Consider the following 279661-nt stretch of genomic DNA (forward strand, 5'->3'; position numbering starts at 1 on the left):
TAAGGGAGAAAAAGTTCACGAGACACACGAAGAAATCATTAGTGAGAGCCACAAAGACTTTGGATACTGGAGTTAACATATACACAACATAAAACTGACAAAACTGATTAATGATAAAAAAAAAATTGCTGCAGCCATTAATTAGCTTCTAAGAGGATACTATGAACAACCTTATGCCAAAATCTTGTAGAGATGAAATGTATGAATTCCCAGAAACCTGTGACTTAACAGACAAAGAGTGAATTCTCAAACATGGGAAAAACACATCAGTATTTTAAAATCTTTCCTCAATGAAAACAACAGTTCAGAGATAATATTTATGAGCTCCACTTCAGTCAAGCAGTAACTCAAAATCAGGATACAGAGAATACTCTGTAGTCTCTCTGTCGGAACTAACCTCACTTTGAAACCAAAACCCGGCAAAGACAGAGTAGGACAACGGTAGGTCACTGTAACGTGTAACATGGATCTTAAGGAACCATGAGCCAAATATTGGTAAAACAAAAAGACAAGATACCATGAACAAGATGGGTTTATCCAAGAAATGCAAGGCTGGCATACCTTGGCGTACATTAGAGAAGGAACGCACATCACCTCCCCTTTCCCTAGAACGCTCTTGGACCTCGAAGACTGCAGCTCAGCGCCCCTTCTTGCTATCCCGGGGACTCCTGTACCTGACCTCCAAGTTTTGACTTTTCACTGGCTTGACGGGACAGTCTCCCTCAAGGAATGCGTACCCCAGAAGGGCAGCAATATCCATGGGTTTACTCGATACCCACCAGAGCCAACTGCAATGCTGGGGCGTGACGAAATGTGCAGGGAGTGTCTGAGTAACTGCAGTTTCCTCTGATCGAACTGGTCTCCAGCTGAAGGTGGGCCTCTGAGATTCAGCACGATCGTGTGCCTCTAATCTCGGTCTCTGGGGCCCCCGGACAGGCGCGGGGATAGGTGGAGGCAAGCTCCTCTACCACCACCACCACCACCAGCCCACTCACTCCCTCGTCCCACCTGTTCCGGCACCGATCACCCGGGGCACGCCATGCTCTCCTGGGCCCCCACCCAGGCGTGGAAGGCAAAGTCTGTGTCCGGGTGCTTGAGGCAGGGAGGGGCACCGGGCCGTCAGACTCCCGGGTCCATCTGAGTCCACGCGGCTCACAGCTCTTCCCCTGCGGCCAGCCACGTTTCCTAGAGCAGAGGTGCAGATTAATCCTGCCTGATCAAGGATCCCAGGGCTTGGGCTTGTGGTTCCACTCCCAGGAATGACCTCCGGTCTGGCCTGCTGGTTTCTGGATCGGTAGCCACACAAACAACTTTCCTGCACATGTGGACAGAACAGGCTAAACCTGAGGCAGACAGGAATCACACATCTTGCACAAAGGGGGAGAAAATCCATCCCAAAGAGCAAATGAATGCACTAAAGAGATCTGGTTCAAATTAATGATTTTATTTTCATCTGTAACACTAGTAGAGGAGTCAAAAACAGACTGATGTACATGGATATAGTTTAAATGTAACAAAGAAAGATCTGAACTATGTACAATGAAGAAAGGAAAATGGTTCTTTTTCTTACCAACCTATTTTGCAGTTTCTGAATAGTAGAAACTAAACATCTTTCCCAATTTAGTATGAAGGAATACAACCTAATAATCAACCATTTGTCCTTAAGCACAAAACTTAAAGGAGATTTGGGCTGCACGGTCGTCCTGGGTTCTGAAGTCTGGGCACTGGTGGCACAGAACAAAAGAGGTTCCATGAAGCCCAGAGGAACTTAAAGGCAATGATGTCCAATCAGAGGGCAGACACACCCAGCATCAGGCCGATGGGAACTACTGACGTCCTGCCCTCCTTGACTCCAAGTAGAAAATTATTACTTTCATCCAAATTAACCAGAAGTGAGCCAAATAGTTAAAAGTCAGAATGAAGAATAAAACAAATTTTTTTTCACACAGAGGAGGGACACTCCTTCAGCCCCGTTTAAAGTGAATTCCGTGCCGAGTCCCTGCTCCTTCAGAAGGGTTAACTGAAGGTCAGTTATTGCTAGCAAAGCCAGAGAAGGCCCCTTCCCCACCTTGCAGCTGTTTCACACGAAGAGGCTGGTGGTTTGGCTAGAAGCCCTCTGAGGAGGGTGCAGAGGCCAAGGCGGGCGGCCGCAGCAAGGCCTCTCCCCTGCTGGCCGCCCCCAGGCCCTGTGCCGTGAGGGGCAGTCAGGTCACCCTGTTGCCTCCTTGAGGACCAAGATGTTCACACCGAGGGAGCTGAGCAGAGCATGTTATCTGGGTCGCTTGGGGAGAAGAGGCCGCCATACTTTGCCAACCAAACCTATGGAGCAGTCAAAAGCCCGAAAGGTCAGAAGAGCAGCTTCTGAAATGAATGTCAGCCGGTGTGGGGGGTGTGGGTGAAAGCCAAGGCAGAGCCCAACTAGTATCAGGTGGGCCGAACTCTTTGAAACTCAGGGGAGCTGACTTGGACAACAGCAGGGATGTGGGTGGCTGGTAAGGCCTCACGTACTGCCACCAGCTGTCTTTACACTCGAGTGGACATTAGGCAGTGGGAACTGAGGACCAGAGGGCATGTGGCGAACACAGGACAGATCGGATCGGAAAAGAGAGAGGATATCCAACCACATGTCTGCCCTATATACCTTGCACGGCCTGCACCAGGTGAAAAACTATGGGGCACGGGCTAAGTTCCTGAGAACAGGTGGCGAATAGGACGGGATGTGACCGGCACCGCTCCACGGGCAACAGGAGGCCTCTGAGGGGACGCTAACAGTGCTACATCTCCTGTGCTGCTGGAAAGTAGGCAAAGAACAGGCTTTATTGCACATTTCGTTCTTAGGAAACCGGGAGTTGCCCTGTAGAGAGTCTCCTGGTCTGCAGCATCCCGCACATCACTGCTGAGGTGTGGGTGGAGTCACGGGGCACCCCAGACTCGCCAGGGAAGAAAAACGCCCGGTGGTGGGTCTCTCTAGGGCTGTGCTCACACCTGTGGTCCTCGGGCCAGATGGACCTGGTCTAGCTCGGTCGCCGAGGCGGACTGACGCCAGGGACGACAGAGCCCGCCTGGGAGAGCCGGGCCAGCCCCTTGATGACACTGCCAGGAGGAAGCTGGGGCGGACTTTCCAAAAGGGGAAAATTTCTTGGCAGACATGCAGGCTCCAGAGAGAGGCTGGAACCACGATTCTCAACTCCGATGTGCCTAACTCCCTCTTTCCTACCCTGGAACCAGGATGCCCGGGGGGGGCAGAGGTGGGGGCCCCCGCCTGGGCCCTGGCTCCAGCTCCACCGCAGTAAACCGGAGGTAACGAAAGGGTTTAAGAGCGGGTTTGAAACAAAAGAGCAGTTTACATATCAGACGTTGGCTCTGAAATAGTCTTTCTGAGCTCAGGAAATTGAGGCAGAGAAGCCATGAAAGGCTTAGTGGAGGACCTAGCCCGGCTGTCTGTCCGTCTGCCTCTCCTGACACTCTCCACACTTCATATATAAATGGGGTGGTATCGTTTGTGGTTGATCTTTTTCCTGCAAGTTGGGCAAGTGTTAGCATTCTTAAGGGAGTCACGGAGGCACTGGCTACAAAAGACGTGGCCGCATTCTGTAGAAACGATGAGACGTCCGTTCTGTACAATCTAGAAAACACAAGAAGGAACAGCCTTCACGTGTGCCCTGGTCCCACAGCGGCAGAGAGCCCCACTTCTGCTGTGACAAGGGGAAGAAGGGCTGGGCAGCTCTGCAGGACTGAACACACCTACTCGCCCTGCAGCGTCAGGCGACTACGACAGGGTCTCTAAGGCCCAGGGCAGAGGCGGGAGCCACTCTCCCGGCAGCAGCCACCCAAGGGTTGCAGGGACCCCAGGTGCCCGCATCCACAGGCCTGCTGAGGCCCAGGGCTGCCGTGCGGGCACACAGGGAGGTGCTGGGGGGCACAGGGGCCACGGGAAATACCGGCAGCTTCTGCTTAGGCTGGGACAGGAAACACACAGGACTGGTGTGCTCAACGGGGGCCAGGGCTGAAGGCTGCAGGGCCCAAAGAGAAGCCGGCACGTTCTCCCCTCACACACAGATATGTGACAGGCCACACACAGCGGCCACGCCGGACTGCAGAACAGAGGTGTCAAATGCCACCTAATGAGAAGATCCTCTCCACCCACTTCTTCCACTGAAGCAGTGTGGACACCAGGAGCCAGGAAGACACGGCAGAGCCGGCTTACCTCAGAGTACCCGTCCATGCAGATCGGACAGCTGACAGTACCAGAGGGCCTACAATCACAGGGCTTCGGGTCAGTTCCTCAGCAACCCCCACCATTCAATCCCTCAGAGTGGCTTCACAGAAGCAGCCCAGATCCCCCCTTAGCACAGGCATCGGAAGCCCCCCAAGAAGGCCAGCTGCCCCAAGGGGGGCGCAGCAGGGAGGCGAGAGGGGAACAAGAGAAGACGCCTGTCCTCCCCGACCCAGGCTGTACTCTCTGCCTCCCCATCTGGGGCAGGGGCTGTGCTCAGCCCCTCTGAGCATTCCTAGTGCAGGACACGGGAAGCCACTGGATCTGTCCTTCACAGCAGGTGGCCCAGGGATGTCCACACCCACCCTGCCCATGCCGGGCACACCCTCGTCCCTCCAGGAATGGCTGAACCAGCTCTGAATCCAGCCCCGCCTGTCCCCAGCTGCTGGGCAGCTGCTCCAAGAAGACTTTCTCGAGCCATGGGCTCACAGAGCTTGGGCAAGGTCCAGTATTTCCAATGGTCTACCCCCTGAGAAATGGAGGTGGGGGGAGAGAGGATTCCCCTCTCCAGGGGACGAGGGGACCCACGGGGCCAGAGGCTTCTGGTGAGGAAGCAGGCTGGTGGGGGCTGGCACCTGAGTCCTGCGGCTGCCTCCTCCCTGGCGTGTCTAGGAGTGTGGGTGGTCACGTACACATCTCTGTCCCTGGACACCTCCTCGTCATCACTGCTCACCACACAGCTGTCGGCATGGTCCTGGCGTGGCCGTCTGGCGTTCCTCCTCGGCCGCCTCCTTTCTAAGAGAGGAGTCCACACTCAGGGCAGGGTCGCCAGCCCCATCACCTCACCACTCCCTTCCCACCGGGAAAGGCCAGCGCCAACCCGAGAGGCACAGCACCACACCCAGAAGGTCCTGCCCAGCTATACAGAGGCCACCTTCCGGTCTTCCCAGGAGGAGCCCCACCTCTGCCACGAGCAGGTGCCTGAGCAGTGGGGAGTCCAAGGCGGTCAGCCTTCTCTAAACTCCAATGGGACCACAGCTCCACCCTAGGGGTACTGTCTTCTCAGCGAGCACAGGGCACTGACTGCAGGGGTCTTCCCGCCTGGCATTCTCACACCCACAGGCCTGGCAAGGCCTTTGGCATTACACCCCTCACCCACATCAGTTCTGCACCCAGACCCAATGAAAGAGAGGAAACCACTTACCATCAACAATCTATTAAAACGGAGGAAAACAAAAGAGAAAAGGAACATCAGTACGACATAAAATACTCTGTATATTTCAAAAAAACTTATCTTAAATGACACAATTGAAGCATTTCTTATTTCAAATGCAAAAATCCTCAGGGGATCAGTAAAGCCTCCCCACCCCAGGGGATGGGACAGGTGCAAGGAGAGGGCCTGCCTCTGCCCAGCACTGACGGGAGGTCTGGACACCTCCCCTCCAGTAAGGTGCATCCTGGGCGCCTCCGCCTCCTGGCAGCTGGCACGCTGTGTGCCTCGGCCTGCCACACGCCGAGTGACTTGGAGCTGCCAGCCTCGTGACCTGAAAGTTACTCACCATGTGGGAGCTGCTGGCTTTCTCTTCTGGAGAACAGAGGCACCAGCGCCCCCAGCTCACCGCGGACACGGAGCCCAGGACTAGGTCCGTACGCTCTCCTTGTCCGGTGGGCCAGTGACAAGCATCTTGTTCCATGAACCTTTACTGGGAGGAGGGTGTGCAGTACTTATGCTGGGATATAATCAAGTAATTAAACAGAGCAGGGCGTGCAGGGACTAACGAGTGGCACACGAAGGGCTGAGACCACCCTGACTCCAGGTTCTCCAGAAACACACATGAGTTACTGAGAACCTGAGGCCGCCATCGGCTACTCAGCAGAACTCACACTAGGATTACTATGCTACAATAGTTTCATACCCCATGGCTTCAACCCTCTCTGAGCTCCTATACCTGTCTGTCTACGGTGTCACCAGTGGCCCACCTCTTCCTTTTGTTCGTCACAGGCCATAACCTATTTCAGGAAAGCCCCACTGCCCACCTCTCTTCGGCCGACACCATGGCAGAGGGCATGCTGTCCTGCCCTGCAGAAACCAGAAGCTCTTTCCATCCCAACTCCTCGTGGCAGGGATTCTGGACACAAACTAAGTTCCACCAGTGAGACAGCACCAATTTCAGCCGCTGGAGATGGACACGGCTGGCAATATCAACAGGCAGTCCTGGCCCAGGCCGCAGTGTCCTTGGCCCAGGCCCCTCCTCCCTAGCAAGGGGTTAAGGTATTGGTTCCTTGAACCCAAGGAGATCAGTGCAGGTGATGGCTCCCATCTCCTGACCCTCTGCTTGGGGCGGAGGTAACGGTCCCATGGTGGGTCAAGGCCAAGATGTCTGGGGTTATTCCTAGAGTCCTGCTCCTCCAGCCCTTTCAACACCAAGAAGCATCTCCTCCCATGTATTAAAATCCATTTATGCTTTAGAACTAGAGCGGATTCAGTTTTCCAACCTGAACCATGACAGATACAAGTAGCTATCCCAGAAAGGAGGGTCTAAGCATAAAGATCTTCATTTTGCGGATGAGAACATAACCCACATTACTACTGAAGGCACCCCCACCTCCCCCTAGAGGAGGCTGGACTGCGGAACTATGAAAGTGGGGGACCGTCAATCTCATTATTGGGATATTTACTAGAAAAAAAGCTTGGGCTGACAGGAGGTGCAGTCCCCATGAAGTCTACAGAAAGGGAGCTCTGAATTTAACCAAGAACAGAAGGAAAATCTGCTGTGGGCAGGGACGATCCCAGCTTTCCAGCACCCCAACATTGCCTCGCTTCCTTTGCCAAGATGGGTCATTCGATTAAGTGTGGACACACCTGGAAGAAATATGGCGTCACTGGCTCCCGGGAAACCAGTGTGTGGGAGCCAGGTCTCCACAGGCTCTTGTGAGTCAGACCCAGCTCACCTGCAGGGAGTGCCAAGCTCAGGCCAAACGTCAGCCTCTGGGGAGGTACGTACAGCTGCCTAGTCCAAGGCTCAGCACAGGTGTTCCTTACCTAACCACTGGGTAAACGAATACACAGTGGCCAGAGAGCTCCCCTCACTGGTGATGACTCGGTCCCCATTCTCAACAGAAAACCTCAGAGATGAAGCTTCTTGCCCAAAGGGCAGAAAACAATGGCACCACAGCCTGGCTGAGGGACATGAGACACCATGCCTGGTGCTTGGGCCAGCCAGCAGCTGAACCATATCAAATTCCAGAACCCCTTTAAGGTGCCCGCGAGCACCCTGGAACGGCCCTTCCTCATAGTTGTGGCCCTGCAGGTCACACAGCGCTTGCCTGGTGGGGAGAGGAGGGCAGCTCTGGAGCCTCTCATGTGGCCAAGAGGCCTTTAAAAGCAACAAAACACCAACCCCCCAACCCCCTGGTCTGAACAGCTGAGTCAGTACTGTGGCAAGTGGCCTCCCACAGCCTGCTTCACCTTTGGGTCTGGCTTCCCATTCTTGACTGTGGAATAAAGCACAGGGCAGAGCGCTGAGAGACAAGTGAGGCATCCGGAGTACGAACAACCCACAGCAGACCCCCGCTGCCGCCTGCTTTCACACCAGGGCACACGGACTCCAGGCCGGTCACGCGAAGGCCCTTTGAGTTTCTGAAGCACAGGTGGGCCTTAGAACACCCACAAGTGCGGACACCCACGTCACAGGCTTCTGGTCAAGCCCTCCTTCTACCAGTAGACGCAACCCCTGGCATTCTAGGCACCTCCGGGGGCTGCAAGAATACGCTGGGTGAAATAACGGGACTGAGACAGGCAGCCTGGGGTCCTCTGCATGCAAGTGGAGCCCTGGCATTTCTAAGAATGCCTACGCGGCCAAGAGCTCAGCAAGCCGCTTGCTTCAGGCAGCCTCCCCACTTGGCATGCTGCTGTACTGGGGAAAACAGCCACCTCCACCCACTGTGCACGAAAGCAGCTGCTCTTTGGATCCAACCGCTGCACGCAGCCCGCAGTGACGGATTTGTTAGTGCGGCCCTGCCGGGAGGCCCAGGAACACCGGGCCTGCCACGAACATTGCAGTCACAGTAAGCAGCCCCTCCAGCACCACAGACAACCAATTCCCCCGTTCCTGGCCATGGTGGCCAGCCCTTCTTTCTTACACGATTATGAAGTCACCAGGTGCCCCTCGGGCCCTTGACTATTCCCCTAGAGATGGATAGGACTCTGTCCCTGCCTGCAAGGGAGCTTCAGTTAAGCAGATTCTTTCCAGTCTCATGAATGAAAATAGGCAGGTATGGAGTGTAACACGAATAGTGTGACTCATAGGCACACCATGGAAACACATCACAAAGAGATTTCAGGGAAACCAACCTGACTTTAAAAGAAAAGTGCCCTGAAAACCTGAACTCACCTACTACCCCAGCTAAGAAGGCAGAAAGATGGAAAATACGAGCAGAGGTTTCCAATAAATGGCAGGCTAGTATTTCCACCAAATTTCCCACTGAAAACCACCAAAACAAGATAAAACATACATACTTTTAAAAAAAGATATATCCAAAAAAAATTATTTGTTCAAACTAAAGGCAATACAATTAATCCAGAGGAAAAAAAAATACAGAAGATTCTTGAAAAATTGAAGCCTGGAACTCCTTGGTGGCTCAGTCAGTTAAGCGTCTGACTTCAGCTCAGGTCATGATCTCATGGTTTTTGAGTTCAAGCCCCGCATTGGGCTCTGTGCCGACAGCTCGGAGCCTGGAGCCTGCTTCCGATTCTGTGTCTTCCTTCCCCTCTGCCCCTCCCTGGCTCACACTCTGTCTCTCTCTCAAAAATAAACATTAAATTAAAAAAATAAAATAAAATAAATTGAAGCCTACATTTGAAAGCCTCACAGAGAAACCAAAGCCCAGGCAGGTTATCTAGGGAAGGCCAGCTGCTTTGTGCAGGCCAGGTTCAAAGCAAGTCTCAGGAATTACCAAAGAACTGACACATGGAATGTTTTTTCTGACCAATAATGCAGTAATTCAAAGAATCAGTAACAACAACAAAGGAAATAAAGAAAATCCCCAATGTTTCAAAGTTAAAAAACAAGTTTGATAAATATGTTGAATTGAATGTAAAATACTAATAACAAAATTTGTAGGATATAGCTTAAAAAGTATAATCTTAAATGCATTTACTGGAAAAGAAATGATGAAAATTAGTAAGTTAGAAAGACAGCAAAATAAACTCAAAGAAAGAAGCAACCATGAATGAAAAAAACTTACAAGAGAAAGGATCCACAAAGCTAAAAGTTGGTTCTCTGAAAGATCTAATAAACCTCTGGTGATACTAATCTAAAAAGACAGAAAACACAAATAACTGAAATCAGAAATGGAAAAGGAGACATCACTACAGATTCCACAGAACATTAAGACATTACAAACAAATTTATACCAATAAAAGTGAAAATTTTAGACAGATCGACCTTTGGCTCAGGTTATGATCTCGCAGTTCGTTAAGTTCGAGCCCCACCTTGGCTCTGTGCTGACAGCTCATAGAGCTTGAAGCCTGTGTCTCCCTCTGTCCCCACCCCCACTCTCTCTCTCTCTAAAAAATAAAAAAATTTTAAAAAGGTGCAAAAATCGTATATATAAAATATTGGCAAACAGAATCTGGCAATATATAAAAAGAAAATATCACATCCACAATATTTAGTTGGTTTAACATTAATATCAATGTGAAGCACCTGAGTGGCTCAGTCAGTCAAGCATCTGACCCTTGGTTTTGGCTCAGGTCGTGGTCTCATGGTTCGTGAGTTCAAGCCCTACATTGGGCTCTGTGCTGACGGTGCACAGAGAAAACCAATGGAGAAAACCAATGAAATTCTTGACGTCTCCACTTCAACATATGAAAGGGGAAAAATTATCCTTCTATGAAGTGTTAAAATTCAGTACATGATTCATGACAAAACTTGCAGACCAACAGGAAATGGGAATTTCTCCAATCTGTAAAGGACGTGAACAGCAGCAACAAAACCTACCGCAGAGGGCTTATTTAATGGTTGAAGTCTGACAAGATTCCTTCGGATTTGGGATGAGACAAGAATGTCCGGGACTGTCACCATTTTTATTCAGCCAGTGCTGAATTTTCTTTCGCCAGGGTGTTAAGGTAAGAAAAAAAAGTAGAAAAGAACCAAAATTTGTTCTGTGCATACAGAAATCCAAAAGACTTACACATTAAGAATTGCTAGACTGAGAAAAGTCAATAGATAAAATCAATTAGCAAATGACAAAAAAGAGAAGGAAACTTTATACCATTTTTAGTAGTTTCCTAATATTGCATGTATCTAGGAGTAACTCTTCTAACAAAAGACTTGCAGAACTAAAAGGAACACTGTAAGACTTTACTGAGAGGGGCTAAAGACGCCCCCCTAGAACCACACACGAAAGGCAATTCACGTGGGTTACAGACCTACTTGCAGAAGGCAAAACAGTAACTGTCAGAATACAGCAACATTTTTATATGAAATTTTCTTCAGCAAATTGATAAATCCAACTATTAAAATTAAGAACCTCTTTACATAAATCAAAAAGGGAAACATTTGAGAAGACACAAAACCTAACAGCAAGCTCATATTTGTCACTTGTAAAACAAAATAAAGCAGGAAGGGGTGCTTGGCTGGCTCAAATGGTAGAGTATGTGCCTCTTGAGCTCCAGCTTTTGAATTCAAACCCCACGTTGGGAGTTGAGCCTACTTAAAAAAATAAATAAATAAATAAAAATAAAAATGAGGTCTAAAAAACCCCACAAGGCAGACAACCAAATGGGGGCAAGGAATGGGGAGAAGACAAGGAGTTGCTCTGTTCTAGATCAATTTCTCCAGCTATTGTAAAAGTTGTATGTACAACGTGTGGGTAAAAAGATTTTTACAGGGGCAGCTGGGTGGCTCAGTCGGTTGAGCGTCTGACTTTGGCTCAGGTCATGATCTCAATCCATGAGTTCGAGCCCCGCGTCGGGCTCTGTGCGGACAGCTCAGAGCCTGGAGCCTGCTTCTGATTCTGTGTCTCCCTCTCTCTCTGCACCTCCCCCACTCGTGCTGTGTCTCTGTCTCAATAATAAATAAAAACATTAACGAAAAATTAAAAAAAAAAAAAAGATTTTTACAGACACTTCACAAAAGAGGAAAATGAACCACTAATGAACATGAAAAAGTGTACAACCCTAAGAGGAATCAAGGAAATACACGTTAAAGCCACACAGGAAACTCCCAGGTTCCCATGACTGGAAGCAAAGCGGCGGCAAGCACGTGGAGACAGAGGCCCCTCGAACACTGGCAAGAACGTCAACTAGCAGAGCCCCTCTGGAAAAGAGGCATTAATCTGGTAAACATCAAAGATACACATGCCCTGGGATCCAGCAGTGACGGCCTTTTTTGGGTATGCATTGCCCAAAATAAAAGCTGGTTTGGAGAAAAAAATATCTAAGCAGAGATGGACTAAGTCTTATTGTACCTTACAGCATTTTTTAGTTCTCTTAATTCACTGGGGGTTTTGGAGGCTCTGGGGTTTTAGAGTTGGAAAAATCCAGTCTCTGTGAAATCTCTCGTCAGAGGGCTCCCCGACATTCTGAAGCCGTGCCTGGACCCAGGTAAGCAGAGACTCTGGTCTTCAAGATATGGAGCTAGCTACTCCCAGCAAGGCAGAAGAGGTACACCTGGCCTGTTCCCAGATTCCGGTAGAACTGGGAAGATCACCCCAACTTGGGAACAGATACATTTATCCATTCACATTCTCCTGCAGGGGAGGCCTGAGGTCACCCTGAACTTACAATTCATCTTGTCCTGAGTTAATACAATTAGGTTTCCCATGTAGATCTGCTTAGAGCAAGAACTTCAGCCTTACATGTTAAAAACTGGCATTTGAATTTATTAAAATAGACAACAAAAAGTAGAGAATAATTAGAATGAAGAGTGCTATAAAGTCCCAAACCATTATTTTATGGCTGGGAACACCGCGACCACGGTTAAGTCAAGTCCCAGGACCAAAATGACCAGTACATCTGGGACCAGAAAACCAGGACTCCCACCTCCCAGGCCCGCTCCCCCCTCTCCCCATCGCTGGCCTCTGGCCTGCCATCCACTCCTAGGACAGCTCCCCCAACCCTAACAGTCCTGTTCCATGTCTCCTGAGGACTTTCCATGCCAAGGGAAACACAGAGAAAGCAGAAAAGCTCACGAAGGAGCCCATGTAGGGAGGGCAGTCTGGTCATGCAAAAAAAAAAATACCCAAGGCATGAAAGGGGACTTCATGATGTTGGCGTGTCACCCAACAGAAGCTGATCACCATCTCCTTGAGGGCACGAAGGTCCAGCAGGATCCCGGCTATCCCCCCAGGGCTTGTCATGCTGCAGGTGGGGAGGAGTATCACAGAAAAGAAGGACTTGGCACTGCTTCTAAGTGTCTATCAGCAACTGGGCCGCATGCTTTAGCCAAGGCACCAAAAGAAGCTATCCTTTCAGAACCCCAGGGAGCCTGCGGGACCAGCAGCAAAGTTGTGTACATGTACGTACCTCAAAAAACACACCCATCGGGCCGAGGCAGAGACTACTGACAGCTAAGCCTACTCCCCACCTGTCTCAGAAAGTTCCAACTGATCTCCAGAGAACTACTGGCTCCTTTCTGGGAGCCGATGTCCCACCTGCGCATGCATCCAGGACCCGTGGGAGGCCGTTTAACAGCTCGGCAAGAACAGCTGCCTCTCCTCTCGGATGGGTGGTGTGTGTGTGCGCGCATGTGTGTGTGTGGAACACAGGATAGGTTTTAAATCAAGGCCAGAGTCTAAACCTCTAAATCTGTCAAGACAGCTCCTCCTCGTCGCCCTTTTTTCCTTTTAAAGAAGTCCTGGAGCTTCTCAGTGCAACCTTCTGAAGTTCCAAGCACAATCAGAATAAGCCCAGGATCAGCGGGCCCCAAGGCCAGGTGAACACTCAGCCGCTACTGAGCCCAGTCCGCGGCAGCGCCTGCCTCCCACTCGCTCCACTCCACAAAGTACCTATCAGGACAGAAGGTGCTAGAGGCATCCCCGAGAGGCAAACGCAGCCTCAGGATGCGGGGCCAGGGGCGGAGCAGCCGCCGGGACCCACACACAGCGGTGCACCCCCACGTGGTGGAGGCGGCGTGCCAGACCACTCCGCAGCACGCCCGCCGCCCGGACCAGGTCTCCCTCCTCGAGGGCCACAGAGGCGAGCGCGCTCTTTGCCAGGGTCCGTAGCTGGCGCCCCAGGAAGGGGGCTCAGGCAGGCTGCCGCCCTCCCTGGAGCCCTGACACAGCTGAGGCGGCAGGCAGCGGTGCAGGGCACCTGCACCCCGTGAGGGGGCCCTCCTGGAACGGAAGAGATCTCGTTCCCACCAGCTGTGAAGTGTAAACCCACGTGTGCCCGGTACCCCCACGTGCCAGCCACCCGAACACGCACACAAGCCCGTGACACATCCCCACTCACAACGCGAAGGAGGCCGAGGAACTTAAGGCCGCACAGCTGGTATCAAGGGTGGAAGGGGGGGCCTACAGAGGTGGGGTCTCGGGGCTCTCCCCACATGGCTTGTGTGCCAGCTGCAGAAAGGCCCCAGTCACAAACATTTACTGTCCACAGGCAGCAAAGCCACAACAAATGATTTTCCAGAAACAACCTTCTATCTTGGGCTCTAGTCACTGGGTGCACGGGCTTCTTCGGCACAGGCCACTACTTGTGACCGAGGCCTTCTGAAGTTGACTCTGGCCCAGGGCCCGCAGCCAGGAAGAGGCGACTCTCCGCTCCAACACTTACCACGACAGAGTCATTGTGAGTCAGGTCAACAACCACAGGCTCTAAAGATTCACAGGTCAGGTCCACTATTTCGTCTCCAGCTTCAAAACAAAGCATTTTAACAAGCATTAGGAGAAAAGTAAAGGCACACCGCTCTAAGCATGAAACGATTACAGGTATAAACCTCTGCTAAACCCTACCAAAGGACAGAATGCAGAACCTCAGGACCTATCCCCTTTCCAGAGGTGACAGCCAATGAATGCCCTTCCAGAATGTTGCTGAGTGGCACTGTGTAGTTTTTACGACTGCACCGAGGGGTGAGGTCTGTGCGCATGCACACCTTTATCCCTGGGGCCTCCCCCCCGCCACACAACCAGGCCTCTGTGTCCCCACCGGCCTCTGCACAGGGGAGGGGCAGTGACCTACCTGGGAGTGCTGGGGACATGTGGGGACAGGACCAGGCATGCTCACCGCAGGGCCTTTCTCTTTGGGATGGACCCACCCACAGACCTTGTCGGGCTCAGCCACACACCCCCATCAGTTACGTTTTCATCTCCATTTAGCTCTCAAGTGGGACAAAGGAGGTATTTACTGATCTGTTAGCACCCCAAAACGCCAAAATGGGCTGGGCCCGTTCCGCAGCTTGCCCTTGAGCCCTAGGATACATGGCAGTGTCCACGTGAGCACAGGACAAAGTGGGAAAAGACACGTCCCAAACAGTTAGCAGCATTTCTGTGCGGCAGGAAGGAGCAAATGGCAGGCGACAACTTCCATTTATATAAACTAAAAAAAGAAGATTTAGGACCATTTTTGCTTCTATTGTTACAGCACTAAGAAGCATGGGAGTAGGATTTTTAGAAGTATTTGTTTGGGGACAGTAACTTGTGATGCATTTAGTATATTCCAACTTGCTTTATTTTCTTATATTAAGAAGTTTCACAGGAATAAAGACCACAATATATGGTTGTATCCAATGTAATTTTTACGAAATGATCTTTCTATAAATTTTTTAATGTTTATTTATTTTTGAGAGAGACAGAGACAGAGAGAGGGAGGGAGAGAGGGGGGGGGGGAGAGAGAGAGAGAGAGGGGGAGAGAGAGAGAGAGAGGAGTGGGGGAGGAGCAGAGAGAGGGAGACACAGAATCTGAAGCAAGCTCCAGGCTCTGAGCTGTCAGCACTGAGCCCAACTCAGGGCTCGAGCTCATGAACTGTGAGATCATGACCTGAGCTGAAGTCAGACGCTTAACCGACTGAGCCCCCCAGGTGCCCCTGACCTCCTCCTTTTTAAAGAACAGCCCACATACTGATACGCTCTCGGTCACAGAACTGTTTCTGTGTTGATGGACACAATCTATGGCTCCATAAATAGGAGCCGGACTCCAACGGGCAGCTTGTGCACACGGACCTGTGCACATGCTGAGGTGGCCTGCGGTGAGAGGAGGGCTGGGCCAAATAGCAGTCAAGCCTGAGACCCTGAGCCCCTAGAGACCACTCATGTGGTCAGTGTCCTGATCGAGGAGCCTCCGGCGCTAGCCTCTCCTGAATGATGGCAGAGTTCAGATGCAGGGGCATCAACTTTGGGACAGAGGGGAGGGGATGGCAGGGGGGCCAGGGTCTCAGCCTCCAGGCTTTTAGGAATTCACAGAAGTGAAACTCAGGAGCCACAGAGACGATACTGAGAATTTCACTTCTCTGAAGGGCCCATGAAATGTATCTCAAGACAAGCTGCTTCCCTTTACATGTCAGTTTTCTTTTTTTTTTTAATTTTTTTTTAATGTTTATTTATTTTTGAGACAGAGAGAGACAGAGCATGAACGGGGGAGGGTCAGAGAGAGAGGGAGACACAGAATCTGAAGCAGGCTCCAGGCTCTGAGCTGTCAGCACAGAGCCCGACACGGGGCTTGAACTCACGGACCGTGAGATCATGACCTGAGCCGAAGTCGGACGCTTAACCGACTGAGCCACCCAGGCGCCTCTACATGTCAGTTTTCAAGCTTCGCAGTCACGAAATCAATCTTAACACATGCAGAGCACAGGGACTCAACTCAGGCCACTGGCCGTCCCCCTCAGCAGGCAGAAGGGGGGAAAAATCAATCTGGCCTCTGCCTATACCAGCCCACTCCAACACAGGCAGCTGTCAACAGATCTGCCTTCTTGGGAAATTCTGTATCTCAAAGAGAAAGAGAAAAGGAAATCGGAAAACCTCACGAGGCAGAGCAAATTGGAGATGCAGTTTCGAGTCGAAAAGCTGGGCCCAGGGCCGTCTCACCCCCCTGCACGTTCCCAGAAGGTCAGCCCTGCCGAGAGGCCGTCGGAACCCGTGGAGGCCTTCGGATACCGCACAAAGCAGTTCTTGATCCAGTGCGCTTCCGGTTTTGAGCCGCGGCTCAAGTGGCGGAGTCCAGGGTCGCGTAGGTCTTACAGACACACGGACAGAAGCTAACCCTCGTACAGCAAGCGTTCTCTCACAAGCACTGATCTCAGTGACCTCGCGGACAACTGTACGAGCGGTACTAGGAGCACCCCATTTCGGAGGGGGCAGCGGAGGCACGCACAGGTGGTGTGGCTCCCACCAGGCCCCACAGCTGGGAGGCGGCAGTGCTGTACTCACCCACGCACACCGTCCCCCACCAGCACCCCCCCACCCCGCCCCCGGTCACGGCGTCCCTGGCCATCTTACCGCTTTCCACAAGTTCTATGGGCTCTGCTTCCAAGGCCATCTCAGGGGTGGACGCTGCTTCCCGAGTTCGCTTCTGGGCTTGTCTAGAATTTACTGTCCCACCACGACGCTTTCTCTGAGGGCAACCCAGGGAAAGAAACAGTCGCATGAGCTCTGGCTGCTGACACAATTTCCATAACAAGAATAAAAGGTCAACATGGGAATGGCTCAACTCATCAGGAAGAGTAGGAGGCCAGTGAGCCAGCCTGAGGTGGGGGTCCTTTCAAAACCTGACATTCCTATCACTGAATATTTAGAGAGAAATAATACCAAACACGTAGTGAATATGAATTCTACAAAGTAAAACTTCTGTTATATCAAACTATTGGTCTATCCAAAGTACATGCCACACCACTCTATAGAAGCCTCTGATCCAGGTCAAGGCTTGGCCAGAAATCCCTCCTTTTAACCAAAAAAAGTCACAAACCTATCTTCCTCGGATTTGTGTTTGGTCCCATTGAGCCCTCTTTGTTTTTTTCAACCCAAAGGCCCTCAGTTTCCCACATTTCTATCCACTGTGGAAACTGGGTCTTTTCTTTCAAAAACCTTTAACCTTTAGAGTACTATTCAGTATGGTTTACACCCCAACAATCACCCCCAGAGCTCAAAGAATCAAAGTTCCCAGTGGCTGCCCAAGAGCCCTGCCTTCCGGAAAGCTCAGGCTCTCGGCTAGCCTAGCTGCAGTCCATACTCTCTGAACCAGCCTTCTTCTCACACACATCCCTGAGCGCTGGCTTACCAGTAAGCTCCAGCTTTTCTGACCTGGATGGCCCTGAAAGACAGGATGAGAACATGCCCTATACAGTCTGCCTTCCTCAAAAGAGACAGAACTTTTCACCTGACCCTGTCACCTTGTGTTCCCACCCTGCATGGCCCCAACCAATCCTGGCTCCCTGTGTTTTGGGTTCTAACCGGCACTGGGGCCACTATGCTTCAAAATGGGTGAGCTGGGGCAGTCTAAACTTCCTCCTCCCCAGTACCAGCCTTGCAGAGCTGGCACACAGATTAGGTGACAGAGTGTGCAAAGTACTGTGCACAGACACCAGACGCCAACAATACCCTAACTGCTTACGTACCTTACTAAGCATTCTGTCTCTGGAAACTCTGGATGGACTGGACACTGTTGGTGAGATCTGCACAAGACCTAAGGGAACCCATCACTGGGCCCAACGCTCACTGGCTAGGCAACAGAGAGATGTCTGACTCTTGCTGGGTTCCAACGGCTCCTCAGTAGCAAATGGCAGCTTGAGGAGAGTCAGAAATCAGATGTGGGTTTAGCAATTTTCAGTGGATCTGAGGAGCCATCTCCAGGAGGGCCCGGAGACAAGCCACTGCAATAGTTCAAAATTCTCCAGCGAGGAGTTGCTCTGCCCCTCAAGGGAGCTGACACCCCGGCCTCAGTGGAGTCTACAGGCTTCCCCAGCGGCCACCAGAACACCCAGGGCTGCTTCGTGCCTCTTTCTCTCTGACGTTGCCCTTGCATTTTCCTTCCTCTGGAAAGAGCCTAGTATTTCTCAGCAGATGCTGGTAAACAGAACCGCCGTGCCCCCCTGCAGCTACCTGTATGGTTTCTGGTCTCCACCGACGGAGGCGGGCAGCAGCCATGGGCCCTGGCCAAGGTCTAGGTGATGGAAAGAACCTATCATGGCTACTGCCGCAATGTGCACGCTCAACGCTCCCCCGCCCCACCCTACACCCCACAGCGGTCCTCTTCCCTGGCAGCTCTTCAAGCCCCTCTGTGCCTGGGCTACCCATTCCTCCCCTCTTCACTCGGCCAGTTCTCACACAGCTTTCAGAACCTATGCAGATGGCACCTCCATGACGAGGAGACCCCTCATCCCGCCAGCACGGCCACATCAGGACCGACCCCTTGTAGGGCTCCCACCTCCTCCTGCAATCGCCCTCGCCGGCGGGCAGGCAGCAGGTGGACATCAGCTCAGGGCCAGCCTCAAGAACCCCACGACATTTGCAGAGACTCCACTCTGTCCTATTACTCTCATCGTGGCTCTCCCCCTCCTGGCGAACAGAGAGGCTCAGCCTCCAGTTTAAACTGATCACCTAAGTTATTTACACCGTTCCAAGGGAAGTTTAACCAACTTCTTCACACAATCACAGAAGAGACTATCTATATTGCTCTGTCTGTCCAGATCCTGCCTGGGCAAGGTGTGGGCTTCTTAGAGGAGGCTTAGGACATTGGTTTCCCAACAAGGGAGGGGCAGTGACAATCTGCAGACAAGGGACCCAGGTGGGAAGTCACGTCTGCCTTTTAGGAGGGTGGGCCAGGGAAACAAAGGCCCTTTTGTGTGTAAATACCAAAAGGGCTTGGAGCATACTAGGGACTGGGAGTGGCCAGGAGGAGATGGACATTGGGGGAGGGGCAGCAAAAGGAATCTACAGGATTTCTACTACTGTTCACCCTGGGAGCTGTGGTTGTCTCATCCCGCCCCCACATTCATAGCACCTCTGGAACCTGGAAAGAGAATACGAGGCTGTCCTTTCACATCTGGTCCACCTGATATGAATTTAGTATCTCAGAAAACAACTGGGTTGAGTTTAGATCAGATGAGCAGCTTTGTCAGCGGGGAATAAACTGCAGAGGGGGACTTTCAGGGAATCCTCTCTGCAGCTCCAGGGGCTCCGGGTGACCCTTGCTTCCACTAAACCAGCACTGCTTCTGAGTCTGATCAAAGCTCTGAACAGTCGTAATGCTGACTTACCGACTTAGGTCACTGAGTGTCAGAAAACTCTGACAAGAGATCATTACCATTATGCCCACACTGGACCAAGAACTACACAAGGGAAGGAAACTGAAGGGAAATGGAAAACTGGGTTGTAAACGATTAAATAAACCAGAGCCCTGGTACAATTCCCACCCCCCACCCCCACTATTACTTCTCAGCCTTGTCTTCAGGACCCCACCCAAGACAACGGACTCCCCAAGACGAGTAGGCTGCACAGCTGCCAGAAGTCCAGCACACATTCTTTTGAGAACAAGGGTTACTCACAGGCACCTTTACGGTACTTCCGTTAACGTGTCATAAGGAATGAGGTAGTTGCTCAGCCTTGAAAATAAAATTAAAAATAAATAAATAAATAAAATAAAATCACGTGCTGTTAAAACTCACCGTACTCATGGTGCCCTTTGGCTCCACCCTCCAGAGAAGGATGGGACCTGTGCAGAGCTGGCAGGGAAGGCGACAACTTCTCACACCCACTGGTTACTCATCCTCTTGCTAGCATGGCAATTTGCAGCCAGATATATTTCCGGTATCTCCAAGTCCTGAAAATCAAAGATATCAAGGTGGTGGTAAGTGCTGCCGCCTTTGTCATCAACGAACTCAGTTCAACCCTTTCGCTGAACTTTGCCGGATACTCTATGCAACTCATTTCCTTACTTGCATATTCTTAGGAAGCAAGCATTCTTTTTTTTAATGTTTATTTTGAGAGGAAGAGAATGCACACCAGTGTGCACCAGTGGGGCGGGGGGGGGGGGGAGAGAGAGGGAGAGAGAGAAGGAGGGAGGGAGGGGAAGGAGAGAGAGAGAGAGAGAAGGAGGGAGGGAGAATACCAAGCAGGCTCTGTGCTGGCAGCTCAGAGCCTGACCCGGGGTTCTGATCCCATGAACCGTGAGATCACGACCTGAGCTGAAATCAAGAGCCTGATGCTTAACGGATTGAGCCCCCAGGCGCCCAGGAAGCAAGCATCCTCATAGAGTACTGGGGGCTCCATCATGCCAAAGTCTGAGATCAGACCCATGTGCTACTGCCTGCTCTCCTTTCTGGCTGCTGAAACCCTTCCCGAGTCCTGTGCTGGCTGCTGTGAAAAGGAAAGAGAATCAGAACCACCACACATGACCTCATGGACGCCTTGCAACCAGGAAGGCACGGAGCTTCTGAGGCCAGTGAAGCCTCTGGCTCTTTCCACAACTTCACTGTCGCCCTCTGGAGGTGCTGATAGTTTAGGACACGAGAGCCACCTGCTGGGATTCATCCTGCCTGCCTAGCTGAGACTTCTGTCGTTGGCAGCAGCTGAATGGGGAAGAACCAAGAAACTGTGGGCTGAGAAGCTAAGCGGGACGTTCCAGGAAAAGCAGAGAAACAGCAAGTGAAGAGGCTGCTAGAGGCTGCTAGGATTTCATTCAGGGCCCTTCCACTGGGAGGCAAGGGAGCAAAGAGAAGCAAATACATGGAGTCTGAGGCCAAGAGTCATCAAGGTTTAAGGGGGCAAAAAGCCAGCTTCTAGTGGGGGAAGCCCTGAGCTCAGGGCAAGGCTGAGGGACGCGGGGAGAATCCAAGCAAAGAGGAGGCTCTGTGGTGGCCCACCCTGGGCCAGAGTGCTGCGGACAAGGACAGGGGTCCTCAAACTTGAGCTGCCCCTGCCTCACCTGGAAGGCTTCTGAATCCAGAGTCTCTGATTCAACAGGTCTGGGATGGGGCCCAAAATTTTGCATTCCTGCCAAGTTCTGAGGCAGTGCTAATGGTGCTGCTTCAGAGGCCGCACCACAGGAACCACTGGACGAGGAAAAGGCCTTGTAGGTGGAAACACCGAGGCAGCGGGAACCACACGACCGCTCTCTAATCTGTCCTACCTCCTAACAGGTCTCCCACCAGCACCTCCCTCTAAGACACACAGCTGGCTGCAGCAGTGGGGAGCACATCTGCAGACCCAGGCAGCCTGGATTGGTCATGTGCTTCCAAAGCCCTCCTCGTACCTTGGGCAAAGCACCAAACTTTGTGCCCTGTTTCTTTAACTATGAACCAGAGCAGCGCCTCCTGCAATGGGTGTTCGAGGATCCCAGGGGCTAATGGGACTCATCTGCCGCCCCCGGCCCCTCTCTACACCTCGTCTCCCCACCTCGCTCAATGGTCAGTATGGCCCCTGCCCTGGGAACACAGCAGCGAACGGACCCAGGCATCAGCTCCCCGCTGGGGGGTGGGGGCACGCTGGCACTGGGAACGGCTCAGGTGTAACTGAGGTATACGAGCCAGGTGTAAAGAAACACAGGACAAGGACAGATCAGAGGTTTCTCAGCAGCCACCCTACCCCGGGTGTTTTCAACAGAAGCCCCGTTAGAGGAACTGCCCAGCCGGCTGAGCCTCTTTCTCTACTACCTGGTGATCTGCATCTGCCCACGTCCGATTCCCTGGCACCTCATTATCCACTCTGATCCCAGCTGGCCTAGAGGGGTAGCGTCCTCACCGTCACTCTGCGGGGAGACGTGCAGCTGGCACACAGCATGACCGCTCCAGACGGCCCTCAGATGGCCCCCACCCACAGAGGGCCCCCATGCTTCCCAAAGCAACACCCGGCCCAGTAAAGGTAAACCTTGGCTGACACTACGTTCAGGGCAGAGGCTCTGGCCAGGAGGAAGAGTGCCGTCCTGGTCTGAGCAGAGGGGGAGGCACCCCAATGGCCTCCAGGGACTCACAAGACTGCCGCGCTTTCTGGATTCTAACACATCTGCGTATGTTTCAGATCCTGAGGAGGAGCTTACGTCCGGGGGTACACCATGATGCAGCTGTTTGGGGGGAAGTCACCTACGTCATGGTGTGTCTCAGAATTGAGAAGAATCTTTGATAAAAACGTCACTGACAGGCAAGGAGGGAGATCTGCCTGCTGAGCGACGGCAAATAAAGTAAAGCCCACGCCTGGGCTATTCCCTAAGCCTCTTGCCTCCCACTTGGTTACTTTTTAGACTTTCAAGGATGGTCAAGACCTGTCCTACGGGCTGCCCCAGAGGCACCCCCACCCCCTTGGCCTGCACGTCCCCTCTACTCTCTGAAACCACCTCCCACAGCCCCAGCCCAGCAGTTCATTTCCAATCTCTCCACTTCTTTAGGAAGAACAATGTTCAGACAGCACAGGGAGTTGGAAGGCTGGCCTTCGGGAAATCCACCAGAGAACGGAGGTGGGAAGCAGAGGGCACCCAACAGACCAGAGTGCGGGTGTGGAAGTGTACTGTCTGGACGGGGAAGGCAGGGCTCGCAGGAAGGTAGCCTCCACAGCCTACAAAGTGTTCTGGATCCTGCAGGTGATAGAGGCCATCAGAATAAAAGTGAGACTAACAACAGCTGAAGCCCAGACATTACTTCCAACGTGTGCAAACCACTGTGCTTTCCAAACAGTTTCTGTAATGCTCCCATCACCCAACAAGGGGGAAGGTACTACTGAGGTTATCGTTTTACACATGAGAGAGCTAAGGATGGTCAGGGATTAAGCAACCTGCCCCAAATCCACAACTACCAACAGTGGCCTGGATTTAAACCAGGACAGTGTGACACCAGAACCCACACTATTAAATAAATACCATGCCAGAATCAGCTGTCTTTAATTCTAGAAATAATCTGGAAAATGGATGATGTTTTCCAGGTTTTCGAATTCACTATATCCAGAAAGAAAGTCCTTCCAACAATACCAGCACCCCAAGTCAGCAGACGGCCCACGGTCCTTCGGTTCCCAAGGCAGACCGTGAAGTCATTCACATGCCCTCACTCGACTAAGTGCTGTGAGGGCAGGGCGCTGTCTGTCTACTCTGTACCCAGCCTGATCCCTTGTGCAAAGTGGAGTGGTTAATGGTGTCCCTGCCACTAAGACAAGACGGGGGTAGAGCATGACACTGGGCATGGCCAGGAAGGCCAGATGGCAGGAGTTCCTAAAGCTCTGATAGGAGGGTAAGGACCACACATACAAAGGTATCTAGCTGGTTACTTGGCAGGAGTGATGCCATAAAACTGAACCAGGGAAGGGAGAAAGGAAACAGGAGTTGACGGTGGACAGTTTTAGTTTTAGAAATGCTGGATGTGGGATATCCAGGTAGAAAGGTCCAAGGCAGCTGCAAAAACTCAGGAGAGATAACTGGAGTGGAGGCAGAGGTTTTAGACTGTGTTTAAACCTCTAAACACAGGGAGTCAGGTAGAGCAAGAGCCTATAAGCAGAATAAAAAGTCAGAAACAAAGCTTGGAGAGAAGCCGGAGGCATCAGACAAAGCCTGTGTTCCAGGGAGGAAGCAGCAGTCAACAGGCCGGGCGACAGGAAGGTGCTCACCGGTGACCAAGCAAGTGGAGGCCCCAAGTGACAGGAGTTACTCAAGAAACAAACCAGGCGGGGGCGGATGTGCAGAAGGGGAGAAGAATGCCTCAGGCAGGGACTGTGTGGGTGGCTGGAGAGGGCAGAAGACAGCAAGGGTGAACGGCCCATCATGACTCGCCTCTTAACCCACACCTCAAGGGCAGGACAACCGAGGCTTTTCCACAGAGAGCTGCATTTAAAGATCCTGTCACCCATGTGCTCTGAGGGCCAGCGGGAGGCTAAACCAGTCAGAAAGCAGACAGAGAGGAGGTAAGGAGACTTAAGATCCCCAGGCAAGAAGACAGCTGTGTGGCTTGGAGGTGGTGGGTGGGAGACAGGACTGCCTGACGGGAGGGAGCTATCGAGGCCAGTACAGACTGAAGGCTCTACTCATTCTGTCCTCATTAGAGATGGATTTTTTTCCCATGAAGTCATCACTGACACTTCAGAGAATGACACCCCCCCCCCATTCTAGTGGGAGTGACACACATGACCGCGTACCCGATACACGTCTACAGACAAAATGGCTAGAAACAGCCAGGCAGGCAGGAAGCAGTCAGTGTGAGACCAGAGCTGGTCCTCCCATGCCAAGAAAGGGAGAGTCCACAGAGGAGGGGCGGGCCAGGGGTGCACCAGAGACCCAAGTGTAGGTCCGCAGGGTGCCCAGGGGAGATCTAGGGATGAGCAGCTCTGTGCAGCCCAGGGTGTGGGAACCCTCCTTCATACCACCAGGCAGCAGAGGCTGGCACGATTACCCGCAGACATCGGAGACCTAACTCTCCAGGTGGGTTCCACAAGTGCCAGGCCATCTTGGTTCTTCGGTGGCTCCTTGTGCATTTTTCTACGGGGAGACGATGTGCAGACGCATCGGGCCACTCGTTCTGTGTGCTAACTACAAGCAGCTCTCACTGTAAACTCATAAATGGCTACTGAGACACACACGCAGTCTCCTGTGGGTATGAATGAGCCAGCCAGGGCAACCTCTTTATGCTGGCGTGGTACAAGCAGAGAGAAAGCAGCACAAATCCTACAGGATTTCATCAGGGAAGCACCCATTTATCAGTGACTAATCGGGTACTGGCTAGTACCAACTGTTTACTCCATATCTCCCCTTTTAAAACCATAAACATATCATTGCCGTGTTATTTTAAGTATTTCCATAAATGGAATTCCAAAAGTAGAACTACGTATGGAACATGTGTTAAAAATCAAGAATGTTTTAAAGAGCATTGTGTACTAACCAACAGCTTTTGTAATTTTGTAAAGAATGTTAAAAAACACCCAAGGCCATTGGCAATGTACCAGTGCCCAGCACAGCCTGCCCTCTTGGGGGACTGAGCCTGAGCACTAAAAGTTGCCAATAACTGGGGCGCCTGGGTGGCTCAGTAGGTCAAGCCTCTGATTCTTGGTTTCAGCTCAGGTCATGATCTCATGGTTTGTGAGTTCCAGCACTGACAGCCTGGAGCCTGCTTGGGATTGTCTCCCTGTCTCTCTGCCCTTCCCCCACTCCCTCTCTCTCAAAAAAAAGTAAAACAAAAAAAAAAACAAAAAAAAACAAAAAAAAAACCCTGCCAATAACTTTCATTTCAAAGCTTTTTTTAAAATTTTGTTTAATGTTTATTTTTGAGAGAGAGACAGACAGACAGACAGACGGACAAAGCACGAGCAGGGAAGGGGCAAAGAGAGGGAGACACAGAATCTGAAGCAGGCTCCGGGCTCTGAGCTGTCAGCACAGAGGCCAATGCAGGGCTCAAACCCATGAACCGCTAGATGACCTGAGCTGAAGTCAGACACTCAACCGACTGAGCCACCCACGCGCCCCTCAAAGCTTGTAAGCGAGCTCTACCCGCAATGTGGGGCTTGATCTCATGACCCTGAGATCAAGAGTCACAAGCTTTACCCACTGAGTCAGCCAGGAGCACACCCCCCCCCCCCAATTTTTTAAATGGAACCTTGATGACACTGTCACATCAGCAATTGGGCTTCAGTACTTAAGAAAAATATTCGCCTCGGCTGGTTAAGTGTCTGACTCTTGATTTTGGTCAGGTCATGATCTCGAGGGTCATTTCATTTCCAGAGAAGACTTGCTTGGCAGGATGTAGCCAGTCACTCCTGCTTAGGCTTAGAGCAGGCTGAAAAGCCAGCACAGAGGTAATGGGGCAGACCTCTCCCAGTTATTTATTCCTAAAGGAGGCTTAGTGGCCTTGACCACTGGTCTCCCCTGGGGGTTTTGCAGGAGTTAGATGAAAGGATGTGACAGAAAGAGAAAGCACCACACTAGGCTTGGAGAGACAGTAGCTGCTCTTTCCAAATGTATTTTATTACCCTGATGAAGCCATCACCAGCAATCATCAAAGTCTCAGAGGCCTGAAAGGAGCATTAGCACCAAGGACCATCACACCTGCTTGGTGATGTCACCAAGGGAGCTTCTTTCCTCTTCTCCTAACACAGGACCCCTCAAGGACAGCCTTTTGCTTCTACTAGACAAAAAGAAAAAAAAGAACAGCTGTCTGGATAGAGATGGTCTACTTTTGTGATTCAAGCCTCCAGATGCAAAAATCCAAAATTAAGAGTGAACGTCAGTTTTTTGAAAATCTATGAAGAAACATCAATAAAGAGATTATTGAGCTTTAAAAATAAAATCCAGACACAGGCTCCAACATGGACGAACAATGAAGGCATGCTCAGTAAAAGAAGACACAAAAGGGCAAATAATGTATAATTCCCCTTCTATGAGGCCCTGAGAGCCATCAAATTCAGCAACAGAGAATAAGTAGAATGGTGATTGCCAGGGAAGGGAGGAGGGGGAACAGGAAGTTACTATTTAATGAACACACGAGTTTCTCTCTGGAAAGAGGAGAAAGTTCTGCAGACAGATGGCAGTTGATGGTTGCACAACAGTGTGATGTACTTAATGCCAATGAACACCTGAAAGTGGTTCAAATAATTCACATTATAAAAGGTATATTTTACCACAACAAAAAAAAAATTAAAGATAAACTTTACATAATACTCTTTTTCTAGACCCTTTGACAGGGTTTAGTCAGTCACTCAGAGGCACTCTGCAGTGGACACAGCCCCAGAAACATCTGTAAGGAATCTGCCTCTAGCAGGACCCTGCGCCTCTCCCATCCAGGCCTGGGACCTCCAGGACACGCCTAGGACCCAAACACAGCCAGTGTAGACCGTGGCTCCTCCTCTTCTCCAACAAGCTGTTCCTACAAATTTTTCTATAGCTTTACCTGCAGGATTTTGAACAATTCCCCCCAAACACTAGGTTGACCTTTCTGTTGATGAAACCCCTGGGCATGGGGACACCTTCATTCCCCGATAGCCATGGCTGATGAGGTTGCTACCAGTGATTGGTCAGGAAGATATTCACAACTGGGAAGATATTAAAAGATACCACATGCAACCAACTCCTTTGTAGAAGGGTTACTACTCTGGGACGGCAAAGAAGAGAAGCTAAGTGGCTTCTCCACTGATGACCCCTAACCCAATTTTCTTTCAGGCCATGGTGGCCTGGTGATGCAGATAAAGGCAATTCCTGGAGGCCATGAGCAAGGGTTCATAACAAAGGAAACCCAAGGGGCCCCTGGGTGGCTCAGTTAAGAGTCCATTTCTTCATTTCAGCTCAGGTCATGAGATCAAGCCCTACATCGGGCCCTGCATGGACAGTACAGTGGATGGAGCCTGGTTGGGATTCTCTCTCTCTCTCTCTCTCTCTCTCTCTCTCTCTCTCTGTCTCTGTCTCTCTCTGTCCCTCCCCTGCTCACACACATGCTCTCTCTAAATAAATAAATAAATAAATAAATAAATAAGCTTTAAAAAAACAACAACAAAAAGAAACCTAAGGATCTATGGATCTATCCTTCCCGAGGTCGAAAAGATACCAGAGGCCGGTGGAGCGTATCAACCTCAGGTGCTGAGGCCATCAACAACTTCCCATTCTTCCCCAGGATCAGGGTCACTGTGGCCATGAAACTCACGGAGGCAGGCATGCTAGGCCTGTGTGGATGGTGCCTGAACACAGAGCCTGCCAGAAAAAGCCAGCTAGAAGGCTTAGATGCTTCTACTGAATCCTGAACTAATATCCAGTCGAGAAGAGGGTGTGTGAGGAACGAATCTAGTAGTAAAAAAAGGGCTAAGGTACAGGTCCTGAAGGGGGGCGGGGGTATCATCAGAAGCTTACAAATTTGATTCTTTGGCTTATACCTATAGCAGGGAGCAGAGGAGCAGTGCCCACTGAGGGAACTCCTTTACTGCATACGCGGGCTGGTCTCAAATAGCACTGCCCCCCTCCTCCGCGAGCTCCTCAGCACAAGTCCTTCCCTTCCACTCAAGGCAGATGCAGCTGTGGGTTGGCTAATGAATGGATGCACGCTGTCACCAAAGAGCTAGCCAAACTCAATCCTCGAGAGACACTAATGTTGGTAGTGGGATCCCATAAACCTGGGTTTATGAGCAGAGGAAGCCCTAATCCAGACCCTCCTCAACTCTCCTTCAACACTCTCCCTAGGAAGTAAAATAGGAAGTCAATAGTCCTTGGCCTCCAGGACAAATGTGGCACCTGGGATGCTTCATAAAGAACAGCAAAGCACCCAACTAATAGATCCAATGCTCTAATAGAGATGGAAAAGGGGTCGGGGAAAGTTAAAAGGCTTCACATGGTAGCTTAAAAAACCAAACACCCAAAAAACTACCAGGCTCCAAACGATCCAAGAAGACTGCAAATACTCCCAATCACATCCATCACCTTCACAGAGCCAACCTCCCTTCCCCAACTCACCACTAACCTTTGTGGCCTCATCTGAAGTTACAGACGTGTGTATTTCTAAAATATACCACACAATACAAAAAACTACACAGCTTATGGGGGGAAAATGAAATTAAGGGTACAACTAAAAAAACTTTGTCAATGTCACATGCACACAAAAGTTAAGAACCTAACAAAAACGGTAGCACAGCTGTACACGTTAAATGGGAAATGCACATATACAGCTATGGTACTTTACAAGGTTTGCAGTGAGTTACCGGGAAGTAGGGCGAAATTTTTTAAACGTGAGATGTGCAAGGGCGTGGCTCATAACACAGTCACTGAGAAAGATGTTTGAGGAGAGTGTACTATCTTCGGGCTGCGTGACTTGGTTCAGCTCAGTGCAATTTTCTGTGTTCATCTAGTATCTCTCACAGGTGAAATTATGCACATCAACTGGAATCCCGTAACGTTCAGACTGGTCCCTGAGATTTCAATCCTGTTGGTTGGAACTAATCACGCTTCCAAACAAGTGTTCAAAGCACAAGTGGCTGTACTTGGCTCTGGTACCCAGGCTGTCGGTCACCTGCTGCAGGCTCTTCCGTACAGCAGGACCATAATATGATCCATGCTCGTGGTCCTGATCTAACCGCTGCTTCTCCTGCACTCGACATGCTCAGTCTGATTCCAAGTCCAATACTTACTGTCCCCTTCTCTTACCATAAACACGCTGATGAAATAAACCGTGACTTTCTTCCACTGAAATAAACTATCAAGCTCACTACATGCCTGAGAGAGAATCCCTTTGAGGTGAAAAGAGGCTGAATTTCTGAGATGGCGGAAATGGAGTCTTACACTGCAAGTCAAAATGTATCAGACGCAGGGGCGTCTAAGTGGCTCAGTAGACTAAGTGTCTGACTTCGGCTCAGGTTATGGTTTCGTGGTTTATGGGTTCCAGCCCCATGTTAGCTCTGTGCTGACAGCTCAGAGCCTGGAGCCTGGAGCCTGCTTTAGATTCTGTGTCTCCCTCTCTCTGCCCCTGCTCACACTCTCTCTCAACCATAAATAAACATTAAAAAAAAATTTTTTTTAAATATAGGCACCATCGGGAAACAAAGACTCAAAAACACACCACCATCATGGGAAAAAAGGAAAGAACATCTCTACAAACATAATGGCTAGAAAAGGATCTCAGGTTCATGGGTTCGAGCCTCATGTTGGGTGTACAAATCACTAAAAAAATAAAACAAACATAATTAAAAAAAATACTCCAGGGAAACCTCAGGCTCACAATTTCTCTTTTACGCAAGGAAGCTACTGATAATACTTATTTTGAAACACTTTTAGGCTTTACCTATCCTGCGTGGTACAGTATGAATAACAAACCTAACAGTTCTCATTTATGCCAAAACCTTTCCAAAGGAAATTCTGTAGTAGCATTCTCCCACCTAACCTCACGTGTTTTCTCATCACACTTGAAGTCTGACCTTGGGATGCAGCAGTATCTGTGCTCCGGGCCTTCCTTCTCAGAGAGGAAACCTTAAAATGCTTTGCTCTACAATTCCCAAAGCCCTGCTGAGAAACAAGCTGTTTAGGAAAGACAAGTTAGAAGAACATACATGTGAATTGTATCTTGATAATAAACAGGAGTCAGCCCCATTATATCTACAGAAGCAACCTCATCCTTCAAAGAGTCCTAATCTGAGGACAGTAAAAGATGGGGGTAAATCATTTCAAAATTAGACACTGACAACATATGCACAAAGAACTCACAAAGTCATTTTTACACAGCATAGAAACCAATCACCTTGTGTATGTATTTGCACTGAGTAGCACCTCAAATCTCTTCCAGAAATTGGTGGGAGTATAAACTACTGGTATAAGTTAGAACTTATATGAACTTTGCAACAGCTTTTTAAGTAAAGAGCCAGTGAAGGATCTGCCACAACTGGCAATCCTGGGCACCAAGCTTGGTTCCCAGTCCCTACCCTGGTCCAAGCAAGCTACCCTTCTCTCCTCCTGGCTGGTCCAGAGGCCAGTAGTCTCACCCCCCTTTCTAAGCCATCCTTCTCACAGCACAGTGGTTTCTCTAAAATGCAAATATAACCATATTACTTCCCTGCTTAGGACTTAATTTAGTAATTTTTCCCACTTGCTCTTAACATAAATTCTGAATTCCTTAACTTGGGGCACACCAAAAACCTTTTGCGAGCCGGTTCCTGCTTCTATCTCCAGTCCCGTCTCTTGTACAATCTGTATTTCCACCTCAGAGAATTCCTCTCATTCCCTCAAGGGGCTGTACCCCCGAGCAGAAAGCCTGGCACACAGAAGACCTCAAAGGTGTGCTCAGAATTTTAAAGTACGCGTTCTCAAACGGGGTGAAAAAACTCACTCTTTTCATGTAAAGCATAAGATATACATACAGTACATAAAAAGACGTATGCTTTATAAAAAGCATTAACATTTCGTGGAGATCAATTAGGAAAACAATATATAAAAGGGGGGAGTTCACTGTAAAAAAAGATTGATAAACACCGCATTAAAGTAAGATTTTTAAATCTGATTTGGAAACTCAAGTTCAGGCAATGCAAAAACCAGCAACACATCTTTCTACTTGAATGTTCCCATTTCACCTCAAGCTCGTAGATAAAACTGAACCCAGTATGCCTCCCTACCCATTAAAAAAACACACCCCCCAAAAACCAAAACGATTCCCTTCGGCGTCTCTGTCCGTCATTACCGTGGTCCCCAAACTCCTAGTCACTGAACTCAAAGGCCAGTCCTGCAGCCAGGAAAACGAGGTTCCAGACTAGCCCTGCCGTCGACTGGTTCGCCGACTGTACGACCTTGGGCAGACCGCCTCAGCCTCCCCAACACTTCGGCAGCCGAAGCAGAGCGCAGGGCTGCAGAGCTGAGACCCTACCTCGGGCTGCGGGAACTTGAAGCAGAACGAAGGCACGACTGTGAATGTAGATGGGGACGGACTAGAATAAGACAAAAGCCAAAACCTCCCCCAAACGACTACTGCGGTAAAGTCCAGGCTTCTCCCCGGACGGGTCAAAGGGTGGAAAGCGGAGTACAGGGAGTAAGTACTGCGTTTCGGGTCTCAAGCCTCACCGCGACCCGGATTCCTCTCCAGGCCCCCGGGCCACCAGCGCGCCGGGGATGCGGGCGGGGGTGCAGGCGCCCGAGGGGCGGGGCCGGCCGCGGGCTTCAGCACACGAGCGGTCCCCAGCGACCGGAAGCCGAGGACCCACGGAGCTCAGGCCCAGGTGGGCGCTCCCAAGACCAGCCCCCGCCGCCCCCAGCCCCACGAGGCCCAGCAGGCTCCGCCACGCGGCCCGGGAGGACTGGCAGGCCCACGATGGCGGGGCGGCGGCGCGAGCACACAAAGGAGGCGGCGTCAGCGGGGAACAAAAAGCTGGCCGGGGCCTCCCCTGAACGGCCCTTGCCGCCCTGTCCGCCTCCCCGAGTGACCTTGGGCGCGTCCGCCCCCCACCCCAGCCTCGGTTTCTCCAGCTGCGCTACAACTAAACGCTGGGACCGCAGCCCGCCGGGGCGGCGGAGGCCCTCAGCGAGGCGTTCGTACGTCCGTCGCCTGCGCCGCGCCGGGCTCACGCAGCCACGCGGACAGCTGGGCGGGCTCGCGGGCTCGGGGGAGGCCCGGCCGGGCGTCCGGCCCGAGGGGGGTTGGCTGCGCTCCGGAGGGCCGCCGCGCCGAGGCCTCTGCAGGCCGCGAAGCCGCCCGAACCCCACACCCGCCCGGCTCTGGCCGGCCCCCCCCCTCTCCGTGAAGCCAGGCTTACCTGGAGCCGGTCTGGCCCGGCAGCAGCCAACGCCGACGCAGTCCGGCGAAGAAGCACCTCCGGAAACCACGGAGGAGCAACCCTCCAGCAAGACGCCGCCGCCTCAGCAGCGATCCACTTCCGCTCCGGAGGCCTCGGCTCCACCCCCGGTGCGTTCCCATTGGCCGCCGCTCCTCGTACTCCCGTGGTCTACCGGTGCAGGAGGTATGTTTTCAATTCTATTGGATAAGAAAACCATCTATTACCGCTTTGAAAAGCGCTTCTTTCCGGCTCCGCCCGCGCTCGCGACTCAAGCTCCCGCCTTCCCGCGAGAGAGGCGATCTGCGCCCCCTCGGTGCGCAAGGCCTCTCGGGAGTTGTGGTTTGCAGAGCGGCGGCCGGTTCCGGGCCCTCTGATACGGGGCGGATGCGGCCGGCGGACGGAGCGGAGCTGGGCGTTATTCCAGGCCAGCCGGCCCGCGGCCCGCATACCGGGCCCACTCCCACCCCGCTTCGGGCCTCAGTTCTCTCTCCTGTGAACGCTCCCGAGCTCTCTGCTATTGGCCAAAACCCGGGCCTGAATCTGCAGGAACTCCAGGGCCCTCGCGACCCGACGTGCCAGGTCGTGGGCCAGCGTCTGGTCCCAGTGTTCCCGGACTGTTTACTAGGCTGGCAGTGGAAACTGGAAGGAAGCACAGCCTGGCCCCTTTGCGGGAACCCGGAGGAGGCACTCAACCAGGACGTCTGGGAGGGCCCCCTGGAGGAAGCGACCTCGGAGCTGGGAACTGAAAGGACTAGAAGGAAGGAGAGAGTTCTCAGAAGAGGTAGCCTGGGTGGGGAGAGAGAGGCTGGCATGTCCAGGAGACTGAAGGCTACCCTTTGTGCGAGGAGCAGAGGTGGGGAGTCGGGGGGGGGGGGGCGGGGGGAGGCAAGAGTCAGACTGTGGAGGACCCAGATGCCAGGTTGAGTCTGGATTATCCCGAGGGCAATGGGTGCGAGGAAAGGAAGGACTGCACCCCCAGAGGAGCACCCTGGCCCACAAAGGGGCCAGGGCCCAGGCAAAGGGCTGGAGCTCCCCCTGGGGCGTCTGGTGCAACTCGGGGGGTTAAGAATACAGGCTCTGGACCCTTCCTGCCGAGTCTGAGTTTGAATGCTCCGTTGTTTTAAGCGCGTTTCAGTCCCCTCACCTGTTATACGGGAATAGTCACTGTACAGTATCTGCCTCACAGGAAGAAGGTGGACGGTTGAAGGGCTCCACACAGACCAGCACAGGTGCATGCCAGGCCCTGGGAGGTGCTGCAGATCAGAACCCGGAGTGAAAAGCCGGTGGTGGATTCCTTGACTTCAGCTTCCAGAACTGCACTTGGACATGGATTTGGCAATAGAAAGCCTAGCTTGTCCCTCCTATTCTGAGAGTACCCAGATCAGGTCATGGCCATCACGTGTGGTCCCTGGACACCCTCAGGCAATGAGGATGTCACTCCAAATGCCTGGGATGGACAGTTTAGTAGGAGGGGATCTTCTCCCCGGAAGATTGAGTCATGTATGGAAATTAAGCAGATCAAAGCCAGAGCGTTAATGGTTTTGTGTTGAGTTTACAAACAGTCTCTGTTGTTTGACACTCATGTAATTGTAAAGGAATTTGGTATGGTAGGGTATCCAATAAGTCTGATTCTGTGTGAAACATGTTGAGTTTGAAACATACTGATTTTGATAGTGATTCTAAGTTGGAAGGCACAAGACTTTAGTTTGTGATCATAATTGGGATACTAAAGGAAATTTACAAATTTAAGATAAATGAGACCTTAATGTATCTTTAGGAATTTTTATACTTCTTTAATGTTTTTACTATTTATTTTTGAGAGCACCCACACGAGTGGGGGAGGGGCAGTGAGAGAGGGGGGACAGAGGATCCAAAGCAGTGTCTGTACTGTCTGCACGAAGGCTGATGTGGGGCTCCAACAACGAACCGTGAGATCATGACCTGAGCTGAAGTTGGACGCTTAACCAACTGAGCCACCCAGGCGCCCCAGAATTTTTAAATACTTGATAAGGCAGACAACGGAAATGCTAAAAAAAGTTTAGATTCTGCATGTTAAAATGTAATTTAAAATGTTAAAGGAGTGGAACCAACCATACACAGCTAATCAAAATGATAGTTATAGATTTATAGATAAGATTAGTAACTTGAATTTCACAGCCTAAAGAATAGCTAGGGTTTTCTATTTGTAACTTTAATACATCAGGTAGTGTGATGCTGGGAGCATCTGGCTGGCTCGGTTGTAGAACATGTGACTCTTGATCTCAGGGCGATGAGTTTGAACCCCACACTGTGGAGCCTACTTAAAAAAATAAAAAAAGTTGGGGTGCTTGGCTGACTCAGTTGGTTAAACATCTTGACTCTTTAAATTTTTATTATGTTTTACTTTAGAGAGAAAGAGAGTGCAATTGGGGAAGAGGGGCAGAGGGAGAGAGCAAGAATCTTAAGCAGGCTTTCAGTGTGGAGCCTGATATAGAGCTTGATCCCACTACCCTGGGATCATGACCCAAGCCAAAATCAAGTTAGACACTCAACCGACTGAACCATCAAGAGTCTGACTCTTGATCTCAGTTCAGGTCTTGATCTCAGGGTCATCAGTTCAAGCCCTGCGTTTGGCTGCATGCTGGGTGTAGAGCCTACCTAAAAAAAAAATCAAAATAAAATTTGAAGTTAGTGAAAAATAAACGATGTGATATTGAAAAACAAAGTTACAACAAATATCACTTTTCATGCTCAGGAGCTGCCTTCAAGTTCTCTGCAAACATCACTTGGCACTGAACTTGTGGTGTGGACATCCCTGGCTCCCTCACAGATAATGCCTGTGGCCCTGAATATTTCTAGCTTAGAGAAGAGACTGGGACCTTATTGTTTCCAAGTGCCACACAGCTAAATGTAGATTCCTGGGCATCAGACCAGCCAAATCCCCGTGGATGAGGTCTGAGAATCTGCTCGTTAACTATCTCAAAAGAACCCCAGCCCAAGTGAGTTTCAGGTACTGTCAGTGAGGGTCTTCTGGCTGTACTTATGCAGAAATTACACTGAAGCAGGATGTGAATTCTCTGGGTGGTCCAGAGAGTGCTTTCTCGGCATCAGCTGGACCTGATCTCTCCTGGCTGGTCCTCTTTCCAGGGGCAGTTTGGTTCTCTCTCAAAAGGGCTCACGCAGGTAGGGGAGGCCTCGGTAAACGAAGGCCATCAGCTCTGGAGGGTCGGCCAGACAGCTGTTGTTTCTGAACAAACCTCAAAGCTCAGTGCTTTGAACAAATAGGCATTTATTGTTGCCAAGGAAGCTACAAGTTAGTGGGGGCAGGGGGAGTGTTCCGGTTCTGGCTGGCCTCACATGTCGGGTTCTGCTGGTTTGCTGGTTTGCAGGACGGGTGGGGAGGGCTTCCGCTGGGACAAGTGGCTGTCCTCATATAGTGTCTCATCCCAGCAGGCCACCCCGGACATGCTCACATTGGGGCTGGAGACATTTTGCCATTAATCCACGACACGAGGCCTGCCCTCAGGCTACAAACTCGGGATGGCCCAAGGCCTGTTCCCACCTGGGTTTGTATGGGGCAGGAGTCCCATGTACTCTCAAAGCAGCTCTGAGCTGCTGCCTGGTCCAAGAGGGCAGGTAAGGACCTTGGTGTGGACTGCCAACCAGCATCGCTGCCAACAGCACCACAAATGTGTCGGGCTAGCACCTCTTCCCTCTGCTCCAGGAGCCGATCTGAGAGGTGTGAAGGGCTATCCTCCCCGCCTGCCACGGTGCCTGCTCTGGGCACCCATACGGACCTCCCGCCACCCTGGGATCTGGGTTGGCAGAGCATGTTCGATTCAGGCCAGTGAACTGGAGCAGATGTTCGCACAAGGCTTCAAGGACAGAGAACCCTCCTGAGCTGGCCACCAGGGAGAGATGACCCTTCTTCCTCTGGATGTCGTGACGTTGGAGCCACTCCCAGCCTGGAGACAGAACTCCTGCGTCAGGCACATCCTGAAGGCCACCCCACCTGTGGACTGCCAGATGAGACCTAAGAATTAATTCATCCTTTGAAACTCTCGGAGCTCCTGAGGGACTCTCTGGACACGTCGTAGAAATGGGTTTGAATAACACATCACACAGGATAGGAGAAATGTCGTGTTTATCTCTTTAAATGAAATTTATTCTGCCCCTCAGCTTTTTAAAAAAAATTTTTTTTTAATCTTTATTTATTTTTGAGAGAGAGACAGAGTGTGAGCAGGGGAGGAGCAGAGAGGAAGACACAGAAGCCAAAGCAGGCTCCAGGCCCCGAGCTGTCAGCACAGAGCCCGACCCGGGGCTCGAGCTCACCAACAGTGAGATTGTGACCTGAGCTGAAGTCGAACGCTCAACCGGCTGAGCCACCCAGGCGGCCCCACCCCTCAGCTTTTTTGACAGGGAGGTGGGAAATTTCTCTTTACCAACATGGGAAAGAAAGTCCTGGGGTTCTGATAGTTCAGAATATTCAGGGAGAACTCTGGTGTCTGTTCTTGTCACTTCAATGTGCCCATCCTCCTGGTCTGAATGTGTGCTGGGGTCCGGGAGGATGTCAGGTTTGAGGAGATCTCTCTCTTGGACATCTATCTACCTGGCTGTTTCCAGCCCCTCCCTGACCCCCTCCCCCCTCCCCCTCCCCCCCATTCTCTGTCCTTCCTGGGAGCTTCAGCACATTGTGCTTTTTTCATGATTCTGCATTTCACCAGCAGGCTGTCACTCGGCCAGCCTGTCCTCAAGGCCATGCCCTCTCCAGTCTGGCACTGGATCCAGAGGAACCAAGAGAATGGATGTGTCCTGGTGTGGGCGGATGTCAGTGGCTCTAATCACGTCCCCTTGGTGATGCTGGAGAAGGCTGGGTGGTGCTCTAAAGTCACACAGACTTAGCTGTGGGTCAAGGCTTTTGGGGCTGGTTACTTGACCTCTTCGAGCACTGCTGGCCTCATCAGCAGAATGGGAGGTAGGGGACAGTTCCTGCATCCCCGTGGGTCCCCTCCCCCCAGGGCGGCAATCAGGTTTGCTTGAGACAAATTATGACACAGGCCATTTCCCAGTGGCTCAAGCATTCCAGCCACTTCTCCAACCAAATGCACACGTGCAACCACACAAGTTAAACCACCGGACTCCAGGCAGAGTGGGAATTCCAAGTTTTCACGTGCAGAGGTGGCTCTGGGAGCTCCACAAAGGGGAGGGGCTTGCCCTGGGAGCTAGGGAAGGGCTAGAATCTAAGGCAAGGGTGGTCAGATTTAGCACAGAAAATACAGGACACCCAGATAAATTTGAATTGCAGATAAAGAACGGATACTTTGAGAGTTTGTCTTACGCAATAACTGGGCGTCTTGCATTTTATCTGGCAACCCAGATCTGGGGCAAGTGGACTCCGGGGCAGATTAGGGCGCGGAGCAGGAAGAAGGAGTGGAGGGGGCGCGCGGCGCAGGAAGAGGAGGCGCACACCGCCGGCCGCACGCTTTATTCGGGCGGGATTCGCGGGGCTCCTGGGGGCGCGCCCTCCCGGGCTCAGGCGGCCTCCAGGCGGCGCGCGTGCCCGCAGACCGAGCCGCTCCGCTGCAGCGCCCGCAGCCGGCGCTCCCGGCTCTGCTCCAGCTCCAGCCAGTGCTGCGCCTCCAGCTGCGCCTGCGGGCGGGCGCCCAGGGCTGTCTGCGCGGGCCGGGGCCGCGGCCCACCGATCCCCCCCCCCACCCCCGCCCGCGCGTCGCCAAGCCGCTCCCCCACCCGGGACGCCGCGCCCCCGGCCTCCCCGCCCGCTCCCGGGACTCACCCGTGGCTTGCGATGCGCGGCCCGCGGCGCCGGTACCCGCAGCAGGGCCGCCTGCCTGCGGCGCTCGGCCGCCTTCTCCTCGACCTTGCGCTGCAGCTCGAGCACGCGCTCGTCCTGGGAGTGCGCCGCCGGGGCCGCGGACCGAGCTTTCCTCTCCTCCCACCTGGGCGGTGGACAGGGCGGGCTTAGGAGGGGCCCCGACCACAGGTCAATGGGGGTGTTTTACGTGCAGGGGGGAGAGGCTCTCCAAGGAGCTCTGGGGTGACGTCCCCCCAGCGCCTCTACCTTCTTGCCCTTTGTACTTGACGTTTCAAAAATGTATCTCACGTATATTGGCTACGTAGGTATTTGGAGCAAAAAAAGTGAAAACCCTCTTTTATCTTGTGCCTCCTCGCCACTCTCTTGCCTAGAGGTAGCCGCTAATATCTTTGCAAATCTCTATCATGCTAGGCCATTCTTCCTTCCAAAATGAGACCTCATTATACAGATTGTTCCCCGTTGGCTTTGGTTTAGGGGCACTTCACAGCATCAGGGCATGTGGAGGTGCTGTTCCCTCAGCCACCATCCCTGCTTGGCTGGCTCCAGTCAGACTGTGCACTAAAATGGTCCTGGTGGATTCGTGCCAGGAGGTCTGGCTACACGCAGAGAGCTCCAGGAGCTTTGTTAGTGGGTTTGGCCCCTTGGAGGCTCCCCAACGCCAACCAGACTGTGTGTGTGGTCTATCAGGCTGAGTCTAGCAGCTGGAAGTGGTGAGACGTCCCCGGGCACATGCCACCTGAGGGACCTGCTGAGTGGCCAGCCAGCTGTAGCTGGGCAGCCCCTACCCTACAGCTGTCACAGGACCTCCTCAAATTGTAACCAGAGCAGCAGTCACTCAGGATCGATAGTGATGGATTTTTTTTTTTTTTTAATTTTAAGAGAAAGAGAGTGCTTGAGCCATGGAGAGGGGCAGAGGGAGAGAGAGAGGGAGAGAGAAAGAGAGAGAGAGAGAGAGAGAGAGAGAGAGAGAGAGAGAATCCCAAACAGGCTGCATGCTCAGCCTAGAACCTGACACAGGGCTCGATCCCAACCCCCAAGGATCACAACACGAACCAAAATCAAGTCAGACACTCAACTGAGTGAGCCACCCAGGCACTCCAATAGTGATGAGTTTTGTGACCGTCGACTGTATCGACTCTTGAGTTTAGCTCTGGTCAATGATCTCACAGTTTGTGAGTCCGAGCCCCACGTCAGGCGCTGCTTGGGATTCTCTCTCCCCTCTCTGCCTCCACCTCACTCGCACGCGTGCATGCGCGTGCTCTCTCTCTCAAAATAAACTTTTAAAAAATTTTAAAAAGTTACAGTGAACAGTCTTGGGATGCTAGAGAAACATGAATACGGACAGGATATTGAGATGATGTTAATTTTCTAGTTGTGTCAGTATGCTGTGGTTATGCAGGACGTTTTTTTCAGAAGATGCACACCGGAGTGTTTAGGAGTGAAGTGTCTGAATCCTGCAGCTCCTTCCAGATGGTTCTGCAGGGACAGAGTAAGTAGCTAGCTAGATGGAACACACGGCAAAGGTCATGCTCATGAGCTATATGCCATCATTTTGCATCCAGGCCATCGTTGCATGATTTTTGCTGCCGTTTTTGTATGTCTGAAGATTAGCTAATAAGATAGTAGAGGTGGGAGAAGTTATTCCAAGGGGATGGCCTGGGCAGAAGGGTGGAATGTAGTTGTAGAACCCACCCGGGAGGTCGCAAAGGCAGGCTCGCTCCTTGCTCCTGCCTCAGTCGCCTGCCCCTTGGGGCCACTGGTACTGACCTCAAGGCTGCAGACCTCCCCATGGCCGCGCGGCACAGCGAGATCTGTTCCACCACGTTCTGCAGTTCCTGGCTTCTGGCGCGCTTGCCCTGGATGATCTGGTCTCGCTTCTCTTCCTCCTCGCGCCTCCGGGTCTCCTTGAGCAGGGCCAGCCGCTCGCGAAGCTCCACCACAGACATCTCCCCTTCCAGGCCGTACCCAGGGATCTGCAGGGTGATGGGGAGGCCTGCAGCTGGGCGTCAGGCCCACACCCAGCCCGCACGGCCACCTGCCATGCCCTGAGCTGTCCTCTGCGCCAGCGCCGGTGCCCCTCCCCCAAGTTCCATCGGTCTGGCCCCTGGGCCCCGGGCGACTGCCTTTCCTGCTCAGTAGCACCTGTGCAGCATCCCTGCCATTGGGCCTCCCCAGGCTTGGCCTCCCTCCAGGGACCGCACGTGTCAGCTGGGTGCCCTGTAGGCCCCTCTACTGAGGTAGGGCCCAAATGGAACTCAGCCCTGTCTCCCTGAGTCAGGACCCGGGGGCCTGTGCAGAATGCCCTGTGAACTTCCCACATCCCCTGGGATCAGGCCAGGCTCCCACACCAGCTCCCGGGGCCCTGCAGGCCTGCTCCCACCTCAGCAGATGCCAGCCTGGCCTCTCAGGGTGCCGCTCACACGGGCCTCCAGGCACCTGCTCTCTCCTCTCAGCCTCCACTCATCCGGCCTTTGCACACCTGCGCTCTCCCTACACTGCCCTTCCCACCTGGGCCTGGTGGGGGGGGGGGTCCCGGGACCTCCTTCAACATGAAGGCCACCTGGCCCACTCCCAGGAGCCCTGGCCTCCTGTCCCCAGAGGTCACAGAGGTCTCCCTGACTTGACTGTGAACTCTTGGGCCGGTCCCGGGCCTCCGGCAGGGCAGGCACGGCGTCCACGGCCGGGCACGCCCCTCGTGCCGGCTGGATCCCGGCTTGGCGCCAGACCTCCCTCGGTCCCGGTGGGCGTGCTGAACGTGGTCTCCCGTGGCCACGCCAGGCGCAGCAAGACGTGGGGAGGCTTCCCCCAGTGGGGCCGGGTCCTCACCTGGGTCAGGTCCACGAGCTTGCCCTGGCGCACCGGCTGTGTCTCCAGGGCTCGCAGCTGAGAGATAAGCTCACGGCGCCGCTGCTGCTCCTCCCCCGCGGCCTCTGCGCTGCGCTGCAGCAGCTCCCGGCTCTCCTCTATCACCTCCTGGACTTGAGGGGCAAGGGGGTGCTGAGGGGCCGCAGGGTGCCCTGCCCAACCCCGGCCTTCCCTCCAGGGCACTGGGCTCTCGGCAACCGCAGCAGCTCACTTGGCGCAGGAGGCCAGCCAGGGGCGCGAGCCGGGGTGGGGGTGGGGCGCAAAGCTGGGCGCGGCCTCGTGGTCCCCGGCCCCCCGCCCTACCTATCTGCTGCCGGCCCCTCAGGAGCTTCGTCTGTGCCACCTTCACGTTCTTCTGCACCTCCGCCACCCGCTGCACCAGCTCCTTCATGGACCTTTCCTCCCGGAGGCGCCTCTCAGCACACTGCTGCATCAGCTCTGCCGTCTGCCCACACAACCGACCCACCGTGGTCAGAGCCGCAGGGTCCCTCCCCCCTGGAGCCCCGGGCTGCCCCCAGCCCCAGGAGCAGCATGAGGCGACCCTGCATCACCCCGGAGCCCAGATCTGAGCTCAGCAGCTCCCGGGAGTCCCCTGGAGGTCAGGCCTACTGGGGAAGTTCCACCTCGTGTCCCCCCTTCCTCCACTGCGGTTCTGGGGAAACCAAGTCTGAGCCGCTGGGTCTGCCCCGAAGCCTCTCCCCGGCCCCCAGACTCCCCCTGAGAGAGGAGGGCGCTCGATGCTTTGAAGCCATGTGGAGCCCAGGATGTGCCAGCCTCAGGGTCCCTGTCACATGAGCCCCCAGGCACGTCCTGCTGGTCACCCCACTCTTCTTTCTCGTGCTGTTTCAAAAGGTCAGAGTCTTGTCTTTTCTTTTTTTCTTTTTTTTTTTTTTTAACGTGAATGTGATCTTTATTATTAGAAGGTCAGAGTTTTAAGCAACAGGACAGGGTGTGGTTTTGCCGCTTTGTCACACATGACTGGAATCCTCCCGTGTGTCTGGTTGCCTCTTGCCTCCGTGGCTCTGCGCTGCGTTCGTTAGCCTCGTACACGTTATCCCCTGGACTGTAGGTGGCTTATTTTTGTGGCTGTACGTTTTGGGGTATATCACAACGCTTTCATCCATTCTACTGTGGAGGGACATTCAGATTGCTTCCAGTTTGGCACTATTGTGAACAATTCGGAATCGCGGTTTCAGTCCTCCAGATACTAAAACGCAGTGTGGGGTTTACGTCTTCTGTCGCTGGCCCAGGGTGGCCAGGGGCTCCGGGACCCCCAGCCCCCGGCAGTCTGTGCAGTGGGGGCTCATGTACAGCTGCACCATCAGTGCAGAATCAGCCTGCAGGCCGCTTGGACTTCAGCTTTAGACACTGGGCACCAAGTAATCCTTTTGTAAAACAATTTGCTGGCGTATATCAAAAATGCCTCTCGACCATCCTTTTTGATTTGTCCAGTTTTGCCCCAGGTTCTAAGAAAGGGAACCAGGGCTCTCAGAGAAATAGCTTATTTTAGGGCTGGGACAGGGAAACCACCAGGTGAGCCTGGTGCATCTTCTAGTGTCCTAAAGTAAGGAAGGACACAGGGCAGTCAGAGGGACGCAGGAGGTCAACCTGAAGGGGCTCCCAAAGGCCAAAGCTTGCAACGGAGTAACACTTTTGATAACACAAAACGTAAAATAAAAATGCATGGGTCCACACTGAAAGAGTTGATGGAATGAATTCAAGAAAGTGTGGGAGAAGAGAGAAGTCCCCTGTGCAGCAGAATTCTCAGTAGTCGCCCACCCCGCCCCCCCCCCGCCCCGGCTGCAGGCTTTGCCTAGAGATCCCCTTCCGCACGGTGCTATGTGGAAAGGGGACACTAACTGCAGCAGAGAAAGCCAGGCACGACCTCGGCCAAGGGGTCAAGGTCAACATCACAGTGAAGAGCTGGTTGACAGCAGGTGCCCTTGACAGGCTGTGATGGTCCTCCTCCCCAAACCCCAACCCCAATCCAACCATGAGAGGGACATCGGACACGCCCCAGCCGAGGGGCATCCAACAGGATACCTGACCCGCTCTCCTTGAAACTGTCAGGGTCACCAAAAACGAGGAAAGTCTGAGAAACTGCCACAGCCAAGAAGAGTCTGAGGCATGACCGTTAAATGTGATGTGGAGTCCGGGGACAGGAAAAGGGCCTTCGTAGGGAGAAAATGTGATGAAATCTAAGCAAAGTGTGGAGTTCGAGTAAGTCACATACCAGCGTTGGCTTCTTGGCTGTGACAAATATACTGCGGTGTAGTGGGTAGCACCTCCCCCAAATTCACGTCTACCTGGAACCTCAGAATGTGATCTCACATCCAATTAAGTGAGGATCTCAGGATGCGATCATCCTGGGTTTAGAGCGGGCCCTAAGTCCAATGACAAGTGTCCATAAGAAGAGAGGGACGCAGAGAGATGCGGACGCATGGCCATGTGAGGACGGGGACAGAGTCTGGGGTGGGGCTGCCACAGACAAGGAGTTTCTGGGGTCTCCAGAAGCTGGAAGAGGCAAGGAAGGGTCCTCCCCAGGGAGCTTAGCAGAGAGCATGGCCCAGCTCACGCCCTCCTCGACCTTGGACCTGCGGCCTCCACAACTTGGTCAGGCTTGCGGTGCCTCCCTGTGGCAGCCCAAAGCCAGCGTGGAGACGTAAGGCGTCACCAGCAGAGGCGGCTGGGTGGTAGGAAACGGGAACTCTCTGCACCGTCTTTGCAACTTTTCTGTAACTCTTTAAACTGTTCTGAAGCAAAAAGTTTATTGTTAAAATTATCTTCGAAAACTTGGTAATAAGTGGGAAGATACTTATGTGGAAATACAGGTGAAAAGAGGTGGGCAGCCAAAATCTGCAAGGGGTCTTATCTCAAGTGAGCTGACTAGGGGCAAAGAAAGAACAAACCATGAACCACCGCCGTGGGCGAGGAGGCCTGCCCTGCTGGGTCCCAGGGCCCCTGCCCAGCTGTACCTTGGGGACAGCACAGACACAGCTCAGGGCCAGTGGAGAAGCAGGGAGGGAGGGGAAGAGTCAGTGTCTCCTGGCTCTCCATAAATGTGCATGGAACTGGGGCGGGGGGCAGGTGTGAGGGCAGCACAGGACCAAGGAGAAGGCCTAGGCTTGGGGGGGACACAGTGCACTGTGAGTGCCATCTGCCCAGACCAGCTCTGCCACCTCAGGCCTTGCCAGCGTCTTTGTGGTACCCACCTCCTCAGCATCCCCCACATGTAAGACATGCAAAGGGCAGGGGGGCAGGATGGGACAGAGGATCAGAAGTTGTTAGCAAAGAGCCCGACAAGGGGCTTGAACCCACAAACTGTGAGCTCATGACCTGAGCCAAAGTCAGACGCTTAACTGCCTGAGCCACCCAGGCACCTCTGTAGGCTTTTTCTTATTCAACACAGCACTGGAAAGTTCTAGGCAGTGCAATAGGCTAGAGGAGCAAATGACAGGAATGTAGGTCAGAAGTTAAGAAATAAACTGTTCTTTACAGATGACATGATTGTCTACATAGAAAATTACAAGGGCTCTACGACAAAATGCCTTGTTTGTCCTAGAAAAATTATAAGGTGGTTCAGCAAGGTCCTGAGATAGATGATCAACACACAAAAGTCAATTACGCTTTAATAGACTAGCATCGGATACATGGACATCAGAATTAAAAATATAACACCACTTACAATTACTCAAAAATAATAAAAGAAACACTTAGGCACAAATCTAACAGAACACGAACAGGACTTGAATGCTAAAAACAAAACACTATACAACACAGATGAAAGAAACAAAGGATTGAAATAAATGGAGAGACGTACTGCATTCATGGATTGGGGGCCCCAGTTGGGTGGTCATGGAAGTCGATCCAGACCTCAGACCACGTATGAGCATAAACTGGGCGCAGATTAGAGATCCAGACGTAAAAATGAAATATAAATACTAGAGGACACCTAGGCGCATTGCTGTATAACACAGGTATGGGAAAAACCTTTCTCCTCACTCTTCAAAGTCCAGGCACAGTAAAAGGAAACATTGATTAGTCTGCATGGTAAAACACACAAGCAAAGCCAAGTGACAGATTGGGAGGAAATATCTGCATTGTATCATGAAAAGTCACTGTCCCTACTGTGTAAAGAACTCTTAAAAACCAAAGAAATGAAGGCTAAGAGCTTGTTGGAAAATGTTCAACTGATCTTTGGCAAAGGCACAGAGACCACTCAGCAGGGAAGGGACTGTGTCTTCAACAAACGGTGCTGGGAAACCCAGACATCCACATGCACAAGAATGAAATTAGACCCTTATTTTACACCACACACAAAAATCAATTCAAAGTGGATTAGAGACTTAAACACAAGACCTGAAATCACAAACTCCTAGAAGAAGACAGGAGAAAACTCCCTCATATTGGTCTTCTCTTAGCTTTTTTTTTTGGATTTGACATCAAAAGCACAGGCAAGAAGAACAAAAATGAACTACTGGGACCACATCAAACTAAAAGGTTTCTGCAAAGCAAAGGAAACAACCAACAAAATGAAAAGGCAACCTATGGAATGGAAGAAATCATTTGCAAACTATGTATCTGATAAGGGGTTAATACCCAAAACATATAAGGTACTCCTACAACTCAATAGCACCAAAACAAAACAAAACAAAACAAAACAAAACAGCCAAATAACCTGACCAAAAAATGGGCAAAGGACCTGAACAGACATTTTCCAAAGATGATAAACAGACATTTTCCATGTGCCAACAGACACATGAAAAGATGCTCATAACCACTCATCGTCAGGGAAATGCAAATCAAAACCACAATGAGATTCCACCTCACCCCTGTTGGGATGGCTATCATAAAAAAGCCAAAAGATAGCAAGTGCTGGCGAGGATGTGGAGAAAAGGGAATTCTGTGCACTGTTGGTGGGAATGTAAATTGGTGCAGCCATTGTGGAAAAAAGTATTTTAATTTTTTTCTGAAAAAATTAAAAATAGAATTACCAGTTTTTAAAAAGTAATCTCTGCACCCAATGTGGGGTTCCAGCTCAGGACCTTCAAATCAAGAGTCACATGCTCTACGAGCTAAGCCAGCCAGGTACCCCCAGAACTACCAGTTTTAAAATTAGAACCCAGAGCCAACCGACACATGAAAAAATGCTCAACATCACTCATCATCAGGGAATACAAATCAAAACCACAATGAGATACCACCTCACACCTGTCACAATGGCTCACATTCACAACTCAGGCAACAACAGATGTTGGCCAGGATGCGGAGAAAGAAGATCCCTTTTGCATTGTTGGTGGAAATGCAAGCTGGTGCAGCCACTCTGGAAAGCAGTATGGAGGTTCCTCAAAAAACTAAAAATAGAACTACCCGACGACCCAGCAATTGCACTACTAGGCATTTACCCAAGGGATACAGGTGTGCCGTTTCGAAGGGACACGTGCACCCCCATGTTTATAGCAGCACTATTGACAATAGCCAAAGTATGGAAAGAGCCCAAATGTCGATCGATGGATGAATGGATAAAGAAAATGTGGTGTATATATATACAATGGAGTATTACTCGGCAATCAAAAAGAATGAAATCTTGTCATTTGCAACTACGTGGATGGAACTGGAGGGTATTACGCTAAGTGAAACTAATCACTCAGAGAAAAACAAAAATCATATGACTTTACTCATATGAGGACTTTAAGAGACAAAACAGATGACCATAAGGGAAGGAAGGGAAATAAAAATAATATAAAAACAGGGAGAGGGACAAAACAGAAGAGACTTATATATATGGAGAACAAACTGAGGGTTACTGGAGGGGTTGTGGGAGGGGGGAATAGGCTAAATGGGGAAGGGGCACTAAGGAATCTACTCCTGAAATCATTGTTGCACTATATGCTAACTAATTTGCATGTAAATTTTAAAAAATAAAAAATAAAAATAAAATAAAATAAGGACAAAAAAATAAAAATAAGTAAATAAATAAATAAAAATAAAATTAGAACCCAGAAGTATCACTTCTGATATAGATTCAAAGGCAATAAAACCACTGTTTTGAGGAGATATCTGCACCCCCCATGTTCACTGCAGCATCATTCACAATAGCCAAGACATGGCAACAACCTATTGTCCCTTCAGAGACGAATATGAGAACACTCTGCAGCCTTAAAAAAGGAGGAAGTCCTGCCATTTGCAAAAACATGGGTAAACCGGGAACATATTATGTTAAGTGAGATAAGCCTGGCACAGGACAGTTGCTGTAGGATCTCACCTATGTGTGGAATCTAGCAAGGTCCACATCGTGGTTGCAGAGACCAGAGCCGTGGGCATGGTCCAAGTGCGCGAAGTCTGTTAGAAGATGGGTACGTTCCAGAGACCTAATGTACAGGGTGGGGACTGTGGTTCATAAGAACGTGTACATGAAATTTGCTAAGAGAGATCTCCAGTGTCCCTGCCACACGTGGAGGAGGTGGCTGCGGGAGGGGACGGATACAGCAATTTGCTCGATTGTGACAATCAAGTCACGATGGGACGTGTATCCGAACATCCTGTGACAGACCTTCAACAGACACGAATTTCACTCGTCCATCGTGCCTCAGTAGAGCTGCGAGAAAACGGACAAAAGGCACGAAGAGGTTGTTCACAGAAAGAGATAAAGAGATGGCTCTTGAATATATGGCAACACGCTCAAATTCATACATAATCAATGAAATGCAAATCAGAACTGTACCGGGATACGGTTTCTCACCTACAAGACGAGCGAACATTTCTGAGTTCAGCACGGCACACTCTGCCGGGGTCTGCGCACGCTGCCCCGCGGAAGGTGAGGAAACTGTGTGCCCAACAGCGGGGACCGAGCCCCGCTCTCAGTTAACTTTGGGGCTTAGCGATGTCCCCTCTAGAAGCTTACCTTGAAAACCTCTCTCCACAAACACGGAAAACTGGCCCTGTGTTTCCCATTGCAGACAAAGCAGGGCGTGGCATTTTATGTAAGGGACAAGGGAGGAAGGAAGGATTTGTACACCAGTGTACGTATTTGCTTTAAGGAAAGATGATCCAGAGGTTAATGAAAATAAGAATTGAGGTGGGTAGGTGGCAAGGGACTTACAAGAAATGACGCTTCTCTGAGTCTATTTTTCAGATCGCTTTGACTTCCTATTTGTGAAAAAGTACACTAAGAAGGAAGGAAAAGCAAACCCTAACATCAAATACAAACAGACACAAACAAGTTATCCAAAGGGCATTTTCAAGTGAACTTCCAGCATGGTCCCCTCCCCCTGCCCAATGCAAGTCCCCAAGGGCACACATCTGGGGACAGACAGAACCGAGGACCCCAGGCCACTTGGGAGCCACTGCAAAGAACAGGCTTTCAGGGAAACACAGGTTGGGGCCCCCCACCCAGGCCACCTGTCCTAGGAGGAGGCAGAGCCAGGACTGAGACGTCTAAAGCTTCTGAAGATGCCTGCAGACCCTCCTCTGGGAGAGGACGCCATATGCAAATGTGTTGGCTTTCCAGAAGTTTCTGCCAGAACCTCAGATCCTCCTTCATGTGTGGATGTGTGGGCCCACTGCCCCTCCTGGTGGGGGCAGGGGGCAGTCTGGACCAGAAGTGCTGGCCAGACTGTCCACTGAGAGAGCCTCCAACCCCCGCCCCCAACCCGTGAAGGTGCAGAAAGAGAAACCACAGCCACTGTGTGGATCTTAGGGGTCAGACCACAAGCCATGACCACAGGAGCTGCCACAGCCCGCCAGCCTGCCCCCAGGTACTCCCGCTGCTCCCGCAAGGCTGCGTCACCTCCTCCTTCTTCTGGTCAGCCTTCTCCTTGTTCCCTTGCACCAGGCGCTGCCGGGCCAGGATGGCCTCCTCGTGGCTGAGTTTCCCCTGCAGCCTGTGGCACTCGCTCGCGGCCAGCTGCTCCTCCCGGCCCTCCGCCTGCACCTTCCTCTGCCACTCGAGGAACTCGGAAAAGTCCCCGGCCCCGTCCACAAGCTTATCCACCCTGGGGAGAGGGGACAAGAGTGGGGGCCTGTGCTGGCCGTGGGGGGGGGGGGTGCACGGGTTCCCTGGGGGTGCGGTGGCCTCACAGGCATGGGGAGCCGTTCACCCATCGCGGGCCATAGCACCTGTCCGCCACCCACCGTCCGCCTGTCCCTGTCCTGTGCCTCCACCACCTTTTGGCCACCTGTTCGTCTGCTCACCCATCCATCCACCTGTCCATCCTCTCATCCACCTGGTCAGCCACCAAACTCCCACCCACAGCCCAACTCATGCGGTTAGCACAGGGGACTGGGGTGCTGGTGGTCAGCGGGGGGCCTCAGGGGGTTCTGAAGAGCAGGTGACCCTGAGAGAAGTGTGGGCTGGGCCAGCTTTCTGCTAAGCCACCTTCTGCCCAGTTTCCCTCACTGAGCGGGTCATCTTCTTCAGATGCAGCCGTGACCCTAAGGCTGGCCTGCCTGTGGCACCCCCAAAGCACCACAGCCACCAGGCCCCGCCTTCCCCCCCTGCTGGCAACCTCCTCCCCTCCCAGGAGAGCCGTCCCTGCACCCCTTCCTCTGAACAGGGTGAGGAGCCGCCCGCCTACCTCTCCAGCTCTTTCTCCACCTGCCGCTGGTATAGAGATCCTTCCCGCAGGATGGCAGCTGTGTTGAGCTTCACAGGGACGTTGTTGGTCTGCAGGAGACAGGAGGGGCCAGCTGCAGTCTGGTGGCTGGTGGGGGAGAGTCGGGCCAGCAAGTGCCCCCCTACCCCCCACACTTGCCCCCCGGCCCCTAGGGTGGGGCCTCCCTCAGGGCCTCCAGCTCTGGCCATCTGATCCCCTGGGCACAGACCTGGCCAGGAAGTGAGTGTCCAGGGAGAGGGGACTAGACCAGGCACCCCGTGCCCAACCTGGCCGGTCAGGAACACCCCTCACCTTGTAGAAGGTCAGCTTTGGAGTCTTAAGGATTCGGGGCAGGAGTCGGGGCTGCAGAGTCTTCTGGGAGTCCTGCGGGGATCAGGCGCAGCACCTGTGCCCACTGGGTGCCCTTGGTCGCACCCTGGGGGAATGGTGGGCCCAGCACCCCCGGGAGGGCCAACGTGCTCCCCTGTCCTCACTCCAGCTGCCCACCCGAGTGTTCCCAGCCCACCCCCTGCTCACGGGTCCCATGACAACACTTCTGTCTCCCATGCCCTCCCCCGCCTTTCCTGGGTGTAGGGCCGGCCAGGCCTGGGGACCACAGTTCCCGGGTGCTTGAACCTCTGGGTTCAGGGCCCGTCCCCCAAATGGCTCCCTGGCACTGGCTTCCACGACTGGCTTCCCGGCTGCTTGGAAGTTGCTCCTTGCCTGCTGCTGCTCTGGGGTGCTCCCAGGAGGGGCCCCACAGCCCCAGTGTGCGGAGCGGTGGGTAGAAGAGCCCCCCCTTGGAACTCAGCCAGCACACCCCCAGGGCCATGCCCCGCCTGCCCCAACTGCTTGTGGGGGCCAGGGTACCGCTGCCTCGCCCTGCTGCCACCGGCGGTAGGGGGAGCCCACAGTGGGGAGGGCAGGGCAGGCCCACTCCTCTGGACAGAGCGCCCACCACGAACAGGCCTTCCTTGTCCTGCGTCCTTTGCTTTTTCTTTATTGACAAACTTACCTTGGCTTTTTTTTTTTTTTTTTTTCTTACGGAAACAGTAAGTGCTCAGCATGAAATGTGGGAACACCCAGAGAGGGATGCGTGGATCGCCCGTGCGGATCTGGAGGTACATCTGCACGTGCCGCCCCGCCCGGGCTTGGGGAGCAGAGACCGGACAGGCTAAAGAAGGGGCTCATCGCGTCACCGCTCAAAGGGCGCAGGGAGGGACGGTTCCATGTGGTGGGAGAGTGCCACCGTGAAGACCGACGCAGGGCGAGGAGGGTGCGTGTTACCTGCGTCGGGGGCTCCCCGCGGGACCTGGGCACCGCGCACCGCATCTCCTCCATGTTCGCCCTGAGCAGCAGCTCCTGCAAGAGGCAGCACTTGGCTCTGGCCCCACTGGCCACCCCCCGGCGCCCTTGGGCCTCGGGAGGGACGAAGGCACAGACCAGCTTCCCGCTCTTCCTCCGCCCCCCCATCCCCCACCTCCTCACAGAACACCCCCCAGAGGGTCTAGGAAGGCAGGGCTCGTCGGTGGGTCCTCACCTCCGCCTTCCAGCGATTGTGCCTCTTGGTCGTCTCCAGCAGCTGCTGCTCCTTGGGCGGCTGGTAGGTGCTCCTGGGGACCTGGTGGGGTGGCCGGAGGAAAGCCTGCGGTCAGCGGCTATGGTGTCCGGGGTGTGTAGAAGGGCCAGGCTGGTGGCCAATGGGATATGGGTGAAGAGAGGGCGGTGCCGGGGACAGGAGGGTGGACCGTGGTGCCCGTGCCAGCAGAAGCAGGGCTGGGAGGGAGGCTGCTGGGCTCCGACTGGGATCCCCTGGGTGCTGGTGGCCATCCGGGGGAGGGAAAGGAAGGACGGCAGGCCAGCAGCAAGAAGGGAGGTGGCCAAGCACGGGGTCCAGGCCCAGTAGACACTGGGGGAACAGGCAGAGGACCACTGAGTGGGCAGGGATGGAAGGGGAGGTGTGGAGGGGAAAGTGAGTCCAGGAAGGTGTCATGGACCCCAGAAAAGTGAGGGTCAGGGAGGGGGCGGGGCCATAGCATGAATACTGCAGAGGCCAGGGTGGCCTGAGAGCCACCCACAGGGTCCCGTCACAGGGACCCTCGCCAGCCTGGAGGGAGCAGTGTCCATGGGGGTGGGGCAGGGGCAGCCTGGAAACCCCTGAGCTCCAGACCCTAACTCCTTTCCCTCTACCCTGTGTGCCTAAGGAGCATTGGAATACTCGAGGGACCTGACCCGGGTGAGGGCTCATGGAAAACCTCTCTGGGCAGAGAGGTTGCCATGAGACCTGAAGGTGGTGGGGGTGGGCTGGGACCCCCGGCACCCCCCCCCCCTTCCACGTGGTCCTTAATTCTGTGAGGAAACCAGATTGGGTCTGGGAAACTGACTCCACCACAAGAGTGTGGGGTAGAGACTTGGATCAGTCAGAACACAGCATCCCCAATCATGGTGATCAGCTCGAGGGGAGGCGTGCGGCCCGAGCTGGTCTAATCGTACTCTCACAGAATTCTTGGCCCTAGATGTCCTCTCATGCCCTGGATGGTTTACAGTACGGGGAAGGCCTGGGTGGTTTGCTACAATGAAGGAAGTTTGCCCAAAGATAAAGTGACCCACAGAAGCACAGCTAGAACTCTGATCAAACTCTGCCTGAGGCCTAACCTACTCAGCCAAGAGTCAGCCCGTCCTCTATGGTCTACACCAGCTTGAGCTGCCTTTTTCTGTTACCTACAATACAAAGCATCCTGACTGGCAGAAGTCAGCAAAGTGGGGAGAGAGAGAGGGAGAAGGAGAGGAAGAGGCTCTAGGCAGATGGGACAGGCGTGCAAAGGCCCTGGGGTGGGGACAAGTCCACATGATGGGTCACACAGACATTATCACCTGCCCATGACCTGAGTAGTACTGAAGAGCATATTGTGAGCTACACATGTGCTATTTAATAGAGAGGGAGACCTATGTCACAACAGGTTACAAGCATGCTCTAGATGCCACGTCCGGACAGGTTTGAGCCCTGTGGCCCCACAGCCTCACTTCATCTCTGCTGACCAGACCTTAGGATGCGGAGCACAGGAACTCACTGGGCAGGCCCCAGGTCAGCTGGGCTTCCCCACAGAGACGTGGGGTCACCAAACGCTCCTGGTCTGGTCCAGTGCACCTGGGAAGAGCCCAGCCTGCCCCTGGCTCACAGAGTCCACTCTCCCAGCTTGGATGGGCCGTGCTCACCGCAAATGTCTACACTTACTGGTTTGGACTTGGCCACGACAGGGACTGGCTCAGGCACTGGAATGGAGCGGGGTCTGGGGACAGTCAGGTTGAACTCCTTGGGCTCTGTGACCTTGGCCTTGGTCTTGGAAACGGACTGATTGGCCAACACTTCCTCTAGCTGGTTGATCAGCTTCTGGACTTCCGGCTGCCATCTTGAAGGCAAAGGCAAGAGCAGCCAGTTAGGGCCTCTTCCTAAGGCCAACCAGGGCACCGCCCTCAGGAGAAGCAGGCCAACTAGGGCACGGCCTTCGGGAGAAGGTCAACGAGGGCACGGCCCTGGGGAACCAAAGGACCCAAGACACCCTGGGTCCACCTTAGGGTGCGGGCTGATAATGGAAGCAATAGCCACTCCACTGAGGGCCAGCTATGCCCCGGGCACTGTACCAGTTGTGCCCTGAGTCACGCAGACAGGTGAGGAAACAAGGCCAGCAGCACTGTGGTCATAAGCCATGCTGCTGCGTGGGGAGTTGGGAGGACAGGGGCAGAGAGGCCCAGCGGCAGGAATCCAGGGGCCTGAGGAGCAGCAGCGGGAGGGACGCAGAACTCATCTGGGCCGGAGTGGAAGGCCCAGTGCAAGGAGGCCCAGAGAAGCTGGAGATGTCTGGAATGTTCCTAGAGCTGTGCTGCTGGTGACAGGTGGGGAAGGGGCTACGGGAGCGGGGTGGAGCCTTGGGGTGCCGGTGCCCTAGAGCAGGGGTCTGTGCCCTACACCGCAGGCGGGCCCAGTTCCCATCAGCAGCCTGGCCGGTGGGGTTCCCCTGAGGACAGACAGCGTGGTTTGTATAGCTCCTGGCCCAGCTCGAGGCCCACGGCCATCAGAGGAAGGAAGGGCACTTCTGAGGGGAGTGAGGTTTCCGGAGGGGCAGGGCGGGTCTGGGATGGGCTGCATATGGCAGTGCTGAGGTGGGTGGCAGGCACCCTGGAGCCAGGCTGACCCCACAGGTGGCTCTCTGGGCCCCGAGGGCCCGGGCCCTGGTGGCAGTCCGGTGGATGGGCAGTGAATCCAGCCTGGCTTGGACTGAGGGCTTTCTTCCAGGGAAACGGCAGCTCCAGGGCCACCCCTCCACCTCAGGGCCATGGTTTTCTCTCCCACAGAAGGGCTCCTCCCCCCGGGCCTCTGGCTCTCCAGCACACTGCTGGTACCTAAAGTGGTCTGCTTGTGCCCAAACAGTCTGTCCCCAGGAAAACCAGGCGGCTCCCCCAGCCCTATAAGAAGGGAAACACCGCAGGGCCAGCTTCACCCTGACTCCAGTAGCCTCTCGTGGAGGCCAAGGGCAGGGCCAGGCCACAGTGCTGGTCCTTCTGCCCGTGGGTCCCGGCCTGCGTGGGTGAAGCTGGGATTTGGCCGAGCTTGTTATGGGGCGCAGGGACAAGAGGGTGGCTTCGGGGAGTGGAGTGCAGGGAGGCTCCGGCCTGTCCCACCTCATCAGGGGGCCGATCCAGTTCTCTCGCACATAGGCTGTCTCGTAGATGAGGCTCCACTCATCTGTGATCCATGAGCACAGGTTTAAGGGGTTGAAGAAGAACCCCAGGAACTGAGGGAGAAGTAGGAACCATTGAGGGGGGGCCTCGGGACCAGAACCCCTCCCCAACCTGGTGAAGCCCACAGTGTCCCTCACAGGAAAGCCAGTGCCCAGGGGGCAGGGGGGCAAGGAAACCACTGTCCACGCCAGGGCAGCAGGCCCCTCGGGAAAGACCCTCCCTCCCCGAGCCCTGCTCGCCCGCCCCCATGCTGGGCTGGGGTGCCTGTGCTGGGGCGCTGCCTCTGGCCACGCTGGCTTCTGCTCACGGCCTCTGGGTGTTCAGGGCAGCCCGCTCCGGTCCTGGGGCATGTCCCTGCCCAGCAGGTGGGGACCCTGTGCCTGAGCTCCCTGCCCAGGACCTGGAAGGCCCACACCCCACTTCTGGAGAGTTCTTGGTGGGGACAGATGGACAGCGGCCTGCATCCCCTATGGGCTCCGGAATTCCAGGAGTAGAGGTGCAGTCTGCCCCTGCTTGCCCAGGACAGTGCCAGTGGGTGGGCCCCAGGAGTGACCTGCCCACCCGGCCCCTGGAAGGGACTGAGGATGTTCTCCCTGGGACGGCCCGGACCCCGCCACAGCAGGAACTTGTAGCGGCCGCGGGCCCTGCAGGCTGTTTTCCAGTCCTGGTCCTCAAGTCTAACAGATCTGGTTCTAGAAGACAGTCCAGTTTAGCTTCTCATGGAGGCTGGCTGTCTTGGGGAGAGGGAGGTGTGCTTCTGCAGAGGGGCTGGCTGTGGCCCCAGGACGTGGCTGTCAGCACAGCTGAGGTGAAGCTCAGCGCCCCCCGCCCCAGCCCTCCTCCGAGGGGCAGCCACGCCCGGGGCCTGCTGGGGGACTGTTCTGCAGGAGGGCATCCACCCAGACGAAACCACACCCGGGCTTGCAGGGCCTTGTCTAGTCAAGGGGACCACTACAGACCATTCAAACCAGGCTCCCAGAAAACCAGGGAGGCCACACGCTGGAGCCCCCCAGGAGAGCTTTGTGTGGACACAGGAAACATGATGCCTCCATCTGGGTCCCTAAAAGCACACCCTTGAGCTGTGAGCCTTGGGAACAGGGAGTTTACTGGGGAGGGAGTGAGTCAGCAGGTAGGTTCCCGCTGTGGGCCATTGGGCTCCACCCCAGCACCGCCCGTGGATCTGGGCCCAACGCCTGCCAAGGGCTGGGAGGGCCTTACTCCCGGGGCTTCCGGGTCTGGAGTCGGTGTTTGCTGTGTGCTGTGCGTGGTGGGCATGATGCCCGGGCCCTTGCAGCTGCTGTGAATGGAGCGGCTGAGCAGCGGGGGCACCGGGCACAAGGACAGGACCCCGGCTGCTGTCACTGCCTCCCCAGGGTGGCCACTGCCCGCTGCCCAGCTGCCAGCCGCCCAGCCACGGCCTGTCTCCTGCCCTCCCCATCACATGGCTGTCTCTCAGCCTTTACCCCTTCCTGCCGGAAGGGGCAGTCGGTGCCCCGCTATCCGGCCTTGGGGGTCTCTGCTCCCCTTGCTCCTGGCCAGTGCTCCTTGCTGCTCCATCCCCCCACCCACTCAGCCTCTCAGCTGGTGTGCTGCCCCCACCCAGGGAGGGCCTGCCCACACCCCTGGAGAGAGCTCTCCACAGTGAGGCCCCCATTCTCACCAGTGTGGGGGCAGGGTCCTGGGGTGAGTTCTCCGGCCCTCTGGAGGATTCCAGTGTGTGAGCGGGGGTCATTGGAGCCAGCAGGATTGCTACTGCCCCCGGAGTGACAGACCAGCTGCAGCCACATCCAGCACTGTGTCCGGCAGAGATCATGGCCAAGGCTGCCTGAGAACCAGCCTGGGCACACTGAGCTCACCACCACCTCGTCACTGCTGACCACTGTGGGCTGTGGGGGGCTTCCCCAGGGAGGCCCCAGGGCTTCCATCCTGTCCCCAACAGCTTGCGCCCTGTCTTCAAGGCCCAGGCTGACCTCTCCTCTAGAGGCTGGAGGTGGGTAGACCCAATGGGACGGGGGGGGGGGGGGGGGGGGGGGGGGGGGGGGCGGTGCAGGGGAGAGAAGGCCCTGCAGAGGGCGCCGCCCCACCCCTGCAGCTCCCCAGCTCCTGTCGGAGTTTGTGGGGGCAGTTTCCATGAATCTCTTCCAGAAAATCTCCAGGGAGGTAACACCCAGCCACCTGCACTGGGGGCCCTAGGCTCGCCGTGTGTGGCCAGCTCTCTGTGTACCTGTCCTGGGTCTGCGTTGTGGGGCAGCCCCAGGAGGGTCCTGTGCCGCCCCCTCTGGGCTCTTCAGGCCAAGGTTGGTCTAGGGCCAGCTCCTGCACTGTGGGACCCAGTGCAAGATGACACATAGGCCCTCTTGTTCAACAGTCACCAAGAATCTGAGGCCTCTGAGAGCAGAGCGGGAACTGAGCATCGGCAGCTCAGCCAGGGGAGCCGGCCCTGGGCACCTCCAGACACCTCTCAGAAAATGCCTACAATTTGTTTTCTTCTTAGAAAGATGAAGACTGTGTTTAAGATAACTATGCAAATGTTTATCCCCGTGAATTGCTTGTTTACATGTAGACAGGAAATCCCATCATTAAACACAAATCACGGCCTTGGGCCAGCACTTTCTCTCTTTCCCTTGTTAGGTGGCCAAGGTACCTGTGAGTCTCCAGTGCCACATCTCTGGGGGCTGTGGTCCTAGTGGGCGTCCCTTCCCCCGCTTCCCCCCCCCCCCCGACTCCCACCGAACTGTCACCGCAGAGCCTGCTGTTTCTTCTGGGAGAGGCCCCAGGGCACTCCCGGGGCCTGTGATATCCCCGCTCTTCTCCAGGAGTCGCTGTCCTGGTCTGGTGACGGCCCTCCAAGCCCAGTAAGAAGGAGCAAGCCAGTGGTTAAAAGCCTGGTCCGAGAAAGGGCTCTGCTACTCACTTGCTGAGTGGTATTGGGTGAGTCACCCAACCTCTCTGTGCCTCAGTTCCCTCAGCTGTGGGATGGATGCCTCGTAGGACGACCTCCCTGGGTCATTGTGAGGATGGAACAAGAAATGCTCACGGACGAAGCCCGGCCCGCAGCAAGTGCTCCACGAGGGCTGACCACTAAAGAACGGTGGGCCTCAGGCTCAGGCCACAGGAGGGGCCACGGCAGGGCAGGAGATGGGTCCGCAGCCTCCCCCGATGGATGCCAATCCTCAGGGTCCACTCGGACCCGCCCCCTTGCCTGCCCCTCAGCCCCCAGGCGGCACAGCCTCTCTTGGAGGGAGGAGTTTGGTCACAGAGAGAAGGGGAGGCTCCAGAGGCCCAGACTCACCACCCACCAGGCCCCTGACGGATGGGAGTCGAAGCCCCCAGGGACAAAACGAGGGCGTCTGCAGCAACGAGAGGGCACCTGTTTGTCATAAACACACACTAAACCCAGCAGAGTCTCTTCCATTACAACGAGCCAGAGAGTGAGAGGTCGGCGCTGGCTGGGACACCTTTGCCCTTGGGTTTAGGAAGAAACCGCAGAGCTCACCTTGCGCATCTTGTCCACGGGCTGGGACCTGACGATGTCACAGAAGAGCTGAAAGCCGAGTTCCTCCAGCTGGAACGTGGCCAGGTAGCAGATCACTGGGGAAACGGGGCCGGTGAGTGGGGCCGCCCCTGGGGTGTCCTCCCCTGCGCCCCCTCGCATTCCGTCTTGGGGAATCAGCCAGAGGCCTGACCGGTGCCCGGCAGGTGCCAGGGAGCGGAGCCGAAGGCCCACCACCAGCCGGGCAGGTGACCACGGGCAGGAGCTCCACCTGACGCCGTGTGAAAACGACAAAATGCTGCGAGAGTTCGGACGACGGCTCACATGGGTGAGCGTTTGGGGAGCGTCTGTCAAAACACTTCCACACACGCTCACTGACTTGGCATGTTGTCAGAAATTCTAAAAGTTCCCTGGGTAAAAGGAAAATCACTTTGGATTTCAGTTTGTTGATTTTGAGAGACGGAGTAGCCTTAAGCCAAGCAGGACGTGAACACCCGGGCCGGTGAGGGTCCCTGGGGGGGGGGGGGCTGTTCATTACACTGGCTGCTGGGCAGGCCAGTGACGTGCTGCTGGCTGTGACACCTGAGCTGAGCGTCGGGGGCACAGGCAGAGCTCAGGGGCCAGCTCCCGACCTGGCATCGGGTCACTAAGTTCGGCTTCCCAGCACCCTGCTGTCCCCAAGCCTTCTCCTTCTGAACAGGGGCTCTGAGGCCTAGTGCAGGGTCTGGGGGCTGAACCAACACCCCCACCCAGAGGCACTGACCACTCTGCCCGCAATGTTCACCCCACGCCACGGAAGCAGGTGGCCCTCCGGGGCCTGCAGGAGACCAGGCAGAGACAATTCATATTTAATCCCCTGCTGGACAGTCCAGACTGCGGCCACAAGGCTGGCCCTGCCCTATGTCCTCGGGGCTGAGGGGGTCAGGAACTTGGCCAATGATAAAGGCTCGTCATTTCACTCAGGCTGGCCTTTTGGGGGCACTGTCTCTGAAGCAGGCTGTGCCTCCCTCAGGGACCCGAGGCTCTGGACCCCAGCCTGGCTTTTAGTGAGCCCGGAGTCTGTTTGCACGTCTGTAAGGCAGACCCGGTCCAGTCACTCAAGGCAGCCGTGAGGACCCAACGAGTGAGGGGCAGGGAGAGAGCCCGGAAAGCAGCATGCTGCAGAAGCAGGGGCTGGTGTCCAGCACGAGCCTGAGGAGCTCCTGTCTGCGGCCACCTCCCCAGGTCGTCACCACTGTTGTCTGTGCCTTGTGCAGGGGGCAAGGGCAGCGGGCCTGGCCCATAGGGACACCTACCCTCAAAGAGGCTGTAGTCGGCCCGTGGGCAGAGACAGCCGGCCCGCACGTAGAAGGCGTCCACCACCACGGCCAGCAGCTTCTGGTACTCGAGGCACCCAGACAGCACCTCCAGAATGAACGCCTGCTTCTGGGGGCTCAGGGTCTAGGAAAGAAACAGCCCGGGAGGGGGGAGGGGGCCGTGGGCCAGGGCCAGGCACCCGGTCCGTGCTGGGGAAGCGTTCTCTCAGTATACCCCTCCCCAAGCTGTTGGCAGAGTCCACGGCAGTCCAGCGCCCCGACCCTCTGACCCACCACCCCAGGATGTGGTCCCTCGGGTGCTCCTGGGTAGTGACCACGGGCTGGGGGCAGGGACAGAAATAAACAGGCATGAAAAATGTGTGATTTCACTTGTATGAGGCCCCAGGACTGAGAGAGGATGGTGGGAGCCGGGGGCCGGAGTGGGGGTGGGCAGTTAGCGTTTCACGGGAACGGTTTCTGTTGTGGAGGATGAGAAAGTTCTGGGAAGGAGGGTGGGGACGGCTGCACAACAGTGTGAACGTTCTTAATGCCACAGAGCCGTGCACTTAACAGGGGCTAAGATGCTAAATGTTATGTCACGTGTGTTTTACCACAACGAGAGACAAAACGAGCAAGTTCCTATAAAGGTTTTCAAGTGAATTATTAAAAAAAATAATCCCCCCCCCCCAAAAAAAAAGAAAATGGTAAGGAAAACCTGCAAAGTCAGACAGGAATTACCAGTAACTGGAGGGACTGTGTTCTCTCCACGGGCTTCTGCTGGGGACACTGACTTTTCCCCACTTACCCCTTGGACAACTGTGTTGTCACACGTTACTTATTCAAAAAAGTGATTAAGCTTTTGAAAACAAGAAGACTGAAAAAGAACATCTAATGTTGCCAGCACGGCCATGAGAGGGGCTGGTGGGGACCGGTGCCGTTGGGTCTTTCCTGAAAGCAATTTGGAAATGTGTTTCAAGTACCTTGTGCTTCCCGTACCCTTTAATCCAGTAATTACTTCTGGGAATGTGAGGAAACCATCCAAAATACAGGAAATAGCCGCATACAAGAAGTTCAGGGCATTTAAGAAGCAACATTTTCTTAATGTTTTTTTTTTTTTTTTCCATATCGTCTGCCTTGCTTTTAATCAGCTTGGAATGTTGGCAGTTTCTGGCTGTGTCTGGCTGACCGCAGGAGTCAGTCCTGCAGAAACCGAGAAGTGCCCCGAGTGTCTTTGGGTGTCACCCCTGTGCGGTCCTCTACACCGAAAGACAAGAGGTTTTCCCTCACTGTTCAGCATACACTCCAAGCTTTTCAACTTCAGGGGGAAAAATCATTGTATGTTTTCCTGTATTGTACATTTTATATTTTTTATTTTAATTTTTTTTATTTTAGAGAGACAGCGAGCATGAGCAGAGAGAGGGGCAAAGGAGAGAGAGGGAGGGAGGGGGAGAGAAGGAGGGAGGGAGGGAGGGAGGGAGGGAGGGAGAGGGAGAGAGAGAGAGAGAGAGAGAGAGAATCCCAAGCAGGCTCCATGACGATGGTGTGTTGTAAATTTTAGACTATTTCATATACATCACATTAAAACTGCCATATCAAATTTAGTGTATAGATTTTGCAAATAGGATACTGTATGTAACCCCTAACTGTATCTGTAGCGTATACGTAATGTATTTATGCCCAATAAATGTTTTAATTCTTTCTGAAAAGGAAAAGAAAGAAGTTCAGGGCGAAGGAAAACGGTAAGGACCTAAGTGTCAGTGGTGGGGAGTCGCTAGGTCAGACACTCTCTCCCATCACAGGGAGCAAGGCAGCCATTGAACTCAGTCCTGCAAGATCTCCAGGAGGGACAAGACGGTTAATGCAGCATGAAACCAGAATGCAGACCTCGACCCAAACAGACGCAAAACACTGCAAAACATACTCACCAGTAGTGTCATTAAAACAAAAAATATTTTTTTTTTGCCCATCTATTAGATAAATTTTGGCAACTCATTGTTTTATTTTCAATGTTTTATTATCAGTGAAGTTTTCATATGTTTACTGGACATTTGTATTTCTTTTTTTTTTAAAAGAGAGAGAGAGAGACAGAGTGTGAGTGGGGAGGGGCAGAGAGAGTGGGGACAGAGGCTCTGACGTGGGCTCTGTGCTGACAGCAGAGTCTGATGGGCTCAGACTCACAAACCGAAAGATCAGGACCTGAGTGGAAGTCAGATGCTCAGCCCTCTGAGCCACCCAGGTGCCCCCCCTCTTATTTTCATGCGAAGAAAACGACCTGAGGGGCCCTGGACAAGCCACAGGACCTCGGAGAGCCTCTGTCTCCACACCTGCGAGTGTGGATGTTGCCTTGGCAGACGGTGTCATTCCCACGTCCTTCCCGAGGTGCCCCTGAGCCACAGAGGCTGGAAGCCTGAAACCGTGTTCTTCAGTGGGCTATGCCCCCGTGGCTCTGGCACAGTTTGGTTGTGTTAATGAGATGCCCTTACAGGAGAGACAGGAGGTCAAGGGAGATGACGTCCCCCCCCCCCCCGCCCCCCACAGAGGTGACCGCTGTGCAGCAGGGGCTGCCCTGGACTTGGGTTCTGAAACCCTCCCCGTGGCTTTGAGCACAGCCTGGCTTCACTAGATCCCCTGCTCCTTCCAGTGCCAGGACTGGGCTCCAGCAATATTCGGATGCCAATACTCCCCTACCGACGCCTCCTCTCCTCACGTGGGAGGGTCTCCGGCCTCCAGCCCAGTCTCTTCAAGGTCTGTGCTCACCCCGGGGGGCACCGCAACCAGCATCTAGGCTGAAAACGTGCCCTTCCAACCGTGGGTCCCCGGCCCGCCCTCCCTGGACTCCAGAAGTTTTGTCTGCTCCTGTACCCTCCCCCGACTCCGGTGTCTGGCCTCTGGGCTTTGCCCCAACTCCCTGGCCTCCCCATCTCAGCACAACCCCAGAAAGTCTTTGTTGCCTCCCTCTCCCTCGCCTCATGGGTGGGCCGGGGGAACCTCTGCACTCTGGCTTCTCCTCTCGACCTTCCTCTGTTTCCAGCCTGGCCACCAAGTAGTTCTTTTAAAATGGGGATCGGATCATGTCTGTCATTCTTCAGAGCCTGCCAGAAGAAGTCCTTACAATGGCCAGTGAGGCTCTGTGTGGACTGGTCTGGCTCCCTCGGGGTCCTTACCTAACCCTGTCTCCACTCCAGCCACACTGGCCTCCCTCTGCGTCTCCAGCTTGTAGGATATCCCCTCATGGCCTCCGTGCTAGCTGTTCCCTCTGTTTGCAACACTCTTCCCTGTACACTTGCTCCTTCACTCCCACCAGGTCTTTGCTCAGACGCTACCTGACCCAGGAGGCGTCCCTGACCACCCCCCCAGTCAGACGCTGCCTAGCGCTCTTGCCGAGCTGCACACGCAGGCAGCTGATTCCCTTCCCTGCTACAATGTTACGGTGGTGCTCCAGACAGGGAACAGAATGTCCTGCCTTCCTGGGCAGTTGTGGGGACCCAGGGACATCCCCCCAGTGCAGGCGAGGCACAGAGCAGCATCTCCTTCCAGGGTCAGCTCTGGTCTCACGGTCCTCTGACCCCTGGGCTGTGCGCACAGCGGGCGCGTTCTGTCAGAGGAAGGCCGGGCGCCCGTGCGGGCAGGGCAGAAAGCAATGAGTCAGCAAGCCTGGAGCTGAGGCTGCATGAGTTTGCAGGACGCCTGCTGACAGGCTCTCGCACTTCTGAGGCTCAGACAACAGTGACTCCGCTGCTCATTAATTACGTCTGTGTTTGGGAAGTGTGAGTCTGTATTAATAAGGTCAGAGCCCAGAGCCTGCCACTCTAAGCCCTGATGCCATCTATCCCCGGGCACGGAGGTCAGGCAGGGCTGCATGGGGCCAAGGGGTCCCGGAGGACACAGAGCTAAGCAGTAAGTGACACCCTGGCCCGTGGGCCAGGCTGGGCCCAGGGCCAGGTCTTTGCCACCAGGGAAGGTCAACCCAGCTGGTCATAGTGGGGAGACTGAGGCCTGGGGCAGTGACCAAGTCCTTCTGGCCAGGCCAGCAGAGGGCTGCTGGGGCTGGGCTGGCCAGGCTTTCTCCAGGAGGAGGTAGGGAGAGAGTTGAATTGCACCAAGGGGGCCCCGTTACCAGAGCTGACCCTTAATTCCAAACCCACCTCAGCCACAGACCACAGAGGGCTGTGGCCGCCCAAGGGCCTCTGAGTGTGGATACCGTTTTGGGCCTTGGTCAAGTTCAGGACTCTGGAGTCCACAGCTCCTGGCCAGCCCCCAGGGAGGGCAGCAAGGCCCTGGATAACAGTTTCGCGGATAGTCTGGGAGGTGGCCGGGCCTGTGAGCCTGCTGACTTTCCACCATCACTGGCTGCCTCCGGCCGGAGCCCCCAGACCCAGTTTGCCAGAGTTCGGGCAGAGCTAGACTGGGGCCTGGGGCAGGAAAGGGGCCTGGTTGTGGATTTAATCAGAACACAGAATGTGTAAGTTGTGTCACAACACCTAGAGGCTCCTGCTAATCAGTGACGTGTTGGCTGAAGTGGGTATTATGCTAAGTGAAACAAGTCAGCCAGAGAAAGGCAGATAACCATGTTTTCACTCATATGTGGCTCTTGAGAAACTTAACAGAAGACCGTGGGGGAGGGGAAGGGGAAAAAGAAAAAAAAGTTACAGAGAGGGAGGGAGGCAAACCATAAGAGACTCTTAAATACTGAGAACAAACTGAGGGTTGATGGGGGGTGGGAGGGAGGGGAGGGTGGGTGATGGGCATTGAGGAGGGCACCTGTTGGGATGAGCACTGGGGGTTGTATGGAAACCAATTTGACAATAAATTATGTTAAAAAACAAAAAAAGAAGAGCAGACAAAGGAAACAGGCTGCCCGGTGTCTAATCCCTTCTCCCTTTTTTCCTGCTCAACAGAAAAATGCTATGTCATTGTGGATGGTGGTTTGCTCAGCTAAAACTTTTTCCAGGCCCCTGCTGATGGAGCCATGTAGCAGATGGCTTTAATCAATGAGATCTAATGGCAAATTGCCGGGTGCAGCCTCCAAGGAAGCTCTTAGAAAGTGAGGCAGATTCACCCGGCACGTGCCTTTATGCTGTTTGCCTTTCTCCTTTTCTCTCCTGGGATATGGATGCAATGCTGGAGGCAGGGCAGCCATTTTGTGACTACAAAACAAAGGTACATTGCAAGCATGGCCGAGCAGAGAGGAGGGAAAATACATTCCTAATGGCACCACGGAGCCCCTGAGCCCACCCTGGACTGCCTGTACGTACGCAGACTGCTTCTTATGTGAGCGAAGATACCTCCAATTTCTTTAAGCCATTGCTTTTCTGGATTTTCTCACAGCCAAACACTGTTTCCTAACAGATACAGGTCTGAGAAGATCAGATCGTTCAGAGATAGAAATACATATCGCTTCAAAACTCAGGAGGTAAAATAAATGTTGATTATGTGCACCGACTGCCTTTCCCCACCTATTTCATTGGCAGAGATGAAAACACTTGCTAGCACAATATGTAAGCAAAAGGCTTTGGGGGAACAAACACACCCTGCCCACCAACGAGAGTGCGAGCATGTAGACCCCTCAACTGGCAAGATCTACGGAAACCATGGGGGCCAGCTCCCCCACCGTGGAGAAGCTGCATTTTCTGGGACTTGGCCCGAGGTGGGCCTTCCCAGGTGCAGAGGGACAAGCGGACGGGTCCGTCTCACTGTGGTTCTGATACTGGAAGACTGGAAACGGCCTACAAGCCCATCGACAGGCGATGGTCATGATGGTTATGTCGCAGCCAAGCAACGGGATGCTTTCAGCTCTAAGGACAGGATGTGGAAGAGTCCTCATGGTACCTTAAATGTTACGCACACTTATGTACATTTATGTTACAATGTACTACCATTTTGTAGAAATTAAAAAAATTTTATGTAAAAATGATACTGTTTTCATATATAAAACATATAATTTAGATGTAATTTTTGCTACAGCTAATATCTAGGCAAGAGAGGCCTGGGCCGTCTCTGGAAGGGACCACAGGACACTGCTCTCTGCTTGTCTCCTGGGAGGGCCAGTATGAGAGGTAGACCCCACTGGATACCACCTTGAGCCTTTTGGGTTTTGGATCTTTGATGTCAATAAACCAGGCACTTAAACATATTAAAATAAAAAACGTTTCCTGAGCCCAGGAAGCTACTGACTAGGACAGCAAGTTCAAGGCGTTCTGGCCCTTGGCCATACTGCCGCCTTCCAGGCGAGGACATGGGTGGTGATCCAGGGCCCCAGCCCCCCAGCTCCTGCTTTCTCCCTGTTCCTCTGGCAGGGGGTGGGGCGGGCTGGGTGCTCAGCTGGGCCTCTCCTCACCCCCGCTTCACCCTTGTGCTGACTGCCCAGCTGCCCAGCACCACTCCTGCCAGCCCAGTGCTGACCTTTCCATTCCCCTGCCCGCCCTTGCCCATGGTTTGGCCCGGGGCCCAAGGTTCTGGGCACTCAGATCCCACTTGGCCTCCCCGCCCACACAGCACCTGTCACAGGTCAGGACTCTGCCGTCCTGACTCATTCAAGTCCCTCTGCCTGAGGTGGCGGGGGGGGGGGGTGCGGGTTGCGGAATCCCTGTTCTCCCAGACCTCCCACCCCTCTGGTTCTATCTCAATCTCAAAGCCAGAGTCTTCTCTGAGGTCTGCTCAGACCTCATGGACTTTGTGGATGCCCCAAGCTGCCTGCTGTGCCCAGTACGCCCCTGCCCTGGTCCTGCAGGCCCAAGCTGACTCTCTGGGAGTCCCTATACCCCACCTGTTCAGCCTGGTGCCCAGCTGTCATGCTGGCTGGCCACGTGGGTCTCTGGGAGTGCAGGTGGGGGAAGGGGTGGCCAAAGGCAACACCCAGGGAGGGACATCCAGCAGCATCCCTCTCCCCTACAGGAAACTCTCCAGTCTGCCGTCGTCGTGCTCTAATGAAATGACACTTGTTCCAAAGTGACATTAACTACGGGGGGCAGAGCTTGGAGCACGGGGGAGGCGAGGATTCCTGTCCCGCCCGAGGGCCTGGCCAGGGAGCACAGGAGAACCCAGGCTTTCAGGCCAGCCCAGGTGCTTGCTGGTTCCATCACCCTCACCCCCACTGATCCCTCCCTCCTCTCTCCAGCCCCAGCCAGGCCCTCAGTGCCACTGTCAGGCCGTTCTGGAGACTGGCATCTGCGGAGGCTTGATGCCCACGTCTCAGCACCTACACACCCAGTGGTGATGATGGATCCCTTTCTGATCTACAGATAATCTGCAGAGAGAAAGTCAGCACACTGCCCCCCATCCACAAGTCCTTGTACCTTCCCCACCCTTCGGCCAGGCTTCATCTGAACACCTCAGGCGCCCTCCTCTGCACCTAGTCCCCAGAGTCCAGCATTTCGGCAGCAACCCTGAGTGTGCCAGCCTGGCCCCTCCATCCTTGGCCTCTCCCAGGAGGTTCCCTGTCTATACAAATGTCCTGGGGCTACCCTAACAAATTACCACAAACTTGGCCGCTGAAAACAACAGGGATGTAGGCTTTCAGAGTTCTGGAGGACAGAATTCTGAAATTGAGGTGTCGCAAGGTCAGGTCACAGGGAGGGTCCACACCGTGCTTCTCCCCAGCCGCAGGTGGTTGCGGGATCCTGGTGTCCACATCTCATGGATATATCTGTGGTCACGTGGCTTTCTTCCCTGGTCTCTGTGTTGAGATTTCCCTCTCCTTATAAGGATGCTAGTCACTGGATTTCGGGCTCACCCTAAGTTAAGGATGTCTTATCTCGAGATTCCTAATCATATCTGCAGAGGTGGCATTTCTAAATAAGGTCACATTCACAGGTAACCAGCAGCCAGCACTTGAAGGTATCTTTTTCCAGCCAGGACCCCTGCCTGATGGGCTCGTGTGCTGCGTTGTTTTCTGCCAGGCGGCAGCCTTGAGCCTTGAGTCTAACAAAAGCAGTGGGTTCCTTCAATTTTCTGGACACAAGAGTGTGTTGTCCCCACTGGGTCAGACTTGAGGCGGGCATTGGAGAGGATCTGGGAAGACCAGCGTGTCAGAAAACGCAGTTGCCGGCCTCTCCATCTGACGCGAGCATCCGTGCACACCCCGGCGACGCTGGCCAGATCCCTGGGACTCGGTGCGGTGGGTCTGGGGGCAGAGGCGTGCTGGCCTCCCTCCCCACGGAAACGCACACATAGGGGCATGATGCCATGGCTCACTAAGCGACAACTACCGGCAATAATGTGTTGTCACAGACCCAACTTTCTGTAATGGTTATTACTGAGAAATAAAGATGCTAACCTTGCTGTTTTTGCTGGGCAGTGGGGGAAAGCTTTGGAGGGCGGATGCAGGGGAGCTGAGGGCAGAGCAGAGACACCAAGGGGTCTCCTTGCAAGTGGAAGATGAGAGAAGCTCGGGCGAGGTCTTTCTTTTAGGATGACACCAACAACAGCAGTCATGGCTGATGCGAGCGACCCGAGGAGGGTGGGACAGAGGGAGCTGCCCCGCCAGGCCCCGGAGCAGCCACTGGGGAGGGCCAGGCCCAAGCAGGGTGGGGGGGGAGGGGGCGCTGAGCTGTGCAGGGCATTTCCGCTTGGGGAAGATAATTGTGGTAGGGCCTGGCCTTGGCTGTCTTCATCATTTCCCCAAATGCTAGGGTCTCAGGGACGAGCTTGAGAGAGGGGTACAGGCTGCTGCCCGGCCCTTGCTGCCAGAGACATCGGTTTCTGAATGAAGCTGGGGAGAAGGGGTTGGGTCAGCGGTCCCAAGCTTTCTCTCGTGGGAGAGTCTCTGGTTTCTGGACCCCTCCAGCCTTTGTGTGCACAGCCCAGGGCCCCAGCCCCTTCTGCAAGGCAGCGACCACTTCAGGTTTTCGGGCCGCTGGACCACAAGGCAGCTGATGAAGGAAGAGCGTTCCCTACCACACCGCAAGGGAAAGGGAGTCCCTCTGTGGCCGGGGGCCCAGCAGAGCCCACGCCTGAGCAGGTCATGGGGGCTAGCCCACATCCCCGGGGGTGGGCGCAGTGAATAGCTCACACACGCCTGTTAAGGAAAAGCAATTCCACCTGGCAATTAAGGACAAGCATCCTGTAATTAATGCATTTGCTACAACAGCCCCAGGGGGGCTGGGCCCCTGCAATGCATGCTCCCGCTCCCTGGGCACCTACCCACCCCTGGTGGACAGACTGACAGACCCACAGAGAGGCTTCTGAGGGCGGCCGAGCTGACAGGTGGTGCTCCAGCGGCCCTGAGCCGTCCCAGGACGTCAGCCAAGCGGACTCTCTGTATGTGCTTGAAATGGGGTGGGCTGTAGTTGGGGGAGAAAAGAACAAGGACCATCCAGGGGCACGGGGACAAGAGGTGAGTAGCAGGGGGGCGGCGGGTGGGGGGGGAAGGTCCCTTATTTCTGCCAGCTGTGGGCCACGAGAAGAAGGAGGTGGGGGCTCCTGTGGACCTCGCTGCCTTGGCCAGCCCCTGCCTCTCTGTCGGAAGCCGGTCAGCTCGCTGGCTGCTCGTGCGTAGCTGCCCTGGGAGGAGGCCACCCTCCAGAGTGGAGGTCAACCCAAGCTCACTCTTCTCTATGTTCAGTTTTGGATGGTACCGTGCAGGAACGTCCTGAGGCACGGTGCCAATATTCCCTTTTACAAGAGTGGTCTGATGCACATTCCAGATGCCAGGGATGCCTCTCGAGGCACAGAGAGGGTCCCTGAAGGCCCCTAGAAACACTGCAGCCACTACTGTGACCTAGAGTGAAGCTGAGGACATCCAGCCTTCGAATGGCATGGGGCCGTGCCCAGGGCCTCTCCCCAGGGAGGACGGAAAGCAGCTGTCTTCCTAGAAAGTAACTAGCTACATGACAGGTGTCACCAGCATGCCTCCCAGCGAGCCCCGAGCCGCCACTGATCCTACCTGCAGGGTGGTGGACGCGGCCTCCAGGAACTGCTCAGCACTGCCCTTCTTAGCCTTAAATTTGTCCAGTTGCCCAATCACAGTTTCAATGCATTTTCCGTAGTAGGCCATCTTCCCAGGGCAGGACTCTAGAAGCAAACCATTACAGGTCACACCCTCCATGACCTCTGGGCTGTCAGCTCGGCAGGTGGCAAAGGCAGCCACAGAGGCTTTATCATTAGACGGGACGTCCCCTGGGAGCCTGGGACCTCTCACAGTGAGGCATGTTAGAGGGAGACAGGGACCCCAGCTGGGGAAACCCGGGCCCACTTCCTGGACCGTGTCCTTGCAGGACTCTGCCGTCCATGGGCCCAGGCTGGCCCTGAGGAGTCCACCCCAGGCCCCCACCCACCCACAGATCCTGGAGGCTCCCAGGCCTCCCCACGTGGCCCCAAGCCCCACAACTGTGCATGGCTGGGGAGGACGCCTGGGAGGGGTAGGCCTCTGAGCATATCTCAGCCTAGCTGGGGTTCAGTGACTGTTTATACAGAAGGTCTTGCCCAGAGGAGTAGGTGACCTAATCCCAAATGGCTGGGGCAAGAAGAATCTTCAGGTCACCAGGTTCAACACTCCCATTTTATTTATTTATTTAAAATAAAAAAAAAATGTTTATTTATTTTGAGAGAGAGAGAGAGAGTGTGTGTGTAAGCAAGGGAGGGTCTGAGAGAGAGAGAGAGAGAGAGAGAGAGAGAGAGAGAGAGAATCCCAAGCAGGCTCTGCACTGTCAGCACAGAGCTCGACATGGGGCTTGAACTCACGAACCGTGAGACCACGACCCAAGTTGAAACCAAGAGTTGGATGCTCAACTGACTGAGCCACTCAGGTGTCCCTCAATGCCCCCATTTTTTTTTTTTTAACGTTTATTTATTTTTGAGACAGAGAGAGACAGAGCATGAACGGGGGAGGGTCAGAGAGAGGGAGACACAGAATCTGAAACAGGCTCCAGGCTCTGAGCTGTCAGCACAGAGCCCGATGCGGGGCTTGAACTCATGGACCGCGAGATCATGACCCGAGCTGAAGTCGGCCGCTTAACCGACTGAGCCACCCAGGCGCCCCTCAATGCCCCCATTTTAAAGGTGGTGGACCCAACACCCAGAAAGAATGCACAGTTGGTAAGTGGCCAGATCTCGTATGGGCACTGAACTTTCCAGAAACATACTAGCTCCAGGAGACCAGCTTGCCCAGAGCCTCTCTCTGGGAGACCTTGGAAGAGCTGCTTGGGTTGGGGCTGGGACCCTGGGAACTGGTTCTAATAGGTAAGCCCCAAATTGCTTAGAGGGGGGTGGCCAGGCCCATCAGAGGCTCCCTCTCCATGTCCCCGTCTTGTTCCATGCTACTCGAGGGGTGTCTCTGGGCCACCCCACTGCTGGTCTTCTTGGGCACCAGCTGTTGGCAAAGCCAGGCTGCTAGCATCCTGGGGACAATGCGAGCACCTCCCCTGAACCCCCAACGAGTTGGAATGGATCCAGATAGCAGTCCCCAGACCTAGACCCCCCCAGAATGGAGACTGAGTGAAAAAAAGAAAAGCTGTATACACTGTCACTGGGGTCCCCAGCAAGATGGGCTGTCCCAGCCAGTCCAGCCCATTGGTTGAGTCCCCCCACTGCTTTCAAGAGTGTGAGGGCTAAATGCCACCAGATGCTTCAGAGAGCCTCTGACACACAACTGTGAAGCCGAGGCAAGAGGAGAAGCAGAAGCAGACAGCGGTTAAAACCCAGAAAACGTGCCTCTGTCACCTCCGAGAGATAAGAGAGATGTGGTATCCAAGGAACAAGAACAGTGGAGGAAGACAGAGTCTTGGAAATTAAAATATGGCAGCAGAACTAAAAATACAAATAGAAGAGGTGGAAGGTACAGTTGAGAAAATCTCCCAAGAGAGAATAAAAAGATGAAAACACAAAGTGGGAGAAAAATACCCAGAAAACCAGGGAACCACTCCAAAAGGCCCAAATGCCCACGAGCAAAGAGAAGAGAGGAGTCACGGGAGAGAACGTCCCAGGGCTGAAGGATGGGTGGGTCTCCCTGTGGACGGGGCTCTTGAGCGCCTTGAATGCTTTTGTCACCGAGGGAGACAGCAGGTGGCATAGGAGGGGATAGGGGTGCGGACCAGCCTCCTCCCCCAGCAGGGAATCCATCTCCAACCTGGAGAAGGACAGCGCGCGAGCAGAAAAACTAGGCCCTGCACCCTGCCCTGCGGAGGGAGCCCAGAAAGGGGCAGACACGGGACTGGGAAGCAGGGGCATTTCCAGGAAGGTGACAGCAGGAGGCAGGCCAGGGGCACAAGAACAGGGGAGCCCTCACCAGGCGCAGCATCCCGAGCGGGTTTGAGCTGAGCGCTCTGGGAAGGAGGCTTTGACTCCTGCCCTGCTCTGCTGGCTGCACACCTGGGCCCCTGCACCGCCCGGCCCTGAGGCCTGACTCGGGTCGCTCAGGCGCCCAGCCCTAGCGGTGCAGGGACAGAAGCGGCACGAGCCTCTCTCGTATGCGACCAGAAGACAGACCTCTTGGAACGGGGAAACGCACTGAAACCGGCTCGAAGCCCTGATGCCGGGTGCCGGCCCTGAAGACCAAGCCTCAGGAGAGTCCGGGTTTGGAGACCAGTCAGTGGTTCCACGAAACGAGAGCACACTGCAGGGGGCAATGGCTGAGACCCACAGAGGACCACAGCGGGGGCTGAGTCCCTATTTCTACATCGGTTCTTGCCCCAAAGTGGGCATGACCATCAGTACTGAGTGAGCTAGCTGCTGGTAGGACCTGGCTGCGGTCACTGCCCCAGGGGCCACCTAGAGTCACGTGGGCTCAGGCCCAGGAGAAAGGAACTGGCCACCTGCATGCAGGCACTGAAAGCAGTGTGCTCATCCATCTGTCCCTATCTTCACCAGGACCACCTACACCGAGCCCAAACTTTGGCCTTTGCAGGTGCAGGGGTCGGAAGGACGGGTGGTGACGTGGGGCCAGCGCGTGCCAGGTGACCCCCTTTTGACGTGCGGCCAGGTGGCGGCATCGCTGACTGTGAACACACACTGAGCTACTCGTTTCTTCCAGGTCCGCCCCTCAGCAGTGGGACAGGCCACCTGGAGAGCAGGCCACACAGCACCTTTGGGAACAGAAGCAGTCCCCATCTGTGGCTTGAGGGCAGGGGGCTGGCCGGCTTGGCCCCTCCTCTCTCATCTGCCAGGGGCAGGCTGGCTGGACCGTGGGAGCAGGTCCTGACCCTCGGACACAGGCAAGACGAGGTGAGGGCCGCAGCGAGGAGGTCGGCGCCCGAGACAGAGGTGCAGGAGGGGTACAGACGAGGCCTCGCGAGGCTGTGGATGCCGTGCAGTCCTCCTGGCCCGAGTCCCAGGTCTGCTGGGCAGCTGAGGACAAGTGACTTAACTTACCCGAAGGCAGGAAGTCATGACCCCTACAGTCAGGGCCCTGACCTGGCCGCCTCCTCTGGGTGGGTTGCCCTGCTCTGATGTCCCACCCCTGGCGATGGCATTGCTGACCACACAGAGGGACACGAGGTGTCTCTGGGCCAAAAGGTAGCATTGAGGGGTGTGCAATCAGTTCTTTTTTCTTGCTGTGGGAGTCTGTACTGCTAGGACTCCTCCCTAGGGCCTGGCTTGCAGACTGAGTGAATGTCCCTGGAGGAAATATTGGCTCTGGGAGAAGTTCTGGAAAAGATCTATTTCCATAGTTTGCAATCTTTTCCCTAGCGAGATCTGACTTTTCTCAGCCTCATGCAGCTAGTGGACAAAGGGACATTTTAAAGGCCGCAGAAAGTGGGGGCCACCCCCCCAACACTAACCACCCCTCATCTGGCATTAGAGGCCTCGCTGCATGGGATGGAGCTTGGAAGTCTTGAGGCCACAGGCTGCCCGTGGCCCCTCTGGATGAGCCCCTGTACTTGGTTATTTGTGTTCATGCAAACCCTTTGCCCTGGGTCCCACGTCTGAGAGGCTGTGGGACATTTGCAGGTGAGGATCACCCAGTCCGCCTGCACCAAGTGGCCACAGACCCACTCACCAGGTCTCCCAGGCCTGGCCCTCCGCCTTACCCCCCGGCACAGCCACTGTCCTCCCGGGCAGGTGTTCCAGTGTGGGGGAAAGGCGGGAGGACCCTTTTGGCCTGAGCCTCTGGCAGGTGGGATAGATGGCAGTGCCACTCTCTGAGGTGAGGGAGGTTTGGGGGAGAGTGGCCTCAGGTCAGGGGAGTGTCCTTCCACTAACAGCCATCATTAACAGATCCTCCCAACTCTTGGGGTACCCAGCACGTCCTACCCCTTCGCAGCCTGGGCTCACAGTTCCTGGGGTCCTTCTCCTGCTTCCCGTCCTGTACCCCAGCTCTGTCTTCCCAGGATTCTCACTGGCTCTCAAGCCCCTTCACGTGGATCTCCTGAACCTTGAACACGCCTCTCCTCTCTCCGGTGAGCTCCTACGCATCCCTTAACACCTGATGCAAATATCAGCACCTGTGGAGCCTGCTTCCTCCTCCCTTAGCTCTTCCCTTCTCCGTGCCTCCTCTGAACTCATCCAAACCTATGACGCAGGACCCTCCTGTGCCACTTCTGCGTCCACAAGCTGGTCTCCAGCAGCTTAACCAGAGCTGGTCTCCAGCAAGTGCCGCAGAGGTGTCTGCGGAGTCAATGACAGGACGCAAACTGCAGAACAGTCAAGCTGAAAGTGTCAGCACAGAGCCCAACACAGGGCTCGAACCCACGAACCGTGAGATCACAGCCTGAGCTCAACCGACTGAGCCCCCCAGGTGCCCCTGTATTAGTGATCTTTTTTAATTCAAGCCTTTGCTTCCACAGATCCTATAGTTCAACAAGTTCGCTTTCATTGTTTCGTTTAATTGGAGAATAATGGATGCCCACGAGATATTTACTAAGCAAGTAAAGGTGGGACAGAACAAACCCCACGCTGAGTTGGGGGGTTGAGGTGGGGGGGGGGTCAGGCTCCCCATCCCAAGGGAGCGCTTCCTGCCTGTGGGAGCCTGAGCCCCAGGCTGGTTCTGCAACCCTCCAAACACCCACTCTGCCAGATTCCCGGTAACATCTCAGGATGAGCCATAACTGGGGGAAAGAGACACCATGTCAACATAGTAAAGCAAAATAGCATTTACACATTCTGGAGCTCACAAGGAAATGAGCACAACTAGTAAAAAGTCTATTTTTACAGAAACAACGTTGAGGATGCAGTCTTTTCGCCCCTCCCCCAACAGGCACTTGGGGGCACTGCCCCGGGATGGGGTTTGGCCCTTGGCCCTACCTTTCTGCATCTGCTCTGAACACAGCTCTGCCTGGAGGAACCAGATACCGGCAGGAAAAGGGTTCCCTCCGGCACCTGCTGTGGGTGGTGAGTGTGGGCGGTCTGCACGTGTTTAGTGGGAGATGTTCCTCAGGCAGGACGACTTCCCTGCCCTCCCTCCTGTCCCGGAGCTGGAACATTCTGAAGAAAGGACGCTCCAAGAGGCCCTTTGGTGATGGCTCAAAGTCCAAGAAGAGCCAGAGAGGCAGCCAAGCCCTGTCCCCAATGCAGAGCGGGCCTGGACAGAACTGGAGGCAACAAATGGCTGAGCCAGGTGGAGGATGCAGAGGGGAGTCTGTGAGGGGCTGTGCGGAGGAGGGGGGTCCCTGGGGAGCCCAGCTGGCTGGAACCATTAGTCCCTGGCAGTCTGGCTCACTACCAGGCCTGAGGGCCCTGGGGCAGAGGAGACACAGAGCAGCTGCACCAGGAGGGTGGAAATCAGGAAAAGAGACACTTGAGTCCTGCATTCTTACTGAAATTAGCCTGTGAGCTTAGTGGACACAATGACGTTTTTGGGTAGGAGACAGGCGGTAAAGTCTTCTGATTCTGATACATGCTCTTGGCACCTCAGCTTTGTTCTAATGGGGTAAAACCAGATACATGGGAAGTGGTATTTAATTCCCAAGATTTAACTCCACGAATCAAGACCTGACTGTCTCAAATTTAAGGAAACTTTAAAGGTGGGCTGGACCAAAGCTTCTCTTTTCTTAGCAAATCCTTTATAGACAGAAGTGAGATGACAGGAGATTTAAATTCATCAGACACAAACCAGTTCAACACCCTCAACCACTAGAGAGGCTTCATTTACACAGATACAAAATGTGTGTTAATTAACATAAATTCTTTTCTTGGCTTTTAATTCCGAGTAAAAATCTCCCAAGGATTTTTGCCAAGTCATGCTCTGACGGATTGTGCTTAAAGTATAGACCCACACAGCAGGTTTTGCTGGTTGCTTTTTAATCTCCACTCTCCCTTTCCTCCTGAATAATAAAACACTGAGTTTTACTTGGGTTTATTGCTGCCTAACTGAAAGATGACATTCCCTGGCCTCCCCAGCAGCGAGATATGCCCTGAAGTACAAGAATGTGAGACTTCTGCAAAGTCTCTCTGAAAGGGAGAGGCTTATACTCTTCTTCTCTTTTCCTTCCTGCTGGCTGGACTCAGGAAGTGATGGCAGGAACTTAGGCAGCCATCCTGGACTGTGAGGAAACATGTTAAAGGTGGCAGAAGAGAAAGCTAGAAGAGTCCACGTCCCTGATGACATTTCTGTGGCTGTTATACCTTCCAGGACTGGCTCCCCATTGACCTCCTTTATGGAAACATAAATAACCTTGCTTGGGCCTCTCTGGTCTTTGGATTTTTCATTACATATAGCTGAACCTAATCTTAATTGATACACCCACTTCTCGGAGGTCAGCCTTCCTCCTGCACACAGTTTCAAACTGGGGAGGATAGGAAGAAAGCCTCTGCACGAGCAACGACAGCCCTAGCCTTGGAGTCAATGAAGGACAGAACCGTGGAGAATAGTCCACTGTCTACAGTGAGTTCTTATGCTAGAAGCACTGGCTGGGGAGGAGCAGGTCTTATGTGTGAAGATTGAGAGTCCATTTGGACACATTGAGTTTGTGGGGATTTGTTAGACATCCATTGGCAAAGAATGGGTAAAGGGGTCTGCAGTCCCAGGGTGATGTTCAGGCTGGACATGTAAGTTTTGGAAACGTCAGGAGAAAATGGGTGTTTACCAGACCATGTGACTGCAGGAAATCACCCAAGGGAAGGAGTAGATAGAAGAGTTTCCAAGGTCCGGGGCACCAGGGTGGCTTAGCCGGTTAAGCGTCCAACTTTGGCTCAAGTCATGATCTCATGGCTTGTGAGTTTAAACCCCGCCTTGGGCTCTGTGCCTACAGCTTAGAGCCTGGAGCCTGCTTCTGATTCTGTGTCTTTCCTCTCTCTTTGCCTCCCTCCCTCCCTGTCTCTCTCTCTCTCTCTCTAACATAAATAAACATTAAAAAAAATAAGAAGAAGAATTTCCAAGGACTGAGTCCCGGGGCTTTAGTGTCAGGAGGTTGGGAAGCAGAGGAGGCCCCTGCCCAGAAGACTGAGAAGGAGCAACCACTGGAGTGTGATCTGCTCCAGCCAACTGAGGACGCCGTGTCCGGGAGGAGAGCACTCAGCTGAGCTGCCTGTTGCTAACGGTTCAAGGAGGAGATGGGGCTGAGCTCCAATCATTGGATTTAACAACATCAGGGTCAAGGATGACTTTGATGAAGAACTTGGGAGAGGGAGTTGGGTGAAAGCCCGATCAGAGCGGGCTCAGGAGAGAAAAGGCGAAAAGAATCGGAGATAGGAGGCAATGGGGACGGGGTGGGGTCTGTGTGCTGGCAACCTAAGGGAGCAGAGTGGGTGGCAGCTAGAGGGGAGTGGGCAAGATTAGCCAGGCACTCAGAAGAGAACATGGCCCACCACCAGCACACACGGAAGCCTCAGAAGCTGCCTCTGGGGAGACTCGCACGGACTTCCGCGGACCACTCTAGTCCAGAACCACCCGAGCCCTGAGACCCGGGGCCAACGAGTCTCAGAGAATGAATTCTCTACCAAGGGAGAAGTTACTTCTACCCCCCGCACCCCCAATCTGCACATCTCAGAACACTCAGAGGAGCGGTGGTGGGTGGGGACAGGGAAAGCTCCAAGCTGTTGCGGGAGCGCCAACTGTGATCTGGATCCTCTTCCTACAGATAAGAACACAGCAGCCTCTTTGTGCCTCAGTTTCTTCAGCTGTCAGTGGGAATTTAAAGTGTCTTGTACTCAACACATGTTTTTAGCTCTCTGCTTGCCACATAAACAGGTTCTCAGATTTTGGTGATTATCTTAATGGACCCAAATTAGGGCACCATTGGGGGCAATAGTGAATATGGGTGAATATCTTTTTAAAAAGCACCGTTTATTGTGGCGATAAAAAAAAAAAAAAAAAAGCACCGTTCACTTTAATCAAGGAGCTGGGAAGAAGACCAAAATTAGCGAAAGTAAGAAGATGGGAAGCAGGAGATGAGGACTGACCGTGGGAAGTTGTTGGAGAGAGGTGCTGATGCTGAGGAAACGCGCCTCGCCCTCCTCCCTGTCGGGTTCCACCTGCTCCCTTCCCCCTCCTACCTGTGTGCTGGCTTCACAGGAGCTCCTGCCGCCAAACCTTCCGTCCCACCTCCACCCGCCGCCACAGCAGATGCCAGGGCCAGCGGGTGCGGCGGGTCTCGCGAATCGCAGCGGGTCCCCCACTTCACTTCTTCTGTTCAGCCGGGACCTCTGCCACCACCCGGACAGGGGGAGCTCGCGCCGGGGTGCAGTTTGGGCGTCGTCACCTAGCAACCGGAGCCACGCACCGGCGCCGCCGGCGGGAAGACTACAAGCTCCAGAATGCACAGCGCCCGCTGTGCGGCCAAGGACGCCGCGCCTAGGGCCCCGCCTCCCCCCAATGCCCGTCGGGACTTGTAGTTTTTCGCCCTCACCGGGAGCGCCGGGTCGCCCTCCGGCGGGGAGCGCGCCTCGGGTGGGGCGCGGCGCGGCGCCGCGGGATTGGGCGGCCTCGGCTGCTGGCGGCGGGCAGGGGGCTCGCGGCGCGTCGGCGCATGTGCGGCGCGCGGCGCGGTGGCCGGCGAGGCGCGGGGTGTCAGTGAGCCGCGAGGAGCCGGCGCCCGCGTGCCCGCGTCCGCCCGTGCGCCCGTCCGCCTGCAGCGGGGCTGCGGGTCCGCCCTGCGCGCCGCTCGCGGAGCAGCTCCGGCCGCGCACCTGCCCCGCGCACCTGTCCGCCGCCCTCCGCCCGCCCCGCGCCCGGCTCCGCTCACGCCCGCCGCCCAGGGACCGCGCGGGCCCCGGCCCGGCCCTGCCCCCGCGTCCGCCCCGCGCCGCAGCCGGGCCGGGCGCAGCGCTGCGGAGGCGAGGGCCGCGGGGCCGGGCCGGCGCGGCGATGATGAACAGGTTCCGAAAGTGGCTGTACAAACCCAAGGTGAGCGCCCGTCCCTCTCTGCCCAGGCAGACCCCTCTCTCGCCGGCCGCCGACACCTCCGCTCCGCTCGGCGACCCGCGCGCACGGTGCCGGGACCCCTGCGGCGGGTCCCGCCTCCCCCACCCCTTCCTAAGCCAGGTCCTAGACTGACCCTCCTGCCGCCGCGCTCCGGCCGGGGCGCGCTTTCCCTCCTCTGCCCGCGGCCAGGGCGCGTTCCGCTCCCTGCTCATCCCCGTCCTGCTTGGGCGCCGCGCTCGCACCTCGGGGTCCCCGACCCGCAGCCCGAAGCCGACCCCCTCCTACTTCTCCTGCGTCCCGGAAGGACCTTTTCATCCCTGCTGCCTGAACCGGGGTGGTGGTGGGGGACCCCCTCATTCCTCTTCTGCCCGTCCCCGTTATCCTGTGCCCGGACTGTACTCCCCAGCCTCGCCCTGCGCTCCGGAAGAGACCCTCGCTCCACCTCTACCAGGTTCTGGAGCGGACCCCCACTTTCCTCTCCCCGGGTCCCGGGCTGACCCCTCCTACCCTGTGTGCAGAGCGGATCCCCATCGCACGGCCCCGGCCCTGCCTTCCCGAACCAGCACTGACCCGCACCTCGGCCGGGTCCTTGGCCCGCGCCCACCCGCGTGCTCCCCAATCCAGAACGGGTGCCCCCCTCGCCCGCGGGGTCGGCGGCTGGCGGCTGCGCCAGTCGCACTGCGGGCGCTGCGTCCCGCCGGCGGCCCGGGCTCGTGTCCGCTGTGGACAGCGCGGGGCCGGGGGCCGCGGTACGGGGCGCGGGGCCCAGAGTCCTGGGGGCGCCTTTGGGGTCCGGGGCTACAAGCTGCCGGCCGGCGCAGCGGGCAGGCGGAGGCGCTGGGGTCTTGGCTGAGGGCGATGACGCTGGGGTGGGGTCACCGAGGCCGCAGTGTCACTGACGACCCAGGGAACCCACTGCTCCCCGCGAGGCTGGACCGCTTTTCTGGATTGGGCTTCCCCGCCCTCCCTCCCCCACGTGGGTGGTCTCTCAGGGTGGGGGTTTCTTTAAATCCGTGCCCTCCTGGTGCGCCGGTTCCGGGGAGGCAGCAGATCTGTGTGGGGAGACCGGGGTCTAGGGGACGAGCCAGGGACCCGAAAGCTTGTGCTTCGTGGTGTTTGGGGTCGGAGATTTCTCCGGAGTGTTGGGCTGAAGGATTAGGATGCCTGTGGTGCTCCTTGCTCCGCCTTGGCCTCCCCCAGAGAGGATTCGGTTCTTCCGCGTCAGGTACAGCCACTGGCCTCCCAACCTTGTCCTGTAGCAGCTCCTTATCCGTGGTGGTGGGGGTGGTGGTGGCTTGGTGCGACCCTGGTGCTTCCTGGCTCCCTGTGGTTTGGGACCTCCCTGGTCATTTTCTACCTACCCGCTCCTCACTGCAGTCTCCCCTAAGGCCAGTCTCAGCCCTCCTGCTGTCCTGCCGGGGGGTTGTCAGGGGGAGGTGACAGCCACTGCATAGGATATCTGTACAAGGAATGGCTTTTTGTGTGTGTGACTTTTGTCTCCGGTTAAGGAAAAATCAAGTCCTCTCGTCAAAAGGTCATATCTAGGGTGGACAGCAGTGTTACTGTTTCAAGGTATATGCCAGCAGAGGCTGGCAGGGAAATGTACCATAGGTCAGGTAACATTCTGGTGTTTCCAAAAACACTTTTGTCAGAAGTCCAGGTTCCAGCCGTGGCTCCGGAGTCGGCCTTGATTTCAGGATCACCTAACTGTGTTGTCTTATTGGAAGGGGAGGAAGAGCAATGGTGTGCTCTCTGTTTCGTTAATAGCTGCACAGTTTCAGCTGAGGGGAAAGTCTTCAAGAGTGGAAAACAATACTGCCCTGGAGGTTGTGCCCCGGAATGGAGAATGGTACCCCTAAGTTTCCCTCTCCAGCAGGCAGCTGCCCTTCTAAGACAAGCTCCAGGGGCCGACGGGGGCTGGGTGGAGGGCCGGTGTAAATCAGTCACAATGGTGCAGCGGAGAAGGGAGGGCTGGTGCTTTGTGTCAGGTCACGTCTGATATTTGTCCCTGAGCCTTGGACTTGAGACACACGTCCATCTGAGATCTTTGTGTCTGGCCTTGGCGTGGTGCCCCGCAGTCAGCTTGAGCTTGGGCGGTCTCTTGTTTGGGATCTGTCTTTGGAGTTAAATATCTTGATTGTTTGAAGAGTTGGAGCATATTAGGTCACCCCAGTAGCTTTTCATTTTTCAAACCAAAGCTCAGACTTTTGTCTTGGATTATGAATTGAATTTTCTGGTTCCCTTACCTTTCTAATTTAATCCATTTGGGACAGGTGAGCACAGAGTCAGTGCTGGGAAGATTCCAGGCTGGAGGACAAGAGGTGTGAGAGTTAGCTGCGGGGGAATGTGTCTGGGGGAGACTGTTGCCTGCAGTTACGATTTGTTTTTTTCACTTTTGTATTTAGATAGATACACAATTCAAACTGCATTCTTGATTTAATCCCTGCTTTGGTCTAAAACTGAACACCAAGCTTCTTGTTCATTCCAGTGCAGTGGAAAATATTGTGGAGCCAAAAATATTCATTGTTCTCGCAGTTCTAAAAAGGATTCAGAAGTGCTTTAAAACATTCTGACACTTAAAATTTTTGATATCTGAATCATTAATAACTACCTCAGTTGGGTTTAAAAAAAAAAGCCTTGATGTATAATATAGTAGTTTAACGTTAAAATGACATTACCCATCTCTCATATTTCCATTTATTTTCTTCAAGGCCATCTTTTAAACACTATAATTTCTCTTCATGTGAAGTGTTCAGGATTTGTCAGTATTATCTGGACTGTGAAAGCTGGATAGGAAAGGAATGTGTGGGAAAGCTTATCAGCCTGCCCTTTGTGATGTTGGTGACAAGCTTTTTTGAGTTTTGTTTAGGGAAAGTCCTTCCAAGAAAGAGTGAACTTTAAGAAGGTGAAACCTTTTGGAATAATTGGTATCTCCATTCGAAAGGAAAGTGTTAATACTTGCGTTTCTTGCTGGGTTAATCGCTTTCTTGTTGACGCCTGGTCACTGTGCTAAAGGGTGAAATCCTGGCATAGTGGAAGGGGGCCCCAGACCAGGCCCAGCCAGGATAGCTCAGCCGTCATTAAAGAGCATCCTAATGATGGCACAGGTCAAATCGTGTTTTCCATCTTTGAGGAAGAATTGATGGGTGGGTAGGTGATACTGTCCAGCTGGGTGGGGGTTACCATGCTCCGCCCTGTGCTCCATGAAGCCCTCTCTCGTCCGTACCCCCAAACGACTCCTGGGATGTGGGTCATTAACATTCCTTGTGAATACAGTGCTTTAGTGACTGATGTTTATCTGGGAACTGTCGGTACCCTGGGTTCAGGTCAGAGATGACATAGCCTTCTCAGAAGCCCGGGTAATGTGATGGGCACGTGTGCTTTTTGTAAGAAGCACCCTTCGAGCTTTGTGAAGTCTGCCCGAGCGTACATCCAGATAGGGTGTTTGCAACTTAACCCAGCCTCAGTGGACCAGGGCATCTAGAGCCCTGTCCACGGTCCCTCCTGGTTTCCAGAGTCCCAGGCCCCCTGGTCATGGGCGTGGAGCTGGCCCTCTGTTCCTTGACCACCTGGCGGGGCGCAGGACCCTGGGAATGCCATAGCAGGTAGGAGTCCTTCAGGTATTAAACCAGCAGGTCACAGGGCCATGGGAAGGGCCTGGGTTTGTGTCTGCACGGCCCCCAAAGTGCAGAGACGTTGCATAGCCCCTCATCCTTTCGGGACTCCCCGACAGAGACCTGGAGAAATCCAGCCAGGGCATTGGCAGACCCCAGGGCTGTGGGAGGGCTTACAGCGGAAGCTGGTGAGATGGGTAGTCTTCCCTCAACCTGGGTCCTGCTGCTCTTGGGTCTGGGAGGGCAGTATCAGCACGTGCCTCGATTTCCCTGCTCTGCCTGCCTGGGAAGCGAGCTGCTGACCTCGCAGTGCCATGTTGGATCCTGGTGCCAGGTACAGACACTGTTTCAGGAGCTTGGGGTTTTAATGTGAACTTCTAGCCAGGCTGCGTTTTCCGCCGATAAACTCTGAGTGCCCGGCCACAGCTGAGGCCATCCTTGGAGGAACACATTCCTCTCTGAGGTGAGCTACTGGAAAGCCAGTGTTCCGGAAAGCTTGGCCACACAGGCTGTGCCGGGGCTGAGCTCCCTCCGCCAGCAGGTGCCTGGCACAGAGGGGGCTCGCGGAGTCCTGGGAAGGATGCTCGGCAGTGCTGAGTCACAGCAGGCTGGGCTGGCCCACACACCCATCTCTGTCATCCCAGGATTCAGAAGGCACGGGCCCTCCTCCCTGCTGCCCCATCTGGCCGCCCCTCCGGAGAGCTTTCCTTCGGATGCCTCAGCACTTGGAGGCTATGGGCAAATGGGAGGGCCTGAGAGGTGCCCATCCCTGAAGGTGGTTTATGGAGCCCACCTGCTTGGGTAGGGAGTGACTCAGGGGGAGGTCCCCATCTCGTTTCCGAGGCTTCGCTGTATTTCTGTGTGTGGCTTCACACGCCCAGCCCTGTGCCCCTGGCATTTGCAGGGCCAGGGAGGGCTGAGTGGCTGACGGATGGTGAGTGTCAGTCTCTGTGCCAGCTCTTAGGTCATCGCTCAGGGTCTGCACTTCACAGTCAGAGGAGCACAGTAACGGGAAACGTTCCTGTTCTGATGGTGACTGTGAAATGGGCGAGTCACAGGCCGGGAGTCTTGAGTGTTGCCTGATTGATCTCTGGTCTCGGAGTCCGCAGGCAGTGGCGTGGCGGGGAGGGAGCCGGAGTCAGCGGACTGCCCCCCTCTCCGAACGGGAGGCCTGTTAGGTAATTTCCTTCTACCTGCAGAAGGATGGGTAACGTCAGGATGCTTTGGTGCCTCTCCTAACGCTGCCCTGCCGGGAGTCCCCAGATCAGAAGACAGGCTTCTTTTAACTGTGTAAAGATGCCCATCTAAGGGCGTATACGTGACTCAGCGGTCATTTGCAGTTCTTGACGGCAGAGCTGTGGTTTTGTCTCCTTTGGGGTGACAGCACTGGGCAGCCACGGCTCCTACGTGGCATGCCCTGTGCCCAGCAAAGGGGAACACGGTGAGCGGGTCCCAGCTGGAAGACAAACGCATACGCCGAAAGCCGCGGGTCCCCGTGTTTCTCTCCTGTCTCCCTGGGCTGACCTCGCTGCCCGCTCTGGCATAAATAGCACGAAGCTGCAGACAGGGCAGCAGGCACTGGGGCCTGGGTGGGAATCCTCCCCCGTCCCTGCCTGGCCCCGTGCCTCAGTTTCCCTGTTTGTCAGGTGGGGTGACGGGACCTGCTGCGTGGAACTTGGTCATCTCTGTCGGACGCTCATAGGAGCGGCTCAACAGATGACCGGTGTCAAAGTCAGCAGCGCTCTTGGGTGTGGACTTAATGTAAGACCACCCATGGAGCGTTTTATGGGGTCTGAGCAGTCACTGAGGCTTTCCAGTGACTTCCAGGTTATTATGAGAGTGAAGTATCTTTTTTTTTTAAGTTTATTTATTCATTTTTGAGAAACAGAGAGAGTGCGAGGGAGGGGCAGAGAGAGGGAGAGAGAATCCCAAGCAGGCTCCATGTTTTCAGCACAGAGCATGATGTGGGGCTCAAACCCACGAACCGTGAAGTCAGGACCTGAGCCACGATCAAGAGTCAGACGCTCAACCGACTGAGCCACCCAGGCACCCCAAGAGTGAGAGTGTCTTAGAAGGTGCACCCTGCCTCCCTTTCTGTGGCATGTCCGGTCCTGGGTTGCTAGAAACAGAACCTGACTCAGGATGCTTCAGGCATTACAAATGCCGGCGATGAGTAACAGTGATGCTGTCTCCTGTGCCCTCCCTGGGCTGAGATGCGGCCAGGTGCTGATCCACTGCCTTGGCATTGCCTTTGAAGGAGAACCCAGGGCTGAATTTCAGCCAGAGCGAGCATCAGTGGGCTCTGCTGTGTCAGGTCTGGCCCCCAACATCTCAGGCCATCCTCCTGTGTCCTGTCCCCGCCCCATCACCCCTCCTCAGCTGGAGGCTCAGGATCCAGGAAAGGACTCCAGAGCCATGGGGTGGCCAAGGCAGAGGGGCTGGGTGTAAGCGACAGCCTGGGGGCATAGATCTCTGTTGGCGCTGAGGTTGTGGGGTGCTTGTGAACATTTGATGTTCCTGTTTTACAAACGAGATGTCAGGGACGAGATCTTAACTTGTTGGAACCTTCATAGCCGGGAAGAGGGAAAGCTAGATTTGAACTCCGGTCTGTTGGGCCCCGGAGCTGGAATTGGCAAGTGCGGCTGCCCTGAGCTGTGCCTCTCCTGCAGGAAGGAACTGAAGCCGTCACCAGCGTTTACATGAGTCCGGTTTGATGAAGCATTTGGTTTTGTACTTTTCACAGTTGGAATGAAAAGAAACTTAGGTATTGATGGGCAGTTTAAGTGTTTGAAGGAAGAAGACAAAAATGAATGGATTCTTTTTTGTTTTTACTGATCTGAATAGATAAAGCAAAGTAGAATAGAATGTTTCATATTATGATAATTTATGTAGAGTAGTTGGGTGAGATGAATGGGAGGTTTTTTTCTTTCTTACAGTAAGTGTTTTGAGGCTCTTCATTTCTCCTTGTTTTGTGCAGGGTGGGGGCAGGGGAATGTTGGGGGCACTTCAAGTGGGGCTGCCTTCATGGCTGAGGGCTCCTTAGAGCTCTGCACGGGGGCTCTGTGAGTCTCTGCCCTGCGGGGACCCCCCAAGCTCCCCCATGACTGCGGCCGTCATACACTGGGTGCTTGGAGAAAACGGAGCGCATACCTACCCCTGGGGGTGGTGTCTTTGGGGCAGCCGTTTGTTGGGTGCTTAGTTTTTGAGAATGTTTCCTATTATTTTTAGGAATATTGTAATTACAAAAAAAGCTTAAAAGCGGAATCAACTACTTCATTGTTGGATGCATTATATTTTTGAGACACAGAGAGGGAGTGTGAGCTGGGGAGGGGCGGGGGGCAGAGGATCTGAAGACGGCTCTGCACTGGCAGCATAGAGCCTGACAAGGGGCTTGAGCTCATGAACCCCTGGATCATGACCTGAGCCGAAGATGGACGCTCAACAGACTGAGCCACCCAGGTGCCCCCAATGTCAGATACGTTTCAGAATCGTATCCCCGCGTTTATAGCAACATTATGCGTAACAGAAATTGGAAGTGGCCCACGTGTCCACCAACAGTGAGTGAGGAAATGAAGTGTGGTCCAGCCACACGATGGAATATTATTCAACCAGCAAAAGGAAGGAACTTCAGGTTATAATACGGATGAGTCTTCAAGTCATTATGTGACATGTGGAGAAGCCAGACACAAAAGGACACAAACTTTACAACTCTGCTTCCCCTACTGTCCCGGAGGGCAGGTCTGTAGACACAGAACGTATGTCGTGGCAGGGGTGGGAAAAGGGGGGCGACGGCCAGAGGGTCCAAGACTCCTTTTGGGGCAATAAACAGGTTTTAAAACTGGAGACAGGTGGTGGTGGCACAGCACTGAAATGTGTATTTAAGATGGTTAATTGTATCTTAGGTGAATTTTACCTCGATAAAAAAGGGAATTAAGCCGTTTTTGAGAGTTTTTTTTGAGAATCGTAGCAGTTTTTGAGACAGTCAAGGGGCTTTTCCTGGAAGGTCAGGAGATGCATCTCCGCGGGGCTTGGCGCCCTGAGGCTCTTTGAAACCACCCCTTCCAGGCCCTCGGTTTTGGGGTTTCTGGAGGACAGCGGCGAGGGGTTCTGTGTGCAGATTTCTGAAACCACACCGCAGCGTCTGGGGCTGCCCAGGGAGAGCCTGTCCTGGTCATGTGCAGCCCTCACAATGGGCGCAGGGGTGCTGGCTGGTGGGCACCTTCAGGGCTGTCAGGTGGGGTGGCCAGGGGGCCAGGACCCAGAGGAGCTGGGATTGGAGGGACAGATGGAGTCAGCAGAGTGAGCAGGGCAGCCCCACCAGGGTGTGTGTGTGTGTGTGTGTGTGTGTGGTGCCAGAAGGGGGAGGGACCAGGTGCAGGTCACTTGTGGCGACAGTCTTGATGGGATCAGATCCTTCAGGGGGAGGGAGTCGATTCAGGGGGAGAACTGGAAGCTGGGGCTGGTGACGGAGACCTGGCTGAGGCTCAGGTAAGGGGATGGCAGGCAGGACTCTGGGATGGAAAGGCCCGGTGGGGAGGTTGAGGGGTGCTGTTAGCTGGACATGAGGGTGTAGGGGAGGGCTGGTGGGGCAAGGGGCCTGGGAGCCCAGGTGGGAACCGTGGCGCTTGGGGTGCCCATGGAATGTCCATGTGGATGGCGGAGCCCCCACGGTGGGTGCCCAGGAGTGCAGAATTGTACCGAGCTGGCCCCAGGGCTGAGAGCATGGCCCTGAGAACCAGAACAGTCACCCCATTTTGTGGGCCACATGTGGGTGGGGCTCAGCGGCTGTCACCTCTCTCCTTCCATGCCCTCTGGCAGCTGGGTCCCCTTCTGCACGGCCTCCTGTCCACCAGGAGGCTGACGGTGGGGGGGGGGGGGTTGCATGATGGTGTTGGTGCCCCAGTGGGAATGGCAGGGTCTCCTGAGGCCTAGCCCTGAAGTCACAGGCGTCTCTTGCACCATTTTAGAGGGTTAGCTGCGTTCAGGGCGGGCAAGCATGGCCTTCCGGTGGTGGCCCAGGGCTGGGGGCGGGGGTAGTGGCAGTGGGGAAGCATGGCTCCAGGGCAGGGGTGGGTTAGAGGGGTTCACACAGGAAGCTGAGGCGTGGGTGACAGGCAGCTAGGAAAACCCTATCCCACACTGTGTCACTGGGGTACCTGGCAGAGTAAAACTCACCCGTCCGGAGGGGGGCCCTCCCACCCGGCCTCTGATGTGGAATGCGTGGTAAAAACATGAACAGACTCACGAGAATGAGGTGTGGGAACGGAGAGCCTGTAGAACTCCCAGGACTGAGAGGGAGAGTCATTGAATTAAAAATGAAAAACCAACCCGCCTCATGCAGGGGTGAGGCGATCACTCTGAGGTTCCAGAAGTTCACGGGCAGGCCGGGAGGGTGGGATGAGGGTCAAGGTGCATCTGATGGGACTTGGGGCGGGGGCAGGGAGCAAGGGGAGCCTTCCCAGGCGCTGGCCCAGACTCCAGGCTGGGCTGGGGGAGGGCCCTGGGGAGCACGGCACTTGCCGGGCTGCGTCAGCACCGGGATGAAATGGAAGACAGTTTTAGATGAAGACGAAAGTGTAGCCACCCCCGAATCCTTGCTGCACAAGGACTGGGAAGTGTATTCCAGAAGGAAAATCAAGAGTCAGAGGAGGGCGTGGGAGGCAAGGAGCTCGCGGCACATCAGTGCAGCAGTTACCCTGTGGAGCGGCAAGAAGCAGGGGTTTGGGCAGAGTGACCCCAAAACGCGGGACTGAGACACACTAGCCAGGAGCACCCGGTGGGGGTGGGTCCTTGGTGGCTCTGGAGGAGGCGCGAGGTGAGGGTGACGTCAGACCGTGAGTTAAGCACACGCAGGAGCCCAGGGGGAGCACCCGCGTGCTACTTACAGAGTGAAAAACTTCCCAGCCGGAGAAGTTCCACCCCATTGGGTATCTGTTACCTTCTGTGGTCTTGGTTTCAGCTTTGAGAGGAAGGAATGATGGGAGTCGCACGTCCTGGGACAGATCGTGTTTGGTGGCCCCCTCCTTGCTGGACTCCCTGCCGACTGTGCCCATGAGCCTCCAAGAAGCCTCTCTGCTGTTGGGAGAAGTCTGCACCACCCAGAGCCCAGCAGTGGCTCAGGATTGAGTACAGATGGGCCGAGGACTTGTGCTCAGCAGCTGGGGCCAGGTCTAGTCTCCTCACCTGTTAGCTGAACGAGAGGCCATGGGACGACATAGGAGCTGCCTTCCTGCCCCTGCAGCTGAGCACTGACCCTCCGGCAGGCGGCTACCCCGGGCCCTGGGACCTGGCCGGGTGGGGCAGACTGGCTAAGCTCCAGAGAGCCCAGCTGTCAGGTGTGCAGGGACCCAGCTCCAGGACCATGGCCTCTGGCCCCTCATACATTCCCCCGGCATCGCTGACTGAGGACACTTGCCAGGGTTGTTTTCCCTGGGATGAATGCTCCCAGACTGGGAACTGATACCCCTGAGAATCCCTGGCCCCAAGTGCCCCACAGAGAGCCTGAGTCCAGACCTCTGTCATTTGGCCCCAGGGACAGGGCTCTGGCAAAGGCTGAGGGAGACCAGGGTCTCTGAGCTGCCTCAGGGCCAGCAAGAAAGCGTGTGGACCCCCAGGGAGGCGTTTGCCAGGCTGAGGAGGGGCTGCCGAAGGGTCCGGCTGCAAACTCACTTGTCACAGACGGGGAAAGATCTGGAGGAGGGGTGCACAGAACCACAAAGGCTTTTGGGGGCAGTGTTTCCCTGGCAGCCTCTGTCCCCCCACCGAGCCCTGTGTCGTGGCTGGACCCAAGATCTGTGCGGCCCTATTTAGCAGACGTGTCTTGAGACTGTGGGGGAGGACCCGAGGGGCCAAGTGGAGGGCAGGCGACAGGCAGAGCAGTGCCAGGCTGCCCCCTCCTCTTCAAGCACCGGTGAGTCTCAGGAATGGCCCTCCTGGCCTGCTGGCCTCTGCCCTCTGGCCACGCCCACAGGGTCAGGCCTGACCTGCTGCCCAGCAGTCCAGCTCAGTCCCAGAGAGGCCGGCGTGGCTGTGCCCCACTGCGCTCGGTGCCCCGTCCGTATTCTGATCGTGGTGGATGTGCAGCCTCTAACAGGTGTCTGAACTCTGAGGGAGACGATTGGTCTGCTGACACTCCAGTTGTCGTGTTGCAGATTATTCTAGAATAGGGGCTGTGGGGTTGGAAGCCCGCCTCACCATGTGGACAAAACCAAAAAGGCAGGTGGCAGTGTCAGACATGAGATGTCACTCGTGTTCTGTGCACAGCGTGGCATGCGGGGGCAGGGGGCACGTGGCTTCTCCCCCAGACTCAGACCCAGTGCCCGGGGCCCAGCCCTGCGGTCTGCCGCTTGCCTTGGGCCTTTCCCAAGGATGTGCTTTTGGGCACCAACCCAGCTTGTTGACAAGGCCCGTTATAGCTTTGTTGTTGTTGTTGTACATATTTTTCTTTTTTTAAAAGCTTATTTATTTACTTGTAGAAAGTGTGTGAGCACAACAAGCAGGAAAGAGAGAGAGAGAAAGAGAGAGAGAGAGAGAGAGAGAGAGACTCCCAAGCTGGCACGGTGCTGTCAGTGCAGAGCCCACGCAACATGGGGCTCAATCCCACAAACTGAGATCGCGACCTGAGCAGAGGTCAAGAGTCGGATGCTTAACCAGCTGTGCCACCCAGACTCCCTTATATGTGTCATTTCTTAAAAAATTAGGTGGCATTCACATCACACGCAGTTTACGTTTACCTCAGTGGCATTCGTGTACCCAGCGTGCATGTGGGGGGCTGTGTCCGTTGTGCAGTCGCCCCCACTCTCCCCCTCCTGCCCCCGGAGACCTCTGGCCTGCGTTCTGTCTCTGTGCATTTCTGTTCTGGGCATTTCACAGAAAGGGGATCATACGACGTGGGGTCTTCAGTGTCTGGTTTCATCAACCTTGCAGCAGGTGTTGGAATTTCCTTCGGAAGGATGAATGGCATGCCTCCCTTCTGTCTACACTTCATCCATCTGTGGACTTCTGGGCTGGGTCCTCTTCTGGGCTGCTGTGAATAAGCTGCAATAAACACCCATGTACACATTTTCCCGTGTTTTCGTTCTGTTGGGTAGATACACAGGAACAGAATTTCTGGGTCACGTGGGAACTTTAGGTCTAAGTTTTTGGGGGACCACTGAACTGTTTTTCCTGTTGTGGTTCTTGACGAATGGAGGGTGGTTCATGGGGGAGAGTGGGGCCTGTGTGAGCCATGAGGTGCCCAGATGGGGGACCTATGGCTGCCCAACCTGTGTGCCCTGGCCTTGGGGCCGCCCCAGTCCTGGTGAGCAGGGTGTCCCAGCGGTGTCCCTGCTTGTGAACCGAAACTCCTGGAGATTGGAGGCCTGGGTGGGTCTTCCAAGGTGGCCCAGACCCCACCCCCGGGGCTCACTGGGAGCGGCGCTTGTGAATCCTGTGAGAACCAGCATGGCGGTGTCTTTCTCACAGGCTCTTGTTTCCACGCCCCACTCTCCGGGCAGGGGCAAGGTCCCCTGGATGGGAGCCGCGATCCCTCCTGGGCCCCTGTCAGGAGCTGGGCTCCGGCATCCAAGGTGGTCACACAGAGAGGACACGCTTTGTCCAGGGTTGTGAGGAGTCTGAAAGGCCTGTGATGCCCGTGGCCTCTCCTCATACACGCTGCAACATGCCAGCTGCAGGGGCCTCCGAGTGGGGTCCCGTTCCTGGGGTGGGAGGACTCACGTGGCTGTTAGCTGACTGTGGAGGGTGCAGGCCTGGCCACCGGCTTGGCCACCTGAGCGGCCACTCGATTTCTTTATGGGAGGCTGATGGAAAGTAAAGTGAGTGCAAATTACAGAAACTGCAGATATCGGTGAACAGAGATGGAAATTTAATATTCCCCGTGACCCTTCTCACTGACGTTTGTTAATGCGTTTCCACTGCTCGCCCCATTTCCCGTGTGGCTCCGTAGCTGTCTTCCCGCGGGCTGCTTTCTAGCAGGCTTTGCAGGACTGGGAAATCGCGTCAGCCGAGCGGCCTGGCTGGAGAATTGCTTCGGCTGGAGAACGTCGTTGCCGTCGTGGCTGCAACGTGTCATCACGGCTTGCTGACCGTCAGGAGTTTTGGTGACTGTAGCCAGGTGGAGGCTGCACAGAGGGCTTTGGGAGCCCTTCCTCTCCTGGAAAGGGAGGGGTGGGAGTGAGGGCAGTGCCCTGCAGTGGGGAGGCCCTGGCCCTGCAGGCTCCAGGCTGACCTTCCAGCTCCAGCCCCCGAAGGGGCTGTCGCCTTGAAGCCTCACTGTAGACAGGGAGGAGGTGGGCGGCGGCCCCCCCCCCCCCCGCCCCCGCCCCTGCAGGGCTGCCCCCAGCGTGAAGCGCTCCTGGATGTAGACACCTGCTCTGCCTGGGGTCCCGTGGCCGGTTGTCTGTCCGTCCTCCCCTCAGGAGGCTTGTCGTCAACGTCGGGGCGCCTGACGCCTGTTACCCCCCACCCCTGCCACCAGCACCGGGGATTCCAGCGTCACTGGTCACATGTGTGAGCTGAGCAAGTCCCTCCTCTGGTGTTGGAGACGGGACTCCACAAAAGCTGGTGGTGTTTCTCCCGCAGTGGCCTGTGTGACCTTGATGCCTCTGTATGTATCTTTTGGGAGAACAGACAGCCCGGGGAGGCCACAGGGGCCGGCTGGCACCTCACAGCTGGGCTTCAGGTGGCTGGGCTTGAAAGGACTTTCTCATTAGGTGGGGGCAAGGGGAGGGCCAGGACCCACCCCAGGACTCATGTGGGCTTTGGAGCTGGCTTAGGAAGAGGCCCCATGGAAGCTGGGACTGAACTCTGACCCTGTACCCATGGGACCTTAGAGCTTTACAGTTTGGGCCTCGGAGGGGCAGGGGCTGTGAGTGGGGGGCAGAGGGCGGAAGGGGGGACATCAGCCGAGGTGCTCGCTCACTTTAATTCCAGGTTTCTAGCTACTGTGGCCCCAACGCAACCCCTGGGCAAAGGTCCCTCTGATGACTCCCCTGCCCCCCCCCCCCCCCCCGCCCTCGTGTCTCAAGCCTGGGGACTCAGGGAAGAAAGCCTGCTGGGGTCCACAGGCTCCGCCCTTCCCCCCCCCCCCCCCCCCCCCCCACTGCTGGCCCGCCTATGGCCACAGTAGCAGCATCTACCCAAACCCAGAGCCAGGAGCATACCTGGGTGAGCTCTGCAGGTGAGGTCCTGGCATCAGCCGAGCCCTGGGCTGGCATCGTGGGTGTGCCATCTGGCCTGCACCCACACGTGCTCTTGTGGACCCCACAGCCAGGCCCACTGGGGCAGTGCCCCCACAGAGTGGCTGATGTCTTCATTAACCCGTGGCCTGTCCCCTGCTGAGTGACCCGTGGCCTGTCCCCTTCTGGGTGCCCCACTAAATCCCACTGAGAAGTCCCTGTTAGATTCGGAGCTCAGGGGAGGGGTCGTGTGACTGCACACTGGCCTCCTAGGCCGGCACACTGGAGTTGGGCCTGGCTGCGTCCCCTCGGTGCCACCTCTGGTTCTATGCCCGCTGTAATGCCATTGCTCACGTTCCCAGGGCGCGTGTGATGGCAGCCACCTGGCTCCTCTGTGAATACGGCAGGGCATCAATCAGGATCCGTGGCTTTGATATTTGGCTCTGGACCCGCTCATTCCAGCAGAGCTGGGGGCGGCCGGTACCTCCGCGACGCTCGCTCCTAAGGTGCTCTGGGTCACCTGGGTGCTGTTAGAGTCCCTGCTTCGCAGGGCCTGCCTTTTAACAGCCAGCCTGGTAATGGGTGAAGAGATTAGCTTTTTGTGGATGTCTTATCACACAGTTATTGGAAGTCTTTTGATATTTCCAAGTGTTCTGCGATGTACCAACAACGTATAAAATACTAAGCCACAGTGCCTTTCACGTAGAGAGGTAAGTGTGGCTGTGCTCACCCTAACCCGTCATTCTCAGGGGCCTTTTGAAGGTTCTTGATATCAAGGAGGGTCAGGGCTGTGCACTCGCACGGAGGGTCAGGGCTGTGTGCATGCATGGAGGAGGCAGCAAGGCCTATTGTGCTTGCTTGGAGTGGCCAAAAAGCCCAAAGGCTCCCGAGACCTCCCTGGAGAAGGACCCTGTGCATAGACTATTAGCACTGAACTGGAAAGCAGAGGGCTGTCCCAGCCCCGTGTACTGGGGTGTGTGTATGCCCCTGTGCCCTTGACCAGGGCACTTGTGAGGGCTCCTGTCTAGGGAGAAGGTGTGCCTTACTGGGCCACCACTGGCCTCTTCCTTCTGCCCCGTGCTGAAGAAGCTTGGATGTGAGTGACGGAGCCCAGCTGGGTGTGGCCCGGCGACTAGTCAGCCAGCTGGTGTGGCTCACGCCCAGCTGAGTGTGGGCCAGACAACAGCCTGGGTCCCGCTCTGAGCTCTGTCCTGTAGGGAGCCTCCGCCGTTCCCTCCACAGCACCAGGTATCCAGCAGGGGCGGATACAGTGGGATGCTTTGTGTCAGGATCCTCCCTGTCCATCTCCTGTGTGGACGTGCACTTGGGACCTGAGTCTTGCTGTGGGGGTGGGGGTGGGGGGAGGCAGGGGGTTTCTTTGTGGGCTTTCCCTGCTAGCATCTGACATGATTAAAGGAAGTGTGGGCCCCTCCTGACCATCTCAGAACGGCACAGAGTTAAGACCATCGTTTATTAATTTAACAGACGTTAATTGGGTGTGACTGTGTGCCGGGCATTGGGCTTGGCACTTGGCAGAGAAGGAGACAGTAGAGGCCCCAGCCTCAGCTGGGACTTTGTCTCAGGATTAAAGCTGGGTGCCCAGTGGGGAAGCGGCCAGAGCAGTGGTTTCAGAGGGCAGCATGGTCAGGGGAGGTGGGGGCAGGGATATGAGTGACCCGAAAGCTGTACATTCCCCTCCTGGAGCACCTGCTGGGGTCCCAGTGTGCCATCTGGACAGCTTCATCTCCCAGGGGTTGGAAATTGTCAGGAGTGTGCCCCCAGAGTGCCAAGTGGCTCCCCAGGCTTTCAGGACGCACATGAACAAGGTGGTCAGACCGGGAGGCCCGCTGTCCTGAGGAGCGGAAGGTGGGGGCACAGGCTGAGGGACCTCAGTGTATCTGGATGCAGCGACTGCAAACCCCTCTGTACATGACCCCGTGCAGATGCCCTGCCAGTGTGATGTTCTAGGTTCACCCTTAAGGGAACACAGACCCTGGAAGCTATCTTTCTGGACCAGGTGGTGACCCATGGGGGCCTTGGTGTGTGTGTGTGTGTGGGGGGGGGGGGGTTGACCGGTCAGGAGTCATTACTCTCCTCGTTCCTACAGGGGACCGGAAAGGGGTGGTGACTCAGGACCCTTAGAGGTGGAGTTTGTATCTGCTCACACTTTTAAAAGCTTTAACGAGGCGCATACACATAATACTGTTAAACTGTGCTCTCAGAAAATCTTGCAGTGGAAGATTTTGTGTTATGTGTATTTCACCACAATTAAAAATTTTTTTGTGTGGGAGGGGGCGCCTGGGTGGCTCAGTTGGTTAAGCGTCCAACTTCGGCTCAGGTCAGGGTCTTAGGGTTTGTGGGTTCGAGCCCCTTGTCGGGCCCTGTGCTGACAGCTCGGAGCCTGGGGCCTGCTTCGGATTCTGTGTCTCCGTCTCTCTCTGCCCTTCCCCCACTCACACTCTGTCTCTCCCTCTCTTTCTTTTTTTTTTTTTTAATTTTTTTTTTTTTTTAACGTTTATTTATTTTTGAGACAGAGAGAGACAGAGCATGAACGGGGGAGGGTCAGAGAGAGGGAGACACAGAATCTGAAACAGGCTCCAGGCTCTGAGCTGTCAGCACAGAGCCCGACGCGGGGCTCAAACTCACAGACTGTGAGATCATGACCTGAGCCGAAGTCGGCTGCTTAACCGACTGAGCCACCCAGGCGCCCCTCTCCCTCTCTTTCAAAAATGAATAGAACGTTAAAAATTTTTTTAAAAACCCGTTTTTTAAAGAAAAGGGCAACATGAGGGATCCTTGGGGAAGGGACAGCTCTGTGTCTGGACTGTGGTGGTGGATTGTGACCCTACCCACGTGGTAACGAATCGCCCACGCTTATCACACAAGTGTGTGAGGCAGAGAATCCGAGCTGGGTGGATTGTGTCTGTGTTGATGTCCTGGTTTACAGTATCTTTCTGCAGTTTTGTAAAATGTGACCATTGAGGGAAGCAGGGTGAAGGGTACACAGATCCCTCCCTGTTTCTTATGACCACGTGTGAATCACAGTTATGTCGAAATTAAAAGTTTAATGAAAACAGTGTTTTTTTATTCATTCATTTATCTTTCTGAATTTAAATCCAAGTTAGTTGACAAATAACATAATAGTGATTTCAGGAACAGAGCCCAGTGGTTCATCACTCACACAACACCCACTACTCCTCCCAGCAAGTGTCCTCCTTGATGCCCATCCCCCATTTAGCCCATCCCCCATCCAACACCCCCCAGCAACCTCAGTTTGTTCTGTATTTAGGAGTCTCTTATGGTTTGTAACTAAAACAACTTTTTAAACAGCTTTATTGAGGTATAACTGACATATGATAAGCTGCACATATTTAATGTGGATAGTCTGACAAGTTCTGACATTTGTGTACCCAGTGAGGCAGCCACCCAATCAAGGTAGTGAACAGAACTGCCATCCCCAAACAGTTCCTCGGCCCCTCTGTGCTCCCCCCTCCTCGTTCCCTCCCAGCCTCTCCCCTGCCCCCCCTCCCCCCATCCCCACACTAATGCTGGTCTGCTTTCTGTCATTACAGATCAGTTTAAACTTTCTATTAAAAAAGGAAGGGCACGTAACCAAGGATGGCTGTGAGGACCCCTAGTCCTGCCCTGGGGAAGGCCAAACGCCCAGACTTGCTGAGTCCCGCAAAGCGCAACAATGGGAGCTTCTAGAAAGTCCTGTCAGCAGCCAGATGATGCTTTAGCAGGGTGCTGTGCATGGAGTCGTGCCCCCCCAATTCCTACGTTGGGTCCTAACACCCAGTGTGGCTGCATTTGGAGATAGGGGCCTCTGGGCAGGGACTCAGTTAAATGAGGTCATGAAAGTGGGGTCCTGTTACCGTAAGACTAGTGTCCTTATGAGAAGGCCCTGTACTCTCTCTGCCACGCACGGGTGCAGTGAGAGGTGGCCATGTGCAAGCCAGGAAGCGGGTCTCACCAGGAACCGACTGTGTTGGCATGTTGACCCCGGGCTTCTGGCCCCTACCTGTGGGAAATAAATGCCTGTTGTCCCCGGTCTGTGGTGTTCCAGTTCGACAGCCCGAGCCGACCAAAGACGGAGGGTGGTGTGGATGTGACCGTTGTTGGCTGTTTCACTCCAGGCTCCCTCTGGGGAGAGAGTCCCAAGTCCTGGCCTTGGCAGGTGTTGGTTCGCAAAGCCACCACCCTCCGCGGAGCGCAGGGAGAAACTGAGGACAGGCTGCCACTCCAGGTTGTCAGGTGGCAGGCTTAATAAGCAAGGGAACTTCCTCCCAGGCTTGTTTCGGATGCCACAAGACAGGGAGATCTCTGTGCCCACACGCCCAATCTTAAAGTTTGCGGAGAGGCCTTACGTAGGCTCAGTCCCTGTGCCGTCCAGGTGGTCTCAGCACATTCACTCTCCCAAGGCTGTGTCCTGGGGGCAGCACTGGAGAGGGCGGGGCGAGCACAGTGCACATGCCAAGGCCCGGGAGGGGCGTGGAGCCTCTGAGTGCCTGGGTCCAGGTCCCAGGTCAACCGGAGGTCACATCTTGTCCTCTTGATGGTTTCCTCCAACAGCTGGATTTTCTGAGTCCCCTGCTCTGGGACGGCTGGGCCTCCTTCATTTCAGCAGACTGCATTAGGCTCTTTTCTGTGGAGGTGTGAGGGCATGACAGAGGGATGGTGGTCCGAGGGAATGGCGAGTCCGAGCCCAGAAGTCACAGGGAATGTTGGCTACATTCTCTCGGTCATAGCAAGTCACAGTCCAGCCCAGATCCTAGACTGGGGAGAGACTCCACCTCCAGATGGGAGGAGAGGCCTGAAGCATAGGGTGGAGGGGGCTGCAGGTGCATTAATGCAGGCAGCCTACCTCCCAACCCTGTGCACTGGATCTCCCCTCCCCACTTGTGCCCTGGGTCTCCCCTCCCCCCTTGTGCACTGGATCTGCCCTTCCCCCTGTGCACTGGATCTCCTCTCCCCCTTGCACACTGGATCTCCCCTCCCCCCATGCACTGGATCTCTCCCCCCCCCCTGCACTGGATTTCCCCTCCCCCCATGCACTGGATCTCCCCTCCCCCTTGCACACTGAATCTCCCCTCCCCCCCCGTGCACTGGATCTCCCCTTCCCCCTTATGCATTGGATCTCCCCTCCCCCCTGTGCAGTGGATCTCCCCTCCCCCCTTGTGTACTGGATCGCCCCTGCCCCCTTATGCACTGGATCTCCCCTCCACCCTGTGCACTGGCTCTCCCCCCCGTGCACTGGATCTCCCCTCCCCCCCCCGTGCACTGGATCTCCCCTTCCCCCTTGTGCACTGGATCTCCCCTCCCCCCCGTGCACTGGATCTCCCCTCCCCCCTGTGCAGTGGATCTCCCCTCCCCCCGTGCACTGGATCTCCCCTCTCCCTTGCACACTGCATCTCCCCTCCCCCCTGTGCCCTGGATCTCCCCTCCCCCTTGCACACTGCATCTCCCCTCCCCCTTGCACACTGCATCTCCCCCCCCCATGCACTGGATCTCCCCTCCCCCCTTGTGTACTGGATCGCCCCTGTCCCCTTATGCACTGGATCTCCCCTCCCCCATGTGCACTGGATCTCCCCTCCCCCCCCCGTGCACTGGATCTCCCCTTCCCCCTTATGCATTGGATCTCCCCTCCCCCCGTGCACTGGATCTCCTCTCCCCCTTGCACACTGGATCTCCCCTCCCCCTTGTGCACTGGATCTCCCCTTCCCCCTTGTGCACTGGATCTCCCTTCCCCCCCATGTACTGGATCTCCTCTCCCCTTGCACACTGGATCTCCCCTCCCCCCCCGTGCAATGGATCTCCCCTTCCCCCTTATGCACTGGATCTCCCCTCCCCCTTTTGCACTGGATCTCCCCTCCCAACCCTGCACACTGGATCTTCCTTCTCCCTTGTGCACTGGGTCTCCCCTCCCCCTGTGCACTGGATCTCACCCCCACCTTGTGCACTGGATCTCACCCCCACCTTGTGCACTGGGTCTCCCCCTCCCCCATGCTTCGGACCTCACTGCCTTTGCCTATTCCGTACTCCTATACTGGTCTCTCCATCTTCTATATCTTTCCTCTGGAGGTAAAACATGCTGTAAACTCCCCTGTGTCTAAAACAGCAGCCAGGTCACCAACCCTCTTGACCTCCCCTCCACAGAAGTCCTGAAGGAGCTGTCTCTGTGCCCTCTGTGATTCCTCTCCCACTACCCCTTCTCCCACCTGCTTCCCCAGCTGCCCATCCAGACCACACTGGGGGCCACATCCTGTGTCTGGTTGCTGTCCTCATCTGTATGACCACTTCCTTCCGTAGGTGGCCGTGACACCACATCCTGGCTTCCGTCCAGTCTTCTGGGGTCCTTCCCTGGCTCCTTTACCACCCTCCACATAGGGTTGCGTCCCTGCATGCAGCCCTTCTCTGCTGCATCACGCCCATTCCACTGGTTCCCCAGCCCTGAGCCCTGTGTGCCCTGACCTCTGCCCAGGGCGCTGGCCTCCCTGACCACGCTGCTCACTCAGACCTTCACCCACCACTTCGCCTCCCGGCCTTCCCGCCTCCGTTCATGCACGTGCTAGGGCCACACCTGGAAATCAGCCCAGTTCTGGTCTCCGACACGGCGCCCCTGCCATCAGCGTGTTCCCAGGGACACCTGTGTTCACGGCAGCATTACTCCCCTTTGCTCAATGTGGGAGCAGCCCAGCGTCTACCTGCAGACTGTGGATAGACACCATGTGCCCATCCACACAGCTGAATGTTATTCAGCCTGAAGAAGGAAGGATATTCTGACACCTGCTAGGACACGGTCAGCCTTCGGGACGCCATGCTCAGTGAAATGAGCCAGTCACGAGGGGACAGATCCCTGCATGGTGCCACCTACATGAGGTACTCAGAGTGGCCAAAATCATAGAGACAGACGTGGGCGCCAGGGGCAGGAATGGGGGTTAGTGTTTAATGGGCACGGAGGTCCAGGTTCACGAGAATGTTCTGGAACAGATGGCGGAGGCGGTGCCGCTGACTTGTGTGCTCGGTGTTGATGGCCAACGTGGCCTGTGACGTTGAGTGCAGGTCTTACTACAATTTACAAGAATGAGGAAAGAAAAAAGTGTTTCTGATGCCTCCCTCAGTCCCGGCCGCCTTCGTCCCTCTCTGGGTTATTGCTGGAGCCCCTAACCCGTCTCCCCGCTGTGTCCTTGCCCCCCTACCCCAGTCCAGGCTGTTCTCAACACAACAGCTGGAACCAGGTTTCAAATATACAATTCGAGGTTGCCTCTCTGCCCAGAACCCCCTGGGACCCCCATCTCAGAGTAAAGCCTGAGGCTTTCCAGGGTCAGGTGCCCCCTCTGGCCTCCTTCCCACTCCCCCTGACCCCTTCTGCTCCAGCCCACTGGGCTCCTTGCTGCTTCTTAAACACACCTTGGGACCGTGTGCCAGGCGTCTCTCCCCCTCAGCTTTCCCTTTAAATTCCATCTTATGGAAGACACCTGTCTTCCATCTGATCCGCTGTCCCTTTAGGGGACATTTGGCAATGCCTGAGGACATTTTTGGTTGTCACAACTTGGTGGGGGAAGTCCTTCTGGCAGCTCGTGGGTAGCTGCTAGTGTGCCCGTCACCAGCCTACAATGCAACAATGTTGCACAATGCAACAGTACAACCCCTCCGGCAAGGAATTACTGGCCCCAAATGCCAACACTGCCGGGGTTGAGAAACCCCGCCCTGTCCTCCCGGTGCTGTGCGTCCTTCCCCACATCCTGCTACCCGTTCCTCGTCACCGGTTATTACCTGAGGTGTGTGTTCACTGCCTGGGGCAGCAGTGTGGTCAGAGCCCATCCCTGAGGTGTTGGGTCTGGCCATCTCTTCTGGCCCCGTGTTCTTGGTGACCTTGGCTGCAGATGAACTGGGGTAGGAAGTAATTTCAGGAAAGTCCTCTGTTTCCTGGCCCCCAAGCGACAACGAGGCGTTCTCGATTCCAGCCCAGTGCGATGGGATGGGAGCCTCAGGAGCCTTGGGTTAGTGGGCAGCGGCCCGAGAGTGAATGCCCCCCAGAGCCGTGTGCCCTCGCTCTCCTTCCCGGCCGGAGGGCTGAGCGCTTGCAGGAGGTGGTTCAGACCCCCCAGGAGGCCTGTGGGGGCAGCCTGCTCAGACCTACGGCTCTGGAGCGTGCTAACCCTGGAAGGGGGTGATGGAGGCGGGGAGCCGGGGATCAAGCAGCTAAAGCATCGTCGCCTGCCCTCGGAAAGGACGCAGTGTGGTTAGTTCAGTAGTTTTCATGAAACGTCAGGTGCTGTGTGAATTCCTCCTCTTGGTCTTTCACATCTGGACAGAAGAAAACCCTGATGTTGTGGCTCCCTCCTGACCGGGGGTGTGCCCGCCGTGCACTCCGGGAGCAGAGTGACAGGCGCCTGCAGGGGGTGCCTTCGCCAGGACCGGCCGCCACGAAGCTGGGGGTTTCGGGCTGGCTGGAGAGCCCGGAGTCACCGTGCTGGGCGCGGCGCCCCTCAGTGCGTGAGCGCGGGGCTTCGTGCCGGGGCCCACCTCCTTTCGCTCCAGTCTTGGACGGAGATAGGAGCGTCTCCAGCGGAGAGAGGTTGGCTTTGCAGTGGGAAGGTCAGAGAGGTCACGAAGGGCGGCCTTGCCCTGGGCGTGGAAGAGATTTCCTGACCTTCCGCCGGCCGGTTATCTGCAGGGCACCTACTCTGTGCTGCCGTTGCTCCTGTGCTGGGTCCACTGGAGCGTGTAGGACGACACCGCCTGCTGGCACCACATTGATGGCAGGGCCAGGACACCTCTGGCCTGAAGCAGTGCAGACAAAGTGTGGCCACCTCTGTGGCCCCAGGCGTGACTGTCCCTAGGACCGCGGACCCTGTGGGACACACAGGCCCCTCTGTCCCGGGACTGTCAGCTGGAAAAATTCCCTTTGCGAGAAAGACTGTGTCTATGTGTCCAGGACTCCTGCCCACGGAGCTGGAGCCATCGTAACCCACGCACGGTCATGACCCTTCTCGTGTGGTCAACACCTTGTGAAGAGAAGCCCAGCGGTCGGAGGGTGCTGGGGGTGTGACTCACGTCACAACAAGCTGCCACCTTCTCCCGTTGAGCTGGGAACAGGAAGATGTCGTCCGGTCCAGGTGCAGGAGAAGGTGGGCTGCTGGGGCGTGGCATGGCGTGGCCCGACATGTGGCGAATCAAGGTCCCTGGAGCTGGTGAGGATCTTAGGTCATGTGGCAAAGCGCGGTGCAAGTTGCAGGTGGGGCTGGTTTTAAAGGAGCAAGACGGTTCTGGATTATTTGTCGGGAAGCCCAAGGTAACCACGGGGGTCCTTCATGGTGGAAGACGGGGCCACAGAGGGTCAGAGAGAGCTGTGAACACAGCAGACGCACCGCCGCTGGCTCTGAAGGTGCAGACAGGGACCGTGGACCAAGGAAAGGGTGGCCTCTGGAAGCTGGGAAGGGCGGGGAAATGGATTCTCCCCTGGACCCTCCCGGAGGAACAGCCCTGCTGACCCCTTGACTTTAGCCAGTGCGACCCATGCTGGGATCTTCCAGAACTGCAAAGTCATGAATTTTGTTGTCTGAGCCACTGGGTTTGTGATGATTTGTTGCAGCAGCCACGGGAAGGCAATACCTGCCTCCTGGGGACATGCCCACGCGGCCAGGGGACACGCGAGGGCGTTCACGAAGGTCTGCCTACACAGCAAAACCCTGGAAGAATCGGGTGCCTCTTGTGGGGCGTGGCTGGATGCTCCGTGGGGCCCCACACAAGGGCAGTTGCAGAATATCAACTTGGTGAAGGGCAGAACACACAGGATGTGACAAATCAGGAGCCAATCTCAAAATATCACATATGCATGATGTCCTTTTTATAGAGTTAAAAGCAACCAAAAATACATTTAGGACCACATATGGCAACCAAGCTGCATTAAAGGGACCGTATGAGTCAGGGTCCAGGGTCCAGGTAGCTTCATGGGGAGGTGGGGAGTGGATGGGGGCCCCGGGAGTGGTTGAGGGCCACAGGGAGTGGACGTGGGTTATGGCCGGGCTCTCCCTTCGTGTCGGGTGGTGGGCTCGTAGGTGATCATAGCCCCATTTAAAGTAACTACTGAGCCATTTGACTTGTTCACACAGGTGAGAGATGGCCATCTCCCGGGCCTGCCTCCCTCCAGAGAATTCTCAGTCCAGGAGTTTTCTTTTTTTTTTTTTTTCAACGTTTTTTATTTATTTTTGGGATAGAGAGAGACAGAGCATGAACGGGGGAGGGGCAGAGAGAGAGGGAGACACAGAATCGGAAGCAGGCTCCAGGCTCCGAGCCATCAGCCCAGAGCCCGACGCGGGGCTCGAACCCACGGACCGCGAGATCGTGACCTGGCTGAAGTCGGACACTTAACCGACTGCGCCACCCAGGCGCCCCAGTCCAGGAGTTTTCAATTAGTGTTGCGAATAGCGTCATGTGTGACACGGGCAAGCTTTGCATACAGTTGGATTGTTCTGTCGTTAGCATGGGGAAGGCAGGTGCTGCATGCACACAGGGGCGGGGGGAGTTAGGGGTGGTCTGTGCGGTGGGGCTGGAAGGTCTGGGCTGCCTTCTGACAGCCTGCATTCATTCAGTGGCTCTGCCCGTGAGAACAGATCTGCTCATGTGCTTAATGAGATCTCCTTGGGGGGTGAAGACACAGCCTTTGGTCCCTTCAGAGGAGCTTTGCGAATTTGCTTCCTTCCAAGGTAGGAGCAAAAGATCCCATGAGTCTTGCTTGGATCTGGAACGGAATAGGAGACTTCTCTTTTCTTGGAACTCCAGGATTCATCCCACATGGACAAGTTTATCTGGATTTTTGCAAATTCCTTACAGCCAAGGTGTGTGACGTCTGATTCCCGCTGAGCTCACACAGGCAAAGCTGAGCTGGATGTGGTGTCAGCTCAGACGTTGGGTCTGGGAGGACGTGGGGGGCGGGGTGTGGACAGGGAATTCAGAGAACATAATGTTTCCCTTGAGAACATTTCCTTTGAGTTACATGAAGAGTTACGGGCGTGGGGGAAGGGTACAAGGATTGTGAGCCATGTTGTGAGCCTTGAAGTTTAGTTGTACTTGGATAATCTCATAAGGGGCGGGATCAGCAAGGTGGGAGGTTCTCGTTAAGGCCCAGTGTCGTTTTGTGGCCCCTGTACAGGATAAATATGTTCCTGATTTGCTGATAAACACTGGCTTTATCCTGTTTTCCAAGCTGACACATGGGAAACTTCGAGGAAAGAAAATGAGGTGGCGTCGACATACTTTTCTTGAGAGTCCCGTCTATTTTATAATTTCTGGCCCATTTTTCAGGGTCATTTTGTTTCTACTGTAGAATTTACTTAGGTGTTAGATTCTTGATCCGGTCTGAAGGTGATTACTTGGTGCTGCTTCCTTAGGGATGACGGTCAGGTCACCTCGTGGTGCCTTTGAGTGTGTGGGGCCAGGCCGGCTGGTCAGGGGCTTGTCCTTGGGATGCGTCAGCCCCGGGGAGCTGCTGTTTATCCCCAGGGGATTGTTATTATTAGTTTTAAGTTAAGGCGAAACTCAGTAACGTACAATCAGCCGTGTTAAGGCAAACAGTTCAGTGGCATTCGTGCGTCCACAACGTTGTGCATCCACACCACCTCTCTCTGGTTCCAGACGCTTCCATCACCTGAAAAGGAGACCCCCATGCCAGGAAGCGGCCATTCCCCCGCTCCCCTCACCCCAGCGCCTGGCAGCCAGCCTCCCATCTGCCAAGGAGTAAGTGTGCAGGGAGCCACCTAAGTGATTAAACTGAGTTTTGTGATGACTCATGACTCCCAGCATATTTAAGAGGGGTGAAGGTATACCGCTTGGCAGGGGCTGCATGCTGGGGCCTGCACCTGATCCTGCAGTGCCACACTCTGGCTGTGTGACCTTGACCGGTGGCTTGGCCTCTCCGTGCCTTGGTTTTCTGCCTGCCAGAAGAGGCTGGTGATAGCACTCCTCACAGGGCTGTGGGGGGGGAGATGAGAGGATGCCCATGGAGTGGCATGGAACCCGGCCGTCTGCAGGTGCCCGGGGAATTCAGCGGACGGACGTGGATGAGCCACGGGGACGTCATGCCCACTGTAACCATGTGAGGACCGATAAGCTACAAAACAGTGCAATGTGCTTAGCTCACTAGAGAGCTGAGGTCACGGGGATGGCAGCCTGGTTCTGAAAACACCCCTGTGGGTCGTGGGCCCCGTGAAGATGCTGGGTTTCCGTCCCTTGATGCTGGGTGGGCCTGCCCGAGTCGTAGCAGCCCCTAGAAGCAGGAGCGTTCTCTGGCTGGTGGCAGCACAGGGTGTGGGAGACGTGAACCACGAGGGTGATTTCACGTGCTGTCACCACTCAAAGCTGGAGGGGCCACAGGCAAGGGAATGGGGGTGGCCTCGGGAGCTCCGGCCCTGCAACCACAGGAACAGGTTCTGCCCATCCTGGTGAGCCGGGAGGCCAAGCTCCCTCGACCTCCAGGCGGAGACCCAGCCAGGGCCACCGCCTGGAGTCCAGCCTCCGGAGACCCTGAGCGGAGGGTCCTCCCTGCCAGCCGAGCAGATGTCTGGCCGCAGAGCTGAGAGCTGCCGAACGGGTTTTCCATATGAGCCACTAATAGGCTCGTGGCGGTGTCTCACGGCACTGAGAAGTAATATTCGGGGCGACAGGTGGACTGAATTCTTGAGACCAGCCGTCCGGGGAGAGGCAGGACTCAGGGACAGCTTCCCTTGGCGGAACGTGGCAGGAGGAGGTGCTTAATGGGGACAGTTCGGGAGGATGAGAAAATTCTGGAGATAGAGGCTGGAGGCTGGGGATGCTTACTCGACGGTGTGAATGTGCCTGATGCCACTGAGTGTGCACGGAAGCGTGGTTAAAATGGTGAATTTTATATCTATTTTACCACGATAAAGAAGTGATAATTGACCTCCTAAGGTGGAATTGACCTGAAATCGCACCGTGTGTTTTGGGGATGGTAACACATATATAAGCAGAGGGTTGATAGCCAAGGCCCACAGCCAGATGTCCACGGGGTGGGGGTCTCGCACCACGTGGATGCGTCTGACACGTGTGGACGTGGGCTGCAGAACCCAGGCGTCTTGTGACCCCTGAGCAGCCACTAAGACGTGGAACTAGCTAGGGGGCCGGCGTGGGGGCTGAGATGGGAAAGGCAGGCATGCACTCAGCGTGGGAGGAGGCGGGAGGGAGGAAGGGGACAGAGGCTCCTGGGACCAGTGGGAAGCAGCCCCGCGGGGGCCTACCCACGAGGGTGCTCCGTTCAGTGAGGCGGGGTGGCCAGGGCTGGTCACAGCACGTCCCACGGCACCCACTGACGGTCCTGGTGTCTGCTTCCGCGCCCCCGGGGTAGGGAGGACCCATCTCGGGTGGCCTCTGACGGTGAACGGCCCGCATCACGGGGTGGTCACTCCATCAGCACTGGGTGCTGGGACACACTGTCCACTTCAGGGACCATGGAAACAATATGGTGGCTCCCTGCCTTCCACTTCTCCAGGCTCCAGGAGGTCAGAGCACCTTACGCAGGGTGGAGACAGAGGCTGTTCTCATGGTCAGTCTACTGTGCTGGACAGCCTTTCTCGGCCCTGATTGGCTCACAGGCAGGAGCATGGGGTCTCTCTTGCCATTCAGATCTGGAGGGAGGGGTGAGGACAGCAGATGGCATTTACCCCACGGGGCCCTGTCCTGGGCCAAGGGGTGAGCAGGGCAGAGGGGCAGGTCTGAGAAGAGCCCCCTCCCGGGTGGAGGAGGGTCCCTGTTGGCCGCGAGCTGGTCTGGGCCAAGGTTTCTCATGGCCGCCGGAGCCTCCAAATGGCCTCACAGCCACAGATAGGTACACTTTCTCAGGCCCCACAGCTCTGTCCTCAGGAATCCGGTCACTCTGTATGGCCTGAAGAGGGGGGCTAGCTGACCCGGGGCACCTGACATGGGCCAGGCACTGTGGCTTCAGCTCTGTGCACCGGGCTGTCCAGGCTCTGTCTGGACTTCTGGAAATTTCTCTGAGGACAGGGTGGCTAGTCCCCCTGTGTCCTCTCAGGCCCACGGCCTTCCCTGCTCTTCAGAGGGAAGCCTCTGCCTTTGTCCTTGGGGTTGCTGTCCGCTATGATGTGTCACTGATGAGGATCCTGTGTACCTGACCCCGTGTGGACATGCATTATGCATTCCTCAGCTGGGGGCACCCACTCCACTGCCCGGCCAGCAACAGGCCTTGTTTTCTTACAAAAAGTTAAAAAAAAAAAAATCTTTTTCTGGTTGTAGTAAAGTTTCTAGAAAGTAAAACAAGCTCAGACTTGAGGTGGCCAGAGCGGGAAAGGGGAAGCGGTGTCGGCGCTTGGCTCCTCCCACTCTCTCTGCTCACCTGCGCGCGTGTGTATTACGTGTACTTTGTACGCGTGTTCCCTGCTGCACGGCTTTTCCAGCTTCCCTCAGTTCCCGGAAACGCGAGCCTCCGACTTCTCCGCGCCTCCTCCCTCGTCCCCCGGATGGGCTGGGGCGCGGCTGACGTGGGGCCTGAGGTGGCCTAGGTGTGCGTGCTGGGCTCTCGCGGACACAGCACCGCACACCTGGGGCGTTTACTGTCTCACCGTCTGGAGGCCCGTCCGGGATCAGGGCTGGCTGCTCCCTGCTCCAGGCCTGTGTCCTGAGCCTCTGGCAGCTGCAGCGAGCCTGGTCTCGTGGCCATGTCACTCTGTCTGCCTCTGCCACCACGTGGCCTCCGTTTCTTCTTCTCTTTAATTTTTAAAGAGTGTTTATTTTGAGTGAGAGAGAGAGAAAGAGAGAGAGAAAGAATGGGCAGGAGAGGGGCAGAGAGAGAGAGGGAGGGCGAGAATCCCAAGCTGCCTTAGTGTTGTCAGCACAGAGCCCGACACGGGGTTCGAACCCACGAACTATGAGATCATGACCTGAGCAGAAATCAAGAGTCGGACACTTAACTGACTGAGTCCCCCACCCCCACCCCAGGCACCTCTTTTTCTGCCTCTTTAGGGGCATGTGCCATTGGATTTGGGGCCTGCCCAGATAACCCAGGATCTCATTACTGTCACATCTGCAAAGACCTTTCGCCAAGTAAGGTCATGGTGGCAGGTTCCAGGTGGGCCCGTCCTCTGGGGGCCACGTCCAGCCGACCACAGCCACCATTGTGTGTGGGAGGGGACAAGGTCTGCCAAGTGTGGTGGGTGCAGATGGGAGGCCAGAGGTGCTGGGTGCCCAGCAGGTGGCCCCCGTCAGTCCATGGGGAGAGCGCACCTGGGTGTCCCTGCTGATCCTGGGCCAGAGCAGAGTCGCCTCGGGTAACCTGTCAAGTTGGCACTTGCAGTGTCCCCTCACGTTTTAGGGCTTTGTCACCTGTGGTTCAGGCTGCTGGAGCACCACACCCCCCACCCCCAGACGTATGCCAGGAGGGCTCCCAGCTGCACTCACTCCCTGAGAAACACAGAGCAATCCAGACGTGTCCGTCACGGGGCTGCCTGTGCCCGGTGCCCCCAGGGCACCCAGGGCACAAAGGCTTTGGCAGCTACCTCCAATTTGTCGGAAGGCACCTGGGTCTGCTCTCTGCCCCATGAGGGTCACAGGAAGCAGCCTGCAGTTTCTTTGGGGTTGTAGGAGACCTTGGAGCCCTAGAGGCTGAGGTTCCCCATGTGAGTGGACACCAAGGGCCTGGAAGAGGTCAGGCTGTGTGCCTGAGGGCCTATGAGGACAGGGGGGCCTCAGACAGGCTGGCCTGTCATTGCACAGAGGCTGGTCCTCCCTGGCCCAGCCAGGTAGGTGTGAGATACAGGTGGACCCTGGGTGCTCCAGACCCATGGAGGCCAGGCCTCTGGCTGGATGCGGGCAGCCCCTGGCCAGACTGCCCCATCTAGCTGTGAGTGTGAGTGGAGGTTGGCTCTGGCCACTGAGACCTTGGGGGGCCGGGGTAGATCCAGGGGCCAGGAGCCATGGTCTGAGGGAGGGGACAGGGCCAGTGTGAGAGCACCAGAGTCCCCAGAGGAGGGACTCACTGGCCTCCCGGGGTCTTCACCCCCAGCAGTAGACTGTAGCACAGGTACCAGAAGTGGGGGTGGGGCGTTGAGTGTGCTTGCCCCGCCCCCCCACCTGGCAGGACCCCTTCTTTGCCTTCAGTGCGTATTTTCACAAGATAGGTCACTCTTCCTGTTTTGAGTTCAAAGTGTCAAGCTCCCTGCTCTCTGCTTCCTACCAGGGTGTGTGTGGGGGGGAGGGGGGCTCTGGGTGGTCTGGTTCCTGTCCCTGAGGCCTGCTCTCCGTGGGACCCCTGGGCCTGGAGCTCTGAGACCTTCAGATAAACGCAGTCTCGCCTCACCTGCACTGCGTATTTCCCGAAGCATGTTTCTTTCTCTAAATAAACTCAAATCGTCACGTGAGTGGGAAGGAGGCCACGGGATGGGTCTCAGGGCTTGGGGCTAGGTCCCCGTTGCTCTTCTAGTCTCGGTGGCCTGGGACCGGAGGTCTCCGACAGCCTTGAGGGCCGCCCCGTTGACATTTGAGTCCCTGGCCTGCAGGATCTTCCCCACGGGGTAATTGTGCTCAGGGTGGACGTTAGGAGTGACCTTCAGGAGCTAATTGGCAAATGTACATTTTAAAAGCTTCTAATTTGCCTCTCCTGATGGGATCCATGTTTAATATGGTCGTAATTGCCAGTTTTTATGTCTTGATGTCTTAAATTTATACTCAGGCTTTGAAGAGAATTTGCGGGCATGGCCCTGTGCCGTGGGGCAAGTGGGGCTTGCCCAGAGGCCTTCAGGCCACACCTTCACACATCCTGTCTCAGCTGTGCCCCGAGGATGGGACCTTGCTGGGGACAGCTTGGACCCAGGGAGATTGGCTGTGCCCCTGAAGGTGGCCGAGGGACCCCCTTCCTCTGGGCTCATTGGCTGTGCTGTCCTGAGCCTCTGGGAAGCCAGAGCCCCCAGTTCCTCTCCTGGGCAGTTCTGAGGCCCAGGTGATGTGAGAGTGTACCACGAGTGTTCTTATGGCCGTGGCAGCCCTGTCAGCGGGGCCTCGGGGGCCAGCCCACCCGAGAGTGCAGCCTCTGGCCCCAGGACTCTTGCACAGCAGCTAGAACCCAGTGCTCACTATGCTCCCTGAGTCTAGGGGTTCTTCTGAAGGTGACCGGCCTACCCTGACCAATACCCAGACCTAGCGTGCCCCTCCCCCATGAGCCTGGGGGCAGGCAGGCATTAGGAAAGAAAAGCAGGTAGGAGTGGTGGGGGGAGACCCACGCCTGGGGAGGGGGAAAGAGGAGGGCCATGGAAGAGGGGTGGGCCCAGGAGGGCAGACCGGGGAGGAGGCCAACACAATTGGAAGAGCCAAGGTGGAAGGCTTTGTGGGGAGGGCAGCCTCAGGGGTAATGGGGGAGGGTCAGTGCATGTGTGAGGTGGGGGTCGCAGGACAGGCTGGGGGAAGGTTCACAGAGGTGAGGCCAGCCCCCTCCTGCAGGCCAGCAGATGTTTGCTGTCCTCCTGTTCACGCCGCAGAGGCCCAGTTGCCCTTCATCAGAGACCTTCCCTGGGCTCCTGCATTCTGTGTAGACATCCAGCCTTTCCCTCTAGTGGACGGTGGCTGCGTCCGCCAGATGCACGGAGAGCTGGCCGGCGGCCGGGCCAAGGACTCGTAAACTCCCCGGAGGCCTGTGGCTGCAGTTTCTATCCAATGGTACTGGACCCTGGGTGGCTGCTCTGGGGGACAGACAGGGCAGTGCGCTGGGCTGGGAGCCCAAGGTTAGGTGGGCGTGGCCTCTTGGAGACGGTCGGGGGGCAGAAATAGACGTGGGGTGTCAGCAGCAAGTGCACAGCCACTCATTGCTGGCTCCGCCCAGGGTGAGAATGCCCCCCGCACAGTGTTTATGGCAGGTGCGTCACGCATGTGTTGCGGGAGACCTCAAAGCCTCCTTTGCAAGCTCGAGACCTTCCCACAGCCCAGTCATGACCCCTCCTTCCCGCACAGCCAGGTGGGTCCTCCGTGAGCAAGGAGCTGGGGACTCAGGGAGGGTACCCCCTTTCACAAGCCTGGCTTTTGTTTGTGAGAGGAAGAGGGGGAGCAGGGTGTCCTCAGGGAGGCAGGAGGTCAGAGGCCATGTCCCTGAGGGCTCAGCTGCAGCTGGTGGGCGCCCTGTCCCCTTGTAACGGTGGGCTGGATCTGGCGGGTGATCCCAGCACTGCAGGGCGCCAGATTGCTGCTGAACCCGGGGAGCCTGCAGCCTGTCGGGCCTGGCCTGGCCCCTGGGCCCTGACGTTGCTGCTCCGGTGGTCGGTGGAGTCAGGGGGAGATCTGGTGTCAGGCCACATGGTGGGCACATCAGGGATTCCTGCCTAGGTCTGCTGTACTGGCCCCAAACACTCCGGCTTTTGTTGGCCAGAGAGCATTAAAAATCAGATCTGTCCTGGGGCACCTGGGTGGCTCAGTCGATTAAGCGTCTGACTTCAGTTCAGGTCATGATTTCACAGCTCATGAGTTTGAGCCCCACATCGGGCTCTGTGCTGACAGCTCAGAGCCTGGAGCCTGCTTCGGATTCTGTGTCTCCCTTTCTCTCTGCTCCTCCCCTGCTCATGCTCTGTCTCTATCAAAAATAAATAAACATTAAAAAAAAATTAAAACAGGGGCGTCTGGGTGGCTCGGTCGGTTGAGCGTCCAGGTTCGGTTCCGGTCATGATCTTGCAATCTCACGATCTCGCAGTCCATGAGTTGGAGCCCCGCACTGGGCTCTGTGCTGACAGCTGAGCCTAGAGCCTGCTGCAGATTCCGTGTCTCCCTCTCTCTCTCTGCCCCTCCCCTGCTCACACTCTGTCCCTCTCTCTCTCTCTCAAAAATAAGTAAACATTAAAAAAAAATTAGGGGTGCCTGTGTGGCTCAGTCAGTTAGTTAAGCGTCTGACTTCGGCTCAGGTCATGATCTCGCAATTTGTGAGTTCGAGCCCCACGTCGAGCTCTGTGCTGACGGCTCGGAGCCTGGAGCCTTCTTTGGATTCTGTGTCTCCCTCTCTCTCTGCCCCTTTCCATCTTGCACTCTGTCTCTCTCTTTCAAAAATAAATAAATGCTAAAACAAATTTTAAAAAATTAAAAAACTCAGACCTGTCCTGTCTATCATCTGGTTATCGATGGTCGAGCATCTCATCCATACAACTCAAATCAACACTTCCCTATTTGGAAGAGAAACGAGATCCAGTAGCCGCCGTGCTCCTTAAAAGGAAAAGAAGTTGTAGACAGTTCAAACACTTTACCGTAGGAGAAGAAACCGCAAGGAAGCTGGAGGGAGTGTGTGCAGCCGTGTTGATCCCACAGTAAGGAGGCCTCTGAGAGTGCGGGCAAGTGGCAGGAGGAGAGAGGCAGGGGGAGATGTAGCCACGCAAGTCCCACAATGGACAGGATGGCTTCCCCGTGGCAGGGAGCCACAGAAAGTTGTAAGACGGGTGGCGAAGGGGGAAGTATTGGTGACGGGATAGCAGGTGACTTGTTGGCTTCAGGGACCTGTGAAAGCTGTCACAAGGCCTCACACCCCGGGGGAAGACGGCCCTCAGAAAAGTGGGTCCACGGGCCTTGGTGAGGGTGTGGGGAAACAGCAGGGGAGCCTGGGAAGTATAGTTTTTACGCCAGGGACCCTTACGAGCAGCTGGAATTGGGAGTGCTTTGCTCCAGGAAGAAGGGGACAATGGTTGTGGGGTCAGGTACAGACTCTTGTAGACACAGACAGGCAGTTAGTAAAGGACAGAAAGAGACTGGCAAACAAATGAAAAACATGTTCAGGGTCACCAGCAGTCAGATGATTAGGAGTCGAGACACTGAATTTCACCTGTGTCCTCAGACCCGTCCACACCTGGCACATCCCCGCTCGGGTCAGGTGCTGACCCTACCTGACGGTTTCTCAGGCTCCTCAGTGGGCTTCTGGCTGGGTTGGGCCAGCGTGAGGCTCTGGCCAGGGCTGGCGGGAAGGGGACAGGCCTGTCTGTCGTGGCTGCAACTTCTCCACTGCGTCCTCTGGTGACCGCACCGTCTGCCTCTACCCATGCAGCCTGGGGCCACAGCGGCTTCCTATGGATGCCGCGTACCCTTCTCCTGTCACAGGGGCCACCAACTCACAGTGTCACAGCCCCTGTGTGTTACGTTCTCATTGTTTTCCCCTCAGATGCTGCTTGACACGGGCACTAATGTGTGGGGCTGCCTGGGCGTGGGGACACGGGTCCTGCTTGGCCCTGATGCTCTAGAGCGTTTGGGAACCCCGAATCTGGAACATGTGAGAAGAGACAGACTTCTTCCACTGTCATCTTCTAATTCTGCTGCTAGGGATGCGTCCTAAGGAAAGGAGAGGCAGGGAGAGGCAGGAACGAGGCGGTTTGATGCGGTTTTGTTCGAGTTGGCAAAACACTGGCATAACCCTACCTTTGAAAGCCACGTGAGTGGGGAGGTTGGAAGACCAGTCATGCTGCCTGGTGGACTGTGTCCAGCCGTAGAGTGCGTGCGGCACAGGGAGCTGGTGAAGGACAGCGGGCAGGGGCGCCAGGGGTGGGGGCGCAGTCGGTTAAGCGGCCGACTCCTGATCCCCAGCTCAGGTGGGGAGGAGCTCACGTTCCTGGGTTCAAGCCCTGTGTTGGGCTCTGTGCTGTCCGTGGAGCCTGCTTGGGATTCTCTGTCTCCCTTTCTCTCTGCCCCTCCCCTGCTTGCTCACACACGTGTGCACCCTTTCAAAAATAAATAAGTAAACAGTAAAAAAAAACAGTGGGAAGTATGGCTCAATTTTATCAAAAATACGTACATAGTATGTGCCGGGAAATTGTTCAGGATGTGCCTCAGGATGCTACCACTGTGTTCCCTGGTCGGGATGGTTATGGATAATTCTTATTTTCTCTATAGTTTCCTGTTTTGTTTTGTTTTTTTTTAAACAATTTTAATGTTTATTTTAGAGAGAGAGAGAGAGAGAGAGCAAGAGCTTGAGCCAGGGGAGGGGCAGAGAGAGAGGGAGACACAGAATCTGAAGCAGGCTCCAGGCTCTGAGCTGTCGGCACAGAGCCCGAGGCGGGGCTTGAACTCACGAGCTGTGATATCATGACCTGAGCCGAAGCTGGATGCTCAAGCGGCTGAGCCACCCAGGCGCCCCTGTCGTTTCCTGTGTTTTTTGAAGATAATGTTACACCAATCGTGTGTCCTATACATGGAAACTAGAGAAAGTAACAGAGGGATTTCAGGGATTTTTCTGGTTGTCCATCACTCTCCTCAGAACCGATCAGGGGCTGTTGTAGCATCAAGGCACAGCCAGGTTCCACCAAGAGAAAGGCTGAGCCCCTTTCCAGAGACACCCACCTGTGGGCAGCGGTGCTCAGGGGTCTGGGCTCACACCTCCTTAGGGTGGGCCTTGCTCCCCTCGGCTTCTCGTCCCAGCCCACGTCCTCACCACCAGCTGCCCCCAGAGGCCAGGGTCACCTGTTTGCTGGCATCATCTCAGAGCTGCTGTGTGTGTGTGTGTGTGGGGGGGGCTGCCTGGCGTGTGTCCCCCTACAGCTGTGATGGGGTGTATCTGTGGGTCCCTCTGTCCTGGGGTGGGTGGCAGCCAGGCCTGACGGCTTTGGCGAGGCTGTGAGGCTGACCGCCAGCGTTCCGAATGTGCACAGGACAGACCCCCGAGCAGTCAGCGGTCCAGGACCCCTCCCCGCCGCATCTGGGAAGCCAGGTTGCTGTTGGCTCTTGGCATGGAGTAGGTTCTGACTGGCAGGTGTCTCACTCTAAAAACTCCAGGTGAGTGAGAGGTCTCTGTCTCCTTTGTGTCTGTTGAATTAATTTTTTTTCCTAAAGTGTATTTAGCTATCCTCACAAATCCTTGACCTTGTTTTTCCATGCTCCCCTGCGTCCCTGTCAGGTGGGCCGTTCCCGCCACAGCTGCTGTCCCGCTAGGCTCCAGGCCTGGACCGCCCTCTGCTCCTAGGCCGCCATGGGGCCACGCCACCTCCGCTCCCTGCCCTCCTCCCGCTCTTGCTTGGCCCCACCCCTGGCCTCGAACTGCATTTGCTGCCCAGTGCCGGGAGTGCCCCCGGCGTGGGGTGACCCAGAGTGGCACGTACTTGGCACCATTCACGCTCTTGGTGAGGCGGGCATTTGCCGCTGACCCATCTCGGGTGACTCTTCATCCGTAGGGTCCGAAAGCTCTCAAAACCATTTTCTACAAAACCAGCTTCCTCTTCCCTGAGAAAGGGGATTCCTTCCAGAAAGTTCCTTGTGGCAGCCCCTCAGAGTCTCCGAGGACTCCGAGCAGTTGACCTGTTTTCAGGTGCCGGTGGCCCCTCCCCCCGCTGTGACCTCCACCCCCATGGCCCCCGTCGAGAGACCGCTCTTGCTCTGCCAAGCACGTGTGTGGGCGGCCACTCACTGCCCAGCGCGCCTGTGTGCCGGCCCCGCGAGGACAGAAGCGGGGCGTTCTGGCGTCTGGCGAGGAGCTCTGGATACAGATTCCGAGAGGGACAGAGAGGGATGGCTCTCCATGTGACCTCGCCCTGTCCAGGCCTCGCCCTGTCCATCCCCTGTGTGGAAGGGGGACCGTCCTTCGCTCCTTCCCGGGGATCTGTGTGTTCCACTTCCCCGTGACGTCAGAAGCGGAGATCCTTCTGACCAGATTTGTCCGGGTGACAAAGCCCCCAGACCAGGGGTTTCCACTTCGTCGATGCTAGTAAGGCTGAGGGGCGGCTTAACTGACTTGCGGCTGACTGCGTGAAGGGCCATCTCGGTCGCGAGGCTATTCTCGGCCTGTCCCTCCAAGTCGCCCCCCTGCCGCCCCTGTGGACTCAGCGTGAGAGCGGGTGTTCTGGGCTCACGCAAAATCAGAGACAGGGAGCAGCCTCACAGTGGGGGGGCCAGTCTGCCGTGGCCCCAAGTGACCCACTGCAGAGACATTTGCCAGGGGGAGGAGCCCGATGTCCTCCTCATGGAACTTGGCTGTGGGACAGTTGTTCACCAAGACTGTCCCACGCTTGTGCCGCGTGGACCAATTGTGTGCCAGTGCTGTTGCGGTGGTAACTCAATCTGGAAGAAGCTTCTAGCACTCAGCCTTACAGTCACAGGAAAGGTTTTATTTGTTTATTTATTAAAAAATATTTTAGGGGCGCCTGGGTGGCTCAGTCGGTTAAGCGGCCGACTTCGGCTCAGGTCATGATCTCGCGGTCCGTGAGTTCGAGCCCCGCGTCGGGCTCTGTGCTGACGGCTCGGAGCCTGGAGCCTGTTTCAGATTCTATGTCTCCCTCTCTCTGACCCTCCCCCGTTCATGCTCTGTCTCTCTCTGTCTCAAAAATAAATAAACGTTAAAAAAAATATTTTAAATGTTGACTTACTTTTAAGAGACAGAGAGAGAGAGCGAGAGAGAGAGAGAGAGAGAGAGAAGAGAGGGCACATGCAAGTGGGGGAGGGGCAGAGAGAGAGGGAGACACAGAATCTGAAGCAGGCTCCAGGCTTTGAGCTGTCAGCACAGAGCCCAATGTGGGGCTCCAACCCACAGACTGTGAGATCATGACCTGAACTGAAGATGCTCAACCGACTGAGCCCCCCAGGTGCCCCCAGGAAAGGTTTTAAAATTGTGTTTATAGGGGCACTTGGGTGGCTGAATCAATTAAGCATCCGACTTCAGCTCAGGTCAGGATCTCACAGTTCATGAGTTCGAGCCCAACGTCTGGCTCTCTGCTGTCACTTCAGAGTCTGCTTGGGATTCTCTCTCTTTCTGCCGCTCCTCTGCTTGCAGTCTCTCTCTCAAAAATAAAAATAAACATTAAAAAAATAAATAAAATTCTGCTTATATATTTATTATTACAGACAGGTGTGATAGGTGACCAAAAGAGACTTTGGAGCATAAAAATATATTCCATGCAGATAAAATTGCATGAAGAAAATGGGATGGAAATTCAGGAGGCTAAGGAGCCGTGTCCCCTGTGTGTCTAAGTGTTCTGTGCCTACTGACGAGGGCAGTCAAGTCGGGGCTTCGTGGAGTCCGCAGCTGCTGCCTGTCAGCAGTTGTAGGGTGCTGGCGGTCCAGCCTCTGTTGGAATTTAGCTCAACAGTGTGTCCGTCAGCCTGGGTTTTCCTGGTTCGGGTAAGAGGAGAGGCATGGGGGTGGGCACCTCAGCGGCTGAGACAAATCTGGACAGAACCTGGGTTTCTGAGATCTCCTTTTTGTGGTAGGTGAGGACACTCTGAGCCCTGCGGTGGCTGCTCCTGGGTCTTCCCGGCTCCTGCCTGTGCCTGGAGCAGTCCCCACACAGAGGTGCTCTCTGTCCTCCGGCACACGGCTCTGCAGCAGAACTGGGAGCTTCTGGGCGTCGGCCACCTAACCAGCCCTCATCCCGCGCCTCTCCTCCTGGGATGGCCCAGCAGCCAGGCAGGGGGCCCCATCGGGTTGGGGTGACCATCTGCCACCACGGGCACCGTCCCAGGAAGCCCCAGGGCCCACTACTAACCAGGTGCACACCTGCCCCACGGAGGGAGAGCCCTCTGCTCAGAGACCCTAGCACCGGCTCCCGGTTCCCACCCTTGGGGTCAGGGTGATGTGGGGAAGCGGGTGCAAACCCTACAGTTAATTGGCCTGGCTTCAGCTTGCCTCTGCTATTTCTTTTGGAAGAACCAGGATCTATGGCTTGAATGGAAGCTCTGGGTATAGACGGGTATAGAGTGTGAGCCTCTCAAAAGGCAGCTGTTTTGGCTGGCCTCAGGGTACGGGGTTGAAGGAGGGCATGAGGCCGGGCGGCCAGGTGGCTGTGGGAGCTTGGGTGGGTGCTGCAGGGATTTGCCCAGGTGCTGGGTGCTGGGGGTAGAGTGAGGGGTGCGTGGACGCAGGCCTGCCTTCTCGGACCTTATAGGTGATGGCACACGCCAGCCGTCAGTTGCACAGATCAGTGTGTAGCGTCCATCCAGGAAAGCGGGACAGTGGGGTGTTGCACAGTGCTTCCCGAGGACGCGTACCGGGCTCCCCCGTGTGGGAGTGGGGAGTGCTCCCTAAGAGGGTCCAGTAAGGGTCTCCTAGGAGTCGGGGGAAGAGCGGGGAAGAGAGAGAATGACGGAAAAGCCACATCTGGAAAGACACCAGCTGGGAATTTCCCCGAGTGGAAGAAAGACGAGGGTCCTCCGACGAAGGGAGACGGAGTTCAGAGTAGCGTAAACGAAACTACATCCCTGAGACACAAGGCGAAAGTGCAGGACGTGGAGGTGAAAAGTAAGTTAACAAAGAAAAGACAGTGTAGCTGTAAAGAAAGGGGAAAGCCTGGCGGGTGTCTCTCAACGTTCCCTGGAGCCGAGACAGAGGCCGGCCGTAGCCCAGAACTTCACCCCCAGACGGACGCCCACGGGGGGCCGACACAGCCTGTGTCCAGGCTCACCGATAGCCACACTGTCAACCATCCGTGGACCCTTATTGTAAGATTTGTTATCATCGCACTCACGTCAGCGAGAAGAAAAGAGCTCACAGGGAAGCCAGGGGGAGAGAAGAATCAGCATTGAGGCTGGAAATCGGCAAAATGTCGACAAGTGTAATTAGGTATTGATCGTGTAAGAAATTATGTGCTGTCCTACAGAGAAATGATGCGAGCCTCACACGCAAGCTTGTATGTAATTTAAACTTTTCAAGGAGCCACATGAAATATATAGCGGGGTACCTGGGTGGCTCAGTCGGTTAAGCATCCGACTTCGGCTCGGGTCACGATCTCACAGGGCATGATCTGCCCCTTCCCTGCTCGCACTCTGTCTCTCAAAAATGAATAAATATTAAAAAATTGAGGCGCCTGGGTGGCTCAGTCGGTTGGGCGGCCGACTTCGGCTCAGGTCATGATCTCACGGTCCGTGAGTTCGAGCCCCACGTCGGGCTCTGTGCTGACAGCTCAGAGCCTGGGGCCTGTTTCAGATTCTGTGTCTCCCTCTCTCTGACCCTCCCCTGTTCATGCTCTGTCTCTCTGTATCTCAAAAATAAAATAAACGTTAAAAAAAATATATGTAGTAAAAATAAACAGGCAGGCTTAGTTTTAATAATACATTTTACTTAAACAAACAGATCTAAAATGCTACTATTTCAACATGTAATCAGCATATGGACCAGGGGACCTGTACGTTCACGCTAATGTCTGTGAAGGTGGCATGTTTATTGGTCACACTGACAGCACGTCTCAACTCCGATGGCCCCGTTTAGGTGCTCACCAGCCCCACGTGTCAGTGGCTGCCTCTGTGGGCGGCAGGGACCTGGACAGCAGGAGCAGAGGGAGGGGCTCTGGGCTGTCCTCTGCTTGGGACAGCAGGTGATGGTGGCACAGTCCTGTGCCCAGGGGCTCACGCTGTGTAATTTTATACTCATTTTGTTCCGTGGAAGATTTGAAGGTTCGGTGTTGGGATGGCCACCCGCGTCCAGCCTGGGGTGGTGTCTCACGCCACGGGGCAGATCAGTCTGTATGGCCACCAAGTCGTGACTTCATGTGGGGTTCAGAGGGTGGGACATATGCTCTCCAGCTTGGGGGAGAGCCAGGCGGGTCCCCTGGGAGCCACCAGGGTTGACCCACTCACGTGATTCGGTCCTTCTTAGCATTTGCCACCCTATTTGATGCAAAGTTGCTTGAAATGAGTAGGAATGACTTAATTTAACATTTTCCTGTAAGATGGGTGGTTGGGACAAGAGAAAGCCCTCTTCCTCAAAGCTTCAGGAGAGCCACGACGGCCCCTCGGCCTGCCGCAGCAGGGCGTGGGGAAGGGGACTTGGGACAGGACCCTGGGTGTGGCGGGCGGCACCCAGCTCATGGCTGACGCTCCTGCAGAGCCTCATATGGGCCCATGAGCAGTCAAGGAACTTGGAATTGCATTTCGTAGACAATAGAGAAAGACAAACACTTCCCTGGAGAATGCTGTTCTGGAAGCTCAGGATCTTCCATGGGAGAATTGGGGCCTCTCTGTGCCCACTCCCGTCTGAAAGCCTCTCCAGGCCGCTGTGTCTGCCGTCTGGGTTTATGTGGATGTGTTTTAAAGTTTAGGTTTGTTCCATAGATACTTGGGGCACGTTTCCCTATGAGCACACGGGGACCTGCTGAAAAGCACAGATTCGGACAGATGTCTTCACAGCCTCAGCTCCTACACAGTTAACCGAAGACACGCTTTTTGGAGTGATCTAGCACTCGGTTGTCCCCACGGCTCTTTCCAGAGTGGAGGGGCTGAGTCTACGGACAAGATCATAATTTTAGAGTAAACACGCTGTTTTTTGCTATTTGCAGTCAGTGCTCTTGGAGACCTGTGGGTGGGAGGGGCCCAGGTGCTGGTGTTGGAGCCGTTCTGGTTCGGAGCATGAATTGAACACATCCGTGGTGCTGAGGGGCCCTGTGGGGACCCCGGCGTCCCACCAACACGTGCGAGAGTGAGTTTACCGCCATGCAGGTTTGAGAAGCCCTGCTTGGGGGCTGGTAGCGGGGGGACAGAGGGCTCCTTGTGTTCCCGGGTTCACGTGGGCAGAAGACCAAGAGGTTGGGTTTGGGTTTGGGTTTGGGTTCTTGGAGATGATTATTTTCCTGTTTACAGTTTTCCGAATTTCTGTACTTTTTACAATCAAAAATAATATTTAAAAAATCGTTTTGTGTTCAGTATAAAAAACCAGTCCTTGTGTGTTGATGGTTCTGCTTTGGGCGGCCCTGCTTGCCCTTTCTCCTCTACTCTGCCCCCAGGTCCCCTGGGCCCCTAAGGTGGGCTCCTCGTGGATATGGGCGGGCGCTTTGTCTTGTCTGCCTCTGGGACAGCCTGGCGCTTGGGGTCCCTTCAGGAGGCAGGCAGCCTGTTTGTAGGCACCATGCAGGGTCCCCCATGTCGGCGGCTGAGCTGGCATCGGTCACCTCCAGGGAGCCTCAGTGGGCACACATCCAGGGTGAGAGCTCTCTAGGGGTTCAGCTTTCGCTGCAATTATGCGGATTTATGTGAAGAGTTTATTTGCCCACTATTGTTGAAGGGAGTCTTTTTATTTTTTGCTTTGCTTTGTTTGTTTTTGCCCTGGCTTGAGAATCTGCATCTGGATTATTTTTCTGCAGACCCCGTCCCTGTTTTTTCTGAGCAGACACCCATTTGGTTCTCTTCTGCCGTACGTTGAGCCTCTGCAATGTCCATCTATGGTTTTTCCTCTAAAAATGCTTTGAAACCAAGTACAGTTGACCTTTGGACAATACAGGGGTTAGGGGTGCTAACCCCCCACACAGTTGAAAATCTCTGTGTAACTTTTGACTCCCCTAGAACTTAACCACTATAGTCTATTATTGACTGGAGGCCTTTCAGATAATATAAACAGTAAGTTAACATATTTTGTATGTTACATATATTGTATGCTGTAATCTTACAATAAAGTAGTCTGGAGAAAAGAAAATGTTACTAAGAATATCATAAAGAAGGGGCAGTTGGGGGGCTTAGTCGGTTAAGCGTCCTGACTCTTGATTTCGACTCAGGTCATGATCTCATGGTTCGTGGGTTCGAGCCCCACGTCGGCCTCTACGCTGATAGCGTAGAGCACAGGGGTGGGGTGCGGGCACTGGGGTGCGGACACAGGGATGGGGTGCAGGGAGGGTGCATTCCTTTCTCCCGCCTGGGGTAACCAAGTAGCTGGCTTAAAAGAAAAGGAGTTTGTTTCGTGGTTCAGGAGACACAGTCTGAAAACAGGATTGGTTCTCAGGAGGCTCTGAGAGAGAATCTGGATTCTCGGGGCTCCATGCATTGCTGGGCTTGTAGACACTTTGCTCCAGTCTTGACCTCACTTCCCCTGGCTTGTCCCGTGTACGCTTCCCCTTCTCCTACAGGGACACTTGTCCCTGGAGGTAGGCTCCACCCTGATATTCCAGCATGAGCTCATCCCAAGAGCACACCTTTCTTCCATCTACAAAGACCCTTTTCCAAAGATAGTCACATTCTTGGGTTCTGAGTGGACTGTGAGGGCCACCTACTCCACATGTTGCAGGTGGGTAGGAGACATTTCCGGGGTGCCAGGGCAGGTGATGGGAGAACCTTTGCCTCGCTCCAAGGACTCCCTTTATGGCAAGTGAGAGTGTCTGTGTTGCACAGTCTGCACCCTCCTGTGGCTTTGGCTGTGGCAGAGGGACCCTCGTCCCAGCAGACAGAGGTCCAGTCTGGACTGCACCTAAGTGGCCGTGGGAGGCAGATATGGTCAGACCAGAGCGCGTGACCGCCTCAGCTCCTTTGACCCCCATGTGGAAAGAGGTCACTGTGAGGAAGGACAGCCACAGAGAAGACCGACAAAGGGCCAACAGGCACAAGAAAGGAGCTCAGCATCCTTACTGACCAGGGAGGTGCGGGTCACAGGGCACAGAGGTGGCGCCTCACCGCCCTCAGGACGGTGGGAATCGAAGTCTGAGACGCGCAGGTGCTGACGGGGACCCCTAAACACTGTGGCTGTACGGTCGCCAAATGGTGCCGCCCCTCTGGAAAGCCACCTGGCGGTGGCCCCGGCAGTTTCACACGCAGTGACCCCGGATTGGGACCCCTTCCAGATTTACGCCCAAGAGAGGTGGAAAGCTGACGTCCACATGAATACTCGTTCATAGCAGCATCGCCCCAAAGTGGACACAGTCCACCTGTCCACCAACTGGGGAGGGGCTCCACCAACAAAATGTCCATCCCCACAGTGGGAACTGTTCGGCCCTAAAGAACGCACTGACATGCCCCACAACGTGGACGATCTTTGCAAACATGCAGAAGGAAAGGAGCCAGATGCAAAAGGTCACATCTCCTGTGATCCATTTGCATGAAACGTCCAGAGCAGGCAAATCCGTAAAGACAGTAGATCAGGGCCCGTAGAGGGATGACTGGGAATGGGTGCAAGCTTCCCTTTGCGGGGTGGAGGCGATCTAAGATTAGTTCGTGGTGATGGTTGCACAACCCCGCGAATGTACTAAAACCCCTGAGTTGAGGACTTTAACTGGGAGGATGTTATGGGACATGAGATCTGTGTCAATAAAGCTGTTTCTAAAAGCCCGGATTACCCTCTTCTGGGAAGGGGGCTGGGTATGTCGTCCTGACCTGCTGGAGGTGCGTGTCCCCAGACCTTCCGGGAGCAGCACCACCCGACTGGCCCTGGGTGAGGTGTGGTCAGAGGGTCTGGGTCCAAGGCTGCAGCAACCAGCCAACCCACCTTCTTCCTTCCCTCCTTCCTTCCTCCCTTTATTTTAATTTACATTCAAGTTAGTCAGCATGTATTGCAACAATGATTTCAGGAGTAGAATTCAGTGATTCATCCCCTGCATATAACACCCAGTGCTCATCCCAGCAAGTGTCCTCCCTAATGCCCCTCCCCCATTTAGCCCATCCCCCCCCCCACAACCCCTCCAGCAACCCTCCATTTGTTCTCTGTATTTAAGAGTCTCTTCTGTTTTGTCTCCCTCTCTGTTTTTATCTTATTTTTGCTTCCCTTCCCTTATGTTCATCTCTTTTGTATCTTAAAGTCCTCATATGAGTGAAGTTATATATTTGTCTTTCTCTGACTAATTTCACTGAGCATAGTACCTTCTAGTTCCATCCACATAGTTGCAAATGGCAAGATTTCATTCTTTTTGATTGCTGAGTAATACTCCATTGTGTGTGTGTGTGTGTGTGTGTGTGTGTGTGTGTGTGTGTATGTACACACATCTTCTTTATCCATTCATCCATCAATGGACATTTGGGCTCTTTCCATACTTTGCCTATTGTCAGTAGCACTGCTCTAAACATTGGAGTACATGTGTCCCTTCGAAACAGCATCCCTGTACCCCTTGGATAAATACCTAGTAGTGCAATTGCTGGGTCGTAGGGTAGTTCTATTGTTAATTTTTTGAGGAACCTTCATACTGTTTTCCAGAGCAGCTGCACCAGTTTGCATTCCCACCAGCAGTGCAAAGGAGACACTCTTTCTCCGCATCCTCGACAACATCTGTTGTTGCCTGAGTTGTGAATGTTAGCCATTCTGACAGGTGTGAGGTGGTATCTCATTGTGGCTTTGATTTGTGGTTCCCTGATGATGGATGATGTTGAGACACATGTTTTCATGTGTCTGTTGGCCATCTGGATGTCTTCTTTGGAGAAGTGTCTGTTCATGTCTTTGGCCCATTTCTTCACTGGGTTATTTGTTTTTTGGGTGTTGAGTTTCATAAGTTGTTTATAGATTTTGGATATTAACCCTTTGTCTGATATGTTGTTTGCAAATATCTTCTCCCATTCTGTCGGTTGCCTTGTTTGCTGATTGCTTCCTTCGCTGTGCAGAAGCTTTTTATCTTGATGAGGTCCCAACAGTTCATGTTTGCTTTTGTTTCCCTTGCCTCTGGAGACGTGTTGAGTAAGAAGTTGCTACGGCCAAGATCAAAGAGGCTTTTTCCTGCTTTCTCCTCGAGGGTTTTGATGGCTTCCTGTCTTACATTTAGGTCTTTCATCCATTTTGAGTTTATTTTTGTGTCTGGTGTAAGAAAGTGGTCCAGGTTCATTCTTCTGCATGTCACTGTCCAGTTTTCCCAGCACCACTTGCTGAAGAGACTGTCTTTATTCCGTTGGATATTCTTTCCTGCTTTGTCAAAGATTAGTTGGCCATACGTTTGTGGGTTCGTTTCTGGGGTCTCTATTCTGTTCCACTGATCTGAGTGTCTGTTTTTGTGCCAGTACCATGCTGTCTTGATGATGACAGCTTTGTAGTATAGCTTGAAGTCTGGGATTGTGATGCCTCCTGCTTTGGTTTTCTTTTTCAAGATTGCTTTGGCTATTCAGGGTCTTTTCTGGTTCCATACAAATTTTAGGATTGTTTGTTCTAGCTCCGTGAAGAATGCTGGTGTTATTTTGATAGGGATTGCCCACCTGCATTTCTAAGTCCTTGGGTCCCTCAAGTGTGTGTTAACCCCACCTGCTCAGCCAGCAAGGCCTCCCCAGGTGCTGGCTTCCCTCCCGGTGATGTCCCGTCTCTTAGGTCCTCCCAATGGGAGGAATTGCGTGTTGCTCCCTGACCCCAGCATGTTCCCAGACCGCAGGTGAGGCTGGCCCGGGATTAGGGCTCCCTACAGGTGTGGGGCTGGACTCTCCCAATCCACTTCATCCCCGCTCTGTGGCGCTGATATGCCCAGGACTGTGGGACACTCGTGGGCCCTGGGCCTGTGCCAGCAAAACAGAGATCGGGGTAGGCCACCTGGCTGTTGTCATGTACCTGCAGTGATCAACTTGGCCCCAGAGGGACCCCTGTTTGGGCCCTTTAATTGCTCCTCTGATTAAACAAACAGGCTCAGTTCACGTGTGCTCTGATTTGGTGATCACCTCAAATTCTTTCTGAAGGAGAGGACAATTCATAAAGAAGCAATTAACAAAATTTTTAATGTTTATTTTTGAGACAGAGAGAGACAGACAGACAAAGCACAAGTTGGGGGGAGGGCGGGGCAGAGAGAGAGGGAGACACAGAATCCTAAGCAGGCTCCAGGCTCCTAGCTGTCAGCACAGAGCCCGATGCAGGGCTGGAACTCACCAACTCACGGACCAGGAGATCATGACCTGAGGCTAAGTCGGACGCTCAACTGACTAAGCCAGCCAGGCGCCCCCATAAAGAAGCAATTTAAATTTCCGTTTCCCTTGGGTAGATTCCCACCGTCCCAGAAGCTGAGAAGACTTCCCAGCCCGGCTACCTCGCCTGTTTCCTGGGCTGCAGCCCGAGCCCAGGACACTGTCCCAACAATGGGAGCTCGGGCCTGGGGCCCCCGGGGGACTGTGTCCCGTGGCTGCCAGCAGTGTGGGAACCGTGTGGGAATAGAGTAAATAGCATACCACCAAGTTTACTACTTAATAGCTTTGAAAATAACTTGCATTTGAAAGAACCTCAAACCCATTCAAATTCTAAACAGACCTCCTGTAGCTCAGACACCTACGGTCAGGCAGGGCCTGCCTGGGGGCGGCGTCTGGGGGTGCGAAGCACACTCCCTCTCCAGATGTGTGGGTGCCCGTGCCACTCTTCTGAGAAGTTACGCAAGGGGCTTCTCTGTGACCCGCCGCAGCTGCCTGGCTTGAACTCCCCATGGTCCCCGTGCTTGGTGACTCATCTGTGTGCACAGCGCTGGATGGGGAGTTTGGGGAAATCATTTCCTTCTGGAAACCATTCACTGGACAGTGTGTTATGTGTAGGCGTTGCATCTGGTTTGGCCTGAAGCCCAAATACTGCAGCCAAGGCCAGTGTGGTCACCTGGGGTGTGGCAGGGTCCCGTGCCAGGCTGCTCCCCGTGGAAGGGGGATGTCCCAGCCCAACAGGGGGTGACCTAGCCTCCTCCCAGGGCTGGGGCCCTGCTTCTCAGGAGCATCTCCCCCAACAGTGGGGGTCTGTCTCCAGATGGGACCAGAGTATGTTTATAAAGGGGCCCCTCGCCATGGCTCCCAAGGCAGGGACCCCCTGCAGCTGGAGGGGTTTCTCCGGGGCCCCTTCCTGGGTTACTTTCCAGAGTCGCCAACAGCGGGGAAGCCGGCCCTCCAAGTGGGAGCCATAGCTGGTACAGGGAACTCGTCTCCTGGGTGTCTAAACGGGTCCTACACTCCAGAGCTTGTGGGGCACTAATTTAGCAGATCATCTGGGGAATTGCAGAGTGCTGGCCTTCCCTCAAGGAGGCCCACAGTCCGCTCTGCTTAAGAAGTTCTTATAAAACCTCATTTGGGGCAACGCTGGTTATGGTGATAACAGTGTCTTAAAAATTTAGTGAGTTCAAAACTCTGTCTCAGAACTTAACTGTGAGGGGCGCCTGGGTGGCTCAGTCGGTTAAGCGTCCGACTTCAGCTCAGGTCATGATCTCACAGTCCATGAGTTCGAGCCCTGCGTTGGGCTCTGTGCTCACAGCTCAGAACCTGGAGCCTGCGTCAGATTCTGTGTCTCCCTCTCTCTGTCCCTCCTCTGCCCGTGCTCTCTCTCTCTGTCTCTCAAAAAAAAAAAAAAAAAAAATCTTATGTGTGAGCCTCTTGGGTGTGGGTAAGATTTCAGGACTATTTTTTGCTGGAATAACTGGACCCTAGATTTAATTTCATGCCCCCCCCCCATCACTATAAGAGGATGTTCTCCTTTGTGGGGATCCAGATTCAGCCTCAGGACACATCTTTTAGGTCGATGTGTTGGGCAGCTGTTCTAGAACCATCTGTGAGTTGACCGTGAAGTTGGGCTGTGTAGTCTGCCCCCCTCAGCTTCCTGAGTGAGTCATACTGTGTTTAAGTCTTGGCCTGCCCCTGCCAGAGGGGTGCTTTCTCTCGCTGCACCCCTCCTGTAGAGGGGAGGCCCCCACCGCACGTCCATGCAGACTTCATCCCGCAGCAGGTGCAGTGAAGGTCTCCCAGTACTGGGGTGACTGGCGCAGCTCGCTAACCCATTCCCCAGCCCAGGCCGGGAGTCCGAGGGCTTGGGAGAGTCCATCTAGCCGCATCTTTGAGCCAGAACGGGCGTCACCCAGGCCAGGGGCTGCTGGCACTCCCACTTGTGCCAGGTCCGGCTCAGGGTTGGGGGCTCTGAAGTGTCAGAGATTAGGGGAGGGACCTGGAGCGGGGATGGGCCAGGGCTACGGGGCCAGGCTGCGCTTCCCTGGCAGGCGGCCCACTCGCCCAGACACCTGCTGAGCGGGAAGGGGCGGGTCAGGCCCCTGCACTCGCTGAGTGGCCAGGGGCTCAGCGACCACTCTGAGCCCGAGAGACTCCTGCATTTCTCCAGCCACAATGCTCGCTCGTCCGGAGGCCTCTCCTCCCTCCCACGTCGCTCCTTCTGGGACACCACCGACCTTCCGGCCTCCATGGCGCCCGCGGAGGCTCCACTCGCTGCACAACCCCAGCCCACGCTTCCCGAGACCCGGCCAGCTTGGCCTCTTCCTCCTTTATGTGGGGTCGCGGCAGCCCGCCCTTCCGGACCTCACCTGGACACCTGCGCCCGGCCCCCTCGTCCCTAGGGCTCAGCCACTTGCGCCCCCAATGGCCCACACAGTGCGCCCAGTGCCGCACCTGCAGTGCCCCGCACCCCAGCCCCCGATGCCCGGCACCCACACCCCAGTGCCCCGCGTCTCAGCCCCTGATGCCCCGTCCCTGAACCCCAGTGCCCTGCGTCCCAGCCCCCAATGCCCGGCACCCATGTCCCAGTGCCCCGCGTCCCAGCCCCCGATGCCCGACCCTGCGCCCCATTGCCCCGCACCCCAGCCCTGGATGCGCGCCCCTTGTCCCAGTGCCCCACCCCCTGATATCCTGGGGAAGGCTCAGAAAGACTCCCGGATTTGGGCACTTCGGGGACCAGGTGCGGTCGTGGGGGGAGGTCTCTCCCGCCCCTGCTGTCGGTCCTCACTGCCTCCTGGGGGTTGAGGTTCCCCACATGGCTCTGTTGGTTGGCACGGGGTGTCGTTGTGGTCTGCCGTTTGGGGGTGGTGCTGTCGTGTGGCCACTTTCAGGGAATGATGCTCTCAGAAGTGAGGTCATCTTGGCTTGTTTTCTATCACCTTTGACTGCTTGCACCAGGGACGCTTTTATTGGTAGTGATGACTCCCTTAGTGACAGACTATATTGAGTGTCTGCTGTGCCCCGGGCGCTTGCCAGGTACTCTGAGTGCGTTAAGCCCATTTTGCAAATGGTAGATGGAGACGTGGGTAAGTGCTGTGCCCACGGTCACCGTCCAGTAAGTGACTGAGCGGGATTTGAAGCTCAGCGCATCCTGGACCTAAGCCCAGCACCCATCTTTATAAATTCTGAAGCTGGTTCATCCTGCCATCGGGGCACAGGCTCTTCCTCATGCTGTCGAGGGCCCTTGGTTCTTCCGGACACATTTTCAGGATGGCCGTCTCTGTTGCTGTACCATAGACATAAAATATTTATCGATGTGAACTGAGTGTAACGTCGTCAGTCCCTCTTGGGCAAGCATTCGGCTCTGTAGCCGCAAAGTGCTTTGCCCTTGAGGCAGACCGCTCACAGCGGCCCGGCTGGGCCCCACGCAAGGGAGGACAGGCCATCTGTGGCTGCAGTCAGGCTGGAGGTGTGGGCGGAGCCAGCTGACTGTCCGCTGGTGCCTGCCCTGGGTGGGGCGGTTCCTGGGCTTCAGCGGCGATTTTCTGGCTGAAAATGGATGGGGCCAGCCTCCTAGGGTGGATGGATGCTCCCTGGGCATTCAGTGGAGACCTGTGGAAACATGTGGTGTCCGTGCAAGTTGGCCCACGTGGGTGCGTGTGCCGGGACCCTGAGCCACTGAGCCTGACCCCAGTGGGACCCTCCAGCTTTCTATCAGGGACACGTGGTGCCAGTCCGGATGGGAGCCCTGTGCTGCCTTGCTCTTAACACGCAGCAGGGACCAGAAGGGAAAGTGAGTTGCAGAAAAAGGCCATCCTTTGTTAGGGGGGCGAAGTGACAGGTGGGGCTACTTTTTGGGCATGGGATCCAAGCCTAGGTTCTCCCCTGTGCAGACTGGGGAGTGGCTGTCACCTCCTCTGAGGGGGTGTTGGATTATGGAGGTTGCATGATTTAGACACAGCTCTTGACGGTTTTCTCTGTGATTAGTCTGCACCAAGCCCTGGCTGCCAGGACCTAAAACCGCTGGGGCCTGGCCAGCCTCCTCAAGCCCTGGGGGGAAGCAGCTGGCCACCTCAGGGTCTCCCCGGCCGGGTGTGCCGGCCAGGTGCAGGGGGCCACAGGGGTGGTGATGTGCCCAGGGCCCAGCTCTGCGCCTGAACCTGAGGCCTCAGGGAGGGCAGGCACCGAGTCCTGAGAGGGAGCCAGTTGCGGGCGGGGGGGCGGGGGGGCGGGGGGCAGGCAGCAGGAGCTACCAGCAGTTGGGGAGGGGGTGTGGGACAAAGCCCCTGACTGTCGCTCCTTGTGACTGGGCGGGCTCTCTGCAGCCCCTGGGTGGAGATAGCAGGCAGTTGGGCCGGAGTGGGGGGGTGGGCACAGGAGTAACCAGCCACCAGTCCAGTCACTGATGGGCCAGATGGCAGGGCTGCTGCCTTGTGACAACAGGAGCCTGTGCCTATTTGGGGCACCAGATCTGCTGAAGGGTGGCTGGTGTCTGGGGCCAGGCGGCCCCGGGGTGTACTGATGTAGACAAGCCAACTTTGGGGCATGAGTCATGGCTCCCCAAATATGCCAGACGTTGGTGGGGACAGAGGGTGGTGCAGACCTTCAGGAGGGCCTGGGTCGGTGTTTGGAGGCAGTGAGGGGTTCCAGCCATGGGACGAGTGGTCAGTGGGCTTCCTTAAGACCCTAGTGTGGTCTGGGCTGATTCTCCCAGGCCCAGGGACTGGAGACCAGCTGGCTGGGTGGGGGCACCACTGGTGGTAGGGGGAGCAGTCACATTCAAGGTGCCACGACTTGAGGCTTTTCTGTTTGGTTTGTTTGTTTGTTTGTTTTTGGCAACATTCTTGGATTTCTGGTGTTGCAGTGGGGAATCTGAGGCTTTACTGGAAAGCTGGTCTGGGAGAGGCCCAAGGCTGGCGGACTGGCACCTTAGGCGCCCAGCCCTCATCCCTGAGCAACCTGGACTCTGTCCAGCTGATGCCTACCTGGGGTCCACTGAGATCTGGAAGGCTGGCTCCTGCTGAGTGTTGGGATGGCGGGAGGCATATGGGGTGGCCTGTCTGGGGAACGAATGAGTGTTGGGAGCCCAGCTCACATCCTGGGGCGGGTGCTGAGGGGAGGGGGGTGGGCAGGGGGCTGGGGCTCCCCACATGCCACCTGGGCTGTGCTCCATCACCAGGCAGTGTGGGGGACTGGTCCTTTCTGGTCTGGCCAGGCCTCCTGTCCTGCCATCTGTCCTACCCACCTGTCTGACCATCTGCCTCCACCCCTTCTCCCCATCGTGCAGCTTGGCTGGGGCTGTGCGGCTGCGGCCTAGAGCGAACAGGGGCGTCCTCGTGAGGCCCTCCCACTGAAGTGCTCACTTCTTACTTGGGAAGCAAGGGTGTGAAAGGGATGGGAGCCCTTGTCACACTCACCCCTTCATCTTTCCCACGAGGATGCCCGAGGGTCCTTAGTGTGAGCCCCAGGCCGACTCTGGGCTCCATCCTGTCCCGCCATGCGACCTTGGGCCTTCCCTTTCCCTGTGAACTTCATCCGGGTGCTCTGCACAGGGCTGGGCGGGCCTGCTCCTGCCGCCTTCTGCCCCAGCCCAGCCGGCCGGCTCAGCCCGGGGCCTGCAGCAGGGCCTGAGCCCCCTCCCACTGTGGCCTGCGCCCTCTCCCACACCGCAGAGCAGCTTTCGAATGAAGGAATGATTTCAACTTGACAAAATTAGTGCTGAATCAGTTCGTGTTTGCACTTCGACTTAGTGCTTCTTTGTTATTTCCTGGTTTTCCCGCCACCTCTGATGCTGCCTGTTCGTAGAGTCATGGAACCTCCCAGGCCAGACGCTTTCTTCCGTGAGCTTCTGTTTTGTCTTCTTGCGACCGCGAAAACTTACGCTGCCCTGAACTGATTGTGAGAAAATATCGACACAGTGTGGCAGAAAAGACATTCCTACTGAGTTCTAAATTATTCTCTTACAATTTTTATTTCAAAATAGGGTGAGTTCTTTTTTTGTTGTTGTTGTTATTTTTTGAGTCCTTCTTATATATACCAATTGGTTCTCTTTGTTGTGAACATTTTCCTTAGGGATATTTAAAAGTGTAATGTAAAATTTAATTTTAGGGGCGCCTGGGTGGCTCAGTCGGTTAAGCCTCTGAGTCTTAAGTTTCTGCTCAGGCGGTGATCTCATGGTTCGTGAGTTCGAGCCCCACATCAGGCTCCAAGCCCCACATCGGGGTCTGAGCTGATGGTGCAGAGCCTGCTTGGGATTCTCTCTCTCTCTGCTACTCTCCTGCTTGCTCTCTCTGTCTCTTTGAAAATAAATAAACTTAATAAAATTTAATTTAGCATGTTATAGAATAAGGCTAGATGATTTAAATCTAAGAGAGAAAGACAACTTCTCATGTCCCTGAACATCCATGGGCCCCCCACTTTGAGCAGACTTGTGGTGACCCTGCCCGCTGGCTGAGCTGGACGTCCGTGGTGGGCGGGGCTGAGCTGGCCCGTGTTACTCCGGACCCTGCAGACTCCGACACAAAAATGGAGTGTCATCATTCTCCCTTGGATTTTGTTCATCAGCACAAATGGAACTTTGTAGGTTGTGTTCATTCATTTCCTGGAACCCCTGTCTGGAGTTTTGTCCCTCGCATCACCTGGGTCCACGGGCAGGTCTGACCTACGTGGCCAGCACGGATTGTTCCCGGGACACACACAGTGGACGTCTGCTTCCTCTGTGGACGATGCCAGTCCTGAGGGGGTGGAAAGCTGGCTCAGGGTACGAATAAAGTTTTCAAATAGCATAGGCCTTTTGAGTTTCAGTAATATAGGATAATCACTAGCTTTGAAAAAGTTTTCTGAATTCTCTTATTCTGCTGCACGTGCGTGTGTGTGTGTGTCTGTGTGTTTGCGGCTCTCTTTCTGCTGATGCACAGCACGTCTGTAGGTCTGGTTTTAGGGTCTGTAGTTCACTGACGTCAAAGTGAAGTGGGACCAAGAGACTGGTCTCTGTGCATCATTTCCAAGGCCGGATCCTGCCGCACCTGCTAGGTGCTCGTCGCTGGGGGGGCATGGTCGTGAAGAGGTTTAGAGCCCACGCAGCTCTGGGCGGGCACCCAGTACTGGGTGCTGCTGTCTCCTTCCCTGTGCCACCCACACACTCACACAGACACATGCACACCCCGCACACACACGGAGACACACACACACCACACACACACCCCTACACACACGTGCACACGCACACACACCACAGTTCCGCTTGAACACATGGTGCTTCTTTGTCACTCTCTCCAGAACGTGGAGGAAGGCGTGTGTGTGCATGTGCACAAGCTGAGGGCCACTCGGAAGACGCTCTTGAGGCTCGGTCCCCTCCTGGGTGCAGGGAGGGGAATGGCCGGCGGGGTCAATGGGAGCATGTGAGGGGCAGAGCCTTGTCTTCCTGACAGCTGGCACCACGGCCACCGTCAGGCGTTCCGGGACCTTCCGTGGTCACTCACCGCCAATAGCAGAGGGGGCCGCGTTCACCTGGGCCGTCAGTGTGAATATTGGATTTGAGGTCTGCTTATATATGGTGAGGTTTTTAATGCCAGGGCAAAGGATGCTTCTGAGTTATTTTCTGGACACGTTTGGGCACGGCCCCCTGCATCGTGCCCTCTTTCTCAGAACAGAGACCTGGCTTCCTGGAGGCGTCATTATCCGGTGCCCTCAATCCGGTCCCCAGCCTGTCTGCTGTGCCAGCGGGCGCCGTGTTGTGAGCAGTGGTGGGAACAGGTGCAGGGAGGCTCTGCATCGCCTGCCCTGGCGCGTTGTGACCACGACAGCTCCAGGCCGGCTCCGAGGGAGGCACCGGGCCACAGCGAGGCATCTGCTGTGGGACTGTCTCCACCGTGCCCCCTGCTCTCCCTGCCCTCCCACCCCACTGCTGTGAGGGGAGCCGGTGGGTTTGGGGCCAGAAGGAAGCCAGCGGCCTCTGGTGACTGAGGTCAGCTCCCGAGCAGGCTGTCAGGTGCCCAGGCTCGGTGCCAGCAGAGCCCGGAACATGTCATTGGCCGGCGGTGGCCTCAGCCCCTTGCTGCAACCTCCTCTCAGGAAGGGACGACCCCTGTGTAACTGGTGACAAGGTGCTGCTTGAGGCACTCCTCTCCTTCCTGGGACACGGCTTGTGGGATCCAGGACCTCGGGAGGGGAAGCTGGCAGCCACCAGGGGAGCCAGGTCACAATTCTGGGACTTTGAGAAGCAAAGAGCAAGGCCTCAGGGCCTCCCTAAAAGTCAGTAGCCCCAAGGCCACGGAGGGTGCCCCCAGCCCCTGCCCGCCACGTCACCCCTCCCCGGGACTCCAGGCCTGTAGGGGAAGGGCCTCGAGATGCCTTCTGAGCATCACTTTCCATGCTACCAGTCAGTGGAACAGGAAAGAGGCACAAAAGTACTGCCTAGCCCCTGACCCCAATCCTGTTCCTGTTTTGTCACAGAGGGGACACTGGTCACCCTCCTTGGAGTGACAGGAACCCAGCAAGTCAGCTGAGCCCACTGAGGGTACACACTGGCTCCCGGGACCAGAGAGGGTGTGAGGCACTGGGTCACCAGTAGGGCGGGGGTCTGAGTCCACCCCATCCCAGGTCGTGCCCCCGGGCCCCCGCACCCCGGGCAGAGTGGGTGTTCAGGCAGCGTTTGTTGGGTGAATGGGTGACAGAACAGATGCTCATCTCCTCGACTCTCCTGGAAAAGCCCCAGGAAGGCCGCCCTAGCCCAGCCAGGGGCGCATGCCCCCCTGCCCCCAGGCAGGCACCACAGCTGGGCGCCCCCGCGGGTCTGCTCTGCCTCATTTGGGGTCTCCCCCCGGGCCAGCTCGAGAGCTGACCGAGTCAGGCACTGAAGGGCCCGGACCCCTGAGCCGAAGAAAAGCCACCCGACGGGCCGCACAGGGGAGGGGATGGAACGCCAGAGCCAAGAGGACCCCCGAGATGGGAGAAAAAGGGACACCAAAGATTGGGACAGTAAGTTACCTGCATTTAACAGCATCAGGGGACAAGCAACCGTGTGCTAACTCCGTGAGATGAAGAGTGGGTTGTGCTGACTGTGCTGCGAGTGTGCGTGTGTGTGGTCCCCCGGCACCTTTGAACGCCTGCCTGGTTTGTGGTCTCGCCCTCTCCTTTCTTTCTCTGCGCGGTCGTGAACACCACCACTTATGAAAGTATCTCCAAGGGCGTCATCGCTTTTGCTCTGGGTTTCTCCTGATCCTGGAAACTCAGATCCTTCCTGCCTCAGGCCAGAGCGGCTGCAGTGCAGAGGCCCTGAGGCCGGTGTGTGGAAGGAGAAGGTCGCAGGCCGGGGCAGGGGTGGCGGGGGCGGCCAGGGCGCTCAGGGCGGTCGGCAGCCGGTCAGGAGAGCAGGGGTGGGGGTGAGGGGCCTCCTGCCACAGACCACTGGCATTTTCTGGGGGATGGAAGCCGGGCTGAGGGCTGAGAAGGTTCTAGAGAACAGATTCGCGGATAGCAACCACTTATGGCACCACGGTCCGTCAGGCTTCATTTGAGGAAATTGTGGGGTGTTGGTCGGACCTGCGTCCTTCACCGGCTGCCATTGTAGTCTCGTTTTAGGAGCAAGGCCCTTGTTAAGAGCCGATTCTGCTCTGCCTCTGATCCCTACACCCCACCCTCCCTGAACCCCTGCGGCCGGGAAGTCCTCCTGAGAAGTGAGCTGAGATGCAGAGGGAGTCGGGACAGGTGCCAGGTTCCGTGAGGGGTGTGGGGCCCGGTAACAGCGATGCTCCCGCTCACGCCAGCGCCTTTCTCCCCCGCAGAGGTCGGACCCACAGCTGCTCGCCCAGTTCTACTATGCGGACGAGGAGCTGAACCAGGTGGCCGCCGAGCTGGACAGTCTGGACGGGCGGAAGGACCCGCAACGGTGCACGCTGCTCGTCAGCCAGTTTCGCTCCTGCCAGGTGAGCGGGCGTGGGGCCGAGGGGCCTGTCGTGGGGGAACCCGAGGCCTTGTCACCTGCTGAGCACATCTCAGGCTGGCCTGGCCGATGTGCTGGGCGCCCCCTGGTCCAGCTGTGCACCGGGCCTGGAGGACACTCGACCCCGAGCGGGACAGCGTGGGGGAAGAGAGCCAGGCGAGAAGTGCAGGCGGCCCAGGGCACTCTTCCCGAGCAGAGGTAGGGGGAGGCGGGATGAGCAGGAGCCGGCAGGGTCTTGGCCAGGGAGCAGCTAGCAGGGGAGAGGGGCCAGGCTGTGGGGTGGGGACGCTCAGACTCTGGCCGTGTTGCACGGTTCAGAGCCAGCCGGGGAAGTGACACCAGAAATGTCCTGCAACTTAGCCAACGACCAGCGTGAGCACATGAGACGTGGTTCAGTTTTGTCGAGTGACAGGCAGGGTCTTTCACAAAGTTCCAGAATGTTCTTGGTGCATTCTGCCCACAAGTCTTACTGGATTCCGTCTGCCCTGGGAAGGGGGCTGGGGTGTGCTTCCCAGATCCCAGTGGGGGCAGGACGGGGTGGGGGGTTTCGAGGAAGCCAGCGTCCCACTGTGTCTTTTAAGCATCAGGACAGTTAGATAAGGGTTTTGGTTCTTACAGGCAGGTCCTGGCTGGCCCTGGAATGACCAGGAGCCCCTCCCCTCTCCTAGGGGACTGGAGGGCCCAGGGGGGCCTCTGGACTTGCTGGGCCATTGACACTCCCCCTCTCCCTCCAAAGAATGTCCTTCCTTGTGCCCTCAGCACGTGGACCTTGCAGCTAGGAGGTCTCTCTCTCCTGCCCCGCCTGCCTGCGCCCCCCCCCCCCCCCCCCGCAGTCAGTTTGTCCCTGACCTGCTCCGGCCCGTCCACTGGCTGCCGTAGTTGCAAGTTACACACATTGACCAGATGGGGTGGCAGCTACATCAGGGGCTTTGCAGAGCCTTGACAGGGTGACAGCAGAAAGGGCAACTCTGTAGAATTAGGCGTGGGCAAGGCAACGTTCTTGGAGAAAGAAGTCACAAAAAGCTAAAAGGGTCTCGCACTCCTACGAGCATCTTGAACTCCTCCCTCCTCTAAGACTCCTGCGTCAGGGTCCCAGGCCCAGCCCAGACCTGATGCCCCACGAGGAGGACACACAGGACGCGGCACAGTCATGCTCACGGCTGGGATTTACCCCGGTGAAATCGAGGCACCATTGGCACAGGGTAAAGGGGGGCGGGGGGGGCAAGTCCCGAGGAAGCAGGCGCCAGCTGCCAGCATCCTCTCCCGGGGCGTCAGGTGGGGCGCGTTGTGACAACACGTGCGGGGTCTCGTCCGCCAGGGGAGCGCGTTAGAGACACAGAGCAGGGCTCCCGCCGGCGGCCGGTCCCTCGCGCCACTCTCCCTGGCGTGGCCCAAACCGCAGGCCCCTGGGAGGAAGGTGTCTGTGGGGACATGGCATTGGCGTAACCAGGTGAGGCACAGGGGCTGCTCTGGTCAGCGGGGGAGCCGGGGACGCTCCTGCCAGGCGGGTGCCCGGAGGCCCGCTCAGGGGCCTCTGGGGGGCCTGCTGCCAGAGCTCCTGCACCCAGACTGGCACAGTGAGAAGTCGTGGGTCCCAGCTGCGTACTCTGCCCCCCCCCCCCCAAGAAGGAGGGTTAGCGGTGCCACCCAGGGATGCCTTCGTGTACGTGCTCTGATTTTATGAAGGCTCATCATGGTAACATATTTAACTGGCCGCTTACTGGGGCCCCGTGGGCTGTGTAAGGACTCCCGCCAGAGCGGATTTCAGCAAAGCTCAGGCATTTAGGTTGAAAGTGTCTGTCATTTCTTTTTTTTTTTTTTTTAAAGTTTATTTATTTTTGGGACAGAGAGAGACAGAGCATGAACGGGGGATGGTCAGAGAGAGAAGGAGACACAGAATCGGAAACAGGCTCCAGGCTCCGAGCTGTCGGCACAGAGCCCGACGCGGGGCTCGAACTCACGGACCGCGAGATCATGACCTGAGCCAAAGTCGGCCGCTTAACCGACTGAGCCACCCAGGCGCCCCGAAAGTGTCTGTCATTTCTAACATCTGCCTTAAATTAGGACATTGTCTTTTCAGATTTGACTGCTGTTTCCCATTCCATTCGACTGTCATGATGCTGGTTTGTTCGTTTGTCCGTTCATTCATTCACTCGCTCATTCATTCAGCAGCAGTCACTGGAAGAGGGTCTCCCTCTGGTTGGAGGGGTGGATGGTGTCACAGAAGGGAGGCAGGCTGAGAGGGGGCAGGCGTTTGCCGGGTCACGGCAATCAGGGAGGGCTGCTTGTACAGGACCCACGTGCACAGGGTGATGTGCCCGCCTTTGCAATGCAGACTCTGGGGAACTGCAGTTAACATGGGACTGCAGCCCACTCTGCAGGGCCACTTGGTGGCCTTGATTTGAGAGTGCTGTCATGCTATGCAGGTCACTGGAGACCAGGTTCCGGGGCCCCAGGCCCCTGGCATTCCCAGCCCCCATGAGTCAGTCCCGGGAAGGATGTGGCCACCACAGCCAAGCACCTGGAGGCCGTGACTTTCTCTGCTTTGAGGCTGGTGGCTCGGCACTGGCCATGGGAGCTCTCCTCGTCCCCCTGCTGTCTGACCCTAACCTTGGTGACGGGTCCCTGAGTCTTCCTGTCTGGGGCATCTCAGGGCCCCTAGGCCCCCTGAACCCCAGCACAGCCCTCTGCTGAGTGTGGCATCTGTGCGGGGCATGCATGGTGGCATCAGCCTGGCCTGGCTTAGTTCTCCAGGGGCCCCTGGAGGCGTCCACGTGTGGGTCTCTGACTGGGCACCGTTCAGTTCTGTTTGAGTCAGTGCTCTGGCTCCAGTGTGGGGGTACATTCAGTCTTCCTCAGGGTGGGGAGGGCCCCCACAGAGGCCCTCTGGGTGATGGCCTCGCCATTTAACGCCTGCTGGGAAGTCTGATTTCTCTCACCAGTGGGTCCTGGGGGCTTCATGCGCCCCGATTCCAGCCAGAGCCGGGGCCAGTGCTCCACGACCATCTGCTTGCTCAGCTGACCGTTGAAAGGTGCTTGGCATCCGGCTGGTCGGCCCTTGGGAGTGCAGGTGGGAGCCTGGCGGGCTGCGGTGGTCCACGAGACCCACAGCACATGCTGCCTGCTCACCGGCAGGTGAAGGGCAGGTGAAGGGCAGCTGGTGCTTGTCTGCGACCTCTTCTCTCCCGTGCTGCTTGCTCAGCCAGCTCTGGTGGGGGCGGGGACTTGCTGGGGCCCCAGAACACAGGGAAGTCCCATCAACATTCATCTGCAGTGTGCGGACTTCTCTTAAATGAAGCTGTGTTGTAGGCCCTACCCCTGGGGTGTGTAGTATCTTGAACCTTTCTGCCCCATAATGGGGTCTGTTACATAAAGTCTCCAGGCAGATGATAGGTGCAGAGTAGATGCTCAAAAACCAGGAGGCTCGGGGCACCTGCGGGGGGCTCAGTCGGGGTGCCTGGGGGCTCAGCTGGTTGAGGGTCCGACTTGGAGATCAGGTCATGATCTCACGGTTTGTGAGTTCAGGCCCCACGTCAGGCTCTGTGCTGACCCCTCGGAGCCTGGAGCCTGCTTCGGATTCTGAGTCTCCCTCTCTCTCTGCCCCTCCCCTGCTTATATTCTGTTTCCCTCTCAAAAATCAATAAATGTTAAAAATATTTTTAAAACTACTTAAAAAAAACCCAACCCAATAGCCTCCTTTCGTCTTCTTACAAGAGTGATACTGTGAGAAGCACATGGGCTGTGTTGGTGAGTCCCGCTCTCCCTGGGCTGCCCACGGGGGGGCCGTGGGGGTGAGTCAGTGGGGGGCTGAGAGCCGGTGTGGTGGAGAAGGCCCAGGACCCCATTGGTGGCTCCACCTTGCTGGCTCTGACTGTAGAAGGAGGCTGAGTCATTGGTTTTCATCGAAATGACCTTCTAGCTCATGAAAATTACGGACCGGGGCACATGTGAGTGTGCAGTTTGTGTGTGTTCTCTTGCTTCAGAAACCATAAAGGATTAAAAACCATAGCTCCGAAGGATGAAGTAAATCCTGGATTGTTGCGATGGCCGAGTTGCGCCCCCCCCCATTCATATGTTCAAGTCCTAACCCCCAATCTTTAAAGACATAATTAAGGGAACATGAAATCGTCATGGGTGGGTCTGACCAGTGTCCTTGTAAGAAGAGAAGAGGGACGACCGTGTCAGGACACGGGGAGAGGACAGCCGTCTGCACGCCCAGGAGTGAGGCCTCAGAAGCCAACCTGCCCGTGCGTGGATCTCAGACTCCCAGCCTCCAGGACCGAGAGGAGTAAATGTCTGTTGTCTGGGCCGCCAGCTGCAGGGCTGTGTTATGGTGGCCCCAGGACACTAGTATAGTTGGGTTTGGATTTCATGGTGCAAACGGGCTTGAAGTTGCTCTGGGCTGGATTCTGCCATCGACCTGTTTTCCCTAAGTCACATCGTAACGTTTGGGCGTCAAGGGAGTATAATTTTAGATGCTTCGGTGAAGAAAATTAAATGGCAAAATGTGCTAACAGACCTAGTACCCAAGTGTAGCTGGTTAATGGGTCATGGTGGGAGCGCGTGAGCCTTGCTGTAGCTCTGTGGTGTGACAGTTTGAGGTCTCCCCCGTGTGCGTGACCTGGGGAGGGGCACCCCCGAACCTCCCCGTGCCGGAAGGTGCTGGTGCCCGCCGTGGCAGAGGTGGGTTCTCGGGGAGAGGGGGGTCCCTGGAGTGCCCTCACTGCAGACCCCAGCCTCCTGCCCACTGTGCGCTGTACCTGGGTGCACGCGTGGCCAGATGTCTGGACTTGCTGTCACAGGGGCTGTGCCCGGGGAGGACCGGGGCCGGGGGAGTCCCAGGAAGGCTGACCAGCTCCGCGGCAAGGCCGGGGAGCTCCTCACAGCACCCTCCCTTTGCAGTGACTGCATTGTTTCCGTACTGACTGTTGGGCGTTCCTTACATACTCTGGACAGCAGCCTGCATCACATTATGACGTACAATTATTTTCTCCCCGTCTGTGGCTTGTTCTCTTATTCTCTGCCCAGTTTTGTGAGGGACATAAGTTTTAGATTTTGAGAAAGGTCAGTCACCCACTTTCCCCCTTGTAGGTCGTGCCTTTGATGTGTTCTCTAAGAAGTCTTGGCCTGACCCAGGGTCATCAGATTGCCCCCCCGTGTTTTCCTCTAGAAGTTCTGTGGCTTCAGAACTATGATCCATATTGACATAACGTCAGGACACAGTGTGAGGACCGCACCGACGTTTTTTATTTATTTTGGCAAATGAATTTTCAGTTGTGCCTGCACATCGTGCTGAAAAGACTGTCCTTTCTCCACTGAACAGGCTGCATTTTCTGTACTAAATGACACCTTTATTGACAATCAGTATCCAGATACGTGTGGGCCTAGTTCTGGGCTGTCTGTTCTGTTCCCTTGATCTGCCCGACCTCGGGCCAATTCCACACCGTCCTGATTAGGGCGGCAGATTTATCCTTGGTGTTAAATCACGTCGTGTCAGATCTCCAACTTTGTTCTTCTGTTCCGAAGTCGTGGGGGCTGCTCTCAGTCCTTTGCATTTCTGTACGAAATAGAGCAGCTGCGTATAAGTCTACGAAACCGCCCGCTGAGGGGCCGAACGGGACCACGCTGGATCCGCACATCAGTGTTGGGGAAAGCGTGTGGTTTCACCACCGAGCACGGTGCTGGCTATCGCCGCCTCCCATGGACACCGCTGGCAGGCGGGACAGGGATCCTGGGATTCCTGGCTCTTTAGTGCCTGGGAGACAGCGTTCTGGTGCCTTCTCACTTGCCCTGTTCCCACGGACCCAGAGTCACCTGAGGCTTTGTTCTGTGTGTGTAGTATCTTTTCCTCTTACTATGTGTGAAGTTTTCTCTTTTCACTGGTTTCTATCAATTTTATCATGCTGTGATTTGGTGCAGCTTTCTTCGTGTTCCCTGTGCTTTGGGTTCATGGAACTTCTTGGACCTTGAGTTTATTGTTGGTCATTAAATTGGACAAAAGTTGGTCGTAATTGCTTCAAAGATTTTTGCTGTCCCCTTCCTTCTTTCAGGTCTTGAGTGATAAGCCCCTTTGACATCTTTTCTTTTTATGCTTATTTATTTTTTGAGAGAGAGAGAGAGAGAGAGAGAGCAAGCAAGGGAGGGGCAGAGAGAGGGAGAGAGAGGATCCAAAGTAGACTTCGTGCTGAGAGGGCAGAGCCCTATATGGGGCTCGAAACCACCAGCTGTGAGATCAGGACCTGAGCCGAAGTCGGGCGCTTAACCGCCTGGGCCCCCCAGGCGCCCTCTTTGACATGTTGAAGTCTGACACTCAGCGATGAGCTGTTACGTGTTTTGTTATGTGTTTTGTTCTCAGACTCACTGGAGAGTTGCTTTGTCTTCAGGTTTGTTGTTCTTTTCTAATGAAATGTCTCATCTGGGCTTAACCTCATCCAGTGGATTTGTTTTCCTCTCAGATAGTGTCGTTTCCCTCCTAGATCGGCGTGGGCCCTTTTTCTTTGTGGCCTCAGCGAACTTTTGGGACACGTGGGAGCATGTCCCCCGGTGGCCACTGCACCACCTGCATCAGGTCGGCCTGAGTTTTCTTTTTATCATGTGTCATCTTTTCTTAATCCTTTGCAAGCCTGGTGATTTTTTATTAAACGTCTGACATTACGAATCTCGCCTTTCTGGGAGCTGAATAATTTTGTATTCCTACCAGTCTTTTTGAGCTTTGTTTTGTAATGTGGTTTGGTTACTCAGAAACCGTCTGATCCTTTTGGATCCTATTTTTTAAAGATGTTGGCGGGGGTGGGGGGGAGTGCGCCTGGGTGGCTCAGTCGGTTGAACGTCCGGCTTCGGCTCAGGTCATGATCTCGCGGTTTGTGAGTTCGAGCCCCGCGTCGGGCTCTGTGCTGACAGCTCAGAGCCTGGAGCCTGTTTCGGATTCTGTGTCTCCCTCTCTCTCTCTGCTCCTTCCCTGCTCATGCTCTGTCTGTCTCTCTCTCAAAAATAAATAAACATTAAAAAAAAAAAGTTGGGGGGGTCAGAGCTGAGTTTAATCTGGTGCCAACCACCCTCATCACCACAGCCGCGACACTTCTGGGTGCTCTGCCTTCTGCCCCATGAACAGAACTGAGCTCTGGCCGCCGCTGCCTCCACTGCGTGCGTTGCCTCCTTGCTGGTCTCGCGGGCATGTGTCCTCGCAGGGCCCTCCCGGATCCGCGTGGTTTTCCCTGGGCAGCTCTCTGTCCTCTGGCTCAGGGCCTCTTCTTCTACTGTCCCGGTCCTCTGGACTCTCAGCTCTGCTCTTCACTGGGGAGTCTGCTGGGTCCCGCCTGGGGGCCCTGCCTCTGGGCCGGGCCCTGAATGGTTGCTCTGGGCCGCGAGCCAGGCAATCAGGGCTGTCCTGCCCATCTCTCTTCTGCCTGGTGGCTAGTGTCTTGGGAACCATAGTCTTGCTTTTCCCGTTACTGTTGTTGTTGCTTGAGGGAGGCAAATTCGGTTCCTGTCACTTGCACATTGGCCGGAATTGGAGGCCCTGCAACTGCTTCCTGAGATACACTCTGTGTTCAGCACGGTTCTGGGCACTGGGGGCCCAGCCGAGACTAGAAGGAGACCCTCATCCTCGGGCAGCTGATGTCCTGGCGGGCCAGGCAGGGTGGGGAGTGGGTCCAAGCAGCTCACAGGAGGTCAGAGCCCTGGCTCCCCCTAATAGCAGACAAACACCTAGTGCTAACTATTGTGACTGCCCCTATTTGTTCGTTAGCTTGTTGAATCACCAGAAAGGGGCTTTCCTACTCAGAAAGCCTTTAAAAAGGAACTCCCAGCAGTACCACTTGACGTTGGTTGAATTTTATTTTTAGTTTTTGTGTTGCGAGGCAGAATTTCCTTCAGGGTTTAATGCATTGACTTTTGCATTAGAAAGGTCATGCTTCCCACCTATAGTGATCTTCCATATCTGCTTCCTTTTTTTAAAATGTTTATTTATTTTTGAGAGAGAGAGAGACAGTGCTGGGACAGCCCGTGTGCTGGGACCATACATAGCTGTCCATCACAGGTGGGGCTTGTGGAGACGGGCAGGCGTGCGACCGTGACAGCGGCAGAATACAAGACTGAAAAGGAACCGTGCCCAACGTGCGGTCTTTCCTCCGGCGACACTTTCCCTGCTTCTGTGTTTTCCACTGTTTCCAATTTTCCTGTGGTAAATGTGCCTTAATTTTATCCTTAACAAATTAAAGAAAAAAACTAAACTTTCAATGTTCCTATAATTCCAGACAGTGAATGGTAGATGTGTAAAGAACAGGATGATTTTAAGAAAAGAATGAATGTGATTTAAGAAGCAATAAAATGAGCATGCTTCCCTTATGTGTACAAAGAGTTCAAAACAGTTTCTTATCCTTTGTGTTTTGAACATGAGGAAATTAAGTAAAATAATTCTCAGGAGTCTTTAGAACAAAAGTTACCATGTATTAAGACTTGCTGTGGGCCAAACGGAGCCAAGAGTCTTACAGCCTCCAGCTCACACAGCCCTCCTGAAGGGCTGGTCTCCTTTTCCAGGCCTCCTGGACGGAATCAGAGAAGTTAAGCGGCCGTCCCAGTTTGCACAGCCGTGAGGGGCGGAGTCAGGGTCTCCACCTCCTGGAAGGAAGGGGGCACTTCTTCCTCGCTGGCTGACTGACATGTTGCCGTGATTGATCTGCTGGTTCGAGAAGAGTCTGAGGGGATGCTCAGCCTGCTCTGTCTACAAAACTGAGGTTCAGAGAGGACAGTGGCTTTGCCCCCGGCCCTGGTTGCTGAGTCTGCCAGATGCCCTGGCCCCTGTGGTCACTGGTGCGGGGGGAGGCCCTCACATAGGACAGGCCTTGGAGTCCTCTGTGGCGGGTTTGAGAAGCCTGGTTTTACATACTGTCCCTCGGTGGCCTTACTCCCGGACAGCAGAGCTTGTCTGTATTGTGAACAGACCCAGGATGACACAGGCTTGTGGCGGTTCAAAGTGAACTTTTTGTGTACCTGTCCACCTAGCAGTGCCATTTCTCCGGCTCTGTCGTAGGAAATTCATGTACAGGTGTTGCGAGAGAGGTGTTCAGGGACAGTCCTGCAGGGAGTGGGCGTGGGTCAGCAGGGGAAGACAAAGGCATATGGCCAGCGGCCGGTACAAAGGGCAAGGAAAAATCTACGTGGTGACGTGGGAGGCTCCCCCAGGCCCGCGGTGAGCAGAGGAGATCACAGAGTAATAGCCACAGCACTGCCCGCGCTCTGGCTACATGAGTGTGAGGAAGGGGCGTGGGGAAGGGGGAGCGGGACTTCACTCTGGGTGCTTCCGGACCATGCGAACTTTTTGTAGCAATTGCAGAGCAAGCAGGGATCCATTACCATATCACCCTCATGATCTCAAAGAACAGGAAAACGCACTGTATGTGTTTTTCATATTTTTCAAGCAGTACCTGACGGCCACCAGCTGGGGCTGTGTCTTAGCGCCCTTTCTCTGTTTCTGATTCAGGACAACGTGTTAAACATCATTAACCAGATCATGGATGTGTGCATCCCCCAGGACCGAGCCCCACGGGATTTCTGCGTCAAGTTCCCCGAGGAGATCCGGCATGACAGCCTGGCGGGCCAGCTGTGGTTTGGGGCCGAGGTAGCGGGCAGCCAGCTGGGTCCAGGGTCACGGTGTGGGGCGTTGGGCCGCACCTGTGTGCACCTGTGGGGGCAGGGACCTGGCGTCTCCCTCCCCCTTCAAGAGCCCCACCCACCATGGGTTACGGATGGCACGTTCTGATTAGGCCGCACACCCCTTTGGAGGTGTGGGGAAGCCATGAACCTGCTCCCTCCAGATGTACATAAGCCAATATGGACACGAAGCTTCACGTGCAATTTCTGTGAGGTTCTCAGGCCCCCAGATGTGAAGGGTCTCCAGGTGGTTCTTACCAGCAACAATCCTAAATTAGGAGCAGTGTTTCCCTCGCCCTCTGACAGGAGGGGTCATTCTTGCCCGGGGGCTGGGAGCTGCGTTCGGGTGCCTCAGTGGAGCCACCACCCTCTCCACCCCTCAGACCTTGACCTTCATCTCCCAGCGAGGAGACTGCAGCCTGAGAGGAGGGTGCCTGACCCGTGGTGGCCGGACCAGCCTCGCCCCAGCCAGCTGTTTCCCGTACCCGCACCTCGCGACCCCTCCCTTGGCCGTGCTGGGGTTCTCAGCCTGTGTCTGCCTCCCTCCCAGTGAATCTCGGGAATGCCCTGTCTTCCTCGGGCACGGCCTGGCCCTGTGTGTCCCCCACCTGACCCTTCTCACCCCGCTCGCCCGAGCTGCCTGATGGGAGGGTGTCCTCGCCAAGGCCCCAGTTGGTGTGGGTGGCCCCAGGCAGGCTAGCCCTGTCTCTGGTCTCAGTTCTCACCGCTGTAGAGTGGGTCCCAGGGGCAGGGAGCTGTGGAGCCATGACATGATGTAGGTCCTGGGCCCCGTGGCACTGGGCGCCGTCTCTCCCGTGTGGTCCCGGTGCCAGCCAGCTCCACGCTCCCCTCCAGGGTGGGTGGGAAATCAGCGACACCACACTCCGCCCCCCGGGAAAGTGCTTGTAGTCCCAGCTCCCCTCTGGGTCACTGCTGACAGGATAAGACGTTGACGGGTGCTGGCCCGAGGTGGGCAGGGGAGTCCCACAACACCACAGCCCCACGCGGGGATTGCGTGGCCGCCCCTTGGCCAGGACCCGGGTCTGACGAGTACCCCAGGTCACCGGACGAGTGGAAGAAGCTGGGGAGGTACACGCAGCCCGCACAGGCCTGTGACCTGCCTCCCACAGCCCAGGACAGGTGTGGGCAGATTTGCGGGCACGGAGGGACCCTCCTTATCTCCCAGAAGCCGGGCGTCCCGCACTGATGAGTCTTGGCTCAGAGGAAGGTCTGTGAGCATTTGTGGAAGCGGGGCGTCTTTACTGCCTAGAAAGGGCAGTGGTGTCAGGGAGCCCGGTTGGCCCCGAGTGCCACCCCAACCTGGTGTCGGGGACTCCCAGGCACCCATTCCCAGTCTGTGGGCTGGGCGTGGAGGGGGCAGGAGTCACCTGACCGGGGCCCCTGTACGGAGCCCCCAGACCCAAGAGCCTCGGTGGGTCCGCCTTCCCTTTCTGCCCACGTCTGGGTCTGTGTGGGGGACCCTATCAGCCACAGGGGGAGTATGTGCTGTCGCGGCCATGGCTACTCTGGGTTAGGAGAGACCGCTGGCCCCAGAGCGAGGAGACAGTAGGAGGCGAGGGTGCTCCTGGGAGCGGGGCCCAGGGGAGGAGGGTCACACCCGGGCCCAGCCACCACTCTTGTGCCTTCCTGTCCCGCATCACGGTCCCCGCGGCTCTGGCACCACAGCCCTCCGTGGCGGCTCTTGAGCTCGGGCTCTGCAGAGCCGGGCGGGGGGAGGAAGGACCCCGGGCCGTCGGGCTCTGGGAGGCTCTGAGTGACCCGCCCCGCGTTCTCTGCCCACAGTGCCTGGCCGCCGGCTCCATCATCATGAACCGCGAGCTGGAGAGCATGGCCATGCGCCCGCTGGCCAAGGAGCTGACGCGCAGCCTGGAGGACGTGCGGGGCGCCCTCCGCGATCAGGCGCTGCGGGACCTCAGCACCTACACGGAGAAGATGAGGGAGGCGCTGAGGCACTTCGACGTCCTGTTTGCTGAGTTCGAGCTGAGGTGACCCTGAGGGGGAGGCCCCAGCCCTGCAGCGCGTCCCACTGATGGCGGTTCAGGGCCATCAGTCCGCGTAGTTAACCCCGGAGGCCCAACGTGGGGCCGTTGGGGGGTCAGGCTGGGTGACCTTCCCGGGGGTCTGGCCCACCCCCTCTGCCTCTCCCTGATGCACCCCAGCGCTAAAGACCCGGGAGATTCCTGCAAGTGGCCGTCACCCAGAGTGGACGTGCCGCCCGCCAGAGGCTCTGCTGCTCCCCTCTGCCTCCTGCCTCGCCTCCGCCTCTGACCCACCCCCCACCTCCGACCTCCTGCCTCACTTCCCACCTCCGACCTCTACCCTCTGCTTCCCACCTCGCTTCCTGACTCTGACCTCCCCGCTCTGACCACCTGCCTCACTTCCTGCTTCTGACCTCTCACCTCTGACCTCCTGCCTCGCCTCCCCTGGTGACTGGGCTCACCGTAAGGGGCTTGTTGGTCGCCAGCTGCCCCCTGATCCCGCCTGTTCACCCACTCACTCCACAAACACCCGAGCATCACTTCCATGCGCTCAGATCTGGGGCACGGCAGAGCAAGGGAGAGGTGGCCGTGGCTCCTGGGCCACGGGGACGCTCCAGCTCCCTGGGATGAGGGCGAGGGCACCTCCCCAGGTTAGGGGGGTCTGTGAGGATCACAGGGTGCCCTCCCCCCCATCCCCCAGCACCACCACCTGCCGTGAGCTCCACCCGTCCCCTCCTGCCCGCTGTCCAGCCAGTGCCTCCCGCCCCGCTCCCCACGGGCTGCCCTCACCTGCTCCTTCCCCGGAGGACACAGGTGGGGCCTGGGGGCCTCCTCACAGGGCTTTGGAGAAGCGCAGGACCGGGAGTCAGGCACGCCACCAGCTCCCACGGGCACGGAGACGCTCGCGGTAGGCGAGAAACAGTGGGACCCCAAATCCACACCACGGTGATCCCAGTTAGTAAAAGCCGTCTCCATCGTGTGACCCGATGACCTCGGGGAGGAAACCAGCCTGGATGTTAAAGGCGGTTCTCTCTAGGCGGTGGGAGCGTGGACAGTTGTTTTCTGTGTCCTCTTCCAGACAAGCTTTTATAACGAGGAAAAGTTAGAGCTACTGACTCAGAAGGAAAGAAACACGTTCTCACCCCGGGGGACATTTGGACAAAGTGTCACTTGCCCGTGAGGCCCCCATGCTCACACCGCCCAGTCCTGGCCGCCCCCACCCCCACCACACACGCGTTCATTCTTGCACTGATTCTCACGCGCTCATCAGGGTGGGTGCCCGGGCAGGGGCGTCGCAGAAGTGGGCGGTCGGGGCCCAGACGGGGCAGGGCCGGGGGGCCAGGAGGCACTGGACCAGGCTGACCCTGCTTTAAAATAGACACGGCCCTGCTGGGAGGCGTGCACGTAGGAAGCTGACGTGGCTTTCATTTGAGAGGCGGCGGGGGGACGTGTGGCCGGCGGGCAGCCCTCACTCTCCGGCTGTGATTGCAGCTACGTCTCTGCCATGGTGCCCGTGAAGTCGCCCAGGGAGTACTACGTGCAGCAGGAGGTCATTGTGCTGTTCTGCGAGACCGTGGAGAGGTGAGGGCCACCCCCCGCCCCCCACCCCCGGCCGCCACAGGGCCCCTCTCCTCCCCGGAAAGAGGAAAGAGGAAAGAGGCCGGCTGGGAGCCCGGGCAAGGCAGGGACGGGGGGGCGCCTGCAGCGGAGGGGGGAAGGCTCCAGCCCCCTTCTGCTACCAAGTCACCTTCCCCCAGCAAGCGGCGGGCAGACCCAGAGCCTCCACTGTCACTTTCCTCCGCTCCCCTCCGCGCCCAGAGCACACGTCCTGCAGGGAAGTTCCCCCCGTGGAGGAGCAGAGCTGTGGCAGGCAGCACGGAGAGCTGGGGTCCTCACCTCCCCCCCCCCCCCCCCGCCTCACCTCCTCACTCCCCACCCCTCCTCACCTCCTCACTCCCCCCACCCCGCCCCACCTCCTCGCTCCCCACCCCTCCTCACCTCCTCACTCCCCCCACCCCGCCCCACCTCCTCGCTCCCCACCCCTCCTCACCTCCTCACTCCCCCCACCCCGCCCCACCTCCTCGCTCCCCACCCCTCCTCACCTCCTCACTCCCCCCACCCCACCCCACCTTCTCACTCCCCCCACCTCCTTGCTCCTTCCTGCCTCACCTCCTCGCTCCCCACCCCTCCTCACCTCCTCACTCCCCCCACCCCGCCCCACCTCCTGGCTCCCCACTGTCTCACCTCCTCACTTCCCCCACCCCGCCTCACCTCCTCACTCCCCCCACCCCACCCCACCTCCTCACTCCCCACCCCTCCTCACCTCCTCACTCCCCCCACCCCACCCCACCTCCTCACTCCCCACCCCTCCTCACCTCCTCACTCCCCCCACCCCACCCCACCTTCTCACTCCCCCCACCTCCTTGCTCCTTCCTGCCTCACCTCCTCGCTCCCCACCCCTCCTCACCTCCTCACTCCCTCCACCCCGCCTCACCTCCTGGCTCCCCACTGTCTCACCTCCTCACTTCCCCCACCCCGCCTCACCTCCTCGCTCCCCACCCCTCCTCACCTCCTCACTCCCCCCACCCCACCCCACCTTCTCGCTCCCCACTGTCTCACCCCCTCACTCCCCCCACCCCACCCCACCTTCTCACTCCCCCCACCTCCTTGCTCCCTCCTGCCTCACCTCCTCGCTCCCCGCCCCCCGCCTCACCTCCTCGCTCCCCACCCCTCCTCACCTCCTCACTCCCCCCACCCCACCCCACCTTCTCACTCCCCCCACCCCACCCCACCTTCTCACTCCCCCCACCTCCTTGCTCCCTCCTGCCTCACCTCCTCGCTCCCCACCCCTCCTCACCTCCTCACTCCCTCCACCCCGCCTCACCTCCTGGCTCCCCACTGTCTCACCTCCTCACTTCCCCCACCCCGCCTCACCTCCTCACTCCCCCCACCCCACCCCACCTTCTCACTCCCCCCACCTCCTTGCTCCTTCCTGCCTCACCTCCTCGCTCCCCACCCCGCCTCACCTCACTCCCCACTGTCTCACCTCCTCACTCCCCCCACCTCACTTCCTTGCTCCCTCCTGCCTCACCTCCTCGCTCCCCGCCCCCCGCCTCACCTCCTCGCTCCCCACCCCTCCTCACCTCCTCACTCCCCCCACCCCACCCCACCTTCTCACTCCCCCCACCCCACCCCACCTTCTCACTCCCCCCACCTCCTTGCTCCTTCCTGCCTCACCTCCTCGCTCCCCACCCCTCCTCACCTCCTCACTCCCTCCACCCCGCCTCACCTCCTCGCTCCCCACTGTCTCACCCCCTCACTCCCCCCACCCCACCCCACCTTCTCACTCCCCCCACCTCCTTGCTCCCTCCTGCCTCACCTCCTCGCTCCCCGCCCCCCGCCTCACCTTCTCACTCCCTACTGTCTCACCTCCTCACTCCCCCCCCACCGCACCTTCTCACTCCCCCCCACCTTACCTCCTTGCTCCCTCCTGCCTCACCTCCTCACTCCCCCCTGCCTCACCTTCTTATTCTTCTATGCCTCACCTCCTCACTCCCCCGCCTCACCTCCTCACTCCCCCCACCCTGCCTCACCTCCTCACCTCCCCCCTGCCTCACCTCACTCCCCACTGTCTCACCTCCTCACTCCCTCCCCCGTCACCTCACCACTCCCCCTACCCCGCCTCACCTCACTCCCCACTGTCTCACCTCCTCACTCCCTCCCCCCCTCACCTCATCACTCCCCCTACCCTGCCTCACCTCCTCTCTCCCCGCTACCTCACCTCCTCACCTCCCCCCTGCCTCACCTCCTCACCTCCCCCCCACCTCACCTCCTCACCTCCCCATCTTCCTCACCTCCATACCCACCTCACCTCTCTGCCTTCCTCATCTCCTCATTCCCATGCCTCTAAACCTCCTCACCTCCATACCTTCCTCATCCCCTTACCCTGCACACCTGCTTATCTTCCCATCTTCCTCACCTCCGCCAGCCTCACCTCCACACCTCCATGCCTTTCTCACCTTCCTCCCTTCCTCACCTCCAACCTCCAAACCTCCTCACCCTCCTCACTCCCCACTCCCTCCCTCACCTCCCTACCCTCCTCACCTCCTCACCTCTTCACCTTCCTCTCCTGCTCAGTCTTCATCTCACTTCCTTACAGCCTCACCCCCTCCCTCTTCTTCCCTTCTCATTTCCTCATCTCCACAGGCCAGGATGGAGCTCCCGAACAAGGCTCTGTGGAGCGAATCATCAGCAGTCTTGTCGTGCTTTGGGCAGTAATTGAAGTCAGACTTTGAGACTAAAGTTTAGTCTAGAATGTTTCTCCTGTTTAGCTAGTGCTGTGTGGTATTAGGTAAGTTTTGAAATTGCCTAATGTCACATCACAATTAAAGACGTGTTATTCGCTGTTGATGTATGTGAAAGACACTTCAAGCTGCTGAAAAACACGATGGCATAAAGTTCCTTTTACTCGGAGCCTCCCTCTGTGGTGCCAGCAGGCGCCAGCTCACTGAGCATAGAGAGAGAGCCGCTGCGTTGGCCTGCGGAGTGCGGATAAATCCGGGAGGGCAGTTTCCTCGGGGAAGCGTCAGGTCATCTGGGGCAGTGTTTTTGTTCCCTGTTTGTTCTTGCCGCTCGAGCCATTTGGTTGGCTGGACGCCATCGCTGCCCGTGGGCCCCCCTCAGCAAGCGCCCCTTCCCCTCCCAGCACCCTCCGTCCCAGAGGCGAGGCAGGCAGGAGAAAAGTGGGGAGAGGGAAGCACCAGGCCTGCTCGGGCCTTCTGGAGTGCAGCGGGTTCCAGCAGTGGCCCCGTGTGCGTGTGAGGGCCCACGGTGTCCAGTGTCACCTTCCTGGCTGTCTGCTGAGCACAGGCGCAGGTGAGGGTGGCCGGGGCCGCGGTGGGTGTGGGCGGGCAGGCCTCACCCTTCTTGCTTTCTTGCTCTCTGCCCCTCGGCCAGGGCCCTGGACTTCGGGTACCTGACCCAGGACATGATTGACGACTATGAACCGGCCCTCATGTTCACCATCCCCAGGTTGGCCATCGTGTGGTGAGTGCTCCCCCGGCCCGGGGCAGCCGCCGTGCAGAAGCCGGGCAGGACTGTGGAGGACTGGGCCTCTTCTGGCACTTACACCCCCAACGCTGGCTGTCAGCCGCCTGCACAGCACCACGCAGGCCTGCTGGCGCCCCTCACCAGTGTTCTGAGGGTGAGGGGGGGACCCCCCACCCTAGATAGTGCGAGATGGCTGGACACCCAACACCCGGCTGGACAGGTGACGTGGACAGTCGCTGGACTCACAGCCCAGGGGAGGAGCACCCCGCACACCGCATGGAGCCACGTGGGGTACACGCAGAAGCAGAGCGCCCAGCTCGGGCCGTGGGGGGAGGCTGCGCGTAACGAGAGGGTGGGACGCCCCTGGCTCCCGTGGGCGGGTGTGACGGGGTTACCCGAGCCATTCAAGGCTGGCGTGGAGGTGAAATGACAGCTGTCAGGTGAAGAGGAGGTGGGAGCAGCTGGTCTGGCCACGGGGCGGGGGCGTGCCTGGGCGGGAGCCTTTCCTGCTGGGGGGGTGGGGGAGATGAGTGGCCAGAGCAGGGGAGCTCAGGCTTGGGCCTTTGGGGTCTGGTGGGCTCAGAGACGCCAGGCAGCACACGGTTGGGCCCTAAGTATGCCAAGGCAGGAAGTGCTTGATCACTTGCTGGGTGCCCAGAGCTTCCCCGAGCCAAGGTCAGAGCCCAGGTGTTGTGGGCTTGGTCCACCGCTGTTCAGCCACACCCCGACTCCCACACAGGGACTGCCCTTCTCTCCTGCCAGGTGAGGGAGCAGGGGGAGGGTGGTCACAGAGGGAGGAGGAGGGCAATGGGCCACGGGGGTCTCTGTGGACCTGGAAGTTAGGGAGGGGCCCGGTGGGCAGCTGGTGTGCAGGCGTGCAGCTGGGCAGAGAGGACGGGAGTCCTCGGGGCACATGCCTATTGTGGATGGGATGTGATCGTCAGCGAAAGCCGCCCTGGGGGAGTGTGGGGTGGCGCGGAGGCCAGGACTGGTCCAGGCACAGAATCCCCTCCTTGGGAAATGGGGGTGCGGTGGCGGGAACAGGGAGGGCAGTGGCGGTGCCGCAGGATGGGGCCAGCTTCTGGGCCAGAGGGGCTTCCCTGGCCCACAGGGGGCGGGACTCGTGGTGTGCCGTGCGGAAGTGTGGGAGCTGTGGACAGACCCCGCCCTGGGCTGGCCCAGAAGCACCTGCCGCTGCCCTGAGACCCCAGAGATAAGCAGAGGCTCAGCTGAGGAAAGGCTGGGAGACGGGCCAGGGCGAGCGGCTGTCACTTCCCAGGACCCCAGGGAACCCTGAGCAGCGCCCTCTGGACACCTCACTTTCCTGGGTGGGGCAAGGGGGCAGCCGCCTGGCCTCAGTCTCCCTGGCCTGGCTGTGTCCTCAGAGCCGGCTTCCCTGGGGGTCTCAGTTTGCCAAAACCCCTTGGGCCTGGTGCCTCCTTCTGTTGTCCTTGTCCCCAGGAGACGGTGTCCTAATCAGGGAAAACAGGAGTGGGTCCCATCACACCAGAGGGGCAACATGTCACAGTCGCCTCAATTGCTGGGCTCCGGGACTCTCCCTCCCCCCGAAGCTGGAGGAGGCAGAGGACAGACATCCCCAGTGGGCCAACTCACGTGGTCTGGCCTGACATGTCCTGGAGCGTCCCCTCGGACGGGGCCATGTGATTTTGTTACATCGTTTGCTTTCTAGGCAATGGTTCTCTGTGGCCAAACGTGTAGAAGAAAACGCTGCTTCGAGCCGGGGCCTTAATGTTTATGGGGCGGGGGGCGCTAGGGTCTGCAGCCCTTCCCGTGAGAGCCGGCTTTGCCCTTCCTCTGCGGTTCACACGCTGCTTTGCGGGAAGCGCCCAGCCCCTGGCCTGGCCCTGGTTCTTTCCTAAATTCCTTGGCGAGTGCCTGGAAGCTCAGGATCAGGTGCCCCCGCCACGGAGCCCCCTCGTGGGGTCTGTGGCCGCGCGATGGGGTTCCCAGGCTGCCTTTCCTTCGGAGCTGCCTCACAGCGCACAAAGGCCGGCGCAGGTGCGCACTGACCGGCCTGCTCTGACGAGCTGCCCCGCGGGGAGGAGCCCCGCACAGCACCCCGGGGGCCGGGCAGCACCCTGCATCTCGGGTCAGGATGGAATTGGCCTGTTCTAAGCCTCATGGGAGCACCAGACTCTCTTAGGCGGTTTTAAAATAAACCCCGGTTTAGGATAAGGTGAGGCATCAGACAGCCTGAGCGCATGGCTTCCGGGTTCTCACCCTGAAGCCTGCCGAGTGGGTCTGTTCAGCCCTTTACCAGCCTACCTGTCAGCATTGGCCCAGGCCCGGTGACCACAGGACCATGGTCTCGGGCCTTTCTATTGTCACTGAGTGGCCACCTGAGGCCACCTCTCCCTGACTGGCATCACTGCACCCTGTTTGCAGACCACGGCTGCCCCGCACACATCTGCGCTTCTGTTCCTTCTCTGTCCCTCGTCCTGGGAGGGAGAGTGAGGGCCCCGTGGGCTGGGCCCTTGCCCTGTCGTCCCCCCTGGCAGCCCCGTGTGGAATTCCCTCAGAAGTCCCCAGAAATGAGGGGGCTCCAAGTCACAGTGAAGGGAGGCAGCTTTGTAGTTGGATTGAAGGGAGAGCAGGTGCAGGCCAGGCCGGCCAGAAGTGGGAGCAGATGCAGGGGCCCCAAGCGCAGAGCATGGGGAGCAGAGGGGCTCGGCTCGGCTTGGCCAGGAGGGTGGCCTCCCTACAGCCACCCCCGTCCACCTCAGAACCTCGCCAGCCCTCGAGCAGAGGCAGGGGTTACAGCCTCAGACCCAGGCTGCCTGGCCGTGGCCGAAATCCTCCTTCCTTCCTGGAGGAAGCTGTTCCCGGAGCCGCCCCCTTCAGGGTCACCTCCCCAGGTGCCTGATGCTCCCTCTCTCCTTCCTCACCGTCCTTGGTGGCTGCTCTGGGCCAGACAGGCAGCATCACAGCTGCACGGGGTGGGGCCTGGGCCTTGCTGTGTCTGTATTTGCCCAGCGAGCACGTGTGGAGCACCTGCTGTGTACCTGACCCTGTGCTTGTCCCCAGGGACACTATTCTGCCCGTGGGGAGTGCACGGGTAGGTGAAACGAGCAGTTGCTGTGGAGTGTTCTGGATGCTGGGGTGGGGTAGGGGGCTTGGAGCAGGACCCTCTGGAGTGGACAAGAGCTGGTAGCATGGGGGAGAGGCTCCCTGGGTTCTGGAGCAGAGCTCCGGGAGTCAGGATGGGAGCCTGGCAGGTGGTGGACTGCGGGCAGGCAGCATGTGCAAAGCGCCAGAGGCAGGAAGACCTCTGGCTGAAGGGAGAAGGGTGACCCGTAGACACTTGGTTGGCGGTAAAGCCAACACTCCTGGAATGACAGCCTTCTAGGGTCACGTCTGTGATGTGGGTTGGTGGGATCCCCTGAGGACAGAGTGGAATCTGGGAGCGTAGCCTCTCTGCCACTCTGTCCCCCTCGCCCTACGTCCAGCCCCTTCCCACCAGGTTGAGAAGACGCCCTGCTCTGAGCTCTCCCAGGAGCAACACATCCTCTGAGGTGGTCTCTCTGGCCCGTCACAGGTCAGAGGCACAACCCAAGCCAGCCCGGCCCTCTGCCTTGTGACCGCCGGGCAGGTGCCTGAGGCAGAGGCGGTAAACTGAGGTCTGAGAGAGGGCTATGTGGGGGCCTGGAGGTTCAGGAGGAGGCCAGTCCGGCCCAGGTAGAGGGTGTCCACGGCCAGCTCAGGTACCAGCCCCGGACCCTGGGCCCAAGCTCCCCCATTTCCCTGGCACCCTGGACTGGTCCTCCCTCACTCAGCTACATGTCCCGGGGGAAAGTGAGTCTCCACGTGGTTCTGACTGTGACAGACAAAACAGTTGGAGTTGGTTTACACGAATAAGGAAACTAACAGTCTCCAGGTTCTGTGCCCGGTGACTGGCCCCATCAGGGTGGACCTGCCTGCAAGGCCCGCTTCACCTGCCGGTCTCGGCCGCTGGCCTGGCCCGGCCAGCCTCTGCAGTTGCCCCCGCTCCCAGTGGGCCGCCCTCTCCCGAAGCTGCATCCCAGGCTGAACTGCCCAGAACCCAGAGCCCAGGCCTTGCTCCTGCTCCACCCCTGCAACCCACTCCCCGTCCTGCCTCACACTCCCCCGCCTGCAATGGGGCCAGTTCTGTGCCTCCCTCCCCTCTTCCACTCCCCTCCCCTTTTCCCCTCTCCCTCCCCCTCTCCTCTTCCCCCTCCCCCTCCCCTTCCCCCTCCCCCCTCCTCTTCTCCTCCCCTTTCCCCCTCTGTCTCCCCTCTCCTCTTCCCCCTCCCTTCCCCTTTTCCCCCTCTCCCTCTCCCCCTCTCTTCCCCCTCCCCTCCCCTTTCCCCTCTCCCTCTCCCCCTCCCTTCCCCTCTTCTCTATCCCCTCCACTCTCCTCCCCTTTTCCCCCTCCCCCTCCCCTCCCTTTTTCCTCCTCCCTCTCCCCTCTCCTCTACCACTCCCCTCCCCTCTTTCCCCTTCCCCTCCTCCCCACCCTCCCCCCCTCAGCTATAGGCAGCCCCATCCCTTCCCCTCTCTCATTTTGCCACCCCTCCCACCCACATTCCATCCTGTGGTCCTACCACCAGAAGCCCCTGCCCTGGGAGGCTCTGGCCTCCCTTCCTTTGGTCCCTTTGCCTACCTGCTTCCCCACCAGTGACAGCCCCCTACCCAGCCCCTTCCCAGTCTCCACGCAACCTGCCTCACCTGCAGCCCTTCCTCATACAGGTGTTCACTGCCTCCGGCAAGGTTACATATTTACCCTAGATCGCTTATTTTTAAAATACGTTAGGTATAATGCACATACCACACAGTTCACCCACTTTAAGTGTACAATTCAATGGTTTTTAGTAAATGTACAGAATTGGGCAACCGTCACCATTAATTCCAGAACATATTCATCACCCCAAACAGATACATACCCCTTACCCCTTAGCTGTCCCCTCCACCCCCTACGCCCCACCCCCCCCCCTCCAGCCCCAGGAAACCACAGATCTGTTCCTGTGTCTGTAGATTTGCCCATCTGGGGTATCTCATGTAAATGGGGTCTGTGCCTCCCCACTAGCCTGGCAGCTGTACGTGAGGAGTGCTCACTGCCTTTCCACTCAGAGTCCCTAGTGCTTGGCATGTGGCCGTAGAACTTTCTCCGAATTTTGTTGCATTGACCGGACAGGGCACAATATGTGTTTACAAAGATTTTTACTGAAGGTTATTTTTAATCGTGAAAATTCGAGTGCGTGGGTATGTAGAATTAAGGGATTGTTTAAAAACTATACTCCAGCCACTTAAGTAACATTAGTGAAAAATCCCAAAAGCCATGGAAAAACATCCCCAGTGTGCTGAGTACAAAAAAATCGTACCAAATAGTATGTCTCTGCTTAACAAAATTTCTTAGCATGATAGGTATGACTTTTGTAAACAGAAATCAAAGCAATAAATGTTAATTTTTTTATTGTGGTAAAATATGCATAATATAAGATTTACCACTTAAATCTTTGTTTTAATGTTTATTTATTTATTTTAAGAAAGAGAGAGCACATGCACACGTGCACAAGCCGGGGAGGGGCAGAGAGAAAGAGGATCCCAAGCAGGCTTCAACACAGAGCCCAACACAGGGCTCGAACCCACAAACCATGAGATGGTGACCTGAGCCAAAATCAAGAGTCAGACACCTAACCGACTGAGCCCCGCAGGTGCCCCCATGTTAACCCTCAGTGGCATTAAGTACGTTCACCCTGTCTTGCCACTGTCCTCTCCTTCTCATCTGAGACTGTTTCCGTTAAACACTAGCTCCCCAGCCCCTCCCCCAGCCCCTGGTAACCTCTATTCTACTTTCTTCCTTGGTGAATTTGACTATTCTAAGGACTTCATATAAATAGAATCATGCAGTATTTTCCTTTTGTGTCTGGCTTATTTTACTTAGCATAATATTTTCATGGTTCATCCGTGTGGCAGGTGGGAACTTCATGCCTTTTTAAGACTGAATAATATTTCATCGCACGTAATTAAATAGTATTTTAAAGGAGAGATTTCCAGCAACATCCAAAAGAGAAAAATACCCAGGAATAAATTTAACCAAGGAAGTGGAAAACATGTACACTGAAAACTACAAAACACAATTTTTTTGTGAAAAAAATTAAAGACCTAATTAAATGAAAAGATAGCCCATGTTCATGGACTGAGCACTTACTCCAGTTAAGATGGCGGTGCTCCCCAAAGTTGTATATAGATTCAATACATTTCCTATAAAGACGACATTGGCCTTTTTTTTTTTTTTAGTGGAAATAGAAAAGAACCTCAAATTCATATGGAACCACAATGGCTCGTGAATAGTCCAAACAATATTGAAAAAGAAAAACAAAGTTGGAGAGTTCATATGTCTTGACTTCAGAACTTACTACAAAGTCATATTAATCACAAGTGTGGTACTGTCATAAGGATAGACCAATGGAATAAAACCAAGACAACAAAATAACCCAAATATCTATAGCCAACTGGTTTTTGACAAAGGTGCCAAGACCATTCAGTGAGGAAGGAATTTGTTAGTATCTTCAACAAATGATGCTGGGATAACTGGATAGCCACACACATAAGAACAAAGTTGGACCCTGTGATGATTAATTTTGTGTGTCAACTTGCCTAGGCCACAGTACCCAGATATTTGGTCAAATTCCAGTTTAGATGTTGCTGGAAGGTATTTTTAAGATGAGATTAATAAATCAGTGGATCCAGAGTAATGGAGTTTACCCTTCATAATGTGGGTGGGCCTCATCCAGTCAGTTGAGGGCCTTAAGAGAAAACAGACCTAGTTCCCCAAGTGAGAGGGAATTCTACCTCCAGACTGTGTTCAGATTCAAACCTCAGTATCAACTCTTCCCTGAGTCTCTGGGTCTCTAGCCTGTGCACTCACTCTGCAGATTTTGGATGTGGCCACCATCCATAATTGTGTGAACCAGTTATTTTAAGAAATAACTCTCTCTCAAAAAAAAAAAAGCCAACTAACCAAACTCTCCCTCCGTACACACACACACACACACGCACACACACACACACACACACACACACACACACACCCTACTGGGTCTGTTTCTCTGGAGAACTCTAATATAGGAGGTAAATCTTCATATTTCCAGGTTTGGCCAATCTTAGATTTGACATGAAAAGAAGTGGCAAATGAAAAAAGTAGTAAGTTGATCTCCATCAAAGCTAAAATCTTTTGTGCATCAAAGGACATTATGAAGACAGGTAAAGGTGGCCTAAGGAAAGAGCCCAGCTTTCCTCTTATGCTGGGTGTCCTCCCCTGCTCACTGACAGCCCCTCGCAGCGCTCAGTGGGCCCCTCCCCTCCACCTCTGCCAGGCTCAGCTGTGGGGGCTGCCCTGCCCCTAGGTGGTGGCGCAGCATGGGCCTTCGTGGACTGTGATGGCACGGCACCTGGAGCCCTCCTACGTAACGAGTTCATTTCTGAGGCTCCAGACCACCCGCGGTCAGCCCTGGGCCTGGTTCTCACGGACTGATGGGGCAGCCAGTGTCCTCCCTGGAACCCAGGAGGGGAGTCAGAGTCCCTCCCGGCCCCTTTCACTGCTTTCTGAAAGACCAGGTGGCCAGGAAGCCTGGACGGGGATTCACCAAACCCACCCCTTTCTGCCCCTTTCCTGCCTTTGTGCTGAGATCACCGATTCACCCATGAAGTCAAGGTTCTGTGTGGGGAAGATGTCCCCTGAACACTGTCAGCTCGCGTTAAGACCCATAGAACATACCGGAAGGAACAGAAGCCTGGATGGGGCATCCTCTGCTGCCCGCCCTCACGCTTCTGGCAGCCCTGACACTCCTGCTGTCCTAGGGAGAGGCACAACCCATGTTTTCTTGTGACTTTCGAATCTTTCTTTTTGCACATGAGTCTAACCTTTCTAAGGGAAGAATAGTCCATTCAGTCTCATCAGTCTTTCTCACCGAATTGGAAGCGTTCCTGAGCTAATGAGGACCTTGTGTTGAGTGCTGATGACCTGACCCCGATGCAGCGATGAGATTCTGTTCATTTGCAGAAACATGCAGACAGTTCTCTGTTTAGGCAGACAAATCTTCCCTCACCTGTGCTCTGACGAGGAAGCAAGGAGCAGCTGCTGGGGTTGTGGGTGCTTGCTCCCTGGGCACCCGCCATGTGCCAAGGCCTGAGTTGGCTGGTCCCGGGAGCCCCGAGAGGAGGCACCGAGAGGAGGGTCCTCCAGAGATGGGTCTGCCCTTGGACAAGGGAAATGGGGCACGCTGGGAGCTGGGCAGGGCCGTGCAGCCTATGACGAGATGGGTGTGGTGCCGCCTGTGGCAAGGGGGCTACCTGGAGGGGCATCTGTGCAGAGTCAGATGGCAAACGGGCCGCTGGTGGGGGGGAGAGAGGGTCCGTCCTGCCTGGGGGTGACAGGAGGCTGTCTCTGGTCTTGGCAGGCAATGGAGCGTGAACCAGACCTCGAAGGGAAAGGTGGGCTTGGGGACAGCGTGGGTGTAGTTGGGGGAGCCACGAAGCACACAGATCACTGTGGGGGGAGGGGGCTCACAGGGTTCGGGTCGGGCAGGGCAGGTAGTGGCCAGGATTGGATTGTCCCAGCGGGTGTGGGTCCGGGAGGCCGGACAGCTGTGGTCAGTGAGTTGGAAAGACTCAGGACGCTCTGGACTTCAGAGTGTGGATGGGGGAGAGTGAGGTCAGAGTCTGGGAGTCCCGTGGGAGGCTAGGTGGGCAGCCTGGATGCCACATTTGTGAGATGTCTCACCCCCTTTGTGCCAAGGGTCCTTGAGATGCGCATCCTGCCCCCCAGGGACCCCTGACAGGCCCCCCCTGAGGCTCAGGGGTCTGCTTGCTCTGGCCAGGGCTGTGGGTGGATGGTTTATCTGTGATTCTCATAACCCTTGCATTTGTGCTCAATATAAACACAAATCCAATGTTTCCATTTTCAAGGAGGTAGTTTTAGTAACAAATCTTGACGCTGATTTGTCTGATTGCAGCAGTGATGTGAACAGATATGTTTCTATGATTCTTTTATGATCCCTCAAGTGAACATCAGCTAATCAGTTTCTGAAGATGATAAAGTCTGAGTAATCTTCATTGCTTTTTTTCTAAACTTATTTAAGATTCAGTCACAAGAGAAACGTGTGGTCTCAGAGCCCCTGGCTGTGGTCTAGGCTCACCCAGGGGGCTGACTGAGGGGGCTGCAGGGCCTCACGCCATGCTGGCTTTTGTCTTGAATGCAGTGGCCTCGTGGTCTACGCGGACGGACCCCTGAACTTGGACCGCAAGGCAGAAGACATGTCTGAGCTGTTCCGGCCCTTCCACACGTTGCTGCGGAAAATAAGGTGGAGGGGGGGAGGTGCTTCGGGAGGGTGGGGGAGGGGCAGTGGGGGAGGGGAGTCCGTGGTTGCCCCTGAGCCCTCCTTTCCTCGGGGATGGAAGTCCTCTTCTGTGAAGTCAGAGGTGCCAGAACCTTGGTCTTTGTCTCGAGTTATTGGTTTATAATGTTTACAGTCCCCTCGCAAAACCCCATACCTTTCTCTCCCCACACAACCAGGCTCTTTGTTCCTGGCCAGTAACACTATGACCTTTGGTAAAAAATGCCAATAACATGACAGCAGCCGCCCTGGCTCGGGGCTCTGGCACTGGGCCTTGAGAGATGGAGAGCCCGGGGAAACTGAGGTGGTGTGGGTGCCCCCAGGGCCACACAACCTGCAGGGGAGGGCTGTCCCCCCAGGCCAGCCTCCAGGCTGAGGCTCGGGCCCAGGTGGAGAATGGTATTTGTCCGAGGGCTCTCATTTGTTTCTTCCACAGTGTAGGGGTGAAGGGCCCAGCTCACTCAAGCACCCCGTGCCCCTCCCCTGCTGTGGCTTATCTGGCTCCCCCAGTGGTCCCAGGCAACAGGGCCAGGTGGTGTTGGTGCCCTTGGCCCCATGCGTGCTGTCCTGTGGGCTTGGTGGCACTTGGGGTGGGTGACTGCTCTCTGCTGTAAGGGGCTCCCCTTAGCCTTCAGCAGCAACAAGCCTCAAGCCAGCCCCCTCCATCTTGGGAGACCCCCCCCAAACCCAAACTTCAGATGGGTGGGGAGCCCTCCCTGGGGTGGCCCCTCTGAGCTGAAGCACCCAGCTGTGGCCTCCTTGAGGGATGGCAGTGAGCATGTGTCCTCTGATCACCTCCCTAGCCCTGCGGTCTTGGACTCTGAGGTCTTTCTTACTGGGATCTTATGGCTCCAGTCCCTGGAGGCCCCCTTCCATGCCTTTGGTGGAGCTGATGACCCTATGGGCTCCTGCTGCAGCCTTCCTGGGTCTGACAGGACTATTTAGCCCAGAGCGGCCTGGGGCTGGCTTTCCTTTACTGGTGCCAAGCTTCCCTTTCCCCCATGAGGAGCCAAAAGTGCTGTGAATCCGGACGGTGGAGAATGACCCAGCAGGATGGTCCTCGGAGAGTCATTGGCCCTGGGGGTGGGTGAAGCACAGCCTGTGATGGGGTGCTTGGTCTAGGCTGTAGCTCATCTGATAGATGGCCTGCTGTTGCTTCCCTTGTGCCCAGCCCAGTCTTGAGCACTCTGGGCAGAATGTGACCCTGGCCCAGGGCATGGCTGCTGCCCTCCCTGGCTGTCTGACTGGAGAAGAGACAAAGAAGGAGGCGAGGTGGTGGATGATGCTGAGGCTGGGAAGGAAAGAGTAGAGTGCTTAGATCAGACTGGGGGTCTTATGGAGGAAGGGCCAGTGCATGGAGATGCGGGGGGGAGGCACCGGGTATGGGCATGTCCAGAGCATCAGAGACATGTGCAACATGCTCAAAATTCTAATGCACATAATTGGAATCAGAAGGAAGGAACAGGGGCACCTGGCTGGCTCAGTCAGGGGAGCACATGACTCTTCATCTCAGGGTCGTAAGTTGAAGCCCCACATTGGGTATAGAGATTACTTAAAAAAATAAAATCTTCAAAAAAAAAAAAAAAAACAAGAAGGGAAGAATAGAGCAAAATGAGCAGAAACAATATTCAAAGGAAAAAATGGCCAAGAATTTTTCCAAACTGAAGAGAAATCTCTGCCCACACACTTTGGAGGCTCAAGAAAACTACAAGGAAGATAAATACAAAACATACTTAGGTGTATCATAGTAAAATTGCTGAAAACAAAGAAGTCTTAAGCACAGCCAGAGAAAAAGCACTTATTTCTTGGAAAAGAATGTAAGATTGACAGCTGTCTCCTAAGAAACAAACAAACAATGGGAGCCTGAAGGCAATGAAATGATACGTATTAAAAGTGCTAAAAGAAACTAGCTGCCAACAAGGATTTTATACCCAGCAGAAGTATCCTTCCACAATGAAGGTGAAATGGTGTTATTCAAAAGCAGAGTGCTGCAGAAATGTGTCAGCAACCTGCCCACAGAGAAATGCTAATTGGAGTTCTTCAGGCAAAGGAGAAGTTTCAGGTGGAAATGTGGAAATGCAAGAGAGACTGAAGAACTTCCTGTGAATTAATATAAATAAATGTGGATATACAAAAAACTCATTGTAATGTCTTGTGGAGTTCAAACTATACATAGCATTGTCAACATTTGAAAAATCAGCATTTTGCTACATTAATTTGTAAAATTTCAAAAGTTACAGAATAAGAACTTGAAAAAGTCAGTACGTACTTTATGATGAAAACATTTCTTAGCAAGTTAGGAATAAATGGGGATTTCCTTAGTCTGATACAAGAGAGAGAGACGCATACACACCATATGAAGTTGAGTCCTTATGTAACACCATATACAAAAGTAAACTCAAAATGGATCCAGGACATAAACGCAAGGCCTGAAATAATAAAACTCTTAGGAGACCACACTGGACAAATGCTCTACCGCATTGCATTTGGAAATGATTTCTTGGATAGGATACCAAGACATAGGCAACAAAGAAAAAATAGACAAATTGGACTTGAAAAGTTTAAAACTTTGTGCATCGAAAGATGCTCTCAACAGAATAAAGAGGCAACCCACAGACTGGAGAAAATATTCTCCTATTTTGTATCTGGGATATAAAGGGATCAATACACAGAATATATAGAGAACTCCTAAAACCCACCAACAAAAACCAAACAACCCAATTCAAAAGGGCAAGGGATTTAATTAAACATTTCTCCAAAGAAGATTTATGAATGGCCAACAAGCACATGAATAGATGCTCGACATCATTGTCAGAGCACGTGCAAATCAAAACCACAAGATCCTACCCATTAGGCTGGCTACCCTCAAAACAAACAAATAACAACAACAAAACAAAATAACCGTGTTGATGAGGATGCGGAGAAATTAGAACCCTGTATGCTATTGGTGGAGTGTAGCATGCTGCAGGTGCTTTGCAAAACGGTGTGGAGGTTCCTCAAAAAATGAAAAATAGAATTATCACCTGATCCAGCAATTCCACATCTGGTATATACCCAAGAGAATTGAAAGTAGTGTCTCAAAGGTATATTTATACACCTGTGTTCCCAGAGGCGTTATTCACAATAGCTAAGAAGTGGAAGCAACCTAGGTGTCCATTGATGGATGAGTGGATAAGTGAAATGTAGTCCAGCCACACAATGGAATATCATTCAGCCTTAAAAAGGAAGGAAATCCTGACGTCTGCCACCACACAGATGAACCTTGAAGGCGTGCTTGGCGAAGTAAGCCAGTAACAAAAAGATAAACCATGTATGATTCCAATTATATGAGGGGCCTGAACTAGTCAGAATCAGAGGGATGGAGAGTAGGATGGTGAGAGCCAGGGAGGAGAGCGTGTGGTTAGTGTTTCATGGGGACAGAGTTTCAGTTTTACAAGATGAGTGGGTTCTAGGGGTGGATGGTACTGATGTTTGCACTATGATGTGAATGTATTCGATGCCACTGAATTGTCACTTAAAAATGGTTATGATGGTAAATGTCATGTCATATGTATTTGATCACAATAAAAATTTAAATATCATCTACAATAACATTACTAAATATCAGCTAGTTAAACATAAGTCTGAAGGTGTCTAAGTCTTCCATTGAAAGTTAATGAAATGTTACATAAAATGTTAAAGATGTAAATAGAGAGCTATCCATGTTCAAGGAGTGGAAAACTTAACATTGAGAAAATATCCCGTTATGCTCAAATGAATTCAGTGCAAGTCTCCATCAAAATCTCCGGAGGTGTTTGTCTCTTCTTTTTTGGCAGAAAATTGACAAACTAATTCTAAAATTCAGGTAGAAATGCAGTGTGCCCAGAATAGCTAAAAAGAAGAAGATGCCTGGAGAAAAAGAACATTATTTATCTATCCTACTCCTGCTGGGCTTTGGGTTGTTTCCACAAGTAATGCTGGTGTGACCATGCTTGTGAATGTGTGTGCATTTCTGCTGAGTGTGCTTCGTAAAAAAGGACACTCCCTGGCATGGCGCTCTAGTGACGCTCACGGAGGTGCAGACCCAGGAGCGGCTTCTGGCCCCATCAACAGAATGGAGCCTAGAAACAGACCAACACAGACAGGTTTCCCGGATTTATGACAGAGGAGACGTTGCCGAACAGTGGGAATGCTTGCTTTTTTCCAGTACATGGGCTGACTCAGCAGATATCCATATGAGGAAAAACGTGTCTGGATCCTTACCACAACCATCTACAAGAATCAACTCCGGATAGATGGGAGATACACACGTGGAAAGGAAAGCAGTGAAGATCGCAGAGGAAAAGAGCAGGAACATCTTTGTGACCGTGGAGTAGGCAGATTTCTTAAACAGGACAGAAAAGCACTAAACATAAAGGAAAAAGTGATTTATTGAACTTTATTGAAATTAAAAACTGTAGTTCATCAGGAGGTACCATTAAGAGTGAAAAGGAAGGCCCCAGAGTTGGAGAATATATCCAACAAAGAACTCAAATCCAAAACAAGTAAAGAACTCCTGTCAATCAGTAAGAACGAGACCGCGAAGCCAAGTAAAAATGGGCAGAAGACCTGAAAGCATTCACAGCATTCATACCTAAGGGCTGACAAGCATGTACCCCGGTGTTTACTTCATTCATCAGCAGGCTGAGCACTTGAAAGTGAAAAATTGCCGGGAGTGTATGGCAGTGCCGGGGAGCAGGCCAGAGAGCGGCATGGGGGCTGTCCAGTGTGCACGCTCACCCCCCCCCCCGCCCCCGTCTGCACCTGCCGGGACACGCACGTGCATTCCCCGGGCACGCTTCCCCGCCCCCACGGCCATGTGCACCTTCAGGGATGCACACGTGCGTTCTCCAGGCATGCCCCCCGTCGTGTGCACCTGCAGGGATGCACACGTGCGTGCCCCAGAGAGGCTCGCCAAGAGGGTGAGTCGGGGCAGTCAGAGCCCACCAGGAGTGGAGCCCACCAGGAACAGCTCCCCGGGTGAGCGGTGGTGGTTTCCAGCCCGAAAGGCTACAGGCCACGAGACAAGACCATCGACCACACAAGAACCTCACCAGGTGGGGTTGCCAGATCCAGCGAGACAAAACCAGCAGAACCCTCAACTGAATTTGAATTTCAGATAAACAGTGAGCACTTTCTTAGTGCAAGGATGTCCCGTATGCTCCCCATTTGGGAATACGTACCCGAAGAAATATTCATATGTCTAGCAGTGTTTGTCGTTTATCCGAAATTCAGATTTACCTGCATGTCGTCTGGAGGCTGTACTCAAATACGATATTGCCAAACGAAGCCCACCTCTGAAGAGCGTGGGCTGCAATTCCCATTTACGTGCGGAATGAAAACAGGCGAGACCACGTCAGTCTTTAGAAGTCAGGCTGCTGGCGACGGCAGGGGGTGACTGGAAAGGCACGTGGGGGCCTGGGAGCCTGGTTCGTGTTCCGTCGTTTGATCTGATGCTGTCTGCAGGGGCGTGCTCAGTGCAGGAGGCACCACAGCTGTGCGGTTCTGGGAAGTACGCTTTTCTGCCTGTTTCCATGACCGACAGGAATGTGTGACCTGGACTCAGACCTGCTGGCAGAGAGCAAGGCGCAGGCCTGCGCTAGACACGCCCCAGCGCCACTACATTAACCCCTTTCAGGTCTCCGGTTCAGTGCCCCTTCCCCCAGGAAGTCTCCCTAGACTGAGCCCGGTGCCCTGCTGTTACCCTCGAGCCAGCAGGCATTTTCCTTTGTCGTAGTTGCTGTTAGTGTAACTCAGTCACGTTCATGGAAATCTGTCTCTTACTGGCTCTTCCAGCGCAGCCCCAAGGGCAGGGACCTGCCTGGGCCTTCCTGCGTCTCCCCGGGGCCCAGCACAGAGACCGCTGTCAAGAACGTGTGCTGAATGAAAGTCTATGCGTAAACCAACTTTTTTTTTCACTCCTAGAAGGTTTTCTTAATGTGATGATCACATCCCCAAGAACCAGGGCCCTCTTGTTTCCAATCTCACTTCTAAGAAGGAAACCATCCCAGGCATCCATGTGGACAGCTGTTGTCCAGACCCGTGGCACGGAGCGGTCCCCGCACGCCTGTGCCTCGTCCTGTAGCGGGGGAGGTGTGCGCCACGCGCATTTCGTTGCAAGGCTTTGACACCTTGCTTCTCTGCTGATGCAGACGTCGAGGATGCTGTGTCCACTCCTGGCCACGGGGCTGGTGTGGCCTCTGGGAGTCTCACCCCTGGTTCTTATCTTGACCCTTTAGGGATTTGCTGCAGACCCTGACCGAGGAGGAGCTTCACACGCTGGAAAGGAACCTCTGCATTTCCCAAGACGTGGAGTTTCCCATCCGGGCAGACGCCCAGGCGCCCCCAGCCCTGGCGCCTGCCTTTCCCTCACCCCTCCCCGCCGAGGAAATGCTCTCAGCCAAGGCCAAAAGCCAGGAGGGGGAGCTGGCCTGCTCCATGCAGTATGACGACCAGGAGCTAGAGCAACTCAACCGCATGGTCCACAGGGCCGGGGACGAGATGTCGTCCCTCCTCTCCCCGCCCAGCGCCTGCCAGTCCCCCGCGCACAGGCCGGGGGCGGAGGGCAGCCCCCGCGGGGAGGCCTCCCCAGGCAGCGCAGGGCTGCGGCCGGGCGGCGACGAGGAGGAAGGAAGGGTGTTCTTCATGGATGACGTGGAAGGGGCTGCAGAGGCCCCGGGCAGCCCGGCTGGGTGGGCGGGCAGCGCCAGTGCTGGCCCCCAGGAGAGAGGACAGGGCAGGGGGCGTGGGGAGGCAGGGGCCAGCAGGCCCGCCGAGGCAGAGGAGGGGGACCTGAGCACTAACAACAACGTCCAGGACGACAAGCTGTGGGCGCTGGGCCCCAACTCCTGCAGCTGCCTGGACTCACAGCCACACCTGGAGGGCTGGGAGGCGGGGGTGGACGCAGCGGGGACGGCGGAGAAGATCGCCCACCGGACAGGGGGCATGAAGCTCTCGGCCACTGTCATCTTCAATCCCAAGTCGACCCCGGCCGTGGGCGTGGCGGGCACCGCCCCGGAAGCCTCTGGAGAGGGCGTCTCCCCGTCGGAGCCTGCGGCCGAGGGGATGGACGGTGGCTCCCACAAACTCAGTGCTGCGGCCACCAGCTGCCTCCTGAACTCCTGCGTGTGCTGCGGGGGCTGTGGGGGCGGCAGGGAGGACGCCGCTGCCCAGAGTCTGCGGGACAAGTGCGGCCCGGGAAGCGTCATCAGCGCCTCCTACATGGGCTCCGCCAAGGCCGGCACCAAGGGCCCTGCCGAGAGACAGGAGGAGGCCCGACCTACGCCAGAGGCGTTGCCCACGGACGCCCCGTGCCCCCTGCCCCCAGAGGACGCCCCTACTTCCAACAAGTGCCTGACACACACCTCAGGTCCTCAGCTCGATGCAGCAGACAGGTCACCTGGAGCGGGCGCCGCCGCCAGTCCGAAAAGGGGGCCTGAGGCTGGACCGCAGGATGCAGGGCAGCCCTCGACGGCCAGGCTGGAAAGTCAGCAGGGAGAGGAGGCCGAGCAGGAGCCTCACCGCCTGTCGGGCTCCAGGTAAGAGCCATCTCTGGCCACAGCCAGGTTCCTCTGTCTGCATTAGGGCTCATTCCCTAAGTGCTGACCCGCTTCCCTCAGCTTCTCAGGCGTGCCAGGGGAGGTGGGAGGTGGCCGGTGTCAGACACCGGCACGGCCGGCAGTTAAGCAGATGGTACGAGGCCCTCCTGGGCCTGACTGCCTCAGCCCACCCCCTTGCGTCATCGTGGCCCCTCCTGGCCCTGGGTGAGCCGCGTTGGGGAGAACTGGGCCGTGGCCGCCTCTGAGTATGCTTTCCATCTCTCTTTGCTCACTATCCTGGCCTTGGAAGTGGAGCCCCTGGGGCTGTGGTGGGATCCTGGGGACTCCCTGGGCATATTCTCAGGCCGTGCCTCCAGGGCTCCTCCCGGGCTCCCCCGTAGAGGCGGGGGACCAGGAAAGGCAGGCCCGGTGGGGGTCTGCGGGACCCTGACACCTCCACACCTCTTTTGACTCCAGGCCGCTGTCCCTTCCCTTGCTCCCCACACCCTGGACTTATCCGGAACAAAGCAGATTCAGTGAGCATTGCCCCAGCACCCCCCATGTGCCTGCTGCGTCCTCAGCATCAGAAGAGAGGTGCTGGGTTCACACATGGCCGTTGTGTCATCACCACCCTTGGTCCTCCCACCGGGGCCCTGCCTGCTTTGGCTGTGTCTGCCCAGTGGTGTTGGGCTTTTCCGTGTGGGGTCTGCAGTCACTCCTCACCCCTCCCCCAGCCCCAAGCAGCCCCCGATTTACTTTGTGTCTCCATGGATCTGCCCCTTCTGGACAGTTCAGAGAACCAGAATCACACAATACGTGAGTCTGTCTCCTTTCGCTCATCAGCGTTGTAGCAAATGCCAGTGCCGCCTTCCTTTTTGTGGCTGAGTAGTATTCTGCCGTTTTGTGGGTCACCGTCGATGTGCATGTGCGTTGTTGATCCTTTTTGCTGCCATGGATAGTCCTGCTCTGCAGATTCGTGAACACGTTTTTGTACAGTCAGAGGTTTTCATTTCTCTTGGGTGTGTATGCAGAAGTAGGATCACTGCACCATATGCTAACTCTGTGGTCAGCTTTTTGAGGTGCTATCGACTGGTTTCCAGAGGGTCTGCAGTTCTGTGCCCACTAGTCGTGCGTGAGGCCCCACCTTGTGTACATCCTCACCAGCGCTCATTATCACCTGAGACTTTTATCAACAGTGCGTTTGTCGTTAGCACACACAGCGTGGACTGCTTCCAACCCGCTTGAGACCGAGACCGTTCCTTTCTTTGAGACTGTGCCCCCGGTGTTACTCACAGCAGGTTATTTTATTTCATTCAACATGAGATGCATAGAGATGGTCATTTGCATTTATTTCTGGAGATGTGCCCACTTTCCCTTCCAGCCGCGTGGCCCCCCGTGTGGCTGCACCAGACCCTGCTGTTACAGACGGTGCAAACATCTGTTTTTGAGGTGCAAGTCCAGCTTCCTCAGCCGTGTCCAGAGGGAATGAGTTATTGTCACAACCCGCTGGGTGGCTTTCTTCATCAGGGCCTCTGACCCTGCGGCACAGAGCTGATTGGTAAGCGGATAACTTTTTTGCAAGGATGATAGGAAATCATCAGGAATTCTTTGACAGGATACGTGAATTTTTCAGCTTTTGACCTGCCCCCCTTTCTGGGTCCAGCCAGTGGACACCCGCTCTGTCTCCTGGTTTCCTGACGTGTCCCACAGTGGACACGGCTTGTTTGCCTCACAGACAGCTTCCCAAGGCCTCACTCCCCATAGCACAAACGCTGAGGCTGAGCTGAGGAAAGGGAAGAGAAGCCCCACGGTGGCCTTGAGAGACAGTCCCATCTTGCAGGGAAGCTGCAGAGGGTCTGAGGAGGGAAGAATGTGGCAGCTGGTGGGATGATCAGGACAGACATGCGTGTGGGCCAGGACCTTGGACAGCGATGCCCCGCCCCCATGCCCCCACAGCGGGAATCCCCTGTCTTGGCCAGGACCTTGGACAGCGATGACCCCCCCCCCCCACCCGCCCCCCTCCCCCCAAGCCCCTGTAGCGGGAATCCACCCGCAGTGCACACATCAGGAGCACCTTTCGCTCATGTCACAAGCTGACCTCATGGACGTGCTCGAACACTAATACAGAGGTGACAGAGCAGGGTACAATTAAAATGAACAGACACAAAGGACCAGCCTCACACAGGCAGGAAGTTCACCAAAATTCCTGAGGCTTCACGATGGAGACTGTGGGCCTTGCATGCAGGGGCAGGTGACTACCCCTCCCATTCTGCAGATGGACAGGCTGGAGTTTGCCTCGGCTCCGAGTGCCTGGAAGATGTGGGTGGCCTGCAGCCTCCCGCCTGTCCTGACCTGCAGGTGACCGGTGGCTGGAGGAGTGAGCGGCAGGCGTGGCACTGTGCTCATGAGCTCCCAGTCCCGAGAGGGAGTCACACAGGTGCAGCCTCACACCTCTTCGAGCCACACAGGGTTGGCCCAGGCGCACGGAGTTGTGACGGAGGGTCCGCCTGCCCCGAGGACACCTGGAGCGGATTTTCCTGCTTAAGCAGAAGACAGGTGGAAGGCAGGGCACTGGGGTCTCAGCTGGAGAAGCCCCCGCGGCAGCCCCCCAGGCCCTACATTCAGCCCGCCGCACCACGGCCCGTTCCACCAGCACTGCTGCCAGGATGGTGGGACATGGCCCTCAGCAGAATCCTGGGCAGAATGTTCCAGAATCATGGGTCCTTCAGCTTTTCTCTTTTTACTGGCTTCTTCTCTCCTACCCTTTCAGGAAAAGTTAGGAGCTTTTTAAAGGAAAAGTTAACATTTTTTAAAAGCTTGTTCCCTGTCTAGACTCACCTCACTGTTCCAGAACCTTCCATGCTGCGGAAGCCCGAATAAGTCACTTGTCTACAACATGGAAGCTCATCCTGCTTCAAGTCTGTTTTTGTCCTTTCTGAGGACATTAGACTAGAGTGTTTCCATCCTGCTGTCTTGTTTAAAAAATAACACGGGCTCTCTTTTTTCTTATTATAAACATGGCCCCGTTCATTGTAGAAACTTTGGAAACAGAAAGAAATAAAAATCATCCCAAATCCCATGGGCAGTTTTATTTTTCTCACTAAATCTTATCTTGTGATCGCTGCTCTGTAAAGCTCTTGAAAAACACTATTTCTGTTGAACTTTACTGAATCCTAAGAACATACCTAATTTATTCTATGTTTTCCCACTTCCATATATTTTTTTCCATGTTAAATTAGCTTTGTGGTCATGCTCCCTTATGGCTCTGCATCTGCCTCTTGGATTGTTTTTTTAATGTTTATTTATTTTGAGAGAGAGAGAGAGAGAGAGAGAGAGAGAGAGAGAGAGAATCCCAAGTGGGCTCCACACTGTCAGCACAGAGCCTGACGCAGGGCTCAAACTCACAAACCGTGAGATCATGACCTGAGCCAAAATCAGGAGTCAGAGGCTTAACCGACTGAGCCCCCCAGGCACCCCAGTTGGATTATTTCTTGAGAATCGACTGTTAGTAGAGTCAGCACAGCAAAGGTATAAAGGCCTTACCATCACTTACGTCAGCTTACCTCCCAGAAGCCAGCGATGTACTGCCTGGGTGGGGGGCTGCCCCAGCCCACACAGCCGCAGGCCCAGTTTTCCCACCTTGAGGAGCAGAAGTGGGACCCTCTGTGCTGTTGGAGGTGGCTTTTCTCTGGTGGTCGGTATCCCGCGTACTTCTACCTGTTTTGTGGTTCCTCTGTCTGTGCACAAAGTGGCTGTTCACGTGTTTTGCTTATTTTCCAATTGGGTTTTCGTGTCTTTTTTACTGACTTGAAAACATTCCTTCTGGTGTGTCTGCTGTGGATAGATTTACCCAACGTGCTACTCGCCCTTTGACTTTGTTGATGACGTCCATTTTGTTTTGCGTAATTAAATTTATAAAAATTCTAGAGACAACTTTTGGTTCTCACGTTTGTTGTTAGTTTTTCCTCTGGCTGATTGTGCACCTGCTACCCCCCTCACCCGCAAGGTCAGGGAGCACTGTCCTCGTCTCCTGCTAGTGTCCTGTGCTCATCCCCTCTTTCACCATCAACTCTGCACCCCAGTCTTAGAAGTCCCGTTGTTCTGTCTTCTGAGACCGTCTCTAACCATCAGAGGGAGCGTGACTGTCAGGGCCCGGGGCCATCCTGACACACAGGCAGGGCTACTCCAGTGTCTGGCTCAGGGGGACCTCAGCGACCATCGTCGCCGGCCCCGCCCTGCAGGGTCGCTCTGCGTCATTCAGTTCTTTGGCCACATTTGAGTCTGGCTGGTGGTGCCCCCCGCCTCTCCATCATGCACTTAGTGAGCCTCCCTGGCTGTCACTTTGGGTAGAAGGATAAGAATCTGGAAGGCTGTCCTTTGCACGGGCTTCTGAGCTTCTGCTCTAAACAGGCGACATATGCTCGGACCATGTGCTCCTTCTTGCAGAGGGGAGCTGCTGGCACACCTCGCCTGTGGCGCCTCCTCCCCTGTTTGGGTGGCGGTATTGGAGGATGTGTTCCCCTGCACCTGCAAATTCCGTGGGTGAGTGGGTCCAGGGGAGGGGGGGGCCTGTGGGCTGGATGCTTGACCTTGACCTCCTCAAGCCTTGGTTTTGTCATCTGCAAAATGGGCTAACAATAGTCTCCAGCTCAGATGGCATCTGGAGGAGGAGCTGAGAGGCCACGGAACATTGTTCCTTCATGTGAGTCCACGTCTTACTTGTCATTGTTACGCGTCTTCGTTACTCGCTGTTGTTATCTGACGCTGTGACTCACCCACTGTTACTCACCGCCTTGGTTCAGGATTGTTACTGACTGTTCCTATTTCCAGTCTTGACTTTGCCTCCCCATCACATCACTGGATTTCACTGTTTCTGGGTCTGATTCCCACTCTTCACTGGTGGTGTGACCACCAGGCAGGGTTATCTCGGGCACCGCGGTGGGACTCTGTCCCGTGCTGACAGACTCTGGAGGAGGCCGGCCTCCAGCATCACCTCCTCACTGAACCCGAGTCTTGCCTGCCTGGCTCCTTTTCCAGTGAACGCCTTGCCTTCCTCTGTGCTGTGGCCCCTGTCGTGGTTCCACCTGAGCTCCTCTGGCCTTTGCCAGGGTCGGGACGCAGGCTCAGAGGCATCGGGGCCCTGGGGATGCCTGTGGCTGCAGAGAGGAGGCCGGCTCCAGCTTCCCCCCAGGGCCCCACTGACCCTCTTCCGCATACAGTGGGAACTGTTTGGGATGCCTGCAGACCTCGGTCCTGCCCCAGTGCCCAGCCCAGGGGCTGCACAGGGTAAACCTCCCCCAGAGTATGTGGTGAGTGGTGAGTCCTCCATCATGTGGAAACCTTCCCCAGAGGTGTGGGACTGGCTCTTCTGGTGTGCTTTGTGCACACATCACCGAATCCGTTTTCCCTCCAGCAGACGGAGTCAGGTCGGCCGTTCCAGGCCTGGGGTCAGCCCCTTGCCCTGGGTGGGGCCTCATCAGTGTCCAAGGTCTACTGCTATCTTCTGGCCTCCACGACTCGGAAGGGCGTGCTTCCCTTTCCTGTGTAATATCAATAGCCTCGGATTCTGGTGCAGGTAGTCGGGGTGGTTGGGGGTGCTCTCGGGAATCAGTCCTGAGCCAGCACCTTCAAAGGTAAGGGGATGCCAGTCAAGGCATGGGGGCAGTAAGGACTGTGCACTGCCTGGGCTGACTGGCCTCTCAGTGAGCGGAGACTTGGAGGAGATGTTTCCTGGCTGGGCCCCACCCGCCCCATTGCTGGGCTCTCTGCGGGGCTCAGCAGAACACCAGCTCTGGAACGGGGTGACAGAGCGAGCCCGGGCCTGACCCTAACCTCTCTCTGGCAGCTGTGGGACCCTGGGCAGTAGGTCCTGCCCCATGAGGCCTTGTTTCGTCCCCATCGGGACACACACATCACTGCTGGTTCTGCCAGAGCCATTCTAGGGCTGGACACTGGGTGCAGGCCTTGCTGCTACTGCCATCCGTCCCTGCGGCCGGTGTCCCCACCACTGTGCAAAGAACAGGGAGGCCTCCCACCATGTCCTGTCCCTGGAAGGAAAAACAGGAATGATTGAGTGGTTTAAAAATAGAGAAGGACTTGGAATTAATTAGACTCTCAAAAAACAGATTAGGCGTAATGACTGTCATCCAGTCAATTGTTACATGACGGGGCTGCTCTGCTGACACGGGGTGGGACCGGAGCCGAGCACTGGCATGAGGTCAGAGGGCAGGTCAGGGCTGGGTTCTCCCTGAGTCCCCTGAGCCCCTCACCGGCACCACCATGCAACCTGCAGCATGCACAGTGACTAAGGCCCAAGCCGCTAGAACCCCTGGAGGGCGGTGGAGTGCCTGCACACAGGAGGCACTTGGGTCCTCGGGGTCCTGGGAGGGACATGCCCTTCTCGTCGTGGGGCCTCACTGCTGTCACAGTCTGTCTTACAAACTCATAGCAGGGTGTGGAGCTGGAGAGAGCACATCCAGCCTGGCTGTGCTCCAGGCAGTGACTGCAGGGTGACCGCTGCATCAGCACCCGGGACAGCTCCGTCCTGGCCTCCACCCCCTGCTGACCCAGCATGCCCGGAAAGGTCCTCTCATTCCAGACAGCTTCTCCCTGCAGCCTGGCTGCCTCCCTGCACCCCAGACATCTCACGTTCTCCCACCCTGCCGCCTCCACCGCCTTCACCACCGTCAGCTGCGCCCCTGGGTCCCATTCTCCTCTTTTCCTCGCCCTCCCCACACTGTCCACTGTCCATCGGCCAGTGCCAGGAAGAAGATAAAATCCATGCGTAAGGTGGAGAGTGATGGGTGGGCTCTGGGGAAGCTCCAGCAGTCAGAGCAATCAGGGTGGGCCTCCTGGGGTGGTGACATCCTCTGAGACCTGAATGGAAGGTGGGGAGGGAGGAGATGTGTCCCAGGCAGCAGGTCCAACAAAGGCCAAGGTGCCAGAAGGACAGAGGGGACGCAGGGGGAAGCAGAAGGGGAGGGCAGGCATGGCAAAGCCCAGCGAGGTTAGTCAGACAAGGGGAGCAGTAATGTTAGTCCAAGAGGAAGGCACAGCATTAGAGGCAGTAACACGTGAGCACAGTTCGGACGCCCAGTCTGGTATTTCTAACCGGTTTCACCAGCTTTAGTGAAAGGTAACCGGCATAGAGTAAGCCGTGCAGAGTGAGGGTACAGCTCCTCCACACATCCCCAAACTGTGGTGTGGTCAGGCTTTGTAACTTGAGCTGTTCTGATGGCCTGAAGTGGTATCGTGATGGTGGTTTCAACCTGCATTTCCTTAAGGGCTGCTGACATTCAGCATCTTACGCACTCGAGTGCCATCAGCCTATCTAACTGGGGGAAGCCTCTACTGTATTCAAATCTTTTGCTGTTTCTTTCAACTGGGTGGTCTCCTTGCTGAGTTTTGAGAGTTCTTCACTCACTCAGGAGCCCCTTATCAGAAATACAGTTTGCAAATATTTTCTCCCAGCCTGTGGCTTATCTTCTCATTCTGAGTATCTTTTGAAGAGTAGAAGTTCTTATTTCAGTGAAGTCCTATTTATCAACTTTCTTTCTTCCCTGGATTGTAGTTTTGGTATCAGATCTAAGGATTATTTTTATAACCCAAAGTCACAGAGGTTTTTCTTCTGTTCTAGAAGTTTTATATTTTTGGTTTTTATATTTAGGTGTATGATCGATTTAGGATTAACTTAGTATATGGTGTGAGGTATGGATCAAAATTTTACTGTGTTTTGCGTAAGGAAAACCAATTACTCCAGCACCATTTGTTGAAAAAGACCATCCCTTCTCTACTGAATTGCCTTTGCACCTTCATCAAAAATCAGTCAAGTATATATGTGTGGGTTTGTTTCTGGACTCACTAGTCTGTTTCATTGGTCTGTCTATATTAATACCAATATCACACTGTGATGTATGGGCAGCTGGCATTCAAAAAAATTTTTTTTGTTTGTTTAATATTTTATCTTGAAAAAGAGAGAGAGGGAGAGAGACAGAGCGTGAGTGGGGGAGGGGCAGAGAGAGAGGGAGACACAGACTCTGAAGCAGGGTCCAAGCTTGGAGCTGTCAGCACAGAGCCCAATGCAGGGCTTGAACTCATGGACCGCGAGATCATGACCTGAGCTGAAGCTGGACCCTTAACCGACTGAGCCAACCAGGTGCCCCTAAAATGTAGCTTAACATCAGGTAGTGTAAATCTACAACTTCCTTCTTTTTCAAAGTTGTTTTGGTTATTCCGGGTCCTCTATGAATTTTAGGACCCGTTGTCAATTTATATGAAACAAAAACGAAAAACAATGCCTGCTAGGATTTTGACTGGAATTTTGTTGAATCTGTAGATCAACTTGGGAAGAATTAACCCCTTAATAAGATCAAGTCTTCCAGTTCATGAACATAGTATATCTCTCCATTTATTTAGGCTCTTAATTCTCTCAGCAAACTTTCATAGTTTTTATTGTAGAAGTCTTGCACATCTTTTGTCAGATCAGATTTATCCCTAAGTATTTTATATTTTTGATGTGATATTATATCGTTCTATGATTTCAGTTTCCAATTGTTCATTGCTAATATGGGAGGTGCAATTGAGTTTTATATATTGATCTTATTTCCTACAACTTTACTAAACTCGCTTTATTCATTATAGTCTTTATGAAGATTCATCACATTTCCTGTAGATGATGATGTCATCTGTGAAAAAAAAGCCAATTTTATATTTCCTTTTCAGTCGGATGTTGTTTACTTCTCTTTCTTGCATTTTCGCCCTGGCAAGGACCTCTAGTACAATGTTGAATAGATTTGACACAGGATATTTTTGCCGTATTCCTGATCTCAGAGGGAAAGCATTTAGTGTCTGTTGTTGGCTGCAGGATTTTCATAGGCGCCCTTTATCAGGTCCAGTAAGTTCTCTTTTATCCCCAGCTTGCTGAGAGTTTTTACCAAGAAACGATGGATTTTCTCAAATGCTTCTTCTGTATCTTTCGGGATGATCATATAGTATTTATTTTTTTTAGTCTATTAATGTGATAAAATACATTGATTGATTTTCAGATGTTAAGTGAATCTTACCTTCCTGGGATGAACTTTACTTGGCCATTAGGTATTACCCTTTCTATGTATTGTTGGTTTTGATTTGCTAAAATTTTATTAAGAATTTTGCATCTGATTGTGAGGAATGCTGGGCAATAGTTTTCTATTCTCATAATGTCCTTTTCAGAATTGGGTATCAGGGCAAAGCTGAGACCTAGGATGAGTTGGGGAGCCCTTTCACTTCTTCAGTCTTCCGGAAGAGTTTGGTAGAGCGGGTATTCTTTCTGCCTTAGATATTAGTTTGAATTAGATACTAGTTAGATATTAGTTTGAATTCACCAGTGAAGCTGTCTGGGCCTAGCGTTTTCATGGGAAGGTTTTTTGGCTTCAATGTTTTTACTGGATGTAGGTTTGCTCAGTTACCCGTTTCTTCCTCAGTGAGTGGAGGAGTTTACTTGCATTGTCCTCAGTCCCTACCCTGTCCTCTTGACGTCCCCTCAGACAGGCTGATACCAAATAGCTGGGTGATGGTCCCCTGCTTGGAAGTCCCCAGGGCTCCCTACTCTCCTGGTCTCTTGGACCCTGGGCAACTGCCCCGCCACTGCCCCTTTGTACCCTCCTAGTGTCAGCTTTCCAGGTGCTCTCTGCACTCTTGTGCCTCTGGTCCTTGTTTGCTCCTTGGGTCACTGTCCCCTCCCTCTCTGCCATGACATCCCTCCCTGTTATACCAAGTCACCATGTGCCTTTGATGAAACCCATGGGAAAATTTGCCTCTGTGGCCTCACTGAGTCCCATAGCAACATTTCACTGGTGTCCCTGCTTCACAGATTGGAAGCAGGAGCTCAGAGACCCTCTAATCTGTCTGACTCCAGTTTGGGGACCCCTGCAGGACCCCTGGGCCCATCCCCAGAGCCCAGCCTCGAGTCCCATGTCTTCTCACCCATCCTGCCAGCCCCCACGCCACGTCCCTTAGGCTGGAGGGTATGACTTAGAGTGCTTGGTTGGGGGAACATCCTTGCCCTAGATCAAGTGAAAATGAGGGGCCACCAAGGGTTGGAAGGCAGCTGGCCTCAGGAGGATGCCCTGGGATTTGGAGGGGGACCTCAGGGTTCACATCTGGTATCTCACATCCTGGGTTCTTTCCCTCAAACTCCTGCCCCTGCAGCAGACCTCTTCTGGGCCACTGGCCCTCCACTCAGTGCAGCCCTGCTTCCCAGGCAGGGTCTGTGCCCTCATCCCAGCCAGGGTGTTTGGTATGTGGGTGTTCGTGGCTTCGGTGGGGGGAGGGGGCGTGCTGCAGGGGCAGCTCCAGGGGAAGGGGACTGGCCTACAGTTCTGGGTCTCCAGGCACAACCATCCCATCGCACTCCCTGCAGCCCCAGGCCTGCCCACTCCTTCTGTATGCAGGGCTCCACGGGGCAGGGTGGAGGGCTCTGAGCAGGGGTGCAGTGTGCTTGGTAGGCACTGACCCCTTCTCCTCGGGATGCGGGATGGAGGGGAGGGCACGGGGTGCAGCCCCAGCAGCACCCTCGAGGGGTCGTGGGGTTGCCTGCTCCACCCCATGGGGCCAGGTGAATCCCTGTCTGCAAGGCCACCTCCCCTGCACGACACTTCCTCCCACCTTCACGGAGGCAGAAACCAGAGAAAGCAGGTTTAAATTGCTGAGTGTGGTCCAACAGGGACACCAGGCGGTGTCCACAGTCAAGTTCACCCGCTGCTTTGTTCATCAGCCCTGGCGCCTTATGTTCTGAGAGCTTTTGAAAGCAGCAAAAGTGCAGGAAGAGTGTGTGAGTTACGACAGCGGAAGGTAACACAAGTCCCCTCTGCTCATGTGACAACCACACGTGTTTATAAAATACACACGGACGTGCGCTTTTTCCTCGTCTGTGTTTCCTGGCTTTTCTAGAGTAGAGCGTGAGGATCAGGTTCCCATAACCCAACCATGGGACCTTCTCCAGAGCTGGGCTGTGCCATGCCACCAGAGGAGTGGGACCATGGCTCCCACCCCTCTCCACAGAGGGAGCCGAGTGTGCACCTGACCTCAGGGTGGCGAAGGGCCAGGCAGTGCCCGGGGCGGGCAGCGAGCCCAGAGGGAGTGGGGAGGCAGGCTGGGAGGAGCTGCCTGCGTCAGCGGCTGCTTCGGGGCCCTGCCCGGCTCTGCAGCCCCAGCTCTGGACAGTGTCTCCCGGGGGCTGTTGGTGACAGGGCTGTAGTCTCATGAGTGGGCAAGGCTGGGCAGGGTGGGTGTGCCAGGGTCTGGGGACACACGGGACCTGCCGGGGTAGCTGCGGGATGAATGGAGGGTCGTCATGGCAACATGGGAGGCACCAGGGCATCAGGCCCTCCTCAACCCTGGAGGGGTTCCCCCTGTTTTGTGGACCCTCCTCGGGTACCAGCAGGCTTGGGGTCACTCAAGGCAAGATGGACCTGAGAGCCACCAGGCTTTCCCTCTGGGCTCCAGGGGGAGCGGCCTGTGTGGTCTTCCTGTGGCCTGTGTCTGGGGAAGAACTCTGACGGGCCCTGCTGGCCACCCCATCTATCTGTTGTCAGGCAGGGATGGCTCAGCAAGGACCGTGGGCACTGGGCAGGACATCTGCTGTCTGTCCTCCCTGTCCAGGGAAGTCACAGGTCCCCAGAACTTCCTAAGGTTTTGGGGGCCCTGCAGAGCATCCTTTGGTGACAAGGGGGCTCACTGAGGCTTCCTGGCTGTCTCCCAGTGTTGTAGGGACAGTTGTGCCCCTGTGTTCCTTCTGGATGAACATCACCCACCAGGCTGACCAGGTGGTATTTGCAGGGCGTCTGGGAGCCTGGCACACGGCCCGGGTGGTCTTGGGGCTGCTGCTTCACAGTGGGATTCCGCTGGGGGGTGATGTGCCCACAAACAGTGTGGGGCAGACCCTCGGCCGCCTCTGGGCCGGGCCCTGCTTGATGTCCATCCCCTGCCTAAGCCTCCGGACAGCCGACCTCCTTGACGGTGGTAGTGTGGGAGCCTGGCCCCAGCCTCACGGCCCCCTTGCCCTTGGGGAAGCTGTGCATTCTCCCCGTGTTACAGCAAAGGGGGGAATCACACGCACCCCCAGCCCCACCCTCCACCATATGTGTCTGGATGTCCTTCTTCGGAGGACCCTGCACGGGTGGCATTGTTTTCCCAGTTTACAGACCAGTAAACTGAGGCTCCGGGAGATCACCTTCCTCTGCCCAGATGGCAGAGGTGATGATGCCAGAAGCCTTCAGCCTGTGCTAATTTCCAGGGACTCCCAGCCCGGCCCTGGGACTCTTGCCCATGGCAGGCCTCCCCCTGGGGCAGTGGCCATGTGCAGGGTCCCCTCGGGGGTCCCCTCCTCCATGTCACCACTCCAGAGCCCCTCAAGGGCAGGTGCCGCTGGTCCACTGTGGCCCTAGGACCCAGCTCAGGGCCTCATGACCCTAATTCCAACTGTACCTGACTTCTCAGACTAGGGCCTGATCCTGTCAGAGCTGGGTCACCTACCAGTCTCTCTGCTGGTTTTCCTGGGAGGTAGAGACCCCTGCCCGGCAACCAGGGCTGGAGTGGGAGAGAGGTAGGCCCTTCTCAGATGCGGAGATCCATTGGCAGCTCTCCAGGGCAGTGGGCCCTGAGGCCAGCGTCTGGCAGAAAATGCCCCTCACAGGGACATACCGAGCCCTGCGGAAGTGTGGACCTGGGGAGCAGCCGCAGCAGAAAGGTGGTGGGAAGATGGGGAGACAGGGAGGCCAAGAAGGTCCTGTCTCCACAGAGTTCACAGCAGCAGAACCACATCAGAACTCTGCAGGCAGCAGGGGCCAGGCAGGGCTGCCCGAGGTCGGGGGGTGTCCTAGGGTGCTGTGGGCCCCAGGTGTGGGGAGACTGGGGGTCTCCGTGGACTCATAGACTCTTCTCATGCCATGCCGCCTCCTCCAGGAAGCCCTCCCTGCTGTATGGTGACTATCCGTAACTGACACAGGTATCAATGGGATTCTGATTTCTTGCTTCTGCCTGCCAGATGGGAGCCAAGGGCAGGACCCGCCATGCCTGACCGGCCTGGGCAGGGCAGGGGTCCATGGACTCACTGAAGTAGGAAAGGGAGAGAGACGTAAAGGTGCTTGTTCATCTCTTAGGACATCAGTGGTAATGCTCCTTAATCAGAGGAAATGGAGACATCAGCTAATTTTCAGTATATTGTTTACATTTGCTGTTTGGACCAAACTGCCAGTTTTTGCAGTCCCTCAGCGATCGGCCCCAGGGTCCCGTGGGGGTCCTGTGACTCTGGAGTGGGAACAGGCCGCTGCTTCTCCGACAGCCAGGGGAGCCAGCGAGGGTAGACCGCACGGGCGGGAGGGCAGAGGGGTGGGCGGTGCCCGGAGCGCCCGCGGGACCCCACGGCACACGGATCTGTGTACTGTGGTGTTTGTTCATACGTCACCGGAAATCACTGCCTTGTGTGTGGGCTTCTACCGGGAGGCCCTGCGGCTTACGGAGCCTTCGTCAGAGGCGGGAGTGGCCCCCTCTCAAAGCATCATCTCTGTCCCTGCTAACTATTGCCGTTTACGGAAGAGAACAGTGAGGTTCGGGGACGGAGCGATTCGCCCACAGTCACGAGGCTGGACACAGGTGCACAGGGAGCCTTCCACGTCCTGTGAGGGATGGCGGTGTGAACCCACACTCGCGTGCGGCACGCAGAGACCACTGTTGTTTTTGTAGTCACAGGAGCCCGCGCGCGTGGACTCTGGCGTCACCCCGTCTCCAGCCCCATCCACCCCCACCGGCGGTGACGGCCCCCCCCCTCTCTTAGGGGCCGCCCTGGCCTTGGAGGGCTCGTTTCTGAGTCCCGGCCCCATCCCCGGCCAGTGAAGCCCAGGCGCCTTCTGGTGGTGTAGAGTTGGGGTGCAGGCCCGGGGCAGCCTCTCACCTCCTCAGAACTGACCGTGCTCAGGAGGCCACAGCGGGCGGTGGGGAGGGTGCGGCTGGGGCGTGAGTCCCATCCTGGTGCCAGTGCGGGGCAGCCAGGATGTGGGGAGTGAGCTGGCTCCCACCTGGTGAACTGTAGCGGCTCCTGACTGATGGTCTCTCTTCAACGTGTACACACCCAGGATCTCGCTTTTAAAATCTTTCCATTAGTATCAAAACATGACAGGATTCATGCACAGGTCACAGGCGAATGAGCTACGTCTTTTAAGCAATACAAGCCTGTAACGTGACATGTTCTGGAAAGGAGTTTGTTTGAAAACTGCTGCGGAGTCAGGTGAGGTTGCTGCCAGTCGGAGTGGACCCTTGGTCCTGTCGCTCTCCTGTCCCTCTGTCCGTGCCCAGTACTTGGGAGAGTGGCCAGCCTCTGGCACCCCTGTGCAGTCACTGCCCTGGGTGTGCCACCATTCTGAGTGTGCATGCTCACACTGTGCACACACATCCCACGTACGCACGCACACGCACGCTGTCACGTGCATTCACACGTACGTAGACACACGTGCACTCAGACCCACCCAGGACATCCCGGTGGGTGGGGAAGGTGTGTGTCAGCTCCACCATCCTAGCATGGTTGGGGACCCCCCGTCTCCCCGCCGGTGGGGCTGTGGGCGGCCCCGGGATGCAGAGGGGGAGCGAGACTCTGCCCTGGGCCCCGGCCACTTGCATCAGAAGCGTCACCCGCCAGCTCAAGGTGCCAGGCAGCCCCGCGCCCCTCTGCCTTCCGCATCTCTTCCAGCCCCGCCTCACCGCCGCCCGGGACAGCAGGTGCTAGGCAGGACCCTCACGGAGCCCCTTCTCCCTCCACTCCTCGGCGCCCCCTTGCCCGCTGCAAATCTGTGGAACGAACGTAGCAAACACACACCTCCCGGCAAAGCAATTTCCCTAGAGGTTTAAACACTGATTATGAGCTTAGCGTCCCTTAAACGATTCCAGCCATAATTATATGTGTAATGTGACCACCTCTTTTGAAGGCTTGGCGAGCGCGAGCGGGCCTTATCGGTAGGAGCCGGCTGTGTCCTCCCTGCCACAACGGCCCCACCTCTCGCGGCCACACGTGCTCGTGATCAGGCTTGTCCTCGCTGGGCCCATCGGTGGCTATCCTCGTGCCCATTCTGTGCCTAAGGGAGCAATTTCTGGGCCCAGCAGGTGAGCGATGGAGGTGGGATCACGTTTCCGGCTGTGTCCGGACCGGCTTCCCCGGGGCAGCAGGGGCGAACTGCCACACATCGGGGCCTTCGGAAGACAGAGACCTCCCTTGTCACAGTCCTGGAGGCCAGAGTCCAAAATCCAGGGCCACCCTCCCTCGGGAGGCCCCCCCCCTCCCCCCAGGGAGGGTCCTTCCTGCCTGTCCTGGCCCCCCGGGGCTCCAGCTGCTCCTGGGCTTATGGCCGCGTCCTCTGTCCCCCTCTGTCCACACTCAGCCTCCTGTCTGGGTGTCTCCCCTCCTCCTCTTAGAAAGACCCTTGTCATCAGATTCAGAGCTCCTCTCGAGATCCTATGCTTACTTACATCCCCAAAGATCCTTTTTCCAAATAAGGCCCCAGTCACAGGTTCTGGGGGTGTGACGTGAACACGTCTTTGGGGGGGCTCCCCCATTCTTCCCAGAGGAGTTGTGACACCAGAAGGGTGAGGAGGCCCTGCTGGCTGCTCTTTTCCCTGAACCCCATGCGGCATTACAACTGTGGAGAAAGCGTTTATTCCCAGGGAACCCACTTCCGGTTCTCCTCCATGTCTAATGGATTCATATTCTTTGTTCAGCAGATACAGATTGGGAGGCTAGTGTGGGGTGGGGGGCTGTCTTTGATGCTGGGGTACAGCAGTGAACGGAAGTAGCTGCCGAGCCAACCTTGCCTTCCCCCAGAGTAAGACACACAGTCAGCACACACGTGCTATGTCAGGATGCTGAGTGTCCCCGTGAGCAGAATGCAGGGTGGGGTCAGGAAGAGAGCTGGGGTGGGGGTGGGGGTGGGGGGGTCCTGTTTGTGGTCAAGGAAGGCCCTTGCAATAGAGCATACCAAATAGAGGCGTCTGGGGGTATCCAGAAAAGGAGCATTCTGGGCCCACTGATATCTGTGCAAAGGCCCTGTGGCCATGGCATGTTTGGCTTGTCTGTGACAACAAGGACCAAGTCTGAGAAGCTTGAGTGAGTGGAGGGTGTGGGAGGGGAGGGTGACAGAGAGGGGTCCAGACTAGGCCAGGCACCGTAAGCCTCGCCCGATAAGGCTTTTTGCTTTTACTTGGACTAATTGAGAGGCAGGGGTAGAAGGTTTCAGCAGAGGAAAGACATGTTCTGACTTGTTTGAAAAGATTCATTGTCCTGGGCCTTCTGTAATCTTGGTAGGAGCTGCAGCTCCTTGGGGTGGCCCCTGGCACGGTCAGGGGAGTTCCTGCCTGGCACGTCCTGGCAGGTGCTGGGCTCCTCTGAGGCCTAAGGTGATTCCCCTCAGTGAGTCCGCCGGGGGTGGCCCTGTGGTCATGCCGAGCGAGGCAGGGCTCTGCAGGAGCCCTGGGTCCAGTCCGCTGAACACAGTCCCCAGGCCGACCAGGGCCCCACCAGCCCTTGTCAGCCTGCTGCCTGGGCAGTGAAGCGGAAGGGGCAGACCCTGGCAGACGGGGTGTGTGCGGAGACGGGGTGTGTCCTATAGATGCGAGTGGCCCTCTGCTTCCAGCCTGTGTGGCGTCCGCCAAGGGTCCAGTGCCTGCCATGGGCCAGCAGTCTAGCAACTGCCCTTGCAGGATCAGCATCCACAGGCCCTGGGCAGTGCCCAGACAGTGGCCATCCCTGTGGCCCCTGGGGACCAGGCAGACCGACTAGACCCAGGCTCAGGTCCCAGGTCAAATTCTTCCTGCAGCAGTCTGGTCTTTTGTTCCCCGAGCCCCTCGAAGCCGATTTTCTGCCTAGGATCAGTGTCTTTGTGGAGTCCTTGTCCGTCTCCCTCTCTCTCCACCTGCCCCCCTACCCTGCTCAACCAGAGCCTCAGGGAGCCTTCATGGCCTCAACTCTCTGTGGGGTCAGGGCCCTTCCCCTGGTTTCTGTGTGCTGGTCGCCCCACATCGTCCAGGGCCTCCGGAGCATGGATCTGCGGGGCTGGGGCTGCAGGGCTGACCCCCAGGGGGCGCCCCGAGCCGCTTCTGTCTCGGCTTGGGACGAGCTCCCGCCACAGGCAGGGCTGTGGTGCCACCTGCTGCCGACGGGCGCTTCCTCTCTCCTGGAAATCACGTTCATTCTGATCACAAAGGTAATACTTGCTCCCAGAAGACACTTTGGAAAAGCATAGTTTATCCATGGTCCCACCACTCAAATATACGTGGTATTAATGCTTTGCTTTTATTGCGTTTCCCTGTCTCTCCTTATGTACATATGATCTCCCTAATTTTTAGAATGCTGCCTTTTCACTTAATATTTTAACATTTCTAGCATCTGTCCCTTCTACAAAGTGGAAATTGTATGGATGTGACCTGATGATTTGTTGAGCCAGCCCACTGATGACAGACATTTAACTTATGAACTATTTCCCGAATGTGAGTTCACTAGATGATTGCAAGAAAACATTCCTTTATTTTATATTCACAGTTTGGCAAACATTTTCACCACCCCGTAAAGAAACCCTGTACCTGTTATCAATCGGTCATTCCCCATCTCTCGCCCCTGGCCCCACAGCCCTCCTCTGCCTTCTGTGTCTGTAGGCTTGCCTCTTCTCGATGGTTCGCATAAATGGAATCACACCCTATGGGACCTTCTGTGACCGGCTTGTCTCAGTCAGCCTGGTGTCTTCTAGGTTTGTCCTTGTAGTGTGTGCAGAACTTCCTTTTACGGTCGAATAACGTCCCACCGTGGGGACCACACTGTTTATCCACTATCTGTTGGTGGGGTTGGAGAGCAAGCTTCTGTGAACACGGGTGTGTGGTATTTATCTGAGCCCCTGCTCCCAAATCTTTTGGGCAAAGCTGTCACCTGACACTGGGGACGCTGAGTGGTAGCTGACGTGAACAGTGAAGTCCCCTCCCCCTTTCCTCACTCAGCTCCCAGGGCGGGGACAGCAGGTGGAGGGCAGCCAGGCCCCCCACGCTCAGGCTGAAAGTCCGGGGCCTGTCCGGGAAACTCCGCGACTCGGGAGGAGAGGGTGTAGACCTGCCCGAGGGTGCCAGCTTGGCACAGGTGCACCCAGCCTCACACTGCCAGCCTGCCCTCACCTCTCCGTGGCCCAGGGAAGCATTAAATACTCATAGTGGATATTCATTATTGTAGAGTGTGGCAAAAACGCATGAACTCTCACACCGCCCTTGACGAAAGGAAGGGAGCCCGTGCAGCCCAGCCTCCCTCTGTACCGGACAGGGGCTGGCGAGGGGGGGCGGGCGGACAATGGCCCCAAACCTCAGGCGTGTCACATCTTTGTACTTCTTAATGGTCTTTCCTCCCTGGACGTACCCCCACATAAGACCTAGGGCGGTCCTGCGTGTTTCTGCGCCGTGTGAGGGACCCACACAGTGTGTGAGGGTCTGTGACCCGCCCCCCTCTGCCTCTGTCGACTCTGCCCCTGCAAGACTAGATGGCCCCATCGCTGAGCAACCAGTGCCACAGTGAAGATCCTGCCACGTCTGCGGGCCACAAGGGCAGAGCTCCACGTGCGTGCCAGTGGCAGCCCCCGGGGTGGGAGCTTGGGCAGCTGGTGCCAAGGTCTCTCTCTGAAGCTGTGGCCCCAGCAGTGCGAGGCTGCCTTTGTTCCACCTACACCACGCGGCCTTCAGTGCCTCCCTCTGAAACGGGACGGACAACCAAGGACCAGGCCTCTGGCATGGAAGGCAGATCCACTACCTCCCGGAAAGGAGAAGGAGGTAGTGCAGGCAGCCGTTGGCCACGTTTAAAAGACTTGCGTCTATGGAGCCGCAGGGAGAGCATCAATTAAAACGTCAAGGGGAAAGCTGAAAGGGAAACGAGAAACTGCCAGATTGTAGGACAGGAGGATAGAGAAGAAAGGAGAGGAGTCGTGTAAGAATTGGAGGCACCTGAAGTGGGGCAGACGCCCCCCCCCCCCCACCGTGGGGAGGAGCAGGGACATGCATGGTGGGAGCAGAACCCTGTGTTAGTAACAAAGCCCCACACGCAGGGAGTTAAAACAACAGAAATTCATCCTTCACAGCTGGGAGGCCCTGTCTGTCTGCGTCTCCTCTCATAAGGACACTTGTCACGGGGTTAGGGCCACCCGATAATCCAAGATGACTTTCTCCTCTCCGGGTCTGTACCTTGATCTCAGCTGCAAAGACCCTTTATCCAAATTAGTCCCGTTTGTGCAGGGTGTAGGTGGGCGAGTTCTAGGAGGAAGTCAGTAGATGATGTCAGTCGGAGGCGGGGGGGGGGGGGGGGGGGGGGGGGGGGGGGGCTGAGCATGTGAGTCCACACCAGGTGGTCTACACCAGCAGAGAGAAAGGAGTTGAGAGTGGCTACAGCAAAGTGAGGGCAGCAGACAGGGCATGGCCAGGCCAGGAGCCCTGCTGTGCCAGCTGGCTTGTTAGGTGGTGCCTGTGACCTTGATGACACTCTGAAGCTACCAGTACCTCCCGGCAGCTCGGCTGTGGTGCAGTGGGAGCCTCCAGGGCAAAAAGAGTTTGGTTCTCGCTCCTGGCTTTCAGGCTCCAGGAGCCCCTGGCGGTGCCAGTGCCCCCCACACCCTGTATCTCCTTCTCTGTGCAGTGGCCCCACGGCCGGTTCAGGTTCCTCAGACAAGGCCGGGCTGGAGACGGTCCCCTTGGCCACAAGAGAGAAGATCCGGTCCAGGTTCCACGGCAGCCACGACCTGATCCACCGCCTGTTTGTCTGCATTTCAGGTGCCGGCTGGCCCGCGTGGGGCGGGGCCTCAGGGGGTGGGCGGGGCCTAGCTGATGGTGGGCTGCAGGGTGGGGGCCTTGTTGGGAGTGGGTGGGGCCTCAAGGTGGGGAGAGCCTGGCAGAGGGTGGGCTGCAGGTTGGGCGGGACCTCGAGTGTAGGCGGGGCCTGTCTGAGGGTGGGCTGCAAGGTGGGCGTGGTTGGGGGGGTGGGTGGGGCCTCAGGGTGAGAGGGCCTGGCTGAGGGTGGGCTGTAGGTTGGGCGGGGCCTGGCTGGGCGTGGGCCGCAGGGTTGGGCGGGGCTTGGCTGAGGGTGGGCTGCAGGTTGGGCGGGGCCTCGAGTGTGGGCGGGGCCTGTCTGGGCGTGGGCCGTGGGGTTGGGCGGGGCCTGGCTGAGGGTGGGTTGCAGGTTGGGCGGGGCCTCGAGTGTGGGCGGGGCAGGGCTGAGGGTGGGCCGCAAGGTCCCTGCTGGGCAGGATGCGGGTTGTGCTGGGCCACAGGAGCATCCCCTCCCTGCCATCTGGGGATCCCCCCACGGTGCCATTTCATCATCCCCAAGCCCAGGAGGGAGGAAGGCTTAATTCCTCACTAGGGCCCCCATCTGTGACTGGGGAACCCATCCGGCTCCCGTGGGGGCCTTGGCCACCCACACCGCGAGGGTCTGTTCGTTCGTGGTTCCGATTGTGGCGTTCATCCTGCCTAGTTTTGTTTCCCCCAGAGTGGGGGAACAGGAGGGAGACGCCTGTTTTGTCTCCCCGGGGAATTCAGAGGGCCGTGAGCCAAAAGGTGTCTTTTTAATGCTGCTCTTTGGTTCGTGTGTTAATATAACTAACACATCCATGTGATTCAACAGTATAAAAGTATGCACTGAAGGCCCCCTCCCCGGCCTCCTGCGTGCCCTTCCCACCCCCATCCTCCCGGTTTAGGGGTGCTTGCTGATGGGGCTTTCCCCGCAGCCCGCGCTACCCGCTCTTCCCGGCCTGCTTGGCAGGACTGCAGCCTGTGGCCTGTGTGGGGGGGGGGGGGGGGGGGGGGGGGAAGGGGCGGGATCCCTGCAGAATCCCGGTCACGATGGAGGGTGTCCCATACTGCCCCGGGGCCCCCCAGGCACTGCCAAGCCAGGCCAGGTGGGACCAGGAGGACCCCGGTGACCCTGAGCTTGGCTTCATACAGCTGCCACACAGCTTTGTTCCGAGGTTTAGGGATATGGAGTCTGGCAGGCGCTCAGTACCGTCGCGGTGCACAAAGAATCCTCCGGAAGCGCTGACTGCAGTCCCTGGGGCGGGTCACTGGGCTTCCGGTTCTGGCCGGACGCCTGAGGCTTTCCCCTCACGCTGCCATAAGTAGCAGCGGTGTCTGCGCCGAAGGAGCTAACGGGGCTTCGATTCTCGCTGGGAAATGGCCCTCACTCAGGGAGGGGGACCCCCACGCAGGGAGGGGGAGCCTCACTCAGGGAGGGGGAGCCCTCAGTCAGGGAAGGGGAGCCCCACTCAGGGAGAGGGAGCCTGCTCAGGGAGGAGGAGGGCTCTGCGGTGAGAGTGGGGGAAGCAGGGAATGGCAGGGAGTCCGGCAGAGGGCAGGCCCCACCTTGGCTCCCAGCCACACGCCCCAAAGGGGCCCCTGCAGTCAGGGGGACTTGGGGCAGCAGCGTCTGCCAGGGGAAGAGGGCACGACCGGACACACACGTGGCTGTGTCAGTGAAGGCGCTGCTGTGGGCAGTGGGCACGGTTCAGGGCCCTGGGGTCACCTGTCAGAGGCTAGGACCACTCAGGAGTAGTGGCTGCGACCCCAAGGATAAAATGTGGGAGTGAGAGTGAGCGGGGGCCAGCGGGGGGCTGGCTGCATAGGCACCCCTCCACCGGCCTCCCCTGGACTCCTGAGCTTTCACTCCTGCCAACAAAGCCAGCTCCCAGGGGCTGGTGGCCTCTTCTTGCCCCCACCTACCTGAGGACACAGCCAGCGGCTGGAGCCCCCGGAGCCTGACGGCCTTCCTCCCCTCCCAGGTGTGGCTGACCAGCTGCAGACCAACTATGCCAGCGATCTGAGAAGTATTCTCAAGACCCTTTTTGAGGTCATGGCCACCAAACCAGAAGCAGACGACAAGGAAAAGCTAAAGAAGGGTGAGTCCCGCTCAGGGCATGTCCCCACCCCAGGGATCAGCATCTCCTCACCCTGAGCGAACGTGGCCCTACACAGAACCTACAGGTTCTGCACAACCTGCCACATTCCAAACAAGAAGCACCCAGCACTGCCAGGTTCTCCGCTAGGGGACCAAGGGACACACATCACAGGCCCCAGAAGTCCCCGAGAGGCCACCTGCCTGGGGCAGTGTCCCCACCGCTGGCTTTGCAGGTGGCTTACAACCTCACACGCACCGGCCTGTGCCTGCAGAACCTCCCACTCTCCCTCTGCGTATGCTCCTGCAAGGTCACCCAACTTCTTGGGGCTAACAGGCTGGGAGGGACAGTGCCCTTCCTCTTAAAGACAAGACCCAGATATGGCAGAGTCACTTCTAGCAAATTCTGGCTGCCAAAGCAGTCCGAGGCCAGCCCAGAGTCAAGGAGGGGACATAGGCCCCATCTCTCCCTGGGGAAAGTGGCTGTTCATATCCTGTGGCCACCTGGGACCTGCCTCACATACTTACACATGCTCAACACATCACGGGTGTAGACACATGCCCTCACACCCACATGCATATTTGCGCACATGTGCGCGCGCACACACACACACACGTTCACATATTGTCACGTGCCTGGGGTGGGGAGAGAGCCTGACCCTTGGCTTACCCCCTCTACCCCCGTGCTGGGCTGAGATACCTGTTCTGGGCCAGCTACCCCTCATCACAGGGCATTTGGGCACACAGGGCAGCCCGCCCCAGCCCACCAGAGCCCCTCCTTGCTAGCGGGGAGCAGGAGCAGAGTTAGTTCTGTGTGTCCACCAAGCTCTGACTCCTGGTAGCACCGTGCCAGGCTGCGCTGCCCCCATTTGCCGGGGATTCCTGGGTGGGATTGCCTCCTGAGACATCACGGTTCAGAAAAGGCAGGTGACATGGACCGCTTCTGGAAGCAAGGATGGTGGGCTTAGGGATCACAGCCCAGGGAGACCTTTCTGCACAGACCGTGCAGGGGCTCTGGGGCTGGGACCCCCAGGGAGGCCGCATGCCTCTGGGCACTGAAGGCCCCTGCCGGGGTCAGTACCCGGCCTGCTGGGGCTGTGGTGACCCCATGGCCGTGGGACTGCGGCTGGGTTTGGGGGACCCCTGCCAGTGATGCGGAGGTGGGGCTACCAGGAACAGGTGTTTCTGTGCCCACCCCACCCCTCCCTTCTCTTCCAGTCACCCAGAGCCTGCGGAGTGCAGCCTTAGAGGATTGTGCCCTGTGCCAAGAGACCCTGTCATCCTCTGAACTGGCAGCCAAGACCCGAGATGGGGACTTGGAAGGTACGTGTGGAGTCTGGGCCAGCGCCCACGGTGCTGCGCGCTGGGCAGGGAGCAAAGGCCCTGTCTGGACTGTCCCCCTTTCTGCCCTGGATATGGAATCCATGAAGGCACCGCTTCTCCAACCGGGGGCCCCTCCCCAGAGGCCCTCTGGGCACGTAGCTGCCCCTGGGGAGGCAACTTCCCACCCTGGCATCCCCTCTTCGGCCCCCAGGGTGGGCACACGGGCCCCTGGCTGGAGGCGGCCGGGCTCGGCACAGGCACACACCTGTCCCCACCTGCATTCACCTGCCCCACAGGAAGGGCCTCAACGGCAGCTTCTGGCACCCTCTTCACAGGAGGCTGCAGGCTGCACTCTCTGGTTATGTGGGAGCTCCGAGCCCCTGCTACCCTGTTAGCCTGGAGGTCAGGCCTGCTGGTGTCCCAGTCAGGGAGGGAGCATCCAGAGTAGGTTGGGGCCCTGGCATCATGTCTGTGGGGAGGGGCTGGGGACCTGGGCAAGGTGCTGAGATGGATGGTGGCAGATAGGCCCAACCAGGTGTCAGATGTGCGTGGAGCTGAGAAGGAGTTGAAAGTTCACCCCGTGATGGGCCAGAGGCCACAGCACTCCTGGTGTGCCTGGCCAGCTGGGCTGGTCCTGCCTGTGTCCGTCTCAGGGCCTCCCTGGCGCTCCAGTGCTCCGGGGTGATGGGGATGCGGGTGTCCAGAGGGGGCTGCGGGGATGGGGTGTCTGGAGCAGGCACAATCTCCCGACTCTTTCTGGAAAACCATACACGATGGTACAAAGCACCTGTAGCAGGAACTCGGGGCCCCTCTGCTCAGGAGGAGCGGAAGTGAAAAGCTGTGAGGTCTGGCTTGCCCAGTGCACGGGCGGGAGCCGCGCCCTCCTTGCCGACTGCTGACCCAGCCTCGCTCCTGGAAGTGGCACCTGCTGACAGGGCCTGGATGCTGGTCAGAGGAGCGGTTCCAGGAAGTCCCCCGGACCCTCACGGTCCTCACAGGAGAGGGTTTGGCCTTTTCTGTCTGAGCTGGTGTCTGTGGCCTAGCATGGCCCTTAGGGGCTAACATTGCCACCTGGGATTTCCCTGGGGTCAGCCTGGGATTTTGACACAGGGGAGGGGTGGCAAGCGGGAGAAATGACCTCCCTGCACTGAGGTGAGCTCACGGGGCCCAGAGAGGAAGGTGGGAGAGGTGGGTGGGAGGCAGCTTTGGGTCTGTGCAGGCAGGAGGAGGGGCAGACCCTCCAGGCCAGGAGGGAGGCCAGGAGACCCCAGGCCCTTCTTGGACAGCAGCCTTGCCGAGTTCCGTTTGGAGGTGCTGAGGATGGGGCCAGGGGTGCAGGCCAGTGCCCGCCTGAGCACTGGGGGTCGTGCGAGTCTGGACAGACCACCTCTGAGCACACTGTGGTCTGAGGGATGGATCCCAGATGTTCTCCCCCACCCCGCCCGGCTATTGGCTCCGGCCCTGGGGCCTGAACGGGAGGAAAGTGCCTGTCTTGCTGCGTGGGAGCTCTCTCCTCCCCCGCACTGATGAGTCTCCGAATCCCAGAGCAAACCTCCATAGAGGCTTCCAAGCACCTCTAGAAGTGAGACGGGATGGGTCCCACACCCACCTGGAAGGGGGGCCCAGGCCCCAGCCTGGCCTGCACCTGTGTCAGGGAGGGGCCGGCCGGACGTCTGCCTGGGTTTCCAGGACCACGAGGGTCCCATAACTGCTCTGGAGCCAGGGGTGGGCAAGGCTGGGGCCCCGGGGGCCCCCACAGAGTGTGCCGAGCTGGTGGCTGATTCCTTCGCTTCTCAGCTACCACCTCTGCCCGAGGGCCCTGCCAGGCTGGGTGCTGACGGAGAGAGGCTCAGGAGAGGGTCATCCAGGTGAACACTCCCTGCCCACGTCCCGAATCCAGGTGGCCTGGCGGACAGGCACTGACAACAGCTGCAAAGGTCCTGTCCATGTGATGCCAGCAGTTTCCCGAGACCGTAACCAGCACCTGGAGTCCAGGGGAGGATGGGAGGGGAGGAGAGCTGGAGCTGCTGGGGCCCATCCAGCGGAAGGCACCGGTACACCCACCCGCCGCGGTCGGCCTCCCACCCCAGCCCACCGGCTGCCACTGTCACCGCTTCGCGGCCCCCTCTGGCTGACGCGTACCTCCCTTCTCGTCCCAGATCCACCAGAGTGGGTCCCCGATGAGGCTTGCGGCTTCTGCACGGCATGCAAAGCACCCTTCACTGTTATCCGCCGGAAGCACCACTGCCGAAGCTGCGGGAAGGTAAGAGGGGCACGGGGGCCAGAGGTTGTGCCCGCAGACCCAGAGACTGTGGCCGGGGGCATCCCTGGGGCCCGTCCACAGGATCTGGGAGTCAGGACCGACACCCCAGGGCACTGGTAAGGCCTTTGGGGTCCCTGTCCCTGAGCCCTGGGCCCCGCTTTGACTTGGCACCGTGTGTGGACTCCAGGCACTCTGCCCACTGGGTCCCGATGGTGTGGTGCCCAGCCCCCAGCCGCTTCAGAGCTGGGGACGTGGAGGGAAGGAGGGTCTGAACAGGAGGCCTGCAGCAGCCTAGGAGCAGGGCTGGGACCCTCCTCGTGAGCCTGGCCTCCTGAGGCCATGACCCACCCCAGGCTTTTCCCAAGGTCCCCTCCCTGCCCACAGAGCCCCGCCCGTGGCGCCCTGCACGCTGGAGGAGGGGGGATGTGGGAACCGCCGAGGTCGGGAGGGGGGAGGCACGGCCTGGGGGGAGGGTGGCGGTGGCTTGTTTGGCACCCTGGCTCACTGGGTCCCCTGCCCGCCCCTCAAATTCCAGATCTTCTGCTCCCGCTGCTCCTCACACTCGGCCCCGCTGCCCCGCTACGGGCAGGTGAAGCCCGTGCGCGTGTGCACGCACTGCTACATGTTCCACGTCACACCCTTCTACAGCGACAAGGCGGGCATCTGACACGGCACCGGCACTCCCCAAACCTGCCAGGGCCCCAGAGGACTCCCGGGGGCGGTGCTGCTGGCTGCAGGAGGGTCTCCACTGCAATTCATTGAGCGGCCGCCACCACTGCAGGAGGCTGCGGGCCGCCCAGGCTTCCAGAACGTCCAGCTCCTCCGTCCCTCCTACCCTGGACTCCCCACCTGTGGGGGCCCCCGGCCAGCTGCAGGGGCCAACGGGAGGTCAGCTTCAGGCAGTGGGGAATACCCAGGGCTGCCAGGTGGCTGCCTGGGCAGGGGTGGGCTTTCCTCCCACCTGCCCCCTGCCCCTGCCCCTGCCCTCTGCCCCCCGGCCCCTGTCCCCTGCCCCCGGCCCCTGGCCTGCTGAGCTGCTCAGCCATACTAGAAGGCCTACTCAGAGCCGGCTCTTGACCAGCCAAGTGGGACTGCACCTGGGGCTAAATCCTGGGCTGATGGCGGACAGGTCCAGGAGAAGGGCAGGCCTCGGCGTCCCACAGGGCTTTCCCATGCGCTGCCCATTCTCTGTCCCTGTCCCGAGCCCGCAGCTGCCATCTCATTCTCCAGCGCTGCCCCTCCCTTGGCCAAACAGCAGGCATCTTGTTTATTCTCGGAGGGGGAGATTCAGACACACGGCCGGGTCCTCTGGGCCGCAGGCACGCCCCTGCCGGTGTGTGCCCGGCTGCTGACGAGATGGGGGGCCAGGCAGCTGCCTGCACAGCACTGAGACCCAGTTCCCCAGGTTCTTAGGCCAGGGCCCCCGGGGTCCAAGGACCACAGATGTCACCCACCTGCTGCCACTACCCCCTTCCCTCTGACCCCCTTCCCCCAGGGACCCTGGCCCACCTCCTCAGACCCCAGAGTGGCCCGGCACCCAGGCGGAGGCCACCAGGGGGCCCCAGCACGGACACCTCAGGCTTAAATCTCAGGCTTCACATTGCAGTGAGGATTGCAGCTTTATTTTTAGAGAGACGCTAACTACTGCTTCTTTTATAAGAAAATCCAACTACTGCTGAACAGTGGGTACACATGCACAGAAATGGCTTCTGGGGGGGGGAAGTATATAATGGAGGGAATATTATGTATTGAGATTATTTTTATTTTCTAAATGCTGTAATTCGAAGCCATTTCCATAAATCTATTTAAGGATTGCAGACACTTGTTTCTGGTGTGAACGTGGACTTCTTTTTCTGCGTCTGGGAAGCGGTGTTCTTGCATTCTTCCCTAGAAAGCTCCGGGCTTCTGCGCTCTTAGGGAAATTGAAGGGTTCCCATGAGCCCGTAGGAGAGGGGTAGTCAGCCTGCCCCCCCGAAAGCCCCATCCCATGCCCTACGAGGGTTCCAGGGTCTCCACTGCCTGCCCACTTGCCCAGCCCCTTTTCTCATGGTCTTCAGCTCAGAATCCTGGCCTGTGTGTGTGTTGGCGGGTGGGTACTCTTGGACACTCCCCCTTGGAGCCCTCCCCACCTGCTCCGGGTCAGGACCACCCACCCACCGGGGGGGGGGGGGGAGCTGCCTTCTGGAGTGCCCTGGAGAGAATGCAGGTGAGTAGGCTGCACCCTGGGGTTGCCATGGCAATGGGGCCTTCCTCTGCTCTTGGAGGCTGATCACTTGGGTGTCTAGTCCCTTGGAGGTGGACACTGGGACCCCAGAGAATGGAGGGATGGTTGTGAGAAACCACCCAGTTGGTGGCCACCAGGCCCACTTTCTTCCTGAGAGGTGAAAGAGTTTAGAATTGGGGGACTCCCTAGGGGCACTCCTGAGTCCTTCAGGAGTAGAAGAGAAGGGATTTGCAGGGGGACCTGGTGTCTCTGGCTGCCCAAGTCTGGGCCTCATCCTCCTGCCCTGGACAGAGCCCCTCCCACCCCTGTGGGTGGCTGCAGCTCCAATGGCTGGACGGTGGAGACTTCTGGAAGGTCAGCTGCCCGGGGAAGGAAGACAGCCCCTGCTGTCAGACCAGGAGGGCTGACCAGGTCAGCCCCTCACAGGAGAAGCTGCTTTGAGGAGACACTGCAGGGTCCCCCTTCCTCTCCTCAACAGGCCCACAGTTGTCACCTTCCAGACTAAAACATGGTGGCCCTCCTTATCCACCAGGTCAGGCTGGGAAGCATGGAGACCCAGGAAAGAGGGTCTGCCCACCCTTGGCACAGACAGAGCTGCGCTCCTGAGGGAGAGGCCTGGGTCCCAGGGAGACAGGGAGAGCTCTGGGTGTGGCCTGGAGCCAGGAAGCCCACCAAGCCAGATTTGGCCTGCCCTTGTGCATCCCTACCCTGAGCTGCCCTGGAGGAAGGTTCTGGGGCCATGGGAGCCTCCAGTAAGAGTGACTACTTGTACCGTTTGTTCAGGAATGAGAGTCCTGAGTCATGAGACTTTCCGCGCTAAACCGGGGACGTGGGGTCACCCTACCCTTCGACAGAGCTATCCACACCCCAAGGGCAGAGCCAAGACCTGGGGATGGGAAGTGGATTAGCCCAACACCGAGTTTCCCACTCAGGAAGGTTCTAGAAGGAATAGTCTGCTGCCCACCACAGTAGGGGCTCAAGACTAGGAGACCTTGGGGACAGGGACAGGTAGAGAGAGAGACAAGAGCTCCACATTTGGAGGCAGCCCTTGCAAGCGGGCTTGGGCCTGGAGCAGGCTAGCCTTCCTGAGCCCCCCAGTTCCCCTGTGTCACCATCATTATGTCCTTCCTGTTACCGTTTTCTGAGCGCTGTCCCCTCTACTCCCCTTGACAATCCCCCGAGGGGGCAGGATCCCGGTGTCATAGATGGAGAAACTGAGGCTTACAGAAGTTGGCAGACGCTGTTAGCTTTTAGGAGGGTCACACGAGAGGCGGAAGCAGAGGGTGCTGTGACAGTCCCAGCTGGCTCTGCCTGGAGAGCGCCTTCTGGGGCAGGTGTGGAGACAGGGGCTCCACCGGCATCTGAACGCCCACGGCACACCCCTGTCTGGCATCAGGGAAGGCTGGGGAGCTGCAGGAGCCTGGTACACCTGGGTCTGGCTTGCCCATCTCCCCTCTCTCTGGCTACGCACAGGCCCTGGGGAGAAGGCCTTCCGTGTGCCCCAACGCCTCCACCCCATGCTTCTGGTAACAGGTGGGGGTCCTAGGTCTGGCTGGGCCCCACAGGTACTCAGGACCTGCAGCCTGCAGGCCACCAAGGCAGAGGATGGAGGGCCTGGGGTGGAGCACCCAAAGCTCTCTGTACTCACTCTGGGAGGTGGCATGGGGGTGGGGACGAGGGATGCACCCCACCTGGTCCTGCCCCTCCCACAGTGGGCTCAGCTCATCCAGTGCTCCCACCTCCCACCCCTACACCCACCCCTGGCCTCTGGAGGTGCCCTGCTGCTTGCCCCCACTTGTGGCTCATCCGTCCCCACAACGTGCCCAGGGACAGCCAGCCTGCCCTCAGGCCTGGCCCTCCTCCCCTGGACACGCAGGCGGGCAGCCCCCCACACCAGCTGTGTGGCCTTGGTGTTCCGGCTGCTGGGGAAGGTGATGAACAATATAATCCCAGGAGGCCAAATGGGAGGAGTAGGGTTGGAGGTGTGCTCCCCTTCTGGGGCCCAGGACTGCACCCCCTCCAGGGTCCCTGCTGCAGACCCTGATGGCCACCAGAGGGCGACCCATCCCACCACCTGCTCTCCCAGTGAGGTTGGGCTGCCAGGGCAGGGGGGCGACCGCATTGCTGCCTGCAGGGGTGAGGAGGGGCCAGGGAGGGTCCCAGCTCAGCAGGGACTGCAGGCAAGGCAAACCACATCCCAGCTAGGTCTGGGATGGGGAAACAGGCGTCCTACTTAGAGCTGGACATCTCAAACCACCGGGGTTGGGGCTGGGGGCTGATAGCACCATGGAGGGGGGCGGCTTCCCAGCCATTCCTGGCTCTTCCTGTTCCCTGGACTCTGCAGTGGGAGCTGGGGGAAGGTGGGCAGGACCCAAGGTGCCTGCCCCATGCCACCCCCATGACCCAGTGTCCTGAAGGCACTGATCTCCTCAGAGGCCTAGCCAAAGCCACCTCCTCCAGGCAACCTTCCTAGCCTGCAGCATCCTCCTCCCCCCCCCCCACACCCCACATTCTCAGGGCAGAGTCTGGGGTCTCCTTGCAGGAGTCAACAAAACTCTAGAGCCTCTCCTGCCCCTGAGACTTGGGAGAGGGGCAGATTCCAGCACTGAGCAGTCACTCAAAGTTAATGTCACACCCAAGACTTAAACACACAAGCAAGGCTTTGCGTTCTGCTGTGCGCTCAGGGTAGCTCAGGGCTGGATCCTGCACCTGAGCCGGGCAAAGATGGGCGCACAGACATTCTGGATCTGTCCTGCCCTTGGGGCCTGCAGCTCTGGAGCAGAGGGCATGTGAGCTGGTTGGCCCCTAGGCCTGGGTTGTGATACCTCTGCCCATGCCAGGTCCTAGCCCTCCTGCCCCTAGTTCATGGGCCACTTCTCCCCTCACTCCCCCCACCCTATGTGCACTGAGGTGCCACCCACCGTCACAGGCGGTGTGGAGCCACTGGGAAGTGCCTGGTCCTGGGTGTTGCTAGGAGAGGGGTCCCTGAAACAGCTCAGCTGCAAGGTGGGGCCACCCCTCTCCTCTCAGACTGGGATGCCGTATGCACATGGTTCCCACAATCACACCTGGCCCTTTGCCCAGCCGGCTGTGGAACAGAGCAGCCCTCGTGCCCCACGGCAGTTAGTAGGGTGGGCATCCGGCAGGTGCACTCACCCTAGGCAAGGTGCCGGCTTTAGGACTGGGGCCAGCAACCTACTCTTCACATAGCAGGGATGAAGGGACTCTGCAAAATACCAGCCACCAGGTGGTAAGCCTGGGGTTCTACCTCCTAGGCCCCCCAACTCTGAATGCATCTGCCCCTCCCCAGAGTTGGGCACTCTCCTTTGTCCTGCACAGCTCTTAGGGGCTGTGCCCTGGTTCTGGGGTAATTGTGGGGCATGAGCAGGAAAGGCTGGGGTTAACATCAAGACAGCCCATGCAGGGCTGTCTAATGGCAGGTTTCAAGTGCCCGGCTGGGTCCTGCTGAGCTCTGCTGGGGTCTTGTAGGGAGGGCAACACACCCCTAACCCCATTTCTCAGATCACACAGCTGGGCTCCCACCCCCAGCAAATAGCGTTAGGTCAGGAGGTGGCTTGGTCTTCCTGCTCCTGTGTCACCAGGCCTGGGTCACATTTGTGGGAGCACCAATATCAATGCTACTGGGATTTCCAGGAGACACTAGGCAGTCCCTAAACCTCAGGATTCCCAGTTCCCTTAACCATAAATCGGGGATTCAGAAATGCACAAGGAAATGGTGTATAAAACATCCAATAGATCCTAGGATGGAAAGTACTGAGATTTTTATAGTTTTTGTTCTGTTTCGTTGGCAGTAGCAATGCCCCCTTTAGAGGTTTGGGCAGGGTCAGGGCAGGGGTCCAGCCACCTTATCCCCACACTCTCCAGCCTGCTGGGCCCCTCCTCAGGAGTTGCCAGGCCACGAGTCTCAACAACCAGTGAGAAGGAAGACCAAAGGGAACTGAGGCCAGTCTGGGGATGCCCCCAGGCTGCCAGTCCCTGCTCCCACGGAATCAGTTTAGGGTCAGGGGCCACTAGGGCCACCCAAGTGCCAGGAGTTTGATGAGGGGCTCGCTCCTCTCCCAATGAGGGCAACTCTCTTCCCTAGAAAGCGCTTCCTTGCAAAGTCTTGGAATATCTCCACTCTTCAGACCAGACACGAGCACGCAGCCCTCCACTCTTGGGAAACCCTCGGGACCGTGGCAGCAGATCTCTGCCCCTTCCTTCAGGCATGGGGTCCACTGCGCAGCTCTGAGGGGCCCTCCCTCTCTGGGTCTCTGCCCGTTGAGATGTGGCTCAAGATCTGACTCTTGGGCTCTGACCCTCTACGTCCCTCCTCCAAGCTCCGGTCTTTCCTGGGGTCACTCTGTGTCCGGCAGGAAGGGATGTCGCTTTGCAGCCCATAAGACACCCCCGAAGAGAGCACGAGGTTCCGTGCTCCCGCGGAGCCAGTGCTGTGGCTGTTCCAGGGCAACAGGTTCCTGCACACGACGTGCAGACCCGGCGAACAGGCCAGGCGCACGCGACACCTCCCGCACGCTGACCAGCCCAGGGGCGCTGGTCCGGTGGCTTGCGGTGCCACAGCGCTCAGCTTCCTCCCGGCAACGCGTCCGGCCGCGGCGCCCTCATTGGCCGCGCGCCCCGCAGCCGGCCATTGGTCCGCGGTCCCTATTTTACATAGACCGTTCTGGGCCAATCGGCGCACGGCGCCTACTTATCATGCACGCCGGCCGCCAGTCAGCGAGCGCGGGGGCCGGGCCACCACGTGCTGTTGCTAAGCTTGGGCTTCTAAATTGTTACTACCGCGGCGGGCCTATCGGAACCGAGCTTCGCATCTGTCAACATTCTCGGCCCGGCCCGAGGCGTTCGGCCAGCTCCCATTGGCCCCGGCCCGGCCTAGCGCCCGCCCCCGGACCCGGAGCGCCGGCCCCCATTGGCTGCGTCGGCCGCCGCTCGCCTTATGTGTCAATTTGAGGGCCCGAGGCGGAGGGTGGCGGCCGAGCGCGCTGGGAGTCCGCGGGAGTCGGGGAAGTGGGGCCGCCGGGCGCGCGGGGCGGGCGGCTAGCGGAGCCGGCCGGAGAGGGCCGGGCAGCGGCCGCCGCCGTCCCGGAGCGCGCGGGCGGGCAGGAGGATGGAGCTAAATTCCCTGCTGATCCTGCTGGAGGCGGCCGAGTACCTGGAGCGCAGGGACCGAGGTAGCGCCCGCGCCCCTTTGTGCGCCGGGCCGCGGGCGGGCGGGCGGCGGCGGCGGGGCCGGGGCCGGGGCGGGGGCCCGCTGACCGCGCCGTCTGTCCGCAGAGGCCGAGCACGGCTACGCCTCGGTGCTGCCCTTCGACGGCGACTTCGCCAGGAAGAAGACAAAGGCGGCCGGCCTGGTGCGCAAGGCCCCGAACAACAGGTACCGCCCCCCCCAGCCCCCGCGCGGCCGCCCCCCGCCCGGCCCGGCGCCCGGGGTCGCCCCCCCCCCCCGCCCCGAAGCGCCCTCCCGCGGCCCCGACCCCCGGTCCGCAGCCCGGCCGCGGCCGCGCGCCCCGGCGGCCAGCCTGGAGGAGGAGGCGCGCCGGGGCCGCGGCCGCAGCCCCGCCCGGCCGGCCCCGCCCGCGCCGTCGCCATCTTCCCGCGGGCCGCGCCTCCTCGGCCTCTCGCGTAAACAGTGCCACGCGTACAGCGCCAGCCGCTCGGGGTCTCTTCCCGCAGCCGCTCCCCGCTCCCAAGTTGTTCTGGACTTTTCCGGGCAGGAAAAAAGTTGTCATTGGGCGCTGGCCGGTGCCCCCGTGAGTCCAGGGAAACTGAGGCTCGGTGCAGAGCAGCGTGGGACCGCTCGCCCTGACCTCTGCTTGCCGCGGGTGGGTGGGCCGCACCTCTCCTGCGGCTGGGCTGAGGACCCCTACCCCCGGGGGCCTGGACAAAGAGGGCGCCCAGAGGCCTTGCCTGGGCCCCCACCCGTCCCACCGCTTCTGCCCCTCTCCTGACATAAGTGAAAGTGCAGCGACAAGTGTAGGGTCCCTTTCTTTGGGACAGGAGGCCTTTTTTAAGGGGAGCGGGAAGAGGTGCGGGCCGCCGTGCAGCAGCCCTCCGGGTGCCAGCGATCCCCACCCCCTCCCCTGGCCTCGTTCCCGGGCTGTGAAGTGCAAAGCCGGGGTACACATCCCTGCAGGGGCATGGGGACCCTGAGCTAGGGCTCCCACGGGGTTCCCCTCTCCCCGCTGCCACGAGGACCACAGCACACCTGGCACCGTCTGGGGGCCCACTTTGGCTCTGGACCATGTCACCACGCTGGGAGCTGCTGTTGCAGGGGGCTTGGGGGCCCCTTGGCAGAGGGTGCGGCTCATTCCTGTGGCCTGCCTGTTCTTGGGAAACAGAAAGGCTGGCACAGGGACCCATCTCCTGTGACGTCCTGGCGCCCCGGGCCTGGCAAGGAATCGGTGGAGTCTCCATCTGCCCTGGCTGGACGAGCCTCTGAGTCCCGGCCCCTGGTCCCCTGCTGAGGGCAGTTTGGGAAGGGATACGTGAAGGGTGGGGGGGGGCACCACTGCCTCACACCTCCTCAGGGAGCTAGCCAGGCCCGTGCTGTTGGCTCTCATTGCCCCCAGTGCCATGGCACCCCTGGAGAACTCCGTGACGTGACCTTGGACTCCCATGGGGTACCCAAAAGCGATCACCAGAATTCTAAGATTCTCTGAAGAGGGCCCTTTATGTACGGAGTGGTTCACGTAGGTGCTAATATTCACCCAACCCGTGAAGGAGGTGTTATTTTTATCCCCATTTTAAGGCTGAGGAAACTGAGGCATAGACCAGTTGAATTACTTGCCCGGCCCCCTGTCCCGTCTCTGGGACTCCCGTTCTGCAGTGGGGTCCTGGCCTTCTACATTCTGCAGGATGGAGATCTTGAGCTCACTGGGAAGGGAATGAGAGGGTCTCCTGGGCTGCGTTGCACCTCCCTGCTGCTCCTCTGGGCAGAGCCTGCCGCTCCCAGTGTCTGAGGCCCCTACGGCTCACAGTGATGGTCCCTCCAGGCTGTCCTGGCCCAGCTGGGCCTCAGCCAACCCAGACCAGGGCCTAAGGCAGAGCAGGGCCCAGAGGGTTCGGGACCCTGACTTGGCAGGGCAGTCCCAGCCTGCAAGGCTTCTGTGTCCCACCAAGATGAGGGAAAAGGATGGGCACGGCTGGGACCGGGGTGAGGGGTGAATAGTGGGGCAGGAGGGTGACATGTGTGGGGAGGCCCCACAATTGCCAGAGCTCCAGGAAGGGCTCCTGGGAACAATGGTTCAGCAAGAGGCCTAGAGCCAGCCTGCTGGGGCTCAGGTCTTACAAGGACATGGGTAGAGGAGTATCTACCTGGAGGCGTTGATGTGGGGTATGAACCGGTGATGCCAGGAACGTGCTTAGTAAAGCTCCAGCCGCGGGTCCACCCCCACCCCTGGCCCCAGTACGAAGCATGCCTAAGACAGGGCATTCCTGGACCCATGTTACAAACCCCCCAGGAGGCTAGCACAGGTGTCTGGGAGGAGCCCCAGGCGGGGCTCTGGGCCTCTCTCCCTACTCCCGGCTAGCCAAGGAGTGTTCCTCTGTCTCCAGGATGGGGTCCGGCCCAGACTGTGAGGGGGTGGCCGGGCCGGTTGCTCTACGCTGAAGGACACTCCCTGACCCTTATATCCTTCACACGTGGGCAGACCCACGCTGGCGGGCTGTTGTTCAGGCCTCGAGGAGCCTGACCGCTCTGCTCCCTCCTGGTCCTGGCCAGCCCTGACAGGGGTTCCAAAGCTCCTTGCCCAACCCTTGTGACCAGCAGGCCCTTGAGCCCCCCAGAACCCAGGTCTGGAGGCTCTCCTCAAGCTGCAGAGGGGAGGCCCCAGTTGGCTCTGATGGGGCCGTGAACCATGGTGGATAGCAGAGGCACGAAGGCTGGGCAGGCGCTCCAGCTCGTGGGGTGGGGACGGGAGACACCTAATCCAGAGTTCCTGGAGCGGGAGAGTGAGGGCGGGCAGGCAGAGGTCAGCAGAAGCTCCAGGAAGGAGTGAGAGGTGGGGGACACGGCATCCAATCTGGGTGTGCCCCGAGGTGGCCGGAGCCCTCTGCTCACGTGGGAGGTAGCCTGGCAGGCCTCGGAGTCCTGGCTGTCCATGGGGTCCCCGCCTGGACTGGGAGAATGATCTAGAACGGGGAGATTGGCCCTGCTGCGTTGCTGCTCTGCAGGGCAGATGTGGTGGCACTGCCCACTGGAGTGCTCAGGACTCTGTACCCCTGTCTGAATGGGCCAGATGGGCAAGGCTTGAGCAGCAGATGGGGCCACTGTTCCCAGAGAGGCCGAGACCGTGGCCCCAGAGGGAAGCAGAAGGGCCAGCCTCAGTGTTCCTCCTGCCCACTGGGCCAGGAAGCATCCAGGTATCAGAGCCCTGGGCTGAGGGCTCTTGGGCTGGGTCTGCTCTGTCCCTCGATGTCCCCGCTGGTGTGAGCTGTGATCTTGCAGGTGGGAGAGCCCAACACGGTGAGGATGTTGCTATGGCTGGGGTTGTCAGGACAGCACCACCCTGCGTCCTGGAGTCCTGGCCTCTGTGCTCACCTGCAGCTGGGTCCCTGTGACAGCTCCTGTGGCTCCAGAGACACTGCTGGCCTCCGGGAGTGTGGGGTGGAGAAGGCTGGTGGCTTAGTGCCTGGTAGACCTTGGGAACACAGGGTGGGTCAGTCCTAGAACCTTCTGGAAGGGGTCCTGGACCTTCCTGCTGGCAAGAGTCCCCACATGTCTCACTAAGTAAGTCAGGCAGTCCTAGGCACCTCTGGACATGACTGCACTTCTGTGTCTCCTGTCCTTGTCACTCAGTGTGAGGTTCCCCCAGCCTTTGGTCAGCAGTGCTCACCTGCCCAGCACTCCCCATCCCGAGCCGTCCTGGGACCCACACCCTCCCTGCCACCATCTTGCAGGTTCCTTGAGTCCCTGAGTAGAGCTGTCATTCTTGTGCTTTGGTGGTCAGCAGAGTGAGCTCTGTCTTTCTGTCTCTCTAAACAGGTCCTCACACAATGAACTAGAAAAGCACAGGTAAGTGATCCCCTGTCCCTCCCCCCCAGGCCCCACGTTGGCCACCTGACATGTCCTACCTATCCTTCTGCTGAAGGGATGCTGTGGCCGCACCCACATCTACCTGCTGTGCCCTGGGTGTGGCCACCTGCCCTGCCAGGCCGTGCCCTTGCTTGGGAAGGGTCAATCTTGAAGGAGGAGTCAGGCTCCGGTCTCGGGCACTCCCATGCCAGCAGGCAGAGACCGGGGCCTGTGCCCTGCTCATGAGAGCTCAGGTGGGGGTGAGTGGCTAGGGACAGGCCCCCCGTGCTATGTGGCAGTCAGGGCCAGGTCCCTGGAGGAGAAGATTCATCTAATTCGGGGCATTTGCTGCCTTTGGGAGCAGCTTTTGAGCTCTCAGGACACTGGCCTCCAGCCAGGAGGGTTCAGCCCTCTCAGTCTGAGGTTCCTTAGTTTAGGGTCCCTTGCACTGTGGGGTGTGCCTTCCAAGGAGCTCCCACTGGTCTTATCTGGGGGCAGTGGGAAGGGCAGCCGGGCTCTGGCCATGTGGGCCTGAGGGAAAGCTCCGGGCCCAGGCTGGATCCCGGGACACCCACCTGCCAGCTGCAGGGCCCAGTCTGCTCTGGGTTCTCCGAGGAGTGGGAGGGCTTGGGGTGAGAAGTGGGGAAGGGGCAGTACAGCCGGCCCAGGTCGGCCCCAGAGCCCTCCCAGGTGCCCCTAGCCTGGGTGCTACAGCCCTTGTCGTGCCCTCGGGGGCTCCACGACCCTGCACCTTCTCTGACGAAGGGACGAGACACAGGCCGCCTAGGCCCTGCCGACAGGTGGCCTTGCAGCTGGTCTTAGCAGGGTGGTGCAGCTGTGGGTGGGTCCTGGGATGCCTTGTGGTAGCTTCTTCCTGACCTTCGCTCCCATCTGTGAAATGGGCCAGTTCTTTCCTTCCTTCTTGGGTCAGTATTGGGCGGTAGTGGGGGTGTACAAGGGTAGTGGGTAGCGTACAAGGTAAAAACTCCAGCCCGCCCTGGGAAAGCTTGGAGCATAGCCAGTTTTCTGTGCCCCCCTCCCCCTCCGGGGACGCCCACAGCAGCGCCAGCTTCCTCTCCCCTGGGATCCAGCCCTCGGCTGGGTGGGCGCTGGGTGGGGACAGGACGCTGTGTTCTTTGGAGGAACCGTACTTCCTGGACTGGTCCTGTGTGATTGAGGGGTTCCCAAGAGACCGTGGAGGTGGGGCAGGTGTGGGGGCCCTGGGGTTCCTCCCAGGCTGGAAGACATGGCCAGCCTCACTGGGACAGGAGCCCGGACAGGCATGTGGGGATGCTCTAGAAAAGGCTTCCTGGGGGTGGTGTCTGGAAAAACAGCCCCTCAGTTCAGACAGAGGGGATGACACTAAGGGAGTATGGGTGGCAAGGGCATGGCTGCCTGTGGAGGAGGACACGTTGCTAGCCTTGACCCCTACAACTGCCCCTTGGCCTTGGCCACGGCCTCAGTCACCTTCTCCCAAAGCCTGCCCCTAGGCTGGGCCGCGGGGGGCTCTTTCCAGACACGGAAGCAGGACAGACAGGTGGCCTGAGGTCTGTGTACACTGCCCCATCCCGATGCGGGGCGTGTGTTCCTGGCTGGCCATGAGGCGCCCACAGTCTTGGAGCTTGGGACCTGGTCGGGCCCCGGGTCACAGCTGTACCTGTGCGGATGCTGGATGCTCCTGGCTGCTGGCCACGGGCAGGAACGGAGCAGCTGGCTGGGTCACCGGCTCCGCACGTTGCCCTCCCTGGAGGCGTGCCTACGTTGGGCCTGTGGGGCATCCCCCGGCGTGTTCTCCGAGCCAGCCCGGTCAAGCTGAGGCCCGCCCTGCCCGTTCCTTCCCCGTCCTCCCTTCTTCTCTTGTGGAACGCTGCTCTAGTGTTCTGCTCCTGACCCCAGGCCTGGGGGTCGTGGAAGTCAGATGTTTCTTGGCAGGATGACCCCCCCCCCCCCACCGGCTCGGCTCCAGGATTTAGGTTTTGTGTGTGGAGGGGTGGGGGACCCTCTGCAGGGGCTGCCATGCCATGTCTGCGTGACACAGTGGCTCACCGTCTCTAGAAACCCCACGACTGGAAGGTGCGGGAGCATGTGAGGGGAGAACGGGGCACCCTTGCTTCCCGTCACACCTGCTGAGGGAGCCACAGTTTGGTGCCTCTCCATGCTGCCTCTTCTCGGACTGCCGGGCCTGGGGTGGCCCAGGGCCGTGGCCCTGCGGAGCTGGGTCCCTGCCCCTCGGGTGCCGGGGGATGCGGCAGGGGAGCCCTGGGTCTTCCTCTGAGGAGCAGGGTCTTGTGGTGGGAAGCGGGCAAGGGCCTGGGTCAAGAGCCAGGCCGTGGCCGGCTGCCAGAGACGGAGCTGCTGTTAACAGACTGCAGTGATTCCCAGAGGCGGGTTCTGGCCCCAGAATCCACACAGGGTTCCTTCAGGAAGTGGTGAATTTTCAAAGCTCCCAGGAATGCCGGGGACAGCCACGGGGCACTGGCAGAGGGCCTGCGGCGCTGTGGCAGCCCCAGAGGAGGGCTGCAGGGCCCCGGCACCCCTTCCAGCTCCAGAGAGGTCATGGGGCAGCCCGCTCCCTGCAGGGGTGGGGCATGGGGTTCCTGCCCCGGGGCCCCACAGCCGGCGCCGGTTCCCACCCCGCCGAGGCTGCCCTCCCGGCCCAGCGCTCCTCTGGAGCTGGGTGGGCGCGCTGTCCAGTGGTAAACGTTGCACGGCTGTGGTCCAGCGGGCTCTCCTTGTCTCTTGAGGAGCCTCTGCTTTGGGATTTCTAAAGCAGTCCATCCACGTTGCTCGCAGACGCCCGTGGGCCTCCCCGGCTCCCCCCTCAGAGTCAGCCATCCCAGGCGGCTGGGAGGCCGCACCTGCTCCCTCCTCCTCCGCACGGATACTAACTTGGATAAGAATGGGACCTTGTCATCTGCTCTTTCTAACCCGACCTTTCACCGGACACCACGTGAGTGTCCACCTGTGTCGTGCGTTCCCCTCCGCTCCTGGTCCCAGCGCCCGCACGGGCACGCGTGCTGCCTGCGCTGTTAGGGGCGGCCCTCTGGTTGACGCAGGCCGGGCCACAGCGAGCGTCGGTAAACGTGCATCTTTGCATCTGTGGGGGGCAGCCCGGTGGGACCCGGATCCTACAAGTGCAGGTGCCGGTCAAGGCTTTGGGTCGCCGCAGCGGCCCTCAGCGCTGTCGTCCCTGTTCGCTCTCCCTGAACAAAGCGCAGATGGGCCCGTGCGCCGCCTGAGAGCCGGCCGGTCCTTTCCAGTCTGGCCCAGACGCCCGCCCGCCCGCCCTGCTTGGTCCTCAGTTCCTAGAGTGCTGGGAGACCCACTCGGTTTTGTGCTAGCTTAGCAGTCTGTGCTCTGCAACTTGCCTGTTTGCGTCCTTTGCCCGTTTTCCACATTAAGATACTCCTCTCCTTGTTTTTGACGTGTATGAGCTCAAAATGTCACGGATACTAACCATTTGTCTTTTATGTGTATCACAGATACTTTTCCACTGTTGTTCGTCTTTCGGCTGTGTTTTTTCTTTCTTGTACAAATGTCTCTTTCTGATTGTAAAAGTAATATGTGGTGTTTTTTTGTTTTTTTTTAGCGTAGAAAACTTGGAAAATATAAAAACAAATAACTAAAAAACACAAACCGTAAAGCCAAAGAAATAAACGTTGCCAACCGCATCACCTGGAGACGCATGCCTCCTGCTCTTCATTGTGTCCTGTCGAGTCTCTTGTGTGCGTCTGCTGTTTTATTTTTTTAAACAATATTGGGTGACCTGTCACACACGTGGTTCCGTACGCTGATGTTGTCACTGAGCGTTTGTGACGCAGGAACGTAGAGCACATTGAGAGGATGGTATGGTCGTCTCTGGGTGGTGGAATCTGGGCTACTTTTCTGCTGATCGGCAGTTTCTGATTTTGCACAAAGATCACGTGCTGCTTATGTAATTGAGCAGCAGATTGTAAGAATTGACATTTGCTCTAGAGTAGGTGGACGAGGGGACCCCACTTGTGAACTTAGCACGGATGGCAGGACAGGAGGGCCCCGGGGGAGAGGGTGACGCTCTCATTGCCGACCCCTCCTTGAGCACAGAGTGTGGTGTGCAGCCTGCCCCTGTGTTCCTGGCCCCGTTTTCAGCAGGGCAGAGGGGATGCTCCGCCCACTTGGAGGTGAGGGAGCGGAGGTTCCCGGACTCCAGGGGGTCGTGCATGCCCCCTTCCCCAGCCCTGTGTCTGCATGGAGGTGGGCGCTTATCTCTGAAGGTCCTCCAGCCTCCAGGCAGAGCATGGGCTGCTCCATACGTAGGTCCCTGGTGCCTGGGCTGCTCAGGTCCTGGCCCCGTGTGACCTTGTGGCAGAGCACGGCATCAGTCCTGTGTCCTGGAAGTTCTTCCTAACTCAGGCCCACCTGGCCCACCTAGGTGCTGGGGTGCTGTGGGCTGGGGTGCGGGGTGGGGAGGTGTCCTCTCAGTGGGGGTGCTGTGTGGACACGGGTGGCAGACGTAGGGCCAGGGGGTCCATGTGCAGCCAGCCTTCCTCCTACAGGGCGGGGCTGTTAGTTGCTGTTCTACAGAGGGGGTCCTGCCCTGCACCCAGCTGCCCCCTCTCTCCCCAGGCCTTGGATGCCCCTCAGAAGTGGCCATCACTGCCCACTTTCCTCCCGGGCTCTCTAAGGCTAAGCAAGGCTGTGGCACATAGGGGATAGAGGTGAAAATAAGAGACGGCCACGGTTGGCACTTTGAGGGAAGGGGCATGTGCTGGCTGTGGTGATTGGGCAGTCGGGCGACAGGCTGTCTCACAAAGAATTCCTACCCCTCGCCCTCAAGGGCCCTCCTTTCAGAGCGGAGCCCCAGCAGAGCATCGCGGCTGGACAGCGTGTTGGGGCTCTGGCGCCCTGCACGTACTGAGGAGGGGCCGTCACGTGGATGGGGCAATGGCCCCAGGCCATCGCGGTGGCCACAGCGTCCTTTAGGATGCACTGTAGTCACCTTAGTCTCTGCCAGCCTGCCCTCCCCAGATGAGATGAGCCAGGAAGGCCGTGTTTCTGCAAGGTGGATCCAGGCCAACCGCCCCCCCCCCGCCCCCAACCTGAGACCCCTATGTCAATAGTGCCACTGGCTCTTAGGAGTACAGTTTTGTGGAACTCTGCCTTCATCTGCCTGAACACAGGGACGAAATCTGGAATGAAGCTGTTTCTTCTAAGGGAAACCAAATTTGGGGTGGAGGGTCTGGTCCTCAGCCCTCCATGACCCCAATAGACTTGTGTTTCTGTGGTGACGTGACCAGAGACCACCCTGAACTTGGCAAGATGGAATGCCAATCTTGTCTCGGGCCCCCTTGGACCTCTGGGAGCAGTCTGACCAGGACCCTAACCCTGCTGTCCCCGGTCGTCCCCTGACCTCCTGGATCCACTGTGGAGGATGGTGACAGCAGGGTGAGCCAGGGCTCTGAAGGCGGTGCCTGGTGGTGGCTTTCTGAGGCCCTGAGGGCTGTGGTGGGCTGGCTGCATGGGCCCTGGCCATAGGCTCTCCTCCTCTGTTGGGGCATCCAGAAGGCAGGTGCCTGGTTGCTCCGGGGAAGCTGCCAGCCAGGCTGGGAGGGGAGCCCTGGACCCTCAGCAGGTCCGTGCAGGAGTCTGGCTGGCTGCCTCTTGTGCCCTCAGACCTCCCAGGCCTCTCTGCTGCCATTGCCATTGTCCCCGTCGGCTGTGCCACTCTGGCCTGACTGTTCTGTCTCTCCTCTTTCAGACGAGCCAAGCTCAGGCTCTATCTGGAGCAGCTCAAGCAGCTGGTGCCCCTGGGCCCTGACAGCACCCGCCACACCACGCTGAGCCTCCTGAAGCGTGCCAAGATGCACATCAAGGTAAGTAGGACGGCGCCCCCGCTGCTGCCCCTGGTCTGACCCCATCCTGTCCCGTGCACCCTGGGGGAGTGACCAGGGGGCCTGAGGGGAGCCGCCTAGCAGGTGCACATCGGGGACCCCTGGGGGTCTCTGGTGGTAGGTGGGCGGTGCCTGGCCACGGGGGATGCTGAAGGTTGAGGTGGTCACAGGCACGTGCTGGGTTTTATTGGGAGGTGGGGGGGTGGGTAGGAGGTAGCCATGCCAGGCTGGGGGAGGTGTGGTCCTCGGGGGCCCTGGGCTGTGAAGGGGCAGCAGCTAGAAGGAGACGTGGGGCCAGGAAGGGCGGGATAGGAAGCCGGCAGCCCAGGGGTTGGGAGGTTCTGGGTAGAGGGTGGGGTTGGTCTCCTGGGGTAGGCCCCCAAGGCCTCCAGACAGACCTGCTGGCTGCGGGGGGGGGGTCTTGGGACACTTGGGCAAACCAGGGTGGGTCTCAGTGTCCTCAAGAGATCCTCAAAGCTCCCAGGCCAGCACAGGCAGTGGGGCTGGAGCTTTGAGAGAGGTAGAGTCAGTGCCCTGGGGCCTCACAGAGCAGCAACAGCTCCAGCAGGGAAGGTATGGAGAGGGAAGAGGGCAGGCGGGGGGGGGGGGGGGTGAGCGGATGTGAGGAGTATGGGGGACAGCGGGGCAAGACTGCTGAGGGCGGGCTGTCCTCCAGGAGGTGGTGCTAGCCCAGGGCCCACGCGTGACTTGGCTCGGCCAAGGTGTCTAGTGGCTGTGGGTCGTCTGGAGCCAGTCAGCACACACAGAGAACGGGCCTGGAGGGGTGAGGAGGGGGCTCATCGGGACTTTGGGCCCCATGGGCACTGGGCACCCTGTGGCCCCTGGCCAGGCGGGGGTGGGGGGGGGTGTGGGATGAGAACCCGCCCCTGCACCCCAGTTCCTGGTAGGGGATGGTCCCCGGTCCCCCCATCCCCGCAGCTCACGGCTCCCCTCGCCCCCCCCCCCGCCCCCGCCCCCGCCCCCAGAAACTGGAGGAGCAGGACCGCCGGGCGCTGAGCATCAAGGAGCAGCTGCAGCGGGAACACCGCTTCCTAAAGCGGCGCCTGGAGCAGCTGTCGGTGCAGAGCCTGGAGCGCGTGCGCACAGACAGCACAGGCTCCGCCGTCTCCACCGACGACTCGGAGCAAGGTGGGGGCGTGGGAGCGGCCCCTGGGTGGGGACGATGGCCGCTGTGTGTCCCCGGCGCTGTCCGAGCGCTCCGAGTGTGGTAGCGGAAGTGGTGCCATGCGGAGGGAGAGGCACAGAGGCCGGGAGCCCCATCCCTCCCCCACGCCCCGCCCCCCCGGAGCCTCTGCGTCCTCCGTGAAGGGTGGAGATCGGCCCTAACTCTGAAGGGGGCCCCCCCCGGCCGGCACCTCGGTTTCTGATCCTGCCGTCTCTGTTCTCCCCAGAAGTGGACGTAGAGGGCATGGAGTTTGGCCCTGGTGAGCTGGACAGTGTTGGCAGCAGCAGTGACGTGGAGGGCCACTACAGCCTGCAGAGGGGCGGCTGCAGCGAAGGGGGCTACGGGCCCCCCTGCCGGCGGCCTGGCCGCCCCGGCCTCTCGTAGGCCCAGCGCCCTCAGCTCCTTGGCCCGCCTGCCTGCCCGGCCAAGCGTGCCAGCCCTCCAGTCCTCGAAAGCCTCTCCGCGGGCCCGCTGCTGTGCCATTCTGGAAGCTCCAGCTGCCGCCTGGGCTGCCCGCCTCCGCCGCCTGCCGGTCAGGGCCCACCGTGCTGCCCACCCCTCCCAGCTGGGCAGGGACTCCTGCAGGGAGGCGGGGCCCAGCTCCCACATCCCGGGAGCCCAGCGTAGCCGCCCACGGTCTGTTCTCAGATTCCTAATCATTCCAGAAGTATTAAATATCATTGCTGCAAATCCCGGCGGGCACCGTGTGAGGGGCTTAATGACCACTGCGGGGAGCTCAGACCCCAACCCTGGATCCCAGGAGAAAGGAAGGAGTGGACCGAGGAAGGAAGGAAGGCGTGGCTCTCCGTCCGTCTCTCCGTCTGTCTGTCAGTCCACGCAGGCTCCTGAGGCCTGGATGGAGGGACCCATGAAGGGCGGGACTCGGGTGAGCACCCCGGGGCAAGTGGGCGGAGAGGGGCCTTTGCACCCCACAGGTGTCAGGAGCAAGCGCTGGGCTCCTGGGGGCAGGCCAGGCCCCCCCTTCCAAGCTTCTGCTCTGTTAGGTCCCTCAGATGTACACACACACATGCCTAGGCACACACGCCCACACGCGCATACACACACGCACACACACACACACACACACACATCGTCACTGGACCCAGAGGATACACATCATGGGGAGGTAGGCCTTCAAGGGTCATCTGGGCAAGTTCTGGTCCCTGGCCTGTGCCTGGCTCCCCCGCCCCCCCCCCCCCCCCCCAGCTCACTGGCCCTGTTTGCACTGGGCAGAGGGCTTCTCCTCCTGGTGGGGGCTGGAGTGCGCTGGGGACGGCAGGCTGAAGCCACTGAGGCCTCAGGAGGCTTTCTCATCTACCTTTGAAAGAAAAAAAGCAAAAAAAAAAAAAAAAAAAAAAAAATTGCTGCACTGCCCAGCAGCCCAGAACAGGGCTCCCAGGAGAGAGGCTTTTTCCCAAAAACAAAAGAGAAACATTTTTAAAAGAGAAAAAAGCTCTAAAGACTCCCCGCCAAGTGACATCAGCGTGTGCCGCCTCAATTTCCTGTACGAGATTTTTGTACTCTATTTTCCTAGCCGTTGCTGTGTCCTTGTTTGCTGAGGGGTGGGAGTGACCCAGCGTCTCAGGGACTCGTCTTGTATGTCACCTTCGTCCAAGTGTGCCTTGTGTCCCGTGTCTGGCCCCGCCCCGCCCACCACCACCAGCATCTCCCTTGTGGCTCAAGGGGCACCCCTGGCCTGCCCAGCACGTGCCCTCCTAGCTTCCTCCCCAGGCAGCAGCCCCTCCCAGCAGCCTCGGCTGGCTTCCTGCCGGGCCAGGTCAGGGGGGATCGTGCACAGCTTTCTGTCACCTGGCCCCCTGGTGACCCAGCACCCCAGTATCGCTGTGCCCCGGGGCCTGGTGAAGAGCCGGCTAACCAGAGAAATAGGTTCTCAGCTGTACCCAGCTTGAACCGTCCCTGCTCCCCTGGCCTGGGGTGAGGGCCCCAGATTTCAGAAATAGGCAGCTGATGAGGACAGCCCTTCACCCTGGGTAGCCAGGCCGGGGCCTTAGGAGGCTTCTCCTGGCCTTTTGTTCCCGAAGCCCTTGTCCACACAGCAATATTTGGGTGGTGTGCTGTGGGGCCGCCCCGCCGCAGTGTCTGCTTCCCTCTCTGGTGCGTTGTAACCAATTTCCAGACTGGGGTGGGGGGGGAAGCTGGTGTTTATTTTCGGTCACGCTGGTAGACGCGCCAGGGTGAGTAGCCTACTGAGGCAGAAAGGGGTTCCTGGAAACGGCTCTGGCACAGAACCTGTCCTGCAAAGGCTCAGGATGGCGAGTGGAGAGCAGGCTCATGGGAGACAGCGCAGGGACTGGGGAGACTGTCCAGACATCTTGCTGGTGGTTGCGAGGGAACCTGTTCTATCCTGTCTCCTTCCAGTGTCACTGGGGGTCTAGAGTGCCTAGGGTGGCTCCCGTCTGCCCGAGCACGTCCACAGAGAGCTTCTTGTCAGCATCTCGCGCACTCCGAGGCAGGAGTGCGCGAGTTGAAGATCCTGCTGTGGGAGGCACAAGTCCAGACCCCTGGGGCGGTCTGTGTTCAGAATTCATAAAGTACCAGCTCCCCCAGTACCCCAGCCAGCAGGGTCATCTCCAGGTGACCAACTGTGGCCCTCCCTCAGCTGACCTTCTGGCAGCTCAGCTTGTGGCTTCTCAGGCTATGGTTCCCACCTGGGCCAGGGAGTTGACCTCACTGGCCACCTAGGGGCCTGTGCTCCCAGAGGCCCCTCCCTGCCACCAGCAGACACGTTGGGGGTGGTCCTCGGGGCCAGGGTGTGGTGCTAGGAGTTACACATCCATTCTCTCCTCCCTCTGGCCTTTTGCACAGGTTAGCTGTTGCTGGTGGCCACAGAGACCCAGAGGGGGCCCTGCTGAGGCCGTGTCGGATAACTGAGCACTGTTGAGTCTATAGAAGCAGATGGGACCAGAACAGGGTTGCAGGGGTGCCTGCACTCTCTATCCGTGTGCCCTCCCACACCTCTGTGGACCATTGTGGCACTGGGTGGCCAGGATCCTGGAGTCCCAGGCTCATGTTTGGGTCCCCACCCTCACTGGGAGGTGGCCCCTGTACACCAGGCCGTTACTGCCCAGTGCAGGCCCAGCTGGCTGGGAAGACTGCAAGAAGGCTTCTCTTCCTTGGAGCTCTGGGTCCACCTTTGCATTTTGGGTCTGGGAGGCCCGGGGCCCGAGCCAGCTCTCTTGGGCTGATGGGGCTGTGTGCCCAACTAAGGCCCTGAGGACCCGTGCCCTCCTGTCTGCCCCAGACAATCCCCATCTGCTGAGCGAGGCAGGCTTCCCTCACTCTCCCACCCCCTGCCTCTCTGGATCAGCTAACCTGGGGACCCCTCCCCATAGCTGGGCACACAGAACTCTGACCCCGGGCCACATCTAGGGCAGGTTCTGTGCCAGAGTCTGGGGCTTCCCGGGGGGGGCCTGGCACTGGCCAGGATAGCGTGTTACAAGATCCTCACTGGAGAGAATTGGGCCACCCACCAGCCTGTTCACCGGGAGGGACTGTGCTGTACCATTCTGTCTTTGTAATATAAATACAGATTTTTATACCTCACCCCTGTGGCTTCCAGTTCTTTCCATCACCATATTTGTCTCCCCTCCTCTCGGCCTCCTTAGGGAGCCCAAGCCCACTGGTGACCTTGGCAGCCTTCGCTGCCCTGCCCACAGCTTCTGTTTTCGGGGAGTCCCGACAGACCATGATCCTTCCCCACTGCAACTGGCCACCACTGAGACTCCACCCTCACAGCTGCCTCCCTGGACAGTCACACCTGCAGTTGAATGAAGGTGGACCCCCTCCCCCTCCCCCAACCACACCCACACCCACACCCACACACACACACACACACACAGACACACACACACACCATCTGCCAACCAGGTGCTCTTATTGCTGGCATTCAGATTTTGCTCCCGGCCCTGGTACAGGGACCTTGGGATGGTCAGCCTTAGGGTGGATACCGGGTGTTCGCATCCAGATGCCCTTTCCACGCAGCCGCCGTCGGCTGCCAGGGATGCACCTTGATAAACCTTCCTTGGATCTGCCCTCAGTGTCCCCAGAATATCTCTGGCGGGGCCTTTGCCTGCTGCTCTCAGGACCTGCTGTGCAGGGTGAGGGTGTGAAGTGGTGTGACCCCAGCACAGGCAGCTGGGGGATGAAATGCTGGCAGCGGGGAGCTGGGTAGCCGGGTAGCCGGAACAGGACTTTCCGGAGAGCTTGGGGTGCCTGCATCGGACATGCAGCCGCACACATTGGAGATGGCTCAGTGAGACCCTCCAGCAGGTTTGGGGGTGTCTGGGAGAGGACCTGCGGGGACCTCAGGAAGGAAGCTGGGTTCCTCCTCCCTCCTGCAGCAGGCAGCAGCACTCTGGCCTCTCGACCTGGGTGAGTCCGCCTGAGGGTACCTTTGGAAAACAAGGGAATCCCTCCTAGGAATGCAGCTGGGGCTTCGGGTCTGGATGTAAATTCCAAATATTGCCAGGACTTAAAATCACTACCACCTTTTATTGACTGCATGAGGGCCCCAGAAATTAGAGCTTGATGTCCTCACGCTGGGCCCATCTCACACAGGAAACTGAGGCTCAGAGAAGGTACCCACCTTCCCCAAGTCACCCACTGGAGCGGGGTGGGCCTGGGATCTGACCCTGGTCCTCTGGGGAACCCCTCCCCCCACCAGATTCCATCTCAGCGCCCCTCAAGGGAGACGACCCCCTCCATCCCAGCCCTCCCTCCCAAAGTCTCCTTGGCAGCCAGCTTGACCCCTGGTGGTCTTGTTCCTCCCACAGCCTCCAGAATTAACCCCAGGTGCCTGCCTTCTCCCCATGGGCTCCTGCACTCCTACGCTGGCTTCCCCCTGGCCAGAAGTCTGCACTCACCAGCGCCCCCAGCCCCCAGCGCCACTCTGGGACCTGCTCCTGTGCCCCTTCCCGCACACTTCTGCCAGGATTATGGCCGCCCAAATTGGGCGTTGGTCTAATCTGGGCCCGTCTGGAGGCAAGGCCCCATGCATGCTGTTTCCTTTCCTCTGTTCCCAGTCCCTAGCCAGGTCAGGCCTCTAGTGCAGGCTAGCCCCACAAGGATCTTTGCAGAATGTAAATGTTATGCCACTCGTCCATTCAGCTCGCAGTGGCTCTCAACTGCCTCCTCATTGCCTTCTGCCTCCTCAGCCTGTCTTCAGGCCCTTCATGAGACCCCAACCCCCCTCCCAGGCTCCTCACTGCCCCCTTCCTCTGTGCCCTCTTATACCCAAACCCTTCCCATCCCCAGTTGAAGGAACTATCTTGGCGAGCTCCTGACCCCAACCTGCTCCTGAGTGTGAGGACTGAGTTTTTACCTCCGTTACATGATATCAATGTGATGGAAGACAAAACCACTTTCCGCCCGCCCACCCTCCTCCTCTGCTTTCTTCTGAGCAGGAAGGATTAATAGGGAGAACAGAAAGAAGTACCACCTTCTTGCTCAGCTGGAAACTGAGAGTCATCCAAACTCTGGCCCTCAGGCCCCAGGGTTCTGCCCTTGCATGAACCCAGCCGAACCTTTACTCCTCCTCTCCCCGGTGCACGGGAGGCTACCTGCATCTGTCTCTTGCCACCTTTTTGTCACTTTTGTTACTGCAGAGTCAGGCTTCTAACACATGTCTGAGAATGTCACTCGCCTGCCTAGCCCCCACCCCTCACTGCTTGAAGAATGGAGTCCCATTATTACTGGAAACTACATCTAGGAACACATGATCTTTAACATCAGACTGCAGCTTAAACATATATAAAAACATATTGTCCAAAACTTAAAATACTTAAAAAAAATTTTTTTTTAATGTTTATTTTTGAGAGAGCAGGGGAGGGGCAGAGAGAGAGGGGGACAGAGAATCTGAGGCAGGTTCCATGCTGACAGCAGACAGCCTGACGCGGGGCTCGAACTCACGAACCATGAGATCATGACCTGAGCCAAAGTCGGACACTTAACTGAGTCACCAGGCTCCCCTAAACATTTTTTAAAGTTTATTAACTTGGAAAGAGAGAGAGAGAGTACATGTGTGTGCACACATGCGTGTCCAAGTGGGAGAAAGGCAAAGAGAGAGACGATCTTAGGTAGTCCACGCTCCACACGGAGCCCCATTCGGTCAGCATGGAACCCTATTTGGGGCTCCATCTCATGGGATCACGACCTGAGTGGAAATCAAGAGTCTGATGCTCAACCGACTGGACCACCCGGGCGTCCCCTAAAATACTTTTTAGTATCAGCAGGAGAAAAAGATTCCTACAGGAAGGAGAAAAGGAGACACAGCTGTCGGTGAACCCCCTTGCTGCTTGCAGTGGTGTGCCGAGGCTGCTTAGTCCCCTGTGCTGCCCCCCCCCCCCCCCCCCCCGTTTCCTTGGGGAAGCCTCCTTCAGGGGTTCCCTTCATCTTCTGACTCTGCAAGGGCCCCACTAAAACCCCAAATGAGTTTTATTGGAGGAAAGAAACTTTGTCTTGGAAATAAGTGTAACACACTTGCTTTCCTGAATCCCAAGTGCAGCTTCAAATGCAGAAGTGCCCCTAGAAAGTCATGTTTTTAAAAGCTTCCTGAGTGCATAATTAAACCTGATGTGTGCGTGGTTTGTATTCTGGGAGCTGATAACATTGTGATTTCTACTGTATATTTTTACAGCTTTTTTTTTTTTTGGCCCCATAAACATCTTTCAAACAAATAACTATGGACAGCAATTCAAAATCATATGGAGAATTTGTGGCCCAGGAATTGACCCAGGAGTCACGAGGAAAAATGGGCTTCTAGAACAGCTTCACAGGCCTCATCTCCAGTCCCTCACCCTCCTGTCCCTTGGGGCATCTTTCAAAAACGCAGTCCCTTGGGGCCCCTGGGTGCCTCAGCCAGTTAAGTGTCCGACTTCAGCTCACAGTGGGTGGGTTGGAGCCCCACATCCGGCTCTGTACTGACAGCTCTGAGCCTGGAGCCTTCTTCGGATTCTGTCTCTCCTTCTCTCTCTGCCCCTCCCCTGCTGGTGCTCTGTCTCTCTGTCTCTCTCTCAAAAATAAATAAACATTAAAAAAAAAAAAACCAGTCCCTTTTCTTTCTTCTCCTCTTTTCTCCTCTGAGTTCCTCCTCACAGTCTATAAACATCCCAAGTTCCTCTCATCTTGAAACAAAACAAACCCAAACCCTCCCCCACCCTACCCTACATTCCCACCCCCTCATCTCGTGTCCTTCTTCTCCTCTCCCTCCATCTTTGCCTCCTCAGCAAAATGTCCTGAAGGCCCTGTCTGCACAGCCTCCACTTCCTCCCTCCAAGCCTCTCAGCTTCTGTTCAGGGGGACCCCTCCCCCGCCCCCTCCATGAGTTCCCGTCCCCACCCAGCCCCCCCAGCCCCCCCCCCCCCCCCCCGGGTCAGTGGCAAAGGGAGTCCTCCTGGTCCGGGGTCTCTAACCCTGTCCTCCGACTCACCAACTCGACTGTCTCCTCCCTAGTCCAGCCTCACCTTGTTTCAGGCGGGGTACCAATCTATGAACTTTCTTCCCCTGTAATATCTGCTTTTGAGATCATTTTAGGCTTTACTGTCTTTTGGAAGAGGAAAAGTAAAAAGTAAAACAAATGAAGGATTCATAAGAAGTAGCTTCAACTCTGCCCCTCCCCCGCTCATGCTCTGTCTCTCAAAAATAAACATTAACATTTTTTTTGAAAAAAAAAAAAAGTATCTTCAACCCGAGATTAATTCATGATATGTCTTAGACCATTCTTTTTTCTCCCCTTAAAAATATTAAAAGTTATCCAGAAAGACTTCTGCCCTTCTACTGTCCCACTAGCCTAGGACATCTCTAACCAACCACCTTCGGGTCACCTGATGCGGGGGCTGGAGGGAGTACTATGTAGTCACTACTTTTAGACGTTCATCTGTGGAAGACTAGTAAGAGAGAGGCGCGTGAACGCTGCCAGGCACCAACAGTAACCCCGCAGGTCCTCCAGCATCGGCAGGGGTGCGCGGACTCTGCAGGGTTCGGCCAGCTCTATCGCTCAGAGACGACCCACGTCCTGCGTCTCGCACCCTCCTTGGAAAGTGTTCCGTCTAGACTTAACTACGTCTTTGACACATATCCACTCCATGTTCAGATATTTTCAACCTTTTAAAAGATCTGTTTTGAAAACGGGATCGTGGAGGAAGTCTGCTTCTGCTTAGTGGTCAGGTGAGGGCTTGGGGGATGCGTGCTTCGCAAAACAACGTTCAACGCGAAAGCCCGTAAAGCGAGTAAGGACAGCGGAGCCTAAAGATTCGCCAGACGCTGCTCCTCCACTCCCCCGACTTCTGCAGGCGGCGCGCGCCCCGGAACCCGGCCTGGCGGCCCGGGCCCCGCGCCGGCGAGCTCCGGACCGCAATCAGGTTTCCGGGAAAACGCCTCTGTAGACGATGGGGCGCTGGGGTCCGGCAAAATAGACCCGAAAGGTGGCCTCAGCCATGGAGTCCGCTGCGGTGAAAACGCACCGCCGTAGAAAGCCGGGCGCAGCGAGACCAGGCCGGCCCGCACCCAAGACCCTCCTCTACTCCATCCACACGCCTCCCCGGCCCCGCCCCCGGGGCGGAGAGCCAATCAGCTCGCTCCCTACCGGTGGACGCCAGGCGGTGAGGGCGGGCCGGCACTCCGCTAGGTTCTGCCGCAAAGCCCCTCCCAGCCAGGCCCGCCTCTTCCGACGCCACGCCTGCGCAGACGGTCACGCCCCCCGGTCCGGCTTCTGCCGGGTGTGCGCGCGCGCGCGCCGTGGCAGAGCTCCCGTGAGGCAGTGCGGGCGCGGAGCGCGGCGGCGGGCTTCTGAGGGGCGCGAGCGGAGCTTCCAGAGGTGAATGGCCCCGGCCTCACTGTTCTGGGCGTCGCGGGGCGTGGGGCTGTGGGAGCGGCGCCGATCCCACAGCTGCCTCTTCTTTACAGGCACCCCTGGGAATTCTCCTCAGGCGCGCAAGTAGCTGTCAGCGCGACGCAGTCGCGGTCCGCAGGGCGCGGGGGCGAGGGCAAGGGCTGAGGGGCGAGGGCGGGGAGCGTGAGTGGAAGCGGGCAGCGGGCAGCGGGCGTGGGTGGAGAGTGCGGCGCCGGGGAGAGTGAGGGGGCCTCCGGGTGGGGGCGGGGCTCTGGCGGGAGAGCGAGGGCGGGTGGGGCCGAGGGCGGGAGGGCGTGGCCTCAGGCGGGAGGGGGGCGGGGCTCAGGCGGGAGCGTGGTCCCTGGCAGGTGCAAGACTGTTGGGACGTGGGAGGTCGCTCCGGAACGCCACCAGCCGGCCGCGCGGGTCTGGGGTTTGCGCGGTTTGCCTTTCACGCCAATTCGGTGGCTTTTGTGGTTGTGTATTTTATTGACGTGCATCCGTGTCGTGACTGAATTACACAGAAAACCAAAGCGGAGGCTTTTTCGCACGTGTTACGCAGATCATTCATCCGTGCGGCTCGTCTCCGTCCCGGAGAAATTCTTTTGGTGAAGTCAGCGGGGTGGTTCGGTGGCGCGTTTGTGGCAAAGTAGCAAATGCCGAAAGCACTTTTACTTCGTGTCCGCCTAGTTCTTTGGTGCTTCTGATCTGAAATTTGAGGGCACTTGGTTTTGGGGTTTTGGTGGGGTTTTTGCTGTAGGTGTTGTTGGTTTTTTTAAGCCTAATTGGGATCTGTTGCATTAGTTTTAGGTGTGCACCATGATGACCACATTTCTGTACACTGCGAAATGGTTGCCGCATTAAGTCCTTTTACCACCCGCCACCCTACAAAGTTACATTTGTTTTTCTTTTCTTTTTTTTTTTTTTTCTAAAATTTTTTAACGTTTATTTTTGAGACAGAGACAGAGCATGAACGGGGGAGGGGCAGAGAGAGAGGGAGACACAGAATCGGAAGCAGGCTCCAGGCTCTGAGCCATCAGCCCAGAGCCCCACATGGGGCTCGAACTCGGGGACCGGGAGATCGTGACCTGAGCTGAAGTCCGACGCTTAACCGACTGAGCCACCCAGGCGCCCCCATTTGTTTTTCTTTTGATGAGCACTTTTAAGGTCAGTTTGAGGGTGGTTCTTCAATCTTAAACCTGATTTTCTCTGCACTAGGTTCATCGTGACTGGGCGTTGATTCTTGTGTGAATGGCGGGTGCTGATTCAGTCGTCGAGGTAAATATTTTGTTGACTCTTCCTCAAGGACGTTATCGTATTTATATCTATTTGCTTAGAAAAAGCAGGAAAAGAGGCTGCTTAGCCACAGGCTGGCTTGGACTTGTTTAGATATATTTATTTTGAATTCAAAACTGAACTCATGCGATATGATGTATCTTTGGAAAAAATAAGATTTTCTTGATAATTAGGTTTTCATTATGTTTTCGGTGTTCTAAGTAATACCCTAGTTTATTTTCTCTTTATCTCTGTCAAACATTTCAGCTACAACTACCTCAGGTTAGATGCTTCCCTCCCAGATATCTGTGGTATTTATCTATATTGTTCTTTTACAAATAGAGTTGTCTTATTAGTTGTCTTACTTGTGGTCTAATGTTTGTTTTTCCCCCCCAGGAGAAGTCAGATTCTAAAAAAATTTTGTCCTTCTTCTGAACTTAACATAAATTTAGTTTGTTTGTATTTGGCTTTATCTTCTAAATATCCACACCATAAACCCATATCAGTTACAAAAAAGTTGTGCAGTTAAACCATGAGTTGTGGAAAAGAGTTTGTGGAAACATTAAAAAAAATTGATTATCCCAAAGCTGATAGTCTTAATGGGGAAGATTTTGACTGGTTGTTTGAGACTGTTGAAGATGAAGCATTTTTGAAGTGGTTTTGTGGGAATGTGAATGAACAGAATGTATTGTCCAAAGAAGAATTGGAAGCTTTTAGCATTCTTCAAAAATCAGGCAAGCCCATCCTAGAAGGAGCAGCACTGGATGAAGTTCTTAAAACCTGTAAAACTTCTGATTTGAAAACCTCTACCCTGGATGACCAAGAGCTAGAGAAATTGGAAGTCGAAGTTCAAACTCTGCAGAAATTGAAGAACCTAAAAATTCAGCGACGTAATAAATGCCAGTTGATGGCTTCGGTAACAAGCCACAAATCTCTGAGGTTAAGTGCTAAAGAAGAAGAAGCCACTAAAAGGCTGAAGCAGAGTCAAGGAATTCTAAATGCGATGAACACTAAGATAAATAATGAACTTCAAGCTCTTACTGATGGCGTTGCTAAACTGATGATGTTTTTCCGACATTCTAATTTGGATCAAGGGGCAAATCCACTGGTGTTTTTATCTCAGTTTTCCTTGGAAAAATATCTAAGCCAAGAAGAGCAAAGCACAGCAGCATTAACTTTGTATACCAAAAAACAGTTCTTTCAAGGTATACATGAAGTAGTTGAAAGTTCAAATGAAGAAAATTTTCAACTTTTAGATATACAAGCACCATCCATTTGTGATAATCAAGAAATCCTTGAGGAGAGACGGCTGGAGATGGTTAGGCTGCAGCTAGCATACATTTGTGCTCAACATGAGTTAATTCACTTGAAAGCAAGTAATTTGAGCATGAAGTCAAGTATACAGTGGGCAGAGGAGAATCTTCATAGCCTCACTAGCAAGGTAAACATGAGAAATGAGACTAGCATCATATTGTAATTGTTTGTAATGGAGGGTATGTTAGTATTTTAGAAAGGGAGATAAAATAAATACATTTTCTTATTTTTTGTTCAGTGCTTAGCTTGATGTGTCATTGTTTCTTTTCTTTTTTTTTTTTTTAACGTTTATTTATTTTTGAGAGAGAAAATGTGACCAGGGGAGGGGCAGAGAGAGAGGGGTACAGAGGATCGGAAGCAGGCTCTGTGCTGACAGCAGATAGCCCAACATGGGGCTTCAACTCCCAAATCATGAGATCATGACCTGAGTCGAAGTCAGAGGCTTAACCGACTAAGCCACCCAGGTGTCCCAATGTGTCAGCATTTCATACAAATAGATCTTCATATTAGTAAAAGGCAGGAACAGATTATAATGCAATCACATTAACTAATTTTAAACAAAAGTACTTTTTCTGAATTTGAAATTTGTGTGGGTTCAGATTCAGAGAACACTGAAATTCCTTTTTATTTTTCTGTATGGGTGTTCTGCCTTGTCTGCTCCTTGTTTGGTGCTAATGAAGTCAGGGATGCAGTTCAGTGGACTGAAACCCTGACTTTTTGTTGAGAATGTACAGGTGTAGTGCACATATCTGTACTCTTGGAAAGCTTGCTTTCTGAGTAATGTAACCACTAGATAATTGAGTGAAAACAGGACTGAAACTGAATACCAGTACCAAGTTACTTTCTGTAACTGCCATAAACTTCAGAATAACATCTGGAGTTCTGTCACTCTTTGCAAGGGTTAAAATCAGGTGACAGACTAGAAGAATAGCTACTGGGATTATTTTAGTTTTAAGAAAAACCTAAATAGCGTACATTTGCTTTCAGTGAGTAGTGTGCTAATTAATGATTTTTTTTAAGTAAGACAAACATGAAAAGCTCTCTGTTTTGGTAGCCATTACTGTACATATGTGGTAGTTAATAGCATTAAAATTTAGTGATTTACCTTTGGCTTAGTCCACGCTTTTCCTTTTTTAAACTGTGATTTTGGCTTTTGTTAGTATGAAATTAGTTTTATTAGCATGTTAATCCGATAATCTAAAAGGGAAAGTAAAAAGAATTTTAAAATGATTTCAACTTCATACTGACTGGTTTAAATGCAATTGTTTTCTCTGTGTAGGCTCTTGGCAAAGATAATTTGGATGCTAAAATTTCTAGCTTGAACAGTGAGATTCTGAAACTTGAAGAACAAATAGCTTATATAAAAGATAAAAGCTTGCCTGCTGTGGTAAAAGAGAATGCCCAGTTATTGAATATGCCAGTTGTAAAGGGAGATTTTGATCTACAGATTGCTAAACAAGACTATTATACAGCAAGACAAGAGTTAGTTTTAAATCAGTTGATAAAGCAAAAGGCATCATTTGAGCTTCTACAGTTATCATATGAAATTGAATTGAGAAAGCATTGGGACATACATCGTCAACTTGAAAATTTGGTTCAAGAACTTAGTCAAAGTAATGCGATGCTCCGCCAGCGATTAGAAATGCTGACAGACCCGTCAGTATGTCAGCAGATAAATCCAAGGAATACCATTGACACCAAGGACTATTCTACTCATAGGTATGCTTCTGTATTTCTTCAGTAATTCTTTTTGTTGTAAAATACCATAGAGAGTTTTAACTAAGATTGTGGAAGTTTAAAACATTTTTTCTTTCTGTTCTGGCTCTCTGTTCTCTTCCTTCATTTCTCTTGTATGTGACTCTTTTCCTTTTGAATATTTTGCTCCCTTTTCCGTTCTTGTTCAATCTGGAAGCAGCTGTGTTAGAGCTGGGGTGGGTGGGCTGGAGGAGTGAATGTATACAAGGTCATATGCACCTTTAAGCACCATTGTTTAGATGCCTTATTTGAGGTCGGGGCAGAGTTTAACTACAGGGAGTTTGAGTACAGCTTGGGGTGTAGTAGGTTTTGCTAGGTAGAGAATTGATTGCATTTGGAGGTGTCAGTAGAGAGAGAAGACTGACTTCATTTCCGTGTCTAGTCAGGTGAATCGGCAAAAAGGAGTGCTAGCTCCCAACCTTTTTTGGATGTCTAGGCAATTGATGATATAGGGATACTAAAATTGGAGGGCTAAAGTAGTTAAAGGCCTCAAAAGTCTGGATCCTACTCCTGATTTTTCTCTAGGACTAGGGGAAAGTGATCTAATCCTTTTGTTTTCTTGTTAATGAGATGATGGGCATGGAAAGGGCTGCTCCATTGCAGTTTCAGAGGGTGGCATTGACCTGAGCTAAGAATGCTTCCCCCCTTAAATTGTGTAGTCACATCCCACAAGAAAAAAATTGGCAGCCTTGGACTTGAACCAGTTTTATGAAGTCTGTTGCAACTTGCTAAAATAATAAAATAATTTTAAAAATCTGTGTTTTTTAATTTGAAGAAAAAGAGCAAACCCTTTTTGTCAGAAATGTGTAGAAAGTGCTACCTCACATTTTTCCATCTGTTCCAAAGGATTTTTCTGCTATTAATGTTTGAAGTGTTAAATGGCCTCATGGTCCATTAGGAATTTAATTCGACAATTAAACATGTAGAAGACTGGAGTAGCAAGTTTACTATTTCTATAGTTCTTTATTCACTTTATTTTACATTTTATATTTTTAATTTTCCGCTTTTAAACCCACCACCATCCTATAAAAATAGGTATGTGACGTGAAAGTTAAGTCTCAGAGGTTGACTTGACCTGGGTCCGAAAAGACAGCCACAACTCCGACCTAGGTCTTCTGTTTCAAATTCCTTGTTATTTCCACCACATCATAGTTGTATTCTGTGGAAGAGATGTTTTCTTGGGAGGTATCTCTGAAACATGCTTTGTTTGAAGTAGGCTAATGACAGTTAAAAGTCAAAAAGTATTTTATATTTAAAACTTGGGAGATGAGAAAATGGGAATCAGATGTAGTAATTACAATATGTATTTCTGTAGTAAGATGGTATTTTAGCTGGAATGTTTTCGGTTGCTTGATGTAGCAGCAGATAGGTTAATTTTTTTTCCAGGTTAATATTTTTAAGTTGTTACTTATCCCCAAAGATGCTCAATATAGTGGATTATAATTTTGAAGACTGTATTGAGAATTTTTATATACTGATATATAAGACTGATTGAGAATTTTTCTTATAACTTTATTTTTACATTTTAGGCTTTATCAACTTTTAGAAGGAGAGAATAAGAAAAAAGAGTTGTTTATAACCCATGGAAACCTGGAGGAGGTGGCTGAGAAATTAAAACAGGATGTTTCTTTAGTACAAGATCAGTTGGCAGTATCTACTCGAGAACATTCTTTCTTTCTGTCCAAACTGAATAATGATGTGGATGAGCTTTGTGATACTTTGTATCAAGGAGGAAATCAGCTTTTGCTTAGTGACCAGGTGGGTACATGCCATAGTAACTAAAGATGCTGTAAAAATTGTTTGTTGTAAAAGATACTGAAGAAAAAGTTAACATGAGGAAAATATTACCCCAAATTCTATTGCCCTAATATAAAATTTATTATTTTATATCCTAGCTTTAGTCACACATAAATAATATTTTTCAGATGGTTTTGATTGATGTGCATAGAATTTTAAAAACTTACAAAATATTTTAGCCATAAAAGGATATGTAATGTTTATACTAAGTATTTAAAGAAAAAAAAACTACTCCTGTTATTATTTCACCTGTCTTATTAGCAAATAGAGAATTATTATATTTGAAGTCCTCTGTGATGGCATGCTTCTCCAAGTAGCATTTCCCTTTCTTCATCAAGGAGAACCACTTCGCTTGATTTTATCGTTTGCTTGCTTTTTTGTGTACTTCTATTACACATAGATATTCCTAGACAGTATATTGTTTAGTTTTGTATGTTTTTGAAATTTACGTATGGGGTGTAATTATGTTATGTATACTCTTTAGTAACTGGTTGATTAATATTAAGATTTTGACATTCTTCCATGTTGACATATGTAAAGTTTTCTCTTTCATGAGTTAGTGTTCCATTATATGAATTCCACAGTTACGTGTTACATTGACAGACATTTCAGTTATTTCCAGTTTTTGCTATTGTAGGTTATACTGCTGTGGACAGTCTGGTCGTATGTCTCACAGCTGTGCGCGTGTACACACATGTGCACACTCAGCAGTGGAGTTGCTGTATCACGGGTTCAGTTTCAGGGTACGTCAAATTGTTTTCCAGAGTGGTTGTACCATATTACATGAGTTCAAAGAGATGATATTGATCCACATCCTTTTCCTCACATTGCACTATCTGATTTGTAAATTCTCTTAATCGGTGCATCCCATATAGGTCGTAATTTGCATTTCCCTAATTATTAAGGAGGTTGAGGCCTCTTTCAGTTATTTACTGGCCATTCATCTTTTCCTGAGAATTCTGTGTTCATCTCCTTTGTCCATTTTTTTTAAATGTTTATTTTTGAAATAGAGTATGAGTAGAGGAAGGGCAGAGAGAGAGGGGGACAGAAGATCCAAAGCGGGCTCCGTGCTGGTAGCAGTGAGCCCGAAGAGGGGCTCAGACTCACAAACCATGAGATCATGACCTGAGCCGAAGTCAGATGCTCAACCGACTGAGCCACCCACTGCCCCTTTCGGGTTTTTTTTTTTTTTTTTTTTTTTTTTAAATCACTTGTAGGAGTTTATGTATTTCAAGTGCCAATCCTTTTTCTGTTACATGTGTTATATGTATTCACTTCCTATTTGTGGCTTGTCTTTTTTACTTTGTTTTTTGCTTTTTTTAGCATTTTAATTTTTATGTATTTTTATTTTATTTTTATTACTCTTTGGTTTGCCATTTTTTATATTTTGTTTTTCGTATCTTGTTAAGGTTTGCTCTTAACATCATAATGATAGTCCTTTTTGCTTTACCTTATAGTACTCACTTTTAGTTCTCCACCAGGAGTTTATTTTTATGTATGATATGAGGTAGAGTTCTAATTTTATTAGTTTTTTTTCCCTCTATAAACAAATTGTCCCATCACCATATTGAGGCATACAATAAAAATAAAATCACTCTTTCTGGTGAAGGGAGCCTCTTATCATTATGAAATAAATGATCCTTAAGTGCCTTTTGCCTTCAAGTTTCTTTTGTTAGATACTGTGGGCACGATCAGTTCTGAACCTTAAACTGGGTTAAGTCTAAGAGTCTTTGGAGGATCCAGGTGATTTCTGTCTGGGCTGTAATTCTATCCAGGGGCTCTTCCACTTCTGGACCATTCTGATCTTAAGATTGTTGGTGTCCTGGGGCACCTGTGTAGTTCAGTCAGTTAAGTGTCTCACTTTGACTCGGGTCACCATTTCATAGTTCATGAGTTTGAGCCCTGTGTCGGGCTCTGTGCTGACAGGTCAGGGCTTGGAGCCTACTTTGGATTCTGTGTCTCCCTCTCTCTGCCCCTCCCCTGCTCGTGCTCTGTCTCTCTCCATCTCTCAAAAATAAACATTAAAAAAAAAAAAAGATTATTGGTGTCCTGTGATCCTTGGCTTATCATGAAGAGGGTCTTCCATTTGACTTCCTACTTTCTGTGGACCTTGGACTTCAATTTTTCTCTCACTCATCTTGTGAGTCTCAAGAATCATAGGTTCTAATTTTCTAAGATTGGCGGTTGTCCTAGGTAAAGCTGCCGCTGGGCTGTCTTACCAGTCTGGGGTGTTTTATGGACTTCTAGTTCCTTTTAACGTCTTGTTATCTCTTCATTGCTTTTAGGAAGTTTTTGTTTTGCTTGACTTTTAAAAATATTTCATTTAGCCTTTTACATTTTTTTCTTATGGGAGGATTGATTTGAATAACCTACCTTTCCTTGAACAGGAATGCTTGTGATTATTTTTTTAAATAATTTTTTTATTGTGAAATATACAAAATGTAAAATTTACAGTTTTAACCATTTTTAAGTGTACAATTCAGCAACATTAAGTACAAAAATGCATTCACATATTGTGCAACCATGACCACTATACATTTCCAGAACTTTTTCATCATCTCAAATAGAAACTCTGTACCCATTAAACAATAACTTTAGCCCCTTCTTCCTTAGCCTGTGGTAACTTCTGTTCCACTTTCTGTCTCCATGAATTTGCCTACTCTGTTACCTGATGTAAGTGAAATCATATGTATGATTTCATGTGAAATAATTTGTATGATTACTGTTTTATTTATTATTTTTAATTTATTCTAATTTATTCATTATTTATTTTATTATTTATTTACTTATTTATTACTGTTTTATCTGTATTGTAGCATATGTTAGAATTTTACTACTTTTCATGGCTGAGTAATATTCCATTGAATGTATATAGTACATTCCGTTTATCTGTTGATGGTCACGTGGGTTGCTTCCACCCTTTGGCTGTTGTGAATCATGCTGCTGTGAACATTGTGTACAGATGTCTGAGTCCCTGCTTTCGTTTCTTTGGGGTGTATACCTAGAAGTTGGATTGCTGGATCATGTAGCAATTTTGTGTTTAACTTTGTGAAGAACTGCCTAACTTTTGCATAGTAACTGTACCATTTTTAAAAATCATTTATTATTATTTTTTAATTTACATCCAAGTTAGTTAGCATATAGTGCAATGATGATTTCAGGAGTAGATTCCTTAATGCCCCTTACCCATTTAGCCCATCCCCCCCTCCCACAGCCCCTCCAGCAACCCTTTGTTCTCTATATTTAAGAGTCTCTTATGTTTTGTCCCCCTCCCTGTTTTTACATTATTTTTACTTCCCTTATGTTTATCTGTTTTGTATCTTAAATTCCTCATATGAGTGAAGTCATGTGATGTTTGTCTTTCTCTGACCAATTTCGCTTAGCATAATACCTTCTAGTTCCATCCACGTAGCTGCAAATGGCAAGATTTCATTCTTTTTGATTGCCGAGTAATACTCGATTGTATATATATGCCACATCTTCTTTATCCATTCATCCATCGACGGACATTTGGGATCTTTCCATACTTTGCCTATTGTCAATAGCACTGCTATAAACATTGGAGTGCATGTGTCCCTTTGAAACAGCATACCTATATCCCTTGGATAAATACCTAGTTGTGCAATTGCTGGGTCGTAGGGTAGTTCTATTTTTAATTTTTTGAGGAACCTCCATACTGTTTTCCAGAGTAGCTGCACCAGTTTGCATTCCCACCGGCAGTGCAAAAGAGATCCTCTTTCTCTGCATCCTTGCCAACATCTGTTGGTGCCTGAGTTGTTAATGTTAGCCATTCTGATAGGTGTGAGGTGGTATCTCATTGTGGCTTTGATTTGTATTTCCCTGGTGATGGGTGATGTTGAGCATCTTTTCATGTGTCTGTTGGCCATCTGGATGTCTTCTTTGGATAAGTGTCTGTTCATGTCTTTGGCCCATTTCTTCACTGGGTTATTTGTTTTTTGGGTGTTGTGTTTCATAAGTTGTTTATAGATTTTGGATACTAACCTTTTATCTGGTACGTCGTTTGCAAATATCTTCTCACATTCTGTTGGTTGCTTTTTAGTTTTGCTGATTGCTTCCTTCGCTGTGCAGAAGCTTTTTATCTTGATGAGGTCTGAGCAGTTCATTTTTGCTTTTATTTCCCTTCTTTGGAGATGTGAGACGTGTTGAGTAAGAAATTGCTGTGGCCGAGGTCAAAGAGGTTTTTGCCTGCTTTCTCCTTGAGGATTTTGATGGCTTCTTGTCTTACATTTAGGTCTTTCATCCATTTTGAGTTTATTTTTGTGTATGGTGTAAGAAAGTGGTCCAAGTCCATTATTCTGCATGTCGCTGTCCAGTTTTCCTAACACCATTTACTGAAGAGACTGTCTTTATCCTATTGGATGTTCTTTCCTGCTTTGTCAAGGATTAGTTGGCCATACGTTTGTGGGTCCATTTCTGGGTTCTCTATTCTGTTCCATTAATCTGTCTGTTTTTGTGTCAGTACCATACTGTCTTGATGATTACAGCTTTGTAATACAGCTTGAAGTCCAGGATTGTGATGCCTCCAGCTTTGGTTTTCATCTTCAAGATTGCTTTGACTATTCAGAGTCTTTTCTGGTTCCGTACAAATTTTAGGATTGTTTGTTTTAGCTTTGTGAAGAATGCTGGTGTTATTTTGATAGGTATTACATTGAATATGTAGATTGCTTTGGGTAGTATTGTCATTTTAGCAATTTTGTTCTTCCTATCCAAGAGCATGAAATATTTTTCCATCTTTTTGTGTCTCCAATTTCTTTCATAAGCTTTCTATAGTTTTCCAGTGTATAGATTTTTTTCACCTCTTTGGTTAGATTTATTCCTAGGTATTTTATGGTTTTTGGTGCAATTAATTGTAGATGGGGTCAATTCCTTGATTTCTCTTTCTGTTGCTTCATTATTGGTGTATAGGAATGCAACTGATTTCTGTGCATTGATTTTATACCCTGCGACTTTGCTGAATTCACAGATCAGTTCTAGCAATTTTTTGGTGGAGCCTTTTGGGTTTTCCATATAGAGTATCATGTCATCTGTGAAGAGTGAAAGTTTGACCTCCTCCTGGCCTATTTGGATGCCTTTTATTTCTTTGTGTTGTTTGATTGCTGAGGCTAAGACTTCAAATACTATGTTGAATAACAGTGGTGAGAGTAGACATCCCTGTCTTGTTCCTGACCTTAGGGGGAAAGCTCTCAGTTTTTCCCCACTGAGGATGATGTTAGCATTGGGTCTTTCATATATGGCTTTTATGATCTCAAGGTATGATCCTTCTATCTCTACTTTCTTGAGGGTTTTTATCAAGAAAGGATGCTGTATTTTGTCAAGTGCTTTCTCTGCATCTATTGAGAAGATCATGTGGTTCTTGTCCTTTCTTTTATTGATGTGATGTATCACATTGATTGTTTTGCAAATATTGAACCAGCCCTGCATCCCAGGTATAAATCCCACTTGGTCATGGTGAATAATTTTTTTAATGTATTGTTGGATCTGGCTGGCTAATATTTTGTTGAGGATTTTTGCATCCATGTTCATCAGGGAAATTGGTCTGTAGTTCTCCTTTTTAGTGGGGTCTTTGTCTGGTTTTGGAATCAAGGTAATGCCAGCTTCATAGAAAGAGTTTGGAAGTTTTCCTTCCATTTCTGGTTTTTGGAAGAGCTTCAAGACAATAGGTGTTAACTCTTCTTTAAATGTTTGGTAGAATTCTTCTGGAAAGCCATCTGGCCCTGGACTCTTGTTTTTTGGGAGATTTTTGATTACTAATTTGATTTCTTTACTGTTCAAGTTTTCTATTTTTTCCTGTTTCAGTTTTGGTAGTTTATATGTTTCTAGGAATTTGTCCATTTCTTCCAGATTGCCCATTTTATTGGTGTATAATTGCTCATAATATTCTCTTATTATTGTTTGTATTTCTGTTGTGTTCGTTGTGATCTCTTCTCTTTCATTCTTGATTTTATTTATTTGGGTCCTTTCCTTTTTCTTTTTGATCAAACTGGCTAGGGCTTTATCAATTTTGTTAATTCTTTCAAAGAGCCAGCTTCTAGTTTCATTGATCTGTTCTACTGTTTTTTTGGTTTCAATAGCCTTGATTTCTGCTCTAATCTTTATTATTTCTTGTCTTCTGCTGGTTTTGGGTTTTATTTGCTGTTCGTTTTCCAGCTCATTAAGGTGTAAGGTTAGGTTGTGTATCTGAGATCTTTCTTCCTTCTTTAGGAAGGCCTGGATTGCTATATACTTTCTTCTTATGACCACCTTTGCTTCATCCCAGAGGTTTTGGGCTGTGGTGTTATCATTTTTATTGGCTTCCATGTACTTTTTAATTTCCTCTTTAATTTCTTGGTTATCCCATTCATTCTTTAGTAGGATGGTCTTTAGTCTCCAAGTATTTATTATCTTTCCACATTTTTTCTTGTGGTTCATTTCGAGTTTCATAGCTTTGTGGTTTGAAAATATGCACAGTATGATCTCGATCTTTTTGTACTTGTTGAGTGATGATTTGTGTCCCAGTATGTGATCTGTTCTGGAGAACATTCCATGTGCACTGGAGAAGAGTGTGTATTCTGCTGCTTTAGGATGAAATGTTCTGAATATATCTGTTAAGTCCATCCGGTCCAGTGTGTCATTCAAAGCCATTGTTTCCTTGTTGATTTAGTAACTGTACCATTTTATATTCTCACCAGCAGTGCACAGGGTTCCAGTTTCTCCACATCCTCACCTACACTTATTTTCCTTTTTTAAAAAATGTATAGGGGTGCCTGGGTGACTCAGTCGGTTGAGCGTCTGGCTCTTGATCTTGGTTCAGGTCATAATCTCATGGTTGCATGAGTTTGAGCCCCACGTTGGGCTCTGTGCTGACAGCGTGGAGCCTGCCTGGGGTTCTCTCTCTCTCCTCTCTTTCCTCTCTCTTCTCTCTCTCTCTCTCTCTCTCTGTCTCTGTCTCCCCCCCTCCACTGCTCATACTGTGTCCTCCCTCAAATAAACAAAAAAAATTTTTAAAAATGTATATAATAGTCATCCTAATATGTGTGAAGTGAGAACTGTGATTATTACTGATTTCGTCTTTTAGTTGTATTAATTTAGTAAAAACCTCCAATGATGGTAGATTTGAAAATTTGTTGTAGTTCTAGCAGTGTTTTCTTTATATTTGAGTCTATTTTATAAGTTACATTTGACCCTTGACCAACATGGGTTTGAACTGCATGGGTCCACTTATATTCAAATTTTCTTCAATAAATAAATATAGTGTAGTACTGTAAATGTATTTTTTCATGATTTTCTTAATGACTTTTTTCCTAGCTTACTGTATTGTAAGATTATAGTATATAATACACATAATGTACAAAATATATGTTAATCAACTGTATGTCAACAGTAGGCTCTCAGTAGTTAAGTTTTGGGGGAATCCAGATTTATATGCGAATTTTTGACTGTACGGGGAGTCAGTGCCCTAAACCCCCCTGCAATATTCAAGGGTCAACTGTATTGCCAAGTTTAAAATTGTGATGAATTATTATCATGGTGGATTTGAATTGTAGTGAATTGAACCATTTAGTATTTACATAATTACTTTCTCTATTCTTACTGTGCTTCCTGACTTAATATTTTTTTTTTTTTTTTGGTCTGATACTAATTTTTCTATGCCATCTTTGTTTTGGTTAGTATTTTCAAAATATATACTTTTCACCTTTCTTTACACATCTTTTTATTCCTTTTTACTTAGCATTATGAAATAAACATTTTCACTCTGAATAATTTTCTTAATTTTTAATGTTACAGTAATTTCTGCAATCAATCCACTGTTGTTGAATATTTTTTTGATAGTCTTCATTTTTTTAATTTTGTTTGCTCTTGAATGACATCATGTATATCTTGTGTATATAGTTTTTTGTTGTTGGATACTTTTCATTTGGATGAATTCTTGGAAATAGGATTATTGGCTTTCTTGGGTATATACATTTTTTTGCAGGGGGGGGACCTTTGATGCTGCCATATTGCTTTTCTGAGGAGTCGCACCTGTTTTTCATGCCGCCAGCACTATTTAAATGTCTGCTAGACACCATTGATCATAAGGTACACCATCATTTTATGAATTGCTAAAAAAGAAAAACTTTCTGTTAACTGACACAATACTTTTTTATTTTGAATTTTTATTGAATACTTTCTAGAAGATATCTTCTAGGTGCAGGTAGACATAGATTTTTCTCATATCACTTTTTTCTTTTTAATGTCATACCACTCTTGAATATACATGTTAGAAGGAAAAAATAAGCCAATTAAAATGTTTAGGATATTTCAAAGCTTTACACTTGACGTGCAGTTCTTCTATGTTATTTTTGTTTTTTCAATTTATTTATTAGAGAGAGAGCAGGGAGGGGCAGAGAGAGGAAGACAAAGAATCCCAAGCAGGCTTCCCACTGTCCGTGTAGAGACTGATACGGGGCTTAAACTCATGAACTGTGAAATCATGACCTTAGCCAAAGTCAGACGCTTAACCGACTAAGTGCCCTTTCTATGTTATTTTTTGGCTCAAAGTTGTTGTCTTTATTTTTCTACACTATACATTAAGAATGTTGGTGATAGCAAAAAAACCTTAATAACCCAATTAAAAAAATGGGCTGAAGACTTGAATAGAGATTTCTCTGAAGAAGATGTACAAAGGGCCAACAGGTATATGGATAGTGCTCAGTGTCACTCATCATCAGGGAAATGCAAATCAAAACCACAACGAACGGGAGTGCCTGGGTGGCTCAGTCAGTTAAGCGTCCAACTTCGGCTCAGGTCATGATCTCATGATGTTCATAGGTTCATGGGTTCAAGCCCCACCCCATATCAGGCTCTGTGTTGACAGCTCAGAGCCTGGAGCCTGCTTTGGATTCTGTGTCTCCCTCCCTCTCTGCCTCTCCCTGTTCGTGTGTGCGCTCGCTCTCTCTCTCTCTCTCTCAAAAATAAATAAACATTAAAAAAAAAAAACAAAACCCACAATGAACGATTACCTTATACCTGTTAGAATGACTGGTATCAAAAAGTGTTGGCGAATGCTGAGAAATTGGAACCCTTGTACACTGTTGCTAGGAGTGCAAACTGGTGCAGCTGCTATGGAAAACACTATGGAGGTTCCTCAAAAACTTAATGATCCATATGATCCAGTAATTCCACTTCTGAGTATTTAAACAGAATTGAAATCGGGATCTTGAAGAAGCACTTACACATTCATTGTAGCACTATTCATAATAGCCAGGTATGGAAACAACTTAAATGTCTGTCTGTGGAGGAATGGATAAAGAGAATGTGGTATGTACGTACAAGGTATTATTTAGCCTTAATGAAAAGAAATCCCATGGGGCGCCTGACGTCGAGTATCCAACTTCGGCTCAGGTCATGATTTCACAGCTTGTGGGTTCGAGCCCCACGTCGGGCTCTGTGCTGACAGCTCAGAGCCTGGAGCCTGCTTTGGATTCTGTGTCTCCCTCTCCCTCTGGCCCTAACCCACTCGCATTCTGTCTCTGTCTCTCTCAAAAACATTAAAAATTTTTTTTTGAAAAATAAATAAATAGAAATCCCGTAATATGTAACAACCTGGATGAACTTGGAGGAAATTATGCTAAGTGAAATAAACCAGTCACAAGGACAAGTAATGTATGATTCCACTCACAAAGATATCTAAAATTGTCAAACTCATAGAGGCAGGGAGTAGAATGGTGGTTACCAGGGATTGGAGAGGGGGAAATGAATTATTAATCAGCAGATAAAAAGTTTCAGTTAAGTAAGATATATAAGTTTTGGAGATAATGCTGTGCAACATTGTGCCTGAGTTAACAATACTGCAGTATACTCTTAAAAATCTGTGAAGAGGGGAGATCTCATGTTAAGTGTTCTCATCACAGTAAAAAACTTTTTTTTCTGAATGTTGGTGATAGAGTGTTTCTTATGAGTGGTTAGTAGTAATCACAAGATGCTCTGAATTTTAAAATGATATGGATGTCAGATATCTTAAAATGTGAAAGGTTTCATTCTAGAATCACTAAAGTATGATGATTTCACTTCACTATAATCTTACTGTCATTTAATGTTTTTCCTTAACCCAGTGAAATCTAAAAATGCCATGCATACAAATTTTAACTTGCATTTTTGTTGTTAATCAAGGTGGATATTTTTCAGTGTTGTAGGAATATTATTTTAGTAATTGTTAAGATCTTTCATATTGAAATTAAAGGTGAGATTATAGTTTCTCATTCAAGTTTACCAAGTTTTTCCTCAAAGGGAGACCATGTAATGTAGATATTACTTGATTTTGTTAAAATGTAATTGAAAAAGTACTGCTCTCTGGAACTGGCATTTATGACATGTGTTAAGCAGTCATTCTTGAACTTGTTTATAAGAATCACCGGGGAGCCTGTTAGAGTTTGAGTAATGCAGTGTGGAGTGAGGTGTAGGAATCTGTATTTGTCACAGGCACCCCAGGTGATTACCATGCTCATGGACCATGTTGAGAAGGTGCAGAAGATTGAGACAGAGCTGTGGATTTTCTCTTTGGGGATACTGGCTGGAAATTTCTAGAGGTAGAATACTTGATTAGAAAGCCATGGAAACTTGTTAATACATAGTTTTTAATTTTAGGAGGTGAGGCATTTCAGTGTATTAAATGTGAAGGGTCTGGCATGTCTAGGTTCTTGAGCAGGAGAACTACATGGTAAATCTGGATTGTTGAACGTTACATGTAATTCTGTCTTTAACAATGTGAAAAGAGAAAAATGGAGATTTTTGTTGAGATGATTCTTTTTTATTGGTAATTGCTTCATTTCAAGGCTTTCTCAGTACCTCTTTTCTTTAGCGTAGACTGAGATTAGGCTAAAAAAGGTTTGATCAGTTAAGTGGATTGTTAACTTCATGAAAGAGGTGGTGTTCATTCTTATACCTGTGGTCTCTAAAACAGTGCTTGGCATGTAGTAGGCATTTAGTAATATTTCTTGAGTGTATGAATATGCATAACAGTTTACATGTCAAGTACTCTTCAGGGAGTAACAGTTTGTTCTGAATCTCTTAGTTATCTGTCCAAAGTTGTTGCAATTGAGTCTAACATAGAATTTGTATTAAACCTACTATGGATTTTTAATTGAGGTTTATCATTAAAATCGTGTGAATAACTATATCAGATTCTTCCCATGTAAATTACATTTTAAGTTTTTATAATTGCTATTACAAATAGAGCTTTTGTATTAAAAGCATTTTTATTTTTCATTTAGGAGTTAACAGAGCAGTTTCATCAAGTTGAATCCCAGCTGAATAAGTTGAATCATCTTCTTACTGATGTTCTTGCTGATGTGAAGACAAAAAGAAAAATTTTGGCATCTAATAAACTGCATCGAATGGAAAGAGAATTATATGTATATTTTTTAAAAGATGAAGATTATCTGAAAGATATTGTGGAGAACTTAGAAAACCAATCAAAGATTAAAGTTGTTGGTCTGGAAGATTGAAGATTATTAAAAACGGAATCTTTACTACATATGCTATATTTTAATGTTTTCTATATTAGGGGGAAAACATAGCTAATAAACACTGCTAAAATTTTAAATTTGAGGTCAATGGAACATTTCATTTAATTAATTCAAGTATTGTATCAGTTTGGTTTTTTCCCTCATATAGTATATTTATTCAAAGTACTAGTGCTTTCTATGACTTGAACATTTGCTTGGTGGGACCCAGTTCTGATAACTTTTTACTTACAGGGAAAAAGCATTATTATGTAATGCAAATATTTCTTAATAGAATTAGTTCAGTCGCTTTTACTTTTTTTTTTTTTTTTTTTTAGAAATAGAAAATTTCTACTGTGAAATATTTTAAACCTTTGTAGAACTTTGAATCAGCATTGTTAAACCCTAAGGTGTTAAACACCTTAGTATGGAATAGCCAAGTACCCTCGTATTTGACTATAAAGTAAAATTCTATAAAGTAAAATACTCAAACTGTATCCCCCCGTAATTCCCTGCTGTAGACTTTGAGACTCTGAATGTTCCTATTTGTTCCACAAAGAATGTTGGGTGTCCATTGGCCATTGTTCATTTTAGCATCTGGGTCCTGGGGACTTAGAATTTCTGTAAGACATCTTAGTGCTTTGATTTCAGTATGACACATTGTGAATGATTTTTAAATGAAATTTGAAAATGCCATAGAAGTGGTTGCTCAAAGGATGTATAATCTATTTTACCTGTTTCTCTGGAGGGAGAATACTTAAATGTTAGATTGTATCAGTTGGGATACAAGTGTATTATTTGGACCATTAGAAATTATTTTGAGTGGGATAAAATAATTTGAAATAGCTTATTTATCAGTCATGACATCAAGTGTTTCTTGAGTGCTTGATTTATAAGTGGCCTGTTACATACTATGTAAGCTCTGCAGAAGAAAAGGAGGATCTAGATATTCAAGGAATATTCCTTATTCAAGAATATTCCTGCTCCAGAATATATTACTTTTTAATATGGAATGCTAGTCTAAAAACTACACTTTTGTAACCATCCGAAAATGGGTATGCTTAGGTGACAGATAAGCCCTCATAATTTTTATAATCTGTTGAACAAAATTATTTTGCCAATTATTATATTTGTACATTATTTTAAAATGTATATTTATTAAGTAGATCTAAATATGCTTGAAAATTTGTAACAATCTTGTCTAAGATTTTTCTCTTAGCTCCTCATGGGTGACTTTTATTCCTTTTTTTTCTTTCTCTATTCTACAGTGGAATAGAGAATTTACTTAAAATTTTTCTTTTCTCCAGTAATATGCGAAAATGTCACCTAGTTTCCTGGCTCGTGGAACAGCACATTCTGTTTAGATTAGTGCCATGTGTGTTAGATGTATGACCAGCTACTTGATGATTTGCACTGTCCCTTCCACACCTTCGCCCACTCAGCCCAGGGGCGAGTACAGCTGAGAGGTGTGCATGGAATGATGTCAGGTTGTGTGTCTCTCATAATTACCCAAGTCCATTAAAAATGTTTATGTTATTAGATTTGTACAGTTGAAGATTATAACAGCCATTTGTTTCAAACCTCAGGAAGTATATGAATAGATTGCTTGCTTCAAAATTGGTTAACTAGAAATTGTATGCTTTGTTACCTGTTTACCATAATATTCCAGTTGAGTCTCTAACCATTTTGCCTCCTTCTTGCTATTCTATTGTATCGGTAACTATGGAGATAATTGATTCCTATTTTATGTGGTCATTACAGAGAGTGATTTTTATGAATGTCTCTGTATGTAACATTTTTCAAATAACTTCTTATTTTGAAGTAAAATTAATATATGGATATTATGTTTATCTTACGTTTAGGATTTATGAAAATGGAAAATTATGAGGCATTTGTAGGCTTTGATCCCTGTAAGATACCGCTTTCCGGTGTTGCTCAGAAGATTATGTCTGCTGTGTACTCAGGTGACTTAGTGGAGTCTAAGCATTGGAGAGGGGTGAAAAGAGTGAGTAATTTTTATGAATCTATCTTTAGTTACCTTAACTAAGGTTTGAAAATGAGCCAGCAGAATTATTCTAAGGAACTTTATATTGTGTAGAGAAGCTTTGGTACCAACAAGTGGAGTCCTGCTCCCCTTGGTTTCCTCTCATTCAGTGATAACTGACCTGCTGCTCGCTAGACTTCACATTCTCTTAACCCTTAACACTTTAAAATTTTTTTTCAATATTTATTTTTGAGAGAGAGACAGAGCACGAGCAGGGGAGGCGCAGACACAGAATCCAAAGCAGGCTTCAGGCTCTGAGCTGTCAGCACAGAGACTGATGCAGGGCTCAGACTCACGAACCATGAGATCATGACCTGAGATCAAGTCAGATGCTTAACTAACTGAGCCACCAGGCGCTCCAGCCCTTAACGCTTTAAAATGTAGCACTCTCTTCCTTGTTCCAGGCATTTATGCCAAACATTTCCTGAGAGTCTGCACTGGCTGTGTAAGTGACCTCAGAAGAGATGGGCTGTTTCACGGTGCCCCTGGCTTCAGCCTTAGCTCTTGGGTCATTGAACGTACATTGACATAGTATTTGCTTACTATGTGTGGCAGACAAGAGAGGTGTTTTTGACAGTGTGTGTATTATGCTGCCAGAGAAATGAATAAACTCCTAGGTGGCAAAGATCGACAGATACGTGTATATGCATTTATGGCATCATATATAACAGCAGTGACATACGCTCACAAGTATGACAAATATTTGGAGCACCAGTTATTTTTTTTACCAGCAGAGTTGTCTTGTTTTTTAATATTTAAGTCGGCCAATTGTTTCTTTTCCACAGAGTAAGTTATATGTGAATGAGATATAATTGAGTAATTGTGATGAAATAATTGAGTATTGAAAAATTGTGCAAAAGCTATATATGTGCAGTTTCTCGAAGATATAGGTAGCACTTAACATTTAGATTTGTTCATATTCAGGCCTCTGTTGCTCACGAGCCTTGTTAGAGTAGAAGTCATTAATAAATGAACTGGTAAGAATTTTTGGGTATGGACTACCTACCTAGCAATTTTGATAGTGTTTTGGGGAGTGGTGGGGGGGCATATAGTAAGGAAGATAAATACTTAAATATCAAAGAGCTTTCTTCTTTATCCTGTATAGTTTCTAAAATAAAAAAGCAGTGTGTACTTGACAGGTAGAAATGTACTTCCCTTTAAAAACTGATAGGAATAAAAAAAATGATAGAAATAGTAAAATGTCTCTGGTAGCTTCAGTGTGAGTCTGTTGAGACAGATTTATGGCCATCAGTCGATCTTGTGAACTCTTGTCATGTTCTTATACCTATAAAATTCTAGTTTTCATACATTTATTGAGAGGTAGTAGGAAAAGATAAAGGTATTTTTCTGTCAAATGTTACTGGATTTGGAAAAATAGTGGAATTCTCATATGGATTCTGTATTGTCTGTTGCTACATAACACCCTTGCTGCCAACTTAGCAACTTAAAACAACCCACATTTGTTATCTCCCAGTGTCTGTGGGTCAGGAGCTGGGGCACAATTTAGCTTCATCCTCTGCTGGGCTACAGTGCAGAGGTGTGAGCCGGGGCTACGGTCTCATCTGAGGCCTGAATGGGGAAGCATTTGCTTCCAGTTCACATGGTTGTTGGCAGATTCAGTTCCTTGTAGGCTTTTGGACTGAGGGCTTCGGTTGGCTGTTGGCTCTAAGACACCTTCAGTTCCTTTTCACGTGGTTCTCCTTAGGCCTAGCTTTACGTGATAGCAGCTTGCTTTTTCCCTAACAAGAGTGTCGTCATAGTCGTCTGCAGAGTAATTGGGAACATCTTGTCACCGTTGCTGTACTGTGTGGGTTAGAAGTGAGCCAGTAAGTCCCACCCACACTCAAGGGTGTGAGTACTAGGAAGGAGGGGTCTTGGGACCACCCTGGAGTTTGTCTGCCACAGAGTCTCACCAGTTTCTTATTTCGTATGGATTGGATTAAATTGGTTGGTGGTGGGTTATTGATGAATGATGCTGGACCTAAGACCTAGTTAATTCCTGGACCCTTGTCACATGCTGAGTTGTTACTGCATCAGACCTTTACCTCTTACAAGTAAAATACTGTATTCGGTGTCTCATTTCTAAAACCCATTTCATACCAAATAAATATAAAAATTGAACTCATAAATCAGTGAGAATAACTACAAATATTTGTTACTACAAACAAGTAACACCGAACAGCATTACCATTACACGTCACTTCAAGGTCTGCATTTCTGATGTGCTACACTGAGGGATCTCGCGATACACATGCAGTAAGGGTTGGATTACATATATCTTCTTGCTGCAAGATTGATCATTATTTAAAAACCCTTTGCTGTGAGAAACAAAATATGCAAAAACTTAAACTACAGTTTAATGAATTAATATGACGAGGACATCCTTGTAATTGCATCTTCAAAACCTCAACATTTCCTTCTCAATTAAAACTCTCTCCTGCTCAGAGGTAACCATCATCCTGACTGGCAGTCACCTCCACTTCCTGATCGTGGGCATTTTCTCCAGAGGCTTTTTTGGCAGAGATTATGTGTACGCAACACCAGTGTGTCCTGGGGAGCAGGATCAGGCTGCATGGCTCAGTCTCCTTGCAGTCAGGTGTGACCCGGGTTCCTGTCTGTGGGACGTGTGCTCAGGTGGTGTGTGCCATTTCCAGGGTAGGCCCAAAGACATTCAACTTGCTTCCCAGCCGGCCTCTTTCCTTCCACCCAGTAGGAACCCCAAACAACTCCTTTCAAACTCTGCAAATGATAACAGTGTCCTAGAGGATTGTGGAACATGTTGGAAACTGCAGTCCTGGAGGGACTTCACAAAAGATGTGTAACCAGCTGAGTACACTCACTCAGAACATGAAAGGGAAATAAACTTTATTCTTTAAGCCATTGTATTGTTGAGTCTTTTGTGACTGTAGCTTAGCTTTGTACCTTAACTCATATACCTTTTTTTTTCCCCAGAGAGTGCACAAGTGGGGGAGGAGGGCAGAGAGAGAGAGAGAGAGAGAGAGAGGGAGAATATCTTAAGCAGGCTCCATGCTTAGCACGGAGCCCGATGCAGAGCTCAATTCCATGACCCTGAGATAATGGCCTGAGCCAAAATCAAGAGTCAGACGTTAACTAACAGCCACCCATATGCCCCAACCCATATGCATTTAAACTAGATTGAAAATTGGGTTCATCTGACTTAAATTTTTCACAGTCATTTGGTGGTTCAATAATGCAGTTGAAAGTCTTTGGTAAATACTGGGGGAAGAGTTTGCAGGGTGATTTCAGGGCTGGCGGCTGACCTGCTGCTATGTGTAGGGTTATGCATATCATTAAGCATGTTTATTAGAAGATATCTCTCTTTTGTCTAAGGACCTATAAAAATCAGATACACGTTCTAGTACACATTTGTCCAAATTATTTTTCATTCTAACAGCTTAGATGTGAATGTGGTATCTTCCAGTAAAAAAAAAAAAAAACTTTGACATTCTAAATTAATTACAATTTGAGACTCAAAAGGTAAATATTTGTGAAAATCCAGTTCATTAATTTGAACTGTGTCTGTATTGCTACCATCTGTAGAAATGTCTGTGATTTCAAGGACAGATAACATAAAACTAAATGACCAAGTAGATCTATTTTGATTGTATTCATTCTGGTCAAGAGTATAATGGATAAACATTTTGTATTTTATTTCTATTAAATAAACATAAAATCCTTATATCCAGTCACTTAGCAAGCCCTGCCAGGTGTGGGATTTCCGTCCCCACCGCCCCCATGCCAGCCTCCACTGCTCCTCACTGGGGACATATGCAGTGGTGTCCTACTTGGCCTTCTTTACTGCCACTCTGGACTTGCCTTCATGCCTTTGCTCGAACTAGCTCAGCCCTTGGCCTCACCCTCTGCAGAGCTCCTCTGTGGAAATACGCCATGTGCCATAGGGGCCCCTGCCGTCCCTTTGTAGTGGCCCTTTGTAGTCTTGTGTCCCACCACCGTCCCTCTCACTTTACCCCCTCCCCCCCAGATGGGACTGTAACTTCCAAAGGTGACATTTTCCAACACCATCCTCTACTTAACCCTTTTCTCTCTCCTTCACTCAACTGGTGAAAGCATTTTACGAGTTCTGCCCCAAATACTTCTGTTCCCAGGAAGCCTTCTTAGAAGTAAGCTGCCTTGGGGCACCTGGGTGGCTCAGTCAGTTAACTGTCTGACTGCGGCTCAGGTCATGATCTCACAGCTTGTAAGTTCAAGCCCCACATCGGGCTATGTGCTGACAGCTCGGAGATTGGAGCCTGCTTCGGATTCTGTGTCTCCCTCTCTCTCTCTCTGCCCCTCCCCTACTCATCTCTGTCTCTTGCTCTCAAAAAATAAACGTTAAAAAAAAATTTCTTTTTAGAAGTAAGCTGCCTTGCAGTCCTTCACAGCTCGGCTGAGAGAACATACTGTGAGGTTCCTGGGCTTATCCATAGGGTGCTTTTTGCTCTTTGAGACAGAGCAAGGTGTCCTCGCCTCCGAATGCTGCCCCCCAGGGGGCTCGGCTGTGAATTCATCTCTCAGTGATTTGGAAGAGCCTTCTACAGACAATATGTGTATGTGGAGGACTCTTCTGTTATATATGTTGTAAATGTTTTCCTCAATATTTTTGGGAGGTCTCTTTTGTTTGTAGTACTCTAGGAAATTAAAAAATAATTTTTTTTAATGTTTTTATTTATTTTTGAGACAGAGAGAGACAGAGCATGAGCAGGGGAGGGGCAGAGAGAGAGGGAGACACAGAATCCGAAGCAGGGTCCAGGCTCTGAACTGTCAGCACAGAGCCCGATGCAGGGCTCGAAGTTACGAACCGTGAGATCATGCCCCAAGCTGAAGTCAGATGCTTAACCGACTGAGCCGCCCAGGTGCCCCTAGGAAATTTTTTAAAAACAAAACCAAAACAAAGTCTGTAATTCCACATTAAAAAAATTTTTTTTACATGCTTCTACACACAGGCATGTAGCATATATCTGTACATTGTTTTCTTAGTTCAGGTTTTTGTTTGTTGCTCTCCTTTCGTTGCTAACCCATGCTGACAACTTCGTATATCCCTTTTGTATCTGTGCCCGTCTCTTTCTGTGATTTTTTTTTTAATTTTTTTTTTTTATTTTTTTAACACTTTATTTATTTTTGAGACAGAGAGAGACAGAGCGTGAACAGGGGAGGGTCAGAGAGAGGGAGACACAGAATCTGAAACAGGCTCCAGGCTCTGAGCTGGCAGCACAGAGCCCGACGCGGGGCTCGAACTCACGGACCGTGAGATCATGACCTGAGCCGAAGTCGGCCGCTTAACCGACTGAGCCACCCAGGCGCCCCTCTTTCTGTGATTTTAATTGCAGCTTGCGTGTGTGGCTGTGCTGTGCTGTGCTGTCTGGGCCCTCTCCCCGCTTCTTCCAACGGGATCGCCTGAGGCCTTTCTTGCCCATGTATCGCTTTTGCCCCCCTCCTCTCTGTCCTTCCCTCCCCCCATAAGCTCCCTGTGGGCAAAGCTCAGAGTGGTTCCTGGGATCCTGATCTGCTGCAGTCGGTGCTAGGAATGGTGTGAGAAAGCAGACCTGGCATCTAGGACTTCGATCATCCTCAGATCGGCACCGGTGACTCCCATCGAGTTGTAGTTGGACGAGGGATGATGGCAGTGAGGGCCGGACGCTGTGGGACAGTGTGGCGCACCACTGCAGGCAACTGCAGCTGCCTGGACCGTGCTGCGGATTTACAAAGTACGAGGCAGTGGCAGACAATGGAAGTGGTGGCTGTGGCTAGGAATAACACATCCTTTGGAAAAAGACAGAGGCTGAGGGTGATGAATTCAGCAGTAAAAGGCTAGCCGTGGTAAGCAGAGGGCTTCCCCGGTAGTCTAAAAAAGATCACTCACAGCCACAGGACCATTGCTTAGTCCTAACACTTGTAGAGCTCTAGAAAAGGCTGGATTCTCTGCCCAGGGAGGTGTGCTACCTCAAGGTCAGGGCCTTGATGAGGAAGAGGGACTAGGCCCTGAGGTACGGGACGGGGACATCCGGATTGGCACATTCAAATCCTGAGTCCCAGATGCTTCCGGGAACTGCAGAAATGGCTGCTCCTCTGTTGAAGGCTAGTGTCCCATCACCCCGCCATTGCTGAAGACAATGCAGGATGCATGTGGGAAAACACATGCTCCCTGAGGAGCTGCTGCCTCCCTCCCCCTTGACCATTAAGTCAACAACCTAGTCAAGAGGTACTGGACCTGTTAGGAGAGTGTGTAAGACCTGCGCCAGCCAGGTGGTCAGATGAGACAACCACTGGGTAGTGTGGACAGGGAAAGGCACGGCATGTTAACTAGTGACGGGATTGGCTACTGAGGAGTAAAGCCCTGTGAAAGGACCCAGTCAAGGCAGACACGGAGCAGCTCCCTGAGACTGAGTGTTGGAGAAAGAGGTGGAATGACTTGACCAGCTGACATACGCTGGCCTGCCACCTGCTGTCCCAGCACAAGCACCTGGGGCCCTTTAGTGGCGTGGCTGTGGGCTGGGGTGGAGGTCATGCGTGGACCCGGGTGCCTGTGCTCCCACTCACTGCGGCTGATCCAGGTACTGGCTCTGCTGAGGTCCGGCCTTCCAACACACCAAAGGCTGAGTCCCCAGTAATACCATCCTTTGAGGGAACAGTCACTCGGTGCCGAGTTGACAACACTGAACCCTTTGTGCCCCCAAAGGTGCAGTGATTTATCTGGACTGGAATCGACACGTTCCAGGCATGGGTTTCCCTTTACTGTTGCGTAGGGCCTCAGTGAGCTCTGCTACCCACAGCTCAGAGCATTTGATCCACTGAAAGTCCCACAAGCATCTCACTGGACGTGGAGACCTGCCGTGCAGTCAGGGAGCTGCCGTGGGCACGTGGCTGTGGGACCCACGTGTCCCCTCAGCCACACACCCAGAAACACCACCCCGACAGAGGGTGGGATGGCCAGTGACAGGCACAGCGTGGGCCCCGGCATGGAGCAGCAACCTCCAGGGCGCAGTGTCCCTGGTGTGTACAATTAAGTACACGCTGTACCTCAGTGAGCGTTCCAGGGGCAGTGTCCCCAGTACGTATAATTAAGGGGTCTCCAAACCAAAAGGTAGACGTGGGAGTGGTCCTCCTTACCATCATTTCCAGTGCTCTAGTCAGTAAATTTGTGTCTGGCCCTCAGCACCTCTGGCCCCTGCAGATTCAGTCTTGATGGTCAGAGAGGGAGCCCACTAGGGTGCACAAGAATGCCATTCAATTTGCAGCTACAGCTGCTGCCCGGTCACTTCAGTATCCTCATGCCAAGAGACTGGCAGGCAAGGAATGGAATTCGCATCCCGCCTGGGTGCTCCGTGGTCATCAGAAGTCAGGGCTGCCGTTACCTGATGGGGCAGGGAAGCTTACCCTTGGTACCCCGGTGATAGCTCTAGTCACCTCTCTGTCTCCTTTCTAAATCCGATTCAGTGACCATGGCCTGAGGAGGGTATGGTCACCAGGGGCTTATACCTCTCAGGGATGAGGGTTTAGGAAACTCTATTGGGTAGTCTACGTACACCGGCAGAGGTGCTAAGCCAGGGTGAGGGGACTCTAGAATGTGTACGAGAGGAGGGACACAAATATTTGCGGCTTTGAGGCCAGCCGCATTGACCGAGGGAGGCAGTCCATCCCATTAACCTTCCTTTTGGAAGTTTCCCCCCAGGGGTGCTTAGGTGGCTCATTTGGTTAAGCGTCCAGCTCTTGATCTCAGCTCAGGTCACGATCTCAAGGTTCATGAGTTCAAGCCCCACATCGGGCTCTGTGCCGACAGTGCAGAGCCTGCTTGGGATTCTGTCTCTCCTCTCTGCCCCTCCCCTGCTGTGCTCGCTCTCTTTCTCTCTCAAAATTAATAAATAAACTAAAAAAAAATAAAATAAAAAAGTTTCCCCCAAGGGGGCTCCTGGGTGATGTAGTTGGTTAAGTGTCCGACTCGATTCTTGATCTCAGCTCAGGTCATGATCTCCTTGTTTGTGAGTTCGAGCTCTAAAATGGGCTCTGTGTTGATGGTGCAGGGCCTGCTTGGAATTCTGTCTCTTTCTCTCTTTCTGCCTCTCCCCAGTTTGCTCTCTCTACTTCTCTCCCTCTCTCTCCTCTCTCTCTCTCTCTCTCTCTCTCTCTCTCTCTCTCTTTCTCTCTCAATAAACAAATAAACAGACTTTTTAAAAAGTTTTAAAAAAGGGGCGCCTGGGTGTTTCACTCAATGGACATCTGACTCAGTTTCGGCTCAGGTCATGATCTCGGGGTTCGTGGGTTCGAGCCCAGCTTGGGATTCTCTCTCTCCCTCTCTCTCTGCCCTCCCTGCTTGTGTGCACACACACACTCTCTCTCTCTCTCTCAAATAAGAACATTTTTTAAACAATAAAAAACTAAAATTAACAACAAAAGATTCTCCAGGAAGAGGCGCACTAGAACCTTGATGGAGCTGCTTTCAGAGTGCATCTGCAGCGAGTGGCTGTGAGCAGTGCACAGGAGCGCCTGGCAGTGTAGGACCGCCGTGAGCCCTGCGGGTGACCAGACCCCTACCCCAGCACTAAGCCAGTCATCGCCCCAGCTGCTGGGAGTGCTGTCGGCTGGCTGCTTACGACACAGCCTCTCCTGGTGGCCGCCTCAGCTGCACACCCCTTTCCCGGGACCGACCAGTCCAATGAGTGGTTGGTGCTGGGATTTAAAGGCCCAGCTCCCTTAACCCAATGGGGGATAACTCTATAGCCATCCAGGTCCCAAGCAGGCCTTTGTAGTGACTGCATCTGGGTTCTCCTCCGGTCGTGCTTCCGTACGTGTTGAACCTGAGGGCACTCCCTAGTAACCTTTCCAAATGCAAACCTTCATGTCTGAGTCGGCTCCCAGGGACCAGACCTGTGCCAGTGGGTGTCTATAACACACTTGTGCACATAAATGAGGAGGTTTGGTCACTGGTTTCAAAAATGGGATCGTATTTTCACAGATTCCTGTATGCATCTTCAAGGCGACTAATAAAGCCCTAAGTCATTCTTTTCAAGGGGGGGGTGTGCTTCCTGGTATGGATGGTACTTAGTTTATTCATTGATTTCCCTCTTGATCGGTATCCACTTTGTTTTCAGTCTTTTGCCATAGATGTTTTGGTTTAAACCTATTTACTGTTGCATACATTTCTATGAAACAGCCAATAGTGAGGTTGTTTGGTTAGATGGTTCATACATTTTATATATAAAATGTTTATATATATAAACCCTCTTTTTATTGAGGGTATGCACTCACACGCACACACACACATGTCCTACACACAAACCATATTCCTGATTTATAACTCAACATTCCACAAGTTTAACACCCCTGTAGCCTTCACCCAGATCAAGAAACAGAACATCGGTAACACCCCGGAGGCCCATCTTTGCTACCTGTGGGCCTGTCCTTTTCTTCCCAACTCTCAAGGGTGATGCATGTATTTTTAATTTCCGTAGGTATTGACAGCTTGTTTTCCAACAAGATTCTAACTATTCACATTTTTACCACTGATGCCTGAAACTACCTCTTCCTTCCATTTCCAGTTATATTTGTTTAAATTTCTCCGACTACGAGTGAGTTTGGGTATTATATCATGATCATTTGCTCTTTGGATTTGCTCATTTGTGCATTGCTTCTTCCTATATTTTCCTCATTTTTTATTTTTTCTACTAAAAAATTTTTATGTTTATTTTTGAGAGAGACAAGAGTGAGCAGGGGAGGGGTAGAGAGAGAGGGAGACACAGAATCTGAAGCAGGCTCCAGGCTGTGAGCTGTCAGCACAGAGCCCGACGCGGGGCTCAAGCCCATGACCCATGAGATCATGACCTGATCTGAAGTCATAGGCTTAACCAACTGAGCCACCCAGGCGCCCCCTCATTTTTTAAATTGAATTGTCTTTTTTTGCAGTATATAAGAACTGTTGTATAACACAGATATTAACCCTTTATGATTTTTGTTCCGAATGGTTTTCCCAATGTATTCTTTCAGAAGTGGTGCTACTTATCCCTATTGATCTGTTTTTTCCTACTGAACTGAGATGCCATCTTTGTTCTGTAGGAAAGTCTCATAAATCCTGGGGTCAGTTTCTGGATTGTCCATTCTGTTCCAGAAATCTTTTTGACTATTCCTATTCAAATGCCATGTGGAGTTGATTGCAGTGGCTTTCTAGCATGTTCTGATAATCTAGCACGGCGAGTCTTTTATTTTATTTTTTCACTTACCTTTTGTCTGCTTTCAGATCTTTAGTATTTCGTCTGTACTTTGATGTTGTTTTTTTAATTAAAAGAGCTCGGTAGGCTCTCTAATTGGAATTGCGGTACCTTTATTATTGGAAGAATTGAATATTTTGTGCATATTTGGATGCCGTGTCTTTCCACTTGTATAAATCTTCTTTTGTGCCATTTTATAAGATTTTAAGTTTTCATCATTGAATGCATCGTGCCTTTTTGTTAAATTTATCCCGAGTTCTTTCTTTTGTAAAGATTTCCCCTGTTTGCATTCCTTGGTTGTCACTGTTGCTGTGGAGGGTCATAAACCACAGTGGTTATGAGCACGAACACCTGAGTCATGTTGCCTGGGGTTCAGTGTGGGCTCCTTCACTTACCATCCAGCCCAGGCTTATTAAAATTAAAACAAAATTTAAAACAAGTTTGTATTCACGATGTTTTACTGAACCTCTAATTGTTCCATTGCAATATTATTTGTTATAAGAATTTCCTCAGGGCGCCTGGGTGGCTCAGTCAGTTAAGCCTTTGATCTTGATTTCAGCTCAGGTCATGATCTCACGGTCAGTCGTGAGATCGAGCACCGTGTCGGGCTCCTGGTTAGTGCAAAGCCTGCTTAAGATTCTCTCTCCCTCTTCTTCTGTCCCTCCACTTCTCCCACATGCTCTCTCTCTCAAAAAAGAAAAAAATTCCTCAAACATTTAATACTTTAAAGGTTTCTGCAAAATGTTGAACTTGGGTTTTCAGACTCAAGTATTCAGTGGAAATGCCAAATAATAATTTCTAATAAACATTGCGTGGTTACGTGGATCTGTCTGCAATGAATTTGAAGATATATTACATAAATGTTTATTGTGGTAGTATGCATTTTGGGCATCAATTTGATTACATTGTTTTACATAAGTAAATAGTAAGTAGCGTGCTCCTGTCACGAGGCCATCTGTGTTTAGCTAATCAGAGGACTTAGATTTCAATGCTTCTTTCATGTTTCCTGTTTGTGTTTTTAAAAGCTGCAGAAGTGGTGAATAAATCCCCTATTAAGTGTTCAGTACTTCTTGAAGATGGGAAGAATCAATCACTGGAAAAAAGGGTAAATCATTGCAAATGTGATTAATTCTAAATAGATAACTTTCATTTGTCCAACACAGGCTTTTCAAGTGTCTGCTGTGTGCTAGACACTGCGGATTCCACGCTTCAGAGAATAAAGAACCGAGTCCTTGTTCTCCAGGAGCTTATAGTTGAGCCTGCTTGGTGGGGGATGGGGGACGGGAAGATAGAGACGTGTGTCAGGTGCCATGGTAGGAGAGACAGTCCCGAGAACAGCAGGAGGGACAGCTGGCCCATTTCTGCCCTATCTCATTTAGTTTTTTTCTGGGTGGTGGGGAAGGTAGTCTGAAGTGTGAGAATTATGCCTGAGTTGACATCTAGAGGGTGGTTAGGAGCCGGTCGGTCTGGAGCCCCATCTTTGGAGAGTGGGGGAGGACTTGGCCAAAGTGTTCAGGTTAGGGAAGGAGCTGGGGCTCCGGGGCAGCTGGAATACAGAGGGGTTCTGGAAGCAGGGGGAACCCCTGTCTCAGGGGTGCTCTGTGTGGTGTGGGTCCCAGGGCGGGGGTAACAAGAGATCCTATCACCAATACCTGGGACAGGAGACACAGTGGCCGGGAGAATAGACCCGGGGGCAAACTCCCTGTGTTCAAGGCCCAGCCTAACTCGGTCTAACTTAGACTCCCTGTAGTACAATGGGGACAGTGGGACCTGCCCAGGGGTTGGCAGGCTCATTGTCGTCCTTCAGGTGGAGGGAGAGCCTGCTGACTTCTGATGGGGTGGGGGGGGGTGGGGGGGCGGCAGCCCTGCCTTTGGAGATTCGGAGGTTCCCTCTCAGCCCTGCTTCCTGGTGCCCCTCCTGTCCCTCAGATAGAAAGCCAGCTTACCCTTAACAATTTTGCTTCTTTTCTTGCAGAAGAATTTTGAAAAGCCATATACCTGATGATGTGTTTTTAAGTTAACATTTAAAACATCCATAACGAGTTTAAAATGTTTCATAGGACACGATTTCTAATGTATTGATAATATTGACATTTTAAAAAAGATTACATCATTGCTTAAAATATATCTACTAAAATCTAAGTACTATACTCTGGTAACTTAATATCCACAAGTATCGCTTTTTTTTTTTTTTTTTTTTTTTTTTTTTTACTGTTTGTTTATTTTTGAGAAAGAGAGAGACAGAGCGCGAGTTGGGGAGGGGCAGAGAGAGAGGGAGACACAGAATCCGAAGCAGTCTCCAGGCTCTGAGCTGTCAGCACAGAGCCTGACGCGGGGCTCGAGCCCACAAACCACAAGATCATGACCTGAGTCAAAGTCAAACACTCAGCTGACTGAGCCACCCAGGAGCCCCCATAAGTATTGCTTTAAAAGTGACATGAGAAAGATATTCTTCAGCAAAATGAATTTTTGTATTTCCCCTTTGCTCCTCAAATGCCTTTTCTTTTTTCTTTAATTTTTTAATGTTTATTTATTTTGAGAGAGAGAGAGGGAGAGGCAGAGAGAGAGAGAGAGAGAAGATCCCAAGCATACTCTTTGCTGTCAACACAGACCCTGACACAGGGCTCGAACTCACAAACCATGAGATTATGACCTGAGCCAAGATCAAGAATTGGCCACTTAACAGACTGAGCCACCCAGGCACCCCTCAGATTCCTTTTCTTGTATACTCCTCTGCAAAATTGTTAATGTAATATAATTTCATGCTTGGAAGTCTTTTCTTAAAACCATGTGATATTTCTCTGCAATAAACATGCGAGTATAAACTTCAACTTTACATTTTCTGTGACCATATACCAAATATTGAAACATTTTCCTTCAAAATTATTTTTAAAGTACTATTAATATATGTTCAAAACAACATATAAATATATCACAAAATGTGAAAAATAAACATGAAAAATAAATGTTCTTCTGAATGAGTCTGGTACTGAGATAGGTAGAGATTCTTTTTTCCCCTCAGTCTGTGAATTTGTGAATGGAGGTGATGTGGTGCTAGACAGAGACGAGAGGGGGGTTGCTGCTGAGCTGTGTTAAAACAAAACTTAGTAGCTAGATGAACATGTTCTCAAATCATTGTGGTGATTTTACTTTCTGTTAATTGGCCTTTCCCTGGAAGTCGTAAATTATGAATCTTCAGTCTTACTCACGTCTGCAGGGGCCTCCTGTCCACGGCGCCTCTCATCACGCTCACAGGCAGCGGTCGGAGACTCGGATCCTGCCTGTTCCAGCCCGTGATGCAGATACGCGCTCCTGCCTGGGTGAAGAGTCACAGCCCTGGAAGATACCATATGGTTTCATTAGAAAGTTTGCTCATAGATAATGTGATGCTGTGTCCCCACTTTACCTTGGACAGGTTTTACCAGGAATCAGTTTGCTTTATAGATCTTAGGAATCCATATTCTAGTGAAATATTCAATGGTTTTCTGCAGAATCTAAATTCTTTTACAAGCCAGACGTCCTGCGCTTCCGTCAAGCTCTGTCTTCAGCCCTCCGGTGTCAGACTCACGGGCCAGCCGTCTGCTGACCCAGACGGAAGAGTGGCAGCTCACCGCTGCCTCCCAGCTGTCTACCTCCACCGTGGAAGCGGGAGGCTTCGGTTCTGCAGAAAATGGAATGGGAAAGAAAACAATTCCTAAAGGAAGATGTAGGTAATGAAAAAAGAGAAAGCATGAATCTTAAAAGAAAACATAGCACACATAATTTTTCGGGGAGAACAAGCAAACGCGTGGCATCGGAAGAAGACGCTGCTGAGGTCAAAGCCTACCTAAATTGTGGGAACCCCAGAGCATGCGAAAACCATTTTTGTCAAAGTAGGTATTTGGATGATCTGGAGCACAGGGCCAAGTGATTGAAATGCTCCGAGAGGCTGAGGCCCTGGTGGTGACACTGATGTATGAGGATGGTTGGACCCAGCTGAGAGTGGCCCAGGTGAGTCAGCAGCGTCGGGTCTGCTGGTCAGTTCTGTTTCTGTGCCACTGCAACGCCCCTTCTCTTAGTGTCTGATTTGGGTAGGAGAGCTGGGGAGAAGATTTGAGCCCCCAGTGGTGAGTGACTGAGAACGTACACTCATCAGGTGTTCAAGAAACCGCCAGTGTTTTCCAGAGCAGGCACACTGCTCTGTGCTCCAGCAGCACTGGACCGGGGGCGGGGGGGGGGGGGGGGGGGGGGGGGGCCAGACCCTCACCTTGCTGTCTCCTGCTGTCAGCTCCTGCTGTCAGCCGTTCCCGGGGTGTGAAGCGGGGTCTCGCTGCGGCTTTAAACTGCGTTTCCAAAGCATTAGAGACTGTTAAAAACTGAGAACAAACTGAGGGTTGATGGGGGGTGGGAGGGAGGGCAGGGTGGGTGATGGGTATTGAGGAGGGCACCTTTTGGGATGAGCACTGGGTGTTGTATGGAAACCAATTTGACAGTAAATTTCATATATTAAAAAAATAAAAAATAAAAAAAATAAAATAAAAAAAAATAAACTGCGTTTCCCTCCTAACTAATTACATGGAGCGTCTTCTCTGTGCTTATCGCCGCCGTTTGTGTATCTTCTTGGGGGAAACGTCTGCTCAGATCTTTTGCTCCTTTTTTAATGTGGTTACTTGGGCCTTATTTTGCATCTGTAAGCATTCTTTCTGTATTCTGATACAAGTCCCTTGTCGGATCTATACTTTGCAGTTCTCCACATCTGTGGTTTATTTGTCTTCAGTTTCTTGCTGGTGTCTTTTGAAGCACAACATTTTTTCATCCGATGAACTCCAGTTTATCAATTATTTTCTTTTATTACTTACACTTTTGTTGTTATATTCAAGAATGCTTTGCCTATCCCAGGTCTTGAAGGTTTACTTCTATTTTCTTCTAAGAATTTATGGTTTTAGGGCCACCTGGGTGGCTCAGTTGGTTAAGTGTTTGACTCAATTTTGGCTCAGGTCATGATCTCCTGGTTCTTGAGTTTGAGCCCTGCATCAGGCTCTGTGTTGCCAGTGTGAAGCCTGCTTGGGATTCTCCCTCTCCCTCTGCCCCTCCTGTGTGCTCGCTCGCTCTCTCTTTCTCTCAGAATAAATAACATTTATTTATTCATATATATATATATATATACATACATACATACATATATGAATTTATGGTTTTAGGTCTTACATTTGAATCTGTGTCTGATTTTGAGTTAATTTTCATGTCTAACGTGAGATAAGGGCACAGACCCACCTGGCTGCCTGCATGTTGATATCCAGCTTCCCCAGAACTGCTGATAAGACTCTTCTTGGGGCGCCTGGGTGGCTCAGTCGGTTAACCGTCCGACTTCGGCTCAGGTCACGATCTCGCGGTCCGTGAGTTCGAGCCCCGCGTCAGGCTCTGGGCTGATGGCTCAGAGCCTGGAGCCTGTTTCCGATTCTGTGTCTCCCTCTCTCTCTGCCCCTCCCCTGTTCATGCTCTGTCTCTCTCTGTCTCAAAATAAATAAACGTTAAAAAAAAAAAATTAAAAAAAAAAAAGACTCTTCTTTCCCTGTTGAATTTTTTTGGCACCTTTATTGAAACTCAATTGACTATAAATATAAGGGTTTATTTCTAGACATTCAGTTCTTTCCATCGGATCTATATGTCTGTCCCAATGCCATTACCACACTGTCTAGGGTACTTCAGCTTTGTGGTAAGTTTTGAAAGTAAGAATTGTGTCTTCCAACTTTGTCTTTTTCCAGACTGTCTTGGGTATTCTGGTTCTTTTGCATTTCCATATAAATTTTAGGATCAGCTTGTCAGTTCCTTCAGACACCCAGCTGAGATTTTGGTATAAATTGTGTTGAGTCTATGGAGGAATTTTGGGAGTTTTGCTGTCTTGACAGTATTGAATTTTCTGATCCATGAACAGGGGTGACCTTTCATGCATTTAAGCCTTCAGTCTCTTCCAGCAGTGCGTTTAGTGTCCAAATCTTGCTCTACCTGTCATTTTTGAAAGAGTTTTGCCAGCTAAAGAATTGTAAGTGGATCATCTTTTTCCTTTCACCAGTTTAGAGATGTGACCACACTGTCTTATAGCTTGCTTTGTTTCCCACAGGAGACCGGCTGTCACGCTCCTCTTTAGTTCTATCTGGGTGACACCCCTACCCCACCTGCCCGCCCCCACCCTGCCTCTTTTAAGGTTTTTATTCATCCTTGGTTTTAAGCAGTGTGATGATAATGTGGCCCAGTGTGGCGTTTTCACGTTTGTCATACTTGGGGCTTGTAGATCTTGGTTCTACAGGTTAAAAGGGGGAGAACTCTCATTCCCATTGGGGGTTTTGTGGCCCTGAAGCATGGTGTTTCTCTGTTTGTTAGGTGTTCTTTGATTTCTTTCACCAGTATTTCATAGTTTCACCATGCAGATCCTGTGCATGTTTTGTTGATTTCCATTTAAGTATTTCATTTTTTGGAATGGTTATTATAAATAGTAATACATTTTTTTAAAAAGATCATTTTTACATGTTCATTGAGAGTGCATAGAAATACAGGTGATTTTGTGTTTTGATCTTGTATCCTGCAACCTTGCTATCCTGACATGTTAGTTCCAGGAAGTTTTTTGGTTTCTTTTAAATGTTTATTTATTATTGAGAGGGAGAGAGAGAGGGACAGAGCATGAGCAGGGGACGGGCAGAGAGAGAGGGAGACACAGAATCCGAAGCAGGCTCCAAGCTCTGAACTGTCAGCACAGAGCCTGACGCGGGGCTCGAACTCACAAATCGCAAGATCAGGACCTGAGCCAAAGTCAGACGCTCAACCGACTGAGCCACCCAGGAGCCCCTTTTGTAAATTCCTTTGGGTTTGCTACACAGACACTTGTGTCATCTATAAATAGGGACCGTATTCTTCCTTTCTGATTTGTATGACTTTTATTTCTTTTTCCTGTTGTATTACACTGGCTAAGACTTCTGCTGTGATGTTGAATAGAGAGGAGACCAGATTTGGAGAGTAAGATCATGGGGTTAGCTTTTGGCTGAAAGAGCTCTTTATTTACAAATTAATTTTAGGCCTTTTCTTTCTGCTTAATTATAAAACCTATCTTTCTTGAATACGTGCATTGTTTATGTTTAATTTTGAAACTTTATTTGTGTTCACAGGCTCTTATTTCCTCTGTTAACGGCATCGTGGTGTCACTGCAGAGCCGTGCAGTTGGCAGTGGTCCCCTGGACATCCCAGCTTCTGACGGCGCCCCGGGGGAAGTCTCCACACCCAGTCCACGGTGTAACTACATAGAAATGGAGCCTCCTCCGATGGGGGCCAAGAGCATGAGGCATATAATCAATTTTCCAGGTCAGACATCTCCATTCACTGCCTTAAATCCTACTTACATGCCTGCTTCAGTCCAATTTAAAGTCTCCCAAGCTCCAGTTTTAATTATTTAAACTTTTAGAAGTTTTGTTTGGGCATGTGAAAATAAATGTGAAAAAAAAAAGGATCTAAATGACAGAAACCTCTGCAAACACCAGCCTGCTTTTCCCCAGAGAGTTTCTGGAATGGGGGTTCCATCCTTCCATGGGAGCCCCTCTAAGACTTGAACTGAGAGCTCAGTGAGAAGTTGGGGAGGAAAGCATGGTTCCAAGGCCTGAAAATCCAGCCATGGCCAGACTCCCAGACTATTTTCCTCATCACACGCATTCATTCACTCACTCACAGCGTTAGAAAATTAAGTTATCCCTCTATTCAAAAAGTAAATTGTCCTCAGTACCACCTAATTTCATCCTAATTTCAAAGCTTCACTCTGTGAGAATAGTTATAAGACGCTAGCTGCCTGGCGGGAGCTCCTAGAAGGGGCTGTCTGGTCCTGAAGAGGGGCTCACAGGGTGGGGTGGGGGGCAGTGAGAAGGTGGCACTCGGGCCTGGCCCTTTCAGCCTCATCCAGTCTCACTGGGCTGTGGGGGACTTACAGGCAGTTGTGTCTGTGTTGTCTCAGCGAGGAGTGCCGGGGGCCAGTGTTCACTTTTATGATGACGGGACACTGTCCAGCAAAACCACTGGGGAACTCTGAGGAACCAGATTTATTCCTCACAGGTCCCGGAGGGTATGCAGCACACTGGGGCGCACAGCAAAGTCGCAGGTAGAGCAAGAGGGGGAGCAGGCCTGAGGCTCTGCCTTTAAGAGGCTCTGCCTTTATGAGGCTCTAAGGATGTGGGGCTTGGGGTTTCAAGGGCTCACTCCTGATTGGCTGATATAAGTCATAAAGGTGGGAGTTAGGGTGCAGGAAGGGAAAAGCAGGCTCACTCACAGGTCAGTTATCCAGGTCACCCTGGCTTTTCTGGAGGGACCTTCACGGGTGGGGGCGGCCTTGTTCCTTTTCTGGCTGTTTTGCTAGCAGCTTGTCGTACAGCTGGCAACATGGACGTTCTTTCGAAGTGGTTGCCTCGGCAATCAAAAGCCCGATGCCCACACTTGCACCACAGTAATTTTTGGTGCAAACGGGACAACTTTTGACAAACATAGCGCTCTGCTCACAAGAAACCCATAGCCTTATTTTTACATAATTGTCTTCGGAAAGAACACTTCGGCAGGTCTGTTGCATGGAAGGCCTGTTTGAGAGCAGAGCCCTAATACTTGGACAGCCTCTGCTGAATTCTGGGTTTATATATCCTACTCAGTGCTGTTTACTTGGACACGTGGTAGTCACTTCAGCCTTAACATGTGTCAAACTGAGCCCCTGCCCTGCCTGAGACCTGCCTCCTGGGGTCTGTGTTGTCCTAGCCAGTGTCCGCACTTGCTCTCCGTGAGTCTTAGGTCATCTTTAACTTCCCTCTTCTTTGCATGTACCACGTTCAAGCTCTTAGCAAATCCTATTGGCTCTGCCTTCAAAATACAGCTGGAAACTGACTTTCTTCCTCTCTGCTGCCGCCATTTGTTTCAGCCTTTACCTCCTGACAGAACTGGGCACGAGCTTCCTCGGTGGCCTCCTGCCTCCACCGGCCCCTCCACCTGCTCTCTGCACGGCTCCCAGAGAGGTCCTACACACTCCCTGTCCCGAACCCTCCAGCAGCTCCCCACATGCCTGCAGGTCTGCACCTGCCCCTCACCGGGCAGGAGCTCGTCTCCTCTCTCCCTGCTCTCACTGCACCCCAGCCTCCTGCTCTACGTGAGGGTCTTGGTTCTTCCCTCTCCTGCAGTGTGCTCCCAGCTATCGGCATGACTTGCTGCCCCATTCCTGTAAACCACACACACACACACACACGCGCGCGCAGCAAATCATGAAAAGATGAGAGTATAATGAGCCCCATATACACACCCACCCAGACCAAACAGTTACCAAGGGTGTTTCTGTCCTTCCTTCATCTGCCCCTTTATGAGGGGAGGGGTAGGGAGCTGGGATTAAGGAAAATCCAGACATGCCATTTTAGCTCACAGGGCTCAGGATGCAGGTCTAAAACACCTGGGCTTTTCTTCACGTGGCCGCAATGCCATTCCCAAACCTGACAAATTTAATACTCAGTCCAAATTAGTTACCTGATTGTTTTTAAATGTCCTTCTACACTTGATCTATTGGGATCAGGACGGGCAAGGTCATCCGTGACATTTCTTGTCTCTTCTGCCTTTTCTAATAAGCTCATCCTCCGACCCCTGACCCCGTCTTGCAAAAGGTCCCATGTCCTGGACTCACCTGTTTTGTCACTGTGGGGTCCTTTAACTCGTTCCCCTTTCCTCCGTGCTTTCTGAAAACTGGAGCTTGGCTCTACAAGTCCGTTTTTCAGGTCCCGCTTGTTTCACGAGAGCACCTCCCTGGGTGGTGCTGCCTCACACCCCATCCGTGCTGCAGTTGGCTGGTCAGATTTAGCAAATAAAAATGCAGGATGCTAAGTTTGAATTCCAGATAAATAATTTTTTAGTATAACCTATGTCCCATATGTTGCAAGACACATACATCTCTAAAAATCATGTATATTTTCTCAGACACAAATTATCCACTGTTTTCCTGAATTTCGAGTCTAGCTCCGTAGTCTGTGTTCCCTCCGGCCACGTCTGTGATGCAGCTACATTTCCTCGCATCCGTGATGCTCAGCTGGAAGCGGGGGTTAGGTGACATCAGCACAGCCCCCCTCTTGTCCCCTTAGTGGCTTCATGTGCCAGCGAGGGTCACCGGAATCACTTTTTAGTTATGTCTGGAAGATGGTGATTTTTCTGTGTCTGTCATTCCTTCTACGTGTGTTGGGTAAGATTTTCCATAGAGAACTTTCCGTCTTCAACTGGGTGTTTTGTTCGCTCGATCCCTCAGGTCCCTGAGGTGTTACAGCAGGGTCAGCGGGGGTTGGGCGGCTTCCTACCCACCATATACAGCAGTGCCCACACCCCCGCGCACACCCCCAAGTGCAGCTGCACGGCGTGTAGGATACCGCCCCCTCTGTGTACGTCTGACCCCTTTGTTCCCTGTGGATCTGCCCCCAAGCTCTCTGAAGCAGCATTTTTGTGTTTTGTTCATTCCTGTATCTCCACAGGCCACGGACAGTGTGACAGAGCTTGTGCTGAGCAAGCGTTTGTTCAGAATTAGTCTTGAATAAGTGAATATTGAGGTTTAATTTTGTAAGTTCCAAGACATTTCTATGAAGACATAGCTTCACATACCATAAAAATGGAAGTAATAATCCAATTCTATGATAGTATGTTTGAGATTTAAACTTGTTTTAAATGTCTATTTATTTTTGAGAGAGAGAGAGAGAGAGAGTGAGAGAGACAGAGCACCAGCAGGGGAGGAACAGAGAGAGAGGGAGACACAGAATCTGAAGCAGCTCCAGGCTCCAGGCTATCAGCGCAGAGCCCCACACAGAGCTAGAACTCATGAGCTGTGAGATCATGACCTGAGCCAAAGTCGCACACTTAACTGACTGAGGCACCCAGGCATCCCTGTTTGAGATTTAAAATGAATTTGAATAAATCACATTAAAAATTTTTTGAAATGTTTATTTATTTTGGAGAGAGACAGAGACAGAATGCGAGTGGGTTAGGGGGGCAGAGAGAGAGGGAGACACAGAATCCAAAGCAGGCTCCAGGCTCTGAGCCATCAGCACAGAGCCCGATGCGGGGCTCGAACTCACAGACCACAAGATCATGACCTGAGTCGAAGTCAGACGCTCAACCGACTGAGCCACCCAGGCACCCCTAACATTTTTTTTAATGTTTATTTATTTTTGAGAGAGAGACAGACTGTGAGTGGGGGAGGGGCAGAGAGAGGGAGACACAGAACCCGAAGCGGGCTCCAGGCTCCGAGCCGTCGGCACAGAGCCCGACGCGGGGCTCAAACTCGTGAACTGAGAGATCATGACCTGAGCCGAAGTCAGACACCTACCAACTGAGCCACCCAGGCGCCCCTGAATAAATCACATTTCAATTAAAGCACACATAAATAACTCTCTTGCACAAGGCGTCCTTAATAGCGCTTATCAGACACCTGTGCAACGTGCAAGTTCTTACCTGCTCTTTCTCCATCTTCACATTAACTCTACGTGTTTGGTCTTATTATTTTCCATTTTATAGTTGGGGAAACAGGCTCAGAGAAATAATCGCAAGTCAGTCTTGAGATTTCAACTCAGGCCTCCTCTTTTTAGTCTCAAGTCTCGCTCTTTTATATTCTAGCTGCCTTTTTGTTTGCAAATGTGACACGACGGACTTATATAACTGACTTAGAGCACACATTGTGTTTCAGCCACTTTGTCTTACAAGATGCTCTTTCTGTTGTCTTATCTTAAGATGGAAACCCACACCCGCATCTCTCACTAGTAGGAGACCCTGCCCTTCTTAGATGGCCTTAGTGGAGACTTCGGGTCTCGGCAAGTGGGAGCATCAGAGAGGAAGCGCAGCTCTTCTCCTGTGTGAGCCCCAGCCCCTCTCCCCTGCTCTCCTCTGTGCACCCTCCCGAGTCCGAGTCCGCGGAGCCAAGCCCGGAGGCTGTGCTACTGGCACTCTGTGCTCCCTCCCTTCCTGGCCCCCCTTCAAGGGAATCCCAGGCGAAATCACGCAGGAAAACGTGACAGGACTGAAAACGTCTGTTTATGGAGCAAGCTGAGCGAAATCTGACTGTTGATGTGCGCAGAGCTGAGTGGGCCCCTGGTTTCTTTCTCCCTCAGCCTCTGCAAGACAGACCCTCATTCGTGGATGGAGAGACAGTTACTATAAAGGGAGACTTACAGTGTGGGCCCTGGATGCAGCAGATAGGGTCTCAGACCTTAGCTTTGCCACTCGCCAGTTGGGGCATGCTGGGAAAATTGGTTAGCCACCCTGAACCTCAGTTTCCGTATCTGTAAGGTGGATCTGGTGCCTGCCTAACAGGGTTGTGGTGAGATTTCGGTGTAACAGTCCTTTGAGGTGTTTAGCATAACGTCTGCTCATGGGAAGTGTTCAGGAAATGCCACCTCTTATCAGTCCCGTGCCCAAGAGCTCACGATGCAAGGGGGCAAGCAGACTCTCAAGGTAAATGACAGCACGGCAGATGTGGTCCTGCTGCAGCCTGTGCGTGGACGAGAGTATAGGAGGGGCAGCTCCCTGCCTGGGGAAAGGGGCCAACCCTCCTGAAAACAACAGGTGGGCAGTTGGCAGAAATCACGGGGGTGGGGGGGGAGAACTGTCGACCAAATGCACACGTGCGGTGGCCCCGGAGTGCGAGAGGACGTGACACCATGCGGGGTGCCAGCGAGGGAGCTCCGTGTGAGCAGAGGGCAGTGTCTAGAGCACGTGCTGGGACTGGGAGAGCAGGCTGCAGCGTGGTGCGGGGAGCCCGTGAGGGGCCCAGAGCGTGTGCTCTGGTCAGAAAGGCGCGTCTTAGTCTGCTGGGAACGGGGCCTCCCTCGGGGGTTAGCTCCCCATTGATGCCGTGGGGCCTCGGGTTCACCTCCCAGCCTCTCTGTGCCCCGTCGTCATCACCATAAAGTGCAGGTGAGTGACACCCACCTTGCAGGGTTCGGATCAATCCGTGCTCTTAGCGTAAGAAGCTCTGCACATAGTACTATGTAAGTGGTGGCTATACAATAGGAGCGTTTTTTCCAAGGTCAGAAGTCGGAAGTTCTAAATCAGTGTCTAAATCAGTGAATTGGTTTTCATCTCCCGGAAAAGTGCTGTTTCATACTCTGAAATGTAAATGTCCTGTCATTTGTTTTAATGCCAAGGATTTTGTGAGGACAGTGCTGCAGTTTTTGGTAATGATGGCGGTTGGAAGCACGGTAAGTGTTCGTTTTCACGATCTCTGAAATCTGACTCTCCAGCAGTGACCCCTCCTGACAGCGGGAGGCAGCACCAGGCAGCTGGGCCGAGTGTCCCAAGGGTGAGGGGACACCTTCCCTCCGTGCTTTAGATTGCTTGTTTTTGTTTTTGCTTTTGTTTTGCAAGTGTGTATATTCCTTCTGTAGTTTAAAATAAGAAAAGTGAGTTATGCAGTGTGTTCGGATGGCATTTGTCGTGACCACAAATAGCTTTAAACTCCCTGAGAATTAAACTAAAGTCCAGACACATGAGAAGACGCTCAACATCACCCAGTATGAGGGAAATACAGATCAAAACCACAGTGACCTGGCACCTCACACCTGTCAGGATGGCTGAAATCAAAATCACAAGAAATAACAAGTGTTGGCAGGGACGTGGAGAAAGGGGAACCTTCGTGCCCTGCTCGTGGGAATGCAAACTGGTGCAGCTGCTCTGGAGAACAGTGTGGAGGTTCCCCCAAAATTAAAAATAGAATTGCCCTACGTTCCGGTAATCACACTACGGGGTATTTACCCACAGAATACAGGAACACTAGTTCAAAGGGACGCACGCACCCCAGTGTTCATACCAGCAGAACAATAGCTGAGCTACGGAGGCAGCCTTGTGTCCCTCTGCTGAGGAATGGGTAAAAGAGGTGTGCTGTGTGTGTACAATGGAATGTCACTCGGCCATCAGAAACCGTGAAATCTTGCCGTTTGCAGTGATGTGGATGGAGCATTTTGCCAAGTGAAATAAGTCAGTCAGCGGAAGACAGATACCATACGATTTCACTCATACGTGCAATTTCAGAAACAGGTGAGCAAAGGAGAAAACAGAGCAAATCAAGAAACAGAGTCCTGACTACAGAGAACACACTGCTGGCTACCAGAGGGGAGCTGGGGCTGGCGGAAATAGGCGATGGGGACTAAGGAGGGCACTTGTGGTGACGAGCACTGGCTACTCTATGCAGCTGTTGAACCACTGTGTTGTGCACCTGACATTAATTAAACTGTGTGTTCACTAACCGGAATGAAAATTAGACTAAATTAGATTAAAAATAATGAAGTCCAGAGTAATTAACATCAAAACAATATAGAACGTGTTTTTATCTTTCATTTAATATAGTAAAAAAATTGTTAAGTTTTTTCACTAGATGAACAGGCATGCACATCATAGGATCTAGGTAGTAGATGTATGAATGTTCACTGTATAATTCTTTTTAAATTGTCTGCATGTTTGAAAATATTCGTAATACGATGTTGGAAAAAAACTTTTGATTGTACAGAAATTTCCAACATGTACAAAAGTACCTGTTATACAGTAAGAACTATATATTTAGTCTTTGACCCTGTTTCCTGGCACATAGTTCCTAAGACCCTTGCAATGCTCCGAGTGCTAAGAGTGTCTTTTGTGTGCTGAGAGTATTCAGAGCTGAGGCCCCCATCCGCTTCTGGATGGGACCACAAAACCACAACCACGCCCTGCTCAGTGGGTGGGACTGCAAGCCCCACCCCCGCCCCGCCCCGCCCCCACCCCCACTCCAGGGAGGGAGAGGGGATGGGGAGGCAGGCAGTCTCGGGGGGGCTGGCAAGCTCATCAGTCACACCTGTGCAATGGGACCTCCATAGATGCCCTGCACGGGGTAGAGGGGGGGATCCGGAGAGCTCCCAGGTTGGTGAGCACGGCTGGGTGCTGGCGCTCCCCCTGCCCTGTCCCTTGCCCTGCGTGGCTCTTCCTTCTGGATGATCCTGAGTTGTGTCATTCCTAATAAACAGGTATTAGTAAGTGAGGTGCTTTCCCGAGTCCCGCGAGCCATGCTGGCCGACCACGGGGCCCGGGGAGGGGGTAACGGGAACCCCGGTTCGCAGCTGGTCGGTAGGAGGCGCAGGAGGCATCTGAGGAGGGGGGTCTCGTGAGGCGGAGCCCTCAGCCTCCGGCATCTGCACTAAGCGCAGCGGGTGTCAGAACGGCGCCCGCGTCTGCAGAGAGCAGAGAGCGGGACAGCTGTGGGGGGGACAGACCCACACACTGGTTGTCGGAGGTGGTATTGGAGAACACAACACAGTACCCATCACCCTGTCCAATCTTCTCTCCTCTGTCATGCCTCACATTTCCAAACCGCCCCCCCCCAATTATTTTGTAGCAAATTCCAAGCATCATGTGATTAATCTGTAAATATTCCAATTACATGATGAGACACGAGAGTTTCATTTTAAGATGATGCCATCATCATCTCCCCCCAAAATTCGTAGTGATCTTTGTTATTAGATATCCAGTCGGTGTCTGCACTGCCCCCGTTGTCTTTAAATATTTTGTTTGCTTGGTTTGGGTGTTTACACTTTGCATGACTTGAGATCCAAACAAGGGTTAGGTTATCCCGGAGCTGGGATAGGTGTGATATTTTTCTTAAGTTTCCTTTCTTTTCATCTACATATTCTCTCTCCTTGTTTTGTCTTCCTGAAATTACTTCATCTTTGTGGATAGAACCAGGTTGTCACATACGATGGCCCAGAGTCTAGATTTTTGGGAACGTGCCCCCTTCTTGCCACTTAGGGTGTTCTTCTCGCTCTTCTATTCTGTAAATTGACACTTAGATCTGGAGGCTTGGTCTGATTTCAGGCCTGATTTGGGGAAGGCAAGACTATATCCTGACCCTGACCCTGACCCCTGACCGTAGGCGTGTCCTCCTGTCAGGAGGTACATGATGCCTGGTTTTTTATCTTCTCTGCGATGTTTGAACTCTTATTGTGTACATTGATGCGTGTTTATCTAGAATCTGTTTTCCATCTCAGTTGCCTTTTATTAAGGAAATTCCTCTCTTCCATCGTCTTTTTTGTGTGCAGCCTTGTCTCCTGGCTTTTGTGTACTGCCAGTTCCGTTTTGTTTCTGAAACAGTTGTGTTTTATTTCCCTTTCCCAAACCCTTTCCTTTCTTTGTTCAATTTTTATTTTTCTAAGTATTTCTAATTTAGTAATTTTTCATAACTTTTATTATTTGTCTCAACTTTTCTTAGCTCATTTCAAATCTGTTTCGCTGGCCTTTCTTTGTCCACTACTGGCGTTTTCTCCCCATCGTGGGGTTTGCCCGGTGGGCTTTGATGTGTTAGTTGTGAGCTTACAGCAACCAGCCCCTGCGACCCTTCAGTGCTGTCACATCTTCCCCAAGAGTTTTCAAAAATATATGTTGGCTGAGCCTTGAAAAGGCAAGTAGAGTCAACTAGCCCAATGGGGTCGGTTAGCATTGCCGGGCAGTGTGGGGCGGGGTCACGCGTGGCCGCGGCAGGTGCAGGGGTCCAGGGCGCCTGCCACTGTTCTCCGTCCAAGGTGCCAGGTGAAACAAAGACATGAAACAAAAAAGTCATGATACTTGGTGTGTTGGCAAACGTGACTCTCCTAGACTGGCATAATTTAAAGATGCCAGAAAAATAATATTTAGTGTATTGTGATCTAAGACCACAGATTTGTTTGAAAGCAAACTTATTTTTGTCTAACATTATTCAAAGTGTTAAAGTAACTTGAAAAGCAATCACTTAGGACTCAGATTTATCTCTGTTGATCAGCACCCCCCAACCTTTATGGCTCCCCTGTCCGTGTCTAAAATACTCTGGTACTGAAACTTATTTAGCAAATGCCATTTTTATTTTTCACAAAACATCTTCCCACACGTCTCACAGATGCTCACAGGAACCTCTTGCCAGGGTCTCCAGATGAGAAAGCCACAAGGTGGGGGCATTGACTGCCAGGGGTGGCCTAGCGCCCGGTTCTTCTTACACATCCCGTGCAGCAGAGGTCTGTGGGTCTCTAGGAGTTTTCCGCATGTCGGGGGACCCTGAATGCCAGGCATCCGTGCCCTCACGCGCACTGCCCATCCACCCCCACCCAGAACTCGGCGATGAACCGTGTACGCTTTTCCTTCTACTCAAGACACTTGGGTTCCTGGACACCTTGAAGTGGGGTCAGGGATGCCTGGGAAGGCAGCCCGGTGAGGGCGTGTGTCAGAAAGCCGGGGAGCAGGGGCAGAGGGGGCAGGAAGAGTGCCTGAGGATTCTCACCGCCGTGTCTCTCAACATTTTTGAGAGCTTCCTGTTTCACGTTTGTTCAGAGTGTTGCGGCTGCCCAGGGTCGGTCCCCCACGGAGATTGCCTGTGCGGGACCTGGGTTGTGGAGGCCACTCTTCCCAAAGGTTCAGACTTCCCTAGGAGTGGCAGAGCATCCCTTGGCTCTCACCGCTGGGACTTGAGGGGATGGTGGTGCTGGTATTGATTCGAGCCTTGAGGACCTCGTAAGGGAAGGGCAAGGACAGTCCTTCTTTTCCGTACAGTACTAAATGCCCTTTTTCTCTGTAGTTGTGCATTTCGTAGGGCTAGACCCCAGAATTGCCGCACGGCTCATAGATCCTGAGGATGCCACACCTTCTTTTGAAGATTTAGTGGCAAAATACCTCGAACGCGCCATATCTGTCACCGTGAGCAGCACGCACGGGAATTCCTCAAGAAATGTGGTGGTGAGTTGTGTTAAGATAAGGCTTTACCCGAATTTTTTCCTAGAAACTTTTTCCACTTCATAGACAATCTAGTAGCAGAAAGAACATTGCTGACATTCGTTTTCACTTACTTTGCACAAATGCTTTCTACCCTGACATTTCTGGTGGAAGATACTGAGTAAGGACTGGTGACTTGATTCTTTCAGGAAACTGTTCCCGGGAGGCCCTCTTCACAGTGTGATTCTTCTAAATGGCCCCTCTGGTGTCGGAGAGCCACCTGCTGTGACCTGAGGGCTGCTAGTTCATAAACTCCTCGTGCTGCTGACCCAGCCTCTGTGGCAGAGGCTGTGGCCTCACCTCGGCCCGTGTGCTCAGGAGCATCCCAGCCCTTCCTGGGGATGCACCCAGGTGTTAGGAACCGCGTCTGTGGGAGCCACGGTGCTCACAGCCCTGGAGCCTGGCCCAGAGCCTCCCATGGCCCCACAGCAGGCCCCACAGGAGGCAGTGCCATGGGAGCAGCGTGGGCCGCTGCAGTGGGGCCACTCTGTTCAGGCTTCCTGCTTGTAAATCAGCAGCTACGTGCTGGAAACACAGCTGGGAGAGCGTGCAGGGTGCTCAGGGAGCACAACGTTGGCCGCGACTGGGAACCTTTGGGGCCACGCGGCTGGCGATGTGCCGGCACTGAAGCTGGGGGTGGGGTCTGCTGGGGTTTGCACCTCATCCTGGGCGCTCTGGTAGGGAGGGAGACAGTCAGATAGGGACTTGGGGTTAACAATGCAGAAACTCACTTGCCCTTAATTTGAAAAGAGATCTGCCAGAGGGATATGGGGGAGCTCCCAGATCAGAGGAACAGCAGGACCAGGCCTTGGGAAGGGAAGGCCCTGAGGCCTGGGGGCCGGCAGTGAGCCGTGACCTTGCATCCACATGTCTCTTTTGTCCAAGACTCAGTTTCAGCACTAGGTCTGCCTCGTTTCCCTCACTGTGCCCCACGTGTGCCCCTTGGCGGGGACACGGCACGGAGGTGAGTTCTACTGGTCCGTCCTACGAGGACAAAGAGGAAACTTTCCCAAACAGAAGCTGAGACACTGTCACTGAAACAGGGATGTGCTCACCTCGGTATTACCAGCCCCACTTTACAGATGAGACCAAGGTCAGAGAGGCCAGTGTGCAGGCACCTTGCCCAAAGTTAAGCTGAGGCTGTGGTTCAAAGGGTGCTTTCTGACTCTGAAGTCTAATTTCTTTCTAGTGTGCATCTGGGATGGGAGCGGCTGCAGGGAACAAAGGACCAGCTGCAGAGGGCGTTGCACCCGGGCTGGAGCGGCTACCCAGGGGGCTGTAGGCTCAGCCAGGTGAGGGGTGGGCACGGGGAGCTTCACCCCCAGGCCCTCGTCACACTCCAGGAAGAAAAGCAGCAGCCTCCTTAGCTAAATGTGTCCATTGCGGTGTGGAGGGAGGAGCAAGCTGACTGAGGAGGTGAGCTGTCAGAATGCAGGGGGAGTTGGAGCAGAGGGAGGGAGCAGCAGGGGTGCAGGAGGGGACGGGAGAATGAGGCAGAAGGTGTGGAAGAGGGCGAGCTGTGTCAGGGGCTCTGTCAGGAGAGTACAGAGCTCAGCCTTGTCCTGAGGAGGCCCAACTGGAGAACCACTCAAAGTGGAGGCTGCGGAGTCAGCTCTATCCTGTGGAAGGCTCTTTGGGCAGGAGTGGACAGTCTGCTCACGGTACCTGGTGCCCTTGGCCAGGCTGCAGGAGCACCAAGGCCCGGGATGACTGGACAGCAAATGCCAGCCTACAGCGACCTACTGTCAGCTCATGGTCCTGAGTTTTCTCCGGCTTGGGACCTTGAGCCCAGCGCAGAGTGTGGGAGTCGTCTGGCAGAATGAGGTGTTCAGGAGGAGAGTCAGACTGAGTGCGGGGAGGGTGGGCTGTAGCTTGTCCCCCGCCCCATCTGTCCCCTCCCAGGGTGTCTTTGGGTGTCGTCCGGGCCAGGACGGGTGGTGAGGTGGCCATGTGGAGGGCACGCTCCTGTCTCCCCCACTGTATGATCTGTGCTCCTCGGGCACTTAGCTTCTCCACGGTTCCTGTAAAATGAGGAAACACCGGGTAAGGGAGAAGGTGTGAGGCTCCAGGTAGCGTCTTGCATTTGCATGGGAGCTCATGTGCTTGAGGTGTTGGTGATGCCACGGTGTCACATCTGCCGTGGAAAGACTCACGCTACCGGCCAGTACCCATTTGCGTCTATTTTGTCACTTCCTGGATCGCGGCGAACATTGCTGCTGAGTTTGCCTAATCTTCAATTCTCGTGATCTTTTAAAGAACCAGAATGGGGGTGCCTGGGTGGCTCAGTCGGTTAAGCGTCTGACTTCAGCTCAGGTCATGATCTCCTGGTCTGTGAGTTCGAGCCCTGCGTCGGGCTCTGTGCTGGCAGCTCAGAGCCTGGAACCTGCTTATGATTCTGTGTCTCCCTCTCTCTCTGCCCCTCCTCTGCTCATGCTCTGTCTCTCTCTGTCTCAAAAATAAATAAATAAATAATTAATTTAAAAAATTTTTAAAAAATAAATAAAGAAAGAACCAGAATGTACGTGTGAACCTGAAGATACTCTACAGACTCACGATGGGCCTTTGTTCTCAGTTGAAGGCAAGGCATTTTATCATAACTTGGGGTCAGCGGGCCACTCTTGCTCACTGTCCCCCAACAGCATCATTCATTCCCATCCCCACTCACAGCATCTTCGAGTGCGTAAGAAATGGGACATTGAGCTCTAAGGCCAAGTTAAGCTGCACATCATTCATAGAAGGATAGTCAGATGATAAGACCTGAAGTGGTTTTTTTTAAACGTTTATTTATTTTTGAGAGAGCGCAAGTGGGGGAGGGGCAGAGAGAAGGGGACAGAGGACCCAAAGCAGGCTCTGTGCTGACAGTGCAGGGCCCAACGTGGGGCTCGAACTCATGAACAGTGAGATCATGACCTGAGCTGAAGTCAGACGCTCAACTGACTGAGCCACCCAGGTGACCCTAGACCTGAAGTTTTAAAGATGTTTTCTGTGGGTTAACAATTGGAGGAGTTTTAAAAGCCACCAATTCAATTGGAACATTTCTGGTGCTGCAGTTAACATCAAAGCTGAGCGTTTATTTTAGTTAATAGTGAGATGGAACCGCTCTACTCAAGGTCTAATTGGGAAGCAGAGGGCATTCGAGGGAATGATCTAGAAGAGTTGAAGGAAGGGACTGTGTCCTGAGGCAAGGCCAGGGGTGAGGGGACCAGCAAGAGACACAGAAGCCTCCAGGGCAGGCACTGGCTGGAAGCATTTCCACCCCCCCGGGCTTGGAGGGTGAGCTGTCAACGGGACCCTGAGAGGGCAGTGGCCTTGCAGGGGCTGCCGGTGGGGGAGCCAGGCCCCAGAAGCTGTGGCTGCAGGCCAAGGACTGTGGGCTGGTGGGTCGGGTCCAGTGGGAGAGAAGAAGCCCACCTCTCTCCCCTGCCGCCCCAGATGGGCAAAACCAGCCCGAGAGCCAAGGAGGAGCCAGTTGCTGGCCTGGAGGACATCAGCCGTTCCTCGAGGGCAAAGCACAGAGCGCTGGACCTGGAGGTACAGGCGGCAGAGGGGCGGACAAGGCCGGGGCCTCTCAGCAGCAGGGAGGGATGAACAAGACGGAAGCTCTGATGGGGGCATGAGGGTGGTCTGAACAAATGCAGAGATGTTTCATACTCTTGGAGGACGTCGTGACCTAATACAAAGATTTCACCTCTGTCCACGTTAACCTACAAAGCCGATGCAAAATCCAATGAAAATTCTAGTTACGCTTTTGTGAATTCAGTGAACTTATTCGGAAATGAAAATGGAAGGCTAAAAGTCTAAAAATACCTAAATCACACTTAAAAATGAGAAGGATTAAAGAAAATTGGGAGTGAGGTTTGTCCTACCTGATATTTCTAAATATCTCTATGAGGTCTTGGTAATAAAATAGGGTACTTGCAGGAAATAGAGGAGTTTTACTAGGAAGCGGGGGGAGGGTGGTTGTTGGGTAGGGGCCCGTGTTCACTCCAGAGGTGCCCGAATTCCACCTCCATGAGATCAAGTAGGCTGTTGAGCAGAATGCAGGTGCCAGTAATTTAAAAGTTAAATTGATAATAATTTCTTCCTGTGCAACAGGTTTACGGTTTATGGCAACTATTTTGTACTTTGGAGCTTCCTCTGATACCGGTTTTGGCAGGTAAGGTACCATAAACATGATGGCCAGTCATCTTTCTAGAGAGTTCTTTACCTTGTTTGAGAGCAACTCTTTCTGTCTTAGTTAGGGGTGGGCAGGGTGTCGTGTGGGCACTGAGAGGGAACAAGCCCTTTATTTTCCCTTTCTGTAACAAGAGGGGTTGGACTGCATCACCTCGTGATCTAGAAAGTTCTGACATTTCAGTCATGGGGGATTCCTTTTGTGCTGTCTGGCTTTGCTGAGTGCCTGGGCGAGGGGCAGTGTGTGCTCTTGAGAGCAGCAGTGTGGGAGGAGGCCTTCAGCCTGTTCCGCAAGACTGCGGGTGTTTGGGCCCACCCCTTGGAGAGAGCCCCTAGAAGGGCTGCAGGGCTCTCCTCTGCCTTTGCTTTGTAGCCCTCTGGGCACCCAGGTCCTGCTGGGCACTAGGAGAGCCGAGCCCCGCCCAGCACTCTGCAGCTGGCCTGGCCAGTGGCGGCTCCGTTCAGTGTGGCCGGCCAGCGTGCATCCCCGTACCTACTGGCTCTAGTGCTGGGCTCAAACACCGGCCCCAGTGGACAGTTTGTCAAGGTCGGACACGGCAGGTGCTGCCGTTGTGTCCCTGTCAGGGAGTGAGGCTTGCTCCTCATTCTAGAGTCTTTCACAGAAATGATTGGCTGATTGATAGATACGGTGCAAATTTTATCTGCTCTGGCTTTTGAATCACAGTGATGGAAAACCACAGCATTCGGGTGAACAGAGAAGAAACGGAGAAGACTTCAGCACTTCTTGGTGTATGTTTTTCAGAGCCCTGGTGCCTGTCAGCCTTATTCTGCATGTGAGTCCTTCCTCCCCCTTCCTCCCTTCCTCATTCAGGCAGCACTGTGGATGCCTCCTGTCTCTGACCCCTGCAGGGGAGCATCGCCCACCGAAGGGGTTCAGACAAGCAGGACAGCTGGGTGCTCCCCCATGGGGTGTGTGTGTGGTTTCGTGGACCTTCTGGCCTTCTCAAGAGTCAGGTTCTTCTCACAAGGACATCCCCCCGTAGTGTGGTGAGGGGAATTCATGGGTTTCTTGGATTCTTAAAAAAAAGCAAGAACAAAACTTTCTGTCAAAAATAAAAAATACAGAGAGATGCATACAGATGCATTAAAATATTTTACTGAAGTTATTTTGTAGGAAACTCTGGTATAACCATTCCCCAGGTCGAAGTGTAGAGTTCCCAGAAGCCCTGTGTGCCCTCTCCCTGTCAGAGCCCCTTCCCGCTGCTCCATCCTGACTTGGGGAGTCATTACGTTGTTGCTTTTCTTAGCGCTTTTCCACTTCAATGCCTAAACTGTAGTTGAGCTTTTCTTTGGAACTGTATGTTCATGGTGGTGGCTGACGTCTGTCCCTCGGCCTCCGTGTCCCAGCTTCACTGATGTCCTCTGTCACTTGGTGCCTGCCTGGTCTTCCATCACACCTTCCGTCCCACTGTTGATAGGCATCTGGGTTGCTGCCAGCTTGCAGCCTTTACAAGCCACACTGCACCCTTAAACGTGTCTCCCTGGGGCACAAGGCAGGTGGGCTGCTGGGGCCCCAGGATGGGCCCGCTCAGCTTTATTAAGTAGGACTGAATTGCCTTCTGAAGTGGCACCTGCCAGAAGTGCACACGGTCCTGCCATTACCCATCCTTATCTGCATGGGGGACAACAGACGTTCAGTAGGAGTCATTCTGATGAGGACATAATGATATCTCATTATGATTTTGGTTTCTATTTTCCTGATTACCCATGAGATTGAATAGCTTTTCATATCATCATTGGCTATTAGGAGTTTCTCTTTGGTAAAAGATCTGTTCAAGTTTTTTACCCATTTTTGTATGGCGGGTTTTATGTTTTTCTTGCTAATTTATAGAACATCTTGATATAGTCTGGTTACAAGCCTGTTACGTATACCTTCTGTCATTCTGTCTTACCTTTTTACCCTCCTAATGGTGTCTTTTGATGAACAGAAGTTGTTAATTATTTTTATTTTTATTTATTTATTTTTTAAAAGATTATTTATTTGGGGGCGCCTGGGTGGCTCAGTCGGTTAAGCGTCCTACTTCGGCTCAGGTCATGATCTCACAGTTTGTGGGTTCGAGCCCCACATCAGGCTCTGTTCTGACGGCTCAGAGCCTGGAGCCTGTTTCAGATTCTGTGTCTCCCTCTCTCTCTCTGTCCCTCCCCTGTTCATGCTCTGTCTCTGTCTCAAAAATAAAAAAAATAAACAGTAAAAAAAAAAAAAAGATTATTTTGAGAAAAAGAGCGTGTGAGCAGAGGAGGGGCAGCGAGAGAGGAGAAAGAGAATTCCAAGCAGGCTCCACACTTGGAACGCAGAGCTGATGTGAGGCTCTATCTCACAAACCACGAGATCATGACCTGAGCCTAAGTTGGATGCTTAACCCACTGAGCCACCCGGGCACCCCAGAAGTTCTTAATTTTTAATGTAATCTACCAGTCTTTGTCTGTATGGTTAGTGCCTTTTGTATGCTGTTCAGGAAAGCATTCCCTATGTCTGGCTCATGAAGTATTCTCGTGTATTGTATTTAAAAGCTGTCTTCATTAGGGGCACCTGGGTGGCTCAGTCGGTTGGGTGTCTGACTTTAGCTCAGGTCATGATCTCACGGTTCGTGAGTTCGAGTCCCGTGTCGGTGTCTGTGCTGACAGCTCAGAGCCTGGGGCCTGCTTTGGATTCTCTGTCCCCCTCGCTCCATGCCCCTCCCCCACTCACACTTTGTCTGTCTCAAAAATAAACAAACATTAATAAAAATAAATAAATAAACATAAAAATCAAAGCTGTCTTCATTAGCCTTTGCATTTAGGTTTATAATCCACCTGGAACTGGTTTTTTTCTTTTCATGTACTTTTTAATTGAGAAAGAAATTGCATACAGTGAATGGTATAACTGTTTTTAATTGTGATAAAATGCATTTAACATAAAACTTACCATCTTAACCATTTCTAGTTAGAGAATATGGGGGTAGTAAATGCATCCACATGATTGTACAACCATCATCAGCATCTACTCCGTACCCGTAAGACTGAAATTGTATCCCTTAAGCAGTAACTTCCCATTCTGCCCTCCCCCGGCTCTTGGCAGGCACGGTTATACTTTCTGTCTGTGATTTGACTACTCCAAGTACTTCATGTAAGTGGAATCGTACAGAACCTGTCGTTTTGTCACTGCCTTATTCCACGTGGCGTGATGTCCTCAACATTCATCCCTGTTGTCGCAGGTGTCAGAATTTTCTTCCTTTTCAAGGCTGAACACTACTCCATTATATGTATATACCACATTTTGTTTACCATTCTTCTGTCAGTGGATGTAAGCAGCTTGGGTCACTTCTATTTTTGGCCATTGTGAATAATGCTGCTATAAAAATGGGTGTAAAAATAAATATCTCTTTGAGACCCTGCTTTTAAATCTTTTGCTTTTCAATTCAAAGTGAATTGCTAGATCTTATGGTAACTTTTAATGTTTTGAGGAACCACTATACTTTTTCCACAGTGGCTGTACCATTCTCCACTCCCACTAATAGCTCACAAGTGCACTTTCTCCACATCCTCACCAACACCTCTTGTTTTCTGTTTTGTTTTGTTTTTAAAATAGCCACGCAATGTGTGTGAGGTGGTATCTCATTGTACTTTTGATTTGCATTCCCCTATTGATTAGTAATACTGATTTATCTTTTCATGTGCTTATTGGCCATCTGTGTATCTTTTTTGGAAAAATGTCTATTCAAGTCCTTTGCCCAGTTTTGAATCGGGTTGTTTGTTTTTTCTCTTGCTGAGTGTTGAGAGTTTTCTTGTTGAGTTTTAGGAATTTTCTTGTTGAGTTTTAAGAGTTCTCTATATATTCTGGATAGTAATAGTTTATCATATAAGTGATTTTTAAATATTTTTTCCCATTTTGTGGGATGCCTTTTTACTCTATTGATAGTGTATTTTGATGCACAGTTTTAAAAATTTTCATAAAGTCCAATTTAAACATTTTTTTCTTAAAAAATAATTTTTTTTTCTTTTGTTACCTATGCCATTGTCATATCCAAGAAATCACTGCCAAATCTAGTGTTGTGAAGCTTTTGTACTGTGTTTCCTCCTAAGTGTTTTGTTTCAGGTCTTAGGTTTAGGTCCTTGGTGCATTTTGAGTAAATGTTTGTATATGGTGTGAGGTAGGGGTCCAGTTCTGCATGTGAATGTCCAGTTTTCCCAGCACCATTTGTTGAATAGATTGTACTTTCTCCATTGAATGTTCTTGGCATGCTTGTTAATTCCTAAGTATTTTACTCCTTTTGATGTTACTGTGAATGGAATTGTTTTTGCAATTACTTTTTCAGGTAGTTCATATGTAGAAATGCAACAAGTGATTTTTGTGTGTTGATGTTGCATCCTGCTACTTTGCTGAATTCCAAATTTCTAATGGTTTTTTGGCTTTTTGTTTTGTTTTTGTTTGGTTGTTTTTGTTTTTGTTTGTTTTGTTTTATTTTGTTTTTTGGTGTGGACTCTTTAGAGTTTTGTACACATAAAATAATATCATCTACAAACACAGATAATTTTATTTCTTCCATCTCAATTTGGATGCCTTTTATTTATTTTCCCTGCCTAATTGCTCTAATCAGAATTTCCACTACCATGTTGAATAGAAGTGACAAAACCAAACAACCTTGCCTTGTTCCTCATCTTAGAGGATATGCTTTCAGTCTTTTACCATTGAGTATGATGGTTCCTGTGGGTTTTTCATATATGGTTTTTAGAATGTGGAGTTAGTTCCCTTCTGTTCTAGTTTGTTGAGTGGTTTTGTAAAGACCGGGCGTTAAATATTATCAAATGATTTTTGTACATCGATTCAGATGATCTTGTGTTTTTTCTCCTCCCCATTCTGTTGATTTGGCATGTTACATTGGTGTATTACATTTATATTGTTACATTCATGCATGTATTGACTCATACCTGCATTCTAGGAACAAATCCCACTTTTTCCTGGTGTATAATCCTTTTAATATATTGCTGAATATATTGCTAGTGTTTTGTTGAGGATTTTTGCATCAATATTCATAAGGGATGTTGGTCTATAGTTTTCTTGTGTCTTTGTCTGGCTTTGGTATCAGGGTGATGCTGGCCTCATAGAATGAGTGAGGAAGTGGTCTTCCCTCCTCTCCATTATTTTGGAAAAGTTCGGGAAGGATTGGTATTGGTTCTTCTTTAAATGTTTGGTAGACTTCACCTGTGTGGCTAATGATGTGGTGCTTTTCTTTTTTGGGAGATTGATTATTGATTCAACTTCCTTTATAGTTGTAGGACAATTCAGTTTTTCTATTTCTTGGTGATTTAGTCTTGGTAGGTTTTGTGACTTTAGCAATTTATTCATTTCATCTAGGTTATCCAATTTGTTGGTGTACAATCATTCATAGTACTTTTTGTTTTTGTAGAATTGATAGTAATGTCCCCACTTTCATTTCTGATTTTAGTAATTTGAGTTTTCTTGTTTTCTTAATCCATCTAGCGAAGATTTGTTAAATTTTTTTTTGATGAACTTTTGGTTTCATTGGCTTTCTCTGTTGTTTCCCTATTATTCATTTATATCTACGCTGATATATATGTATTATCTCCTTCCTTTGCTAGCTTTGGGTTTAGTCTGTTCTTTTTCTAGTTTGTTAAGTTGTAAAGTTACGTTATTGATTTTATATATTTCTTGTTTCTTAATATTTATAGCTATACATTTCCCCTTATCACTGCTTTTGCTGCATTCTGTAAGTTTTGGTACATTGTGTTTTCATTTTCATCCATTTCTAAGTAATTTCTAAATTCCTTTTTGATTTATTCTTTGATCCTTTGGTTGTTTAAAAATGATTTGTTTAGGAGTACCTGGGTAGCTCAGTTAGTTGAGCATCTGACTCTTGATTGTGGCTCAGGTCATGATCTCAGGGTCATAGGATTGAGCCCTGCATTGGGCTCTGCGCTGAATGTGGAGCCTGCTTAAAGATTCTTTCTTTCTCTCTCTCTCTCTCCCTCTCCTTCTGCCCTTCTCCACCACTTGCACTCTCTTTAAAACAACAACAACAAAAAAGATTTGTTTGTATTTCCACAATTTTGTGAGTCTTCCAGTTTTCTTTTTGTTACTGATTTCTAACTTCATCCAGTTGTGGTCAGAGAAGATGCTTTGTATGATATCTATTTTTTTTTTAATCTCTTGTGCCTTAATTTGTGACCTGACATATTGTCCTAAATAGTGTCCTGTGTGTGTGTGTGAGGAGAAGGTGTGTGCGGCTGTTGCTGGGCGGGTGCCCTGTATGTCTGTTCCAGCTAGCTGGTTTATTGTATTAAGTCCTCTGTTTCCTTATCCTCTATGGTTGTTCTACTCGTTATTATGAATGGAGTAATCAAGTATACCAACTATTGTTGTAGAATTGTCTACTTCTGCCTTCAGTTCTGTCAGGTTTTTCTTCATATATTTTGATGGTCTGTCATGGGGCATGTAAATATTTATAATTGTTATATCATCTTGGTGTATCAGATATATGTCATCCTTTGTCTCTTGTAACCATTTTTTATTTAAAGTCTATTTTTTCTGATATTAATATTACCACCCCAGCTCTACTTTGGTCACTATTTGGTCACTATATGCATGCATCTTTCTATCCTTGTACTTTCAACCTGTCTGTATCTTTGATTTTAAAGTTTTTCTCTTGTGGACAGTGTGTAGTTGGTTCATACGTTTTTATCTATTCTGCCAGTCTCTGTCTTTTGGAGAGTTTAATCCATTTACATTTAAGTAAATACTGATAAGAAGGGACTTACTTCTGTCATTGTGCTGTTTTCTGTGTGTGTTACAGATTTTTTTGTCTCTCCTGCATTACTGTGTTCTTTGTGTTTGGTTGATTTTTTTGTAGTGAACATTTTAAATTCCTTTCTCA

General features: G+C 53.9%; 6 protein-coding genes and 1 long non-coding RNA gene across 28 annotated transcripts; 4 read left to right on the forward strand and 3 right to left on the reverse strand.

Moving 5' to 3' along the window:
• Positions 1–1423: 1423 nt before the first annotated feature.
• RNF4 (ring finger protein 4) lies at positions 1424–32417 on the reverse strand. Of its 12 annotated transcripts, XM_042985116.1 has the most exons (10): positions 31264–31425; positions 30011–30110; positions 19825–19979; positions 17439–17471; positions 16661–16775; positions 14001–14080; positions 5421–5430; positions 4852–5011; positions 4208–4256; positions 1424–3625 (listed from the first exon to the last, which is right to left on the reverse strand). In XM_042985116.1, exons 3-10 carry the CDS (start codon positions 19831–19833, stop codon positions 3476–3478), a joined length of 606 nt encoding a protein of 201 aa, XP_042841050.1. In that variant the 5' UTR covers positions 19834–19979; positions 30011–30110; positions 31264–31425; the 3' UTR covers positions 1424–3475. The 12 variants fall into 12 exon arrangements, with proteins under 12 accessions (XP_042841050.1, XP_042841047.1, XP_042841049.1 ...); XM_042985113.1 differs by lacking the exons at positions 30011–30110; positions 31264–31425 and adding an exon at positions 32330–32417; XM_042985115.1 differs by lacking the exons at positions 30011–30110; positions 31264–31425 and adding an exon at positions 31641–31723.
• LOC122238144 (basic proline-rich protein-like) lies at positions 31888–34120 on the forward strand. 3 transcript variants are annotated; one of them, XM_042985120.1, is made up of 2 exons: positions 31888–32533; positions 33537–34120. In XM_042985120.1, the coding sequence occupies exons 1-2, from the start codon at positions 31888–31890 to the stop codon at positions 33647–33649; spliced, it is 759 nt and encodes a 252-aa protein (XP_042841054.1). In that variant the 3' UTR covers positions 33650–34120. The 3 variants fall into 3 exon arrangements, 1 of the variants encoding a protein (XP_042841054.1); XR_006217116.1 differs by lacking the exon at positions 31888–32533 and adding an exon at positions 32650–33203; XR_006217115.1 differs by lacking the exon at positions 31888–32533 and adding an exon at positions 32650–33131.
• Positions 34121–36998: 2878 nt separating this feature from the next.
• On the reverse strand, positions 36999–77883 carry CFAP99 (cilia and flagella associated protein 99). 2 transcript variants are annotated; one of them, XM_042985121.1, is made up of 16 exons: positions 77516–77883; positions 69033–69160; positions 59150–59294; positions 57858–57952; positions 54302–54414; positions 52857–53031; positions 51162–51242; positions 50909–50983; positions 49934–50005; positions 49604–49692; positions 48817–49021; positions 41331–41472; positions 40989–41140; positions 39930–40135; positions 38124–38286; positions 36999–37978 (listed from the first exon to the last, which is right to left on the reverse strand). In XM_042985121.1, exons 2-16 carry the CDS (start codon positions 69141–69143, stop codon positions 37862–37864), a joined length of 1941 nt encoding a protein of 646 aa, XP_042841055.1. In that variant the 5' UTR covers positions 69144–69160; positions 77516–77883; the 3' UTR covers positions 36999–37861. The 2 variants fall into 2 exon arrangements, with proteins under 2 accessions (XP_042841055.1, XP_042841056.1); XM_042985122.1 differs by lacking the exons at positions 36999–37978; positions 38124–38286 and adding an exon at positions 39404–39638 and having other exon boundaries at positions 77516–77882.
• A 433-nt stretch (positions 77884–78316) lies between these two features.
• ZFYVE28 (zinc finger FYVE-type containing 28) lies at positions 78317–194779 on the forward strand. Of its 3 annotated transcripts, none has more exons than XM_042985123.1 (13): positions 78317–78365; positions 134475–134615; positions 144114–144251; positions 146087–146289; positions 147775–147864; positions 151240–151329; positions 160575–160676; positions 166967–168265; positions 187944–188077; positions 190078–190194; positions 191409–191513; positions 193673–193776; positions 194312–194779. In XM_042985123.1, exons 1-13 carry the CDS (start codon positions 78327–78329, stop codon positions 194441–194443), a joined length of 2694 nt encoding a protein of 897 aa, XP_042841057.1. In that variant the 5' UTR covers positions 78317–78326; the 3' UTR covers positions 194444–194779. The 3 variants fall into 3 exon arrangements, with proteins under 3 accessions (XP_042841057.1, XP_042841060.1, XP_042841059.1); XM_042985126.1 differs by having other exon boundaries at positions 151240–151314; XM_042985125.1 differs by lacking the exon at positions 78317–78365 and adding an exon at positions 133550–133668.
• A 6261-nt stretch (positions 194780–201040) lies between these two features.
• MXD4 (MAX dimerization protein 4) lies at positions 201041–212780 on the forward strand. 2 transcript variants are annotated; one of them, XM_042985127.1, is made up of 6 exons: positions 201041–201192; positions 201296–201395; positions 205005–205034; positions 210772–210886; positions 211891–212053; positions 212317–212780. In XM_042985127.1, the coding sequence occupies exons 1-6, from the start codon at positions 201129–201131 to the stop codon at positions 212472–212474; spliced, it is 630 nt and encodes a 209-aa protein (XP_042841061.1). In that variant the 5' UTR covers positions 201041–201128; the 3' UTR covers positions 212475–212780. The 2 variants fall into 2 exon arrangements, with proteins under 2 accessions (XP_042841061.1, XP_042841062.1); XM_042985128.1 differs by lacking the exon at positions 205005–205034.
• An 8043-nt stretch (positions 212781–220823) lies between these two features.
• HAUS3 (HAUS augmin like complex subunit 3) lies at positions 220824–240403 on the forward strand. Of its 5 annotated transcripts, none has more exons than XM_042985129.1 (8): positions 220824–220923; positions 222157–222216; positions 222610–223654; positions 224807–225246; positions 226812–227040; positions 227717–227822; positions 235055–235158; positions 238332–240403. In XM_042985129.1, exons 3-8 carry the CDS (start codon positions 222746–222748, stop codon positions 238563–238565), a joined length of 2022 nt encoding a protein of 673 aa, XP_042841063.1. In that variant the 5' UTR covers positions 220824–220923; positions 222157–222216; positions 222610–222745; the 3' UTR covers positions 238566–240403. The 5 variants fall into 5 exon arrangements, with proteins under 5 accessions (XP_042841063.1, XP_042841067.1, XP_042841066.1 ...); XM_042985130.1 differs by lacking the exon at positions 220824–220923 and adding an exon at positions 221361–221546; XM_042985133.1 differs by lacking the exon at positions 235055–235158 and having other exon boundaries at positions 238332–238404.
• Positions 240404–254344: 13941 nt separating this feature from the next.
• Positions 254345–258994, reverse strand: LOC122238147. Its single transcript, XR_006217119.1, has 3 exons — positions 258773–258994; positions 255073–255148; positions 254345–254487 (listed from the first exon to the last, which is right to left on the reverse strand). It is a non-coding gene; the product is annotated as an uncharacterized LOC122238147 (long non-coding RNA).
• Positions 258995–279661: the final 20667 nt, after the last annotated feature.

This window comes from Panthera tigris, chromosome B1 (genome assembly GCF_018350195.1).
Source record: "Panthera tigris isolate Pti1 chromosome B1, P.tigris_Pti1_mat1.1, whole genome shotgun sequence".
NCBI lineage: Eukaryota > Metazoa > Chordata > Mammalia > Carnivora > Felidae > Panthera > Panthera tigris.

Coding starts and splice junctions, on each gene's coding strand:
- RNF4 (XM_042985109.1), bottom strand. CDS start 18,631: ATGTCCACCTGCTGCCTGCCCGCCGGCGAGGGCGATTGCAGGAGGAGG. Junction 14,081..16,660: donor CATAGAACTTGTGGAAAGCG/GTAAGATGGCCA, acceptor TTTGTTTTGAAG/CTGGAGACGAAATAGTGGAC. Junction 9,533..14,000: donor CTCACAATGACTCTGTCGTG/GTAAGTGTTGGA, acceptor CTGTCTTTTTAG/ATTAGTATCACCAGAGGTTT.
- LOC122238144 (XM_042985120.1), top strand. CDS start 31,888: ATGGCGGGGCGGCGGCGCGAGCACACAAAGGAGGCGGCGTCAGCGGGG. Junction 32,534..33,536: donor GTGGTCTACCGGTGCAGGAG/GTATGTTTTCAA, acceptor TCTGCCTCACAG/GAAGAAGGTGGACGGTTGAA.
- HAUS3 (XM_042985129.1), top strand. CDS start 222,746: ATGAGTTGTGGAAAAGAGTTTGTGGAAACATTAAAAAAAATTGATTAT. Junction 227,041..227,716: donor AGCTTTTGCTTAGTGACCAG/GTGGGTACATGC, acceptor TTGCTATTGTAG/GTTATACTGCTGTGGACAGT. Junction 227,823..235,054: donor ATCACGGGTTCAGTTTCAGG/GTACGTCAAATT, acceptor ATTTTTTTGCAG/GGGGGGGACCTTTGATGCTG.
- CFAP99 (XM_042985121.1), bottom strand. CDS start 69,143: ATGGCCTACTACGGAAAATGCATTGAAACTGTGATTGGGCAACTGGAC. Junction 59,295..69,032: donor CCGCGTCCACCACCCTGCAG/GTAGGATCAGTG, acceptor TTTCTTTCCTAG/ACCCTGAGCCCCCAGAAGCA. Junction 40,136..40,988: donor AGCTCGTGGACCTGACCCAG/GTGAGGACCCGG, acceptor ATCACCCTGCAG/ATCCCTGGGTACGGCCTGGA.
- MXD4 (XM_042985127.1), top strand. CDS start 201,129: ATGGAGCTAAATTCCCTGCTGATCCTGCTGGAGGCGGCCGAGTACCTG. Junction 205,035..210,771: donor AATGAACTAGAAAAGCACAG/GTAAGTGATCCC, acceptor CTCCTCTTTCAG/ACGAGCCAAGCTCAGGCTCT. Junction 212,054..212,316: donor CACCGACGACTCGGAGCAAG/GTGGGGGCGTGG, acceptor TGTTCTCCCCAG/AAGTGGACGTAGAGGGCATG.
- ZFYVE28 (XM_042985123.1), top strand. CDS start 78,327: ATGATGAACAGGTTCCGAAAGTGGCTGTACAAACCCAAG. Junction 147,865..151,239: donor TTCTGCGAGACCGTGGAGAG/GTGAGGGCCACC, acceptor CCCCTCGGCCAG/GGCCCTGGACTTCGGGTACC. Junction 160,677..166,966: donor ACGTTGCTGCGGAAAATAAG/GTGGAGGGGGGG, acceptor TTGACCCTTTAG/GGATTTGCTGCAGACCCTGA.